The sequence below is a fragment of the Meriones unguiculatus genome, chromosome 11 (genome assembly GCF_030254825.1).
Source record: "Meriones unguiculatus strain TT.TT164.6M chromosome 11, Bangor_MerUng_6.1, whole genome shotgun sequence".
Lineage (NCBI taxonomy): Eukaryota > Metazoa > Chordata > Mammalia > Rodentia > Muridae > Meriones > Meriones unguiculatus.
The window spans coordinates 80,462,382-80,707,409 of record NC_083359.1 but is presented as its reverse complement, the minus strand read 5'-3'; the positions used below and the strand labels follow the sequence as shown (position 1 = coordinate 80,707,409).

Sequence of the window (245,028 nt, the reverse complement as noted above, 5' to 3'; positions counted from 1 at the left end):
TTCTATCTGGTGATGTGATCTAACCACAAGGACTCTAAAAGTCTGGAGACTTTCTTCCAGATAGAGGTAGAAGAGGCAGGATGAGATGGTCAGAATGATGCTAAGTGCGAGAAGGATTTGACATACCTTTGCTGGTCCAAAGACATAGAAGACTACAGGTATGAACAAAAAAGAAACCACCAGGAAGGAAGGACTGTCCTGATATGGTGGGCAGCAAAGAAAAGGGAACCCGCAGCTATATAGCTGAGAAAATAATTGGCTTTTGCCAACAACCTGAAATGTGCTTAAAGGTAGAGTCTTCACGATAAGAAGGCTCCAGTTAAGAACTCAGTTTACCAAACTGACTCTAGACATTTGGAAATCTGACAAGAGTGGTCCAACTAACCCTAGCTTCTCACTAACAACACTGTACGGCAACAAAGTTGTGTTGTCTTAATCCGCTGAGTGGTGGTAAAATCCACGGCAGTGTTCATAAACTGATACACAGCTGCTATCATTGGCTCCCCATTCACTGGTTATGTTGATAGAACTACTGCATACCAGTGTTTGCTCTCTAGAACATGATAGATATCAGAAGGCTAACAGTTTAAGCCCATTTCTAGACAACAAGCCAAATGCATCCAAGCAAATATTTGTAAAATCACATATGAAGGTAATACATTATTTAGGTTTCTTTATTAAGTTCTCATGGCTTCAGAAATTTTAGTGTAACATTCTTTCCCTTCGCCCCATTTGAGGACGACTAAGATGGCACTTAGTCCTCCTTAAAAGGGCAACATAATATCTAGGGCTCTATTACATATTACCATTTCCCCAGTTTCATAAACTTCTCATTTTTCATTCAAAGTTCTTTGATTGGCAGTACTCAAGACTAAATTAGCCAGTTATCCTTGCGATCCAGGTACTGGGAGATGCTGTCTCCTCCTCTCTAAAGGCTGTCAAAATTCTCATCGTGGGGCTTCAGCCAGAACTGTGATCTAATGTTGCCAATGTCTTGGGTCTTGGGTGTCCATGAGAGACATAAATCCAAGGATCAATTCTTTGGAGTTTTACTATGGTGCTAGCTATTTCTTAGCAGTACCTACTGCCATTACACTGCAGTTTGAAATCTGTCTTTTTCTAATATCTTTTCCAGAAAAGCCACAATTCTAAGGTTTTGGGCCATGCAAATGTTGCTTAAGAGAATGTTGAAGAAAGAGTCTCATGTGTGTTCATGTTAAAATTGAGTGCAGCACCAGGCTCTCAAAAATAAAAACAAACACAGCCTAGGATGAGAAGTAATATTTCTAGACACATGGACCAGCATTTAAAAGAGTATGAATGAATCCCCTGAGTTAACCTCAGTGATATCAAAACCAGCATGAAATCTCCACCAAAAACTCCAATGACATTCTTCACAAGAAATAGAAAAAACAATAATAGAGTTCATATTTAAGCACAAAGGATGCCAAATGTCCAAAACAGCCCTAAGGAAAGAGAGCAATGCAGGGAGGTATCACTCACTGATTCCAAACTAAACTAAGATCCACAGTAACAAAAACAAATGTGTGGACCAGCAAACTGAATAGAAAGCCTAGCCCCCAAACCATGCTGATGTAACAGCTGATGTTTGACAAAGGTGCCAAAACCACAAATGGTGATGAAAAAACTGAACCACCACATAAAGAACATTGAAACTAGATTTGTATTTCCCACCCTATGCAAAATATGAATTAAAAATGGATCAAAGATCTAAAGATGAGACCTGAAACCTGAATATGAAACCTTGAAAGTACTAGAGAAAAGCAGGAAAATCATTTCAAGATGTAAGACTAGCCAGTGACTAGTAGTGACTGTTTTTTTTGCTGCTCCTTTTCTGAAAGTGTTAATCAGATGTAACAATTTACTAGCTGAATCTTCTTTTCCTATTGTTCATATCTATTATTAGTCAATAATTTTCATGTCATCAGAACTTTTATTACATACCAAATATATATTTTTAATTCTTAATTTTTTTCTTCACAATTTACTCATTATGTATCCTGATTAAAGCCCCCTCCCTCAGCTCTCCCCAGTCCCACCCTCCCTCACTCTTCCCCTCATCCCCTTCCCCTAGTCCACTGAAAGGGGGAGTTCTCCACTATTTCCATCTGCCCATAGTTGGTTAAATCTCATCAGGACTGTCTGGATCCTCTTCCTCCGTGGCCTGGCAAGGCTGCATCTCCAAGGGCAAGTAATCAAAGAGCAGTCAACTGAGTTTGTGATAGAGGCAGCCCCTCATTTAGAGATCCATATGGACACTGAGCTATCAATCAGCCACATCTGGGCAGGGGATCTAAGTCCTCTGCATGTATGGTCCTCCATTGGTGCATCAGTCTCTGCAGGACCCCCTGGTCTCAGATCTTTTAGTTTTGTTGGTCTCCTTGTAGAGCTCCTGTCCCCTCTATGTCACTCTATTACTACCCGTCTCTTCCTCCATAAGACTCCCTATACTCTGCCCATAGTTTGACCCTGAGTCTCGGCATCTGCTTTGATCTCCTGTTGGGTGAATCCTTTCAGAGGACCCCCTATAGTAGGCTCCCATCCTGTTTCCTCTCTTCTACCACTTCTGGTGTTTATCCTGTTTGCCATTCTGAGTGAGATTAAGCATCCTCCCTAGGCTGAATCTTTTAAGTCTGTACACAATGGTGACTAGAGTTCTCTCTTTCCTACTTGGTCCCCTTGATGAACATTTTCTCTCTCTCTCTCTTTTTTTTTTTACATTTTTATAGATTATCGTACAGTGACTAGTCCAATAACCTAGGAAATAACAGTAAGAATTGATAGATGGTATTACATAAAATTAAAAGGTATCTGTACAAAAAAAAAAAGAAACAAGAGAAAAGAGACAGCACAAAGAATGGGGGAAAATTCTTCACCAGCTATTCAGCAGCAGCAAGGGATTATCATTCAGAATATATAAACAACAGAGAAAATTAAACACCAGAAGAATAAATAATGCATGAATAAATTGGCAAATTAATCGGATAGTTCTAAAATAAAATACAGCGGGTAAATAAATACAGAACAGACAACTAACACCAATAAGCATCAGGAAAAGGCAAATCAAATCTATACTAAGCCTCCATCTCACCTCAAGCAGAATGACTATAAAAACCAATGAATAAATGCTGGAGAGTGAGGGGAAAGGACACTACACATTGTTGGTGGAGATAGATTTATAGATCACTGTGGAAATCAGAATGGATATTATTCAAAAAACAAAAATAAAAACAGCATTACAAGTTTGAACCATATCATTTTTTACTATATACCCAAAAGAACCTAAGTCAGTATATAATGGAAACACTTGCACATCCGTGTTTATTATAGCGCTATTCACAACAGCCAAAGTATGGAATGAGCCCGGATGTCTATCCACAGATGAATGAATAAGAAAAATACAGTATATTTACAATGAAATCTTATTCAGACAAAGAATAAAATTATGTCCTTTGTAGAAAAAAAAATAGACGGGGTTGAAGAGTATCCTGCTAAGTGAAACAAACCAGCCTCAGAAAAACCACTGCTAAATAGTTTTCTCGTCTTGAGAATCTAGAGTTTTAAAAAGGAAAACTTAGAAGAGAAGAAAGGATGAGACCAGCTGGAGGGAGTGAAGGGATAAGAGAGGATAAAAGGGATAAATGTGATCAAAATACTTTGCTTACATGTATAAACACGTCGTAATCAAACCCATTACTTTGTACAAATAATGTGCACTTTTTTTTAATCTCAGTGAGGAGCTGGTAGTCTCGCAATGGAGCCGCTTCTCCTCTCCAGCCTTCACATGCATTTCCCGTTCTGGAAGCCAAAGTCACATCTGTGCCAGGATGTATTTTCCCACTATAAACTTTGGGAAATTACTCTGAAGACTTCAGCATGGAGAGCAATTGTACTGCAATCCTATCTGTTTTCCTTTACGTCTGGAATCTCCAAGGACAACCTCAAGTTTTCTTACAATCTGTCCTTATCAGCTGAGTTTTTGCAACTGAGGGGTCAGAAGTCCTTAAGACTACTAGTAAGTTTAGCATGATTCCAGAAGGCTTGTGGGCCCCAGAAAAGCAGTCACATGACATTTTCCATGTACTACAATGAAGTGATGTGGCATAAAGTTGGTGAGAGGGACATGGCCTTGGAATGAGGTCCAGCGGAAGCACATGGGGTGACCTTAGTCCTCCCAGCATCATCCTATGACAACCTGACAGGAAGTGTGTGGGGATGCTCTCCAACAATTTACTCACATCTGAACTCTAGGAAATACTAAACAAGTGTTTACATTTAGCCTGACATGACATTGAAAACAGTCCTTGAGTTTTTAACCTGAACTAAGAGGGTGTTTATCTTTAAAATGAACTTGGGCTTGGTAGGGGAGGAGTTTCCTTTATCTTGGGCAATGGACTTTCTAAGACAGTCCATTTGAGGACAGAAAAATTAGCACATTTTTCTAGATGTCTCCCTTTCTTTAGCCCTCATTCCCATGAGGCGATCAGCTCCCATGTCCTGTGGAAATGCTGTTCTGTTTACGAAGTAGCTAAAGGAAGGTGCTCAGAGGAGAAGGGGTGCAATGTTATCCATGTTTGAGAAAATGTAATAAGCAGATGCCCCACAGGAAAAAGGAAGTGACGTAATTCCTAGTGTACATTGAATGAGTATTTATTGATTACTTGAGATTTTTATAGCAATGTGTTTTTTACAGAAGTGCCAATTTCCTTTAGTGAGGCTGACTAGTTCATAAAGGAGATCCAAAGAATGCTTGGTTGTCTTTTATGTCTTTTTACTGCAGTTCTGTATGTCTCTATTCATTGATAATAGCAAAAAGGAGAAATTCTGGCACATTTTATCATTATGCAAATAAATGTATGAGGTTTTCAATAACTTTCTTAAGATAAATTGCTAATTTCCATTAAAAAAGGAAAGCCAGAGCTCTTTTATTGAATGACCTTGGTCCCAAGCTGTTTTGCAAAAACAAGTCATTTCTATAGCCCATTTCTAGAACTAACATTTTTTTGACAAGCACTTCAAAAGACAGCACAATGTGTGCTCATACACACACACACACACGATAAATAAATAGTTCACTAAAGCTGCTATAAAACACAGCTGTCTTCCTGCCACTGGTGCTAAATCCAGGGGGTATATGGCATTGCTCTCCATTTCGTTCCCTCTAGCAGTTGTGGTCTTCAGTGTAGCTTCACATAGATCATTTGGCTCCATGGAAGCCTGCAGCACCTGTCGTCTGGATGCCCTCTTATCCCCACTTTAAATTGAGTGTCTCAGTAACATGGCTCTAGGCAGCTCCTGTGACTCTTCCAAAATCCCTCTTGATGAGTCTGAAGGATGGTTTCTTAGCGCCAAGGAGAGTTAAGGTACAAGACAAATGGCAGTTGGACAAACTCTTGCTAAGTTCCCTCAGATCAGTGCAATTCACACCAACTTAACAGTGAGTCTACCCATAACTCAATTGAAGCACTCAGAAAACAGCTCCTTCTGTTACTACTTTGGTCCAGGGAGGATGCTTGTAAGTACATACCTGTAACATTCTTTCAATAAAACCTTCCACCAGTATCTTCAATTTTGAGAAAAAGAAGTTGACAAAGGATCCCACAAGCCTTCCAGGCCAGACACCCCTGAATAGACCAGAAGAACATGAATTCTATGATTGTCTCCAATGTCTGTCATGCCTTCCCATCCTCCAGGGAAAACCCAGAGCAACAACATCTTAGTACCCTAAACCTCCTCCCATAAACACGGCTCTCCTTGTTGAACTACTTTGCTTTTTTCAGAAAGAATCAGTGATAAAATGGCAACATTGGCATACCTAGGCTGGCAAGAAGGCATTAGAGTCCTCTTAGAGGTTGTTATTAACAATGGATGATTACCATGTCTGACCATCAGCCTGTCTGTCCCATTCCCCATGGCAATCAATATTCCAGAAACACCTATTGGGAAGCTGTTCTCATATGGCCTCCTTTGGACTTGTCCACAGGGCTGGATATATTTGAGAATATTTCCAGTTTAGGAATTCCATTGCTGAAGTGAAATAGCAGTAAGAATTGCCCTTAAAAAAGAATTCCTAAACATAAATTGTTCCCGATTGTTGAAGAAGAATGAAAGGCACTTGGTCTCCACAATCCCATCATCAGGCATGCATGGCCAAGAGACAGCTGCCATGATCGACATGTCACAGCTAAGACAGCCCAGGCTGCAAGCAAGTAGATAGGATCCAGACCAGTGTGATTCATCTTCTCCCCAGAGTGGAGCTCTGTCTTCCCCACATTGTCACCATACACAGGGGACAGGAGATGAGAGACTTTCACTTACTAGAAAGGGGCAGACACCACTGCAGAAAAGATGGCCTCACATAAGGCTCCCTGGCGGGAGATACTGGAAGATCCCTTTGTTGAAATGGAAAACAAAAGTAAAGTGCTCAAGTCGGTGTTTTTCTGATAGGTTGAGGGGGGGGGTTCGGGACGTGATTCATAAAGGAAACACTGTATCTTCTTGGTCTTTCTCATATCAATAAAACACTTGGTTTTATTTTATTTTGGTGTCCAAAAGAAGGTTATAAGGGCAGACAGGGAAGAACATGCCTCAGACACTCTTCTTCTAATTTTTGTATTTAAGGTAGAAATACAATGGTGTGTTACATGTTTTGAACCTGGGTCTGTGAAGCAAGGGTATATATGGGGTTTACATAAAACATTTGCTGATTTTCCTGGTGTAAATATTCCCATCAAGTCCTGGTCTAAACTATTGCTCTGTAACAGCATGAGAATTTAGACATGAGTTCTCACATGCCAGCAGCTCCAGAACAATAACTGCTAAAAACCTGATACAGAGGAGGAGTAACCAAGAAATCACAGGAATCCACCTGCCTGGTTGAATGATACACACACACACACACACACACACACACACACACACACCATCACCACTTGAAGCATTTTTTTTTCCTGTTAAACACAAACACCTCTGTGACAAGCAGCATATCAAGTGTCTGTCAGTAATTGTCATTTCACAGTAGTGTTGATTAATGTTCCCTATGACTCGTGGTGATAGAAGGGAGACAGGGGAAACACTAAGTAATTTCAGGTGCCCTGGGCTTTTTGATACCAGACATTGTCTAAAAACTGAATGAGAGGGGTATCTTGCAAAACATTGCACTACACTTTTTTAACTGCATATAACATCATATATAATGTATATAACTATGATGACTAGCAACTGGCACTGCTAAATTATAGCGTAACATTGTTTAATTCTCATTGAACACACACACTAAAAGCAGCAGCTGATGTGTATAAGTGTTAGGGCAGGGCGGGGCAGGACAGAAGTCTTGAGTTTCTGAAAAATTATGTCCTCCAGAACACAGTCAATGATATCAGTGTAATCAATCAACTCCAAAATGGAAGAAATCCCACTGGACAAGTATTGCATCTTCCAAACCAATAAGTAGTATGAGACAGTAATGGGAAGACTAGCAACAGCCTTAAAGGGTGACATAAACACTTTATAGACCTTGACTAGATTCCAAACAAATGAAGACATTGAGTCAAGTAGGAAATTTGAACATGCTAGCAGATTATGTTGGAAACTGTAACTATTTTGTTAGAGGAGGTTGATGGTTTTAATGTTTTAGCTCGTGTGTGTGTGTGTGTGTGTGTGTGTGTGTGTGTGTGTTTCTGGCTAAGGGATGGGGCAGACAGATAGAACTAGACTGGCAAATGTTTCCAGGCTGAGTGATGAGCACCTAAGGTACTTTCTGATTCATTCTATGCTGACATTTTCATGCTGTCTAGTTTTATGTCAACTTGACACACAGGCTATATTCATCTGAGAGGAAGAAACCTCAACTGAGAAAATGCCACCAGAAGACCAGGCTGTAAACAGACAGGCCTGTAGGACATTTTCTTTTTCTTTTTCTTTTATGTTTTTTAAATTTTTATTTATTTTTTTATTAATTACAATTTATTCACTTGGTATCCCAGCTGTAGCCCTCTCCCTCATTCCCTTCCAATCACACCATCCCTCCCTCTTCTCCTCCCATGCCCCTTACCCACTCCACTGGTAGGGGAGGTCCTCCTCCCCTTCCCTCTGACCCTAGCTCATCAGGTCTCATCAGGACTGGCAGCATTGTCTTCCTCTGTGGCCTGGTAAGGCTGCTCCCTCCTCGGGGGAAGGTGATCAAAGAGCCAGCCACTGAGTTCAGGTCAGAGACAGTCCCTGTTCCCATTACTAGAGAACCCACTTGGACACTGAGTCTATGGGCTACATCTGTGCAGGGGTTCTAGATTATCTCCATGAATGGTCCTTGGTTGGAGTATCAGTCTCAGAAAAGACCCCTGGGCCTAGAATTTTTGGTTCTGTTGCTCTCCTTGTGGAGCTCCTTTCACCTCCAGGTCTTTCTGTCTTCCCCTTCTTTCATAAGATTCCCTCCACTCTGCCCAAAGTTTGGCTATGAGTCTCAGCATCTGCTTTGATACCTGCTGGGCAGAGTCAGAGGCCCTCTGTGGTAGGCTCCTAGACATTTTCTTAATTAGTAATTAACTGAGGAAGATCCAGCACATTGTGGGTGGTGCCATCCCTCCTCAGGTGGACCTGGGTTCCATAAGAAAAAAGGCTGAGTAAGCCATGAGGAGCAAGCCAGGAAGCAGCACCCCTCCATGGCCTCTGCATCAGCTCTGGCCTCCAGGGTCCTGCCCTGTTTGAGTTCCTGTCCTGACTCCCTTCAGTGACAAGCAGTTATATAGAAGCAGAGGCCAATTAAACCCTTTCCTCCCCAACTTGTTTTTGGTCATGTTATTTCATCCCAGCAATAGTAACCCTAAGTAAGACAATTATCAGTATGCAAAATTTAAAGCCAGAGAAAATGATCTTTATATTTGAAAATTTTGGAAATGATCCAAATAATTAACACAAGGTGACAGGAAGATAACAGCATATTTCCAAGATGGCATGCTCTCATAAAGCAAAAGAAAATAAAAAGTCATGTGACAGAAGGGGGAAGTACTAGGTATGGCTCTTAAAACAGTGGTGATTACATAGAAAGAAGAAGGAAGAACGTCCCATTAAAAAGACACTATCCAGGTACCAAAGAAACATCTGTGGCTGGTTTTTTTGTTTGTTTGGTTTGGTTTGGTCACCCTAAGCAGGAAAACTTGAAGTTGACAGCCCCTGTCAGAAATGTGAGGCTGAGCAAGGCAGTGGAGAGCAGAGGTCACACGTGAAGAGTGAAATCCGCAGTCAGGGCTGGACAGGCAGAATGAGGAGACTGACTGCCGTGGTGGTGAGCGGAGGCGGCTAGTCTGGACTGGAGCTAGCAGAGGGAAAGCTGCTGTGCTTTTCTGCACGCCTAGGCTCAGATCTATGTGAGTATCCCCTAGGATACACTCCCCACCTCAGAGTGGGACCAGATTCGGCTTACATGTAAGCCTGGCTGAACACGGTATAAACAAACTTTAATCAGAAATGCTATGGGTGGTGTGTGGCAAAGTGCACACGAATTAGTGCCTCCTGGAGTGATCAAACAGAAGCTCCACTTTCAGCTCAGTTAGGAAAAATGGTAATTAATACACACGTATGTGCGGGTATATGTAATAAAGTTCCGATGCCTCTCCACTGCCTCTTCAAGTGAGAAACCCATCTGTTCCCTGATTTGGGGGTGACGAGTGAAGACTCCCTTGCTCTCCTGCACAGCCGCAGAATTAACAACCTCCTTTGACGTTTGGCTGTAGCTGATAGGCCCACGGAGCTCCTCCATGCCACCAGCAGTATCTGACTCAGCCGGCACTCCTGTCTCCACCTGCATCTAAGCATGCGCTCTGAGCACTGCTGATGTGCTGCCCTGAAGGTGAGGGAACCTGAGACTAAAGCCACAGAAGTGCTTTATCCTACCCTAGGAAGGGAGGCTAGACTTTGGGTCATTTTCAGTGGCTCATCTCCACCTTCTGTTTTGAAACAGGATCTTTCAGGAGCCTAGAATTCATGGGTTCAGCTAGCTAGACTAGCCAGTGAGCTCCAGGGACATGCCTGTCTCTGATCCCCAGTACTGGGTAAGCACTGACTGCTGTGGCCAGCTTTTTACATGGCTGCTGGGAGTCTAAAATTAGGTCCTCGTGCTGCACGGCAAAGCACTTTACTAACTGAACTGGGCCCAAAATATTTTGAATTTTGTACTTACGTTTTAATCATAATCTCAGGAATTCAGGAAATTCAATACTGGGTCATCTTAGAATTAAGTATTATTGTGAGATTTTGGTTGCCTGACCATGTTAGCCCAAATGCCAGATTGTGCAAATCATGCTTCTGTATGAACAAAGTCTTCCAAGTTTACATCAGAAAAAAATAAAATGTCAGGAGCCAGTTCATTCCTGTGATCCCAGTATTTGGGAACTGAAGGTTAATTTTGACTCCAAAGCAAGTTGGAGACCAACTTGGGCTACATGAGACCCTCCCTCAAAAGACACTTTTTAAAAAATGTTGTGAGGAACGAGCCATCATATCTTTCCCACAGCACACTGGACCTCTCTTGTATGCACACTAATTCAAATCTACAGTACTAATCTCTTTAAGTAAACAAAGAATTTTTGAGTAGCATCTCATTAAATCTTACCATTACAGGTTAGCATGCTGCCAGTTTAGATTGTGGCTAGAATCTGATCGTCTGGTATTTATAAACGCAGTTCCGAGTTTACCAATGGCATTCTTGTCATTATTACTAGTGAGGTTTAAAAAAAAATGTTGATTATAGAAGTCCTTCTGAGGCTGATTATTTCCTGTCTGTTAAGCCTCCCAAGCCTGCTTCAAGAAGACACTGCCATTCATCAGTGTTGGGTCAGGGTCCTATCTGCAGGCTTCAGAATTGTCAGTTCAACAAATCACCACTGTCTTTTCCCAGCCATGTGTTGTCTCTACCTCAGCTCCTTCACCTTTAAAATAAGGACGGCAAAAAGGATTGTGTCCACCAAATAGGGTTTTAGGAATTAAATGTGTAAATAAAGGCAGAGGTTCTGAACATAGAGATGAACAGGATCAGTCCTGTAACTTGCCTAATGCCTAGTGAGTTGTGGACAATATTTTCAAACCAGGAAGGACACGTGGTGATCCCTGGGGTTGCCTTTGAGTACTTTTGCTACCTTCAGAGCTGCAAGGTGGAAAAAGGCCCTTCTGAGGAAGGAGGTAGCCTACACAGAGTAAGACGTGATTACCAACTACTGTCTGGGAAGTATATGGATTTCATAACATACTTTGGATCTCACTAATGTAGATTTAAGTTTCTCTTATAATTTTCAAAACTTTAATAAGAATCAATACAATGTCAAACACATTCCATACTTAATTTAACGTATTGACTAAGACCAATCAATGGTTAACTTTGTACCTACTGCATTGCTATCTTTTTGGAGCCAGACCTCAGAGAAGCATCTGCTATCAGATATGTGAGTACACTTGGAAGTTGAGAACTGAATCACTGTGATGTGTGTGCACAGGTTGTTATCAGATTCAAATATGCACAAACATAAATCCAAATAAAGTAGAGTGTAGATGGAACTCAATATTTTAAAAACTACCAGGCAGGATTGGTTCATTCTTCATTAATTTAATCACTCAACAAACATCTATTTTATGCCTAAAAAATGGTAGAGTATCTTCTAAATGTTTATAGAGATCTAAGATCAAGGCTAAGATATGTTATTCAGTGTGCACTAAGCGATAGCTTACATATACTATCAAACAAATGCAAAACACTTCGATTGTGTCAAAAAATGGATAGAATTAGCATTTATTATAAAAAGGAAGCTTTATTGCCTAATACTTACAATAAGGAAGTGAGCTAGTTGTTGGATACTGTTGACAATTTCACTTTAAACTAAAAAGTCCTGCAAATCCTGTTTAATGTTTTTGGATCAGTTTGATTGAAGAGAATCTTGAGATTGCAAGGCAAGCCTCTTATCTGTTTAAATCGAGATTTTTGTAATACTGTATATTCAAGAACAGATTAGAGAAATCAATCAAATAGAGAGTTACATTGAGAATACAAGCATCAACCACATTCACAATTTCCAATTTTTATATTCATTGAAATAGACAGCTCTACCCTCCCCACCCATTTTATATTTGTGAAGTTTCTATTGGTGTTTGACTGGCTCCAGAGACTTTTTTATTATGACATGAGCAAACATATATAACATTCTATTTAGCTCATATTCATCAGTATTTTCTGTGACTGGCTTTGCAACAATTAGGAAAGAAGAAGGATAAAATACTTAATAAATCTATTCTTTGAAAATACCATCTTCATATGTTTTATCTATTGGGATACTGAATAAAATTTTGTCTACAAAAAGAACATGCTCATGAAATGTAATTGCTGGATGCAAGAAGCCAAAAGACCAAGGAAGAGAAGCCTTCATGACTTCTACCCTCAGAAACTGAGCTTGCAGCTATTAAAAGAGGAAAATGGAATTTCTTATAAGAATTACTAGGAGATTACAGAAGCTGTCTAATTTTCACAAGTTTCCTCATTTAGCTTAGGTGTTGACAGTAGGACCCTTAAAGGAAACTTGAAAAAAATTAAACCAGAACCCTTTGTGTCAGTTATTTTCTGGGGTTGTGATAACACCATGACCAAGGGCAACCTAAGGAAGGAAGAGTATATTTGGGAAGAAAGAGTTTATTTATTTTATGGTTCCAGGGGCAGAATGCATAATGGTAGGAGATGGAAAGATAAAAAGTGACCAGAGAAGAAGCTAAGAAATCACATTTCCACCCACAGACAAGAAACTAAGAGAGGAAAGTACGAGTAGGGAGAAGTAACAACTGCTCAAAGCCTGCTCCCAAGGCTGTACCTCCTCCAGCAAGGACATACATCCTGTGTTCCATAGCCTCCCAGACAGTACCATCACCCAAAGAACACATGTTCAAATACGTGAACTCGCTAAAAATACCACACACACAAAGAAAAAAGAGAGATCTGTGGCTCTACTTTAAGAGACTGCAAAGAAGAGAGGCCTCAGGCCTCCTTCTAGAAATCCAATCATCCTTGATAGGTCTGAGCTGGAAAGCTACGGTGTACTTACCACTAATGCTGGCTGCTAAGCAGCCTCCTTTGCTCTCGGGGCAGTGGCCGTCTTTCCCATCATGCCTAAAGAGAGTGCTTTCCCCTTACATATAGCATAACAGCTGTTCACAACACAGACAAACTCTTCAAAGCACAGCTGAGATCAGGCCTTGGACACTGAACCATGGTCAATGGTTAAGAACCTCTCCTCATTTCTCTCCAAGCTCACTCTCCAGCCCTGTTCCCTGTCTTCATCCACTTCCGCTGTCTATTCTATCTCCCCTTCTGAGGGAGATTCAAACATCCTCCCTTGGATGCTACTTGTCACTTATCTTCTTTGCGTCTGTGAATTATAGTGTGATTATCCTGAACTGTATGGCTGATATCTCCTTATAAGTGAGTATATTGGTAATGTGTGTCTTTCTGGGTCTGGGTTACCTCACTCAAAATGATCAAGTTCCAGCCATTTTGCTGCAAATTTCATTATTTTAGTAGCTGAGTAATATTCCACTGTGTAAATGTACCACAATTTCTTTATCCATTCTTCAGTTGAGGGACATCTGGGTAGTCTCCAGTTCCTGGCTCTCATGAATAAAGCTACTATGAACATAGTAAGACAAATGTCCTTGCTGTATAGTAGAGCATCTTTCAGGTATATGCCCAGGAAAGATATATCTGGGTCTTGAGGTAGAGCTATTCTCAATTATCTGAGAAAGCACTAGATTGATTCCAAAGTGGTTGCACAAGTTTGCACTCCCACCAGTAATGGAGGAGTGTACCCTGCCTACAACATGTGCAGGTAAAAAGATACAGCAGAGATTGAAGGAATGTCCAACCAATGCATGACCCAACCTGAAACACACCCTATGGGATAAAGCCAACCCTGACACTATTAACGATATTCTGATATGCTTGCAGACAGAAGACTAGCATAGCTGTCCTCTAGAGGCTCCATCCAACAGCAGATCAGAACAGATGCTGAGACTCACAGCCAAGGGTGGAGCACAGGGAATCTTACAGAAGAAGTCAGGGTAGGGGGAGAAAAGGATAGTAGGATCTGGAGAGGACAGAAGTTCCACAAGAAGACCAACAGAGCTAACTAACCAGGGCCCTGGGTGGCTCGTTGAGACTGAAGCAACAACCAAGGACCATGCATGGACTGGTCTTAGGCTCTCTATACAGATGCAGCCTATGGTCAGCTCAGGCTTCATGTGGGTTACTTAGTAAGGGGAGCATGGCCTGTCTCTGACATGGATTCTTTTGCCTGCTTTTCAATCACTTACCTCTATACCTTAACAGGCCACAGGGGAAGAGGGTGTGCTTAGTCCTGAGGCAACTTGATGTGCTGAAGTGGCTTGTTGGGGGAGGGCTCCCCTTTTCTGAGTAGTAGGGGAGGAAAGACAGAGGGCTACAATCAGGATGTAAAGTGAATAAAGGAAGGAAGGAAAGAAGGAAGGAAGAAAGGAGAGGAAGAAAGGAAGGAAGGAAGGAAGGAAGGAAGGAAGGAAGGAAGGAAGGAAGGAAGGAAACAAAGAAAGCCAGACTCCCCTCTGAAGCCAGACTCCATGGGTTGAATGTCAGATCTTAGTGGCTATACTTCCATGAGTTAATGAACCTTCCAAGAGCCTTAGTTCCTGATGTGTGAAATAAGATAATAATGATAATGATACCTTCGTCGCAAATGGTTAATTATCTAAAGAGATGATATATGTTAATTGCTCAATAAGCATTAACTGAACATCTACTATTGCCCCACACTCATCCCATAGTCATTAAAATAGCAAAGAGGGGGTGGTTAAGCTAATAATGTAATGGGATGAATCTTGGAGGACTTTGAAGAGTGGCTTCTGAGTGTGTTTTGTATTGCTACAACAAAACACCACAGATTTGGTAACTGATAAAGAAAAGAAACTGAGCAGTTTGAGATGGAAGCCACATAGAAGGTCTTAATTCTACAACACCTCATGGTGGAAGGAAAGAAAGCATGAGAACAGGGGGCAACTTCTAAACAGCCCAGTCTTGAGATAACTGGTCTACTACCACAGTGCAGGCATTAGTCCACTCATGAAGAAAGAGTATTCATAAGCCATAGGCTCTTACTGGGTTCCACTTTGGAAGAACATTTAGATCATCTATGCAGAGACCCAGGAGGCATCCTACCATATCTGCAGTGAACTGAGGCAACCCACCAATGAGGAATCCTGGGAACAGGTCCTTGAAATCAGCTCAGCTTCCAGATAACTGTTGTCTCTGTGTATCCTTAAGGCAACCATGTGAAAAAAGCACTCTGAGTTTTGTAAATGTGTGTGTATATGTGTGTGTGTGCATGCGCGCGCATGTGTATGCACATACATACCACTTCATGAATGAGGAAGTCAGAGGATAATAACTGCCTTTTAGTGGGATACAAAGGTTGATTTCTGGCCTGTGCACAACCCTTTACCCTGTGAGCTATCTCAGAAGCCCAAACCACTCAAATTCTTGACCAGAAAAACTGAGAGTCAATCATTTTTGTATTGATCCATCAAGTGCTGGAGTTTTGTTAACAGTAATGGAGAATAATGTAAGAAAGTATTAGTAGCAACCCTATACAAAGTAAAAGCATCATGTAGAAGTATCATGAGCAGCTTCACACTACTAAATATGAATATGTAGATGAATTAAATTCTTTCAAAATTACAACTTGCCAAATTTTGCCCAAGAAACTCCCAGGCAACCAAAGTAGTCTTGTATCTATTAAGAAAATAAAATTCATAATAAAACATTTACAGTGAATAAAACTCCAGAGTCATATTGTTTTACTGATTAATTCTAACAAATATTTAGGGAACTGACAATTATAGTGTCACTCAATCAGTTTCAAAATAGAAAAGAAAGGAGAATATTTCTGAACAAGTTATATTAGGCCAGCACTGTCACTATTTCAAAGCCTAATGAAAAAAAAATCTAAGGAAAGAAAATATCCTCATAAAAACAAAAATCCTTAACAAAATATTACCAAATCAAACTGAGCAATGCACACAAAGAAAAGATGTAATGACAAACTAGAAGTCTTCTGAAGAATTCAAGGCAGATTTGATATTTAGGAAATCAATCAGCAAGTGAGTTATTCAGTCAAGAAGTACATTTTGCTCTGCTTTGATGGGAGGGACACTGTGATAGCTATTCTTGGTTGTCAACTTGACTACTATCTGGAATTAACTAAAACCCCAAAATGAAGGGCACACCTGTACTTTTGCTTAATTTGAAATGGGAAGGTCCACTTCTAATCTGGATCCTTGAGGTGGGAAGACTGGCCTCTAATCTGGGCTATTCCTTTTGCTAGAAACCTATATAGGAACATGGAAAAAGGAGTGTGCTTGGCTCTTTGCCTGCTTGCTTTCACCTTGCTAACAAGTTCATTCCTTCACAGGCATGAGAGCCTACTTCTTTAGGATTCCACCATATACTGAAGACCAGCTGAAACATCCAGCCTTGTGGACTGAACAACTTGGATTCTTGGACCTCCTATCATAGACAGCCATTGTTGGATTAGCTGGACCACAATAAATTCTAATAAATCCTCTTCCTACATATATATAGATTGATCCTATAGGTTCTGTTACTCTGGAAAGCCTGACTGATACAGATACATTCTAATGGCTCATGGCACAGAAGAGGAAACAGAATTGACAACAATGTATTGTATATCTCAAAAGAGAAGTTTTTGGTACGTTCATAATAGAAATAAGACTTAAGATGATGCATATTCTAATCACTATGAGTGGATCTTTATTCATTATATAATGAATCAAAACATGACAATGTACTTTACAAATACAAATACTATGCATTAGTCTAAAGTAACTTTTAAAAGTAATTTACACTATAAAATATTTTTAAATATGACAAATTCAATCAAGGTGGACAACTTCTTTGACAACACTCACCAGGCATTGGTTTTTAAACCTATCCTCAAAACAGTTAGGAAGCTGAGAGCACTGCCCCGGCAAGGGGTCCATACTATACTCTATTTCTTGATTCCCACTGAAAATTAAAGGAAAACTCTCAAGCAATGATAGGAGCCCTTGATGTCTTGTAAATGACAAAGAAAGATGTCCTCAAATCTTAGAGATGAAACCCACTTAGATAGCATCAACCTAGCTCTCTCATGGAAAGAAGTGTGTTCTATTTCACTATTCAGCAGAGAAAATCAAATGAAAACCGTAATGAGATGCTAATGGCTACAGTCAACGGGGCTAGCTAGTAGCATCCAATGTTGGTGACAATATAAACAATCAAAGTCTCATATGTTGTTTGTGCAAATCAAAGATGTCTGGGGCCAGTGAGCTGACTCAGTGGATAAAGGGACATGCTGCCGAGCCTAAACACTGAGACTTTAACTCCCAGAAACCACAGGAAAAAGAACAAACAACTGTTCTGTTAGCCTCTGACTTCATGTGGGCCCAAATATGCATACACAAACACACAAAATACTTTATTTTATGTTTATTTTTTTTACCATACTGAGCCACGCATAATGACTCATAAGTGTAATCTCTACTCTAGGGAGGTTGAGGCAATAGAGTCACAAGTTCGAGGCCAACCTGGGCTCAGCACAAGTTTTGAGAATAGTCTATCTAGTGAGTCCCTGCCTTTAAAAAAGTTTCTACGAATTTAGAAAATTGCTAATTTCTCATAATATGTAATCTAAAATTAGTCTATTATTTAGCAATCCCATCCAAGAGAAATAGAATGTATGTCCATAAAAAGGGTTGCACAGTAATTCCCAAGTTTATTCATAATTAACAAAAATGAAACAACCAAACATCCTTCAGCAAGAGAGTAGATAAATTGTGGCTTCCAGTAGCCATGAAATATTACATAACCATGGAAATAAGGAAACCAATACTTGTAACACAGCACATAAATGGATATCACAAAGCAGGGTAATCAAAAGAGGTCTATGGGAAATTCTACATATGAGAAAATCAAGAACAAGCTAATTTATTGTAAAGCAGTAAAAAAGAGACAGTAGTTTTAAGTGGGAGGGTGAGGATTGACCATAATGTATCATTATGTAGATATTTGTCAAGACCTGGTAAATTGTGTTACAAGTATCTTTCATTTCGCTATATCTGCATTCTACCTGAGTTAATAAAATGTAGAAAGAAATTAGAAAAACGGAATATGACATTTCTTAACTGAAGCAAAAAAGTCTAATTTAAATTAATATAAGCATAGGAACTATAAGATCAAAGATAGCAAGATAAATTTTAAACAGAAGGAAGGAATTAATAAAGTTAATTGGAAATAATGAATTATTTAAAATGGACTGAAAAACCTTAAAAGGAGCTTTTGATATACATAATTAAGGGAGAAAAGAAAGCATAAAGGAGAATGAATACATAACTTTAGTTGTGTAGGGAATTTAAAGAATTATAAAGGCATATTAGTGTAGTAATTGCCACTAAATTTGAGCGTCTAGATCCATAAAAATATTTTCAAGGAAAACAAACTACTAAAATTTTGGAAAGACAATAAGGCCAGGTTAGATCAACAGCCACAGGGGAAAATAAACATATTTGAAAAGTAAATGACTACTTTTCCAAAGTGTCATTAGGATTAGCATTTTAATAATGATGACTTCTAGGCTTAGTGGATGAAGTTATGAGGATCCGAGTTCAATCCTAACAGACACACTAAACAAAAACAAAAACAAAAAAATGGAGGAGGTGGCTCTAAGCACTGTGGCACAGCCCTGTTCTCTCAGTTCTGGGAAGGCTGAGACAGGAGGATCCCTTGGGCTTTCCGGTCCACCAGTCTAGCCAAATTGACAATCTTCTGTTGAAAGATCCTGTATTCAAAGCTAAGGTGGAAAATGATTGAGAAAGGCACTTCGCATTGACCTCTGGTATCTCTCACACATTCACATACAGACGCACAAAATAGAGATGAATTATATATATAAAGTTTGCACAGAACACTTCTTTGTTGTTTTATCCTTTTAAGGATATTAGAAGATGTAATACCTTTCTATTAATATTACAACACAGGTATATTTATAGTTCTAGCAAGATATAATTAGCAGAAAAATAAATTTAAATTGCATACCAATATGACTTTCAATGAAATGAACAGAGGAATTTTTAATCCACCCTACTCATTCCCCATGCTCCTTCTGATCACATTGGGTTTATGCAGAAAAGAGAGTTCACTGAAATGAGAAAGCTGGTCTCATCAAACATTGGGTTAATAGAACAAGCAGAAGCCATTCAAATCATTTTAACTGATGGTAAAAAAAAACACTGATACAATTCCATAGATTTTTAAAAATACTCTTAGAAAAGTGAAATGTAAAATGTGTTATTACATAAAACACATCTGCCAGACTCTGCAAGAAGCCTCCTGCTTCATGGTGAAACACAGCTCCCACGGCAGCCAAGAATAAAATAAGATGCACATCAACAATGCTTCTGTCCAATATTGTTCTCATGTCCTTGCCAAAGCAGTAAGACAAGAAAACAAGCCCACTGTAAACAATGGCCACTGGGACACTCGATTCAATTATTTACACAAATGATTCTTTATGCAGAAAATCCAAAGACATTAACTAAATGATTTTATAGTAAGGAAAATATATCAAGTTGACAAGATAAACCTTGACACAAAAAAAACCTGAATGAACATTAACTATATCCATTCTATCTTACAGTCCTCATGACACCTACAGACTTATTGTATCTATATCCAACTTCAGGTTTTTTTTTTCATCTGTCCAACTTTATAATATACTGCAAGCTTTTTCAAAACAGTTATATTCCTACAACTTCCATTTGCAGTGTGAGGAAAATTTTCATTCCTTCAAATCCTGCCAATACATGGTATTTTCAGTATGCTTCATTTTTGCCATTTTGGTGTGTTTATAGTGTGGCATAGCTCACTGCGGCTTTAATCTGCAGTTCCTTTAAGATAAAATGGTGTTAAGCACCCATTCACGTCAGCTAAGCCATTTAGCTGTCCCCTTTTATAAAGTGTCTTTTCAAAGCATTTGCTCATTTTTATTGGACTCTCTTTTTCTTACTAATGTGTCCCCTCTTTATATACACTAAATACAAGGTTATTTTTTTATTGGATATAAGCATTAGGAATATTCTCTCTCACTCGGTAGACTGCCTTTTCATCTGTTAATAGTATCTGTTGATAAATAGAGGCTCATTATTTTAATATAGTTCAGTTTATTGTGTTTTCACTGTTTGGAGTTGTTTATGCCTACTTAAGACATATCTTCCTATATCAAGATCTTCTAGATAATAACCTCTATAGTTCCCCAAAAGCTTAATTTTTTAAACTACTGTATTATCTGTGGTATATACCTGAAATTGGCACATGGTGAACCCAAAATTAATTTTTCATGAATATACAACTGACAGTATAATTTTTTGAAAAGATTTGTTTCCCTTACTCAAAATCGTCTTGGTTCTTCTCACTTAACCCAACACAATGTCACGTCCCTTCCTTTGACTTCCTGAGACCTTAAAAGTCTGCTGTGCTTCCTAACCATGCTGTACAATGGCTGTTTTTCCACTTCACTTTACCCTGGTTTCTTCTGTTGTTTTACACGCTAGCCTTTCTCATTCCTTGCCCCTGTCTTCCAATACCGCATTCTCTTCTGTTATTCTTTCATCTCCTTATTGCTTAGTGGCCTCTTTCCACACCACCACACAAGGTGCCTTCTCCAGTCCCCCTCCTCCTTCCTCTCTCTTCAGGCCTCACACTCCTGCCAAGTTGTCCTGTCCAGAGCTTACCTTTCATCTCCCCCACTCATGGACAGTTCTCAAGTGCTAATCCCTGTCAGGGGCAGATGGAAATAAAACTCCAGAATCAAGAGATCAACTCCATCCAAAAGAGGTACAGGACATTAGCCAGGTTAACAACATGCAAAACAATAAGCAGATGTTTTAGTTCCTGCCCTACCACATCTACAGGCATCTTCAAACTCCTCATGGCATCTTCTCCCTTCTTAAGTCCCCAGGGGCTGAAAATCCACTGCTCCATACAGCACAGCCTCTCCTGAAGCCTGAAGTTACTTCGTTTGGTGCATTGATCTCCAGGTTCTGATTACCGGACCTACTTGACACGTTTCCTAATCATCTCCCTACCAAGCCCAATTGCTGAGCTCCTGTTCAACAGTTCTCCTCCATATGACCTTCTTTATTTTATTTTATTTTTACTATTTTATTTTTAAGACAGGGTTTCTCTGTGTAATAGCCCCCGGCTGTCCTAGAACTCACAGAGACCCACCTGTCTCTGTCTCTGCCTCCAGGGTGCTGGGATTAAAGGCATGCACTGACATGCCCTGCCTTCAAATTCCTTTCTAGCAGTCTTTTGCTTTCAGCAACTTGTGTTCATATCACTTCACATACACCTCCAAACTGGTAACGACAGTTCCTCCTTCCTACAGACCAGGGAATGGCTCCTCTGGTCACCTGATACATAGAAGCCCCCATAAAACAAAGCAGCAGTGTGACAGCAAATATGTCCCTCACAGCGTGCTATGTGGTGGTGGGCTTGCACTACTGTTGGCTCAAGAAGGGCAGGAGATGCACAGGGGGAACATCTGAAGAATGATGTTTGGCCATCAGCTATTCCAGAGCAGATTTGGATCTCGTTTGTGCACAATGTGGCCCACCAGCCCTCTGCTGCAGTAAATCATGGATAGCAAAAAAACTAACATGAGCACTCAACCATCCCCCAACCCCCTCCCCCCAGATTCTTGTCATGTGGAGATATGTGATCAGCAGAGGCACAAACCCGAGCCACACATGCTGTGAGGATGCTTATTCCCGTGTGGACTGTTGAGCAGTGAGAACCTGAGGGTTTGTTGAGTCACAACCCCAGGAGTAAACACTGAGATCCAAGGTTTAGGATTAAATCACAGCTCAGGACTTAGACCAAGGAGGACCTGGGCACTTGCTGTTCTGAGAGATCAAAGAGGGTTATGTTAAATAGAGAAAGCAAGACATTGTTATTTGTTAATTCCTGCTTTCCTGGAAGGAGGTTTATAAAGAGAAAAGGCCTCTGTTGGCTTAACCAGGCTTTGAGGTGGAAGAACACTGGGAAAGTAAGTATAGGATGGGGCTTGATTGTCGGCTCAGTGGGTGAGAGCGCCAGCTGTTCCTCCAGGATCCCTGGTTAAAGCAGTTGCTCATAATCATCTGTAATGCCAGTCCCAGAAGATCTGATGTCCCCCTATTCTGGCCTCCAAGGACACCAGGCACACATGTAGTACACAGACATACGGGGAGGCAAAACACTCATACAAATAAAACAAACAAATGGAATTTGTTTTTAAAAGGCATGGTACAATACATTAGGAACAGCATGAAAGAGAAAGGAGAAGTTTCCTTGTAAACTTATTTAATTTATTGAGAAAAATAACTTAAAGTCAAATTAAGAAAGGTAGCTCTTGTGGACAGAGTAGGGAGGCCCAGAGAAGAAAACCTTCAGGGAAAAAAAAATGCCCCAAATGAAGAAAAATATCTAACTTTATATGTTCATGGATAGTGGATTGTTCTACACCATAAATTTAGTGAGAGATAGCCAGCATGAGAAGAATAAAGGATCTAGGTACAGGTATAAAAACAGGTAGGACCACAGCACAAAACATCTTTTTAACTCTCTGTTTCAGGGAGTGAATCAGGAGAGAAGACAGAAAGGGGAAGAAGGCAGTGGGACATAGCTTGAGCTCTTTAGGATGTAGGATCTGGCCTCTAAGAGTGATCATTATCTTTAAGGGCCCAGCCTGTGATGTAATAGGAAGAAACTGGGATGATGACCCCTCTCATCTTAATGACTCCTCAGGTCATTAAGAATACCAAGAGCCAGAGATGGCTGTGCACAATGCATTCCTGGGATTTCTGACAAAGAATTCAGCCAGGTTGATCTGGCTCTGAGATGGAGACATAGACATGGGCTGAGGCAGGACCCTTTTGCATTGTCCCAAGCAAGCTCTGCTGCTCTGAAATGGGCCAACTCACAGAGGAAAGCCAGGACCTTTTCTTTTCTGAGACTCCCATGATCCTTTTATACTCCTCAGCAGAGCGACCGGGAGCACAGTGGACAGTCACCATTACTGGAAGAGGGCTGAACTTAAGAAATACATCCCAGGATTCCTTTTCTAAAAAAACATCCTTCAATAAACGAGTCTCATTTGGGTAAAGGTGTCAACTCTGAGCTCTGTTCATTTGGCTTCTGTCTGTCTCATCTCATACACAAAAGGGTGACTATATAACTCTACCCAGAGAATAATAACCTGGTCCTGTCTTAGGGGATTCTTCACCTTTAGGGAACTACATTATCCTGAAAATCAAATTAAACTCCCATCACATTGAGCTCATCTGGAATGTCTCCCTAGGCTTGGTCCAGCAGCTGTGGGAGAAAAATGTCACCAAGGCTGGGTCTTGTAAGGAAATGACTTTTAGTGCCTAGTTTAGTTTGAATGCTTGGAAGCCATCCATCTCTACAAGAAAATGATATCAGATGGTATTTTACTTTGCCCCTTTGAATTCAAAGACATTTCTCTGTATCAGAAAATAGGTTTGTGGCCCCAAAGGACACCTGCTTTCTCTCTGCACCATCTTAGCAGCTGTAAGGTCTGAGAGTCAGAAGTAAGTGAGTATGGAGGAGAGTGGGTTTCTTTAATGTGAACATTCAAGGATGCATCACCTGAGCCGTTAGCAGGATCAAAAATATAGGGAATCTCAAACAGCCATTAATTTTAATTATTTAGTTGGCCTCAGCATACCCTGGATGACCTCTGGTGCAATAAATCCATCCTCCTAATTATTAGCATGATTAATCTAATTATCAGTTGAGCTAATATTGAAATTAGTTGATATTCCCCAAGTCACTCACAGTGCAATAGGGCCCCAAATTGCAGTACCAGGAGAATAAGGTTTCAATCACAGTAATGGGTACATGGAAGCAAAGAGGCTCCCCAACCTGAAATACCAGCCGCACTATTGACCAGCATGCCAGAAAGTAATTAAACTGGTCTAGAGTCAATGGGGTCCTCAAATCTCCAGTCATCCTTCCTGGAGTTTCTCACTGGTGTTGGCACTACTTGAGATAGTGATGTAGCCAGCCCCATGTCGCCGCGATGGTGACTACCTCCATGTCTTTAAATCTCCCATGTGAAGTACCTTTAACCTTAAACTTCACCAGACCCTCTCCTCCCCAATACTGGTGACTCAACTCAGTGATTCCCCACTGTTGGTTGCTCTCTCAAGGGACTTTCCTAATCATAATCCATATATCAATAATATCCAGTGCATTGACCCAGTAGGGGGAGAACGCTCAATAGGTGCTTGATGAGGAAGGAGATCAATTGCCCTGGACTTGGCACTTCTCACATTCTTACTAATTGCCTGCTTTCTTATTAATCACTCTCAGAACTATTGAGCCCCTTGAAAACAAGAAACTAACTGTATGTGTTTGTATGTCTCTGCTCTCAGGAACGCACAGAAACAAAGCACTTAATAAATGGAGAGAGAGCCCACCTATTCCCACTTTGTGAAGCTAATTTCGGTATAGATATTTCTGGCCTTTATAACACTTTCACATGTGTTGTCATTGCTTATGCTCATGGGAACCAAAAACAGAAAGAGGCAAGGAGGGGACCGTGCATTAGATGCATCTAATATTCTCACCATCCAGCGAAAGGGAATAAAGTTCATAAGGTTATAACTTGTTTGCCTGCTCTGTGATCATTTGCCCCTGGTGATGCATTCTCACCAGACCACAGAGGAAGAGGATACAGGCAGTCCTGATGAAACTTGATAAGCTATGGGAAGATGGCAGAGGAGCAGAACTCTCTGTTTCAGTGGACTAGGGGATTGGGGAAAGAGGAAGGGAGGGTGAGACTGGGAGGAGTTGAGGGAGGGGGCTTCAATCAGGATATATAATGAATAAATTATTAAAAACTCGTTTCAATGATTGCTTGTCCATGGTCAAATGACTCTATAGCTGACTGTCTGACTCATTCATTCCCTTCTCTGGCCCACAAATCCCACCTCCCGAGAGAATCCTCCCACTACAGGCTATTACCTAACTCCACCCAGGAGTTGTTAACCTGATGCAGCTTGAGGGTTAAGATAAAGAAGTTGCAGGTACAGGGAAACTTGTTCTTGAAGATGAGGTTTACAAAAAAAAAAAATGATGTCAAGAAGAGAATGACTTCTAAGTATAAGACTCTCAGACACAAGGTGAGATGAGAAGGAGCCTGAGAGACCCCAGACCAGTCAATTTTTATGTCTGTTTTACAAAGAGACAATATTCAGTCCTAATGGCTGCAGATCAAATTCTCCCAAACCCAGAATCATCCAGCAATAGTAAACCTTTACTACTGCATACTTTTTGTGTGTGTGTTGGGATTCTCTGAAGTGATTTAGCTGAGTAGACTCATCTCAAGGTCTCTCATGAAGTCTGCACAAGTGATCGGTAAGGGCTTCCATCTGAAGGTATGGCTGAGGATGAAGGGTCTGCTTTGTGGATGCTGCACTCAATGGCTGCCAGGGGTTGGTAAGAGGCCTCAGACCCACCTCCTTTGGAGCATCACACCCCCACGAGTTACCTGAGTGTCCTCAGGACATGGTAGAGACCTTCACTCAGACCGAATGAGCCAAGAGATAATACAGGTTGATGATGCACTACACAAAACATGATGCCTCTTTTAAGAAAGCAGAAGCAAGAAAGCCTCTCTGACCTTCTTCTGCCCTTCTCTTCTGATAAGACTGAAATTCCTCTGGCATTGTGTTAGGTAAGAGTCTGAAATCCCTTCCCAAAAGACTCATACATAGTTGGAATGTTTGTTCCCAGGCTTGGGGCGCTATGTTGGAAAGCTCTGAACCTTTTAGAAGATGGGGGCCTATGTGGCCAATGTAGGACAGTGTGAATGGGCCTTTGACGGTTATAGTTAGCTTCTTATCCCTGATACACTCTCTTTGCCTTCTGGTTCCCTATGAATCTGCTACCTCAACTCCGTGATCCGATCAGCTCTGTTGAGCCCTCCCTGCTTTGATGGACGGAAATTCTCTGAAACTGAACCAAGTTAAATCCTTTCTCCTGTAATTTGTTTATATTACAAATTTTGTTACAGTGATGCAAACAGTAATCAGTAATACAGCTTCCTCTTGGAAGATCCTCATTCCATAAATACCCTTTATATACCCTTTATATATACTCATCTTGAAAGACACAGAAAGACCAAGCAGAGTCTGACAAGAAGGCCTGCCTAACTTCCCCTAGCTTATTATAATTACTGCCTACCCTTTGTCCTCTACAACCAACTTTGTAAATGTTATATTTCCTCAGATGAGGGGATGAGATGAGAGCCATACCAAAGCTTTATGAGTACACAGCTTGGGCTAAGACCAGAGCATTTCTAACTATCCCTGGGCTTAGGCCTGGAAGCTTCTAGCCTCCATACAATCTAATCTTCTGTAAACCCAGACCTTGCAGGTTTCAGCTTCCAGCCTCCATCTGCTAACCTAGGCCTAGAATATTTTCAGTCTCTGAGACTTACTGCTGAATAAGCTCACCGTTTCTAGTTATTTTGGAACTCTGGCTGGCTGGTTCAACTCAGTTGTTCTGGCTCAAAACTCTTCTCCAAATTGTCTGATTCAAATTGGCTTCTCTACTCCTCACCGAATTGCTCCATTTTGGAAAACTACCTCTGAACTCCACCAACCCCAGTGCTCTCTCTGTGCTGCTTTCTGTTCTCATAAGAGTCGGGTATATCCTATCTCTGAATCATTCTGTCAAATCTTTCTCTGATTCATCACTTTGTCTGTCCCTCAGTTAAAAATCATTGTTTGAAATTAAAGGTGTGTTCTATATTCCAGCCAGATCACACAGACCTAGGTCTTTGGATGTGATTCTTTGCCAAAACAGGAGCCATGTAGCTGGATGATAATTCCTCTACACAACTTCTTCATTAACAGGCCATCATGTTTTTCCAGTTTGGAAGTCTTCACTTTCTGTACCACATAAAACATGTTTGTGTGCTTTTCTCTGGTTAATTGGCCTTTTATTACAGGTGCCTCAGCCATGCCTCTAAAGAGCTTCCAGGGCCAGCATCACCTTAGGACACTAAAGCCACCATTGTCAGTGATCTGACACTGTCCCTTTAATAAGGAAGAGAGAGGAAAAGGGAAAGAAGTGAGAAAATCAAGTTCCGAGGATCACACCTGCACTCTCTCTCTGTTATCCCAAACTAAGAAAAAACATTAAATAGGGGGGAAAATACTTAAGGACTGTTTTTGTTGGCATTTTTTAAAATTTATACATAAAGTCACATTGAGACTGTTGTTCATTTGACATCAAGCAGAGTCCCAAATATTGCTAAAGAGTTTATCTTTCCTCCATGGACCTGCTCATCTTGGGCTTTCCAACTAGACCAGAAGCAAGGTCATTATCCAGAGCTGATGATGTAGCAAGTCATAGTGAGGTGTCCTATCCTGGAACCTAGACCACGGAAGAGCTACCTAGTCTATTCGGCTTGTTTCTCATTCCCACTAGAATCTCTACTCAGAATAGGGATGCAGTGTCAGTCAGAATGCAGGCCAGCTACAGTATCCGGTAGCAGTTAGCATAGCAAGGGTACCCTTTAAAGTCAGGTTTCTTGTGATACCCACAAGCACTCTGAAAAATAAAGTAATACAACAAGGACATCACAAAACACCTGCTGGGGCTGTGCAACTGGCAGACAGACTGCTGAGGACTAGGGGATGAGGGATGGGCAGATGGATACATGATGGAAGAGATCTCTGCCCCATACCATTCTGCACCTCCTCCTGACTTTGGATAAGACCAATAACTCTGACTTGCTTCTTTTTAGGCCACCTCCCCTTCTCCTTTCCAGGAAATTCTTGTTGATTAAATGTCTTTGTATCCTAGCAAAGAGTCTCTGCTCTTATTACTCCTAACAATGTCCACTTCCTGGACATCACGTATTCAAGAGGTTGTCAACATCTACCCAAAATTTTCCATGGTAACCTCACCTGAGACTACAGAGCCTGCCATGTCTCAGGAGGGACACTCACTGTGAATTCAGCAAGTCCTCTAATGAACGATGAGTACCATCTCACCTTCTACTCTGAGGTGACTTATTCCGTACCCCAATAAAGACCCAGCTTTACTTTTCCTTCTGGAACCACAGCCACATAGTCGAGTCCCCTGCCTTCCACTGATGGAAATGTTCTCTTGTGCAAGGTCTATACTCCCTGTGACATCACAGGAGTCCAGCAGGAGAGGTGGGCCAAAGCTGTTTAAAGTTTAAAGCAGGGATGCAACCAGTTCACCTACCTGCTTTAGGGTTCCTTGAGGACAGGTAATCATCGACAGCCATGAGAAGGGCTGCTATATAAAAACAAAACAAAACAAAACAAACAAAACACTGGGTGGGTTGTTTACCAACCAGAGGATTGATTCCATGGCTGGAAAGACTATTTGAGAGCTAGAATCCAGGTCCAAGAAGCACCTCCTTACTCATCTGATAGAGGCTCCCTGTCATGTGGCTGTTAAAAAGCAATAATCTATAAAGATGTTAGGCAGACTTTAAATGAAAGATAAATTCCAAGAGACTCAAAAACCAAGTTTTTTATTTTTGTGTGTGTTGGTTGGTTTGGTTTGGGCAGTGGGTTTTTTGGTGGAGGGGTGAAGCTGAAGAAGTGGGTGAGTATTGGAATACAGAGAGACTGAAGCAAGCAGTTTCTTGCTCTATGGAGTGCTGAGTCTCAGCTACCCACTCCTAAGTCTTAGATTTGGGAACGAGGAAGACAGTGTTCCTTTGATCACCTCCCCCCTGAGGGGGAACAGCCTTGCCAGGCCACAGAGAAAGACAATGCAGTCAGTCCTGATGAGACCTTATAAACCACGGTCAGATGGAAGGGGAGGAGGACCTCCCCTATCAGTAGACTTGGAGAGGGGCATGGGAGGAGATGAGGGAGGGAGGGTGGGATTGGAAAGGAATGAGGGAGGGGCTACAGCTGGGATACAAAGTGAATAAACTGTAATTAATATAAAAAAATAAAAATTAAAAAAAAAAGACAGTGTTCCATGCTACAGGTCCCCATGGGGGCAAGCATAGGAAAGGGCTTCTACTCCAAGCATCTGTAATTCTGTCAAGAAAAAAAAAAATCCCAAGAGATAAGGAAAATCTTTTAAATCATTCCCAGCCTGAATATTTAACAAAATTGGGGTTTGATTTTTTTTTTTTTTTAATAAGGCATCTGTGGCTTTTTTTAAGCAACAAAGAGACTGCCTTATGCAAATTTCCTTTCAGGGCTTTCATTAAGATGTTAACATTTTTCTTGTCAAAATATCTACCTTATTATAATGAGTCATCTTATTTCTCTTTTCTCTGGCTGAGACATCTTTGTAAGATAAACTCTCTGGGCTGAGAACAAGCCTTGTCTTTTCTCTCTCTCTCTCACTTTCTGAAAACCTTTTTGAGAGTTCCAAGGAAAAGAGTTAGGAGACAGAAGATTAAAACAAAGAAAAGGTGGTGAAACAACTGAGTGATAAAGTGTTAGTCTGACCTTTGCTAGGCCCTGGCTTGATCTCTACTAAAATAGATAAATGAATAAGCTCCAGTACAGTGAGATGAGCAGCCGGACATTCTCTGTACTATGGTGATACATTCAACTCCATTTGAGTCAAGGAAATATCACTAGTGCTAAGAACATACTGGAACTATGCTATCCCTACTATTCGGGGCAACCCCTAGGCCCACTGAAGACACAGGTTATGAAACGCCTATATGGTCATAAATGGTTTCCTCTGCAGAAACTCTTTCCATGGCCCTAGACTAAAAAGATGCCCCCTGGTCAACACCCACCAATGGTAACTGAGTGGTTATGAGAATAGGTACTGCTCTCCATGACACATTTATGCTTTCAAAACCAGTACCGTATGAGACCCTTACATGTTATTTGAGAAGTTCTGCTGCTAACTAGATATGCAACCTTGGCCCTCACCTGGACCACTGTTACTTTGTGTTCACCCTAAGGATACACTTTCCAATAGATTTCACCTCAATGATGTTAGTCTTTTATTAATCACAGGTGACCTTTTTCCGCCCCAGCTAATTAATTGATTTGCCCAATAACGCCCATAAAAAAAATTTTTTTTGAAGCAGGGTCTCACTCTGTGGGTCCTGCTGGCTGGACCCTTTAGGAAGACCAGGCTGGCCTCATGGGGATTGTGGTGGATTTGAATGAAAATTGTCCTCATAGGCCTTTATTTTTGAATATATGGTCTCCAGTCGGTGAGACTGTTTGGGAAGGATGAGAAAGGGTGGCATTGTTGGAGGAGGTGTGTCATTGGGCCCTTTAAAGTTCCAAAAATCCACACTATTGCCAGTTACTGCATGGAGATTCCCTCTTCCACGGTCACCCTAGTTTGTGTCAAGTTGACAACAAATAACTAGCATAGGCCACATAGTCCCTGTTGTAACTACTTAACCAATCTGTTATAAAGAAAACTGGCAGTTGGCCAAGCCTCAGCAGACCTGCATTATGGACACAGAAGTGCGAATTACACAAAGGTATTCTCTCTCTCCCTCCCTTTCAGTTCCTTTTAACTATTAAAAGTGTTAAACACTCTTGCCTCTTGCACATCACATAGAAACAAGCCACAGACTGTGTGGCATTTGCTCTGCTGCTGTGAGCTCTAACAGCTTTGTGGTCAAGTGTTTTCCCCCAACAGCACTTTGGATTTGGCCTAGAACTGCTTGATATGCGCAAGGGCAGCTCCCCAAAGGGCAGGGGTTGGTCTGTTAATCACTCTGGGGAGGCTCCCTCCCAGCTCAGCCTTCGCCTGCCACATGACCCCAAGTGCAAAACTGCAGCAGGAAAACCACATAGAAATGCCCAGAAGTGCTTCTATTCTGGATGTCTGAATGTGATTAAAGCAAGTGGGAGGTGAGGCAGGGAGGCAAAAGCCCTTCAAGGAGACATTTGGCTCAGACGGAGAGCCTGATGTCAAAATAATGCGTTTAGAGTCATTTTAAGGTATATTTAAGGTGCTAAATATTCACTGAGAAAGGAAGGAGGTGTGTGTGAGAGAAATGAGTAGGTTAGAAGAGAACAGCATGGGGCCTTGATCTTTCCGAAGTGGCCTCACTGAAAAAGGCAGCCCCAGGGAAACACGCACATGTAATTCCACAATTCCACGGTGTTGGGCTGGGCTGCTTCCTATGTGTTAATATCACAGGAGGGAGAAGCAAGAAGTTACTGCACTTTGAGGCAACCTTAAGAGCTGTGGGGGTGGTGGGCAGAAAAGAGCTTTGCTGTACTGCACTTTCTTGAAACTGGGGTAGAGATATTTTATCCTGAAGTGAGGTACAGTCAGTATCCTCAGGCCTCCTCACAACTCCCCAAAATGAGTCATTTCAGGGGCTAAGCTAAGAAGACACTCAAAGGATACACAGAAGGCAGGTCTCAAGAATAACTGGGACGCTGGAACTCAAGTCCCTTTCTCTGGCCACAAGGCCTTGGACAAGACACATAACTGCATGCATCAGAGCCCTCACGAGTTCACACCTACTTCCCATGCTGTAAAGGGAAATTTATGAGATAATCTCATAAAGAGTACTTCATTGCACACAGCATGGTACAATTAACTGTGAACTATGTGCCATGTGGAAAATTACAGTAGTCTAGAACAAAGTCCAGTTTTCACTAAACATGTATCCTTACCATACACATGGTACACAGATATACATATGCAGACAAAACGCCTTACACATAGAAATAAATAAATAGTTATGCTCAGCGGATCATATTCTATGTTTGGTTTGGTTTTTAAGACAGTGTCCCTTCATGTAATCTAGGCTATCCTCAAACTCACAGTTCTCCCTCAACCACCCAAGGGCTAGGATTATAGGTGTGAGTCACCATACCCAAATTTAACATAGTGTGCGTGCCTTTCCTGTGTATCTGAATGACTTTCAGCTTGCTGGCATTATGCGCGTTAGAGCTAAGGTTGAAGTTACTGAATAAAGAGTCCAGCTGGGAGAACTTGGGTCTTCACGATTATCAGCAATGCTTGTGTGTACTTTGGTTGATACGCAATGGCTTTCTTGATTTTCTCAAACAGGAAGATTGACTGGAAGAGTCTTCATAGCTTGTCCTCAAGGAAGCTGACAGACACATCAGTGACGTCGAAGAGTCCGCATTTGTAACAAAGGGACAGCACTGGGTTTGTTTTCACTAACAGATCCTCGGCGTGGCTTAGTTGTTTTATTTATTTATTTTTCCTTCTATGATTACTAATAAGATGGTTTTCTTGCTCACTAACTTTCCTGTTACGCTGATGGTCTGCTCGCCTTCTCCAGCCATAGCTTTGATAAAAGTGTGGGCTCATTTCTTCTAGATACACTTGGGCTCATGGTACATTCTGAACTCAGACATGTTATACCAAAGATGTGTGTGTGTTCCACTCATGTTCTTTACATCTGAGTTTTCTCTGTTTGGTGGCATTTTAAATGTGTGGATCTTAACCTGCCGTTCTTATTACTGATAATGTTAGTTCAAGCAAAGAAGAAATGAACTCCCTTCCAGGTTCTGTAAATGTCTGTTCTCTTTTTACTATTTAATAATGTCACCCCTAATCCACCTCTACATATGAAGCTGTACCTTTTAAACCATAAGTCTGGAGTGTCCTCCACATTGCTTCTCATGATCCCAGGAAAGCACACAATTCTTTTTTCCTGCAGAGGTTCTTTACCCTTCACTTGTTGCATATTAAAAATATATTTTTCTTGAGAGTCTATTTATGGAAACGTTTGTTATCTCCCAATGACCTATATTTTGTGATTAAGCCAGTTCTATAGCATCTTAATAATTGTCATTATGAGACAAAACAATACTTGCTAGAATAAAATTGCTGGCAAAAGAGCCCAGTACCTGGCACAGAATAGACACCCATCAAAGTTGTCAGAATGAATGACTAGACGGTGCTCTCCTGATTATTCTAATTCTATATCTTATAATTTACATCAGCTCCTCTTTCTTTCCACACAGCATTTTTGCTGCTGATTTAATAGGATCACATCTCTGCGATAGCTGGCAGCACACTGTCACCCACAGTACCCAGCCTGTCACTCAGGGATACATGTTCCTTTTTCTTTATTGGAGCCTCGAAGTGTAAATACGTGACACTGGATTTCAGAATCTTATAAGCTTCATTCTAATCCTCCTTGCTCTATAGTTTAGGTAGTAAGGGCTCAGCTGTTTAAAGTTATGTTTCTCTTCTTTTTATTTACATGGCATATCCGTTGTCTTTAAACCTTTACAGCAGAATTTCCTCTGGTAGTTAATCCTGGAAAAGCAGCTTCTACACAAATTAAAATCTTTACAAAAAAATGAGAAACTTCCCACTGTTATGACTTTGTTTACAATTTCCATATTTCTTGAGCTGTTTTTTATGTTTCCATAGACAAGATCTTATTTTTCCATTAGATTTCCTTTTTCTTGTTACTTTTTTCTCATGTACTAAAATCATATATTTATTTAACCCTCTTTGTTCTTGTTTAATCTGTCAGCTCACTGTAAGTAGCAGCAATATGTTAGTCCTGGCATTTTCTTCATTTCTAATAGTACTCATTTTTTTTCCATGCCAAACTGTGATGCGGCTGCAGTCTCAACTTGTTTGTGTTTTGTGTTATTGTTTATCTTTACCTCTATTTTACTATTTTTTTCCTGGCATGTTTTCTCTACATTCTGAAACCTGACTTATGTGTACACCTGTTTGATTTGTCAGTATCCACGTTTTTCACATAGCTTTATACAGATTTTGCCCCTGCCGCAAATATCTGTACTAATAATATATTCAGGTGGTAATGAGGAGGGGGCCCAAGAACCTTGAAGCAAATTTTCAGTGTGCCATTGCCTGGTAGAGGACGGTCCAAGCAGTCAGTCACAGGTGACCTGAGGAGGAGAGGGCTAATAGATCTGGAACTGCAGATCTGTCCAATGGTGGGAGGGAACAAAAAGGAAAAGAACTAACTCGCATGCTCAGCTCCCATGGTCTAGGGAAAGGCCTCTTCCCACACACCCACCAGTCAAACACAAGAAAGCAATTGGCTTCCCAGAAAAGGACAGGAAGTGGAAAAGTTTCTGGAAGACTGATGAGCCAAATTCATGGTGCTATGTAAACATGAGGGCTTAATGGGAAGAGTTTAGTAAGAGGTCATGATCTCAGAAGCCATTGAAGCCAATTAAGTGTTTGCCCCTGAGCTGGCACAGTAGATAATCAGGCTGCTTGAAAAGGTTTTAGAAATAGGACCATGGTGCAGATCACTGGGCCTAACTGTTCACTCTCATGCCAGAGGGAAGAAACAAGACATGGCCGGCCACAAAAAAGGGTCACTGTGGGTGTCAAGAAGAGCAGGATATGGATGATAAAGGGAGGCGATCTAAAAACTCAAGGTTTTGCTAGTAAAATACTCCCCATGTGTTTCCTAGGCTCACACTTTGATTGGAGCAGATCAGGTGGCTCAACATGGAGATGTGATTCACCCTGTTGAGCCCCCACTGCTTGCTCCTTACAAACATGGGAGTTTATATCCTTCTCCTAAGCGGACTTTGCTTCCAGGATGAGACTTCACTGTCCATCAGAGCTTTGCCAGCGGCCCTGAATTCTGTTTGGTTTTATCTTTGGGACTTCCTAGAGTAAAACTGGCAGTGGACAGAATCTATCAGAGACAGGTTTAAGTATAATTATGGAAAGAAGGCTTCCAAGACCGGCCAAAGGACAGACTAATTTACTCAAGTTCAAGTACTTTAACACTCTGGGTTGGGAGACTAGAGGTGGGGCTAGTTGCCTAATATTAAATGGAACTGTCTCAAAGGAAATCTCCATCCTGAGGTTCTGTGAGATCAAGTGAGAGATAACTTCGGGGTCTTCATCTGCAAGGCAAGGCAGCTGCTTCCAAGTGATGGATGGAACTCTCAGGAGGAAGTCAGAGAGGAAAGTCGCATCTTGATTCTGCTGAGTCTCAAAATGACCTAACATATATTCGTTAACCTTCTGTAGGCTATAGGATAAGAGGATTTACAATCGTTTTAACCCCAAACGCTATGTGTGACTCTGTATTTCTAACATCTCTCCCCTCTATGCCTACTGCTCTGGTCAGCCCTGGAGCCCCATCATTTCTCAGCCAGCTTATGACAAGAGCATCTAAATGAGTTCACAAGAGTCCTTCACCTTACAGCTCACCTCTATTCTGGCCTCCACAATGTCTTTCTAAAGTGAGAATCAGAACAAGTTACCCCCTCCTACTTCATATTTCTCAGAGGGTGTCTGGGTCCTTGTGATAAGGTCAGGTTCCTTAGCGCGGTCACCAGACCCTTCTACAGTCAGCTGTACACTGCTTCAGGGCAGGGACATGGAATGGCTCAGCCCAGCATGGCCAGGACCTAGCACAAACACCTGCCTCATGGAAGAGCTTCGCCCATGTTGCTCGAGTGAATAAATAAATTCCCTGCCACTTTTAACGTAATCCTATATTTCAACCCAGACTATTTCTCCATAATGACATCATTCCTATATTTTGAGATGCTTTTTTTTTTTGCCTGCCTAGACTTACCTTGAATCATCTTCCTAAATAATCCCAAGACTCCAATGTATTGCCTTTTCTACAGCAAATATGTTCAATACATACTGTTCAGAAGCAAAATAGCTTTTGAAAAGGTTCCAGACTATGATGGAATTTGGAAAGAAAAAAAAAAAAACGGCTCTGGATGCCCTGTGCAGACAAAGGTCACAGCTGCAGCAAGAAGCAATTAATAGCCTACTCCTGCCTGGGGCTCCTCATCCTTGCCATTCTCTCACAAACTGAGATCTGGAGTCTTCCTTAAGAGAGGGGAAACCAGAGCAAGGTAACCAAAGCCACATTCGTCACATTAGAGGCTGAGCTCTGAATGGAAGCCTGTGCACTCCTGAGAGGGCCCAGCAGGTGAAAGGAGGGAGGGAGAGAGGGAGGGAAAGAGAGAAGGAGGAAGTGGGGAGGAAGAACATAGCTGGTAATTTATTGGGAGGCAAGAAAAGTGCTGAATTTGACACTAGTAAGGGAAAGATGTCAGTTGGACTTCTGTTTCTGACACTTCAGCAACTCATTATTTCTCAGTGCACAGTGGTGGGCTAAGTGAGGGAGCCCCAGGCAGGCTGGGTCCTGTCAATAAGCCTGAGCTTGATTGGCAAAGTAAATAAGTAAATAAATAAACACAGCCCATAGCCATCGATAACAATTGGGAACAACACAACAGCCTTGCTAACTCCCAAAGACTAGGTGACACTCGGTGGGGATGGGCAGGAAGAGCAGAGGAATCCCAGAAAAGTCCAACCTCTAGAGGTCTTGCTTTCAGGCTCTCTGTCCTCATGCAGTTTGGAAAAAGCACAAACCCACCGTGTGGGGGTCTCTGGTTCTACGACTACTGAAAAAAATTCACATTCCCTGTGTGTGCTTCTATCTCCCTTGTCATCAGCCTCCGTGGAAACCAAAAAGATACTGCTCTCCGCTTTCTTCTTGGAGTCAATGCCTTGGAGGCATTGGCCAGAATGTAGCTTCTTCTAGGCTGACTGCTCAGAGAGCCTCAAGATCTTCACTGTCCCAAGCTTGGGTTACAGGGGAGTCCCACCACCCCTGAGCTCATTTTCATGCTTTCACAGCAGGCATTATACCCACTGACCTGTCTCCCCACCTCAAAAAGATTTTAAGCCGATAGCTTTTCTACACAGCATCTTTTATTGGCTTTAAGTGCCATTGATTTATAAGCATCATTAGGGAGCCTTTCTGCATCCTTTTCCCTCTTGGAAAACCTAAATCCTCCCCTCCCTCCTAACCTCTTAGGTGCCTGGGTCTCTAGCAAGCGAAGACAGCCAATCAAGTTCTTTAAGCACTCTGCCCACCTTCATAGCTGGTTTTCTTATCTATTTTTCCAGCAGGATATCCTGAAGGACAGATGATAGGTGAATGGATGAATAAGTGATTCTGACAGGAATGAGCGAGCGCTACCAGTTAACATGTTAACCCCCTGGAACCCCAAGTAAAAGAAATACTAAATTCAAAAATGCTGATCGGGACAGGAAATGAAGTCTATATAGGTACCCTAGAAACTTCCCACCCCAGATGTGGTAACTGGGTTAAGAATGGTGGCCATAGGCTCACATGGCTTGGTCCCTGGTTGGCAGAACTATGTTGGAGGAAGTGTCTCACTTGTTGGAGGGGGTTGGCTGTGCGGTTTTAAGAGTACCCTCCAGGCCCAGTTAGCTCTCTCCACCTACACCTTGCAATGCCATCCATGTCTACCCATCTGCCACTGTGCTGTTCATGGGTTGAACAGGATGTTCATGGACTAATCCTCTAAACAAACCCCCAGTTAAATGATTTCTAAGTTGCCTTGGTCGTGATATCTCTTTACAGCAATAGAACAGTAACTTAGACACGAGGTAAAGTGAACATGCTAGAGTATGGAAAGAGAAAAAATGAGCTACAGTGTAGGAAGAAGCTGTAAAAAAACATGACCATATCGGACACTGCTATATACTCTTGTGTGACCTGAAGTTCCCAGATAAAAAACAAACAAACAAACAAAAAAACAAAAACAAAAAAAAAAAAACAGCTGCATTCATCCATGTTAGAGATTACATAAGGCAACTTGTTCAAACTTCCATGGCTATAACATGCTGGGATGTTTTTTAAGTCTCTCGAGACAAATTTTCTTCAGCTGTCCTCAGCCACATTAATAGCCAGTCATCCAAGCTTGGTACAGTGGTGCACAGCAGTAATTCCAGCACTCAGGGAGGCAGAGGCAGGCGGATTGCCGTGAATTCGAGGCCAGCCTGGTCTACAAGTCCAGGAGAGCCAAGGCTGCACGGAGAAACCCTGTCTTGAAAAAAAAACAAAGCCAGCCATTCATTACACCCCTCTGAACTTAACCTAAAATCCCTTCTATAACTATTAGGTAAATATTTTTAGTATTTACATATACCTACATTCCACCACACCAAAGGCTAAGAATGCCATGAGGTAGCATCGCAAGGCTGTAACAGAGATGCCCTTGCTTTTCTATGACCCACTTCCTGGTGGTCCCACCAATTCATTTTTGAAAGCACCTTGAAGGGGCTGGAGAAAAGGATCTGTGGTAAAGAATAATCACTGCCCTTGCAGAGGACTAGAATTCAATTTCCAGCACCCAGATCAGATGGCTCACAACTGCCTGTAACTCCAGCTCTGGGATATCAGACGCCCCTTTCTGGCCTCTGCAGGCTCCTGACTACATGTACATAGATAGGCACATAGGCACGTGCGCAGGCACACACACACACACACACACACACACACAAATAATAATAATAAGTAAATAAAAGTAACCTGACTTTTGACATTTTTACACTGTTACTATAAAAAAAAAAAACTTCACAAAACTGTTACTACTTTGGAATATGGTATTTAGGACAACCTGAATCCATGCTCCTGAGCTATAGCCACTCCTACTTGGCTCCAAAATAAACTCCCTCTTATTCCCTCTCAGATTAGAGCTGTTTGTTGCTGTTGTTTTCATCAACTCTAGTCAAAGGGTTGGGGCAATAAAGAAAAGGCACAGAGCTCTGTGGCTATAGCTTCCAGTCAGCCATGAGATATATACTGTCCCCAGTCCTTCCACTCTTTGTGATGTGATTTCCTAAGAGAATGGGAAAAGAGAACGCCCTTAGAGTCTGACTGTCCAACAGAACCTAGAGATTTCTCCATTCCTATCCAGGGCCCTTTCTGAGACACACTCCACTGTGTAGCTTCTGCTGAAAACCCTTCGTGATCCCCTGCACACCCCATGCCCGAGCATTTAGAAAGAAGCCCAAGCTCCCCGACATGTCTTACAGGGTCCCCCAAGGTCTACCCTGTCCATTTTCCCAGCTTCTCTCTCCTCCTTGCTTTTGCCCAAGCATGCAACCCTATTTTAAAGCTTCACGCATGACCTGCTACAATAAGGAGCCCATTTCTGTATGAGCTGGCATTCTCTGCCCTGGCACCTTCACCTATGCTTAGATTAAGCCGTCAGATCTCAGTGCCAAGAAACCTCCTCAGGAGAAGTTCCTTGACCTCCTGACAAGGTTAAACCGTTCTTCTCTGTAGAACAGCCAAAGCTGGCACTGCTTCCCTCTCCACCAGACGGACCCAAGGCCGATCACCTCTCCTTTGGTCTCTCAGAGCAGCCTCTTCTGGCCTTGGGACCCTTACCCACCCACAGAGGAATCTGTCTTCACAGGCAGCTCCGGCTCCTTCCGCCTCAGACAATTCATGTATTCTGCTTTCTCAGCTTGGGGCTATTTTTTCCCCAAATCTTTGCAGAATATTCTCGGCAATTCTTATTCTCCACCAAAGGTCATTCCCTGCTAAGGGGCGATCTTACCTAACCTCTAAACATACAAATCTTGCGCGCATGCGCGCACACACACTCACGCAAGCACACATTGCTCAGAGCACTGGTCCTGCTTTCTATCACAGTGCTTGTTCCTATCAGAAAGGCCTGCGCAGGCTTGTTTTGACATATTTATTCAAGTTTTGTCACCCGCACTAGCATGCAAGTTTCATATGGGGCAGGTTTTGGTGTTTGCTGCTCTGCCCTCAACTCCTAACACCTGCCACTTGGGACTGTATCTTCAGAATATCGTTTAAGTTCTGTAACCTTCCCGAGACAAAAAACCAACTCTCAACAAACATGGAGTAAATGCACACATAAAAGAATGAATGGCTGGACATAGAAAATTACAATGTGCACACAAACACAAGATGCCGTGAAGATGCTGCCATCGCTTGCTTGCTCACCCATGTCGCCGCCTGGGAGCAGCAGTGTGGGTAATTTAAAGTTCACCTCTGACCCTGCCACCTGCCTTTGGACCTCTTTCCCCTAGCTGGACGCCTTTGTCTAGCCTCTACAAGAGGAACCCAGTCCTACTACAGCTTCATATGCCACAAGGGTTGATGTCCATGGGAGGCCTCCCTTCTCTGAGGAGAGAAGGAGGGGCTCATAGGGGAAGGGGAGGTGAGAGAGAGGAGCTGAGTGGAGAGAAGGGAGGGGAAGTTCCAATCAGGATATGGATTTAATGAATTGGTTGATTAATTAATTAATTAATGAAAATCAAATATAACAATGCAGCTAAATATATTTCTAAATATCAATAAAAAACCACATAACTCACTAAATAGATAGATAGGTGATAGACAGACAGACAGACAGACAGACAGAAAGTTTATCCTCTTTAGGCTCAATTTTCCCTATTGCCTGTCTCAAGGATTTTCCAGGGAAGACCACATGCCCTCTTCTCTAACTTTTACTTTTAGGGCAAACCTATAAACTCACCTGTTTGATTTTCCAAGTTTTTTCCATAACAATTAACTATTTCCCCCAATTCAGTGCTTGGGATAATCTCCACAAACATTTCTCTTTTCCACATTGACAGCATGGATGACAGGCAGCTTTTGATCTCAACTCACAGCAAATTCCACTCCTATCTTATGTCTTGATTTCATAGGAGAAGCAGAAAAGATGCCACAGAGAAGCTGTGTCTAAGTACAGGTTGATGGCGTGCAATGTCATAAACCTCACTGACACATATTTGCAAAGACAGAAATAAGTTACTGGCATCTCTGCTACTCTGAGAAAGCACAGCCATTCCCAATTCAAGGATATAAAACTTTATAGCACCCCGCTCTCTCAGAGCATAATAACTCATTTCTAAGCAAATCCATCAAAACCCAACCACGGTTTATTTCATAGCAGCATTTAGTGTGGTGATTCAAATTACTATAAAGCCTCCGGAATTACTCTAGGGCCAAAAGAAGTGAGGGAGTAGGCACCTAGGCAGACAACTACAACACTGATAGTCAAAGCTGTGTCTCCCTTTCCTTTCCTGTTAAAACCTGTGTGGATTCCGGGGCCTTTTGATTCACCCAAGGACATTCTCTAGGAATGCACAGCTCAAGCTGTCTTCCTAATGTCCCATCTTAAGGTCGTAAAACCCAACTAGTATTGCTTGACCTTCATTCTCAACATTTCCCAGTATAACTCGCCAGCACTGACCCACGGGTTTATGAAAACAGCATGGGGTCAGAAGCTCCATTTATTAATCATGTGATATAGGGCAAAGTACTTAATCATTCTGGCCTCAATTTCCTCCCCTACAAAGTCAAGATGATAAATTCTACCTCATAAACCTGTACTGAGAATTAAGTGAGGTCACCTGGACCACTCGTAGGAGCTGGTCGGCAAGCAGTGCTTCCTTTGTGGGACCCTGTCCCGGTTCACTGCGTTGCCCACACCAGCCTCCATCTGCTCTGTTGGTCCTGCTGATCATGTTTTGTAAACTCCCTCCTTTTTTTTTTTTTTTTTTTTTTTTTTTTGCCTGTGTTTGTCTGCCCTCAGACAAGATTAAAAACTCTTTGGGCACAGGCAATGCCTCATGATTTCACATCTCTGTTGGCCCGTGCTCGTGACAAATCCAGTGCCTTCCAGAGCGAGTGGACTTACAAATGATAACACGTGGTGATGACATTTCCAGGGAAAGAAAGTGCTTTTCTGGGACTGCTGGGAGAGCTGAAGGGCTGAGCTTCATGGGAAACAAACAAACACCTGCATCTTTTACACTTTTTGAGCTGCAGAAAGGCCCTGCTCCAGAAGAGGGAATTCTCAATTCCCAGGAAACAACAGTTGGCCTTAATTGTTGCTATTGTTTCCTTGCAACCCCCTTTACAGTCAGCTTTGGGCTTTGTTTTGCTTTGCTTTGCTGTGATTGTGTTGCTAACCAAACCATCACTGTGGAATATAACCCAAATCTCTCTAAGTTCCATTTTTAGGTAGAGTTCTAGAGAATCAAATATCAGGTGCCTAGATTCAGCAAATAAAAATGCAGAATATCAGGACATAGAAAATGGGTCAGTGGGGAAAATGCTGGCTGTGTAAGCTAAAAGAACTGAGTTTGGTTCTGCAGCATCCACGAAAAGCTGGGCTCAGCAGTATACAGCTGTCACCTCAGCCTAGGCACTGGGGAGTGAGGTGACTGGAGATAGAAGGCTTGTCAGGGCTTACTGTCCAGGTAATCTAATCAAACTAGTGAGCTTCAAGGTCACTGAGAAGTCCCATCACAAAAGGTGTTGCCTAGCCGAGGAAGACACTGATACCAAGCTCCAGCTTTCACATTCCCATATACAGGAGAACACACACACACATGCAGAGTATTATTGAACTTAAATTACATATAAAGAGCAAATCATTTCAGTATAAGTATAGCTCACTCAATATTTGAGACACACTCGTGCTGAAATCTTACAGCTAAGTTGAAATTCAAATTTAGAGGCACTGTGCATTTTCTCTGGCAGTTCTAGCCAGTAAAGCAACCAAAAATGCAGTGAGATAAAGGGGAAATACAAAGAAATAAAAGCTTCCCCCACAGTGAGCTTTCAAATCAAAATTCTAATTTATGTGAAGAAAATATGAGCTGACGTAGACAGTAAGTCAGTTAATATATTCACTTATATGACAGTTGGACAGACTTTTAAGCACATTGCCTTTGGTACGTCTTTAGAAAGAGTAAAGCCACAATTTCCATATTAAAAAGAATAAGAAGCTATTTAATCAGACATTAATAAAATAGAGAGAGCAAGATGAGAAACAGAACCTATTAGAATCCTAGAAATTAAAGAAAAATCTCATTGGATTTTATACATTTAATATTTAATAAAAATTTGGAACATTTTTATGGGCCATGTGAATACAAGGCAAGTGCTCTCTATCCAGAGCTAACTACACTTACGGCCTTAAGAATGGAGACTGTTACAGAAGGACTTCATAACCTGAAAAGTGATATTAGGGAGTTTACTCGGGGGGGGAGAGAGAGAGAGAGAGAGAGAGAGAGAGCATCTGTACAATGCAGTAAGAGACAAGAAAAATATCTAATGTTTTAACATTTATTTAATTCCAGAAAAATTGGGATTTAAAAGAATGGCAGAGAATCAATATTTAAAGAGAAAATTGCAGAACCTTTTCTAATATAAGATAAAGGAATGAATATCTTTAAATTAAAAAAAAAGTATACTCCAAGTACCTAGCAAGATAAAAACAAATCTACTCACATTTCTATTAAAGAATAACCTTGACAAAAATGGTAGAACCAACAGACTCTCATCCACAAATAACAACTGAACAAAAAAATATCTCCTCAAGCTGTGAGAGAAAAACAAACTGCCAGAGAATCTGCTGTTAGTGTATCAGCCCTAACAACAGAGCCCAAGATGAGACAGGCAGAGGAGTCAATCTTTTAAATCCAGTGATTTGGACGTAATGGCTCAATATCAATGTGGAGCGTCACACCTGAGGACCAACTCTCTCTAGTCTAGTCTCCCTTCCTCAGCATGTGGCTCCTCTCACATTGTCTCATGAAAGTTTCCGCATTCAAGGGAAGGAGGAAAAGGATAAAAGTCAGACTCTCAGCCACTATCCTGCCTGGAGTGCTACTATTGACCTGGGGTTTTTCCTTTTGTCTCTTTCAAGTCAAAGCTATGAGAGGCTGAAAAAAATATGGTCTTTTTGATAAATTCATGACCTCAAATAAAATAAGTACTCGAATTCTGCTTCTCAGTACAACGATATGGGATAGGCAGCTAGCTGTTTGCCAGAGCTATTATTTAAGAAAATAAAATACTTTTTAGTTATTAAAAGATACTAAGAGAACTTCACCTCCACAGACCCTTAGTAAAAGCACTATCAAGAATACAAGCACTGACGAGGAGGTAGGTAGAGGCAAGTTTGAGTCCAGCTTGTTCTACATAGTGATTTCCAGGCTAGCCAGCTCTACACAGTGTCATGCTAAAGGGAAGAGGGGGAGGAGGAAGAACAGGAGGAGGAGGAGAAGGATAAAAGGAAAAAGAAAAAGAGGAGGAGCACGGAAAAAGAGGGGGTAGAGGGAGGGAGGAAAAATGTACTTAATTTAGAAGAAAATAAAACCAATAGGAAGATGCAGACTACAAGAAGCAATAATGAACACAATCATTTACAAACGTTCTTAGCAAATGCAATTGAAGTTTACTATCAAAACCTTCTTTGATTGGCTTTTAAATGGGTAAAACTAAAACCAACTAAAACCCCAAATAAAATTCATTAAGATAGTGGAAGTGATTAGATATGGTAAGATATTAAGACTTTATAAAGCTGATGTAAGATTATAAAGATTTCATATTATTCTTTATATTTGTCTACAAACCTAGAACATTGCTATCTTAATCACTTTTCAATTGCCGTGATAAGTCACCATTACCAAGGCAACTTGTAGAAGAAAAAGTTTATTGGGGCTTACAGTTCCAGAGGGCTAGAGTCCACGACAATCATGGCAGGGAACATGGCAACGGGCAGGCAGGCAAGTGTGGTGTAGCTGAGAGTGGGGCTGGGGAAGAAAAATAGAAAGCACTCACTGGCAATGGCATGGGCTGAGCCCACCCTCGGTATACACTGCCTCTAATGAGTACATACCTTCTTATTCTTACTAAACAGTTCCACCAACTAGGGTGGGGAGGACCAACTATTCAAATATATGAACCTGTGGGGGTCATTCTCATTTAAACCACCACAACTACATAATTCAAAAATTAGAGAGGACACTTAAATGAAAATTTTAAACTTCCATATAGTAAGAGATATCAGAAATAAAATCAAGAGACAAAATAGAAAGACTAAGGGGAAACTTTTATAACATAATGCAACAGGAAGTAAAATAGCATCTACAAAAGAGCATTTCTAAACCTTAATGGATAAAAGCCAAAACTTAACAAAAGAAGCAGAATAGAATATGCATAAGACTTTATAGGAAAGGGATCACAAAAATATAACATCTTTAAGTAATATGCATAATCACGTAATCAGGGAAACTCAATTCAAAACAACTGTAGAGTTTCATCTTCTTACCCACTATAGAAATGAAATACTTAGAGAACTGAAAATGTGAAACACTGACAAGACAAGTGAGTCATGACAGTTCTTGAATTCTGTTGGTAGACATTGTTGGTGAAACTTGATTAGCATACATCTTGGTAGTTGTTATAACATTTAAATATCCAGAACAATAGGCTGATGGCTATACTTCCAGAAGACTATTCTATGAAAATATTTTACATAAGTACTCAAAGATGTAAATGAGAACAGTCATTGTAGCATTTATTATAATCACAGACCCCACCCACAAGGCTCTCACGTATGAAATTGCAAATTCATTTGAAAAGTGACAAGTGAATTGAGATTGTTTCTGTAGGGGTTTCCTGCTTGAAATCAACCACCTAGAGAGTTAGAGAGCTGAGCACCAATACTCATTGTCCTGTGCTCCCTGCCACTACAGCTACAACTCTTACTACCATGCTTTCCATGACATCATCAAACTGTGAGCCAAAATAAAACCTTCCTTATTTAAGTTGCTTTGATAACAAATACTATGAGATGTCTATGTTGTAGACTGATACCATTCAAAGAAATAAAACTGACATCTAGAAAGAAATATATTATAAAATGCATATGGTAAACACTGGATATAACATAATCACATAAAAAATAATTAAGTATGCTCTATGCTTACAAAAAAGACTAGAAGAATACACACAAAAGTATTGAGTTGTTAGTGCCAAGGAAAAACGAAAAAGAGCCAGTCACTATTCTTCAGTACTGTCTGAGTCATTTTAAAGATGGTATTTAGGTGACCAACAGAGGAAAAAAAAACTGAGCCGTGGGGGCCCTGAAGAGAATGATACCCCAACCAAGGACAATGCATGGAGAGGACCTAAAGCCCCAGCTCAGATGTAGCCCATAGACTCATTCTCCAAGTGAGAGTCCTAGTAAGGGAAACAGGGGTTTCCTCTGGCATGAACTCAGTGGCAGGCTCACTGATCACCTCTCCCTTGGGGGTGCAGCCTTGCCAGGCCACAGTGGAAGACAATGCAGCCCTTCCTGATGAGACCTAATAGGCTAGGGTCAGATGGAAGGGGAGGAGGACCTTCCCTATCAGTGGTCTAGGGGAGGGGCTTGGGGGGAAAAGAGGGAGGGAGGGTGAGATTGAGAGGAGACGAGGGAGGGGCCACAGCTGGAATACAAATGGAATAAATTATGATGATAATAATAATAAAGGAAAAATATGATATTTATACATAATGATCTCATATGTGAAATTAAAAAGTTGAACTCATGCAAGTAGAGACTAAAATGATATTCAGTGTTCTAAACCATAGAAAATAAATATGTGTGGTAATACATGTGAAATAGCCTTGATTTAGTATTATGTAACAGTTTCCTCTGAAATGAAACATTCGATTCCACAGGAAAGCTCTTTAAGCGGGAAGGCAAACAACTCCAAATAACTTCAGGAAGTCCCTGAAATGGACCAGATTAACTAAGCTTCTCTCTGCCTGAGTAAGCAATGCAACTACAAAAAAAAAAAGACCAGCCAAACGCTTGGAAGAAGCAGAAATCAGCCAACACACCTGGAAGAGGTTTACACCAACTGAGTCACAGGGAAAGAGCACTCTCCATCCTGTTGAGCTGCCTGCAAACGATGCAGAGTCTTGGGTGGCAAGCTGTCACCCATGCTGGGGTACATTTTGGTGATACAGCAGTCTTCGAGTCAGTTCTGCTCCTCTCACCAAATCTTGTAAGTACCACAATAAAACTCAGAGTTCACCAAGGTGGTCTGGTGATATCCACACTTTGGTCTGCCAGGGGCTCCCTATGTGCAGTGAGTAGATATGAATGCTGTATCTCTCCAGGAAAAGTTTTACCACACATTTATCCAGCCCACAGTGTTGATACATGTCAAGTAACACGCTACACACCAAGCACATGCACTTTTTCCAGTTAAAGATAAAATTCAAAGGCTATTTTGTAAGCAAGGGGAGGAAATGGGACTTTCCAGGAGGCGTTCTCCACATTGTGGAGAAGCTGGGCACCAAGCCTTGTTCGTTTCCTGATAGTGAGGAACACGCTGAATAGGATGAGAGGCCGCTTTGGAAGAGAGAGAGATCATACCACAACAATGGGCTATCGTGGGATAGGTGGGCCACATGTTTTACATATAGTCCTTCTGTGAACTAGATTCATGTTCTAATTATTCTGATGATTAAAAAAAAAAAAAAGTCTAGAAGCGGAAGAGGAAGAGCTAGTGACTGAACCAAAGAGATCCTGCCTCCATGGTTCTCTAGACTCCCAAATCTGGCTTCTTTTGGGAAGGTGAACTCTAGTGTCAGAGCACAATGCCCCCATTGCGTCTGCCACCCTGGGCAAGAAAACAAGCTTCAAGCATTCTCCATTCTCATTCTTACAGTGACATTCTCTGATGTCATTGTAAGGCTAAAATGTGTCACTCTTTGTGAAGCCCATCCCCCAGTAGCCAGCACAGTGAGTGGTGTTTGTGTTGGCTGTTACAACGATGGCTTGTTCCCATCAGCTGGTTGATCTGTAGCTCATGCCCACACATCAGACTCCTCTGTGTTTAGATCAAGTGACAGGTAGAAAACTCAGTGTGGACTTCTGGTCTCCTTTCATAATTTTTCATATAAAAGAAAAAAATGTAGTTCATTCTGAGTCCTCGGAGTCTTAAGAATACTCCACTGCTTCCTCCCTGTATGCTGGGAATTAAAACCTCTGCAGGGCAGAGGACAATCCTCAGTGGGTAAGAATGCTGGCTGTGCAGGAATGAGAACCTGAGTTCAAATCACCAGAGCTCACACACACACATACACACACACACACACACAAATCAATAAAAAATACAGGCGTCACATACATTCAGTGTTGAAAGATGCCAGAAGAGGGCATCAAATCCCCTTGGACCAGTTATGAGTGGTTGTGAGATACCATATGGGCTCCAAGACTAAAACTTGGGTCCTCTGGAAGAGCAGCCCATGCTCCTAGCCTCTGAGCTACCTCTGCAGCCCCACGAAGATGTGTTTTTAAGTTGTATGTCTTCCCAGAACCTGTACTGCCTGTTCTTTTCCTGTGGCACATGTGTTCTGGATGCAGGGACTAGCTGTATGATCATGCTGATGTGACAGGCTTGGGCATCCCACTGCCAGCCCCTCATAGACTCCCAGGAAGTTCATATGAAGGCACAGTTCCTACTTCTCAATTATTCCAGTGGGCAAAGGATGCTGAGTAGGAGCCAAGGGGACTAGACTTATCTGGGAGGACAGGAAAAGGAAAGGCTGGAAAATCAAAGAAGGAAGTAGCTGCAGGTGGGGGCAGCAGTTAGACTGGGCCAGGATAAGGCACAGTTGGGGCAGCCTCATCCTCAGTACTCTGTGTTTGGCCTGAGACTCAGAGCTCCAAACCCACCTCAAACCACTGATCAAATGGCTTTGGGATGCACGGGAAAACAGAAAAGCCAAAGATGAAGAGGAGGGCGAGATGATTTGAAAGAGCAGTGAGTTTAAAGAGGCCCCAGGGAGAGGCAGCTCCTGAAGGCATCGAGACACTTTGATCTTCAGGCAAAATACCACTCCCTGGGCCTCGGGACTGCTGATCCATAGCGGAGCATTTACTGCAGGCCCAAGTTCAACCCCAAAGAAAACACACGAAAACTGTCTCTCTCTGTCTCTGTCTTTCTCGCTCTCTCTTTCACTCTCCCAATAGATCTTTGTAACCAAAAATATACTTTGGGAACAGGAGGGAACAGCAGTGGTCTGTATCGCCAGTGTGACTATAGTTTCTTATTTTACTAAAGGAGTCATTTTGAGCAAATATCTTAACCTTGCTGGGCCTATTTTCTCCTCTGAAAAACAGGCTAATAATAGACACCTGCATAACATTAGTTACATTGGTTTAAACAAGGGAGACATTTATTATCTTTTCATGGAAAGCAGTGGTTCTCAACTTTCCCAATGCTGTGACCCTTTAATAGATGTAGTTCCTTATGCTGTGGTGACCCCCAACAATGAAATTATTTTTGTTGCTACTTTATCACTATAATTTTGCTACTGTAATGAATGATAATGTAAATTATTTTTGGAGCTAGAGTTTTGCCAAAAGTGTTGCAAAACACAGCCTGAGAACCGCTGATGTAAAGAAAAATCTGCACAGACCGTTCCAAGCTTCTATGACAACTTCTTAGTCACTGGAGCCTCTTATGTTCTGTTTTTGTCATACCAGCCTGGCCACATGGCTTCCAACAGCTTTCAAAACAGCTCTTAGGTCAAGATGGCTGCTAACGCACCAGCCATCATGTCTGAATTCTAGGTAGAAATTATAAAGAAAAGATAAACAAAAGAAAATACTAATGACTGAGTTAACACCCTTAAAATTTTTTCCTAGGACTCTCTTCCACCCCTAAGCAATGTCTGCCTACGTCACTCTGACCTTCCTGGCTGTCTTAACTTTGCTCATTGTCACTTGGAATCTGTCAGAGGACCCTCAGTTGAGAATAGATAAAGGGTAAGTGGTGTCTGCTGCAAACTCTCTGGGGTTGTTAAAGAATTACAGAAAATAATACATGGGGGCGGGCAGGCGGGCGGGAGAGCCTTGTAAACCCAGCTGGGATTTGCAGATGATCTCATTCTCCCAACAGCAGCCCTGTAGAGTGGAAACTGAAAGACAAACAGGCATTAGTACCATTGACTGGCTACTGAAGCCGGCACCCCAGAAGTCACCCCAGTCTGACTTCTGACAAAAGCCCCAGGGAAAGGCTCCTGCAAGATCTGCTGGGCGGCTGTTGAGGGGGGGCCAGCAGTCCACTGGGTATGGCTATGTCCTCCGCATCTGTAGCTGCAGCTTGTGGGTATGAGCCTCTCAGGAGCTGAAAGCCTAAACATTTGTCCCTTGGGTGGGAATACAGCCGGCCTCCCCTGGTTATCCTTAGCCTTATGAGTTGTGGTCAGGCTATCCTCTTTGAGATTATGGATGCTTTTAATTTCCCCTTTTACCAAGGGCCTTGGGACCTGAGGCCTTCAGGCATGAGTGCCTACAAATTGCATCTTATTACATTATTAATTACCGTGGTATCTGGAGTCAAATAACTAACACCTTGGCAAGCAAGGTTGGGAAAGAGAAATCTTCCTATTCCTTTCCTCCCTGTTGTGCTCTGGACTACAGAGAAAATATAGGGGTCCTTCATCCCAATATATTCTGAACTCTTTAAGAAAGACATCATCCTGTATGTGGAGCTCTGATTCACTGAGGTGAGAGTAACTCTTTGCAAACCAATGATGGAAAACAATATCCTGTGTGTCTGGATCCGTCAGTAAAGATATATATGAAACCTGAAGTCCAACCATGTTGCTGAGGGGACAAATGTTAGTTTTGAGGAGATGAAGTGCTAAACAAGAGTTGTCACTGAAATTGTCACTATCACAAATGCCTGAAATACATCAAACTGCAAAGAAGAAAGCTGACTTTGGGCCTACGGCTTTTGTAGGCTCCGGTCCATGAGCCTTTGATCCTATTGTTTGGGACTGGGGTGTCCTATCGTGGTAAGAGCATGAGGCAGAGCAAGACCATCCACCTCATGGCCAAGAAGCAGAGGTAGAAAGAGGAAGGGTTTCTGGCCCAACAATTCCTTTCCAAGACACACCTCCAAGGACCTAAAGAGTACCTACTACCACCTACCTACCTCCCAAGGACTCAACCACCTTTCAGCAGCACCAAGGAAGAAACCAAGCCTTCAACACATTGACCTCTGAAAGACATTTTACATCCTAGCTATACCAGAGTTTGTGAGCTCTTCCTCAATGTTCTCTCCACTCACTAACCAATTCCTGCTTCCCAAATAGCTGCTTCAGCAAAATGTGATGAAGAGAGGGATGACATTCTTCCCTTGGTGTCCCCTGAAAAATGGGGTCTCTGGTAGGAACAGGCTTTCCTGGAGAGTTTCTTGTTGACTCATGCTATTCTAAGATACTAAAACAGGAGGTAGAGCTGCTTGTGAGTGTGGGCATTGAAGGGCTGTGTCTTAGTCAGTGTTCCACTGCTGTGAAGAGATGCCATGAGCACAGTAAAGGAAAGCACTATAAAGGAAAGCACTTAATGGGGGTTATTCTTGCAGTTTCAGAGGTTTAGTCCATGTTACCACATCAGGGAGCATGGCATCATGCAGGCAGACACCGTGCCGGGGAAGTAGCTGAGAGGTTCGCATCCAGACCCACAGGCAGCAGGAAGAGAGGACTACTAGGTCTGGCTTGGGCTCTTGAAACCTCAAAACCCACTCCCAGTGACACACTTCCTCCCAAAAGGCCTCACCTACTCTAACAAGGCCACACCTCCTAATCCCCTCCGAGTGGTACCACTCCCTGATGACCAATCTTCAAATGTGTGGGCCTCTGGGGGCCACTCTTATTCAAAGCACTGTAGGCTGTCAACCTTCCTTAACTGCAGGTAGTAGCCTCTCCTCTCCCCTACCATCTGACAGGGCTAGTCCACGAAGTCCTGCTCAGTTCTGCCTGCAGGAAATAAGAGCATCTTCCTACATCTGCTTAGTGAGCATAATCCCTCCCTAAACACTTGCCATGTGGACTGAAGAACTTTCGAAACTAGCAGGGCATGGATATTCATGGCTGTAGTTCCTACTACACTCAGGCTGAGGAAGAAGTATCATCTCAAGTTTCAGGCCAGCGTGGGCTACCTAGTGTGACCTTGTCTTTAAAAAGAAAGAAAGAAAAAGATGATTGTGTATACTCTACAGCGGCTGCTGTGGAGCTGTGGACAATTATTACACTATATCACTCAGCTCAGACACTCCCTTAGATATTCTAAATTAGAACATGGGGTAAATGTGAGCAAAACTCTCATGGGTAGGGTTGAGAGTCAATGAGCTGTCCCTACATGGCTCCTGGGACACACATGGAAGAGGCAGGCCCCCATGATGTTCCTGCTGGGCACTATAGACACCCACAGGCTTTGGAAAAGGCAAGTGTCATACAGAGTTGATTTCCCACCCTGACTTGGGTCTGGTCTCTGACGTGTATAAATGGACATTGCTTGCAAACTGTTGAACATCTTAGTCACATATCTTCTGCTGTCCCAGAATCCTATCCCAGCCAGACCAGGATGCTGCTGTGGCCAGAGAGCTTCATAGAGTCCTCAACATCATGGTCCCTACCAGGATCCTCAGCCTGTGGGGAAAGGCCAGCTGAGGCCAGCTGAACATTCCTGTCCCTAGGTATGGCCAAGCATGCAGGAAAACAGCCATGATATTCTCACCACAGCCCCAAGAACACAGTGGACATTAGACAGGACCTTGCCTTCTTTTCATAAAGAAAGAGAAAGGACACTCAAGCCACAGAAAGATGGGCTGACAGAGGCCATAGGTCTCAGGAGAACAAAACTTAGGTTTCCCACAGTCAGTGTACGAGACACACCAAAGCTTATGCTGTCTCTTGTTAAATCCTTCTCTTTTATATGTGAATGAAATACCCATGAATCCCAACATAGATCCCAGTTAAAACAGACTGAACACAAGCTCTAAACTGGCTGAAACCAGCTCAGAAGGCTAAGGCAGAAGGAGAGCTGAGAGTTCAAGGCCAGCCTGGGTTACAAAGCTAGACTATGTATATGTATTTGTAGAAATGTATCTATGTGCACACACACACGCACATACATACACAAAGATACAAACATAAAATGAAAACCTGACTGAAATGTAGACTTTCTGTTGAGAAAAGCAGTTCCCTTTTGTGTGGGAAGAAAAGATCTGAATCTGCCCTGCAGGAGGTAGGAAGAAGTCTCAACTTTCTAAATGGCTGTGAGTATCAGATACCATCCAAGAAAACCTCTGCACAGAGCCTGACACAGCTTGACAGATGCCAGCTCCATGCTGCTACCTTTGAGCCCCTCCCAGAATCGCCCACGCACAATCATGCAGGTTGTGCACCTCCCAACTCCAGTGGTCATCTCAAATTGTCATGGATCTGAACAGTGTACATGCTATACCACTTTCCACTGAAGGTTTGGTGGTACTGCCCACTTAGAGCAGGCACAAACCATTCCAGGGCATCCCTTCTGATTTTGACTTTCAAAGGACCTTCTGCATTAGTCAGGGCTCTTTAGGTGACCAGAACACCGATAGGAGGAGAACACACACACATACTATATATACATATGTATGTATTCATATACTTGCATATGTATATATGTATATGTACACTTACATATACATGTGTGTATATACATATATACCTTATGAATTTATTAAGTTACCTTTAAAATAGTAACAACAGCTAAATCACACCCAAGAAGCCGAGAACCCAATAGTTACTCATTAGAAGTAGTCCCACAATAGTTGCCTTCCACCAGAGGACTGACAACCAGGCGTTACTCAGTATAAGTGGCAGAGTGCCTCAGTAGTCCCACTTGGATGCCAGGAGTCCTGAAGATTTCTGAAGAGCAACTGGTCCCTCAATCTACTATAAAAGCTTGACTTCTGCTGTCAGGGAAGGTGGAGGCAGCAGCAAGGGGGCAGATAAATTCTCTTGGCAAGAGGAAGGCCAAGTGAACAGAAATCAAAAGAATTTTCCTTTTGAACTATCTTTTTATCTGGGCTGCTACAAGGTGCATCAGGGTGGGCCAGCCCACACCCATTAAGGCAATCAGGGCAGTTCTACAGGAGTCTTCCTGGTGTTTCTAATTAGTGCCAAGTTGACATTAAAACCAACCATACTACCTTCCAATTCCTTTTCCAACCTCAAATCATCCCATCGCTGGAGAAGCAAAGGCAGTTTCAGACAAAGCTTTGGACAATGTGTTCATTTCCTCCCCATCTCAAAATTTACCTAATGCTTGGTTCCCTTACTATTCAAAGCCAGTGGCTGACTTTTATTTTGTTTGTTTGTTTGTTTGTTTTTAAGAAAAAAGAAAACATGCTACCTGCTCTGCCCCATACTTTACCCTGGGCTCTCCTGCCCTGTACTTTGTGGCTTACTTGGCTAATATGTCCGTGTCTTAGTTGGGTTTCCATTACTGTAAAGAGACACCATGACCACAGCAATGCCTATAAAGAAAAATATTTCGTTTGAGCTGACTTACAAATTTAGAGGTTTCGTCCATGACAGAAATGTGGTGGTGGACAGGCAGATGCGGTGCTGGAGATAGCTAAGAATGCTTTGGCAGGCGGCAGGAAGAGAGACAGCAACATGGTGCCTGGCTTGAAAGTTTGAAGCCTCAAAGCCTGGCCCCAGTGACACACTTCCTCTAACAAGGCCACGCCTACTCCAACAAGGCTACGCCTCCTAAAAGTGCCACTCCCCAGGGACCAATCGTTCAAATCTACGAGGCTACGAAGGCCATTCTTATTCAATCCAGCGCAGTCTGCCAGAGAGAAAAAACGGCCTTGGGGTATCGATGGGTTTTTATTCTCAGATAAGCTTGAGTAAGAAACCTTGAAGACTGCTGTTGCCGTTGCCGCTATTTTGATTTAAGTGTTATTGAGTTGCAATCCCCTGGTCATTTACTAGGTGAGCTCACAAGCCAGGGACAGAGCCTGGCTTTAGAGGCCGCTCCAGTTCCCAGTGCACTAATGATACTTCACAGACACCGAATTCTTGCTATCTTCAAAAAAAAAAAAAAAAAAAAAAACACACACACTTTGTTGCACCGATCCCAGGACTCGAGGGAAACACTCCATCATTGCCCAAGCGTTGCTCATCTGGTCCTCGCTGACTGCCAGCAATCCTCAGCTGAGAGTTATCTGCCTTAGGGCTCTCTGCCCTTTTCCCCATTCCCAGCCTGCTTCACCTGCCAGCAACCCGTCTCCCGCAGGTGTAGCTATCACCCTTTGCAAGGCCAGCAGCCAGTGAGGTGGCCCCTGAGCTGTGCTAATTAGGGTGTCATGGCAAGCTTAGTAAGGACTTTATCCATGCGCTCATATCGTGCCAGAGGCTGAAAGGTATGGGGTGTGCAAGTCTCCCGTGTTAACCTCACAGCTTCTGCACTTCTCCCTACATTATATGCCAAAGAGCAAACGATGGTATCCTCTTATTCCGAACACAAAACCCAGGACGAAATAGGCTCGTGGGCAAATTTGATCTCTTCCCCTTCTCTTTCTTACATTAGAGTATTTGTTTTGTTTTTACATTGTATTATGAGAATTATGACATGATCCTGACTTTTTAAGAGAAATAACAAAGCTATACAATGGAGGCCCAGAAGTAACATGTTGGCCATGCAACCACACCAACCTGAGTTTGGACCTGAGTACCTATGTGGCACCAGACATGGCTATAGCCCCAGCCCTGGGTGGGAGCAGAGATAAGTGGAACCATTGATTTGCTGGTCAGCCAGACTAGCCAATCGGTGGACTCTGGGTTTGAAGAGAGAACCTGTCCAAAAACATAGTAATTTAATGCCTTCATCTACCCAGCAATTGCACAGTTATTAAGGGCCTCATATGGGCCAGGCATAGGCTCGACATTACATATACACAGGTGAAAAGGGAATAGTTCCTTCCTTAAAAAGCCTTACAGTCTAATAGCAAGGGTGATGAATTAACCAATTAGTTAATGTGCAAGTAAACAAGTTGCAATAGCACACTAAAACAACTATTTCAAGAACCCTTACCCACTTGTCTTATCTCCTGTCATGCTTTGGGGATTAGAAAAAACTCTGAGTATATAAGACCAGGGTAACGATGGAGGTCCTGGATCTGACCTCTCTTTAAGGTGGAACTCATTACCCTGATGAGAAAACTGAGGCTCAGATGTAGAGTAGCCAGAATTAGGAAAGAGCTAGAATCACATGGCCTTTTCTCTGGATGACATTAACCACTGTCATCATACTTCCTCAGTGATGAAGCTCTTTCTGGAAGGCCTGGATTTCCCACAGGTTCAGGTGTGGCTCAGAGCTTAAGTCCAGTCCTGTCCCAATAGGATCTTCCTGGTGTCCCTCACCTTTGAGAACCGATTCTCCATCCTCCCATACCCACTGCCTTCCTCAGTGAGGGAGCCTCTCTCTCACAGCAACCCTTGGCCATGAGGACAGAGGAAGGTAACAGCAAGGCCCGTATCTGGAAGAAAAAGTCTCCAAATACACAGTGCTGGGTCGTTGGGCTGAGCAGTGCTGTGGGGTCACATGACAACAGTCTCCAAACATGTTAAATGTATGAGTCCTAGAGAAGGAGGTATTTTGTTTTGAGCTTGGAATGAAAAGAGGGGCATGAAGAGGAAAGCAGGGCAGGCTACAGGGGAGGAGCAACTGAACAGGTAGTGAATGGGGAAAAGATCCACTCAGCCCTATTCTGCCTCAGAAAAGTTGGCAAAGGAGATTGCCCTGGGTGTTCTCTAGCATTAGAACCAACTCAACTCTACCTCAAGAATGTTCTTTAGCATCAGGAGCTTTCAATCCTGCAGGAAGGTATGTGTGTCCTTGGGAAAGACCAATCAAGGAGTGGAAGGGGTGGAGGAAGGCTGGTAGCGTGGAGAGGCAGGAAAGAGAGAGGATATCACAATGCCTTGAGGGAATGAGGCATGTGTACCACAGTCAGGTGGCTTTTCTGGCCTTGAGGAACAACAGCCTGGCTGCACAGCTTGAGACGATGCTGACAGGCTGTATAAGAACTCAGCCCCCAGAGCCCAAAAGCTGAAGGAGCAGAAAAGCTCTTGGGAACAGAGTTACCATGTGTCTTGGCAAGATGCTGCCTGAGCCCCTCTGCACATCTGGGTCACACCAGGTGTCAGCCACCTGTGAACAGAAGACCGGCGGCTGAGGTCCAAACACCACATCCAATACCTTCTGTCTGAGTACTGTGGATGGCTGGGAAAGCCCCAGGGAGATAGCATAAACCTACCAGGGTCAGCAGGGCCTACCCATGAGAGCAAATGAAAGCTGTATTCAAGACCATAAAGTTTAAAACACTAGAGAACACAGGCCCTGGGCTGAGGAGAGCTGCCAGGACTGAGGAAGGCACACACACACACGCACACACACCTTTCTGTCCTCCCTCCCCTGTCTCTCACACAGCCTTTGGAGCTGTTATTCACACGCCATGTAATTCACCCAGTTAAAGTGCACAATTCAAAAGGTTTTGGTCTACTATGTTATTAATTCTTTAAACTGTGGTAAAATAGCTGTAACCTAAAATTGGTCATTTTAACCACTTCGGCGGCACTAATGACAGGCACAGGATTCTCACATGCTCGGCAAACAAAGACCCTGCCCCACATTAAGCCATAGCCCAGCCCCCTAATACTCCCTTCCATAGCCCTGGTAGTCTGATTATTTTTTTACATTCTGTCTGTATGAATGTGCATGTTCTAGATATTTATTAAAGCAAAATCAGGCAGTACTGGTTTTCATTTTGTTTTGTTTTTGTTCCTTCAGTTTTCAGCCTAGCTCACTTTATTTAGCATATTTTCATTGTGCATCGAAGTCACAAGTGTCAGAGCTCGTTTCGTCCAGTGGCTGGGCTCATTTATGTTGAATTAGGTACATTTCAGGTCCCCTTATCTGCATTTGAAAACCCCATCATCTTCACTGATAGTCTTGTAAGGTGGGGAGTCTTAGGATCTCTAGTTTACAGAACAAGGCACAGAGAAGTCAAGACTCTTGTACCAACACACAAACAGAACCAAACAGTGGGGCAGCCAGGACTGCGGGCCCCAGTCTTCACAACCTCCTCCTTTAAGCCCCTCCATCACTCCTCCTCTAGTGCCTTGTCCCCCGCAGCATGTACCTGTCAGCTCTGGACTCGCCCGCAATAGGACCCTGAAGCTCAGCCACTCCGGACCTTTCCCCTTTCCAGACTGCGGTCTCCACCTGTGGTTGCCTCTTCAGGCTTTCTTAGGGCACAGCCTCTAAAGTGCTTAGCTGTCCTTGCTTCCTGATACCCATGCTTTGAAACCCCTCAGAAGAGGCAGTGCCATTACTCCAGACAGGCCTAGGAGGCAAGATGCAAACTCAGCTACGGTGAGCCATATGTCCTACATGGTCAGTCCTCAGTAGACCATCCTGGTTCTAGCTGAACATCTTCTATGATACAAGCCTGTTTTCTCTGGGGAGAGAAAGCAACTGTCAGTCTTCTTCTGTCTACAGTTTCTGATAGGAAATGCCTACGCCTCAACTTACCACATGCCAGGCCTGCACTCACTCTAAGCCCTACCCACTCTTACCCCTCCTCACTCCCACATCTGATCAGGAACTGACCCCTCTGTTCCTGACCTCTGGCCCCATCACAAACCCCTCATGCAGGGTGTTCTCAAATGTTACAAAGCCCATGAGCCCTCACCCAACCCTGGTGTGATTTTGAATTGATAAGGGTCCAGCTTTGGGGACGGTGATATGCTACTTTTCTGCCCCTCTGCGTCTGGGCAGACTCCCTGCCATCAGGTGCATTAATACTTCTGTACTGCAAGGCATGAATATTCACACCAAGCGGGATAAATAAAACACTATAAATAGCCACAGCTCAGGGCAAGTTTTGCCTCCAGATGAGTTACATAAAGACTGTGTTTTCTGGTTGTGTTCCAGATAGGGGAAGCTGGGCCTGACTCAGTTACTCTTGCTTTCATCTAGTTCCCCCACTCACCCCTCCTGGTTGCCACCTCTCTATTAGTCTACATGCGTGTCCTCTGTCACCATGGTCAACTACAGCACAATCCACTGTTCTGAGACATTACTAATTGCCCCAAGGAATCCCAATTCCCTCTCACCCCAGGCCAATAGCCACCGCCTCCTTCCCAAACTTGTCTCTCATTTGACAAGACCCTCGAGCCCCTCTGTCACTGAGGGGTAAACACAGATGGTGGAGTATGGACCTGTGGTAGAATATAGAGAAGAGCCAGCTGAGAAGGAAGAATTCCCGTAGGAGGCCAGGAAGATGCCTTCAATGTAGGGAGGTGAGGTGGGAAGTTACCAGAGGACAGGCAAGGGCTCTTTGGAAGCCAAAATACATGTCACCAGAATATTGCCGAGAGCAAAGCTAAGCTTTTTGCTTTTTTAAGATTTTATTTGTTTATTTTTTTGATGTGGATGAATGTTTGCTTTTATGCATATGTGTAGCTGGTGCCTGTGGAAGAGGGCACTGAGTCTTCTGGAACTGGAGTTACAGATGGTTCTGAGGCACCACGTGGGTGCTGAGAACTGAACCCAGGTCCTGGGAAAAAAATAGCACGTGTACTCAACTGCTGAGACAGCTCTCCAGCACCAGCGGGACCAGTGCAAATTATAGAAGACCTCCCCATCCAAGCTTGGTAGTACAGTCTATTATCTCAGCTATTCCAGAGGCTGAAACAGGAGGGTCAGAAGTTCAAGGCCTGCCTGGGAAACTCAGGGAGACCGTATTTCAAAATAAAAGTTAACTAACAAAAGGGTAGGGTTATAGCTTGGTGGTGTAGCACTTATCCAGCGTCTTCAAAGTTCCTGTAATGAAGTGGGGGAAAGCTTCACCCTCCAAGTAGGTCCAGTGAGGGGGTTTCAGGCAGCAGCAGCGTCCAGCCCTTAGTGACTTTGGGAACAGTCAGCTTTTAGGATCTTGGACTACTAATGGTAAGTCTCTCCAGAAGCGAGGAAGTATCTTTTTGAAGAGACTTGCCCTTCCGTTTTAAGCATACACATGGGGTTGGGGGGGGGTGTCAGCCTTCATTGGTAAACACTAACTTGCTACCTCCTTGCTGCCTGTGACTGGGAGACTTGGGTGTTTAAAGATCCCTTGACACCTTTAGTGGTTAGAGGCAATCTTCAGCCTGGTTGCCCTGAAAAAATGAAATCCAATTGCTGCTACTGAAGGGAGGCCACCATCAATGCCAGAACAGAGGAGAGAAGGAGGGTGGCCTCATCTCGTAGACCTCAAGTACAATCTCTCAGACCCAGGCTCTGGCAATACCCCTTCCCCTGCCCAGGGCTCAGGCCCACCAAGGAAGTTATGATGTGCACAAGAGCAGAAAGAGGGAGAGGGGGAATTGGTTAAGCATTAAAAGATGACAAATAAAGACAAATGGAGAGGAACAAGCCCAGAGAATGTCTGGCTTCAGCTCCCTGCTCTCCCCACTTCCCCTAGAAGATCAAATTATGACCTGAAATCGCTGGATACATATTTTATTATGTGGATAATTTAAAGGATTAGAGTGGGACAAAGAATTCATAAGCTGTAGTCACATTAGAAGACAAATTGTTTCCATTAATCTCGGAAGAAGGGAGGGAAGGAGAGAAATGAGAAAAACACATGTGAGCAATAGAAAGGCGGGCAAGGAGACTACGCTTGGGGAGGGGTGCCTGGACAAGGTTGCTTTCTTCCCTCCCTGCCTCAAGCGGTGCCCCACCCCTGCAGTAGCCCGCTTGCTCCAAATAAGGCTGATCTGCAATGCAGATTTATCTCAGCTGCTTTTTGCTTCTGTTGCCAACCAGAGATGGTTTAAATAACATGTATTGTTCTGTGTGATTCCTTATGCAAATGTTTCTGGTCTGTTTGTTATTCCTGAATAATTTCCAAAGCCTGCTGTCTGGGCAGAAGAAATGGCTCACTCTCCCAGCTGTGTCAGGAGTCACCTGCAGAAGCCATAGGACAGAGTTGTAATGGCCCAGGGCCCCTTGTGGAAGAGCCAGATCTGCAAGCCCGACCCCTCTAATTGGGTTCTAGACTGGAGAACGGCACGTTGGGAAAGAAATCCAAGTAGCTAATCAAACAATGGGATTTTTACAATAGAGGGAAAGGAAGCCCAGAAAGGGCAGTACCACGATGCCCATTTCACCAGGGAACCATCTATCCAGTCAGACTACAGAGCCAACCTTTGCCCTGCTGTGGATGAATGGGCAAAGGAATAAAATGACTGACCTCAGACTGGATGAGTGGACTGTACAGGCATTCACTGGTTTCTGTTCTTCACTAGAATGGGCTTAGACCATGAGAGCGCAAAGCAGGCCTTTCTCTCCAGAGGCCAGTCCTCTGAATAAAGGCAGAGGGATCAGAAGCATGGTCTAACTCAGTTTATTTACGTTCCTCTCACTTCCAGTCTCTCCAGCGTTTCATGGATCCCAGGATTTTCTCAAATTTACTACGTCACCAAGGGTAGCCTTGATATTCCTGTCTACACCTCTTGAGTGCTGGGGTTACAGGCATGTACCTCCATGCCAGGTTCATGGAGTGCTGGAGATTAAACCAAGAGCTTTGTGCTAAGCAAGTACCCAACGAACTGGAATATGTCCCCAGTACTGTACCCTGGCTACATTCTTAATACGTCCCTCTAAACACCTCCTACCTACTAAATGAGGGCTAACACAGAGTCAGCCATTCAGATGGTACTTACATAACAGTCAGAGGACAACATTCTCTATCATGTCTTGTGCTCACCCATTCATTTGTCACTGCCATATATTCAGTAACCAAACCTGTGCTGCCCTCCAGTAATCACTGCTAAACAGGGTAGAGGTGAGACGTACAAGCTGCCCCAGCACTGGGTCTGAGTCTGTGCTCTGTACATTGCTGGGAAGCTCTTAACCCTGCGCCTCATTTTCTTCACCTGAGAAGTGAGGCAAAGCTAAAAACAAAACAAAACAAAGAAACAAAAAAACAACAACAACTCTTAACACAAAACCTAGCATGTGAGGCTACTCCAAAATCCCATGTGTGGTTTTCTGGTTCTGTTGATCTTGTGGAGCTGCTGTCCCCTCCAGGTATTTCTATCTCCTCCTTGTTCCATAAGATTCCCTGCACTGTGCCTAAAGTTTGGCCATGAGTCTTATGATACCTTATTGAGTAGAGTCTCTCAGATGCCCTCTGTGGTAGGCTCCTGTCCTGTTCCCTGTCTTCTCCTGCTTCTTAATGTCTATCCTGTTTGCCCATCCGGATGAAGATTAAGCATCTTCCCCAGGGTCCTCCTTGTTATTTAGCTTTTTTAGGACTATAGATTTCAGTATGTTTATCCTATATTTTATGGCTAAGATCCACTTGTAAGTGAGTATTACCATATTTTTCTTTCTGCTCTGGGATACCTCACTCAGGATGATCTTTTCTAGTCCCACCCAATTGCCTGCACATTTCATGATTTCCTTGTTTTCAGTTGCTGAGTAATATTCCATTGTGTAAATGTACCACAATTTCTGTATAGAATTTCTAGGCTGAGGACATCTATGTTGTTTTTAGATTCTGGCTATTATGAATAAAAGTGCTATGAACATGGTTGAGAAAAAAAAAAATCCCATGTGTGTGTTTATATGTATTCTAACATTTTTATTTTAAGTGTACTTACTTTTTATTTCATTTTTACTTATCTATGTGTGTTACAGTGTATGTGTCTATGTATGTTCTCAGGACTCAGGAGGTAGAAGCAGGAAGGTCAGGAATTCAAGGCTAGTTTTGGCTACACAAGCAAGTGTGAGACAACCCTGGCATACATGAGACCTGGGGTGAGGAAGTGGGTTGGGGAGGGGGGATATATGAATTCATAGTAACCTAGTCTGCTTCAGGGATTTCCTGCTGAGGATATCCGAGAGCCTGTGAGCTGGCAGAAATGAGAAGGCTATACCTATCCAGTGGTCTCGTGTTTCCCCAGCCTTCGTTCTAGAGGACCGGCATCCTGAGAGGAAGGCCTGCTTTGAATGCTCACAGTCTGAGCCCATTAAAGCAAGGAACAGGGCCAGGCAGGCCTGCATGGTCCATTCATCTGGTCTTGTGTGCGCCTCTGGCACAGAGGCCCTATGGAGGGCGTAGAACAACTCTGAGTTTTTTCTCTTCTTTCAACATGTGGGTCCGAGGAGCCATGTGCGGGTTGTTAGGTTTAGCAGAAAGCGTCTTTACCCCCTGAGCCATCTTGCCAGTCCCCCCGACCCCCCCGGAATTATATTTTATGAAAAAAAAGTAACTTGTGCAGTGGGAGGACACACGTATTCATCTGCCAGTCTCCGTGCTTAGGCTTGCCTTTGGATGTATAACAGCTTGGAAATGTATAACACGCTCTGGAGTGTCCAGGATGGCATTAGCAAGAGGCCATGTGAGCAGACTCTAGAGGAAGAGGGCCCGGCAGACTGAGAGCAAGGCCACCAGGTGCTTGGAGGGGCAGATCGCTGTGGCTCCTTCCAAATCCATGAGCTGCTGTGAGCCCACCAGGGTTTCTTAAAGTGTGGCTCTTAGTCTAGAGATTAACCTAACCTGGATCATCCAACTCTGCCCTTTGGTCTTTCTCCACCTTTAGCACTCAGCCCCTGCAGCTGAGAAAACCCCTACCCACAAGCCTCCCCTCCCCCTCTGTCCCACAGGGCCGTGCAGACAATCGGAGTGACAAAATTTTCACTTCCTGGCTAGCTCCTAGGCTTGGGAATTTCTATGCTGTGCACCGAGAAATAGATATAATTAACCCAGAAGTTTCTTTTCAAAACAATTAATGGTAAATTGTTTAAAGGTATGACTTGATTTAAAATATGTTAAGTAAATAGCTGTGAGGTAGGGCTCAGAGAGTGCAAAATCGCTGGGAGAAGGTTTGCAAAGTACACACAGAACACCAGAGTGGAGGAACGGACTGTGGCTAGGAAAGCAGAACAGCAAAGGTCTGCTGTCCCTTTCATCGAATCTGGGACTCAATTGTTTTACTGGCCACACCTTTCTTGAATCTGCCGCATAAATTCAAGGAACACACACACACACACACACACACACACACACACAACTGAGACAGGCCAAGTGTTGACATTTAAAGACAGAGGCAAAAAAAAAAAAAAAAACACCTCAAAAAAGAAGATCAGAGTTGACTGATCCTGCCCCTGCTCAGCTTGAGACCTCATGCAGAGAACTGAAAGCCCCAAGGAGGATGAGCCCAAGACTCCCAAGTGACTGTGGAGCCTGTAAAATCAGAAGCTGCTTTGGTAATTGTTATTGTCTTCATGGCAACCATAATAATGATGTCATTGTGCCCAGCACCTTTCTTTTATGATCCTCTTCCTACCCTCCCAGAGGAGTGGGTGGAGGCAGGGGTCCTTCTTCCTTTACTAAATTGAAAGCAGATCTTGATTACCCCAGAGTTCTGTGAGGGATGATGGGAAGGCTGTGATCTACAGAGCTCCTAAAGCACACCTCTCCATTTACCAATACATGTTCCTGAATGCCTTGCTCCTGGGGTGGGTGGCAGGGGTCAAAGCCATGCTTGAGGTCTCAGGGACCATATGATCTCCTGAAGACCTGAGATTGTCACACATGAAATAAAAAAAGAAAAAAAAAAAAAACAAGTAAAAGAATAGAATAGTGAAGGAGAGGGTTGTGAATATAGAGCAAACAGAACAGTTGTATCTTGTCCCTTAATCGCCATTTTTCTCATTCATAGTATGGGGCTGATAATAACTCCCTCACCATATTGCTCTGAGGACTCAGTGTTATGCAACCCCTCCCTTTTCCATGGTAGGTGCACTCCCAAGCCTCAGATTTCAATACAGTACCAAGCCAAATACTCGCTGCTGTTCTCCCTAACCATGCACAGTGCAATGCCTTCTCCACCTTAACTAAATGCCTCCCGTGCACTGTGACTGAAGCCTCAGCAGTTTAAGGTGTGATGAAGACTAGCATGCATTCCTCTTTCCTTCTTCACAACTTCACAGATCGAGCACATGCTCTTACAGTAAATCTTAGCAACCTCCGCATACAGGATTTTTTTTTCTTTCCTTGTTAAGTGGAGAATGTTCACCTTTATAATGATTTCTAGCATCTAGCATGAGTGCCTCCACTGCCCGCCTCACAACCCTTGTGCTCTGTGCCTATTACCAAGTGAAATAAGAACCACTGGAGCACAACCACAGTGGCACAGAACCACGGCCAATCTTATACCAAGATGGCTACTGGGTGACTTATGGTGGGTCACATATACCAAGCAGCAGTCTGGGACAAAGGAATCAGTGACCCAGCCTGGATGAAAGGGAAACAAAGCAAGATTCTCTCATGCCACACTGAATATGAGATATAAAACTTGTTAATTATGCATTTCTAGGCTTTCCCATCTAATATTTTCAGCTGGTAGCTGATTGCAATAGAGTCCCACCGCTCTCCTCTCCCTCGGCTCTCACATCCCTCTCCACATCTTCACCACACCTGCTCATCTCTGGAAGCCAAAATGCCACCTGCCAAGCCTGCCTGACCCTTGTGCAGCTCTGCAGGCTCTTCATTTAGATCACAGCCTGAGGTAAAGAACAAATCTCTGCAATTCTGCTCAGACCTCATCTCCTAATGCCGAGCCTCCGGTAACAGATATAATCCATTAGCGTGGAAAGGTGGGGTTTGTTTGTTTGGTTTTTTTTAAATTACTGTTACTTAATTTGTATGTTTCTTAGTTTGGACTTGATTTTAATGAGACCTGGTAATTATTGAGAGTAATGGAGACTATTCCAGAATTCTGTGAGCTACTGCTAAAATAATGCCATTGACATCTTTGTAATGTCCATACCCCAGTACAATATGAATGACCCCATTTGCTGCCATCCCTTGAAAGCATATGCCTCATTTCATGCCATGTGGGAAAGCCACTGGCAACCCCATCCCTCCCTACCCCTAGTCCATAGGGACTCAGAGAGGCCATGTCCATTAGGTGGCAAGAGGTTGGGAGACAGTGTCACTTGAGGTTCTCCATGCCCTGTGTGGAAAAGGACAAGAACTAAGGGACACAATAGTTTTCTTCACAGATATGAAGGCAACAGAGGACTCTGATCCAGAAGGTAGGGCACACTGGAAGACAAGAACCAGAGGCTCCAAGAGGGGAGGGATCGTTGAATACGAAAAGCTTTCTCATCAAGGAATAGGATGATTTAAAAGGAAAGATGCTCGCAAAAATGACTCTGGGGCTGATACAGAAAACCTGTTCCCAGAACCAGAGGTGGGAACATATGTGCTGTGGTTCACGGACGCTATAGTTACCAATGGTGTAAGCATGTGCATTGGCAGGAGAAGGCAGTGAGGAGTTCTCCAGAAGGAATAGGCCTCAGACAGGCACTCAGAGATCAACAGGATGGAACTTACCGGGAAGGGTAGGGGGGATGACTCTCAGCCAGAATACTGTAAGTCACAAGTTCCACTTGTCATGGCCCAGTCCTGCCACCCTGGCCTCCTGTTCCTGCCTCTCCAGGAGAGTGTTCAGATTTGCTCGCCAGCATATGGAAGGTGGTTGTCAAGACTTCAGGCATCTCCTAATGCTAACTGCCGTCAGCAGCTCTTGCCACTGTTCACACAACCTAGGAGTTGAGTGCTGGGAAAAGCATGTAGGTAGAGATGAGTTAATTATGGCTTGGCTGAGTGGGGTCACCTTAATCATCTGGATCCCATTACCCTGCGTTGCTAGTAGGTATACTAAGATGCAGAGAAAAAGAAAAAAACAAAACAAAACAAAAAAACAGTGCAAACAAGCTGCCTCTGGGTCAATCATTGCATCCAGATGCAGCTGAGCATCTGGGGTGGATGGAGGCCAACCCCCTCTCTACAGTCCCAAAGCTGGGCAGACTCATCGGAGCTCCTTGATATAGTGGGACATGCAGCAAGTTACCTAACTTCTCCAAGCCCCAAATTCACTTATCTCTGAACAGGGAAGGAAATCCTTATCTCTTAGGGTTGCCGCGATGGTGAGATGAAACAGAAATAATGTGTCTATCTCGTGAGATAAGATTAAGACAGTGTCTCCCACAGCGCAGGTGCTTCACAAAGAACCATCTATTCAGTTTCCTCCCTCATTCAGCCAGAGTGATAGACGGCAGTGGGGCAGATACTAAAGAAGGGCACCGCATTTGGTATAGGAAGAGTATCTGTCAGCCACTCAAAGCTGTGCCCAGCCAGGCTGATTTGCAGGCCTGAGGGGACTGCTCTAGTTTCGGGGCGGCTGATGGAAGAGACAGGAGGACAGTGAGTGACTTTAACCCAATACGGGCAGAGTGACAGTAAACGTGTATCCGAGCAGTCTGTTAGGCCACGTTGGGTAATAACATGGCCTAATAGTACCCCAACTTTAAGCTACCATGGGTAATTCTTTTAGCCTTGATGACTGCCAGTATAACAGGTGTCATGGCACCTGCTCTACAGAGAAAGAAGAAGGATTTTGGTACAGAATGCTTAAGTCTCCTAGCACAATGCCGATGCAACAGGATTTTACAATAACATTAGTCGCCATCCCCTTTCTTTTACCTGCTGCTTATTCCAGCCTTTGGCCAGACCATCACAGAGATGCCAGGTTCCCTGAGCAAGTAGCTGCCCCCTCAATGTCCCTGGCACTAGGGATGCTACTCACATTAAGACTAGAATCAGGCCAGACTGGGATGGGAAGAAGGAAGGCAAAGGATGCTGAGAAACTGGCTAGTGCTTATTAGGAAAAGACAAAATTCTTGGCGGATTTAAGTGAAATTACTGTACCTTGTCTCATACCAGATGCCACACTGCTCTATCTTTAGAAATTCTAACCCAAGGAAGGTTGTTCTGGGGATGCGAGCATCTCTGCTCTCAAGGTTGGCTCTATAAATACCCTCCCACCCGGCCTCAGCAGCTCTCCTCTGATCCAGAAATAGCCCCTCCTCTCTTTTCTGTGGCTCTCTCTGTTCCCAGACAGCGGCTGCCGAAAGCTCCAGCTCGGAGCCCCAAACACGCTGGATGTCAGGTCTCCTCTACCTCTGTACCCCCAAAGGCCAAGCTGCGCTTCACCAGTTCACTGTGGAGCTGGGAACAGGGAGCACAAAGGCCACAGAGAGGAAGTGAAATCACTGATGGTGAGCATGGTGGAAGAATGACAGAGGACTGGGAAGAGGCAAGAGGACAGGACAGGATGGGAAGAACAAGGCAGGGTTCATTCTTCCAGCAGCCATTTTCAGAGCTCCTGCTCTGAGCCAGGCAGTGGCCCAAGCACTGAAGACAGTAGTGAAGATAGATACAGCCCCGCTGTGGGTGTCTAATTAGCTTACAAATAAACAAACAGGTAAGTCTTGTGCAATGAGGCTCAGAAATGTCTGGACGACTTGGGGTGTGGGGAAAAAGGAAGCCTGAAGGTGCAGGGGTAGGCCAAGAAGACCTGTATTCCCTCCATTTTCTTGTATGTAGATGCCTTTGTGCAGTCCCTGTAAAAGGGACTGTCTGCTGCTTGAACGACAATGCTCAAATGAGCCAGGAGGGCTATGTGTTTAAGGTGGCCTGAGGGGAGGCTATCTGCAATGTAGCTTTAGATGCCCAGCTACACACACAACTACAGAAAACACCACACACTTCATGCTTGTCATACTATACATACACTCACACTCACACTCTCACACACACACACACACACACACACACACCACCACCACCACCACCACACTATACAATACATAACCACACATACAGACTGCATGCAAACCCACCATATCACACACATACAACAAATAGATATACTAGGCCAAACCCACACCACTATAGAGCGCATGCCACACATCTCTATGTCTACGTCACACAGCCCCTATACCACAAACTAACATATCACATTCGCCTCCCACACATGCCACACCACACACATACATCCCATAGCGTTTGTATACGCTGCACACACCACATAAACACACACACGCTATACATATACACAATATACCAGACAGACACGGCTCATGAGCCAAAAGGCTTGCAGGCTCCTGTCATGACAACTTAAGTGTTCTCTCCCCCCGCTGTAAGCTTGCATTGGGGAGTGTGCGTCTTGTGGCCACTCAACCCCTATGAGAACTCCCCCTCCCCATTCCTTCTCATCAATTGTGGTAAATAAGTAATAGAAATGGAAGCAAGGCCAGGGGGAGGAGGAGGGATAAAGTGAGGTATGTAACTCAAGTGGGACAGAAAAGGAATGAATTCTAGGTGTGGTAGCACATGTCTATAATTCCACCAAGGTTAAGGCAGGAGGATTGCTTAGGATACATAGTGCATTCCAGGGCAGCCCAGGCTACAGTGAAAATCTGTATCAAGTTAAAAAGAAAAAAGAAAAAAAAATTTAAATAAAAGAAACAGTGAAGAAATGGCCATCATCAGTTTTCATCTTCTGCCCTATATCCTCAGTTCTCCCTCTTTCTTTACCCTGCTAGAACCCAAAGCCCCACCTTCCTGGACACACACACATACCCTGTGCCAGGTGTACCATATGCTAGAACCAAGCTCCACACCATGGATGTGAAAACATGGGCCAGGCCTTGCCCCCTGGCCATACTCTGAGAGAGTTGCATTTGCACATGGCTGTCTATCCATCTGTGCAATCATGGCAAGTCCTGGCCCCTCCCTGTGTCTCAGAATAATGCTGAGTCATGTGTTTCAGGGCAAGTGTGGGTCAAGGGTGCTGAGTAGTCACCGCAGAACTGGTCTGAAGATATGGGTGTCCTGTGTGGCCATAGCCAAGGATACCACTGTTCTGTAAGAAGGGACAGCTCCTGGCTGGCTAGAGGGCTGTGACTGAGATCCTAACACAGGTGGGGACTGTGGCCCTTGCCCACACCCTTGGGACAGTCCCTAGGACCCTCTGGGATGATCCCTGTAATCTGAGGGAGCTTTGTGATTTGGGACCAGCAGCCTCCACCTGCTATTTGGAAGTAGAGAGATCTGGCTTTTCAGCCCAGTGTTAGCTTAAAGAGACCATACAGGCTTGTCCCTGAACTTCTGCAGGGGGTGGGGGGTGGGGGGTGAGGGGGGGTTAAATAATCAGCAAGACTGCAGAGTTAAAAGCCAAGAAAGCAATTTAAAAAAACACAGAAAACAAAAACCAACCTCAACTCATTCTGTAATATTTCCTATTTACATTGAAGAAATGTCAATTCTTGGCTTTAAGCCTCGCAAGAGACCAAGGATTTAAAGATACTTAGGAGACAGATATAAATCTTTGATAAGACAATAACCACAAAGAGAGACATGCTGCAAATGTTAAGCTGGTTAGATTTGGTCACAGCACTTTCCTTTCTCCCTGACTTGACTTATAAGCATCTGGATACTCCACTCGCTACTAGAAAGAGCAGTGTCCTATCTCATCTTTCAGGGTGGCTTCTGCCCTGTGACACGGGTGCCATGCACACATGCCTGTTTTTACAGCAGGAAAGAGAAACAGAAATATGTCAGATGCCTCTCTGTTTATACTCGGGTCCAGAGTGAAATGTACAGTAGCATGACCTTGGTGCCTGGTGAGACCTCAGTTGTTCTCAGGGCCATTGGTAGGCCCCCAGGAATCCACTCCTGTTAGGGAGATGTGCTAAACAGAAGGTTGTACTGCCTGCCTAGAATCTCAGGTAGACCTTGGGGGTCAGAACTAAGAGTCCTGGCTGGAAATGGGCATCAAGGTGAAACTACGGGTATTCTGTAAGTTTCTTCAATGCTATATTAGACCTCAGGTTTAATAAATGTTGGTAAGGAGAAAGTCTAATCAGAAAGCCACTATGGAGTAAATCATCATTCTGGGCCAGCTTGAACAAAAGAAACAGATTGGATAAGAATGCAGAAGTGACAAGGCAGGCAAAAGCTGAGTATAGGCAGGAAGGCCTGCTGGTCTACCTCACACGAGTCTATAGACGTAAGTGGTATCAGGGATCCATGGTATCAGTGGTCAGAGTCATGAAGTCCAAGCCCCTTCATAATTTCCTAATGAACATTAAGGGCTGAGATTGAAGCACAGCCTAAAAATAGATAGATAGATAGATAGATAGATAGATAGATAGATAGATAGATAGATAGATAGATAGATAGATAGATAGAATAAAAATAAACCAAACTGACCAGTCAATGTACTTGCCTACAGCAGTGGTAGATACGTTTCTCCTTACTGTGACAAAAATCCATGATGAAAGCAACTTAAGGAAGAAAGGATTGATTTTGGCCCACAGTTTAAGGGTACAGCCCATTGTGACAGGAAAGGCATGGCAACAGGATATGAAGGAGCAGATCACAGTTTGTCCACTCTGAGAAAGCAGAGAGCAATGAACGTTGGTGCTCAACTCACTTTCTCATTTAAAAATTATAATATATATATATTTTTTATACGTCTAAATATTTTGCATGCATGTGTGTATGTGTACCACACATATGTCTGGTGCCCTCAGGCCAGAAGAGGGTGTCAGATCCACTGGAACTGGAGTTATGGATTATTGTAAACCACCACAAGGGGTCTGGGAGCCAACACTGAATCTTCTGCAAGAGCAGCAAGTTCTCTTAACCACTGATCAATCCCTCCAGCCCCCGTTTTCTCTTTTTTATTCAGACCAGGACTCAAGCCTATAGGATGGTGTCACCTACATTTTGGGTAAGTCTTTCCACCTCAATTAACTCAGTCTAGAAACTCTTATAGACCTGCCCCAAAGTTTGTCTGCTACATGATTCTAGATCCTCTCTACTTGCCAACTGACATTAAGACACCATAGGACTGAACATTGTAGTTAAAGTTTTGGTTTCTTTTATGTGTACTTCATTTTTTTTGTTTGTTTGTTTGTTTTGGTCCCAAATGTGGGATGTGGAAATGTTTTTAGCTGATCCTCAGTTGAAAACAAACTCACGAGAGGACACGTGATTTTGGTCAGCTGAAAACAGACATGTGAGAAGGCCCACGATATTTTGCTGGAAGCTGTCTCATGCAAGGGGCATGGTTCTTACCAGATGGAAAAACAGCCTTGCCTGGACTCTGAGAAGGGGTAAAGAGAAGCCCACAGACAGGGAGACAATGCTTGCTTTTGCATTGCTACACTTTGTAAGGTTCACATCGGTTCGCTGGTCTTTGTTTTTCTACACTTCACTTCTCAGAGAGAAACGCTCCAGAGAACTTCTCGTGTACTGTTGAGGAGTCTTGCTGTTTCTGCTGAATCGTGCCATCGCTGTTGATTCATGTTGCTATTTGCTATTTGCTATTTGCTGTTTGCTATTTGACCGGACTGATGGTATCCTGACAACAAAAAGTGGAATTGCCCCAAGGAGCCACATCTGACAAGGTCCACAACCCTCTTTTCCTTCCTCTGGTCAGTGGGTTGGAAGGGAAATAGAAGCATTTAAGAACCCTAAATGGTGTAGGTTTTTGCAAAATCTAAGCCTACAGAACATCCCCCCAAAGTATAAATGTATTCTCCCCTGGAATCAGACTGCTTTTGGTCATTAAGTGTGAAAGTAAAATCCTAAAGTGGGCTGCTTTTGATGCTCTCTAAGCCCCATTGTAGTCTGTATTCTGATGGAACCCATTCCATGTGCTTATTTGAACGTTGTGGCTTAGGTTTCACCTGTGATTGCAGCCACACTGACCCTCCCTTTCCTAATGTCTTTGCCAGATGTATCTGCAAGCCCTGAAGGTTCACATGGGCTTGCACAGGGTGATCACTCTTTACTAACTCTAACCTCCATTACCAATGCATTATAGCCTAGTTGGTGTGTGTGTGTTTGTTTGTTTGTTTGTTTGTTTTGACCCAGCCACTACCAAAGGTGGGGAAGACACCTTCATCTTTGAGGAAGATGTCCCTAGGAAATGGGAATTTCTGCCATAGCACCTTTCTTTCCCCCTTGTATCACACAGGGTCAGGGGAACACTATGTGGTCTTCTCCCATTCATTTCTGCCAGGGTACCGAGAAGCCCTTCTATTATACACTCAACACTGAGGGCTAAGTCTTGATGGGGCTTCTACACCTTCTCTTCAGTCCTAAGTCTTTGGACACAATGCTAAAATCAAAAAGGAAAGCCCTGTCTCTCCCCAGCACTGAAACCCAGCAAAGTAAAAAAAAAAAAAAAAAAGGTCAAAGTCAAAAGGATTCATATCCACAGGAAAAGAAAGATCCATATATGTCTGTCACTCATCTTCAAGGACCAAAGATACACTAAGAGCCTTAAAGCAAGCCCAGTTCCTCCCAACACAGGAGAGTGATCCATAAAGAACACCAAGGTCAACCTTGAAGTGGTTCTTGAAGAACCATGAAGTGTTCTTCAAAGAACAGGTGTCATGTTAGGCAAGCTATGGAGAACTCACTGTGGAGACACTACCTCACCGGGGCCTGGCGTAGTAGCCTTGTGTCAGATGGTGGTAATGTAAAACAGTAACAACAAGAGCGGGACTTTCTACCTGGGTACAGTAGAGCATGCTTGTAATCCCAGTACATGGGAGACTGAAGCAGAAAGACTGCAAGCTCTAGACCAGCCTGGGCAACATAGTAAGACCTTGTCTAAAAAAAAAAAAAAAAAAAAAAAAAAAAACAAAAAAAACAGAGGTCAACACTTTCTAGTAACAGACTAGTTCTAAATAGAAAGATATCAGTTTCAGCTTATGTTAAAACTAAGGCCCTTGCTACATCTCATCCCATCCTCTCAGATGTTGAAAGAGTGGACATCAAAATCTCCTCAAAATCAAAGTTGAGAGTCAAAGCGAGAGGGGCCCCATCTGCCTCTTCAACCTGGCTGTCCCACCTTGCATAATCCACTTCTATACTGCACCTGCCCATTCCCCTCACCTCCTTTGGATTCAGACTCTGCCCTGGGTACCATGTTAAGGCTTAGAAGGCTGCTCAGAAATGTTCAAGCCTTGACCTCAGCATCACTGTATCCTTTTACATTTTCTATAGGCTATGCCCTTGGTCACTTAGCATCTCCCTCTTAGTTAAAAAGCTAGGACCTAAGAAAGAGAAGTGGTAGATGAGTCACAGAACCATGGAGTTATGCAGCCATGAGGCACTTAGGCTTCTCTGCTCTTAAATAAGGCTCATGTCACCACTCCCTCCTGTTCCCCAGCAAGAGACAAAACCACTGGCTTCCCCGTTCACTGGCTCACACAGCTGTTGGTTTTCTACAGGGTGTTCCTGTTGGGCTTGCCCTGACTTTCCTGGCCCTGCAGCTGCCATACAGGAAGGGGAAGGAAATGTGGCAGCCCTTGTTATTTATCATTGGGGACCCCTTACACAGCCATCCTCTGGCCATCAGCCCAGTAGGGAGCTAATGATTCCAGACTGGCAGATGTCCCAAATGGCTCTGCCCAGTTCTCCATCCTGCGCCTGCATCACTATGGCACAAGTGCCCTCACCTGGTAAAAGTGATCTTCTAAGGGCAATGGGAGTTCACCTCATTGGCCCCTGTGAGGAAGAAAGCATCATTATCAGAAGTCCTCAGCTTCCCAACTTCACCTTCAAGCCCAGGATTCCCTGATGGACAGGACACACGCAATGAGTCCTCTGCCTATTGGAAAATCCTTAGTGTTCCATCTTTGATTCCCCTCTTCAGGGTAACTACAGGTTTGCTATCACCCTTGGGGCCATTTTCCAGCCATCCAGTCATTCCAGAAGCACTTCTGTGAAGACAACAGAGCCTGTAATGTAGCTCAGCCTCACACAGCCTGAATGGAGACTCTAGAATCCCGAGCCTCGCCGGACCATGAGGCGTTTTCTCTGCCAGGACCTCAACTCTCAGCTTTCCAAGTCCTGTTGGAAGGACCCTGCTGTTTGAGGTTGAAGTCCTCCCAGTCCACATAGCCATTCTGAGCTCAGCATTAAGGTGCAGAACTCCCTCTCCCCAGCAGGGCCTCCTGCTCTGCCTGACTTCACCTAGAGAGTGCCTCTAGACTTAGACACCATTTGATATAGGGCCTTTTGACGCAGCTCCCTGCTAGGTCTCTGCTCCCTGTGCCTATAAGATAATTAGGTACTGTGTTCCCATTCATATGATAGAAGTGTGCTGTTTAATGCAAATCAAGCATCCTTGAAGTGCCTACTTTTAATCAATTATGTACACCTATCCTTGGAGCTACCCACCCATTCCTCAAGGGGTATACAGCCTTTGTTCTCTGCAAGTAAAGTTGAACTGGCTCCCTGAAGTGGCTCCTAGAGTGTTTATACTTGCTGGACTTCCAATCTTTGTGCCTCGTCTCCTTCCTTGACTGTCTTTGTGGGCTGGTGGGAAGCAGGCCCCCAGGCAGGAGGGGAATCACAAAGTCCCTGCATGTCTAGTGCAGGAATGGGCCCAGGAAGCTCACAGGAGTTCCTGAACAACCTAAATGAACTGTGTAGACAGGGGTGGGTCCTGCTTCTTGAAAGGCCAAGCATGCCTTCCACATGCTTGGTGGAGGATGGGTGCTCTAGGGCTTTCCTGGCCATCGAGGCAGCGGGATCAGGCTCGAAGATGCATCCATGTTCCAGGAGTGGCATGGGACACGCTCACTGGCACTGGAAGTCAAGAGTAGGAGAGGATGCAGCCAGAGAGCAGGGAATTCCCACAGTTGTGCCAATAAATGCCAGAGGACACCTCCACTCTTGTGGGTACAGGGAGGGGGGGCCGACTAGGTTCTAACACTTCAGTCGCACAGGGTGTTCTGAAAACCTCATAAAGCGTACTGATCACACACACTATTTTGCCTACAATTTCAAGGCTGTTGCCAAAACTTTGGATCCTAAAGGCTGCCTGCCTAGTCCCCTTTATCCATGACCCTTATATGCTGGGCCTGCGCAAAGCAGATCTGTGATCCATGTACCTCCTTCCTCTTCACTCAACGCCTGGTACACAGGACTCCTAGGTCCCTAAGCCCAACTATATCCCACGGTGTCGCCTTTTGCCTATTCATCTGTCTCTGAGGGGATACAATGGGTGAGGGAGGCTTTATTGCACTTCCTTCCTCTCTTAATGAAAACTATTTTTGCTCCGCTATGGAAGAAAAATAGAAGCATGACTTACATACTCAAGTTCTGTCGCTGCGGCCCTGTACTTTCGCTAGTCTATTTTGTTTCTCACGATTACAAATATACTCTTCACCCCTAGGAATCTGGGTAGCGGGACCAAGCCTTCACATAGTACATTGGGTTGTTTGCCAGCAGTTGGAACCTGCCTCTAGGAGGACGCTGGGTGAGCAACCTTCAGACGGGGAGGAGAGGCTCCGATCCTCTATAGCAAAGCCCTCATCTATAATCCTCAGTAGTCTAGGGATTATTAAGCTCCTCCTGTCTCTCAATTACCCAGATACTCCTGCTGGGAGTACCAAGGCCAGCTTCCATTTGGCCAGAGAAAAATAATGATTGGCTGTTTATTAACTGGAAAAAATGCCCAGGTACACAAGTGTGTGTTTGAGCCCAATCTGGTTCCGAGAAGCTTTCCCTGGTCCAGTCTCTTCTCTCCAGAATCCCTTGCTGGTGGATGCGCCAGCCGACATGAGCCGGTGGTGTATGACAGTGGTTCTCAATCTGTCTAATGCTGTGATCCTTTAGTTCCCCGTGATGTGGTGACCCTCAACCATAAAGTTATTTTGTTGCTCCTTCCTCGCTGTAAATTTTGCTAATGTGATGAATCATAATATAAATATCTGATATGCAACCCCTGTAAAAAGGTCATTTGACACCCCCCCCAAGGGTCATAACACACAGGTTGAGAACCACTGGTATAGAAGCTTCTAGAATCTCTATGGGATGTTCCTCAGCTGGTGCCAGGGGGATGCGGGTGCCTCTGGGGAGACTCCAGGCACAGGCTAATGCAGTGATCTCCAGGTATGATGAGCTGCAGGAGGATGTTGGCTAGAAGCCAGTGGCTGGGGCCTCCAACAGCTGTTCAGTGTCAAGGCTATTGGGGATCAGGTAGTCTGCAGGAAAGCAATACCTCCTCTGGCTTTTTCTCCTTGTTCTTGTCCTGTGGAGAAAACCTGCTCTTAGCAGGAGGAACGCCAGTGCCACACAGACATAGGTTCAAATCCACACTCTGCCACCTAGAAGTTGTAAGTTCTTGGCAAACTTCCCTGCACCTTAGCCGGCTCTTCTGTGAATTGGGAATCAGGATTCCTGGGCCATAGGACAGGAATGACAGCTGAGAGAAGGTAAGTGTGTAAAGCAGGCCTGTCTGTGTTCACCAGGTCCTCCAAACAAGACGGTCACAATGACGTGTGAGAGTCTTTCCCTTGCCCTTCCCAGGAAGCCTGAATTCTTTACTAAACGCTCAGGCATTCCTGCGTCCAGAGTTGGCCACCTGACCACTGAACTAGCTCTCAGCTCTGGATGGTCATGCTCTGCATTCCTTTCCCAGAAGGCTAGGGGAAGGCTCCAAGCCCTAACTTTTCCTATCTGCTCTCCTTCCAGCCAAAGAACACACCTTTGCACTGAGAAGCTGGTTATTAGTCACTAATGGGACACACAAAGGCACAACCAAGCACAGTGTTCGGGCATAGTTGCAGACACTGGCCTGCAGCGCAACCTTCCACGAGGCGCTGGATCTCACAGAGCCCGGACCTTGCTGTCACCTAAAGGGGGCTCCTGAGCCAGCTCTTCTATCGCTATGAACACTGCTCTCCTGTGGAAAGAGAAATGCCCTGCGCCTCTTCGTGTGAACATCTCCGTCTCCCGCTTCTCTCCCAGTGCCTGCTGGGCAGAACCTCTCTTCTGGGAGTCAGTACCCCTCCGCACCTTGCAACTGTGTTCTGGCGGCATTCGGGTTCAGGTGACTCCACAGCCATACTTCCTTTATATCTCAGGGGCTCCCTGATGTACCAGCGAGCCCCCAAACAGTCTTTCCTTGAGGGCCTTGTCCTCCGTGCAGTCACTGTCTCGGTTGCTTTAGGCTCAGGTAGGCACCTTGCCACAGTCTGAGTTGCAGCAGATCTGACCGCCTTTTGGTTTCATTACAGGATCGAAGAGTGCCCTCTGGTGGCAACAGAAACAATAACAGAACCGGTGCAAGGGCTCTTAAACGCTTCTACTTGGACCTGGCCCAGTCACTTATGATCCCGTTTTATAGGGTAAACAGGTGGTGCCGTCAACGGAACAGGAGGTGTGACCATCTCCTGAGGATTACACAACATACCGCAGAGTGAAGCCTGATTGCTGGTGTTCTCTGCTCCCCCTCTTCATTTTTCCCTGAAGGGATGTTGGCCCAGTGGTGCGAGGCCGTCCACCTCAGAACACACAGCAAATGAATGGAAGAGAAGAGTCAAGATGAGTCCGCGTGCGTGCACTGGTGACTTTTCAGTTCACATTCAGGAGCCAATCCAAGAGCCAGAGATTTGTACTGAAGCCCGCTCCATAATTCTAGGGAAATTAATTCCACCTTGAGCTCTGACTTCCCTTTCTGAAATATAAGACTCGTGAGCTTTGAGGACAGTCTGAGAGAGTTGGGATCAGTCAGTTCCCTGTCTCTCCCTGGTAGCCAGATGCCCCACATCCCTTTATTCCATGCCCCTCGAGCTCATTTTTTTGTTTTGCTGGAAACTGGGGGGGAGATGGAAAGTTGGGGTTGCCTTCAAACACAAAGATTCATCTGTGGCTTCGTCCCAGTGACCCTCTGCTCACAGTGTCTGGAGCCTCAGGCAAGCCCGTGCAGTGCCATTGCTACTCATCACACAGGTGAGAAGATGGAAGACAGGACCTCTTCCTCCATCCCCCACCCTTCAGCCCCCACCCAGGAACCCTCTCCTGAGGATAGACACTGCTTCCAGCAAACCCTGATCTAGCCCTAGTCACCCATATGCCCAGCCTCAATTGGGGCCTACACACCCAGCCTCCAAGAAGACCTGGCAAAGCTGTGGGGTCACCACTGAAGGTGGGATGGCACCTTTCTAGTTTCAAGCTGTTTATTCTGAACGGGGAGGTTTAGTTATTGTGCTCAAGAATGTGGGTTTTAGCAACAGTCTAAATTTTCACAATAGCTTCTGCTAGTAGTACTGGGGTAGGAGGATGGAGGGAGATCAATTTGCCTTACTCATTTTTTTTTCATTTATTTATTCATCCATTTATTCAAAAAACAATTTCCAAAAGCCTCCTATCTTCTGGATACTGCTTGGAAACTCAGAGGCGGGGGTAAAAAGTCCTAAACATGGGATGTTGGAAATGAATGGGGGGAAGGGATTGAATAAGTTATACAATGTCCTGTCTCTATAAGTGGAGGCCATGCACTGTAGTTAGTCCTTTTATTCCCCAGGAACTCAGCATGGGAGACACTTTCCCATCAGCCAGCAGGCTTTCTGGCCTGAGCAATGCTGCTCAAGGGAAATTTAACATAAGCCATGTTGCATCTAGCTTTAAAGTTCATTGTAAATAGGGGGAAAAAATTGTAACAGGTCCTAGCGAGTTTAATAATTTATTTAATCTCATATATCCTAAATACATCTTGAGCTTGTAGTTAGAACAGAAAAAAAATTACTAAGGGGACATTCTGTCCCTTTTGTTTGTGCCGGATCATCTGGTGTGCGCGATTTATGTTTGCACCACCGCTCAGTGAGAAAAGCCACACAGGGTTAATGCTACCTATTGGACCACAAAGGAATCAATCTGGGTTAGGCTAGCCTTCCCTGCCCGGTTGCTCCCCAAATGACCAGGTCCTGAATCCCCACCCCACCCCATCCCCACACCTTACCACGTGTGGGGAGGTGGGATATATGTGGAGCAAAACTTGTGAGAGCTGGTTTCCTCCTTCTATTAGCTGGGCTCTGGGGATCAAACTCGGGATGTGTCCACAAATGCACTTACCCTCTAAGCCAGCTCTGTATTCTTGAGCATACTTCTCCCCAATGTCCTCAGTCAAGAGACATCTCCATCCACTTCTCCTCTTACCTAAGTTCTACCCACATTGTCTTTTTTCTTTTGAGTACGGCTATCGCATAAGCCAGGATGACCGCAAACTCACTTTGTAGCCAAGAATGACTTTGAACTTCCGATCCTCCTGTCTCAACCTCCCAAGTGCTGTGATTACAGATCTGTGCCACCATAACCTCTTTGAGTGATGCTAGAGAGCAAATCCCAGGCTTCCCGTGTTTAAGAAAGCTCTCTGGAAGATGAGATGAATCTCTTTGACCCTCTTTATAGACATGCTCTGCTCCGGCCCAGCCTGACCTGTGACATCAGTCTCTAGGTGCTTATGTGGCCAGATGACTGCATGTAGGGAGAATAGAACAGACACACCCAACTCTGACAGTGACACTGGTGCAGTAGGACAGTGGATCTCAGGCTGGACCAGGTTCCAGGCCAGAAAATATCATCTTCTTGCTTGGGCACACCAACCTCTATTATAGTGAAACACTGAAAATCCTTCCTGGGCTTGGCTTGTAAAAATGGCTTCTTATCCTTGGCTTTAAGAAAGTATCTATGATCCAGAACAGAACAGAATTGCAGAAAGCACCCTTTATCCATGTTGCACCCATTTTTCTTTCCATTGGCTTTTGCATCCTTCCTTGGGGCTCTGCTTCAAGTTCATCTCAAGCAAACATGCTGATCTTAAGCTGGGAGAAGCCAAGGACATCTCAGCCTTGGGGTCTCCTGCCAGCCACCAGGTCCCACTCACTGCTATAACCTCTTCCTCCTGACCCTTCTTCCAAACATCCTCCCACCATGCCTGGACACCACAAGCATGAAACTCAATCCTTAACCTTTGCCTTGGAAGGACCTCCCCGTGTACTCCAAAATATCTGCCCCCTGCTCTCTCTGCTCCTCTCCCCTAAATTCCATCTACAAATGGACATAATAATAAAAATAATTCTGTGAGAGAAAATGCAGATATTTGAGGGATGTTTGACATGCTGGCTTCCAGACCCTCATAACACCTTACTCAGATAGGCATCCTTTCCCCCATGTTAGAGAGAGATAACTGATACTTAAAGCAGTGAAATGGCTTGCTCAGGTTTATAGTTTGTAAGCACAGAGCCCAGACCTAAGTCTGAGACCTGCATGTATAACTTCAGAACTCCCTGTAACCCATTAAGCAACTTAGGAAAAGTAAAATGAATGGTCCGTGCCCACAGGAAATGAAATCTAGGCAAGGAGACAGCGCAGATGCATGGAAAATTCCAAAGACGGTTTCTATCCAGAAATGTTTTATAACTAGGGAATCTGGAAGAAGGTTGTGTGCGTGGGATGGGCTGCCTGGCTGCCTGGCTGCTTCAATGTCTGTGACAGGCTCCTGCTTCCTGCTCTCTCTCTCTCTCTCTCTCTCTCTCTCTCTCTCTCTCTCTCTCTCTCTCCCTGCAGAGTTAGTGCCCCTGCCCACTCCCTGGCCCCTCCAGTGTGGGCCTCGCACAGTTCCTCCAGCCTGACTGACTGCAGCAGAGAGACAACAACCCCGCCACCCCACCCCAGCTAGATTAGCAAGGCAGCATATGCTGCTGCGGGAAGTTGAACAATTGCACTTCTAAATAACCGCTCAACACAGAGTAGAAAGGGATGTCACCAGGCAGGAGATGATTAATTGCCAAATGAATTATTGAAATTGTAATTTCAGTGGAATGCATGATTGCTGCAGGCCAGAATTGTAAGGAGAGGCCAGGAGGAGGCTGAATGTCCTGACCCTGCAGAGAGGGCAGTTTGTCTGGGGGATGGTGGGGGAGGAGGTTGCAGAGGTACTCCTGAATGGTTGTATGAGACCAAAACACAGAGGAGTGCTTTCACCTTAGTGTCAGCCACCCCTTGGAGCCAGGATAGCAGACCTTCCTGCCATGGGCGTCTCCCCATGGGGACCCATCACACCTGGCCTTCCACCTGCGCTCTGACTCTGTGGCATCCAAGTTCTCAGTCCCCCAGGCCTCCTCTGACCTACTAGCCTCCTTCGTGAGTCAGCCACTCACTCTACACAGGAGACAAGAGGGCAGATCTCTCCTCCATCCCAGGAGAAGAAAGGCATGCTACTGAGGTGGAAGAGGAGACGTGAAAGCTCAGCATGCTTTGCGGCTCTGTTATGTTGGGGTTCATTTTCACAAGGGCCCCAACACACCCATGCCAGGTCCCATTTCATGTAGGACAGTAGAATAAGCAGAGACTTAACCACCACAATCTCAGCCTTTCTCCTTGCTGTGTGTTGGAACTGTGCGGTCTTGGGTAATTTGCTTAACCTTCCCGAGCCTTAGTTTTTTCATCTGTGATGTTGAACTGTACATGAACAGCTCTTTGGGTAGGCTTCCAAATTGCATGTCAAATTCCCTGCCTAGGGCTGGCCTGCCATCACCCAGATCCATAAGAATAGAGGTTATGGCTGGGGAGATAGTAAAGTGCTTGCCACACAAGTCTGAGGTTCAGTCACCAGCATCCATATAAAAACCTGATGTGGTGGAGCACACCTATCACCCCAGCCTGATGTGGTGGGGCACATCTGTAATCCTAGCCTGATGTGGTGAGGCACACCTGTAATCCCAGCCTGATGTGGTGGAGCACATCTGTAATCCCAGTTCTGGAGAGGGAGGAGCCAGAGCATCCTTGGGGCTCACTGGCCAGCCAGGCTAGCTGAAATGGTAAACTCCAGGCTCAGTGAGAGACCGTATCTCAAAAAATACAATAGAGAGGTATAGAGAAAAACACCTAACCTCAACACACACACACACATGCACATATACTTAATTAGTAAAGAATGGCCCAACAACAAACAAACAAGCTGTTTTAGGGAGGCATTGTGGGAAGCAGAGGAAGCCTGGGGTGAGTGAAGTCTCAAATGATGTGTGTTATTGACGTGAGCACAGCCATGTCCAGGTCTCCCATGCCTCAACCCCATGGGAGTGGCAGCCCCTTCCCTGGGTGAGGTTCAGGGGCAAGCTTTCCTCAGGAGTGTGAGTTCGAATGATTGAGCAGCATATACAAAAACTAACCACTGCAGCTTCCTTCTCCTGGATCTTTACAGCCTGAGACTGTCACTTCGGAGACCTCCTACCAAGACTAGCTAGCCCCTCCCCCTGTGCTGTACATAATAAACACAGCGAGGTTCTGGGTTGCAGCAGTATAGCTGCCACACACTTCATCAGAACACACACAGCCCATCTGACCTCAGTTCTCTGTATACATGTCTGTCTGTCCTTCCTTCATTCCCTCACCATCCCTAGTCAGGGTTTTCGGCAAGACATGGCACACTGGAGACAGAGGCAGGCTTAGTTAGGTCTAGCCTGGTCTACATACTGAGTGGCCGGCCAGCCAGGGCTACATAGTGTTTATGTAAAAACAGAACACAAACAAATAAAAAAAAAATACCAGTTTTGAGATCTTCCTCGGGATGTAGGTATAAAGGGTGTGCCCCCCCACCCCCCATAGCAGAGACACAGAGTGTTATGGGTACAGGGCTTACAGGAGAATGCACATATGGCTGGGCATACAGGAATGTGATCTTCTGATGGAGACACGGAGCAAAGGCTTGCGAGCTGTCCGCAGCCACTGATGGATGCGGATGGAGCTCAGGCCACCAGGTACGCTGTAGTGCAGCCATCTCAAGGCAGACGAGAAGGCTGCAGAGACGTGCAAAAGCCAGTTTCAGTAAAAACAAAAAACAAAAAGTCGGAGTATAATTAACTCAGTTGCAACTGAACAGCTGTCTGAAGGTAATTTTTTTTTAACTGCAAGAGCCATTGTAGAGTTAGGCTGTGAGATGTTTGTTATGTGCTTACCTTAGTGGTATCATTAGTTTTAGATCTAAATATGTAGTGCTTAAATAAGGCAGTGCCTGTGGGAGGCTAATAGACTCTCAGCCTCTGGGAGGGACACCCCCACTTTTGACTGTGTAGATGAGCAACTATGTCCAGGAACAAGGGCTTAGAGTTGGGGAGCTCTGTACTCCAGGTTGCATGTAAGAGGTGGCCTGTGGTGAAGGGTGCTGGGGAATGTGGGCACGTGGCTTGCCCAGGGGGGTTGTATGATCCAGAGCATAGCATTGGAGAGTTGCCTTTGGATCAGAAGAACAAACTTTGCCGGGCTTAGGACACCCACAGCACACATACAAAAAGCCAAGCTGAGGCTGTGTAGCTGAGCCTGGGGCTGGGGCTGGTGAGGGACATCAGGAAGGCTGAACCGGGAGAGCATGGGCCTGGATCAGCTTGACTTCTTATATATGTTCTGTGGGTGTTCTGACAGGCCATCGGATTGTGCCGGAAGTGCTCTGCTGCGGCAGACCCACTGAATCGGAACCTCCCGCATCTGTGACAGCATCTGCTGCGTTAGGATGCTTAGGCTGGCCTTGGAAACCCGCAGTCTGACATCGCCCCTAGTGTCCGTCGGAGGCACTGTATGAAGGCTGCCTCAGCCTTTCAACAGCCTTCTGGCTGAGAGAGTCTGGCACCAGGCAGCTTCAAGAACTGGACTCCAACTTCGAGCCTCCATTAGCAGCGAAGACCAAAGAAGCAATGTGAAGCCTGCACTTTCTGCCACCTCACACTTGGCCTCAGCCAGGCACTCCAGGGCAGGAAAGAGAAGAAAGAATAAGAATCTACAATGAGTGTGACCAGGGAGTTTGGGTATTGGCTGGCAAACCAAATACCACACTCCTTATCTTTTCTCTAAAGTTACTCGAATTCAAATTCTAGTCTTCATCTGCTCAAACTAGAAGGAAATTTATCCATTAAGTAAGGCCCTCTAGCCCTGAGCCTTCAAAGGAGGCTTTTGCACACCTCCTTCACTTTCCCATGGAGAAAACAGAAACCACTGGGAGGACCCAGTGAAAGGAATATAGAACAATGCCAAGCCCAGGGCACTCAATTAACTGGGTTGTTGCTGATCTGTCTATACTGAGGCCAGATGACCTGCATCAAGGGGCTCAAGAGGGACCTCATGAAGCCTGCACAGCTAGAACGAGCAAGAATGAGAGAAAACACAGGTGGCTGGGCAGATTTGAGTTCAGTACCTTCTCTTGCAGAGGTTCTCTGATATTTATATTACGATTCATAACAGTAGCAAAATTACAGTTATGAAGTAGCAATGAAATAATTGATGGTGTGGTAACCACAACATAAGGAACCGTATCAAAGGGTTGCAGCATTAGGAAGGCTGAGAACCACTGTCCTGATGTACATCTATGTATGCCCCCAACATTGCGTATATTTTTAAAAATGACTCATTTATCAGAATTTGAAGTTTAATAAGGTGGGTTGATAGCTTTCTTTGCTATATCTAAAAACTTCATCTCCCACAGTACACTCCTTCCTATTTCATGCCCCCACCACCGCACAAACAAACAGAAAAACAAAACAAGAACATGACCGACATTTCTCCAATCTTGCAGGGTGCACTTGCTCAGAAGTGGGTATGATTCACGGGAGATAGCCCCAGATCCCAACAATACTAGGAGCACAAACTCAGCTAGCACCCTGCTGCCTTCTAGGCCCGGCTATGGTTCGGGCACTGTCCTAGCTGCTGACCTGTTTTCATATATTAATGCATTTAAATCCCATTAATAAAACATAAGACAAATGCTATCACATGTTCCTTTGCACGTGAGGGACTGAGATGCGGGTCTGAGAAGGGCAGAGCCAGGCAGTCCTGGGACCTGAGAGCAGATTCCTGGCCCACGGCCTGACCTTTGATTGCTGATAAGCAGGGTTGGGAGCCTGCTGAAAGATGGTACAGTGCATGTGTCGGTGTTGAGGCTGCCAGATGGGCTGTGCCATCGGCCATTTTCCTCCTCGGGTGCCATACACAACTGTGAATAGTGCCTTGACTCATACAAACACAAATACGTTTACATCCAAAGCACCGGGCGCGCATTAGCCAGCTGCCGGCGCTGTCTGTCGTAGGAACGCCTGGTGTGCAGCCATCCTCGGCAGATTTATGTAAAAGGGTTTGTGTTCTGGACTGAGCCAAGCTGTGCTCTGTGAAGCCTGGTCCTCCCCTGGCCCTCTGCAAGACCTGAACCTTCACTATACTCCCACACACCTCTGCAGCCAGCTGTCGCAGCATGTCTCTCTGGATAAAGGCAAATCCCTGAAGCAGAGGAGCCTTTTCATTGATTCACCAGACAACCTTTGTTTCAGGATTTAACTACATAGGAAGAAGCAAAGCTGAGCCTCTGATATGTGTCCCTATCCCAACAAAACTGGCAGCAGGGATGAGAGACAACTGAAGACAGGTACAGCCAGATTTAGTGGCACATGCCTGTGATTCTAACGCCAAGGAGGCAGAGACAGGAAGATCAGAACTGCAAGGTCATCCTCAAGTTTGAGCCCAATCTGAGCTGCATGAGACCATGTCTCATAAAACTGACTGGAAGATTTGGTAAAATAGCTCAGCTGGGAAAGTGTTTACCTTGTAAACAAGACTGTCTGAGTTTGAGCCTCAAAACCCATTTAACAAACTAGGTAAGGTAATGAGTTAGTAGTCCCGGGACTGTGGAAGTAGAGAGAGGTGGTTCCTTGAGACTTACTAGCCATCCAGTCTAGCCTCATTGGGGAGTGAGTAGAGATAAATAGACCCACAGTGTCCTGTTGCCTAGAAGAAGGGGTAGAAACAAGACCTGGAATGTAAATAATAGAGATATGTGCATCATGGCACTATTAATAAGTCTGATCAAAATGGGATCCCAGATCCCATGGGAACCACCGAATCACCCAAGGCTACTGGTTGTGCTCTATGAAATGATGGTAAGGCTCTATTGCCAAAGACAACACCTATATAACTCATCAAACAGAGAAGTCAAGCTGGTACCCTCTAGAGCCTATGGACTCATGTTCATGGAACTAGAAGGTACTCTGCTCGCTACCAAAGGAGAAATATAAGACACCAATGCAGCTACAAATCCTTTGATCAACAATGGGGACCTGCTTGTAAAATGCGCTAATGCAACAGTGGCACAAAGCCTGAGGGGAGTAACCAAGCGACATCTGATTGAATTTTAGGCCCACTCCATGAGATGGAACTCCTACCCGACACTACTCAGATGGCCAAGAACCTGAGTCTGGCTAGACCAGGGACCTAAGGTAAAGGAACATAGCAACAAAATGATTCCTAATCACATTCTGCAATACTTACAGATCAGTATCTTACTCGGCCATCATCAAAGAATCTTCCTTCCTTTGGCAGATGAGTACTGCCTGGCTCTGCCCTTCTCAGACCCGCATCTCAGTCCCTGATGTGCAAAGGAACATGTGATAGCATTTGTTCTTCCTTTCCTACAACTGGAAAATGTGCAAACAATGAGAGACCTTGGAACATTCAATCCTATATAGTATGTCTCCATCAAATCTCTCCTCTCAGGGTTCAGGAAACCCTGTGGATGAGGAGGTGAAAGATTGTAAGAGCCAGTGAGGATAGACAATACCAAGGAAACGAAGCATCTAGATACAACAGGACTCATGTACACATGAACTCACAGAGACTGATAAAACATGCACAGAGCTTACAGATGGGATCCCAGAACTGGGAAATGGACACAATCCCTCATCCTTAATGCAGAAAATATCTCCAATTGATAGCTGCTCACAAAGGAATCTCAATGGAAATTCCTCAATGGAGTCTGACTGAGTGTACAAACGACTCTTAAGGCAGGCCCCAGGTTCTTTGTCTCGTAATGTTTTGTCAAGGCTTTTATTCTTCTTTTCATCACACAGGTCTTTTGTGTATATATTATGGTTTTCAGTGCTGTGTTTTTATGGGACTTACATGTGAGAAAATGTGTGTGTCTGTCTATATGTGTTTTGTGTGCTTCTTTGGCTCTTTTTCTTGCTAGTTAGTTTGTTTTCTTCTGGTTTGTTTTATCGTATTTTATTTTATTATTGTTTTTAGATTCCTGTTTTCTAATGAAAGAGAGAGAGGTTTTGGACTTGAGGGAGGGTGTGGAGAACCTAGAAAAAGTTAGGGGAGAGAAACCATAATCAGAATATACTGTCTAAAAATTTAGACAGAATATACTGTCTAAAAATTCTCAATCAAAGAAAAATCTCAAAAAGAAGAAGAAATGAAGGAGGAGGAGGATGTAGTAGCAGTTTGGCCAAGCTGGAGTTATTGGTCTTTAATAAAGCCCTTGCTTTGCAAGAATGAGACCCAGGGTGTCATCTCCAGTAACATGTGACATGAATGTATGTTTTACACACAGGCATTGGTTATGAAGGGAAGGAAAGTTGAGCAGATATTCAATGATGTGGCTGGTTATCAGTTTTGTTTGTTTAGGTAAGAGGCATTTGGCACAAATTAAATACTGAATGAATCTTAAGGGAGGAGGGATTGAAGATGAGGGAGGGAGGGAAGCCAGGAGGAGCAGAGAGCCCTGAGATGTACTAATCACTAAATGCAGGCCTGAGGCTTTTCTGAAATGTGTTTTCTGGTGTTTTTTCCTCTTCTAAAATTAGAGGTTCCATTATGGAACCTTAAGAATATGGCTTTTCTGTTTCCCAAGAGATTTTTGTCTCTCAGGTTTGCCAATTGCATGGCCCACAGCTTCAGTCTGCCTATGGAGTCTTGCATACCTACCCTGTGGTCCCTGAGGGTCAGGCATTCCAAACTTTTTTCTAGGGAGCTCTAAGGAAAATGGAACTCAGATTTCAAAGGGCATGTGGAGCAGGAAAAGTCACACCCCACACTTCCTCACCACCTCAAACTTCCTATAAGACACCCCTGTGTTTGTGTGTGTGTGTGAGAGAGAGAGAGAGAAAGAGAGAGAGAGAGAGAGAGAGAGAGAGAGAGAGAGAGAGAGAGAGAGAGATGTTCAAGGCTTCACATCTATGTTCTTTGTATAGATGGTGGTTGAGGCACATAAAAGTTAAGTCAAGTATTAAAGCTAACATTTAGTCTCATTTTCCCAATTTGACATAAGGGTGGGGTGGGTAACAGGGGTGGGAATGAGGTGTGGGGAGAAGGAGAGTGGGGTGGGAAGGACAAGGAGAGAGAACGAAAATTGGGGTGGGGGTGGGGATACCTCAGGAACAGATGAGGCCTACTGGAGTGTATGAGACTCCTAGCAGAGGGGTTAAGGAGCCCGAAGTTGCTACCTCATGTAGCCAGGTGGGACTTCCAATGGAGGGAGGGGAACACCAACCCACCCTTAAAATTTTTAACCCAAAATTTGTCTTGTCTACAAGAATGTAGGTATAAATATGGAGCAGAGACTGAGGGAATGGCAAGCCAATGACTGGTCCAACTTAAGACCCGTCTCATCAGAGAGAGCGCCAACCCCTGCCTCTATTAATGATACTCTGCTATGCTTGCAGACAGGAGCCTAGCATAACTGTCTTCTGAGAGGTTTCATCTAGCAGCTGTTGGAAACAGATGCAGAGATCCACAGCCAAAAAATAGGCCAGGCTTAGGGAGTTTTGTGATAGACTGGAAGGAAGGATTGAGGAAGATGGAGGGGTCAAGAGTACCAGAAGAAGACCTAGAGGGTCAACTAACCTGGGCCCACCAGAGTCTCAGACTCTGAACCAACAACCAAAGAACATTCATGGGCTGTACTTAGACCTCCTGCACATACATAGCAGATGTGTAGCTTGGTCATCATATGGGTCCCCTAACAATGGGAGTAGGGGCTGTCTCTGACCATGTTACTTGCCTCTGGATCCCTTTCCCCTAGCTGGGCTTCCTTATCAGGCCTCAGTGGGAGAAGATACACTTGCTGGGATTCATGTGACAGGGTGGGTTGGTACCTTTTGGGGGCCTCCCCTTCTCTGAGAAGAAGGAAAGGAGGGAATGAGGAAGGGGCACATGAGGGTGTGACTTGGAGGAAAGGAGAGAAGGGGGTTGAGATCCGGCTGTAAAGAGATTAAATAAATAAATGACTGGAGGTACCTTCTTCCCTCTCTCGCTTTCTTCTCACATTCTGTGAATGGGGAAGTACCAAAAGAAGGCTGGAGATGATCTGGACCTGAAAGGTTGGGTCCTTGGGTAGCTGCAGGACCTGATGGAGCCACAAGGTTGTCAACACCACTGTTCTATGAAGAGCTGGGTTCCCAGCCCTGTCAACACCACTGTTCTATGAAGAGCTGGGTTCCCAGACCTGCTGTGTTCTGAACACAGCCTCTAGGCTCACACCCTGTAGGCCATACTAATTTGGTCAAAGGCTTTAAAGGGACAATATTTTGTCCCTTGCTCTTCAAGGTCATCTAGATCCCAGGTGACTATGGATCACCTGTCAAAATGTCCTGCACCTATGGCAAGTCAACCGTCCTCTTGTTTGGGGAAGCCACAGAGACCACATCAGGTAGACTCAATATACATACAGGGTCAACAGACAGGAAAAATTTCATCTCTACTTACAAATGAAGCTACATCCCAGCAAAGCTTTTGACTTACGTCACATAGATGTAACAACTGGTAAAAGGAAGGATGAAGGGAACCGGAGGCTCTTCCCAAGACCAAGTAAGCTCCCAGGACAGTGGTTCTCAACATGTAGGTCATGACCCATTGGTGGGTTGCATATTAGACAGCCTTCAAATCAAATATTTACATTACAATTTATGAGGGTCACAGCATTAGGAAAATTGAGAGCCATTGCCCTAGGACCATATCTTCTACTGGTCTTGACAAAAAAAAAAATAAGTTGTTAATTTTGGTCACCTATTTGGTCTTTAAACACCCAATAGGAGCCAGGGCTACACAAAGAAACTCTGGAAAAACAAACAAACAAAGAAATAAACAAAAACAAAAACAAAACAAGAAAACACCCAACAGGGAAATATACAAAGACTATAATGATTTTTGTTTGTCTGTTTAACAGTTTAAGGTATTATATTTTACCACAGCTTGGGAAAGTCATAGCCAATAGATTCCTTGCAACCCCTCCCTCATTCCTAGCCAGAGTTCACACATCAGAACAGTGTTCCAGGGATAGGCCCCATGTTCCCTTAATGCTTTTATTTTCTTTTCTTCCCCAGCACCCATTAGTATACTTGGCACTCAGAAGATAGCCAAGAAAAGGTTTAGAATAACAGCATGTGTCCTCTCATATCGGAGGATGAGAAGCAGAAGCCAGATGGCTGCAGCGCTGGATTCTCCCACACACTCTGTGCTGTGGACTGCGGCACCACAAGGCAGGGTCCATGAGGGGAATTCCTTATCACATGACCACCAGGTGCTTTCCCCTATTTGTGCCCCCACAGAGGCAGAAATGCACACAGTCACTAACACACACACACACACACACACACACACAGGAGGTTTAGGGGACTATTCGATAACTGAAATGACCAGTAGTATCTTGAAGATCAGCTAGTCCATTTAACAGATGACAGTGGGTAGGCCAGTGGACATTTACTCATAAGTACAGATGGCTTCTGGAAGAGCAGAGTAAAAGAACCTGCCCTGCAGGAATGTGGATGAATAAAGGAGAAGCAAGCAGGAGAGCCCTCTTACATTGGACTGAATGCACCCTCATCCATCACATCGTGGGTGGTTCGTGGGTGGGATCTTTGGGAGCTGATTACTTGGGAAAATGGAGACTGTGCAAATAGGTTAAAGATATATATCCCCCACCACTATGGTCACCAGCAGCAGCAGCAGCAGTGAACTAGCTTACTGTCTCTCTATCATTTGGAGCCACACACACAAAACAACAACAACAAAAACAAAACAAAAAAACCCTGACTGTAACCCAGAAGAGAGCTTTGCCATTGCAGCACTCCGATTCTGCCATTGCAGCCTGCAGGACTGAGCAAACATATTATGGTCAAGGGAGCAAACTGACGGAGGGGAATCATGGAGGGGTTGAAGGAAGGAAAGGTGATCGGAAAATGTAATTATATTTTAAAGAAAATGTTATGGTAGGTTGTCACTGCAGTCTATGTGGCTGAAAATTCAACTCTCCTGGGTTTTCTGAACAGGCTCTGGCTGCTTGACTCCTGGTCTTGCAACCAGAGTCCTTGCATAGGTTCTGAGGACCATCAGGACCTGCCCTCCATTGTTAGCCTGACATTACCCAAGCAGCACCTTTCTGGTCTCCCACCTATGTACTGTGCCTAAGGCTGGCAGGTCCCATTGGGAGACCACACACACAGAAGGCTGTTTGCTCTTCTAGCCCTTCCTGTCTAGCTCATTAGGAAGCATAGCAGAGCATCAGTGATGAGATTAGCCCTACTGGCTTCCTCTAAAACAAATATAGGCATGTCGGAAAGCTCGCAAACTTAATACCTCCTAACTTGGCAGAGAAAGTTGCAAAGAATTTCTGTGCCCTGCAGACAGACAGGATACAGTGGAACTGCATTAAAGTATTTTAGTCCAAACATTCAAACACTAGGTGTTGGTGACAAAAAGAATAAATAGTGCTGCCTTTGCAAGTGGGGAATGTACCAGTAAAAGTGTGAAGGTTCATTGAGGGATGTCTCTCCTCCCACGCAGAAGCACAACTGAAGTTAGGCATTGCCAGAACTGTAGAATTACAAATCACAAATACATTCTTGGAGGCTAAAAATGAAATTGTTTCTTGCATCACACCTTTGGATTTCCAAGATGTGTGCTTTGTCTTTTTGTTGGTCTAGGTATGAGCTCCTTGCAGGCAGGACTGGGGAGTGAACAGCCTCCTTCTGTCCTCTGCAGATTTGTGATTGAGCCTATGACATAAGTGAACCTAAGAAGACTAAGGAGTTTTTGATCTTAGCCATTCTGATGGGTGTAAGGTGAAATCTCAGGGTCCTTTGGAGGGGCAGCCTTGCCAGGCCACAGAGGAAGACAATGCAGCCAGTCCTGATGAGACCTGATAGGCTAGGGTCAGATGGAAGAAGAGAAGGACCTCCCCTATCAGTGGACTGGGAGTGGGACATAGGAGGAGAAGAGGGAGGGAGGGAGGGATAGGGAAGGAATGAGGGAGGGGGCTACAGCTGGGATACAACATGAATAAATTGTAATAAATTAAAAAATAAAGTGGAGAACAAAAAAAAAAAAAAGACTAAGGAGAGGAAAGACATGCCAGTCTGGATGTGTGGGACCTTGCCATGAAGGAGGAGGAGGAAAAGAGAAAGAGAAGGAGAAAGAAGGAGAAGGAAAGAAGAAGAAAAAGAACAAGAACAAAAACAAGAAGAACAAGAATAAAAAGAACAAGAAGAAGCAAACATTCATATCATTCACATGTCCAGGGAGGTCTAGGCACTCAGATGCCCTGTCTACTGGAGAGCAGAGGAGACTGAGCAACAGGGAACAGAAAGTGACTTCTAATTAGGATAAATAAGTCTTCAGAAACGTAACCTCCTGTGGCAAAGTCCCTGTGGGCATTTCTACCTCCAATCTCTTCTCCTATGGTGGACTTTTTCTTCTGTGGGAGGGGCTGCTTACTCTTGAGCCACTTGGAGAGTCTGGCTGCAGGCAGATCTGGAAGTCCAGAGGAAGCCCCTGTGGACACTCAAGGGCCCAAGCGCCCTCTAGCTGCAGCCACCAGCAAACTAAATCATCATTCTCTGATGTGATGATCATTCTTCTTCCTTCCTTCCTTCCTTCCTTCCTTCCTTCCTTCCTTCCTTCCTTCCTTCCTTTCTTTCTTTCTTGGATTGGCCAGGATTAGGGAATTGGGAGAGGAAAAAATAATTTCAAAGAGGCAATTTAAACTTTCACGTTACCGTCTCAGCAAGCATCCCACTAACTGCTTAGTTAAAAACAAACTGGAGAGCAGCTGGAGGCCCTAAACTCTCTGCAATGCTAAAGTGATGGCATTAAATGTAATTAACGACCCTTTTTGGAGGAAGTGGAGGTTCAAAAGTGGAAGGAGGCTGCTGAATGGAGAAGGGCACAGGAGGGTTGGGGATTGGGGAGAAGGTGAACAGAACACCAATAAAACAAGTTTGTTTAGGAAAACACCATAATAAAACCTACATTGGGAACCCATAATCTTGAAGTTCAAGCAAATATATATAAATAAAACAAAAGGGGATGGTAGAACACAAGTGATAGAAAAGAATGGGGGGGAGAATAATGGAAACTAAAGGTTTATGTGGGATGGGGATGAGTAGGTGAGGCAAATGAGAGGAAAGTAGGTAAACACAACTGAGAGCATATAAAGAAACATTATGAAATCCTACCAGTTTCTAAACTAATTACAAATACCATTTTCAAAAGGGAGTTTGAAGAGAAGTGCTCCACTTTAGTAAACAATGCCTCTCCCGGAAGGCATAGGCTATTAAATGAAAATCTCAGTGCCAGGCACAGGTTATCTCCCTATGAGTCATTAGTTGGACAGGACCCCCAGGCACCCCAAAAACAACACAGGCTATTGCCATTGGTCTTGATTGCTCACCATAGCTAGAGGATAAGGCCCTACTGTGCATACACAGTTGCAGGACAGAGAAATTAGTCTTGAATTGGCCAGAATATTCTCCCTGATGGCTAGCTTTCATAGTGCCAGAAGGTACTGTACAAGCTGCTACGGGGGAGGGGGGGGAGGGAAGGAATTAATGGTCTTAGTCAGCACTGGACTGTGAATGCTACAATCCTGACCTGCCAGGCAAGAAGGACTCACTGCTACAATAGTGGCATGTGATTATGGGGTAAGCAACCACTCTGTTGACTGGTCTCGAAGCCTGTTCTACAGGAGGAAACTCATTCCTGGTACTGTAAACACGCTTAAAACTCCAGGGTAGGGAGGGCACAGGCCCTAGGGCAGAATGATTGGTGTTACTTTTCATAATGATCATGGCTATCAAACCGTTTTCTAAATATTTGTGTTAATATTCATAAATCTGTGCTGCTCTGAACCTTCGTCAGAGAAGCTCCTTACTGCAGTCGGTGATGGTTGCTACCATCGGAGCAATCAGACGGAGTGTTTAAGGTGCTGAGGATGAGCAACTGTGAGTGCTCAGCCATCAATGGGTTATTACATCACTGAAACCCCCCCCCCCCCCAGGCTCAGGGAGCAGCAAGGAAGAAGGGTGGAAAAAAATGCAAGGGCCGGAAGATGGGAAGGAGTGCTGTGATGCCACCCTCTGCACATGGCATAGCTTTTGCACACATGAACCACAGCAGCTGTGGCTACCTCCACAAGACTTGCAAAAGATCAAGCCGATTAAAATTCCAGCCTAGAGGCTGGAGAGATGACTCAGCAGTTAAGAGCACTGGCTCTTCCAGAGGACCCAGGTTCAATTCCCAGAACCCATTTGGTGACCCATAACCATGTGTAACTCCAGTTCCAGGATGTCCTCTTCTGGCTTCTGCTGGCGTCAGGCTTGCAAGTCGTACACAGATAAGCATGCAGACACACACACACACACACACACACACACACACACACATATATATATTATAGCACGAAGGGGGGGCAGTAAATGGCCCTCCACCCATGTTTATATGGGCCCCATTGATACTGTAGATTAAAAATAAATAGTAAATAAGGGGCTGGAGAGATAGTTCAGTGGCTTAGAACACTGGCTGCTCTAATAGAAGAGAAGGGTTCAATTCTCAGCACCCACAGGGCAGCTCAACACCATCTGTAACTCCAGTTCCAGGGGACCTGATGCCCTCTTCTGACTTGCAAGGAACCAGGCATGCACGTGGTGCATGGACATGAACTCAATCAAACATCCATACACATGAAATAAAATAATATAATTAAAAAACAAATGAGGAGGACATGAAGTTAGGAGAGATGTGATGGGAGGTGGTCCTAGAAGGCACTGGAGAAGGAATTGTGGGTGAGATATGATCAAGACAAGTATGAAAATTTCAAGTAATAAAGTACAAATACTTAAAGAGAAAAAAAAAGTATAATTAAACAAGCAGACAGAACAAATGCAATTGATGTTTTCTTCCTGGTTGGCCTGAGGCGATAGAGCGTAGTTTCACACTGAAGGCTCAGGTCATCCTGGAAAGAACAGTTTTCAGTAAATAACACACATCAATAAAGCCTTAAGGGACAAAGGCACAAGACAGGCACATCTTGGTTTTCTCCAGACCAGGCTGGCCTCAAACTCATAGTGATCTGCCTTCCTCTGCCTCCCTGAGTGCTGAGATTACAGGCATGTGCACAGCTCTTTAAGCTTCTCTTACTTTACATATACATATATACATACATACATACATACATATATAAATATATACATCCTGGCCCTGCTGTGGGTTTCTCCAGTGTGGGAGCCTTACCTCTGCAGATGTATTTGTGCCACTGAAGTGAAGCCTTGCTGGCCTTTCCTGCAGTCTAGCTTCATCTTTGGGAAGGTGCTCTAGGGCAGAGTTTCTCAAACTTTTTCTACCCATGACTCCTTTTCACCTAAGACATTCTAATGTGATATTGGTATACAGATGGATAAATAGATAGAAACAAAGTGTTTATTCTTAATTAGCAAGAAAGAGATTCTAAATCAGTTCTTGGCATATATGTCTTTTCATCCTTATTAAAATAATTTTTTTACATATGAAATGGATGTGTTTGATTATCTTGACATAAAGAATTAGTCATTAGTACAGAAAATGTGCTTTGTATAAATAATTAGCTCAAAATGGCAGAAATACATTTATAGCCACTGCAGAAATGCTGTCATAGTCCCAAGTCAAAACTATTTAGTGAATTCTTATAAAAAGAAATATTCAAAAGAATATTTTTTTGAAATAGCATCTCACTCCATAGTCCAGGCTGTCCTAGAACTTACAAAGTAGCTAAACTGAACTTGAATTTACTGTGATCCTCCTGTCTCAGATTCCCAAGGCAAACTCCTTGAAATTTCACATCAAGCATTCTAACCCAGTACAATTTAAATATATATTAGCTTGACACATACATGGTAAAGCATGATGATGAGAGGAAAATAAACTATTTTTTATAATTAAATAATGTTGTTTCTAGAAGAGCTGCACAGCATGTATATAATTTTAAAATATCATGATTTATAACACACCATGCTCTTTGTGTGGTCTGAAGTATTTCAGCCAGGATTCAGTACATTGAATGGTGCACAAGCACAGTGTGAAGCCCGGAACTGTGTTCAGCACCTAGACTGCAATAAAGCTGTGTCATGCAACATGCGTGATCATTTCCAGAAACACCTCAGATTCATTATGAATTTGATTTTGATTTAATTTTTGTTGTACACTCAGAAACCATTTGCTTTTACCAGATCTTCCAGTACCCCATGGGGCTGCCCCCTAATCCCCAGGTGAAGATGCTATGCTCTAGGGAAGGTTTCTTGGTCCACCTCATCCAAGGACCAAGGTGGTTTTTCAACCATTTTCTGAGCTCCTCCACAGCTGCCACACCCTGTCATCCTGGCCCTGCTGTGGGTTGTTGTCTTTGAGGAATGAACTGATACCATCTCCAGAGAGCTCAAACTGATGCTGGAGGGAAAGTGAGCTGAGTTTCCATATGAAGACATTTCTGCTCTCATAGCTGAAGTGCTGAGGGGACCCAGGGAGAGTGGGCTGTTCCTTACGCTGCTTGTTGGCGGGTTTGTGGGTCACCTCATCCAGAAACAAGGAGGAGCCTGGCTTACCACTCAGCATTACCCGTTCATCTGGAGGTGTGCCTGGGTCAGCCTCTTTTGTAATCCGTCTGCTTTCTTGCTACTTGAGGCTTCAATTCTTTGTGTCTAATGGCTCTGATGTTATGCTATCATAAGGATTATGCATTTGGTCTTCATCCTCAACTCTTGGCATATTACTCTCAGATTGGAGTGAGAGACGTGTTTTCTCTTCATTCATAAGAAGCCTCTTTCTACATCCCCTATATCTGTGCTTACACTGTAGATAGGACTCTTGGTGATGTGATCTGGTAGCCAGAGGAACTGATCATTCAATTACTGGATTGGAAATCTCAGTCCCACCAACAAACAGCATGAGCTGTACATCCTGCCTTTGACATGGCGCCTTTGAAAGAGCACCTAGGAAAGGAACACAGAACACTTGAATGCTGGAAGGATGGTATTCACTCCCACACCCAGCAGGGAAGAAGTTGCTCTAGACCTCTGCTTTCTGAATCTTACTCTATCCTACTGTTCATCCACAGCCTTTGTGACAGTCCCATAGATATTAGGGTCTCTCCATGAGTCATTCAAATTCTAGGCCTTGCAATAGAAGCTATGTCAGCCATGACCTGTGACATCATCAGAAAGGGAAGTATGGTGTGGGACTGAGCACTTAGTTTGCTGGTTCTGTTCTTACTCCTGGGAATCTGTGTCAGAACCGACCAAACCTGCATTCCTGCATTCATTTGGTACACACAAAAAGCTGAAAACTGCTTGGTGTGGAAAAGCCATAGCAGCTGGTGTCAGAATTGGGTAGAGAAAAGTAGTTTCCTTTAAATGTCCCCAGACCACTTGAACTGCCTTCAAAGCTTTTTAGCAATGGCCATTTCAGATCCTGGTACCCTCAGCTGGATTATCAGAAAAATTTGGTACAGGTCATAGACTGGCTGATTCAGACCCATTCCCAACTCATTTCTTTTTCCTGAGGGTGGCCATGGGACACCACTCTATCTAATAAGACACAAATGGTCCTTTGTTGTGAGGCCCCTTGTAGATATTTTCATTTTGGTTTTATAATCATCACCCTAGTCTTTTTTTCATTTTTTTTTTAAAACCGTAATGAGTAATTTTATGTTTGCAGTTCCAGCAGAGCAGCCATTTTGAAATTCTTTAAAAAAAAATAGAATCTACAGAGTATTGGGGTGTTTTTTGTTTTGTTTCTTTTTTTTTGTTTGTTTGTTTGTTTGTCTTTCTAGAACCACTGAGTTGGCAGCAGGAGCTGTCATCTACCCCCAGACATCTTAGGTGATAAAAATAAATCCTCATGTTTAAGCCTCCGAGCTGGTTAGGTTTTGGTCAACTTGATACAAGCTAGGGCCATCTAGGAAGAGGAAACCTCAGTTGAGGACATGGTCTGTAGGCAAACCTTAGAGTATTCCTTGACGAATGACTGATGTGGGGCCTACTGGGTAATGTTACCCCTGAACAAGCAGTCCTGGGCCTTATAAGACAGCAAGCTGAGCCAGCCATGGGGAGCAAGCCAGTAAGCAGCATTCCTTCATGGTCTCTGCTTCAGTTCTTGCTCCAGCTTCCTGTGCTGACTTTCTTTCATAATGGACTACAATCAGGACACAGAAGCCAAATAAACCCTTTTGTCCCCAAGGTGCCTTTGATCATGGTGTTTTATCACAGAACATTAACTAAAACAGATTATAGCCTGTTTTACATTATTGTAATTTTGTTCTCTTTCTTTTTATGGTACTAGAGATCAAGCCAAATTAAAGGCTTGCACATTCTAGACAAAATTTTCACCACTTATGTCTCCAGCACTCCAAAGCCTTACACATAGGCCCTTGAAGATACTGGAAAGCATTTCCAAAGTCCTGCTCACATACAGGGCCTGAAAAGTCATTGCCAAGGTGGCAGGTAGGGTCAAATCTCACAAAAGGAGAGATATTTAATGCTGTGATGACAGCAGGTCCACTGAACTGTCAACTGATCATCCAAGTATCCAGGAGCAGACAGAGAGAACTCCTGATGATCTCAGGAGCCTCAGCTCAGCTTGGTCCATCTCTAGTTACCCATTCATTCATCTGAGTTCAGTGCTGCCTTCACTCCAAAGCGTCCAAATTCCTGAATTTCATGTTTATTTATGTTTTTGACCTAGCATGTTCAAGCTTCGCTTCACTCACTTTGGTTCCAGAAAAAACTCTCTTCTGTGAGGTCAAGATCAAGGAGTCACATCTTTCCTCACTTGCAAGGTTTTTGAGTGAATGTGTAGGGTAGTCTCCTTTCTACTTTTAGGAATACATTATTTATCAGCTTGTGCCTCGTCGGTGGTTATCGAAGACCAGCTTCGACATCAACAGGGGAAACTGAGGCAGAGCCCAGATCCGGTGGCTAGCTGATCACCCTGCAGACTTTCTCTGGAGGCAACTTTCCAGTTGGAACTGATTGTTACTGACCATGAGGGGCCAGAACTAAATATCTGGCGGTGGGCCAGATGCTGGCAGCTTCTGCCATGGGTTTCCACTGTTAGTAGCAAGCACCTAAAAAGAAAATGAAAGAAAGGAGAGAAAAATCTCTTTCTCTCTCTCTCTCTCTCTCTCTCTCTCTCTCTCTCTCTCTCACACACACACACACACACACACACACTTGATGAAATAAGACAGACTCTAGCAGGTAGGTTCCAACAAGCTTCTTCTTTAAGCTTCTCTCTTCTTTTTTTATCTTTTTTTGTTTGCTTGTTTGTTTTTGTTTTTAGACAGGGTTTCTCTGTGTAGCCTTGGCTGTCCTGGACTCACTTTGTAGACCAGGCTGGCCTCAAACTCATAGTAATCTGCCTTCCTCTGCCTCCCTGAGTGCTGAGATTACAGGCGTGTGCACAGCTCTTTAAGCTTCTCTTACTTTACATATACATATATACATACATACATACATACATACATACATATAGACATATGTACACATTGGGTGGATGGAGCAAACTCCAAACAGTGAGTTCCAACTCAGTTTTACATGCATATATATATATACATGCATATACACACACACACATCTTTGCAGATGGAAAAATATTCTGACAACTTTATTTTTTCTCCCACAGCTTTTATATCCCAGCAAGATTTTTCAAGCAGCACAAAAATCACAATGTGTTTACATTCTATTTTTCTTTTAGTAAATGGCCATAAAGAAGCAATATATTTTCCCAATTCCTTAGTAAAAAACAATTTACGTATTACAAGTGGATTAAAAACATTATTTCTAAGAACCCACACACATTTGTAACTAAGCAACTTCTTTCAAAGTATGAGCAAGCAAGGTTGTTTCTCAGCCAGTTTTTCCTTTCCTGGCAGGCTGCAATTTGTGGTTACAAAGGAAGAATAAATTATATTAAAAAGTAATCTTACAGAAATCATTTTAAAAAATCACAAACCTAAACTTTTATATCAAAACCAATCACGCATTTCTACGTTAAGTCTTCAAGGTGCACATCTACTCATTAATAATTTTATTAAGTCATATAGAGAAGTGGATGGTAAAAATGTGTACAAGAAATTCATCATCTTGAAGTCTAGCTTCAGCGAGAGAGTCACATCAGCTAGTGATAACTGGGGTATTATCAACCCCAATTATGCTTGCCAACCCCATAAAGCACCTGGCTTTACTATTAAGATTATACTTTTCTTAACTTCAAATTGTTCCCTAAGATTTTGTACATCAGAGCCACTAGCAAAAACATCTTTGCCTAACCTTGCTAAACAATCTATTTTCTCCTAAAATTTTCTGCATCAGAGGTACTAGCAAAAGGTTGTTTGCCTAACCTCGCTAAATAATGTTTTTTTTTTTTGTTTTTTTTTTGTTTTTTGTTTTTTGTTTTCAAATTCTTTCTAAGGGTAGTGGTCATTGCTAACAAATCTACATCTCTAGGTTCTTTTCAAGGGTGGTAGGTGAGTCATTCATTCATCTACTCCAGCAGCAATGCCTGAAAGAGATCAAGCATTATTGTTGTGAGTGCCATTGTTACTGCCCGGTGAGGGGCTGGAAGCCCCTTCAGAATTTTCATACAGCCCATGGGGGGATGTGGTGACCGCAAGGGCAACAAGCAGAGAGCTGTGCTCCATAGCAGCATGAGCTCCTCAGGACAGGTAGTCCTTGGCGTTTCACCACCTAGGGACAAACTCATAGTGGCTGTGCTGACTGGAGGGCTGCATCGCAAGAGTTCTAGGGCAGTTTTGCTGTTCCTCCCACACCGGCCCCGACAAGTACTGCTGCTCATATGGCACTGTTCACATGTGCACCCTGGTGCGCAGTTGTCCTCTTTTTCTGCGTCTGTATATGAAATAGAGTCAACCAGGGTAACGCACAGCCCGACAAACCACTGTTTCATGCAATATGGAATGACTTAGGAGAGAGCACAGTCTCATCTCAACACCATGGCCTGGGGACACAGACTTCTGTTAGCCCAAACATCGTGTTGCACTGTGGAACCAGTTCCATGAGGTTTCTGTAGTAACAGAACAAAGAAAATAATAAATCAAGGCACTTTAAACAGCTAGGTAGGATACATCAAAGCAAAGAAGGCTCTGCTATGATTAGGCCTCAGATGTCCTTTGACGACGTTCTTAGCCTTAGTGAGTACAAGGGGCCTGTTTATATATTCCAAAAGGATTCACTTAAGAATCACAAGGGTATGAAGTCAGACACAGCTAGAGGTTCTATTCTCTTGAATAGAAAAAAATTTCCCCTTATGGGCCTTTTTTGCTAACCTAACATTCTATCTTCTGAAGAGAGAATTCTAAAGTCATTCATGAGCCAGATCAGGAATCAGAATCCCGTACACTTTTGCTGTCTCTGGTCTCTGGCAAGGACAAGGCTGCCAAGAGGCCCAAAGACATTTTTTTGTTTAGACAAAAAAAAAAAAAAAAAAAAAAAACTTAGTTGCCTAGATAATTTCTAACTGTTGTTCTCATCATTACCCTTCAATCAATGTTTTTCATTTATTTTTGTGGCAACTGACTTCAACTCTTAGGGTTTTATTGCTGTGAAAAGACACTATGACCACGGCAACTCTTACAAAAGAAAACATTTAATTGAGGCTGGCTTACCATTTCAGAGGTGTAGTCCATTATTGTCATGGCAAAAAAGATGGCAGTGTGCAGGCAGACGTGGTGCTGGAGAAGGGGCTGAAAGTTCTCCATCTTTATCTGCAGGCAGCAGTAGCAGACTGTGTCACACTGGACAGACTTGAGCTTACAAGACCTCAAGCCCTTCCCCACAGTGACACACTTCCTCCAACTAGGCCATGCCTTCTAGTAGCAGGACTCCCTATGGGCCAAGCATTCAAACACATCTGTCTATGGGGGCCATACCTATTCAACCACCACAAACTCTGAGCTCCTAATGTGAAGTATCCACCAGATAAGATTATTTCGGTGTGGGTTTAAATGAATAGAAAGTCTTTATTAGCCACCTGGCGAGGATATTGGTACTTGGGATCCAAGTATAGTCCCAAGCCTTTCTCGGGGTAAGCTTTCAAGCACAAAAAGCACGTCTTGTGTTGACATACCCCAGTGAGCAAGAACAGCTAGCCAGAAGTGGAACTACAGAAGCCAAAAAGCAAGGTTAGTACATTTAGGGATTTCCCCAGAACTATGAAGGTCTTTATTCTCATTTGGCAGGTGTTACTGACTATGTGCTGAGTCCCAAAGCCCGAATAATACTTCCATCATGGTGTCAGTTGAGCTAAGATCTGGGGGCCTATTAAACTAAGCAGGACATGACAGGATGAGGTTACTGCCTGTAGCTAGACAGGTCAGACTAAGGCATGCTGGTAATAGGTAACAATTTGGAATTCTCAATAGGAAAAAGTTACCTTGGAAGATACCGATTATTTAGCACATTTTCTGGAATTCCCACAAGGGCCTGGACTTGTGCTGAGTACTAAGTACAGTGTTTCTGGACTCACGTCACATGCTGCATGGCAAGGATGACCTGTAGTACCAATAGTCCTAGGCAGGTGTGTTTAGGGAACATACTGAGAGATACTTCATAGTACAGACTGGTTAGGAGTTTGGACTCACGGATTTTGTTTCTTTTTAAAGTGATAAAAGCACACGCTTTGCAGGGCCTTCTGAATTACAGTGTAACATGCACACAAAGAATTGAACACAATCAAGTTATACATTGTACAACTTAATTAGGCCTCACATAGTGAACATATCTGATTCATCAGTGGGTTTTGTTGCTGCTATTTTGGGGAATTAAATAAAAATTATGCCTGTGAAATAATCAATGACTGCTTGGCGTATTGATAATTTCAGTAAATATTAATGATTATGTAAATTTAAGGCCTTGCCCTCTGTCTGAAAATTTAGAGCATAGGCCCCAGGTCTCCTTGGGATGCCTAGACCTTATGGCCAACCTCCTATCCACCCCTCTGAGTTTCAGAATGCCAGTAGTGTTTATTTGTCTGAATTAGATCAAATGTTCTTTAAAGGTCTCTGCAAGTAGCTGTCTGTTCTTGAAGCCTGGGGATGGCATAGCCAGTCCATCAGTGCTCTCACGCTCTGCAGTGGATTAAACTGTGACCATGGCAAGCCCTTGATGATTAGCTACAGGAGGCAGAATGTGCCCAGACTCCTCCTCAGAGGTGGTAATGCTAGACAGCTATCAGCAGGTGCACAAGTGTACAGGGCCCAGAGTGGTCTGCAGAGTTCATGAACCATCCAGAACTTCTCCATACCCCAGCAGCTTGAAAGCACTAAGGTTGAAGCTCATCAAGTGGCTAACGCAGAGCCTTTGAGTTTCTAAAAATAACCCCATCTTTAAATATTTATGTGTCATAGGTGGGCTTCTGTGCAGCCTCCATCTTTCACTTCTCCTCCAACAGGGACAGACTGTGCATGGTCAAGAGAAAGAGGTAGGGGACACAATGAGGGCAAATTATGTTCTGTTCTCTAGCCTAAAGAGAAGGGGACAGAACTTGAATCTGATATGTGTGTGCTGCTTCCTGAGTAGAGGCACACAGAAACCTGCTGAATCTCTGAGGTTCCCCATGTGGGGACAATGTTTGCAGGACTAAATGCATGCTGACTATGGGATCTCTGATCTCTGAAGGCCAAGGATGATGTGGCAAGCCTACTTTCTGCCATGGTGATGGTGGTACAAGGAAGGTGGGGGCTATGGAATAGTAGAGGCATCATCATGAAAGGTCTTCCTGGGAAGGTACTGAACTTGGGCCAAACTTATCAACAGAAGACTGTACTAGGCTGGAATTTGGGTTTTCCCATACATATCTGAGTATCCACTGTGTGTCATTACTGGGTGCTTGCTAGTTGCTCAGATGTTGGAGAGAGTATCAGCAATGGAATCGTGGAGCAAAGAAGTACATCTCATGAGGATTTTGAAAATCAAGCTATAAAAAGCAAGTGTCTGAACAACGGGAAGAGAGATGACAAATATGCGAAGGTAAAAGTGGTTATGTTCCTTTTTCCAATAGGACTGTTGCCTGATAAATGGGGGGAGATAAAAGACACCATGCATTGGGTTTTTATTGCAGAAACAGTCATTATAGTTCCACACAGACCAAGCCTCATAGAATCTGATGAGTTCTGCAGCATCTCTCTAAGGAGGTGTGGGAAGCATGCCTGCAAGCCAAGCCTTCTCACTATGAGAACTTGAAATGCCTTATGTGGAGGAGGAACAGATGGAGCTCCCTTTGTCTAGTTTGGGAACTTAGCACAACCTGAACCCTGAGGAAGAGACTAGAGCACAATCTCCAAATTCAGGCTAGTACAGTGCTCCTGAGTCACCTATGAATTGGATGATTGTGATAATTAATCCCAGCTGTGAACTAGGCACTATCTAGAACTACCTGGGAGATAGAACTCTGGGAATGCTTGTAGAATAATACCTTGGTTAGGCTAATTGAGATGGCAAGATCACCCATGTTGGGTATCACTGTTTCCTGGGCTGAGATTCTGAACTAAATAAAAGGGAGAAAATGATCTAAGCATATCAGGAATCCCTCTCGACTTCTTGAGTGTGGACGCAGTGTGACCAGCTGTCTCTAACTCCTGATGCTGTCTGTGCCCTTCCCATCACAATGGACTGCAAAATAATCCCTTTCTTCTGTATGTTGCTGTTGTCAGGGTATCTTATCACAGCTACAGAAAAGTAACCAAGGAAACGGCATCAGATAAAGTAGGGACAAGAGGTGGGGAATCTGTCAAAGTGCAATGAGATTTGATTGATTGGTTTTGACCACACTCTATCAGCTGTATAGAGAATTTACATTATTTTGCTGTAAAAACATAAGATACAGTGTCACTTTTAAATAGATTTGTTGATGCCTTGGAAGAGCACTTGGAATTAAACACAAAATCTTTCTCAGCAGAGAAATTCTTTCCACAAAAGTAATAAAGAAACAAGACTTTGATGGCTGAATATCGGTTATACCAAGATGTGCCACACATCTCAAGCAGCCTACTGAGGGATGGCCAGGACAGAGAAGAACCCTGTACTTCATGCAGCCAAGCAGCTGCAAACCCTTGCATTGACGTTCTCAAGTAAACCAGCACTGGTCCTCAAGGGTGGACACTTGGCCACCTGTTAGCAGAGTGTGTCCTAACTTGATTTTGGCAGCTGAGGATCACATATGTTGGCTTTATTCAGAGGAAGGGGAAGCTTCCTATAATCTTTATGGCAGGGTTGTGTTGCATATTGGAGCTGGGTGTTCACAGAAGGTAGGCTAGGCTTTTTTGTTTTTGTTTTTGGTTTTTCCTGCTGTGATAAATATTTTAGAGAGGAAAAGGAACGAAGGTTTATTTTGGCTCACGGTTTTAGTGATTTTAATCCAAGGTGGCTGGCTCCCTTGCTCTGGATATTTGCAAGGCAAATATTATGGCAGTGGGAGGATGCAGTTGAGGAGGCTGGTATTCTCATTCCCAGAAGACAGACAACTGATTGTGATATCATCTTTCAAGGGAACATCTCAGGGGACTTCCCAATAATGCCATCAGACTATGAATCCATCAAAGGATCAATCTATTGATTAGGTCAGAGCCATGAACATCTAATCACTTCTCAAAGGCCCATTAGATGACAACCAAGTCTCTGACAAATGCATTTTAAATTTTAGCCATCACAGACTTACTTTTCCAAAGGACCTTAAGATATTTACATCTTATAAATAAGGCCAGCATAAACATGAACTGAACAGCAGTAACAACAGACATACCAAACTGGATGCAGAAAGATCACATAACCTCAGCCATACACTAAGAGCTACAGGCAACTAAGGAATGCTGACCGTGGAGAGAACAATCTTTCCCGAGGAAGAACACACTAATTGGTTTTCCAGTACCAAATGCTCAGCCCTGTCGCATACAAGTAACATTATGCATACATACAAATATCATCATAGAGACAAAGTGTCTCATATTTTGCAATATTTCTGTATGTACACATAAATCTATGCGTGTAACAACAATTACTGAAAAAAAAAGAGGCTATGAATTTGGAAGAAAACAAGTATGGATATTTGGGAGAGTTTGAAGGGAGAAAAGGAGAAATGATTTAATTATATTATAATCTCAAAAATAAAATCAATAATAAAATAAGGCAAGGGATGGGATATGTCTTGAAGAAAACATGGATGAGTTGAAAGACAGGCAAGATTCTTATTTTATTATGAAAATTTATATACATTTGAAAAGACCAAGAAATAATGAAAGTAAAAGAATGAAAGTCTTCTCCTTTGTTTTCAACACAGAAAAGTTAAGCCTCTTATTTTAAATTAGTATTTTTGCCCTCATAGTCTCTGTGTCACTATTAAATAACATTATAATCTTATGATTATTTTCATTAAAGTGTTTGCATTTCTCTGAGTATTGTCTCAATACTCAGTAAGTCCATAGTGAAATACTGTGGTAGGTTAAATATGAATGGCCCACATAGGCTCATATAGTTGAACGCTTAGACACCTGGAAGTAAAACTCTTTGAACAGATTGGAAGGATTAGGAAGTGTGGGCTTGGAAGAAGTGTGTCACTGGGGGTGGGCTTTGAGCCCATGCCAAGTTCAGCCTCTCTCTCTGCTGCCTGTGGATCAGCTACTTTTACAGCACCATGTCTGCTTACGTGCCACCATCTCCCCACCATGACAATGATGGATTAAACCTCTGAAACTGTAAGCAAGCTTTCATTAAGTGCTTTTCTTTAAGAAGAGTTGCCTTGGTCATTGTCTATTCACAGGAATAGAACAATGACTAAGACAAACGTAAACAAAGTAATTACTGGGACCACAATATGATGAATTTAAAATTTCACTGTAATGCTTACTTTGGGGTACTAACCTTTAAACATAACATAACATAAACATAACAAAGACACTTGTCTTTGTTTATCCATTGATACTGGATCTAGAGAGGCCTACTGTCTCATTGTAAACCTAGTGACATGAATCCATCTTCTGTAGCCTGTTTGCCTGTTAATCTAATGTTGTTTTTCTGCTATACCATCTTTCTATTCACTCAGTAGTTTATGTGTCAATTTTCCAGCTTGAGAATGAAGAAACCCACAGGCAGAGATTATGTGAGAGTCTAAATTGGAGGTCAGGTTTACCTTCCCCTTGGAGCTTGCAGGACTACAAAGAAGAGAGGAGGAAAGATTGTAGGAGTCAAAAGGATGGAGGACAGGGAGAACATGGCTCACTGAATAAATTAAGCAGGACTCATATGGGCTCTTGGAGACTAGAGCAGCAAGCATAGGGCCGGCATGGGGCTGCACCAAGTCCTCTGCATCTATGCTATGGTTGTTTTCTTCTTTTTGTGGGACTCCTAATAGTGGGAGCACCTCTAACTCTTTTGTCTGCTCTTAGAACTCTTTTCCTCCTATTGGGTTGCCTTGTCTAGCCTTAATGTGAGTTGTGTTTTTGCCTTGTCTTATATCTTGTTTTGTTGTGTTTGGTTGTTGTCTCTTGGAGATCTGCTCCTTTCTGAAGGAAAGGAGGCGGTGGGGATCTGGAGGAGAGGTAAAGTGGGGAGAGCTGGGAGGAGGAGAAACTGTGTTTAAGATGTATTGTATGAGAGAATCTATTTTCAATAAAATTTGTTTTTTTAAAAAACATTTATAGCTTGAATACCTAGACATGTTATATTTACTTTGTTGCTATTAAAGGTAGTAGAGAAGGGTCTCATTTGAACTCAGTTGAAATCAAACAGTTGCTTTGTAAGTCCAGATAAAGCACATATTGCCAGGGCCACATAGATCTATGTGACTGTGGGAGCCATCACAGAGAAAACAGAAAGAAAGAGAAGGGTACCAGAGTAGCTTCCTCCTCAACATGGATCTTTAAGATAATTGGAAGAAGTACTGCTGTGTTAGGAAGGCTAGAGTGGAATACCACCTTTCTAGAATATCTTTCCAGTTTAGTTTGAGGGCAATTAGTCACTGTGGAAACTTAAGTTCTGGGTCCTTTGTGAGAACCACAGTCCAGTCCTCCTGTGGAGTTGGCTTCACATGGGAAACATGACTATAGTCACCTGTCTTTGTCTCTGATAACCATGAAGGTCATGGGAAGCACTTGAAAGGGTCCCTCTCAGTGGGGTGACAGCCCTCTTTTCTGGGGAGCACTTTCATGTAGACAAAGCTTCCCTGTGGCCAGGTATGGGTGACTTTCTCTGGCTGTCTTTTCAGACCCTTATAAAGTATGGACTTAAGATTCAGAGTTTCTATCTGAAAAGAGCCTTTTAAGTATTGAACAACATTATGAAAAGATTCAGTTATATCTGAACCAAGCTATGGTTATATCCAAATTCATAGGCCTGCTAAATATAAGTCCAAAGAAAAGAGCGCAGGCATTTGCAAGGTTCATTCTAATTCTTCTTTCTTTCTTTCTTCCTTCCTTCCTTCCTTCCTTCCTTCCTTCTTTCTTTCTTTCTTTCTTTTTCTTCTTTCTTTCTTTCTATGTACGTATGTATGTATGTATGTGTGTCTATGTATCTATCTATCTATCCATCTATCAATCTAATCTGGGGTCAAGCAAACAGTTTAAGCCTTGATACATCCTCAGTCCTCACTCTAATTTTTAATAAGTTATACTGGTTAAGTTCTTGGCCAACCTATGTTTTTGTTTATATTATTCACTTTCTACATTTTGATTCATTTGTTCTACTTATCTAAAGGATTGGGTTTGTGTGCAAATATTATCAAATTCTGGACAGTAGCAGAAATAAAATGATATCCTTTGATTTAGTGTACCTTGTGGACACTGTGTAAAATATAAGAACCTTCCCCATTGCTGAGCTCCTGCTCCTGAAAAGGAAAGCCTCCAGGTTGCCCAGATGTCACACACACAGTCATCACTTTCCTTCTGCATACGTTCCTTCTTTGAAACCAAATGCCACACGTTCCTGGTAGGCTGTCTGGACAGAGCTTTCTAGCATGACCTTGGCGTGGCCTGCAGAGAACTCTGCTAATAGAGTCCATCTGTTATTTGTTAAGTAAATTTTATCATTTTGGTAACTGTAATAAGATTTTAATGTCTTTAAGAGACCCTTTTTTATTTAGGCAATTTTGTCAGGCAATTGGGGGATTTAGTGTGGTGTTAGACAACAAATCTGAACTTTTGCCAAGTATACAGAACCTCTAATGCCCTCTGACAAGTAACAATACTAACACAATTGTACAACCATGATGATCAGTTTAATGAGGCCTTGAGCTGGTACCCCTAAGTATGGTCTTAAGATTGGATAACAATGTGTGTTGGTAGTTAGTATAACACTGCACTGAAAAATGGTGGTTATGGAATGGTCAGACTGCTGGCACTACATTTGGAGCATGCCAGTAAGTGACTGAAAATGAGAGTAAGGGCATGTTTGATAAGAATGCTAGGCCATGACAATTCTGAACCACAGATATAGATGGTAACATTCCCTGCCCTCAGCACTGTGGCATCTAGAACTAAGAAATCAACCACTAGTCTGTTATCCAGTGTCAACTTCCATGTCAATATGCCATTAGCAGCACCTTTATTTACATTACAAAAGAAGTATAAAGGCTTTCAGAATACCGAAGCTGAAGAAGAGAGTGTTTAATTGTGGTGTCAGATCCTAAGAACCAGAGCAGAAGACCTGCAGAGTCACAGTTGCTTGTCAGAGATCATTACAGGTTCTGCACACTAGGCAAAAGTTCAGATTTGTTGTCTAATACCATACTAATCCCCAGTTGCCTGAGTTATAAGTTTTTTGTTTTTGTAGTTGGCCATTTTATATGCAAAATCAGCTGACTTCTGGATTGCAGCATTTTATAGCCTTCAGACAACAGTAGATGCTCTAATATTTTACCCCAGCTAGGCAATACTGCAATTTGTCTAATGAGGCTTTACAACCAGGCAAAATAAGGAACTGCAACAAGGCCAAGTCCATCAATTTTTGCTTTGCTTTTTTGTGTCTCAGGCTCCCAGTAAATTGTCGTTCATATTGTATGACCATACATTCCTCTGGTGGAACAAATTTCCTCTAAATGACTACAGAAAATAGTATGCACATCTGGAAACTCTCAAGTTCTTTGCTACAAATATTGAGCTGTTTCATAAGTAAAAGCAAACCAAAATTCAGACTCGGCTGTTAGAGGGACAGGAGAAAAAAGGAGAAGACTGATTGCAGAGAAATCTCAGATGATGAAGCCTGGGTCCGTTGAAGGAATAGTGACCACAGTACATAATGGAATAAGTATGTTTCTCCAATATCACACAAATTTATGTCCCTTTTACTGGAAGATATTTCAGTATAATATTAAATGTTCCTTTCTGAATTATCCCTTGTCTTCTTAATTTTTACATAACCAGCATTATTTCTTGTAGTTGAGCTCCTGACAAAGAATATTGTTTTATTGTTTGCTTTTCTTCAAAGTTGTTACTGATCCTCTGTCTTAACTCAATCCAGTGTCATCTGTTTGTAGGGTCCTGAACAATGTATTGACTTTTATCATTTTAATTATTTAGTTAATTTTACTTGAAAGTTTTGCTGGCTCAGTGTGATTGACACTTTTCAGCATACCCCTGTTTTTCTGGGTGGTACACAGTAACTAATTCAAGGCTCTGCTTTCAGGGAATTCTAGAAATGCTTCCTATGGAGAACAGAATATGGTTGTCTTTAACTTGCCCACAAGGTCATAAGAGGGTTAAGGAAAGTGGAGTGCATGTTCCTCAGTTCCACACAGCACCTATACATGAAGGATTGATCAGAAACACAACTTCTACTGATGCTTGAGTAGATGGAAGGGGGCATTTCCTGAGAAACTGTAGAATGAGCAATGCCAATGTTTACAAGGTAAGACAAGGCTAAGCAAGGCTGAAGAAGTCCTAGATGCTTCACTGCTTCCCAGTCTGATTCCATGAAGCAGTCAATTTTGAGTCCCTTGCTTAGTGTTTTCTAGATGAGTGCTTCCTCCTGCTGGGCTTTCCTGACAGCTAGTTTCTGAAATGGCATCCTCTAGTCTCTTTCTAGACTTCCCCCAGGGCTCTGGTATTTGCACACATTTCTCTTCTTTGCTGTCTGGCCGGGGTAGGGCTTATTCTCTTAGTAAGGAGCTTTGACTCTGTAATACAGCTGCACATCTTTATGTGTTGCCTGTCACTCTCTAGATTATTCCCAAACTTTGTAGCTGCTGCAAGTCTGTCCTTACAATCCTACTACCGTTCCCTCAGTCTGGGCTTGGGGTTGGGCAAGAGAACCAGGTAAGTTGGGCAAGTCTGCTGATGATCTCTGGACACGTGCCAGCTCATGCTGAGAAGCCCCAACTAGCTGCTGGTAGAAAGTTCTCAAGAGCTGCTGTTAGCACCTACTCTCAATGAATCTCTGATGTGCTAAGCTGTTCTGTATGGAAGGAAGCAGTGTGGTTCTGACTCCTCTCAGCCCCTTTCATAGCAGATGGTGCCCTAGTTTGTGGTCAGCTTGATTATCAAGCTAGTGCAATCTGCAGGCTATAGAACTCTCTCAGTGGCCAGCACATACAAGTAGGTTGTAACTTGGATACACACTGTTTCTAGCTCTGATGCTCAAATGGAGGACTCACAGCACTGTTAGTTTGTCCTGTTTTGATCTTGCACTCTCTGGAGAGCACAATAAATTCTCCATGTGTTTATGGCAGGCCATTTTGAAAATCAGAGCCAAATGCCAAGTGAAGGTAGCACTTTGCCTCCTAAAGAACTTTGGGCAGGAATGCCATCTTCTGTGAGGTTTATTTCAGAAGAAGGCTTCCTGTTCCTTTCGAAAACGTGGATAAATTGTGAGACAGGAGATACGAGCACACACAGACACAGACACACACACAAAGGACTGGGGGAATAAATTGGAAATAGAGGAAGTCGTTTCTTTTAATTCCAAAATGGAAAAGTAGTCTCTTTACTCTTATTTTAAATTATCTATTATAGTATGGAAATCACTATTCCTTCTGTTTTCCTCTCTGTGAATGAATGAATCAGGACCAGAGTCTGAACCCTCAAAGGGATCTGAAGGGATGGCCCGTGTAGGCCCTGACTTCACACAGTTGAGTGCAGAATCATTTTGGACAATTGGTTGACCAGTTATCTCTGATGATCTCCAAGGATAGAGATGTCCATTAGCACTGGAGTTACTTTCAGTGTCATAACAAACAACATAATAGATTCTGAATACTTTCTTTTAGTATTTTAACTATCCACAGTTATTATTAGATAAATAACTTGTCATCAGTCATAAGAGATTTTCTAGTCTCTTGGCAAGATCAGCTTGTATAACTGCTTCCTCGGTACCTGTTTGAGTAATGGATATAAAATAGATGAGTCATTTTATCAAATCCACTGAAATCCCATATTCTTTATACAAATCACTTAACAATCCCATTGATCTGCCTTTTGAACAATCTTGTAACCATGTGTGATTATCTTGGCAGTTTTCATACATTTATAGACACTATAATGTTTACTTTATAGGATTTTTCCTTTATTATCTCCAAATTATATTTTATGTGTGCTTATCTGCCTAAAGCTTCATGAAGGGATCACATTTTCTCTTACTTGGTATGTTCTATAATTCCCCGCCCAGTGCCTGGAATGGGGACAGTTAGGTGAGGTGTATTAGTTTCTTCAGCATTGCTATCACAAAATGCTTAAGAACTACAAGGAGAAAGGATTAATTTTGGTTCATGGTTTCAGTACATAATTTATAACTCCAGGCCTATGATAAGGCAGAGTGTCATTGCAGTAGAAGCATGTGGAGGAGATACTTCACTCCCTAGCAGACAGGAAGCAGAGTCATGGGAGTACTAGCCATAACCTTCCAAGGCATGCCCCCAGTGGCCCATTTTTTTTTCCAGCTAGGCCCCTCTTTCCAATATTTCTACTATTTCTCCCAAATGGTACTACTGTCTGGGAACAAAGTTTTTAACATATGAACCTATGAAGACAGTTTCTACTAAAATCATGACTCTAGGCTTAGTGGAAAAGGACAAGAGTTATGTTGCAGAGGCAGATTTTAGTTTAATCTAGGAAAAACAAGAACATAATGAATCAAAACCCATAGCTTATTCACTGGGCACAGAAAGCATGCTTTGTATTGGGTTTCTCTTTTCATATTTTATTATATTCTATTTAGTACCATCTAGAACAGCTTTGAGAGTGTCCATTGAAGAACTGTTTTTTTTTTTTCCAGTAATCCACTTTTTAAAGGGGCCATTTAATTATTGTTTGAAAACAGAATTGTATACCAGGCTAAGTATCTAAAACAAAATTTTAACAAAAACTAACTAGCACTTTAAAATAATATTTTAGTGATGTGTTCTTATGTTTTCCTCCATATAATCAGGAAGTTTCAGGTGTAGTAGAAGGCCTTATTTTTCCATGAAAAAAAAATAAGGACAAACAAAACTTTCATTTTCCGAGTGTAAAAAGAAAGAAAAACAACAGCAACAACAAATAACAAAATATCCCCTGATCCTTCCACCTACCAATTAAAACTATTCTCTGAAAATATCCCAATAACCAGAAACTCTCAAAGACTATTAAAATGAATCTGGAAGACTACTTATCATGATTACACAAGAGGATTTCTAGATCAAATAGAACAATTGATTCACTGGTAGCTTCAGAGAAAGTTTGTGATTGGTCTTTTGACTCCAAATGGTAAGAAAAGGGGAATTATCTACTGAGATACAATGAGATAGAACTAACAGAGCTACGTTTTCAACACAAATTTCTGAGCCTAATTTCCCACCTAGAGAAGCACAAAATTAATGTCAAGTTTCTCTTGAGATTCTCAGCTAGTGAATGTGTTGCCATGCATATAGGTAAATGGACACTGGACTGTCTTAACACACCAAGAAGAGGTGGGAGGAGGTCACATTCTTCTATTGCAATGTTTTCAGACCACTAGGAAGGTGCAGGAGCTGCCAAAGTTAAGAACACATCCTAAGAATCAAAACTTTAGCTTCGAGCTGTGGCTTCAGAGCTGTGAGTAATGATGTTTCCCTGACAACAAAATCCTTCCCTTACAGGTACAACTCTTTTTCTTTTTTCCACTGTAGTCTTGCTACCTCTGATCAGTGAGGATGCTGTTACTTTTCAGCCCACCACCACCGAGTCTGTGGAAAAGGAAGATGTGAGAAATGGTATTTTCCTAAATTATTTTTTCATTGTAGCTATGAAGATACACTTTGGGAGGTTAGTTCACATGAATATAGGCTCATATCATGTTGAAAACACAAGGTGTGCTGGCTAGTTAAATGTGAACTTGACACAAGCCAGAATCCTCTTAGAAGGGAAACCTCAACTGTTAAAATGCCGCCAGCCCCCATCAGAAAGGCCTGTGGTATATTTTCTGGACTGATAATGTGGGAGAGCCCAGCTCATCATCATGAGTGGTGTTATCCCTGGGCTGGTGATCCTGTGTTCTACAAGAAAGCCATGGGATGTAGGCCAGTAAGTAGCACTCCTCCATGGCTTCTCCATCAATTTCTGACTCAAGGTTCTTTCCTTGAGCTCCTGCTCTGACTTTCCTACATGATGGACTACAAAGCTGCAAGCTGAAGTAAATCCTCTGCTCTCCAAGCTGATTTTGGTCACAAAACACAGCTTAGTTAGAAAACCTAGCTAAGATGCAATGAATAAAGTCATTTCATAGACTGGTTCAAGCTTCTGGAATAGCTGCTCTAACTTTTCAATCTCTACTTTTAAAAGGCGGCATTATATCTGGAAATAACCCAGATGTCCCTCAACTGAGGAATGGATACAGAAATTGTAGTACATTTACACAATGGAATACTACTCAGCAATTAAAAATAAAGAAATCATGAAAATTGCAGGCAAATGGTGGGAACTAGAAATGATCATCCTGAGTGAGGTATCCTAGAAGCATAAAGATACACATGGTATATACTCACTTGTAAGTGGATATTATGCATATAATATAGGATAAACATACTAAAATCTCTACACCTAAAGAAGCCAAGTAAGAAGGAACCTGGGTAAGATGATCAATCCTCACTCAGAAAGGCAAACAGGATGAACATCAGAAGAAGGAAAAATCAGGGAACAGGACAGGAGCCTACCACAGGGGGCTGCTGAAAGACTATCCACCAGGGTATCAAAGCAGATGCTCAGGCTCATAGCCAACCTTTGGGCAGAGTGAAGGGAATCTTATGAAAGAAGCGGGAGATAAAAAGACCGGGAGAGAACAGGAGCTCCACAAGGAGAGCAACAGAACCAAAAAATCTGGGCCCAGGGGTCTTTTCTGAGACTGATATACTCCAACCAAGGACCATGCATGGAGACAACCTAGAACCCCTGCACAGATGTAGCCCGTGGCAGCTCAGTCTCCAAGTGGGTTCTCTAGTAATGGGAACAGGGATTGTCTCTGACATGAACTCAGTGGCTGGCTCTTTTATTACCTCCCTATGATGGAGGAGCAGCCTTACCATGCTACAGAGAAAGACAATGCAGCCAGTCTTGATGAGACCTGATAGGCTAGGGTCAGATGGAAGGGGAGGAGGACCTCCCCTATCAGTGGACTTTGGGAGGGTCAGGGGAAATGAGGGAGGGTGGAATTGGAAGGAGCTGAAGAAGGGGGATAGCTGGGATACAAAGTGAATAAACTGTAATTAATAAATAAATAAAAATTAAAAAGCAGCATTATACTTTAATTTCTCTAAGAACAATTTGAAGTGATTAAATGTTTCATACGTAAATACTAATAGTCCAGTGTTCATGGAGTGCTTAATTTTCAAAACTGCCAGCAGCTTTCCCAGAGAAAATATATCACTGACTACAGAAAAGTGCTACATACAGTTCCATAGCACAAAAGCAGCAAAGCCTGTGCTAAGAATAGAAGGCTGCCTTTTTCCAGGGAGCCACAGAACTCAGAGGCCTTTCCGAGGACTGGCCATGTAGAATTGGGAAGTACAAGTGATGATTACAAAATAAGTATATTCACCAAAGACTGGACTTTCCATATGAAAAATATCGAAAAAAAAGTGGGTTAATCTAATGGTTAATTTAGTGGAGCATAAGTTGAATTGAATCAAAATCTAACTCTATAAAATTAGTATTAGACACTTTCACAAAATATGCATAAAATAAGATTCAGCCATACCAAAGAAACATTAGGTTCCAAGTCTTTGTTAAGTGCTAAGAGCTCAAGAAGCATTTTATATTCATAAAGGAAATTTCAATAATAAAAAGAGGGAAAAAGGGGTGGGGTGGGGGCATGAGGTACAAAGTCAGCCTTGAAAATTATCCCATTTCCATACATTCAATAGGCTGCTTACCTTATGTCTTTAGTGAGCATCTTCTCAGTCCTTGAACTCTGAGGCCTGTTAGAGGGCATATCCCTCAAAGCACACCCACCTAACAAAATATCTTATTGCCTACCAAGCTTTAGCAGGACATGGCAATTGGTTATCTAGAAGACATATAACCAATGGATACCAATACTGCATATGTGCATTTCTGTGGAAACTAAGCATCAAAGTAGGCTTTCCAGGTTTATATGCTAAACATTATGTATTATAGAAAGAGGTATTATTCTACAGAAATATTTTGCCCCCTCCCACCCACCAATTGAATAGAAGCTCAATGGAGATTACTTTTTCCTATACTGCTCTGTGGTCAGCACCTAAAACTGGGGTCAGCAAGCCACTGCATGCAAGCCAAACCCAGTTTGTAGATTTTTGTATAGATCATAAGTTTTATATATTTTAATGTTCAATAAATACAAATTCTGTGATTCATTATAGGTGAAATGAACTCAAACCTGTGATTTTATTGGAACACATCCACATTCATTTACTTACATTTGGTGTTACTATAACAGCACCACCACATGGCTCTGATGGAGGCTTTGTGGCCCATAAAGCCTAAGATAGTTTAGCCTTTACAGAAAGAGTTTGAAGACTCCTGGCCTAAAACAAACTAGGAGGCATATAATAGGTATTAAAATTCTTGTTGATGGAACCCACCAGAAGCAAGCAGCAACATGGCTGTATCATCCTCTGTAAGCAACTGCCATATCCATTACAGAGTTCTAGCTGAGGTGGCCCCACAAAGAATTAAGGATAGACAGAAAATAAATATGATCCTACCCTCTGTGGCCTACTGTCCAAATGGGCATAAACTTTACACACACACTGGAAAACACACTGATCACCTAGACAGATGGCACACATAGGCTCTGAGTACAAGTGGTTGTCAGAATTTTATAAGAAGCTCAATTCAATGTTAGCTTACTCTTAAGTTTACGGAATAAAATGCTTTTTACGTTGTATAAAAACAAGTATTAATATTTACATTTGTTAGCCTTTTTTTTTTTTCCAAAAATTTGAGGCTGGAACAATTGCTCAGCAGCTGAGAACACCGATTGCTCTTCTGAAGGACCTGGGTTCAGTTCCCAGCATCCATTTGCAGGCTCACAACTGTCACTTCTGTTCTAAAGAATTTCCTGCCCTCTTTTGGTCTCCACAGGCACTGTGTACACATGTTGCACAGATATCATACAGGCAGCCACCCATACAAACTTTAAGAATACTGAATATTCCTGTGTTCAAAAACAACAAACAAAATTGGGTTACTTGATTTGTTGCTATTTAACTTCTTAAGTTCTTTATATATTCTGTATATTAGTCTTTAAATATTCTGGATATAGGGTTGGTGAAAATCTTTTCCCGATCTGTAGGCAGTCGTTTTGTTTTGATGACGGTATCCTTTGCTTTACAGAAGCTTTTCAGTTTCATGAGGTCCCATTTATTGATTGTTGATCTTAGAGCCTGTGCTGTTGGTGTTCTGTTCAGGAAGTTGTCTCCTGTGCCAATGATCTCAAGGCTCTTCCCCACTTTTTCTTCTAACAGGTTTAGTGTGTACGTTTTTTTTTTTTCTTATATGTTTTTTTGTATTTTTTAATTTTATTAATTACACTTTATTCATTTTGTATCCCCCCATAAGCCCCTCCCGACCCCACCTTCTCTCTCCCTTCTTCATGCATAGTGTGTACGTTTTTATATTGAGGTCTTTGATCTACTTGGAATTTAGTTTTGTGCAGGGTGGTAAGTATAGATTGATTTGCATTTTTTCTACATGTAGACATCCAGTTAGACCAGCACCATTTGTTGAAGATGCTATCTTTTTTCTATTGTATGGTTTTGGCACCTTTGTAAAAAATCAGGTCCGTAAGTGTCTGGATTTATTTCTGGGTCTTCTATTCGATTCCATTGATCCAACATTCTGTTTCTATGCCAGTACCATGCAAGTTTTATTAATGTTGCTCAAAAGCACAGCTTGAGATCAGGGATGGAGATACCTCCAGAAGATCTTTTATTGTAGAGGATTGTTTTAGCAATTCTGGGTTTCTTGTTATTCCATATGAAGTTGAGAATTTTTCTTTCCAGGTCTGTAAAGAATTGTGTTGGTAATTTATCTGTAGATGGCCATTTTTACTATGTTAATCCTGCCAAGCCATAAGCATGGGAGATCTTTCCATCTTCTGATATCTTCTTCTGCTTCTTTCTTCAGAAACTGAAAGTTTTTTTCATACAAGTCTTTGACTTGCTTGGTTAGAATTACACCAAGGTACTTTAGCAACAAATCAAGTAACCCAATTAAAAAATGGCATACGGAGCTAAAGAGAGAATTCTCAATAGAGGAACACTGAATAGCAGAGAACCAATTAAAGAAATGCTCAACATCTTTAGTCATTAGGGAAATACAAATCAAAACGACCCTGAGATTTTACCTTACACCCATCAGAATGGCTATCAACAAAAACTCAAGTGACAACACATGCTGAAGAGGATGTGGAGAAAGAGGAACCCTACTCCATTGTTGGTGGGAATGTAAACTTGTACAACCATTTTGAAAATCAATCTGGTGCTTTCTCAGACAATTAGGAATAGCACTTCCTCAAGATCCAGTTATAGCACTCCTAGGCATATATCAAAAAGATGCTCAAGTATACAGCAAGGACACTTGCTCAACCATGTTTGTAGCAGCTTTATTTGTAATAGGCAGAAGCTGGAAACAAGCCAGATGTCCCTTAACTGAGGAATGGATACAGAAGTTGTGGTACATTTACACAATGGAATACTACTCAGCAATTAAAAATAAAGAAATCATGAAATTTGCAGGCAAATGGTGGGAACTAGAAATGATCATCCTGAGTGAGGTATTCCAGAAGCAGACACACATGGTATATACTCACTTATAAGTGGATATTAGGCATATAATATAGGGTAAACATACTAAAATCTGTACACCTAAAGAAGCTGAGCAAGAAGGAAGATCCTGGGTAGGAGGATCAATCCTCACTTAGAAAGGCAAATGAGATGGACATTAGAAGAGGGAGAAAACCGGTAACAGGACAGGAGCCTATCACAGAGGGCCTCTGAAAGACTTTGCCCAGCAGGGATCAAAACATATGCTGAGATTCATAGCCAAACTTTGGCAGAGTACAGGGAATCTTATGAAAGAAGGGGGAGATAGAAAGACCTGGAGGGGACAGGAGCTCCACAAGGAGAGCAACAGAACCAAAAAATCTGGGCACAGGAGTCTTTTCTGAGACTGATACTCCAAACAAGGACCATGCATGGAGATAACTTAGAACCCCTGCACAGATGTAGCCCGTGGCAGCTCATTGTCCAAGAGGGTTCCCAATGAATAATAGGAACAGGGACTGTCTCTGACATGAAATCATGGGCTGGCTCTTTGATCACTTCCACCTGAGGGGGAGAATCCTTACCAGTCCACAGAGGAAGACAAAGAAGCCAGTCCTGATGAGACCTGATAGATTAGGGTCAGATGGAAGGGGAGGAGGACCTCCTCTATTATTGCACTGGGGGAGGGGCATAGGAGAAGAGGGAGGGAGGGAGGGAGGGAGGGTGGAATTGGGAGGGGAGAAGAGAGGGGCTACAGCTGGGATACAAAGTAAATAAAGTGTAATTAATAAAAATAAAGATAAAATTTAAAAAACAACCCCCCCAAGAAACAAAACAAAACAATAAATCCTCCCAAACCTCTGGTCACAAAGTAGCATTCACAGCAGTAGAGAAAACGACAGTCCATATGGGAAAATCCTGCAAGCCTACCATGTCAGATTTGGGAGCCCAAACTTTGATTTCATGTGCCTTCCTATTCACTCCAATTCAGGTTTGAGGCAACATGAAGTTTGCATACAAAACTGACAAAGGACAAATGACTCAGAAAAGTGACAAGCCAAAGCCACACACAAATGGAAAAATCTCTTGGTGTTTAAACCCTAAGGATGACTATGGACTGTGTATGTTGTAATTTTGATAAGGTTTTGCATCGTTTTTTGTTGCAAATTTTACTCCCTGGAAGTAGAATTTGCAGGCAAACAAAAAAATATTTACTATCCTTTGCAAAAATTCACTTTATTAGTGGCAAAGTCGAGACTATGTTAGTTTCTTCTAAGCTCCAGGACCTTTGCTGTTTTTTTGTTTTGTTTTGTTGTTTTTTAAGCCACAGCTGGAGAGTTGCTATGATGATCTCATGTGTAGATCATTTATGCAGTTACTTTAACTTCTATTGCTGTTACATTCTTCTTTGTATATCCACCTTCATACTTTTAAGCAACTCTATAAATTCTTTTCCATTTTGGATATGGTATGAGTTTGTACACATGTGTATGTATAGGTATACAGGTGTGTGGATGTGCATACAAGTATGTGTATAGGTATGTAGGTATGCATATGGGTGTGTAGGTCAGAGGATGCTGTGCACCTTCCTCAATTATTCTTCCATTTCTTTACTGGGCAGGATCTTGGCCAACCAGAGCCAGGCAATAGCTGGCTAGGTTTCCCTGGAAAACCTGTGTCTGCCTACCAATTTGGAGTCACCAGCTATATGTTATTGTCACTAAGCTGTTGGTGATTTCTGAGGACTGAACCTTTGGTTTTCATACTTGTAACTGTTTTATGTAACAAGCCAATTCTGCAATCTACAACTCTACTTTGACTTGAAGTTTCTTCCAAAAAAAGTTTAATAAGGCAATACTAGAACCCTTATATCACATACCCAATGTAACCTATTTACATCTCATATTATGAAAGCAGTTTGTAATAATCAGTATGCCAATACAGAACCATTAATATCAAAGAAGTCTATACATTAATTTCATTTATTTTTATGCACTGCCTCATTCAGTTTTAGAATACCACCCAGGACAGTACAGACCATTTGCTCAGACTCTATTCTCTTTGTGGCTATGACACTTTCTCTGACTCTGTTTTTTATGGTTCTGACAGTCTGAAAATACTAGTCAATTATTACAAGGATATAATTCAAGAAGGGTTTATCTTATGTCTTTCTCATTTACACTATAACTACAGAGTAACAACACCATTTTCTTTACATCCTATCAATAGTACTTATTATCAACATGACATTGTCTTTGATGTTGGATTGTAAGCTGGACATGGTGGTGCACACCAGTAATCCCAGCATTCAGGGAGATAGAGGCAGGCGGATCTCTGTGAGTTTGAGGCCAGCTTGGTCTAAGAATTGAGTCCAGGACAGTCAAGGCTACACAGAGAAACCCTATCTCAAAATACAAACAAACAAACAAACAAAGATTGTCCATTGTAGTACCTCTTATTTCCTTAACCACAATATACTTTCAGGGAGGAAACCACTATGGAAGTATCCTGAGGATGAGGTATAGCCACAAATTGGAATTCTGCCTCTTCACTTTTACCCATTTATTTACTTATAGCACTATGGCTTCATGATTTGTTCTATACATTTGATTACAGTTCACAGTGTTTATTCTGTTGCTCCTATGTTCCAGTTTTATTCAAGCGAACAACACATCTCCTTAAAAATCTGTTGCCCTTCAATTAGTTTGACTTTGTTTTACTTTTTTGTTTTTTTTCTTTTAAGATTCAGCTGAGATTTTTTTTTTTTATCTCCTATAAGACAAAACTTGACAACTACCTCTAACCCCAACCCTTCATCTCCCACCATGTAAGGTTGTATGTTTTCTCAGTGAACACACAAAGCTCACTGTCTACCATATTTCTGCCTGGATACCTATCTGTCTCTCTCAGTGGACAATAATCTTCACAAGGATAGTTATCATTATCCTAGACTGTAGGACATAGTTCTCACAGAATGCAGCAGCTCAACAAATACTTCTGAAAATGAGGAGTGTATAGTTATCTAACACATTAAAGAGAAGCTGAATGATATAAGCTGTTAAGCTGACTGTTCTGAGGAAGCCCAAGTAAGCAGCCAATGCCCACCAGCTACATTTGCATAATTACATTAAGGCCAATGACCAATCAACCTTATATTTTGAACCAGGGCTAGATATCATCTAGATTTGCTTAGCTAAAAGTTCATGAGCTCTCTGGCCATGGTGTTTCCAAGTAACTTATTGCTGGCTGGGATAATGTTAATTGCTGAAGAAATAAACTCGCTGGGGTAAGTTATTTTAGCTAAGATGGTGGTGAACTCCAATAACTGAAGCAGGATTCTGGGGTGGCTAATTTTATTTCTGATACAAGCCCCTACTAACTTTCAATTATTTTCCTGAGCTAGTCTCTACTAATTCATTCATCATGAACCAGATCCCACCATTCTCTTTAACTGCTTTATAACAAAATCCAAATTCTCAATGTTGTGCTACTGTACTGAGCTCCTCTGCTCAAATACATCCTATATTCATTCTCTCTTCCCTGCCTAATGATAGTATACAAAGAGAAATCTTTCTAAAAGTTGTAGCTCACTTTGATAATTTTCCCCACCCTGGTTTCTAGAGAGGGAGTTTCATTTCAGGCAGTACAGGCTGGCTTAGAACTTGAAATGATGCTGAAGGGGATCTTGAATTCATGGCCTTCCTGCCTCCTCCTCCCAAGCCCTGAGATAACAAACATGTGCCATCATATCTAGCTTCAATCTCTTAATTTTTTAAATTAGTACTTAGCAGGCCAATTGGCAAAAATTTACCAGGTAATTCAAATTTCAATGTTTTCTTATACATGAGTTTAATGCTTGGGAATAAAGACAAGCTCTGTGAGAAATCCTACAAAACCACTGAAATGAAGATTACAGTGAAGTGTATCTTGGCAATTTTTAAGATTTTTTGGTGTTAAAAATGTACGTGCTTTCTAAGCATAATTTAAGTATTGTATTTTTTTACAAGGAATAGCATTGTTAATTTGATATTGATGTCCTGCAGACTAACTCAAATTCAGAAAAGTTTTATGATTTTCAAGAAAAAGAAAAAAAATTAAATGAAGAGGTTAGGGATGTATTTCAGTTGATAAATGGCTTGCCTAGTACGCATAAGGCTCTAAGTTTTATTCCCCAGCACTCTACCACCACGTAAAACTAGGAGAGACAGGTGGTCCATGATTATAGCCCAGCACCCAGAGGGTGGAGACAGCATAATCAGAAACTCAACGCTACTTGTGACTACAAAGTGAAACTCAGTTTAGTTCATGCTACAAGGTAAACTGTCTTAAAAAAAAAAAAAAGAGTAATATTCCATTGTGTAGATGTACCAAAACTTCTGCATCCATTCTTCAGTTGAGGGGCATCTGGGCTGTTTCCAGCTTCTAGCTATTACAAATAAAGCTGCTACAAACATGGTTGAGCAAATGTCCTTATTGTGTACTTGAGCCTCTTTTGGATGTATGTCTAGAAGTGGTATGGCTGGATCTTGAGGAAGCGCTATTCCTAGTTGTCTGAGAAAGCGCCAGATTGATTTCCAGAGTGGTTGTACAAGTTTACATTCCCACCAACAGTGGAGGATTCCCCTTACTCCACAGCCTCTCCAGCATGTGTTGTCACTTGAGTTTTTTCATCTTGGCCATTCTGATGAGTGTAAGGTGAAATCTCAGGGTCATTTTGATTTGCATTTCCCTAATGGCTAATGAAGCTGAGCATTTCTTTAAGTGTTTCTCTGCCATTCGATATTCCTCTACAGAGAATTCTCTGTTTAGCTTTGTTCCCCATTTTTTAATTGGATTATTTGGTTTGCTGCTTTTCAGCTTCTTTAGTTCTTTACATATACTGGTTATTAGCCCTCTGTCAGATAAAGGGTTGGTGAAGATTCTTTCCCAATCTGTAGGCAGTCGTTTTGTTTTGATGACGGTGTCCTTTGCTTTACAACAGCTTTTCAGTAAGATCTGGAGAGGATAGGAACTCCACAAGGAGAGCAACAGAGCCAGAAAATTTGAACACAGGGGTCTTCCCAGAGACTCATACTCCGACCAACTACCATGCATGGAGATAATCTAGAACCCCTGCACAGATGTAGCCCATGGCAGTTCAGTGTCAAGTGGGTTACATAGTAATGGGAAGAGGGACTGCCTCTGACATAATCTGATTGGCCTGCTCTTTGATCACCTCTCCCTGAGGGGAGAGCAGCCTTACCAGGCCACAGAAGATGACAATGCAGCCACTCCTAATGAGCTCTGATAGACTAAGATCAGAAGGAAGGAGAGGAGGACCTACCCTATCCGTGGACTTGGGGAAGGGCATGTGTGAAGTAGGGGGAGGAAGGCTGGGATCAGGAGGGGAGGAGGGTGGGGCTTATGGGGGGGATACAAAGTGAATAAATAATAAAAAATAAAAATAAATAAATAAAAATAAATCCTTATAACAAAAAAAAAAAAGAAAAAAGAGGGGGGAAGGAGAAGGAAGGAAGGAAGGTAGGTAGGTAGGTAGGAAGGAAGGAAGGAAGGAAGGAAGGGAGGGAAGAAAGCACTACCTTAAAATAATTTAAAAAATTAAATAGAACTATGCAGTCTAAACATGGAAACCAACATGACCAACTTTTATATAGAGCTTGAGATTAACTATTAAACGTGTTGGCATGTCAAAACAATAAACAACAAAAACATCACTTCTATTTAAAGGCATTCAAGGTGGCATTAACTGCTTCCTATTTTGAAGATTTTCAGGACATTTATCACTAATACCAGGATCTCTGTTAGAATATACATCCTACATTTTCACAAATAGTAATTTACTAATCTTAACATCCATTTGTGACAGATAGAAACTTGAAATTTTAAGAATTTATGTGTATGGGTATTTCTCCTGCATGTATGTCTGTGTAACCACACCCAAGCTCTGTGCCCATGGATGTCAGAAGTTGTCAGATTCCCTGGAATTGTTGTGAGCTGACATGTGGGTTCTGAGAATCAAATTCTGGTCCTCTACAAGATCAACACTACTCTTCACTGATGAGCCATCTACCTAGTCCTTTTTCTCAGATCTGAGGCTCTAAGTTTAGCAGGTTTTAAATTTTAGAAATTATGTAAGACACAATTCTTTTGAAGCTTTAAAACACTTATAAATTTCACTCAAGCATGAGGAAAAACTCATTTGATGGTAAAACTTTACCCAAACTACTGTAAGATTATTTTTCCTGTTTCCTAACCAATCTCCTGTAATAGGACCATGCATGCTTTGCTGCAGACCTGTGTGTTGGACATGTAATATTGCTTTCTGTTGGGGATTGCTATTTAATAGAGTTGGATGTGTTCTGTTAATGTACTGATATTCTAAAGATGCTAAATTCCAAGAGACACTTGGCTTCAATAAAAGACCAAAAGTCTAAGTTTATTTTAAAGTTTCAGTAACCTTTAGCAAAGGGATCCACTGAGATAGTGGATCATGCATATCTGTATCCAACAAACCTTTCTGCAAGTATTTTATGGAATGTGTGGAGAATTTTGCTTGAACCATTTGCTGAAAAGCATGCAGGCTTTAAGTAGTTCTTCATGTTACTTTTGCTTGACCCAGAGCTCTGTGATGTGAAAATGATTTACAAACTAACCAGGAGGTCACATAGCTTGGAAACTGGGTGTACCAGAGCATACAAAGTGTAATTGAGTCAAGTGAGTGAATATAATGAGCTGCAGGCAGAGTTTGAAATTCCACCTATTTCTAGCCTTGCCCATTTGTCCACAAGCTATCTCTAGCTACTTCCCTAGTGTACTGGCAGAGCTAAGCAGTTATAACAGAAACCATATGGCCAGCAAACCCTGAAATATTTCCTATCTGTTCCTTTACAGAAAAGGTCAGCTGATCTTGCTCCAAGTCAGGGATCAATTTTGGCCAGCATAGTTCTGGTTAAAACAAAAGCTGACATGGCTTAATTTAGGACTTAGTGGTGCAAGAAAGAATTAGCAGTTATACGGACCACCTTTCCCTTTTTACCTGATCAAATTAGGTCAAACTCTTAGAACTATAACCAGATCTGGAGGGACCCCAACAATCTGATGGTGTTAGCCTCACCAAAGGGCATAAAAAGGAATTCTTAATCTTTTTCTATTGTAAACCTAAGTTCACCAGAGAAAATCCACACATTTTATCTTTTATCATGTTGATACATGTATTTTCAAAGGGGTTAGGAAATACAACTTCATAATTACTCACCAGTACATTTTTCTTTCTTTTAAAAGTAAGATTTATTTTCACTCTTATGTGTGGGCGTTTTGTTTGGATGTTTGTTTGTGCACCACATGCAGGCCCGGTGCTCAAGGAGGCCAGAAGAGATCTCCTATTGCAGCTGTTGGTGGCAGTGAGCCGCTACACAGGTGCTGGGAACTGAACCCGATCTGCTGTAGGAGCAGCCAATGTTCTTATTCACTGAGCCTCTCTCCAACCTCGGCCACTATGTTCTGAACACTCCACACATGCTACTTCTTCAAAAGATTCACCATACCTGACAAGAAACATTCCCAGCTCAGCTGTGGCTCAATAAACTTTTATTATTTTTTGTTATTTATTTTTATTTAAAAGAATGTGTTTCCCTATCACAAAAATTAAGATAGCCACACTGCCAACAGCAAAGTTCATAGTTACACTGATGGCGGAGAATTCTCTGGATATTCCCAATGTCCAAAAGGCATTAAAAAAAAAAAAGGGAAAAAGGTACTCAGAACAAATCCAAAACCCAGGATGACTTTGGGAGAGACATCACATGCCATTTCTTTCTTTTCTCATCATCAGCTGCAGATGGCTTTCAGGAGAATCAAATACAATTTGACTTCAGGAAACTCATTATACCAATTCTAGCACCTAATAGGGAAACAAAAGGAAGAATTTTACAAAGTAGTTTTAAAACAGAGAGAGTTTAATGGCGCTTTACAGTATGTACTACTGAAAAACCAAATAAAAATACCTCCTAACTGGTATAAGGCCAAAGAACTGGAGGAACCAGATGCTCTTTCAATTCAAGCACTGTATGAAAAATTTCAAATTAGTTATTGCATCAATTAGGGACCCTTTCAGGTAAACTATGAGAAACCGATGGATACAAATAAGCTGAGTTGTGAAGCATGCATACAATATCTCTGGGGTATCTGTTAGTATCTTAATTCATTCTTAAGAAAAAGTAGTTAAAGATTTTAATGTTTCTTTTTTCTCTTAATAAACACTAGGTCAATAACATTAAGTCAAAACTGGTAATCAATAAATGTTTCCATCAACTTTAATGCTAACCATCTGGTGTCAAAACACTTGGTTAGATTCTTAGTGTTAAGTCATTATGCCATAAAAACAAGCTGTAATGGTGTTAAAATTAGGTGAGAAAACAAGGATGGAATTGGCTAAGGAAGGTCAGAGAACATGACAGTGATTATTAGACTGTGACTGTTTCACAGACGCTAATTTTAGGTCAGAAAGATTTGAAGGGTGCAACCCTTCACCTCCTGCCTGTGCTTCACAAAGCTTTTTGTATAAACATTAGATAAGGGTGCTCTCGACATGACAGGCCAATGCTGAAAACTCTCAGGTTTATGTGTGAGAGTCTATGGAATTCTACCATAGCCTTGGAGTTACTACAGTTAATAATTCCAGTTGCTTCATGTCTAAGCTATTGATTTATGTGTTCCATTTTCAATCTATGCCTTGCTAAAAGAATGTGAAATTGAGAGAATTTAGCTACTTCACTCAAATTTCAAGACCTAACATCTTACTTGAGGCCTCCAGAAAACAAAAACAAACTAATGTTGATCCACAAAAAGGCCTAGTTCATGTAAGTTGTGGCTCCTCTTTAGAAAAGGTTTTTTTTTTTTAAAGATTTATTTATTTATTTGACATTTATGGGTACTCTATCTGTATATATATATATGCTTGGATGCCAGAAGAGGACTTCAGATCATGTTACAGATGGTTATGAGCCACCATGTGCTTGCTGGGAATTGAACTCAGTACCTCTGGAAAAGGAGCCATCTCTCCAGCCCCAGAAAAGGTATTTTCTAAACACACCATCTGCCTGGAAAAGGTGACGTAATGAGTTAGTTTGACTAGCTAACGATGCAGTTTTGCTTTGTTTGCTTTCCACAGGTTGTGCTTAGTTCGGTGCTCCAAGCAACTGTGCACTTACAAATTAAAGAAAAGTTGTTGCAAAATTAATGTCTATTGGCACGTGAGAGACAAATCATGAAAAAAAAAATGCTTCCCGAACTTTCCGAAGGATCATATTCTCTGAGAGTATGTGTTAGCCAAACTTATGTACTTAAAAATCTCCATTCAAACAGGGTTTTGTTTAGAAAAATTTCACTGCTTAGCTCAGGACTTATTTATATAAATAATCCATTATGCCCAAGGTCTAAATACTAAATGGTATAATTAAGTAAATGTTTATTTCCTTGAAATATTTACTAAAAAGAAAGCATGAGGGAAACTATGAGTCTGTGACTCAGACTATGTTCTAGGGGTATATGGATTTTCAGAACACTAACATTTCCTCTCTTTCCTGACTCCCCCCTTAGCAGGAACCTCCTTTATTATGTAAAAGAGAAACACAAAATACAAATGAAGGTAGCAAATACATGAGCATCATGCCCTGGCACAGACTGACTGCCCACTGAGTACCCTGTGTGTGGCTGTACTGGTCCAGATGTACTGTACTGTAAGTGCTCAATAGCCTTCTGTTTCTGTCTGATCATCTATCAACGCATTCATCCTACAACTCCAAAAAGCATGGTCATCTCCATAACTGTGAGCTACAAATTCTTTCAACTTCAATTAAATTATTTCTGAAGACAGAAACCAATAACTTGAAATGGTTGTGAAGGCTCAGTACAACTGTGTATTTCCAAGAGCCTGTTATAGTATAAAAATAGGTCTGAGTTTAAAATGGAAGCTGTTTGAAATGGCTTACCTTAATTGTACCCTGGCTGTTAGCAGCAATCAGTACATTGGACTCCTAGAAAAGAACAGGAACTTTAGGAACAGAGAAGCATTTCCTGGAGAGTAGTTGAAGAGAACAATTTTTCTTTATCCTTCCTTTACTTTACCCTAAGACATCAAGGGAATTTAAAATGGAAGGCCAACTTTTAGCATACGTAACAGTAACAAGAAAAGGAAAGCACCTATTTCTCCAGAACATTCTCTATCACTGAGTTTTTACCATAAAATACAAAGAACTGACACATGGTCAATATCTTCAGTACAAATACCCATAGACAGATATCTACAACAGGAAAGCAATGACACAAGAATATACATCTCACAGAAGAAAAGCTGGCTTCATTTTTTTTTTCACTATGCTATTCCATTATTCAACATGTGTGCTATTAACAGCCTTGTAATAACTTCAATGAGAATTTATGTCACAAAGTACTTTTAGTGTTTTAAGCCTTAAGGGGGAAACACACACCCCCTTTTTAAAGTGGGAAACAGTAGAAGGCAATGGACAAGAGTAGGTTCATCAGACATAATCGCAGGTGTGAGGCATGTCTCCAGAGAGCTAATGGAGCTCAGAAACTTGGAGATGCACTGAAGTCTTGTTCACAAGGACAGACAGCTAAGTGTTAGACAGACTTAAGACTGCTATACAAACTCTGGCTAACAAAAAGATAAAATCTAAATGACAGCTATGAGAAAAAGATAAAATGGCCATCCTTTAATGAAGACTGGGATCTGCCTGAATATCCTTTTCTTAAGCCTTCATAAACAAAGTACTAAGTAGGAAAAAGGAAAAACTTTTAATATGTATGATGGGAATGTCACATCAGTCATGGAAACAAACTAGTTTCCATGAAATGACATATGGATTTGTTTTTTACAAATACGTATTTCTTTTTTATAATTTTCCTCTGATTTTTAAGTAAAGCTACTTCTAAAAACTACTCATTTTGTTTCTACTGATATATGAGCCAATAAATAAATAATTTGTTCTACTATCACAGAATTTTCACGGGGATTAGAATATCATTCAATGTAGTCAGTGGAGATAGCATCCAAGGTCAAACTTGAGTCAAAAGGAAAGAGACTTGAGCATGGGCCCTGCTAATCTTTTGCTAGCTAGGACTTCTTCTTGCAATGGTAAGATGGAGAATGCAGAATTCAATGAGACATTTTCTCTTGGTGATTATATACACAGTAGGACTTTAACACACAGTATCAACGCTTTCACATTGAGAGGGTATTTGAAGTGACCAGAAAGCAAATTTGGGATTTATCTACTTCATTGATCTGAATTTTGAAAGTGGTCAGAGTAGGCAGAATTTCTATACATGTCTCAGAAGACAGTTAAACACTGAAACAAAAGTCGTGGGACACCAAAACCACCTGTAGAGTACCCAGAAAAGATTACCTTATAAAAAGTACAAGGAACAAAGCAAAAAGGTATTTCCAGTCAATTGGATGATGCTTAAAAAGGGTTAGGACACCACAGTTTACAAGAAGGCTACAGCTAGGAAACAGTACCACAGGTGCTGGAGCCCTTAAAAAGCAGTCACTACTGTGGGAACATATGATGTGAGGACAATGAAAAGCTTTTAGCCTTAGCATCAGTTTTTTCTTTCATTCTGGTTCTAGTTATCTTTTTTTTTTAATTTACACTTTATTAACTTTGTATCCCCCATAAACCTCTCCCTCCCACCCTCCCCTCCCCCTTCTTCGCGCATGCCCCTCCCCAAGTCCACTGATAAGGGAGGTCCTCCTCTCCTTCCTTCTGATCTTAGTCTATCAGATCACATCAGGAGTGGCTGCATTGTCATCTTCTGTGGCCTGGTAAGGCTGTTTCCCCCTCAGGGGGAGGTGATCAAAGAGTGGGCCAATCAGATTATGTCAAAGGCAGTCCCTCTTCTCTGGGAAGATCCCTGTTTAGTTATCTTTTAATGTAAAGGGGGAAGGCAGAAAACCTGGTGAAGATGAGAACTAACTTGTGAGTAGCAGGGAACTTTTTTCTGCCATGCACTGAGACTATGAATTATGAAACTCAGTCATCTGATTCCTGGTGGAAGGAAGCATGGGCAAGCATGACATATACAGACTGAGTATTCTTGTCTGGAATGGGACTTCAAATATATATAAAAAAATTCATTTATATTTTTGTATATTTTATACACACAGCCTTTAGTGTGCCTGCATTTATACTGCAATCTGTTACATAAGTTCAGATATTAAAATTTCTACTTGTGGTAGGTACCATGTTGGTGTTCAAAAGTTTCCGGGTTCAGATTAGAACTCTAACGTAGATTACCTTACAATATAGAAGTTTAAGAGTCAAGATATAAATAGGGAAATTTATCTAGATGACCACTTAAGAGTCGTTTGAAGTCTGCAGTGCCCTAGATCAAGGAAGAACACATCTGATAACGACCTGCTATGTACAAGCACTTTTTCTTTCTTTCTTTCTTTTTTTTTCTCCAACCTCAGTACTGGTATTTATAGATGATGTAATTGTTGTGACCAGAGGTAACTCTTAACGCCTCTGTCTGAGAAGACAGATCAATGCACAACTTATTTAAAAAGTCAATGTATACACTGAGTAGCTCAAATGATTTTTCAGAATTAACATACACAAAATAGTGTCCTAGGAATTCTTACACACACTCAAAACTATTCAAGGTAGCAAACAAACAAACAAAGAAAAAGCAATGTCATCACAAGTACAACCCTCCTCTAATGAACATAAAAAGGAGTGATTTAGAACTAGATTTTCAATCAAGCAGAAATATAAAACCAGAAACGTTACTTCTATTATTAGAGGGTGTTACTTAAAAGCTCTGAATGGGTCAAAGCTTTGCATTTCTGGATGGCTGGTGTTTGCTAGATGTAACTAACTGTCTTGCTACACAGAACCTTTTACTTGTTAAATAAAACCCACAGCAGTTCTCAGTATGTTCTCCTCTTTTTTTTTTTTTTTTAATGAGTAGCCAACTGCAAAACTCTCCTCAAAGGTAGCTAATACATAATGTCTACTTTTTTCTGTACCTGAAAATTAAGAGAGACAATGAGAAACTTTGCAGTGATTTTTATAAAAATAGAAATCACATACAAATTCATCATAATGACAAATGAAATATTTTCTCTAAAACAATGTTTAATAAAACCACTATGTTAAAATCCTGAGGAACCTGACAAAGAATAAGTATTTGCTTAGCTTAAGTTTGAGAATTTCTTCCTAGAGAGACATAAGTATTTGAAATGTGAACATATTTTATTATGTAATAGGCACACATGCTAACACACACACACACAAATAAAATATACATAAATAAATACATTTATTATTTTTGGCCAGGACTCAGTAAATAAGTAGGGTTTGTTTTCCTACTATGAACTAAAAAAGTGAGTATCTATCTATCTATCTATCTATCTATCTATCTATCTATCTATCTATCAACAGTATAGGACTCTCATCCTTGAGAAAGAAAACCAAGGGGGTGAGTCTCCTAAACACCCTGGCTTTCTGCTTGGAGGCAATTTCTAGACCCTAAAGCAGGGAAGAGGAATCCAAATATAGCATAGAGAATCTAAGAAGATAAAGGGATCACTGAACTGAGAAGAAAAAGAATGATGTTCAGAGTACTCGAAGGGATGACCCACTGATGGACTAGAATTTGTATGTAAAATATCACAAAGGAGGAAAGTATAAGGAAACAGTGCTTCAGCAACTTGCCATGGGGTCTGGTTCCCATTATTCTAGGAATGAATAATGAATAAACTTTACTTCTATAGGGTAAAATTACACAGTGCCAGGAAAATAACAATAATTAAAAGAAAGCAATACTACTGCCAACCCACATTATGAAATCCCAGAGTTCACAAAGTACAAAGCATGCAGAATAAAGATAGCTCACTGAACAGTCCTACTTTTCTGTATTTAAATTTCATAGGTACAGGGTACAGCTAAGCTTATTTGTTTATATATTGTCTCTGGCTTCCCTTGAACTGTAGTGGCAGAATCTTGGCCGACAAAGCCTAAAAGGATCAGCTCTCTGGTCCTTTATAGAAGGTTTATAACTACCACTTTAGATTGACTCTAATAAGCTCAAAGGAAAAAAAAAAAAAAAAAGAGGTCAACAGAAACAAGGTTACCTGAAAAAAATTTAACTTTCTAACAGAAAAAATTTTAACACTTGAAATAATTTAACAAAACATCCATTATATATAACAAGAGAAAAGCAGTAAAAACCAACATACCCAGCAATGACTAGGACAACGAAAATATCAAATGAGAACATTAAAAGTTAGGGTATTATAACTACAGTCAAGCAGTTAAAGGGAAACACCGGAAGACATAAGCATGAGTACCAAACAACAACATACTGTACTGGAAATGGGAAATCTACTGGAGGAACACAGCAGTGAACATAAGGTAAGGCAAAGGATAATAAGCACAAAATATGGCCAGACAGAAACAAATACAACCACGTCAAGGGGGAAGCTGGTGAGAACCAAGAGATCAGCACTTCAGTGATCAACAGGTGGCTTTGTGTAATGTGTAATTAGAATACCATGTACAGAAGGGGGAGGATATGAAGATGTGACAAGAAATTTGCATTATCTGAAAACGAAGATAAGATGTAAGTTAATGTTAGGAACGAGAAAGATGCATAAATTGATCTACGTATAGAAGGGCACATTAGGGCATGATGAGGTGATGGCACTTGGCTGCATACCACAGGACCTGAGGGCTGATCCTTGGGCCCAGAGGGCAGAAACTAAGAACCAGCTCCCACAAATTGTTCTCTGATTTCACATGCAAACTGCAGTACATAAACAACCACATACAATAAGATTTAAAATGGAATAAAAATGTATAGAACACATTATATATGGGTAGAATTTATCCAGATATTAACTTGGTTTCTAATATTAACAAATCATTGAAAGTGTCAGGGTATAGCTCTCTGGTACAGGAAAGCTTAGCGTTTATACAAGGCCCTGGGCTCCCTCAATCCCTAGCACCAAAGACATGAACATATCAAAGAATACAATTCATTATGTTGAGAACAAAGAAGAAAAAATCATATTAATACAAAATTCAATTGAATTTATCACTAATTTACAACAAAATCTTTTATTCAAGGTGATAAATTATCTACATATAAATGTGTAAATAAATTATGAAAGTCCCACATTCCATACCAAATACAACATAGAGATCAGAAGGAAAATGAAAATTACGTGACTATTTATGTAGTAATAAATGAGTATTAGAAATAAATGAGTATTCAATTATCCACTTATAGATAAAGACCTAATATTAAACTTAAAAAAGCAATTCTGTGAGTTTCTTAAAAATAAACCAACATATTTATGTACACGGTCAAATAGTACTTAAAATATTAATTATTTCTGCAATCACAATTTAAATTCTACAAACTCTTAAGTAGAAGTTTAAAAGTTGAACCTAGGATGTCAACAAAAAGCAAAGGAACTGTAACAGATAAGAAAATGGAAAGCTCAGAAGTAGATCACTACGTGATATGAATTTTCAAAAAAACTTGGCAAGAATAGTTAGTATTACAAGGAGTACTGAAGCAACCATTGTTTACTGCTGTAGTTGGCGGTGTGAAGAAGAGAGAGTGAAGCCTAAAAACGAGGCAGACTACACTCCAGAGGAAGAACATACACCTAAAAACGAGGCAGACTACACTCCAGAGGAAGAACATACACCCAGGAATATATAGGAAGTGCAAACTGGACTTGATGGGTTAAAAAAAAAAATTAGAAAGAGGGCACCAAAGTTGGATGGATAGAGATTTTGGGGTGGTGGTGGTGGTGAGTGGAACTGGGAGGTATTTAAAGAGAGGTGAGTATGATCAAAACACACTGTATACAATTCTCAAACAACTAATAGAAAAAAAATACATGCACTGAGTTTAAGAGGACAAATAAAACCATGGACCTTATGACTGTCCTCATAAAAAATGCTGATAAATGTATCTCATTAAAATTTAATATAAGCTAGTTATTAGAATAAAACTTATAAACGTATTTATAAGTTTTTTTGAACAAATAAGCCAACAGTAATACCTACTTTCAAAAACTACCAACCAGCTTCTAATCCCCGTACTTGAATAGTATAGGCAGGAGTTCAAGGCTAGTGTAGGTGACATGAGACCTTATTTCAAAGAATTAAAAAAAGAGCTGGGGGTGAGATGCACAGACAAACCAAATCCATAAAATAATTTAAAATGGTTGAAGAACTAGCTTTCTTGGTTTTCTTTGTTTGCTTCCATAACCTAATATACTGAATCAGCAAAGATTTTGAACAAAATAAGAAAAACAATATTTAGAGTAGAAGTTCAAAAAGTTGTATGGAGGGGAACGATCAGACTTAGCCAGCTAGCCTAAGTCAGACAGAGACCTCCATTTTATGTAGGATTGCTGCCTTCTGCAGACAAAAGAAAGTTTCTCATTTGTCTACATGGTTGACTCCGCAGCTTCCATTTTTAGTGCATTTCATTATTAATATAACATTTGTTATACAGTCTTTTCATATTCCAATTTTCTTTATGTACTATTAGATCACTCCAACTTACAACTGCTTAGAATTTTCATTTAGATATACCTTAAAACATCAAAATAAGGTGAAAATCAGGATCCAGCTAACAGAAAAGGACTTTAAAAGGTATTTCAGAACCAAAGGCAAAGTGATTTCTAGTCAGGGAGAACTCTAAGAGTGTATACAGGAAAGCTTGATGGAGATCCGCAGACATACTCACCACACCTCGGTCATTCCAATGTCTTCTCGTCAAGGAGCTCGCATCACTTAATTATATCTGCTACTCAAGAAATCTACAGACACCTTCATTTTGTATCACATGCCAAAAATCTCACACTTGATTAGTATCTTGAGTAAGCTTCACAACACTGTACTCACAGTAACATTTATGATAAGGAAAAATGATTCTGTACTACTGATGAACATTAAAATCTTCTGAGATAAGAACTCCATTTCTTTCTCCTCTCAAATGATATGTATGTATGTATGCACGAATGTATGTATGTTTTGCCTACATGAGTTTATATGCACGGTGTAGCTGCAGAGACCAGAAGGACATGTTGGTTCCCCTGGAACAGGACTTACGGGCAGTTGTAATCTGGTCCTCTGCAAGAAGAGTAAATACTTTTAACTGCTGAGTCACCTCTCCAGTTCCAGAAACGTGCAAATGTAAAATTATTATTTAGAAATTTCTTCCTGAGCATCCTGTAAAGCTAGCATAAAACTCTTAAGTTTTATGCTATGTTTTAGAGATACTCTACAACTCAATGGAAGAAAAAAAAATCTCTATCTCTTATCTCTCATATACGCAAACCTGCAACCAACTAACCAAAACTAACAATAATTTTAAGACATGAGATATGGGTCTGTACACTGTTTCTCCACAGAACTTACTCCTTTCAGATTCATCAGTTTCAACCATAAAATGCTCTCAAGTCCTGATACTCTTTATTATGAGGCCTCACAGAGGGAACAGCACACTGATGAGGTTCAAGACACTACACCAAATGTTAACAGATGCCTTGGCATTTGAGGTAATAAAAAAAAAGCAGGATTGTGTCTCTGATAAGCCCCTGCCCCTTTCCCCTAAAGCAGATCATAAAAGAACTTTCTGCTCTTTCAGAAGGAATTCAGAAGACCCATATTTCAGAGGTAACCACTCTATATACAGAGGGCTAGAGAGGAAAAGCTGAGCAAGTAAGTCTTGCTACCACACAATGTCTCTTTGTCCTTAAACTATTCTTCAAGACTATCCATCTACTCAAACCTGAGCATAAAAATATACACTGTTGTTGTTTAAGCCATCACTTCTGAAGTCATACATTACATAAACATTCTATTAAATAAAAGTGCAAACTTTTCTCTCCCTAATCCTTTTTATTATATATGTGTTTTAGGCCAATTGGTAGTGAATATGAAATTTGAACTCTTACACAGTTAAGTGGCAAATTATAGAAAACAGTTGAGTAAATTGTAGCTATTCTTAATAAAGATACTATTAAATATAGCCTACATTCTTTTTCAATTAAAGCAAGTTCAACTCACCTGACAATTATATATTAGCTTACTATATATACCAAGCTAGCTATGATCGTATGAAATTGATTAAAACTGCAATAAGAAGACTTAAATATTATCTTAATGCTTCTCGGAAATTTTCTAGGTAGCTAAGTAGTTCTTATTCTGCTAATTCCTGGCATTGTGTTCCTTGCTCCCAATGTGAAACAAACAGTGCAACATTAATGAAGTATAAGAAATAATCAGGAAAGAATATCTGAACAGCAGCTAATAAAATGTTTTCTGCAAATGCATGTCACTAGTTGTACAATATGAGGAACCAATGAAATGTCTAAGAGAGACTCAGAAAATTAGAGTTTGTGAAGCACAAGGATGACAAAATTTCAATAAACAAAACCAAGAAGACCAGACATGTAAGTAATATGAGGTAAGCAAGAGGAAGGACAGAAAAATAAAAACAAAAACACAAAAAATTTAAAAAGATGTATATATGAGACATCTCAAAGAAAGCATTATTGTACCTGGTAAGTAATTAGAAGATGAAAAGATAAAATAAAACTGATTCTATGGCTTTAGGTTTAAATGACATGATGTGAGCCAGAAGAAACAAGAATGTTAGTGCATCAAAAGTGAAAAGAAAATAAGCAAATGCTATCTTGTCTTCTATAGAAGATATTCTCAGAGTTCATCCTTCCTAATTTAAATTCCACAATGATAAACTTACTTAGATTGGTTCTTATTTTTGTTGTTTGAAACTTTAATTAACAAGCTAGATTTTAAATTTTAAATAAATGTCTATTAACCAAATACAGGAGAAGGATATGTAATACTGATCCCTATGGCATTTTATAATTTGTATTGTGACAGCTGAAAGCTCATGTGTTAAAGGTTTGGTTTCTTGGTGGCATTTCTGGAAAGCAGAATCTATGGAAAGAAAGTCCTGGTGGGGGTGGGGGGTCCTTAGGTCATTGGTGATATTTCCTTAGTGTGAATGGTAGACTTTGGTCCCTTCCTTTGCCTGTTTTTGCTTCCTAGCCATTAAGAGAGCACTGCCATCTGGCATGCCCAGAAGAGTTACAAATAATCCATCAGACCAACAGTTGGCTACAATCTCTAAGACTGAGTCCAAATATATCTTTTCTGTTTTAAGCTGATTATCTCAGACACTAGGGTACATACAGGGACAGAGCAATGACTAAAATACATGATTTCTGATAACAAAATTCAAAGTAACCATAGATTATTAAAAAAGAGCTAAAACTCTTTTCTAAGTTTTAAAATTCTGATTAACAATGTATCAAATGAACAGTTTATCAGGAACGGGATATGACTAAATGAAACAATTTCCTGGAATCTAACAACATTTTGCCAGGTTAACAAGACAGCAGTGAACAGTTTTGCCCTCTTGTCCTAGACAATACAATACAATCAGAAAATTTACAACATGTTCATCTGTGTCAGTATAAAGTCAAGAAAATTGTAACACTCAAGCCTGTTTTCTTTTTGTCAAATAAGTTTAGTTTAGAAGATCCAGCATGCCTGATATAAAATAAATCCTATACCTAGATAAAAACATTTTTACTTTAGTTTACCCTCACTGTGGTTTCTTAGTTTACATTCCTTCACAAAGTACGCTCTACATGTCCCTTGAAGGGCCACTGTTTGGTCCTTTAGGTAGCTATAAAATTTTAGCTATAAGCCAAAATTTTATATCTCCAAGACTCCAGTCTTGAATAGTTTTAACTCTGTCTTTAACTGTCTTCAACTATATTGATTTTAAGTTTATGAACTATCAAATAATATGATGATGCCTAACAAAATTAAAAATCTACGTTTTTTAAAGTGGTAGAACACTATTACAATAACACACATTCTTTGAATTTCTATAGAAACTTTACTGTTTCATACGTAGAAGGTTATATTGGCTTAAGTGTTTCTTCCTATATGTTAGGGAAAATACTGCAGAAATATTTACCATGTGCAAATTTCATGGAACAATTTCTGCATTGCCCAAATATTCTTCCCATACTTTTAAAAGTCCCTGGCTCTGGCTAGCTTGTATTGAAACCTTCCCTAGAAACCCAATTTCGTATGAAATTAAATAGAAGATTTCATTACTATTATGAATTAAAAAGCTGTATGCTTTGTGAATGATGATACTTTTTCATTAAATGATTACGTGTGGAACGGGGGGTAGCATACAAGTAACAACATTAGGAAATGGTATCAGAAGACAGAAATAACCTAACAGCACATAAATGAGCAGAAACATATAAGGGACATCTTTAATGTTTCTCGTATGTACTTTAGCATAAATAGTATTAAAAGTGATTTAAAACTCTCATAGTTCACCTGTAGAAAATGGATGTTAAAATTAGAAGACTGTGCAAAGAGATCAAGACAGCTAGAAAGGCCATGCTCCTAATTTGTAAGAAAAACAAAACAAAACAAAACCCTACAGCTTCATGACATTCTGTAAGCATTTTAGAGAACAGAATTCATAGTAAAACTGTGCATCTGTGAGGATAAATCTTGAGCATTTGCTTACTAGCATGAAAACAGCTCAGCAAGGTGGAATGTTTAAGGAAACAGTAATGGTAGCATGTGGTCTAGCTTGAGTGTGAAGCCTGAAAATGCAGGCATTAAAGTGAGAGTTAAATTCTCTCATATGCTTTCTTTTAAGATCCCTACATATAGGGACAATGAGAAGAAGCATGAGAAAGCTTTTTAAGTGCTGCTGTTTGGGGAAGGCAAACACTGCTAAAATGTCATCTGGTATTTCTCCCCTCCCACAATTCTCCTACAGAACAGAAAGAGTATTCTGTAGAGAAAGACTTGGTAGAGTGGAAATCTGCAGTTTGAAGTCTCTGATACAAGGGTACTGTAACTTTCTTTGGCTTCATGGCCACACAAGCTTGGCTCAGCACTACATTTGGAAGAAAGACATTAACAGTTGAGATGTTCAGGAAACTGAGGTCTGAGCATATGAAATCATCTCGTTTTACTTGTTTAGTTCTGCTTCTGTCACAGGTTTAGACTTCAGATAGATAGCTCTGCTACAGGGCCCACCTTTGAAAACAGGATACTTATACTTCATAGTTGCCTAAATTTTACTTTTTATCTTTTCCTTCCTTCCTCCCCTGCCCCTCGTGTGTGTGTGTGTGTGTGTATACATAGAGGCCACTTTTGTCCCTTACAATGTGAGAGAACTACTAGCCCTTTACTTGAGTCTAGGCAAATGTCTAATGGGAGACCTTTTGACACTAGACGGCCAAAAACTCTACTTTCAGATCATGCTAATAAGGCCATTTCCTATGTGTGTTTGTACCTTATGAAAAGGCAGGCCATTTAATTGTATAGATCATGGATTACTTCACTTAAAAAAAAATCCAAGCAACTAATAACAGTCTTCAAATTACCTTTTCCTCAAATCACCTGCTTCTTTATACCATAAATACCCCAACACTACCATCCTTAGTGAGGAGGATTGAGACTGGAACATCCCCATTTCCTCATGCTTTGTTGCCACATAAATCAACTTTGAACACAACATTTAGATGGCTGATATATTCCGTGTCAGGAAAATCAGGCCTGTCTCTGTAATATTAACATCCCCAATAGCTAGACCCAAAGAACTTTACTTAGATTAAAAAGAGTAATCAGAATACCACTGACAAATGTTCTTCTTCTTCTTCTTTTCTCTCTCCTATGGCATAACAAGCGTAGAGGATAAAATACAGGAAGATGCTATAGTGAAGGACTGCTTCAAAGAATAAATTATTTGGAGGAAGCAGTAGAAAGGAGACCAGTCAAATTTAAGACCAGTTGAAGGTTTTAATACACTGAGAAAAATCTACAAAGTTAATAAACAGTAACCAAAAGGTTTAGTATATAGCTTTTGCAACACACTACAGTTTAAGAATTGTAAGTACTGTCTTCCTCTGTGGCCTGGCAAGGCTGTACCCACCCCTCCCCAGGGGGAGGTGATCAGAGAGCCTATCTCTGAGTTATTAGGGAACCCACTAGGAGACTGAGTCTATGGGCTACATCAGAGCCAGGATTTTCAGAGGAAGACAATGTAGCCAGTCTTGATGAGACCTGATAGGTAGGCTAGGGTCAAATAGAAGGGGAGGAAGACCTCACCTATCAGTGGACTAGGGGAGGGGCATAGGGGTAGAGGAGGGAGGGAGGGTGGAACTAGGAGATGAGGGAGGGGCACACAGAAGGGATACAAATTGAATAAATTGTAATAAATGATTATAATAATAAAAATAATTTAAAAAGAACTGTAAGTACTCATTCAGAATGGCAAACAGGATAGAGAGCAGCAGTGATGGAAGAGAGGAAACAGGATGGGAGCCTACTAGAGAGGGTCCTCAATCGATCACCCAACAGGGGATCGAAGCAGATGCTAAGACTCGTGGTCAAACTTCGGGCAGAGCACAGGGAGTCTTATGGAGGAAGAGAGGGGTGGGACAGAGCAACATGGAGGGGACAGGAGCCCCACAAGGAGACCAACAAAACTAAAAGACCTGAGCCTACGGGGTCTTGCGGAGACTGATGCACCAACAAAGGACCATGCATGGAGAGGACCTAGACCCCCCTCTTCAGCACCCTGCTCAGATGTGGCCAATTGGCAGCTCAGTCTCCATGTGGATCTCTGAGTGAGGGGAGCTAAGACTACCTCTAGTACGAACTCAGTTGTCTGCTCTTTGATCACTTGCCTCTGGTGATGTGGCCTGGCAAGGCCACGGAGGAAGAGGATCCAGGCAGTCCTGATGAGACTTAACAAGCTATATGCAGATGGCAATAATGGAGAACTCTCTCTTTCAGTGGACTAGGGGAAGGGGATGGGGGGGAAGAGAAAAGGAGGATGGGACTGGGAGAAGTTGAAGGAGGGGGCTTCAATTAGGATATATAATGAATAAATTGTGAAGAAAAAAATCAAAAATAAAAAATTTAAAAAAAGAATTGTAAGTAAAACCATCACACATTCAAATGCTTGGTATTTATAGTATGAAGTAAAAATATAAATATGGTGAAATGTGAAAAGATAGGTAGAAAATGCCTATAGCCCAATAATGTTTTCCTTTTAATGTAAGATGAAGACTAGAGGGACAAGCACCCAAAAGTAATTGTTCTGTTCAAGTGATAGAATTACACATATTTTTTCTTTATTTTTTATTTTCTGAACGTTCTCCATTACTAGGAGAAAAATTAACACTCCAAAGCAAAAATCATGCAGGAATAAGGAATAACATAATGCCCAAATACTAAATTCTGCTTGGTCAGACACTGCTTTAAAATACAGTAGGATGAGAAGGAAGCTGTTACTATTTTCTTTTTTTCACTCTTCTAATATGTAACATATAACTTAATAGGCATAAAAACAGGACACTCCATAATTAAAATGCAAATATTAATATAAAATCTCATTTATTTTAAACATTGCTGGTTACCAAGAAGAAATATAATACTAAAGGGATGAGGGAGCTGCCTTCCTAAGGATTTGTTTATATCTGACCCAACAGTTGTATTCATAGAATTTCACAATGATATCACATTGATATAGTTGTGTCATGAGTCAGGGGTTAACATAGGACTATAAATGGAAAAATTCTATTATTTTCCCCAAATAGATTATAGGTCTAAATAATAAGAAAATACTTCTCTTAGAGATGTTATCCATACTGTAAGCATTTAAAAATTTCTTTTTGGTTGGCTAGTTCTGCATTAAGTATTTACTAAATGCATTTTTATTCAAGTAGAAAATACGTGTTTTTCCATTATGTACATTTTGGTATCTGTAAGCAGCATTCCTTAAATTTTTAAGTAAAAGAAAGTGACACCCATTATTCATTTTCCTTTCACTAGTAATAAGGAAATTTGATATGACAGATAAACATTTACGATCTAATTCACATCCCTTTCTACCTCAGAGTGTTTTGGACACCTTTAAGCATGGTGGAGCAGCAGATGTGTGAATCATTTAAATTCTGCACGATCTGCTCCAGATCCAGACACTCAATATCCAGCACGAGGGTGATGTGGGATGGGCTGTCAGCTGAGGAGCTCATGGCTTGGGGAGGAGGAAGGGACAGTTTTCTTTAAATGCTTGCCCCTACTCATGAGCATAAAGCCAACACAAACTAGAGAGGAGGAAAAGTATTTTTAAAGGATATTAAATTCAGAGAGAATGGGATGGGAAGATGGATCTAGGAGCAATCAGGGGGTTAGATGGGGAGTGAGTGTTACAAAATGTTAAATAAACATGATATTCTCAAAAAATAAAAGTAATATTATTAAATAAAAATTTACATGTAGTCAAGGTTATTCACAATGCCTCTTAAATAATCTTTTTCCTTAGAAAAGGCAGAATTTAAAGCAACAAAGTAAATAGTTTAAAATCCATGTTAATTTTATTAGTTAAAATTGGCATATATAGAATAAGAACTATTTTAAATAGGATTTAAGAAAAATGAACTATTTTATTATGTCAAATTCTATTACAGTAAACATAAAACTGCCAAAAATTAAGTATTTTAAATGTCAAGCAGCAAACTCCATAAAGTTTATTTGTTGATTTCCTCACCACATTCACTATAAAATCCAAAGCAACAAATACTTTTGCTGAGTTGATCTATAAAGTACTGGTCAGTAAACTGAGGAAAAATCTATACCTCAAACAATTTACTTTGAGAGAAACTAACAACATTCATTGCCTTAACTTTCTGTTTCTCTTTTTAACATTCCTGCCTTTCTAGATTCTGGACACTAGGGAAGAAGAAACTTAGGAGGAGTTGGAAACCACAGTCTTCCTGGGAAGTCAGGGTCCATGCTCACAATCTTCTTTTCTTTCACTCTCAACACAGAGAAAGAGTCATTCAGATTGGCCCTCTTCCTGCCAGTCAGCACAATTTTCTAAATTGTTACAACCATCCAGCTGGAGGAAAGAAGAAAGGAAAGATAAAAGGATGAAGAGAAACAGCTAAAGAAAGTGGGGAAAAGAAGTGCCTCCACTATGTATTCATTAAGACTTTGGAAAAGCAGCATGCAGTAAGCATGGGAAGGCTTCTGTCATATGTGACTACACACATACACAGCTAAGATATACAGATTTACAGATATGGTCTGTGTAGCCTAACCTTGAAGTCTCTTAATCCTCTTACCTCAGACTCTGAGTGGGCTACTGAGCCTAGTTAATGTATTTCAAGGATTATTTTTTAATTGAACATAAAAAGGACATATGTTTTGCTTATCTCTAAACTGAGTGAAGGAGTAGCAAATTCTAATAGTTTTTAGACATGTATAATCACAATGCTTCCAACAAGTGTGTGAGAATCCTTCAGGTCTCTTGGTGTGTGTAACATGGTGTTTTCTCAGTGTTAGCATGAAGTGGTTTCCAAACTTGACTGTTCATATCATTTCCCATGAAGATCGGGGAACGTTTGCAGAATCTCTGCCTTTGTTCTTTCATCCTTAATTATGCATTAACCGTCTAAAACTGGAACTGTTTTGTTAATGATTTTTGAGAGCTTTCCAAATAATGTCAATAATTTCATTTAAAAAGCAATGGGGCTTTACTATGGCTTGCTTTTACAGAGTAATGGAAGCAGAGTGGTTTATAGCAGCACTATACAGCTTCTCAATGTGCCTCACTATGTTAATTATGCGATGCTTTGTACAAAATATGCCTGCCTCTTAGATAAGGCTCACATGCAAACAAAAATTACAACATTCGGGGTACTTTAACACCAAACAATGACACAGCTTTTACTGTGTGTTCGACACTTACAAACACACCGGACACATTTCCTGATTTTAAAATTCTGACAACCCTCAAAGGTGCCAGGCTGCCACTATTACCAGCACTTTATAGATGAGTACAGTAGAGAGACATTAAGTCCTAGCCACAAGGTCACAGAGAACATAATTGGGAACTCAAGAGATTTGAACTTGGGAAACACAGTCCCAGGGTCTGTGATCTTACTCAAAACACAAGCCATGTGGTTAAGGAGTCTGAAGCTTGAGGAGACTCAAATAACAGTACATGAAAACACACACACACACACACACACACACACACACACACACACACTTGAGTCATTAGTCTGGTTCAAAGCCTCTGGCTTCTGCTGTACTATCAACAGTAGATCCTCACAGGGACTCCTCTCACATACACTGTTGTTGCCCTGTGTCATGGAGATCCTGCAGCTTCATACACTCCACTAGTTCACAGATGGGTGACTGTTGGTGTGGACCAAAACAAAGCTCTGAATCTGGGCCTGGGTGGTAGCTGAGTTGGTCAGCCTACCAGCTCTCCTGCACAGTCAATGCAGGACCACTCTCCCAAGTGGCTGTAGCCAATGAGGGGGTAGGGCCAGCTCTCCCAAGCGCCCAAGCGGGTCAGCTCAGCACAGTGCTCTACATCAACATGGCCTCAGGCAACAGGCCAAACAAGGAGAATCAGCATGGCTTTTGATAAATAGGGATAATTTGACTTCTTTTCATACTTATATCCCTTAATTTTCATCTCTTGATTCACTAATATGAGCACTTTTGAAAAGAGGGAAGAGTGCACAGCCCTCTCACTCCTTAATTTTAAAGGAATTACTTTGAGATTTTTCCATTTACAGTAATGTTGGCTCTGAGTTTCTCAGACATAACTTTTATTATATTGTTTGCTCTCACCAGTCCTACCCTCTCTAGACATTACCATGAAGGCATTTTTAATTTTGTTAAAGGCTTATTATGTATCTATTTACGTATCATGTTTTGTGTATGTTTATGACCATTTACATGATTTATTACATTTACTAACTTGTGTAAGTTGAACCATCCATTAATTTCCAAGCTACTTGATCATGGTGGATAATCTTTTGCATATGCCTGTATTTGGTTTTGAAGTAATTTATTGAAGATTTTTGTTTTTCATCTAAGTTCATCTAATTCCAGCAACTTCTGGCCTTTACTATCTCATTAATGGGCAATATTTCCTTAAAAATCTCTATGAATTTCTCTTTGGAATAAAGACTTGCCAATAAACAGTGACAGCAAAATGAGACATTCATATGAAGAATGATACTTGTGAGATGAGATTTTAGACTGAGACTATAAAAATGAAAAAAAATTCGCAATGGAAAAAATTATAGAATATTGAAACAGGCAATGATCTCTTTTGGTAAAGACCTTAAAAGTACTGACTACAAACTGAATTATGAGATAATCAATGAATTCCATAAAAAATGCCTGCAACACATAGCAAAATGCTCATGTTAAGGGAACCTAAGAGCAACTCAATAGTAAATAAACAGCTTATGGGGTGCAGGGTGCACAGTGCTAGCAAAGGAACAGAAGAGACATTTCTTAACAAGAACAGAAAAGTGAGCAACTGGAATCTGAAGAACATCCAATGTTATAAATCATATCACATAGCCGTTAGACTTTATGTCATCAAAAAGATGCACAATAAATCCTGGTTATGGTAATGTTGGTGGTGGTAATGTTACTTGTAGAGCCATATGGAAAGCAATATGAGGATGTTCTATTCATACCTAATGTATAACCCCCATATGATTTAGAACTCCTACTTTTTGATCTAGAGTTCAAAGGCCCTGAAATGAGCACACTGAGGGATGCACTGCCATGTGTGCTGCACTGTTAGTTCTAAAATCAAGATACAAAATCACCTACATTTTCACCAACAAATGAATGATTAAAGAAAACAGGAGATGGACAGACACATACATGTACGTATGTGCATATATATACACATGGGCACACTACCTACTATGAAAAGGGCACTATGATGTTCAGTTACAACAAACCTGGAGTACTTTGGCCTAGTGAAATAAGTCATACACAGAAGAGTAACTACTACATGTATTTATGCATGTTATATAAAAAGGTCAAATGCACAGAGGTAGAAAGTACAATGGTGGTTACCAGAGGCTAGAAATAAAGGGGAGAAGGAGAAATGTGAGACAGAAAGTACAAAGTTCCTATTATATTTGTATATAATATAAATATGTATATTTATATACATATACATGCCTATTTGTATACCATGGTGACTACTTACTAACAGAGTGCATATTTCAAGATACTCAAAACTTCAATATTTTTAGTATCACTGTAATCAGAATAGCAGTTATCAAGAAAATAAGTAACAAATGCTGGTGAAGACATGAATAAAAGAAAAACCCTAAATGCTGCTAGTGGGAATATGTACAATTCCACTGACTACAGAAGTTCCTTAAAAAACTAAAAATGCAACTAAAATGCAACACCGAGGTATAACCCGAAGTATCTCACAGATACCGTTACTTACTGAAACACATTTCATAACACGTAAATTATGAAATCAACCAATTAACCCATCAACAGCAATAGATAAAATGTGCATTATATTCAAAACAGATTTTTTTTTTGTGGCTATAAAGAAAAAATAACTGCTGGGTGGTAGCACATGACTATGATCACGGCACTGGGGAGGCAGAGGCCAGAGGATCTCTGTGAGTCCAGCCGGGACTACAAAGCGAGTCCAGGACAGCCAAGACTACACAGAGAAACCCTGTCTGGAAAAACCTAGAGAGAGAAGCGGGGGGGGGGGGGGGAGAACAAAAGGAAGAGGAATAAGAAGGAGGAAGAGGAGAAAGAGGAATTAATGTTCTGTCATTTGTTGGAAAAGAAAAGCGATTAAAGATTATCATTAAGTTAATTAAGCCAGTCTTTAACATGAAAGTAGAAGTGAAGCTGTTCTAAGACACAAAGGGAACTAATATTTCACGTGTCAGGTAGAATTTTCTGTGTTGAATATAAAAATTAAGAGCTATCACTCAGTGAAAGAATTGATTTGTAGAATGTGTTGGGCCCAGGAATCAATTCACAAGTCATAAACAACTACAACAAAAGCCAAATATTCCTACTCTACAATCAAGCACCTAAAAAGCTAAAAAAAAAAAAAAAATGAGAGTAACAACTGTTAAGACATAAATCAAAATAGTAAAATAATTATTTCAATCAATATGTATCTGTAAGGTAATCCTATCCTGTAATAGTATCTAATTACTGAGCCCTTTTTGAGCAGATACTAAATGTGATCAACAAGAATGAGATACTGATGATACCCTGGAGGAATTTCCAGTTCTACAGAAATAACTGGAGTATGCATGTATGTCCTAGGTATGTGAGAGATATGTCATCAAGATATTGCTTTATTGGTGACATCTCAAAAAGCAACTATTAACATTCATTTTGCTGACAACATGCCAGACAAAACAAAAACAAAAACAAACAAACAAAAAAAACAACAAACCTCCATTTACCCAGCTAAACCTTAATCTCTTAAACAAAAAGAATGAAACAACCTATTGTGGTATATTTATAAGCATTATATAAAATGCCATCCTTAAAAATATTTATGAGAGCTTACCCCATCTGATAGTGCCCGCCAACACACAGCACTGACAAATTCATTTGTGTCATCTTCTTTCCGGTCTTTGTCCAGAACACTCTTGACTGTGTCAAACTTAAAAGTTAGCAAAGTCTTAGAAAGTCCTTTATAGTACAGGTAGAGGGAGTTGTTCTCACTTCCTGAAAAGAAATAATACAATTGCTTTAGAATGGGAAAACTTAGAATACATATGTACATATTTATTTGATACAGTCATGCTATGTAGCCCAGCTTGTCTTCAAACTCAAAACTATTTTCCTCTGCCTTTTAAATGCTGGGATCATAGGTGTATAACCATCACAGCCTTTCTATCATCTCCCCACTCTGTGGTGGAGACTGAATCTAAGACCTTGGGCTACAATGAACTTCATTTCTAGCCCCAGGTCTCAAACAATACATTTAGATAGTACTTATTAATCCAAGTCTTAGCAAAGAGACCAATTATCTTTTATATTCAAATCTGAAAGGCAAAATCACAAGACTAATTAATTGGAAATTATGTGAGAAAGGGATTCTTGTATAACAACTATTGTTTACTAATCTAAAGAAATAACCATTGCTTAAGATTTAAGTGTTGATAATTCTAAGACTGAAATGTTTTATATTAAAAAAAAATCACTTATAGCAGAGGTCTAACTATAAAAAAGTTGTTACTAAAACAAAAATCTTAAACTGCATTTGAAAAGGTTATCATGAAGAAAGGAAAATGAAAGTTGTAGTACTTACAAAGGCCAATCTGAAAAGCCTAAACAACAGATTCTCCATTTCCCATACAGCATTACCCTATCAGATAAGAAGTCAAACTGCACATTTCAGGAGCCTCTTAAGGATAATTGTGCTGCGTATCTACTTTGGGGTGGTATTCAATTTCATACATTAGGATACAATTTACTGAATAAGAGTAATATCATTTAAAAGTGATGACAAAAGTTCATTAGCTCTATCAGAACATTCGAATAATAGCAAATTGAATTTTTCCACTTCTGATTTAAATTTGCATAAATTAGATATAATAAAAACTCTAGAATAACAGCTTCATGCAACGCAAACAGACTGCTTAATGAAAGTGATAGTAGAAAGGGTAAAATGAGTATCAATCTTCTGAAAAGATATGTCTTCTTGAAATACTACTAGCAGAAATTAATAGTTTCTATGGTCTATATAATAACTACAGAAATTGTGGCATATTTAGATTACAAGAAAGCAGTTAAAAATCTTTGACACTACTATGGACACATTATAGTTTTGGCTTATGATATGTAAACATGGTTTTGTTATAATCCCAAGTGTGGGATTTTAGTTTGTCCAATCTGTTAATTATCTCATGCCCGGCATGCTCTTTACCAGCTGGAATTAGTTGACTTCTGAGGACTTTGGGGGGTATAAATATGACAGCCCAGAGGAAGGCGCAATGGCTTTGGAGAAACAGAGGACTGCTTGCTGTGCCTGCTGGTTTGTGGTTCCCTGGACTTCTGGATTTCCTGACAACAGATATTGGTATTGCCCCCCAAAGAATCCTATGACCCTACCTAGCAGGAAGAAGTAAAGAGGGCTATATCCTCTTTCCCATACAACCTTCTTTTCCCCTACCTGGGGCTGAAGGGTTGGAAGGGAGGTATAAGCTTTAAGGAACCCCCAAATAAAGTAGCATTTGAAAACCTAGTACCTACAGATACCAGGCTGGCATATATCCAAAAGAGGCTCAAGTACACAAAAAGGACATTTGCTCAACCATGTTTGTAGCAGCTTTATTTGTAATAGCCAGAAGCTGGAAACAACCCAGATGCCCCTCAACTGAAGAATGGATGCAGAAATTGTGGTACATCTACACAATGGAATATTACTCAGCAATGAAAAATAAGGAAATCATGAAATTCGCAGGTAAATGGTGGGATCTGGAAAGGATCATCCTGAGTGAGTTGTCCCAGAAGCAAAAAGACACACATGGTATATACTCACTTATATAGACATACAACATAGGACAAACCCACTAAAACCTGTGCATCTAAAGAAACTAAGCAAGAGAGAGGACCCTAACTAAAATGTCCAATCCCCATCCGGAAAGGCAAAGAGGATAGACATCAGAAGAAGAAGAAAACAGGAAACAACCTAGGAACCTACCACAGAGGGCCTCTGAAAGCCTCTGCCCTACAGACTATCAAAGCAGATGCTGAGCCTGATGGGCAACTGTTGGGCAGAGTGAATGGAATTTTAGGTAAGAACTGGGAAATAGTAAGAGCTGGAGGGTCTCCACAAGGAGAGCAACAGAACAAGAAAATTTGAACACAGGGAACTTCCCAGAGACTCATACTCCAACCAAGGACTATTCATAGAGATAACCCAGAACCCCTGCACAGATGTAGTCCAGGGCAGTTCAGAGTCCAATCGGGTTACATAGTAATGTGAAGAGGGACTGCCTCTGACATAATCTGATTGGCCTGCTCTTTGATCACCTCCCCCTGGGGGGGAGCAGCCTTACCAGGCCATAGTAGAGGACAATGCAGCCACATTTGATGTGAACTGATAGACTAAGATCAGAAAGGAGAGGAGAACCTCCCCTATCAGTGGACTTGGGGAGTGGCATGCATGCAGAGGGAGGAGGGAGGAGAGAGGGTGGGATTGGGAGGGGAGGAGGGAGCGGTTTATTGGGGGATGCAGAATGAATAAAATGTAATTGATGAAAAATAAAAAAAAAAAAGAAAAATGAATGCTTTCCGGCATTGCCTGGAGAAAGGGATTCAGTCCTAAGCATCAAGTCTGTGATGCTGCCTTTTGAATGCACAGACCAATTCTTCACTGACAACTGTCATGACATACCTTTGAAAAGTTTCTTTAAAAATATAATTTCACTTACCACAAGCTATATAATCTCCATTGGAAGCAAGACCTACGAAGTTTTTTTCATTAATATGACCCTTGAAGGAACGCAGACAGTATGGTTTCCCCACATTCCATAGTTTTAGTTGGCTGTCTGTTGAGCTGAGATAAACACAAAGAGGAGTAAATTTTGGATTCTGTGGTATAAAACTCATCACTAGTAATTAAGAAGCAATCCAGTTTTGTGATTAAGAATGCAGATTGTGGTGCCTGTGTGTCTGAAACTTGTGACCTCATCAGCCACAAACAGTTCAACATGATATAGGATGATCTACTTCATAGAATTAAATGAAACCAACACTGTGACAAACAAATCCAGTTAACATGCTTTCAATAATGGCTGTGTATACAGGAGGTATAAGCATTAACAGCACCAATGCTCCAATCCCACCATCAATAAATCATGAGACTTTGCACTGAGAGATGTGTTTCATTTCAGGGAGATCCTCATTCTTGTGATTTATCTCTCAACTGTTGAGTTACTAGTATACTACATATAAACTATTTTGAGGCTACCCCTACAGGTAAGAGATGGTTGAAAGTTGAGAAGGTTACAACTGTATACAGCCAAGATCCAAACTGTCTGATTTTAGCATTTGAGCTCTCTCAGGAATGTGATTTAGTCTGTTTCGTTCCAAGTATTGCAGTGAATGTCCTTTATGTTTCAGTTTAAAATGGATCTCGTTTAAGTCATTTACTGCCTGTTATAGTTATCTGAAAGAGGGAATACTCTTTAGCTGCCACTTAATTTGTTTGTGAATTAATTACCAGCATAAATCACTTGGAAAGCTCAGTTATGAATATTTCTTATCCTCTTTTGGAACTGAAATCATCTTGCCAAATCACCTAATTCTTATGTAGAGCAACTAGTGTGAAGGTGAAGGTAAGAAGCAAAATTCAAGACACTGGCATAAACAATCTTCTAAGAGAGACAAGGACAAAGTAAAAGAAGAAGAAAGCAAGAAACCACTAAGCTTGGGAAGAGGCACTGTATGTGTAAAGCCAGGATGGATATTTACTAGATTATGAGACGGATAAACAAAATATGGAACTATCCATATTATCAGAAAAGTTCTGTAGTTTGACAATAGAGGTTACTTTGCATCACTGACATTTTATTACTTCAAAAAACCAACTAACAAAGGACATTTGGAGGGTATAAGCAGACACACTTAAAAGTTCTCTTTAAAACAAATTTTACTGCAAAAATGGTATATATTACTATAAAATCAACTCTTTAAAACCGAAAATCATTCTAGTTCTACTCTGAGTTCTATACTAACACACTGGTTTGCTACAATCAAATAAATTAATTTTTTCTTTCTATTGCATCAGCCTCTTCAGGAGAAGCAGTAACAAGAACTCAAATTTGAAGTTCAAATGTTAATTCAATTACAAATATCACTGAAGAGTGCCTAAAAGAAAGTACTATTTTATTTTATTTACAAGTACCATAACAATGAACAATGCAGATAAGGGACATGGTATTTTAATGGAAGATACGCATCTCTGTTATTATTTGAGAAAGCAATACAAGGTTATTCTTTGCAAAAACCTACAACATCCTTGATGAGACCTCCCTATCAAGCTCGCCCTCCAAGGAGAATACTCACGCAGAGACAATTTCTTCGCCACTCACAAACTTGGCATAAGAGACTGCTTTTCGATGTCCCTTGAACACCATTATTGGCTGTTTAGTGTTACGAAGATCGTAGTAGTGAACACAGTGATCTACAATAAACGAAGAGTTAAGTGTAGTAAATGAAGAAAAGGGAGACAAGACAACCGAACTGGATTTGGTGTTTTCATCAGAGCAAAGCGGTGGCTGAGTAAGTGCGATCATCTTCACATAGAAACATTATTTTGAAGTCTTGTTTAAGAAAACTATCCTCATAAAGAGTTAAGGAATTCATAAGAGACATTGTATCATTTTGTTTCAGCCTAACAGAAGCTAACAGGCAATAGAAGCAAAAGAAAAACAAACAAACAAAAACAAAAAACTTTGTCCAGCAACCTCTCCCTAACTCCAAGCAACACATCACAAAAGAGAAGCCACTAGCTAAGGGGAAAATAGAAGAAACTAGTTTGAGGTCTAAAACTTAGAACCTAGTACCAGAACATGAAGATGGAATCCAGTGTCTGACAGGCCTAAGGTTGATTCTCTAAGCAGGTGCTCAAGAGAAAAAGCTATGGGTAGAGCTGGCCTGGTGTCAATGAGCTGCCTCTACCATCTCCTCCCTAAGTCTATATAGCATAATGCTGACCAAGACCCCATCCCCGAAGGCTAAAGAAAAACCACACAACACTGCCAGGTGACTGAATCCCAGAATCAGGTAGACCCTAAGAGATTTTTGTCTTCAGAAAACCACATTCTGAGCTTACCTTGGTGCAAGGCAGGAAGGGATCTGTGGCCACAGCAAAAAGAATTTGTATTCTGGCTAGCTTCATGTGTGGCTGTCTGGGCTGTTTAAGGCTCTAAGTATACCAGGGCAGCACACAGGCCACAGCATCTACTTATGTTTTGTCTCTGTGCAGGTCTTAACAGACTGTGGACCCTAAGGATGATTCTATACTGAGGGATCTGTCTTCGTGAATCCAACACTTAGCAGAACATCGACAGTCGTTATCACTCCGGATTAAAGGATGTAGTTGACAACTCACTGCATAGGAACATAGGGTCTAGTTTGCGCATGATCCCCATAAGGAAAGAAATCAGTATCTTCCCAGAGGCTGTTGGCTGAGGAAAAGGCAGCTGGGCCTACCTTAGTCCCCAGGTAAAGGCTTATGTGATGAAACATACTTTTCAGGTACTCTTCCTGTTCTGTTGAGTAGCACATATGCAGGTAAGGGGGTAAAATCTTTGCTTTTAGGGATTCTCTCTCTATAGTACTAAAATACAGCACTGACTGCATACTCAGGAAAAATAATAGCTTATTTAGAGTATCTGCAAGGATAAGCACGATACCAGATTATAAATGCTTAGTCCTTTCATGTAAAGACATTATTGGATATGAATATATACCAAAACTACCCCTGGAAATATAACCTAACCTAAATGAAGATGAGCTGTCAAAAAGTGATGACAAGCAATGGATAGATAGGATCCTCAGATAGAGGATCTTAAGTAGCTGTATGCAGGCAATTAAGGGACACAGCAACCAAAATAGCAATAACAATTAAATATATAAATACATTCTACTTACATGAAGCTTTCTACACCTATAAAGCCAAGCACAGTTTAAAACTGAAGAAATATAAAGAAATCCCATGTAAATGGAATTAAAAAAAAAAAAAAGAAAGCAGTAGTAATCACACTTAAGTAAGAGACTTAAATCAGCAAAAAGGGCAAGGGACCAAATCATAGGACGAGGAAATAATTCTTAGCATGAATGTACCAAATATTAGAGCACACAAATAAATAAGGAGAGCATGAGCTTTTCCTAGCCTGAGGAGATATTTCAGTACAGTAATAGGGGAATGCAAAGCCCCCTTTTAGTACTAAACAGACTGTCTGGACAGGAAATTTATAAACAGGAGAACTAAACTACACTCTGGACCAAATCGAACTAAAGACTCATCTACAGCATGTGCCTTCCATCACTAAGAAATACGGGTTCTTTTCAATAATACATGGAGGGTCCTCTAAGACAGGTAACATGACAGGTCATGAAAAACGTCTCAGTATACTCTAAAACACTGAATTATCCAGTATCATTTCCAACTGTAAGTTGGAACAGAACTGGAAATCAGTAACTAAAATTTGGACATTATATATAATTATATGGTAAGTTCACAACTTATAAACACTCAATGGAGCAAAGAAATTTTACAAAATTAAATTTCTAAAAACAAATACAAAGAAAAACACAACATGCTTACACTGACGAAATACAGCAGAAGCAGAAGAAAGAGGGAGTATATGGCAGTAAGTGTTCACACCAAAAAGCAGAGCAAGTGAGTACTACTATTCTACAGGATCTGAGTTTGTTTCTCAGCATCACATGGCTCATGACCAGCTGTAACTCCAGGACCAGATCTGCTGCCCTCTTCTGGCCTCCATGGGCTCACATACATATAGCATATATTCACACAGATACATAAATAAAATCTAAATACATACATACATACATACACATACACACATACACACACACTACAAAGTAGGACTGACAAGAGGACTCACTTGGGGTAAAGGTACTTGCCACCAAGTCTGATAACCTGACATTGATTCCCAAAATTTTGGAGGTGGAGAGAATTGATTAGGGCAAGTAGTCCTCTGACTTGCACTTGTATGTCACACATGTGTAAGCACACACACATGTGTATGTGTACGCACACAAACTAAGTAAAAATAAAAAGGGGGCAGAAAAGGTCTCAGAAAACAGCCTATCACTGTACTTTAAAGAATTAGAAAAACAAACTAAAGAAATAATAAATATAAAAATACCAAGAACAAATGAAAGAAGTAGCAAAATATATATAGAGAGATGATACATGAACCAAATTAAGTTTCTTTCCAACAAAGGTAAGGAAAGTCAGTAAGTCTTTGGTGAGACCAAAAATGAGAGAAGATTCAAAACAGAAAGGAGAAAAGAAATTATCAACACCACAAGAACAGACATCTACATATCAATAATTTTAATAACACAGATGCAATATCCAAGTTCCTGAACACACAAATAGTACCAAGATTGAATTATGAATAGGAATCCTAATGGGTCAAGAATAAATAACAAAGGAAAATCAGTAATATAAGGTCTCCCATCAAGAAAAGTCCAGGTTCACTGCTGAATTCAACCCAATGTTTAAAGAATACTAGTTCCAAAAATATTATGAAGAAACTCTGCCAAACTAATTCCATGAGGGCAGCATTACTCTTTCCCAAACCTGATAACAAAGATCAAAAACCTTAGGTCAATATCCCCGATAAGTAAGCATAGAACCATTATAAGCAAATCTAACAGCAAATTAAAAAGGTTAGTCACTGTCATTAGTCATCATCACCCAGAGATGGAAGGATGACTCCACATATACAGATGAATGAAACTGATACTCAACAGAAGGAAGGATAAAAATCTTGGTTGTTTCAACAAATGAAGATAAAAGTATCTGATAAAATTCAACAGGTCTTTACAGTAAAACTGAATAAAGAAGGCAGAGAAGAACCATACTTATATAACAAACCAACAGCAGGCACCACTAGGATCAGCAGAAGAGAATGCATTTATATACAGAATAGAATTCCCAGGGAAGTTGTATCCCCATCCCACCAAGATGGTGCAGAAGTCATAGTGGCAGGAGCTAGAGGGAGCTACTCACATAGCATCCATATCCAGTAACCCAAGAAAATACATATATGCTAATGTGTGCTTTCTCCACATACACAACACAGGATCCTGTCTAGGGAATAGTCCTTCCCATAGTCAAGATGAGTCTCCTCAAATCAATTAATAAAATTAAGGTATTCTTATACAGGCATGCCCAGAGACTCAGCTCCCAGGCTCCCAGGTGACTACCTATAGTAAAGAAAACTTCAAAGGAATAAGCGTTTGGTGGCATCCTCATCTGGCAGCGTGCCTGCCTAACAAAACACAAAACCTAGATTTCATTCCTAGGACAACATAAACTTGGTGTGGTAGCACATGCCTGGGATTCCAGCACTTGGACAATAAAGCTTAGCAGAGTTCTCAGCCACACAGCAAGTTTAAAACTAGGCTGAGATACTAGATGTTGTCTAAAAAATATGAAAGAAGAGGTGGGAAAAAGGAAATGTAACCAAGTTATGACCAAACAACAACTTTAGGTAATTAAGTCTTAACACAAAAATTTGATGTAGGGTCTCTTGTTACACCGTATATGCTAGGCTAGTTGGACTGTGAACCAGAATAAATCCTTCCCTCATTAAGTTGCTTTTGACAAGACAAAAGCATGACAGGAAACAAACAACTGAGGCCATTTCTACGTGGCTTAGCCTCTTCCACTTATCTCCTGCACTTTACTGACACCCCGAACTACAGTGGCTATTATAACCTCATTTTATCCACAGGGTCTATTTGTGTCGCTTCCAATTTGGGGATACATGAAATGAAGCTTCCTTGAGTGTCTTTTGTATAAAGATATATTCTGTTCGACTGATCTTTGTGCTTCTAATTCCTACATCACAGTGTCTTATTATTTCACTTTATCTCCATACTAGACTCAAGAGAGGGAGGGATGTGAACCTTTTTTTTTTTTTCTAAAAACTGACTTTTACTGCAAACTTAAGGATCAAATTATATAATGTCTATAAAACCTCTTATTCTTTTCTGTGAACTTGTGATAAACATATGAAGATCAGTCTACAGAGAATTAACACCTCTGGCATATCACATATCACAATCACAGTTCATAAATATAGCATAACTTTCCATTGTTTAAGGCTTCTTTATTAGTTTCTTTAGTGTTACTGTGATAATAAGCCCTGACCAAAAGCAGAGCTTGGATGTTGTAAATCCACAGACAATTTTTCTTGAGCTATTTTTAGCCTCCTTAATAGCCAATCACTTCTCACTTGTGTCTGATCTAACAAACCTACAACTATCAAAGCATAATACTTTGGAACATATTAACTTAACAGACCACTGGTTCCCAGCAATCCCAAAATGCCAGCAAAGAGCAGCTGAACCCAACAACAGGTATTTTCTTGATTCTAACTCTCTGCATGATGTGATGTTTCTACCAATTTAGTTGAAAAATGTTTTAATTTGTTTTTTTTCTTTTGTTCTCTGTTTATAAATATTTCACAAAACTGTAATTATATAGGGACATGGTATTTGGGGCAAACTCAATCTGTGTGCAAGGGCCAAGGTAACTCATGCTGGGCTTTAGAACATACATTCTCTTTTTCCCTTTGGGTTTTCTGTTATTTCAATTTAAAAAGATATTTTGACTAGGTAAATTCTGGGATTATATACTTTTCCTATCTTTTAAATACTTTAGAAATGTGATGGCTCTGCTGATTTCTTGTTCTCATGTATTTGCTGTCTCTAAGTCAGGTATTAATTTTTACCTTTTCTGGGCTTATCTTTTTGTCATTCTCAAAATTTTTGATTTCAATAGTAAGCATTATACCAAACTATAAATGAATGATGCTGACCATACGGTAAATGGTTTCCTATTTTCTGTTATGGGCCTAGACAATATTATACTTTATCTTCTAGGTAATTAAACAACCCAAAAAAGGCATTCACAATTTGTTATAATATGTTTATCATACAATCCTATACAGATAAAAATCCCAAGAAATAAACAATAAAACTACAATTATAAAAATTAGAATGGATACATATCAAACTGATTTATGAAATTTAGCTGCATTTCTATATCCTACCAGAACAAACATTCAATCAAAAAAGTTACATTTACAAGAGAACTAAAAAAGGACTTACATATTGAAAACCATAGAATACTAAGAAGATAATAAACAGCAAATACTTAAAAGAAAAGTAACAGCAGAAGAGAAATCCAGTTTGTGGATATGGTTGCAATAGTAATGAAATCAGGCTTCACTGGAAAAACTATCTACTGTGTTCAAGCCAAGACAAAGAAAGAAAAACACAATTGTGAATGAAAAACTAAATAAGCATAACTCATGATGTCAACAGAATAAACCAAGATCTAGTGAATTGATTCTGAAAGGTACTAGATAAAATATTGAAGCAAAAATTAGTAAAATTAAATTATTTGATTTCAGTAGACAACTTTATAAGAACCGATGTTCTAATAACAAGAAAAGCCCACTCAACTAAGTGAAACGGACAGGTTATACAAACTAGTAAACACAACACTGTTCTGATTTTGTACTGAGGTTGAGACAGCAATGAATCACAGCAAAAGAAACACACTAACATTTTTTGGCTGTTTTAAGTTCAAAAACCACAAAAAGCTTCTATATTTACTAAGAAAATATGTCTAGTGGCAAGGCAAACAGCAAAAGTTTCTGTCCATAATTTTAATAAGTAGCTCAATAGAGAATGGAACTATTATATTGTTTAAAATCACATAAAAACTTTATATAAAACAGAAAGTTGACCACAAATCAGAACGTAGGTGCCCCCCTAGGGTGTTAGGAACTGTTTACCAGCCAGAAACTGAGCTCCATGCAAGCATATTCAGCTTGGAAAATTATCTAAACTAGGCTAGCTTGTGTTCACACTCTAGAAGTTTAAAAATAAAATACTTTGTATCCAAAGAAAAAAGAAAAACAATGAGAATTTATACCAGAGAAAAATATTTGAAGATGTAGATATCTAGCACGAACATATTAAGCCTCAATGTAAGTAATAGCCAAAAGATAGAGATAACTTGGGAGAGAAGTTAGCCGATTTGTTTAGATGACATTTCCGGTTAATACAAAAAGAGTAAATAAGAAGGGAAGTGAGAGGTATATGAAAACAGTAGCAGTACTAATGATAAGGTTGAAATATGTTTTCTTTTTTAAATGTTACTGTGTTCAGTAGATGATGTCAACCCTTCTTTTCAGAAACAAAACAAAACAAAACAAAAACAAACCTATTATTAGGAAAAAAATATCAAGGAATTTTCACATGTTAAATAAAGATCATCCTGAGCGAGCTATCCCAGAAGCAGAAAGATGCACACGGTATATACTCACTCATATAGACATATAATATAGGATAAACCTACTAAAATTTGTACACCTAAAGAAACTAATCAAGAGGGAGGACTCTTACTAAAATGCCCAACTCCTATCCAGAAAAGCAAAGAGGCTGGACATCAGAAGAAGGAAAAAAGAGGGAACAAATCAGGAGCCTGACACAGAGGACCTCTGAAAAGCTCTGCCCTGCAGACTATCAATGTAGATGCTGAGACTTAAGGGCAACCTTTGGGCAGAGTGCAGGGAATCTTAGGAAAGAAGTGGGAAACAGTAAGATCTGGAGAGGACAGGAACTCCACAAGGAGAGCAACAGAACCACAAAATCTGAGCACAGGGGTCTTTCCTGAGACTGATATTCCAAACAAAGAGATGCATGGAGATAACCTGAGACCCCTGCACAGATGTAGTCCACGGCAGTTCAGTATCCAAGTGGGTTCCACTGTAATAGGAACAGGGACTGTCTCTGACATGAACTGATTGGCCTGCTCTTTAATTACCTCAGGGCTCTCTTGCAATGAAAACAACTACTAGTTTTATGACAGTACAGTGTAAAGTAGGACTGCAAAAACTTTAAATAATTCATTGCTATGACTAGAATATCTATCTTTAGAAAGAAAATAATACATTAGCATGTACTCCATGATAAATGATTGGCATGTTCATTCTACCAAGTGTTTTATGCACAGAAAGAAATGAATAAAGTCAAAGGAATTAAAAGGCTTTAAAAAATTCCCAATCCTTTACAGTACAGCTGTTTAATAAACACTATTGTGTTAGTCTGTTAAAAAAAAGCACATAACATTTATTAGACAACCAACAAAAATCAACAGCCCATCTTTTTGTATTAAATATAGGTGACAGAATAACACAATTGGGTATAACAATAATGAGAATGATATACATCTCAGTATATCAAAACAATGAAAGGAAAATTTAAGATTACAAAGGTAGTTACTTTATTTTCAAATGCACTTCTAGGTATGATAATAAAAATCAAGAGAAGGTAAATGTGCTTTTATTTCTTACCTGCACAGCCAAAAGCCAAATGGTATCTGGAAGAGGGGCTGAATTTCACACAGCACACATTAGCCTTTGCCTCGATGCTCGCCACTGAATTGTCTAAATTGGTAGACCAGAGCTTCACTAAGGAAATGGTGATAAAATAAAAAGAAAATACACTAAGCAAATGGTTTTGTAACTTGCCAAGTGTTACTCATACATCTTTGGGCTAATATAAAGCATTTTATTAGGAACAAAATAACTAAGCTGAATGATAACATAACAGAACAGTTCTTGAATGTGAGAGTTTACTTTCAATGATAAAATGAGGTAAGAGCAGTGATTTCACAAAGATAGGTAACAGGGAGCTATAAGACAAAGGTACAAAAGAGCATTCTAGAGCTAGATGGTGGGTCCATTACAGATGTACTAATCTTAATATTCTATAGTGCAGTTAAGAGCATACATTCTGATAAAAATGACACATTTTCACATGTATGAGATATGTTAAGATAAAAGCATCTCTTAAAACACTTCAAAACTCCCAATTTGGATAGATTTGAACTGTTCTCAACCCTTGTCAAAGAATCAACTTCTTTACATTGGAAAGTAGTCAAGAGAGAGATGCGCAGGGGTCAAACACTGAGAAGACAATCAGTGCGTAGCATCAAATGGGACATTTCTTTTAACCACTCAACATCTACACCATGACCAAGACTTAGGGAACATCTTGGAAAATGAAGAAAACATAAGAGCCAAAAGATGAAAAGGAGTGCTGTGAAATGCTGACTTCTTATCATGGCATGGTCTCACATCATGTTGTTACCTGTGCAAAACCCATGTCAGATTGAACTAGACAAAATTCTGGCACAGATGAGATTGATAATCTCCAGTCCTACACATACTGAGGAGCAACTGGAAGTGGACTGTTGTAGAAAGGGGAGGAATCTTTTGTTTTGTTTTGTTTTGAAGACAGGTTTTCTCTGTGTAGTCTTAGATGTCCTGGACTTGCTTTGTACCCCAGGCTGGCCTTTAACTCACAGAAATCTGCCTCCCTGAGTGCTGGGATTCCAGGCTTGTGCCACTGCATCTGGCTGGAAGAATAATTTTTTATTGGCAATGGCAGGTCTTCCATGCTCCAGTGCATGGCTTCATATCTATCAACATAAATGCAGCTCTAACTAGACTTAACAAAAAATCAGGGGATGTGGTGGCACATACCTTTAACCCCAGTGTTTGAGAGGCAGAGGCAAGCAAATCTCTGTGACTTTTGTCTCAAAAACAAAACAAAAATGCACCACCACCACCAAAACCAAAAACCAAACAAACCAAAAAACAACCCACCCCCCAGAAAACAAAAACAGTAGGGCATATGATGGTAGCTGGAAGGGAAAAATGGGGGAGTAGATACATCCTTTATGTATATGAATAAACCTTTTAAAATTAAGAAAAATTAAAGATACTTACAAGTATTAGTTTTCAATAGATAATTTTGTGATTATTTAAAAATTTTAAATTAAAAATTTTAGCACTGTGGTTTAAAGAGACATAAAAACATGCAAAACCCATGGCTATATTTTAAAGTTATAGTCTATTCTAGTGAAATATACCAGAATTTATGATTAATTTGTAATCAAACTATAGCAGATATGATCCAAAGAACGTTGAGCTGTTATTTTACAAAAGTATGAGCGCAAACATGTTTTTAAACAATGAAAATATGAGAGCAAATATAATGCACAAGACAGAATTTTAGGACACAAGTTGCCATCCTGGCTGAACATAGAATAAATAACAAGCATTAAAAATGTGTGAGGCCAGGCGCACACCTGTAATCCTAGCATTTGGGGAAACAGAGGCAGTCGGATCTCTGTGGGTTCGAGGCCAGTCTGGTCTACAAAGCAAATCCGAAACAGCCAAGGCTACACAGAGAACTGTTTTAAAGAAGAAAAAAAGTGTGTGTATGTTTTAATACCTATTTTTATTCATCTTTTAATGTTTTATTGTCTAATCCAGGAACAATTCTCAGATGGTAGTCACATAATAGTGATTTCGTTCTGTATTTTTCAAAGACTAGAAGAGATTCTGAATATTTTCACCATAATGAAATAATAAATATATGGAGGTAAGATGTCCTGATCTAAATACTACACAATATGCATGTTTTCAAGCACCACATGGTACACTGTATATACATATATAATTTTTATGCTTTTATGAATCAGGTAAAGAAGGACCACACTTTCAGATCACACTAAAAGTAAACTCTGGGGGAGTTACACTCTAGGAAGCCAACAAATACATATGGAGCAATTACTATAATTCCACAATCTCACTACTCACTAAAATCCTTTATAAAAAAGTGTTACATATCAGTGCTAGTAGCAAATATACGGAAGCACAGAACTGACCCTGTACTAACAGAATGATAAGTAAAATTAAAAGTGCAGCAGATTGTAAAATGCCATAATTATTAACATTACTATAACATATAGTTATATACAAATTATTAACATCATTCAGGTAAGTCATAGTAATAATCACCATGATTATAATTTTCATTATGCAAGATACTTAAAAAATTCAGTAACTGCCTAAGCTATAAATATAAATGAAATTTAAAATATTGTAAAGATCAACTTAGGGCTGATGAGATGGCTCAGGTTATGAGCACTAGTCATTCTTCCATAGGACCCAGGTTCATTTTCTGGCACCAACATGGTAGTAGGGGATCTAAAACTCTCTTCTGATACTGTGTGCATGTGGTGCACTTTCACACAGGCAAAATATCAACAGCCTTTAAAATTAATAAGTGTCAAAATTAACTTGACTGTAGATACAAACTAGAAACAGAACTATAATATTTGCAGAATGTCTGTTATGTGAAGAGGTATGTCAACTGAATTGTGTCTCTCTAAAAGATACATGGGCTCCTAACCTGGTATTTGTGAATGTTGCTGTCTTTGGAAACAGAGCATTTAGTACTGTAGTCAAGAAGACTTTAGAAGGAACAAAGCCCTTTACTTCAGATTTTGTTATATCAGATATTTTAGTATCTTTACTTCAGATTTGTTGTTTCAGGTCTAATGAGCAAATTAAGCAAGTCTTTTTGTGGTATACTTTCTATGGCAGCATTTGAAAACTAAAGCAAAAGAAAAAAAAAAAAAAAGGTAAAAAAATCAACTCAATATTTTAAGAGATAATCACAAATCGAAAGCCAGTATAATCTTCTGGAGAAAATAAGAAATTAACAAGTGTAGAAGAAACTCACTTACATAAATCAGATGGTTCTCAAGATACAAGATAGTATGTAAATCATTAAGGACAGAAAGCTACATTCATAAAAGAGTGTTAGTAAATATTTCGCTTAATTTAAAAAAATTTCTTCTTCAGCATTTATTGATCAAAATTCCCTTTGAAGGGCAAACATATTAAAAGACAGCAGCAAACACTCTAGCCTGTCCACTTGGCAGAGATACAGATTAACACGTTTTTCAACCCTAATCAGAGAAGCTTCTATAGCCATAGATGGTAATTAACAGAGACCTACAACTAGTCAAGCTGCAGAGAACGAAGCCATCATCAGAATACTCAGCCAGAAATGGAACATTTATACTGTACTCTTTCCTCGACAGGCTTAAAGAAGAGGGGGCAGAAAGACTGTAAGAGCCAGAGGAGGTGAATGAATACTAGAAAACAGGGTCTCCCATACACACCCAGGAAGCTGCAGCATTTAGTACTGTAGTCAAGAAGAGGAGCGACTGACTTAGGATGTAGACGGGTAGACAGAGATACAAAGAGAGGAAGGCCACATGTAGAAAGCAAAAATGAAGCAATACAGCTTTCAACCAATCCAAGGCAAACAACCACCAGGCTACAAAGCTAGCAGTAAATCATTCTTCCCAGAGACTTTAGAAGGAACAAAGCCCTTTACTTCAGATTTTGTTATATCAGATATTTTAGTATCTTTACTTCAGATTTGTTGTTTCAGGTCTAATGAGCAAATTAAGCTTCACATATGAAGTCACAATAGTTATGACTGTACGCACAAGCCCTGTACAATAGCAGCATGGAGAGGGAGGTGGACTAGATGTCCCACCGCTAAAGTACGAGCTACTGGCAATCAATAACTGCTAAGAGTGAAGGTTATTCTTATTCTTATTACTAAGAAGTATAAAGAAAAAAAGTCCTTTTAGCAACTCTGTGGCTATTTCTTTGGGTAACTAAATGGGACATACTTTTTTCTTCACCAATCTACTTCTTTGTTCAGATTAATTTTTAAAGAGAGGAGAGAGAGAGAGAGAGAGAGAGAGAGGGAGAGAGAGAGAGAGAGAGAAAGAGAGAGAGAGAGAGAGACTGTGTGTGTGTGTGTGTCTACATGTGAGTACAGGTGCCCTGGAAGGTCAGTTGCTACAGCCCCTGACACTGGAAACTGAAATGTGCTCTTAACTGCTAAATTACCTCCCCAGAGACTGTGCTTATGTCACTTTAAAGATCTATTTTTATATCTACCCTTATGTAGTTTGCAGGAAAAAAAGTGACAGGAAAAATGTTACATGGAACATACAAATAAATAAGACTTCCATATTTCTATCTCATAACCCATAAAATAAGAAAACCAAGAAGAAAAGAAAAACTAGTGCAATATGGAAATCCAGAACAAAGCTACCAAGTGTGTCCTAAATGACACTTATTTAGCTCTCTATAGAAGCCAAAGTGGAGAGTCTTCTCAATGCCTCTGAAATATTTACCAAGGTAGTTCATAAACTAAACTACAAAACAAATGTAAAGGAATTAAAATTATATAAAATGTTTTGTACCTATAGTTAAGTCAGCAGATTTCTGAAAAATTTAAGTCTGAAAAATTTACAACACATTTTAAAAATATCCATAGTTAAACAAAACACTCAAAAATAAATCACAGAATTAGAAGCTGAAACTAAAAACAAATACTTGAAATTTTAAGATTAGTTACAGCAGTGCTTAAAGGAAAGTGTATGAAGAAAACAAAGATTAGAAGGTCTCAAGTCAGAGACATGAACTTTAAAAAGGATGAAATGATGAAATAATTACATAGCAATACAGAAATAATAATGAACAAAACACAATGGTGTCTGAACAGCTTCCCTATGAATATCCCATTTTTTACAGAAATAGAAATAAGTATGTATACAGAATGCCAATGGACCCCAAACAACCAAAATGATCTTAAAAGTATCAAAGATGGCAGTTTCCTACTTCTTGATTTCAATACAGCACTACAATTATGAAAACAATGTGGTACTGGAATAAATACGTACACAAAAAACAATGGCATACAATAAAAAGACAGGCTAAACCCTTGAATGTACAATGTAATTATTTTTTGTTAAAAGTTCCTAGACTATTCAATGGGGAAATAATAATATTTTTAGTAAGAGACATTAGAAATTCAGGCCATGAAAGTTGTACCCTTAAAACACATACAAATTAAAATGCTTCAAAGATATAAATGTTAGACTTATTATAAAACTCACAGAAAAAAATGAAGAAGAAAAGCCTCATAACAATGAATTTGGCAGTGACTTTTCAAATACGCTAAAGGAATAAACAACAAAAAGAAAAATCTGACTTGTTAAAAAATAAAAAAACTTAAAAAAATTTTTAAGCACCAACTTCTATCAAAGGTATAAAAAAGGCAACCCATAGTCAAAAACCATACCTAGGTTAATACTTAGAATATAAAAATAACTCTCATTTCAAGCAAAATCACGGATATAAAGATTAGAATTTTGACTTTAAAGGGGAAGGGATAAGTTACACATATACTTCAACAAAGACAGCTGAATAGCTGACATACACATATTAAAAAAGATGTTCAGTAGCACTGAACAGCAGAAAAACTAAAAGAAAAGCTATAGTGAATTGCCCCCTTTTACCTTATACTCCTTTTACATCTTAATTATTTAAACATAGTAAAAAAAAAAAAAATCCATAAAGAAAAAAAAATCCAGAAGGCTGAAAGGCATGAAGGGAGGCAGGTAGGCAAAGAAGAAAGTGAGTGAATGAAAGAAGAAAAAGAAAAAAGAGTGGTGGGAATAAAGGAAAGGGAAGAAAAGGATGCAGTAAGTTGGGCAGGTAGGCAGGCAAATCAAGACTAAAAGACTAAGGAAATAGGAAGTGTTAACAAGGATGTACAGAAAGCATACCACTTAGGCACTATAGCCATTTTATATCAAATCTTACATGATACACCCTCCATGAAAAATATGGTGATAGTTCTAGAAAAAAGGATCTACAGATCACCATATGGTAGAACAATTTCACTTCTGAAAGTAACTAAAAGAAATTAAATTAATATATTTGCACAAATATTCATGTAGATAGTAATATTACCCACAATAGTCATAAATTAATATAAAAAAAGACATTTTTATATATTAAAAAGAGTGAAGGAAAAGCATAATATATGAAATAAAGGCTCCAATTCTAGGGCTATTATTTAGTGGCTAATCTGGAAGCTATACAAACAAAAGAATGAAAACTGGGGAAAGAAAATTAAGGTTACTCTTTTAAAAATCCATTTTTAAAGCTTTAGATGATTTTCACTTATATGATTATATGGGTTGATGTGTGTACATGTGTGTATATACATGAGAAGGCTTAAAGGAATCAGATCCTCTGGATTACAAGTAGAGAAGAGACTTGCTTGTCTAACTCACAAGCCCACATAGGAGGGGACTCCACACAAGGTCTCCAATTTTCCCAGTGTGAAATATCACAGAGTTTTGTTTGATAATATATTCTGTTGCTTATTTAGTTAACTGGAACACAGTATTTTCTAGCCTTGTGTTTCATAAAATAATTTTGTTAAAATACAAAATGTTCACCATTATCATCTTTTCAATACAGCCACTGTTGAATCAGTTAATTTCTAGAGAACATAATTTTTATTTTCTTCTAAAATTTTCTGAGAGATGGTCTATTTGATTTACAAAGATGGGAGTTTCAATAAATAACTTACACAGCAGCCATGAGAAGTTCAGGGGAGTGGGATCTTCTAAGTGAAAATAAGAACAGTACCTTTTGCATCATCAGAACCTGAAGCCAAGAGTTTAGGATCCATCAGATTAAAGTCAACACTCCAACACCTCTTTTCATGTTCCTTGATATAGAAGAAAGAAAATTATTGATATGGGGTGGTGAAACAGACTACAGTCAGAAAAAAAATAAAGACACTGGAGGAAAGCCACATTTATTAAAATCAATGCTTCTGTAGATGTATTGATACATTCTAAAATTAAAGTATAAGAAATCCTTTAGAAAAGCATTTAGTACTATCATAGTTAGAAGTATAAAAATACTAAGCAGTAGTTGGAAATTTTAATTATAAAGCACACGCATACTTTAAGGTGTTAAGAAAACAAAAATATATAACTGTTTTAACATATAGTCAGTATCCATATTTACCTGATAGACCTTTGACCTTTGTCCTGTGAATCCATCCCATAATATAACAGTGCCTTCATAATCACTGCTGGCTAGAAGGTTCTTATGGTAACTACTCCAACTGATACAGCTGAATGAAAAAAAAGCTAAAACTTTACAATGGTAAATAAATTAACAATGGGGCAAAATGAATTCTAGTGTGTTCAGGACGATGAACACTCATCAAATTGTTTTATATCAGTTTACAACCATTCAGAAACAGACATTAGAAATATCTAGATTTTCTGATTGCCAGTCAACTATCAAGTGCTGAAAGTTTACCGCTTTTTACTTTGATCACAAAGTGTATGACAGATACGAGCTGAGAGCTTCTATTATCAGTGAGCATAACTATTAGCGCCAATGATGAAGGCCTGGGTGGCTCAAAGAATGTTACAGCAAAATGACAGATAGGAAAGACCGTTGAGCCCCTATATTCACTTGTGCCAAACCATATTAAGCTAAACAAATGAGTCTGAATTGGATTTCAGTGTTTACATTCAAAAGGTCTTGACCAATACAACTTATGATTAAAATTCCAATTAAAATCACACAACAGATTCAAAGTTGTAACATTTATGATTTTAGCTATTCTCCAAAAGTCTGCAACTAAAGCAGTAAACTATCGTTAAGATATATACATGTTTAAGTCCTGCATAGTAAAATGTGTGTAGTCATGAACAAGGCTCTAAGAAAAGCAGGTAATATCCAAGAATGTACTTTACTCTCTATTACATTTATGGCAAATTTTAGGATTGGAAGGAGATCATTTGCATTTTAAACTATACTCAGTTTCCCATTATGGATTCAGAAAAACCTGCAATCTAATTCCAGATCTAAACAAACTGGGCAACTCTGTTGTGCTTAGGTACTGGTCCTTCAGCCCCGTAGGTTTTGGCCTTCAGCAATTTCGGCTATTTTCTGAAACGTGCCATAAAGTACTATGTATTAACACATGAGTCATGACAGAGCAGGCAGTAGGACATTTAAACTCTAATTACGTTTTCCTCATGGTGATAACGATTATGAATCTTTAAAATAAACCAAGTCTTCTGCTGAGTGTTACTGTGACGTTTTAAAGGACAATTTTATACAACTGATATTATTGTAATGGGCCCATGCTAAGTATAAAGGGGTTAAGAGCACAGACTCTACAATTAAACTCCCTCAATATGTAACCCTGTACATATTAGCTAGAGCACCTCAGGCAAGCTATTTACTTCACCTATAAATGTGGCGTTAATGGTAACCATCTCAAACAACTGTTAAGTACTTAAGACAACACCTAAAACATGAGCATTTACTCATTTTTGCAATATATTCTCTACTTAGGAGATGGACTATATGGTACCACTGATGAATGAGTTCATTCATATACTTGTGGATGAATTAGTAAATAAACAAAAAGAACATAATACTAGTTTATTACTAATATCATTAAAACCATATATAACACATATAACTTGGATTCAAAATCTTTAATGCAAAATGTTTCAGATTCCAAAACATTCAGAGCACCAAGTCTGCTACCTAAATGTACACAAACCCTGTTTCATACTACAGTATGTGAAGATGCACATCCAAGGGAAGTGAAGTTTGGGCTTAGATTTAAATCTCGTATCTGAGATATCTCACAATATACACAAATTAAAAAAACCAAACCAGAAACACTTCTCCCAAACATTTCAGATAAAGGACACTCAAACTGTGTGTGCTTAGTTATCTCAAAGTAAGAAAGGTACACGGATGACTGATTTCTTTTAGAACCTACACTAGTATTCAGGTGCTCTTGAGAACAGCTAGGGAAGCTTTTTTTCCCCTGTGGGAATAGAGAGGAAAAATAAAAGGAAAAGGAAAGAGCACAAAAAAGAAAGGTGAAACATGTCAGTTCAGCACTGCTATGAATTATAATTCTTACTGAATTACACTAAATACTGTTACTTCAATGAAAAACAAAATATCTGTGTGAAAAAAATCTTAAAAGTAGAAACTACTATAATATTTAGACATGTACACACTATGGGGATTATTCCTGATGTGCAGATACTATTCATAGATAACAATAAATGATAATTCCCACAAAAAGAAAACAAACTTTACAGGAAAGAGGTATTACTCTGCTTTCTATCAACAAGGCATCCTCTATATACAATCAAAGCATACTTTGAATGAGTAAGGAGTCTCATGGAAAAAATAAAAATTTCATACTCAATCACTAATACAGACGGTTATATACATATTACTTTGTGCCGAGAAGAAAAATACCTGATTTTGGAATTGCAGGTCATCTCATTCTCAGGGTAATGAATATCCACTGCATCCTGGATGACTGTGCCATATTCATAGACTTTAATCTTCTTTGTAACCCCAGCAATTGCAAAATAGTCACAATCCCGGTCAAATTCAATACTAAAGAGGAAGAGAAGCACACATCTCATGTGACACTATGTATCCAACCTTGTGATATTATATATAGCACAATTTCAGGATTTTAAGGTTTTTTTCTTTCTTTCTATTTCCCCAGTGCCAGGGCTTGAACTCAGAGCATATATGTATACTAGGCAAGTATAATACTTCTGAGCTATGCCCCCAGCTGGAATTTTCTATTTTTAATATCTATCTCTACAGTAAGACAAGTTTCTCAAAATATCTTCAGTTTCACTAGCCCACATGTTCAGAATAAGTCCTCAAGACATCAAATTACAAGAATTAGGGAACTGTACAGCGTTGTAACTGTCGAGGTGAACTTCTGTTCCTAGGCACCTCACATGTTTTTCAGTTTAGCTTTAATAGCCATATTACATCTTAGTATGGAAATCTTTATTGGCTTGAAATATTACAACTGTTGAAAGAAAGTTACCAATTAATTTTTTCATAAATTCTTGTTATTACTATTTCAAGTTATGTTATTTTAATAAATAAGTCAGTGTATAAGCAGAATTATGGAAGCAATTGGGTGGTGACAAACTGACAGAATATTCATTAAAAACAGAGGAACTAAATTATCACATACATTCCCTCAAGCCCACTTCTTACTCCCAAAACAAATACTATCTCTCTGCATTACCGAGCAGTAATGCACATTCCTTAATGCACAAACAGGGGACACTCTGAAAACCCTCTTCTCCTTTTACCAGATTTAGAGAATCCTCTCTGCTCTTACAACTTCTTATATATACAAATTCCAAAATAAACTACTACAATGCAAAATATTACCTGCAGCCTTAATACTTACCTTACAAGCTAGAAATCTATTTTGCCAAATGCACATAAAAACTGAAATGAACCACCATATTCAAATACTTCTAAGTGTCCTTCCTAGAGGTTGAGTTGTAATTCCAGAGAATATAGAAGAATTCTCACTGATGTATAATTACTAATTTTCATAACTAACATATTACAAAGTCATTACTATTATCAACTTTTTAGAATACTGAGGGTTACATGAAGTAATCTGCTCAAAGTTAGCATGCTTTTAAGTGGTTTGAGATGATATTGAGCATCAAGTAGTTGGACTTCAGAGTTGAGGCTAGTAATTACTAGGCTAAACCACAAATCAACTCCCTTAAGTGCAAGTCAATATCAAGTCTAAAGTTCAAGACTCAAAATTTAATAAATTTGTTTGTGTTTTCTGTACCTACATATTTTTACCCCCAATAAGTGGGCACCGTGATGGATATACCAGACATTCATTAAATACATATAAATGCATACAACTGCATTATATATTTGTATAAATGTGGTATTTGGAAAGCTTGCTACATGATACACTTTAATGGACTACCTGTGAAATACTCATGCAGAATTGACTAAGTTACTATTTAGTTAATACTTTAATAAGAAGCTTACTGAGCTGATTAAGAAAGTATAAATTAAAATTTTCTTATAGACACATTTAAATACTTGTATTACAATATATATTAATATTTATACAATATTAATTGAACTGCTGCCTCAGCTACCATTTTGTGTGCTATAGTGCTATAGATTCTAACACCATAATTACTTTTAATATATGCCAACACACACACACGGACACACACACACACACACACACACACAAGCACACACACATGCACCCCCCAACCACTGATGAAGAAATGGTACTAGTGTTAGTTAGTTTTACATCAACTTAACCCAGGTTGAATTACTTTGAAAAGGAGAATTGCAATTGAGAAAAGGACCCCACAAGTAACCTGTAGGCAACCCTGAGCGGCATTTTCTTAAATAGTGATTGATGTGAGAGGACTCAACCCATTGTGGGTAGTTCCAACAAAGGCTGGTAGTCCAGGGTACACTAAGAACGCAGGCTAAGCAAGCTACGGACAGCAAGCCAGGTAAACAGCATTCCTCAATGGCCTCTGCATCAGCTCCTGCACCCAGTTTACTGACTTTTTTGAGTTCCTGCTTTGACTTCCCTTAGTGATAAGACTGTGCTGTAGACCTATAAATGGCAACAAACCTTTTCCTTCCCAAGTTAGTCATGGTAATTTTATCACAGCAATAGAAACCATAAGACAGTACTGTTGTTAAAAGACAGCTATTAGAACTGAAATCTGGTCTTTAAATGAGGTGATTTAGGAATGCCTAGTACTTCAAGCAAGAGCCAGTTATATGATCCTTGAATACATTCCCTCTAACTATAAACAGATACTACTAAGAAATCAAAAGTACCCTTATGCACAAGTGAAAGTATTTAATTAAGAACAGGCAACCTATTCTAAAAAAGTTTAAGCATTAGCCTGTTATTAATTTGAAAACACTTCAGGGAAAATTGGCTAAAAGACCTAAATGATGACCAATGGAGTCTCTGTTTACAAATGGTTCCATACATCCTTTTCTTTTAGCAGAACAATTATTTAGGTTCTTTACCTTACTCTTAACTTGCTTCAGAGGCTAGCTCTACAACCATACACACAGAGGTAGACTCAGTGGGGTTTTTTTGTTTTGTTTTGTTTTTTAAAGTATACAAACTTGGGAGAGGTAGACAGAAATCAAAAGAAGTGCAGGGGAAGAGGGTGGAAGGTAGATCTGATAAAAACAAATTATATGTTTGAATATTATAAATGAAACTGTCATTAATAAAAATTCAATTTCATAGGATTTGTTCTGTATTTCAAACATATCCTTTTCCTTAGAAAAGACATACTTAAAATATGGGAAAAAAATGCATGTTCTTTCACATTTTGCAATTTTTCAATTGTTTAAAAACATGATTTATTTCAGCAGTTGAAAAACATAATTACACTATAAGAAACCGACATATCCTTTGTCAAAAGGGCCATAAGCCAAGTGACTAAGCAGCAAGGCAATAGACTATAAAGCACAGCTGATTAATGCATCTTTTCAATACAATGTGGCACAGCAGTGCAAAGTTGTATGTGCCCAAGCAGTTAACTCTGTCACTAGTCTCACAGTCTGTTATATGTTCATGCAATTATAAAATAAGTATTAACAAACAAGGTAGATTAATATCACCAAACACTAGAACCCAATTTATCAGAACATAGAACAGTTGTTAAAATTGTCATTTACAAAATAAATAAATCTCATTTACCATATCAGTGTGCCTCAAGACCCTCAAGGAGCTATAATTTCTAGAAACAGATCACAGACTTAGAAAGTGATTATTATAATAAAAAAGATATTGCCAGGTCTTTAGAGATACAAACACAGGCAAAATCAATTAAAACTGGTGTCATTCAATAGACTTCCTCCTAAAGCAGTAGGTGCTAATAAGTAACACTCCTATAATACATATTACACTGAGTGTTAAGCATTATTTTAAACACTATACATAAGTTAAACTCCAAATATCCACAATGCAGATGTGAAGTCTTTTGGTGTAGATTATGCCAAATTAGTTATTAATTTTCAAGTAATTAAAATTCAAGGGATTTAATTTCAATCTATGCTCTGTCATTACTCAAGATGACCATTTTAATGAGAACAAATCAGCTTTTCTTCAAAGAACATATCCAAAGATAAGAAAATGCCACAGAATGACAACATTTACTACAATAATAAAATATTAACCCTGGGAACCAAATTAAAGGGGGAAAAAGAAATGGTAGCCTTAAGGATTTTCAATTAATAGAAAAAAATTACAAGTACAAATGAATGACAAATAAAAGACAAACAAAGCAATAGAAGTCAATGATAAGTCAGGCTCAAAAGAACAAAATGAAGCATGAATATTCTTAGCTATCAAATATCTAAATGTCCTGTTTTCTACTAGCTGATAGAAAATCCTGTGTACAATGTTTCAGGAAACTAAAGAACAAGTATTGGATGTGCACTAATACTAACACAGACTACTATAAAAGCCCCTTACCAATCTAATCCTATTTTTCTCTTTTCTACTCCTTTTTTTAACTTTTACTAATGGCGTGTGGGTATGTGTATGCATACATGTGCATGATATATGTACCACATGCATACAGATGTCCAACGAAACACTGTATCTCCACAACTAGTTACTGGTGGCTGACTATGAGCCAGAAACTGAACCCAGGACCTCTGCAAAAGTAGCAAGTGCTTCTAACAGCTGAACCATGTTTTCAGTCCTTCTAATCCATTTTAAAGAAGGAATTAATTCCTTAACCTGATTTGGTGACAATTATTTTCTATTATATCAAGCCTTAAATTTAATACTATGAGATCCAATACAATGAAGCTTGAATGCTCTCTTAAAATTTATTTAAAAAATTATACCACTCAAGGTATACAGAAAAAAAAAAGTAAGCTTCCCATTTCAATCTTTCCAAATACGTAATTAAGTGTCCTACTTAAAAGCAATGGGGTAGGTTTAACCTATGAATCCTATCAGAAATTTCCTAAACATAAACAAATATAAAAGAATGTATACTCTCTTTAAAATTAAGTAGATGGGATGAGATTACAGCATTTACACCATAGTGTCTCACCTACTAGTATTTCTTGGCAATCATTCTATTTCAGCATGTATCAGAGCCACCACCTTTCCTTGCAGTAGCTGTGCAAAATTCGGTTATAAGAATGTGTTTTAATTTATCCAAACACTGTATCATTAAAGATCCATTTAATTTTGATTTTTGTTACTGTTGTTCTTTTGCTGTGGTTTGAAACAGAATTTTATATAACCCTGTCTGGCATAAGTGAGGATGACCTTGAACTGTTGATCTTCCAGCCTATACCTCCCAAATGCTAGGGATAACAAGCATGTCCCAACACATCTAGTCCTTATATTGATTTTTGTTTTGTTTCTATTTTGAGACAGGTTTTAAGTAGTCTGGTTGTCCAAGGTTTCATTATGTAAGTTAGAGAACCTCATGCTTCTACCTCCAGAGTGCTGGGATTAAAAGTGTGCACCACTACACCTAGCTGATTATGTTATTGTTAAATAATACCTAAACAACTTAATACTCTTCTATGGTTGTCATTTCTCATGTATTTGAGAATATCCTTAAATATTAAGTTCTAGATGAAATTTTGCACATTTTAATAAAGTAAAAAAATCAAACCACTCTCAACTCATAAATGTCATAACCACCTCAATTTCTTCCTTATTTTTTGATCCATTATTCTAACAGAATAGATGAACTCGTGTCTTTCATGCTATACATGATTTTTTCCACTGAATTTCCCTCTGAAATTTCCCATCTCAGTATCAACTGTAACACTTAGTACCACTCTTTTTTCTACCAAGCCATGCATTCTTAGAATTTTTTTAAAGTTTATTGCCACTCTGCAAATTTTTTTCTGTCAAATATTCCAACAACGGTAAAGATGATTATTCTAATAATATGATTGATCAGTTTACTTTCCTCTCTGCTAAAGACCTCTCATTTTCTCAAGTTCCATACCATAAAACCACTACCTTACTCTACAATTTCAGAGCTGACTATACGCCCCCTCCCCCATTGACTCCTTGTCAAAGTACTTCCAGACAACTATCTCCGCTTCTAAAAGTGGACTCCAGGCTTCCAACAACTCTTTAAGGCTTTTATCTGCTGTTAGTTACACATACACTTCCTTCATCACCTACCAACAACTATATGGACAAAATTTACCTCCCTCATATACAACTGTATTTCTGATTTTTCACTCCATACTTGACATGACTGAGAGAAAACATGCAACACAGCTAAAGAAAGGAAAAACCGAAACATCAGCAGCAACAATAAAACCAACCAAATATGCAACCATGACTACTATATACTACCCCCACATTAGGCATCATTATTGTCCACCTTTCTAAAAAAATTCCCCTCATCTACTTATTCTCTAAATGACACAGAAGAAAGTTTCATATGGTTCACTCTTCTTAAATTTCTGTTACTTCACAATCACTCCCATCAGACTTCTCGGCTCTTTATTGAAGTTACAAACATTGAAGGTGCTGTTTGCTTCTTCAGTGGAGCACTTCTTTTTATATTCCTTCATAACTAAATATTTACGTAAGGAATGTATTCTTACCACGTTCAATTACATACATGATATACAGCACTTTCATCAGTCATTTGACTTCCATTTTGACCATAAGCTGACAAAAAGTTTTAAATTTTCCTTGTGATAGGTTTTTCTGTTTTCTAAGATTGTTATAAACATGCCATTCCATTATGATCAGGGATACTTTATTTTGTGTAATTTTAAAGTTTGGTGTATTATCTAGATTCTAAACATTTTCTATTGTTCCATTGGTAGTATATAAAAGAACGTATATTGTTTGTCAATATTTGTGCATGTGTTCTGGCTTTATCAGTTATGCTATTTAAGTTTTCTATAGGTTTTTTTTTAAGATTTATTTTACATATATGAGTGTTCTATCTGCATGTACATCTGCATGTCAGAAGAGGGCATCAGATCCCATTATAGATAGTTTGTGAGCTACCATGTGGTTGCTCACAACCACAGGACCTCTGGAAGAACAGACAGTGCTCTTAACTGCTGAGCCATCTCTCCAACCCCTTCTATAGGGTTATTTAATTTTGTTGAACTTTGTCACAGAATCGTATCTGATCTGATTTGGTGTCTTGAACAGTTAAATATTTATTTTCTCTTACAGCTTTTTAAAAATAAAAATATTACTAAAACTCCATTCTATTAGTTACTTTTCTGTTGCGATAATAAAAGGCCACAATCAAGGCAACTTGGAGAAGGGTGTATGCACTGTATAGTCCCAGAGGGTTAGGAGTCTTGTCATGGTGGGAAAGCATGGCAGCAAACAGGCATGGTGCTGGAGGTAGAAGCTGAGAGCTTATATCTGAGCCTCAAGAGGGAAGCATAAAAGAATGAACTGGAAATGGCACATAATTCTGAATTCTGAATTCTCAAAGCCAGCCTCCAGTGGCATCCTTCCTCCAGCAAGGCTATACTTCCTCAGCCTCCTGATATAGTGTCACCAACTGGGGACAAGCATTCAATTGCTCAAGACTAGGGGGAATATCACATTCAAACCATCACACCATGGACTGTACCTTCATGATGTATGTATAAGGAAGGAAGTAACATGGGGGATTGAAATCTCATGTTTTCTGGGTTGACATAGATTTTATTTTCAGTTTTCAAAGTTGTAAGTTTTAAAAAGCTACATACAAAGACATTTATGATTTGATGTACTGTGAAAATATTTTATTTTTGAAATGTTTCATCCATTTATGATTATCAATCACACATGTTTTCTTTTATAGCTGTTATTTTGTGAAACATACTGTTTCAACTACATTTTTAACAAAGTTCTTTCAACTTTGTGCCATGTATAAACAATGATCTGAGCACAGAACAAACTTGACAGTTAAAGACAAAGCTCTCAACATTTTCAATATTTTGAACATTCTGAACCTATTCATTTTAAGTGTAATTATTTTTATTATAATTATTATAATTATTTTACCTAATAAACATGTACCTGTCATGAAACCAAAAACCGATTCCAAAAACATATTTGCTAGGTAAACGACCCATTGTTTTTAATATTTAATAATAATATATGATCACTATAGTGAACATGTATATATAAACATCTACTTATATGTAAATACATTATATATTACGTTTATATAAATAAATATCTAATATTTATTGCTCTTTAAAATGTGACAAATATCAGGTATTGTAGAACCTAGACCTAATTTCCATCCTTTCAGGACCACATCATTCCTTATCAGACCCCATATATGACTCTTACTGAGTTTACTTACTGGAATTCAAATGCTTGTAAACCTAAGAATATGGCAGCCAGAGATAGCAAGAGCATGAGCTATAGCAGAGCTCATTCTGCCAGCTGCTTCACAAAGAATGATAGTGTAGGCTACCGCAGGCTTTGGAGCTTTTTTGAAGCCTATCTCACCAAAACAGGTACTGCCTTTGAGCTTAAGGGGACTTCACATGTAGTTATGGGCCATCACTATTTTGATCAAGCCGGTTCTAAGAAACAATGCAGTTTGCTTTATTCTTTAAGCAAACCTTACTTTTGACAGAGGTCGGCTCCCATTTTATTGGAGCAACCAGATTTTCACAATTTTGAAAAAGCATTCACCATATGGTCTTGTACTTCATCTCTTCCAAGTGCATTCCCTGTAACATTCATACATAGATTCTACCTTTTTTTAAGGATTTTATTCATTTATTATGTATACAATGTTCTGTCTTCATGTATACCTGCATGTCACAAGAGGGCACCAGATCTCTTTGTAGATGGCTGTGAGCCACCATGTGGTTGCAGGGAATTGAATTCAGGATCTATAAAAGAGCAGTCAATGCTCTTAACCTCTGAGCCTAGATTCTACCTTTTTAAAAGTATTATAAACCTGATATTTTTTTCTTCTAAATGGCGATAAATCATGTGATCATAATATTTAATCTAAATCAAGTCACTATAACTGCTATTAAGTGTGCTAGGGTAGAGGAAGCAATATGTGCTCATTTATTTCAGCACTGTTGGTGTTCACATAAAACTTTATTTATATAGCTTAATTAGCACAGTACCTTTCTAGCACACAGAAATTCCTGTGTTCCATCCCAGCAATGCACAAAAATGGGTAGTACATGCTAGTCATCCTGGCACTAAAAAATGGAGCCATGAGGGCTACAAATCAAAAGGTCATCCTTGGCCACACAGCAAGTTCAAGGACAGGCAACAGAAAGCACTATGAATTTACTTATGAAAACTAAAATTGAAATTTCATATAAATATCGCACCAAAAAATAGTACTCATTTAGTTTTTAACATGTTCAAGTATAAAAACTATACTTGCTTCTGGGCTACCTAAAATGAAGCAACAGGCTAGAACTGTCTTAGCAGGTATTGCTGATCATTACGCTGGCTTAGTGGACACACTCATTACATAGGAGAGGTACTAAATTGAAGCTACATCTTAAAAGTCCCCATATATTTTTATTTGATTATTTTATTAGCTGGTTCACGTTGCCGTTATTTCCATAAATCCACAAGATTTTGCTTTAAAACAATTACTTTCTAGAGTATTTATTCTGTCATTCCCTCTGGCTATCAGCAAATAGCTGGGCCAAATACATGACCTGACAGACTATAATGAAACACTACCATGAATGGCAAGTGCTTACTATGGTAAAATGTTGTTTTCCCCCTTGGGGCAATTGAAACACAAGCTGCGTCCACAAACCCTTAAAGATTAATACACTGATAATCAACCCTGATTCAGCAAAACTTATAAAGCATAAACTAAATTTATTTAAGTCAGCGGTTCTTAACCTGTGGGTCGAGACCCCTTTGTGTGTGTGGGGCGGGGGGCGGGTGTCGAACAACCCTTTCACAGAGGTTCCAGAAAACACAGATACTTACATGATTCATAACAGTAGCAAAAATACAGCTATGAGGTAACAACAAAATAATTTCATTGTTGGGGTCATCACCACATGAGGAACCGTATTACAGGGTCACAGGAAGGTTGAAAACCACTGATTTAAATCCATTCAGTTGTAAACTCACCTGTCCTAAACACCTCTTCTCTGCACAGTAAAATGCTATCCTTTGTGGCTGTACATACCAGAAATCTTTGATAAGATGACAATTTCTGAAATCAAAGGTTAATAAAATTCATCTACCAAAGCAAGAAAAAGCCAAAATATATCCCCCAAATTAATATGATCCTTTATCCTATGAGAAATATTACTTAGTAAGATCAAAGAGGGAGCAATTATAAAAGCAAAAAATTTCAATTCTACAATTCTGAAAACTGAAGTAGAAAATATTTTTCAGTAGTGTCCTCCAGTAGTATTTATAAACTAAGCAATGGCATCACAATATTAAATACAAATGTCATTGCTACAATGCTTCACACAAAATAATAAAACTATGATATAAGGACTTTTTCATACAACTGACTAAATATAATAAAATGATTATAGTATAGAAATATTTTTTCATGATTATTAAAAATGTGTCCCCTATATTATAATAAGGCAGGTATAACAATAAGTTGAGTGGGAGAGATTGCTATGAAGTGTTTGTGGGTATGCATATGCATAAGGCCAAAACTCATACACACACGAACTCTCTCTCTCTCTCTCTCTCTCTCTCTCTCTCTCACACACACACACACACACACACACACACGAGTATACACGCATATTTGCACACAAAGAAAAACAATCTCATATTCCCCATTAAGAGAAGCAGATAAAGCACTAAAGAGAAACAAAAGAGAAAAATAAACTTGTCAACTACACCCTGTTACAAAATCAATGGGAAGGAATTCAAATGAAAATAGCTCTTACTCTAAAACTTATATAGACATGCAACAGAAGTTTTAAATGAAAAACCAATATAACCAGAGAGGATGAAGCTGAGTGGCAAGATAATCGACTGCCATGTGCAATGTCTTAGATTCTATCCACAGCATCAGAAGAAAAAAAAGTGAATGAAACTTGTAAGACTTTTATTATCTGACTCATACTTCACTATCTAAATCACAGCAACCAAGACAGAACATGCTAGGTCATAGGCCCAATACAATTTTATAGACTACTGACATCATGGTCTTCTTAGCTTGTGTAAATATACTCTGCTAGGGGACCCACAGGAAGACCAAGCTGCCTATCAGCTACATAGATGTATGGGGCCTATATCTAGTCCATCCATGCTCTTTGGTTGGTGGTTCATTCTCTGTGAGGCCCCATGGTCCTGGGTGATCTGTATCTGTTGATCTTCTTGTAAAGTTCTTGTCCCTTCCAGGTTCCTCTATCCTTCCCCCAACTCTTCCACTAGACTCCCTGAGCTCCGCCTAATGTTTGGCTGTGGATCTCTGCATCTGTTTCGATCTACTTATAGCAGTGGTTTTTAACCTGTGTGCTGTGACCCTTTTAAGGTTTAATGACCCATTCATAGTCATCAAAGACCATAAAAAAAAAAAACCACAGATATTTACATTACAATTTACAACAGTAGCAAAATTAGTTATGAAGTAGCAGCAAAAATAATTTTATGTTTGGGGTAACCACAACACGAGGAACGGTACTAAAGGGTTGCAGCATTAGAAAGGATAAGAACCACTGTACTATATACAGGGCTGTGAAATTCAAACCAAAAATTCATGCAGTACTACTACATGCTGAGTTAGTCTAAAAGATGCAATTTCAAGTCAATTCTCTTTGGTGGCTACAGAAAACCTAATGGAAAACAAAATGTAAAATGTGGTGAAGCTGCTATATTTAAGGAAAAAGTAGAAAGTGTCTTTCCATAATTTGTTGTTATCAGTTCAGGCTGATATAATAATTAAGAGATTGAACCTAGATAAGCCACAAATTTCTGTCCTTGTCAACTATGTAACAGCAGAGATAGTGTAAACAAATGCTGCCACCTTGTGGACTAACGGATCTGGTATTAGACCCACAAAATCAAAAAGGATTTGGTTTAGTACTTTTCCTCTCAGAAAAAGTTTATAATAATAATAATATTAATTTGTTCTAACAACACTGTGTTAGTGGTTTTTTAACATTCCTTCATTACAAGAAATCAAACCTTAGAATGAATCACCAATGTGCTTCAAAGTACAAAAAAGTCACCCAAATTATAAATTTTAAATTATAAAATTTAAAATGCTCTCTCATTTTGGGTTTCATCTTCCTTTCTTGCTACCTATTAGTCTTCATTTGTTGTTTGCAAAACAAACGTCCAAGTTTGGAAAACTTTCAGTAAGAAATGTTAATTCGATATAATTGAGAGAAAATAAGGAAGACTAAGCATGCCAATTAACCACCATATCTACTTAAATTTGCAGTATGTTAATTTAAAATATCTAAATGTAAGTGGCCTCACTTTGAATGTCTAATATTTCTAGTCTGAAATATGTCTAAATTTAAGTTACTTCTCTTCTAGACTATAAAAAATGCTTTGATATGAATGTTGACATGGTAAAAATTTAAGTACGTTTGCTAAAAACAGGAATATAGTAAACTGAACAGAACTAGGTTTTAAACAGGTTAAGAAAATATTCCTTTTGAAATGGACAGATGACAAGTCCTATATCCCTCAAGTAGAGATGCTGCTTTTGCAACATGCTGATTAAAAAAAAAAGTTTTGGTCTTGTTTTTAACTGAAAAGAAGGTATCATACAGGACAAATTAACAATAATCAGGGACATTAACTGGCATCACAACAGGGTCCAAATATGTTAATATTGGGTGGGTTTATTTCAAAATCTTTTTTATTTTTGTTTTATCTTGTTTGTTTTTTGAGACAACATCAAACTATGTAGCCCTGGCTGGCCTGAAATTTTTGGTATAGAACAAGTTGTCCTCATACTCATACAGATCTACCTGCCTCTGCCTGCAGAATACTGAGATTTAAGGCATTTGCCACCACACCAGGCTCTCCTTTCAGTTTTGTACTCAAACTACACTTCTAGAGCATTTAACAATCTATGTCATATATTCTTAACAGTAGTTAAAAATTTATGTGATTGGTATATACTCGCTTATATAGACCTACAAGATATGATAAACATAATGAAGTCTATACACCTGAAGAAGATAAACAAGCGGACATGGGGTAAGATGATCAACCCTCACTTAGAAAGACAAATGGGATGTGCATTGGACGTGTGACAGGAGTCTACCGCAGAAGGCATCTGACTCTACCTAGTAGCGTTTCAAAACAGATACTAAGACTCATAACAAAACCTTCGACAGAAGGGGAGTTAGTATGACGTGAAAGGACAGGAGCTCCACAAGGACCAAATATATCTGGGCACAGGGTTTTTTTCTGAAACTGTTTCTCCAACCAAGAACAATGTATGAATATAACCTAGAACACCTTTGCTCGGACAAAGCTCGTGGTAGCTCAATAACCAATTGGTTTCCCATAGTAAGGGGAACAGGGACTATTTCTGATAGGAACTCAATGGCAGGCTCTTTAACCTCCCCACCCCCCAAGGGAGGAGCAGTCCTGCTAGGCCACAGAGGAGGACTTTGCAGCCAGTCCTGAAGATACCTGATAAAACAGGGCCAGACGAAAGGGGAGGAGGTCCTCCCCAATCCGTGCACTTGGAAAGGGGCAGAGAGGAGCTGAGAGAGGGAGGGTGGGATTGGGAGGGAATAAGGGAGCAGGACACAGCTAGGATACAGAGTTAATAAAATGTAACTAATAATAATAATAAAAAAAGAAAAAAATTATGTGATGTTAAGCAATAGATTGTTTTATAAACTACCCTATTATCATAAAGACATGGAAGTACGATTATAGTCTCCTGAATTTAATCATCTGTAGCCTCTTTGTAGGTACACATTTAGTTTAGATGATACCAAGTAACTAATGAAATTTTGTTAAATGAATTATGTAATTAAATGAAGTTCAAATTCCAGTGCAGCTTCAAATTCTACTTACTACCCCTAAACTAAAATTGCTAAAAATATGGACATATGGATTTTTTTCCTTATTTATAAACAGCTAGAAAGCTCCGAAAGACTTCTTCAATAGTAATTTAACTAATAACTCAGATTTCAAGATTAATCTTCATATATAAATAAAAGTTCTAGTCTTCTACATGAATAACCTTCAAAGCTTTAGTGATGTGTACAAGTTAAAATTTGATGGGGGGGGGAGGTAGCGTAAAGGAAGAATCAGCAACAACAAAATAACCCAACTAGTCAAACTGTTTATTTGTTTAAAAATGTCTTTTTAAACCATATTAATTTGTGTAAGTTTGACATAAACAAGCAGCTTGTAGATACCAAGTAATTATTGAAATGGGCTAAATGTGATACCGCCTGGTGGTTTTACAATGTCCAGTACTTTAAGAAATGAGAAACTGTACATCATGGTGAAATTTGTGTTTGTAAGCACATGCACCTGTGTGCATGTGAACATATGTGCATTACAAAGTCAGAGGACAATTTTAGGTATCATTTCTCAGGTACTGTCCACCTTCTTTTGAGACAGGATCTCTTTCAGGACAACAACTTGCCAACATAGCAGTAAGCTCCAAGATTTGCCTCAACAGCACCGGCATAAAAAGAAGTACTACTATTTATTTCACATGGGCTCTGGGTTTTAAACTTGGGTTCTCCTTTTTTTTTTTTTTTTTTCTTTCTTTTCATGAGTTTTTTTTTCTTTATTTTTTAAACTTTTATTAATTACACTTTATTCAGGAGAGGGGCACCTATGAGTGGACTTGGGGAGGAGCATGCGTGAAGAGGGGAGAGGGAAAGTGAGATTAGGAGGGGAGGAGAGAGGGAGTCTCCTTCTTTTGAGGCAAGCAAATATTAGCTGTGTTACACCACCAGCCACAGAATAGATTTTAAAAATAAACTCTGTCCTTCTGTGCTTTATATATTTAGATTATCTTCAGCTATCACTCAAATTAAGTTTTTATTAGTATATACAAGCTGTACAAAGCACTTTGATCATATTCTTATCTTCCAAGGAAAGAGTCATTGGAAAATCAAACATAATATTCAGTGAAGAAATATACCAGTCTATCCAGACTTGCAAAACCAAGGAAGTACACAGAGAGCACCTTTCGCCATTACACCCAGACAACAGATACACCACATGAAAAGAAGCTGCAGGCCTGTCAGAAATACTACTGAGCATTCCAATTTGCTAAATCTTCTTTTTCTTATTTTTTATTAAATTTTTATTTTTTATATTAATTACAGTTTATTCACTTTGTATCCCAGCTACAGCCCCCTCCTTCATTCCCTTCTAATCCCACCCTCCCTCCCTCATCTCCTCCCATGCCCCTCTCCAAGTCCAATGATAGGGGAGGTCCTCCTCCCCTTCCATCTGACCCTAGTCTATCACGGCTCATCAGGAATGGCCGAATTGTCCTCCTCTGTGGCCTGGCAAGGCTCCTGCCCCTCAGGGAGAGGTGATCAAAGAGCCAGGAAGGCAATGTAGCTTGCAAATTGCAGATCTCAAAGAGATGTTATAGCTGCTTCTCAAATGTATTGTTTTCCTATATTTTACTAAAAGAACACAGTAACAAGTGTGCCAAACACTTACCTAGAAACTATGCTGGAACCATTATAGAGGTCACTAGCGTATGACAATGTGGCCAATGGTCTTACTGAGTTGTATCGAGTAAACTTGGACAAACATTCCTGAAATTCATCTAACTGGCTTGCAGTTCTACTGTCATCTGCATCAGAAAAAACAAAATTAAGTAAAGGAAGCAAAGAACAATATCCTTATAGTACAGATTATCTTTTAAATAAAAATATTTGTTGAAGATTCTAAAGAAGACCACTATGTTCAAATTAATTAGGTGATCTTTTAGACTTAATAATAATGGTCTAGAGATTCACTAAAACATCTTCCTATGCCAATAAAATATAAATGCAATTTCTTCTGCTTTAGATTTAGTGCTCATTTCAGGGTAAAATAAAACATTCCTAAAACACCTTCTAGTGAACAGAAGTTAAATAATTCATTACAATCAAATTCCAACTATCAATGCTGACAGTAACTGTTGAAGGAAGATCTACATGTAGATGGATATTTCTTAGTTTAGCAAAATGAGTTTATAGGGATGTACATTTATTCCAGACTTATAGTGGAAGAAAATTAAATAATACTTATTACGGGAAAAACTGAAGTATTTTAAGTCCTATTCTCAGTCAGATTATAGAAAACTGCAATGTATAAATTACTGACTATCAAAGAAAACAATAATGACATCAAATAGAACACAATATAAGTGAAAGCACCTGAGATTTAAATAATGACATTAACTTACAAAATAACTGGCAACTATCTATTCATTAATAAAGATGTAGTAAAACACATCTAAAATACTCAGTTTTCCAAGGCTGCTATAAACCTGCATTTTTAAACTTTCCCCAAAGAACTGAAAACAGAAAATGAAACAAACACAAATGTACAACACAAAATTATTGCATTAGCTTCCTGGGACTAAAATTTGAAATTATTTGTTTTAATGCTATCTTCTCACAATTTCCTTACTTTTTCTCATACACTTACATGCATATAGCATTTCAACATAAACTTTTTGATTCCACTTATTAGATATTATCTGAGGTAATAGTAGGCATAAGGAAATTAATATGCAAAAAAATACTGGTTGACACAAACCATGTTTTAAGTATCTGAAAACTTACTCAGTATGATAAAATTTATCTAGTAATTATAATAAACAGTTATTTGAAGAAATTAAGCTCTCAGTGTTATTTTATTATAAATGCTAAAGATTTAGGCAGTCAGTAAATCCATCTAACAACCCCGGTTAAAGGGATCCCAGTTAGTCGTGTTTTTATTCTAAAAACAGTACAAGAATGACCTAATCAGCATGCACTATCACAACTGAGATAAAGATTTTATTCCACAAAAATTATACTGAGAAAGTTCAAAAGAATATAAATGAAAAAATTAGTTATAAGAGCAGGCAACAAAATCAACTACTACAGAGTATGTGGATATAATAACTGCTTATTTTTGTTTGAAATCCTATTACTGTGAGCTATATAACGTAAGTACTGGCAAGACAATTTCTTTATTCATTCAGAAAAATATTCATGTATTTTGTCTTCAATTCCTAAGTACATAATCACAGATGTTCAAGAATATTTACTCTGTTGAAGACCATAACTTGTTTCTAGTGTAAATGTACTCCTAGCTAGCATTGAAGCTGATTAATATAAACATCCAGTACTTTATAAGGAAAAAAACAGAAGGCCAGAACTAAAAGCATTTGCTGCAGATGACCTGAGTTCGGTTCCTAGCACCCACATGGTGGTTTACAACTAACTATAATTCTAGTTACAGAGGATCTGATGTCCTCTTCTGACATCCACAGGCACCAGGCACACATGTAGTACACAGATAATTCATGCAGGCAAAACATGCATACATGTAAAACATAACAAAGCCACAAAAGAAACATAGCTTTTTCAGTATCTAAATGTATACCAGATGTCTCTGCCATATCTGTTTATATGAAGGTTTGGTTTTGTCTATTGGGCTGTTTTATGATCAACATGCATATACATCTGTTGGCATATCACCTCTCCCCTCCTCATTACCGGTTAGTTTGGAGCAGTGTTTTCACTAACTTTTCTTCCTCTTAATCATTTTTCATTTACACCCTTTTAAATTATAATTAATTTTCTAGAATCATCCATCATTTTTACAATTGTATAAATAGGTAGAGTGGAAAATAATCAAGTATAATCAACATTTTGTGAGCTTTCCTGGGTGTAGGCTGAGGTCCCGCCCTGACCATCAAGAGCCTCACCCTGAGTAGTGCCCTAGCCAATGCGCAAACACCGTACAGCTTGTGCAAGTTAATGCTTCTAAAATGCAAAGACAGCATGCCTTAAGGACGACAGAGACATTAATAAAACTCTTTCTAATTTCCTTCTGGTGTGAACCTACTTCTCTCCTGCAAACCTACCTTCTCCTGACCACATCATGCCATACTCATTCTCACCTCACAACATGCTGCCGTGTCTTAAAAATAGCTATCTCTCAAGCTCTTTGTCATCTCTACTTGAGGAAATTGTCTCAGGGTCTACCTTGTGGTCTACTGTGCTCAGCATTAAAATACCAAGTAATGTTTACAGCAATCAACAGGAATTCTCTCTACCCATTAAAATATAGGTATCCGACTACTATTAGTTTAATATAGAGACTTAATAAAGGCCTTAAACCATTGGCAGTGAATGTACTATTTTCATTTATAGAAAAGTTCATCATTAATGGCGAATCAAACATGCTTAAGACAAATTTTAGGATTTCCCTAAATATGTATATTTGTGTATGTACAAATGTGAGTGCACAGGCTGACCACCAACTCACTATGTAATCAGGGATAACCTTGCACTTCTAATCCTACTGCCTCTACTCTCAAACTACTACTACAGACAAGCACACCCTGATTATTTTTCCTTCTTAAGTATAGTACAGGCGATCAAATTCACTATCTCCTGCATGCTAGGCATGCACTCTACCACATGAACCACATACTCAGCCTACATAAATTAATATTTTTTCTACACCCCCAATTATGAGGCAAATTTGTAAAAAAAAAACCCTAAACAGTATATATATATATATTACTTATACAATATATTATAAAGATGTCCGTTCATTTAGGAGGAAGCCAAGGCTCAGTTTTTAATAATCAGTACACTACCAATTTTCCCCATGATGGTTTTCATTTACAACAGGCATAATACTAATGGAATCAATTAGAGAGACACCTAACATGTACTAAGTACTGACTCAAAAGTACAAACTTTGCCTATAACTATTAAATATTTATTTATTTGTTTAATTATGTATGCGTGTGTGCATGTGTATGCTGGTGCCCAAAAGAGACCAGAGCTTATGTTGCTAAAGTTACATGCAGTCTACTGATGTGAGAGTTGGGAACTGAAAATAGGTTCTCTGGACGAACAGAAGTCCTCTAAGCCATCTCCCCAGCCTCTCTCCTGTAACTCTTTGAACACCTGAAGGTTACTAATATCCAACCTTCACAGATAAGATGTTGGGAAAGGCTGAAGAGCAGTTTTATTATTTCTCTAAAATTCATAGGATCTTATGCTATCATGTCCATGAGGTCTTAGTTTGTGTATTTTGAATGTTTCTAATATTTTTTAAGTTAATTTACACTAGCCTGGCACAAATACAATCTTTCAAAATCCTCACCTAGAACATTCACTTATGTTTTTTTATTCTCACTTTGGCCTATATTTTCACACTCAGTTATATCAATGGATATTGCTCATTTATAGCAAATGGAATTATTAGCTACCTGCTGCTTTTGCCTACAGATTTATAACACCCAATTTACGATAAATAAAAAACAATTCTTCCATCTTTTTATGCTCAGTGTAAAGAATAGTGCTTGAAACTTAATAATAATGAACAGGAACTTGCTAGCTACAAAGCCATGGTTATTTTCAAACTTTAAGGCTTGCTCCAGAAGGATTAAACATTCCCAAATGAGGAAAGTATTACCAGCAAAAAAAAAAAAAAAAAAAAAAATATTCTTTAAGATCTCAAAGAGCCTCGACACTGTCAAAAACACACTGCTTTGCAATTAGAACTTTCCATAAATCTAGCATATGAACCTGGAAATACAGCTGAAGGGTGATTTTCAGACATTTTAAGAGAAATCCTGAACATGTACCTGAGATACGGGACATCCTTGTAGAAAAATAACACTGCTCTAAGTCTTCAAAATGAGCAGTGAGTCGCTTTCGTCTTGATGCTAATGTGCTGTTATACCAAGGCTGTTTCTTTGTCTAAGGTGATAAGAAAAGACACTTACAACCAGCACAATCCACACCCTTACACAGAATAGCCAAATGCTTACTTACATACTTTCAAATGTGCATTAATTAAAACAACTACAAATGGTGAAAAGCAACAATTCTCAGATCACACTGAGAATTGGAAAAATTTTCTTTTCAAGTAAAAACAGGAAAAAAAATCCTCTCACAGAATGATTAAAAATTAAAAATGAAACAAACTCTTTTAAAAACAGTAAAGCAAAGGCAATGCAAGCCAGCTGGAAGTGCTTGCCTACCATGCACAAAGCCCTGGTTTCCATCCCCAGCACCATATTAAACTGACAGTGGTGACCAAGGCCTGTTAAATTCAGTACTCGAAGAGAAGGTAGAGGCAGGAGGATCAGTGGTTCCAAGTGAAGCTTGGATTCATAGCAACTTTAGGGGCCAGCCTGGGCTACAGGAAACCTTGTTTCTAGCAGCCTGGGCTACAGGAAACCTTGTTTCTAGCAGCCTGGGCTACAGGAAACCTTGTTTCTAGCAGCCTGGGCTACAGGAAACCTTGTTTCTAATATGTTAAAAAAAAAAAAAAAAAAACAGAGAGAATAAAAAGAGAAAAACAAACTATAAGTTAAAAAAGATTATGAGGTAAAAAAAATAAATGAATGAACAGTGTTGACAAGAGAAAAAAACTTGAAGTGAACTAATTTTAATTACAAGGACTGAAAGTAGGGGAGAGTCATCAGCTAAACCAGTTATAATATGAAAAGGATTAATGTATAAATGTAACTTTCTACCCCTCAACATGCTTAAAAACATTCAATTCGATTCCCTATAGTGATCTGTAGGTACCACAACTGCTACCTATCAGGAAATAACTATTTCTTTTATGAACTACTCTTCTATACCAAAGCTTTCTGGATTCACCTTTCCTGACCTCAATAATATCATAAAAGTAATCTTCTTGGGAGTCTAGACCCTGGTATACACACACTGTTTTACTACCCTATGACAAAAAAGAAAGTATGCATGAAGCACTTTACCAGTACATGTACTTAAATTAAGCTCTGAGTTGCTGTTCTCATGGGACACAAGAGTAACATAAAATTTAAAAGGAAGCAACAAATAAGAGGAAAAGTGGTAAACATAAACTCTCCCTACCTCAGGGAAAATAGCTGTGTTGATAAGGTGTTTGCCATGCAAATGTGGTGACAGAAGTCTGATCCCAAAACCTACTTTTGAAAGCTGGATATGGTGGAACATATTTCTTATCCCACCACCGCAAAGGGAGAGCTTCACTGGCCAGACTAACCTAGTCAGACAGTTCCAGACCATTGAGAGAGTTTGTCTCCAAACAGAAAACAAAAAAGTTAGAGGGTTGTAGTTCTCTCCTTTGCCACTATGCCTTCCTTGCCAAGATGAACTATAACCTCAAAATATGAGGGAAAACAAAACAAAAACATCCATGCTGCTTTCCTTAATTTGCTCTCACTAGCTACTTTGACAAAACAAGAAAAATAACTGTCAGATTTGCCAATCTTCTCCCTCATTAGAGGCAGAAAGAGCCCCCAAGTTAGTTATCGAACACCAAGTGCTCAGCTCTGTGATTATATGCATACATGAAACATTATGCAGACTTAGCAGGCTGTACTTATCTATTTAGTTATATATATAGTTTTATATATATATATATGTATGGAGTCATGAAGCTGACGAGAGAAGGTTCACAAGGGTGGTTAGAGGAAAAAGAAGAGAATCATGAAATATTTTAATTTTAAAATTTTAATATTAAAAATAATCAAAAAACATCTTCAACATGATCAGAGGCATGTACAGACATAAAGCCCTACATAACAGGGGAAGTTTAGGAAGGAAAGGGAGCAGGCAAAGAAAAGAGCACAGGATAAGGAGGAGGAGGAAATAAATGCAAGGAGAACATGGACATTAAAAGTTATAAAAATTGTCAGAATCAAAAGTCAGCACTTTTGTCAAACTCCAAGAAAAAGAGCCATGGACATCGCTCAGGCTCTCCTGCACTGCTGTCTGATATCAACCAATCTTAAGAAAAAAAAAAAAAAAACTGCCTGAATCACACGAGGAAAATGATTTATGGAGGAGCAGAGGATAGAGCCCCAGCAGCTGCCTGTCCGGCCTTGGGTTAGTGCCTTTCCTGTTATTTGTCCTGGAGTCAAGTAACAAATAACTCTTCTTGTGTCACCTGTAAAAATTCCTGTCTTCCCTCTTGTCCATAATTTACTATAGTATACAATGCTCATTTCTAAAATGTAACTCATCTCTGTCAATAAAACCAATCAAAACATGTCTTTCTTCATTTAAAAGAAAATTTCCTGGAATACATATAAAACTGAGTAAGAAAAGCTATCAAGATGACAAGAGAGAAAAGATAATTCAGAGGTCTAATAAGTTATATAAGACCTCTATATTAGAAGTATAAATACATTGGGTTTTTTATAATTACATCTTAGTCCATGATAATTTCAAAGTAAGTGTAATTTTTAAATGTATTTTTAAAAGTAAAAAACTTCTTAGCAATAAAGATGCAAAAACATAGGTAAAATCTATTTTTAACTGTATCATAAAAAAAAGTCAACTTTCTTTAGAATAGTTTCTAAGGTAAAGCCAATTCTCATAAAAATACCAAGAGGTGGCTTCTTCCATTTTGTGTGGATAGACAGTAGACAAGGGCTTGATGGTGATCGTGGCTGGCTTCAAACACACAGTTCTCAGCCTTAGCTTCTTAGGATGCTAAGAACGAAGGCAGGAACCTGCTTTTTCCACTCCTTCCCCGATTTAGACGCAGTCAATGATCAAATCAGGGTCTTGAGGAGAGGATCTAACACTAACAATATCCCTGAATCTCCTTCCCCGTCCCTCCACCCACCTACTTCAAGGCTTCTTTATGACACTAAAGAGGGTAATACTAAAGTTCCAGGAAGAAAACAAATTTAAAAACTTTACAAAACACTGAAGACCAAAGAGTACAATGGTAGAGAATCAAAAAGGAGCTAGAGGTGTAGCCCTATGAGAATTAAAATCTACCTTAAAAAGACACAAAAATTACACTTTTCAAAAGGCCAGTGTCTTAAGAAATTATAGCAGTTCACAGGAAAATGGAAACTATACAACAAATAAATGTAATAGTTATTTGGAGCCGGTCCAAGACCAATAGATAGTTTATTTTTATTTTTTTCCTATAAAGGTCATTATTACTAGGAATGCTGGCTTAGGTTTGTAATCCCAACATTTAGGAAGCTGAAGCTGGAGAACTACTCTGAATCTGAGGCCAGACTGAGCTATAACAGTGAGTTTCAGAACAGCATGAATAACAGTTCTAAGACACACACACACACACAAACAGACACAAATAAACACATGGTATTTAATACACAGTATTAAGAAAACGGCTATTGAAATTTAAGTTTTAAAATATAAATTCCTAGGAGCTTGAGAGTTGGTTTAGTGGTTAAGAGCACTTGTTGCAAAGGACCCAGGTTCGATTCCCAGAACCCACATGGAGGTGCACACTACTTCTTCATGTACCAGTATGTGTGTTTATATAGACACATGAAGAAAAACCATTCAGGTACATAAACTAATCAGGAGGCAGAGGCAGGTGGATCTCTGTAAGTTCGAGTCCAGCCTGGTCAACAAAACTAGCTTCAGGTCAGCCAAGTATACAGAGAGAAACCATGTACTGAAAAACAAGAACAAAACAAAACAAAAAAATGCCTGGCGTGGTAGTGCACCTGTTTAATCCCAGCACTCAAGGAGGCAGAGGCAAGAGGATCTCTCTGAGTTTTGGGCCAGCATGGCCCACAAAGCAAGTCCAGGACATCCAAGGCTATACAGAGAAACCCTGTCTCTTAAAATAAATACATACATAAATAAATAAATAGAGAGTATGAAAATTTTTTAAGTGTTCCTCTAATTTTTATTGGTAATTTCTTAATTTTGCTCATTATAGAAAAGGTATCAAAAATTCTAAAGCAGAAAAAACAGAAAATTATAGAAATTTAGAACTATAAAATACCTATACTATATAAATGTCATACATTTCTGGCTTTTGTTAATCGTGTTGTTAGCATTTTAAAATGTTACTTTGCCTATTAAATTGTTTTTTAAGACTGTAACAACTCACTCTTTCACTGCAGGATAACATTCTTAATTATCTTACTATAGCTAGACATGTTTATGTTCCAGAAACTACTAGAACACAACCCCCTTTTAAGAAAGATTTATTTTTTCTTATGATTTATATGCCTGCAAGAACATACGCTATCCGTGTGTGGCTGTCCAATGAAGGCCAGAAAAGGGCACTGGAACCCCTACAATGGCAGTGATAAGCAGTTGTGAGCCACCTGACATCTGCCGGGAACTGGAATCAGGAAGCACAGCAAGCTGAGCCATCTCTACGGCCTTAGTATATCATCTTTATGTAGTACTTCAAAACATTTCTTAAAAAGGATTCCTATGTGAACAATGTTCAAATCAGATGTTTCTAGGAATCACCATATATATATAGAAGACCAACCCAACTCCATTTTCTTCTCTGTCAACCCTTTCTCCTGCACAGACACAAATACACACATGCATGCATGACCAGGAGCACAATGCAGCCATGCAAAATAAAAACATGGTCATGCGATGCCTAAGAATGTTTGATCCATAATGTTCCTAAAGCTGGAGAACAGAAGAGCTTCCACTGTCATAATACTGTACACACAACTCCCACAAACCTCTTGTGTTGCCAGTTGTGTAAATGTATACTATTGGTAATTGTGCATAATATTAAATAATGACAGTAAAAAATAGAATTTCCAGGAGGAAAAGCCACACTTAATTTTGAAGACTGATTGATTAGAATTTTATGACTGTGGAAAGTTGAAATTGGGCAAACTTGCAGTCAAAATTATCATGGGCTATTTTAGTTAGTCCTTTTAATACTCACTTAGTGCTCACTACTGTATCTTTCTTAGAACATTTTCCACTACCGCATACCTTTAGAATGCATAACTTAGCAGATAGCTAGCTTTCCCCAAGCTCCAAGCTAAGAACATCACAATACAGCATATGAAACCTATTTGCAGAGGTATTCTGGACTTGCTACTATAACTGATCTGATGTCTCTATTTATGTTATTGAGTACATGTATTGTTTTACATTATTTTGTTCTGTGACAAAAAAGTTCGTGTTACTGCTTCCTCAGAGGAACGTCTTTATCCACAGGGCATGGTCATTCATATTTGGCTCAGAACAAATGTTTTCCTATTCCCTCTTTTATAAGAATCATTTCTTAGTTGGGTGTGTTGGTTCATGCCTTTAAACCCAGAACTTGGAAGGCAGAGGCAAGTGTGTCTTTGTGAATTTGAAGCCGCCTGGTCTTCATGAGTTCCAGATCAGTGGAACTAAATAGAGAGACCCTGTCTCAAAACTAATAAATAAATTTTTAAAAATCTGTTTCATGCTGACAGCATTAAACAACTCTGCTCCTGGATTATGTACTCTGTCTTCCATCTACCATACATTTTTGTTAGTCTAGAATGCATTCTACATATACATTAAGTTTACTGTAAAATGGTATGCTGGAAAGCAGCCTTATCCATGTTGTTTTTCTTGGCACTTGGCTACACTGGTGTGACTGACCTACAACACTGAGATCTGTGTAAATACACTCTATGATATTCATAAAGAAAGTCAATGAATGTGATTTCTCAGAATGTGCCCTCATCTGTAAATCATTCACATAAGTTTCTCTCTGACTGCAGTAAGAACTATTAGAGAATTTCTTTGGCACCACGTATTGGTCAAAAATTTCTCTCCTATTTAGGAAATGCAGAATCATGTCAGATGACATGAAGATGAGCATTTTTATCTTTTTAATCATGTCTTTTATCAAAATTTTTAACCTTATCTTCTGTTGTTTGCATTTAAAAAGTTATCAGCAACAAACTTGTTTCTTTTCTTTCTTAACATCTTACAGCAAGTAAAATTTTTATACAGCATAATGTTTCTCAGCGTGGGTTAATTTTTTTCTTTTGTGGTCCTTTATTATATGGTGACTTATTTCATCATTTCTACTTTTTTAATCTACTCTTTCATCAAGTAGTAAATACAAGACACATTTCTATCAAATGTTTTCCTCCTTATCATAACAACATACATGTAATATTTCTTTAAACTACTTTATAAACTCCTTTAGTGCAGCTTATTAATGATATTTTCATCGGATTGTTAATTTTTATTTTGCTCCCTTAGTTATAGTATGCTTTTATGTTGACTGGAAGAGTACTCTCTTTTTAATAACCTCTGAATCATTCATTTTATCAAAGAATTTTAAAGTCAATTGATAACTTTGTACACTTAAAAATTACAATTGAGAATTTTTTTAGTAGAACCAGTTAAATTAATAATTAAGGCCATTAGTCTATCTAAATGGCCTATTTAGTCTATCTAAGACTGCTTTACTTATTCAATATTATATGTATTTTTAAAATTACATGCTTAAGACTGCTCTTATTAACGATAATCCGTACTAGCTTAATTTATCATGTATTACAATAACTTCAAATTCTCAAATATGGGGGCCTTTCTATGAAAATCTGTCTTTTTATACTTACACAATATTTTAGAGTCCTTAGGCAAATGTTTAGAGAACTGTTTTTAATCTACAAATAAAAATACTGACTGCTATAAATTTCTAATACAGTCTGCTTTCCATATTATTTTATATATCACGGTTTTACTAACATCTTTTTGTACTTTTTTGGTTATTTTTATCTGGCACTACTTTCTAATTCAGAGTATTCACAGAAATCTATTTTGTCTTCCAAATTACAATAGTATATTCTATTTAAGACTCCAATCAGACAGTGCAGATGGCTTAATATATCCTATTTTAGAATCAATTCATAATGCTAAACTTCCCAAAGACAAAGAAATGAAATAAACATCCTTTTTAGTGAAAAATATCAAGCACTCAACAGAAAATTAAAGCCCTTACACTGACAAAACAAAGGAAACCACATCCACAGAGACAGTAATATGTGTTCCACACACCACTGCCTTCATTCTCTACTCTGCTCTCTTCTGTTCACTCTTCTCCAGTCACACCTCAGGACGAGATATGGTTCTATCTCACAGCTTATGTATCTGTTGTTCCCACAGTCGAGAACTTACACCCAAAAGACAGTCAGAAAGCTTACTCTCTCACTTCTTTTTTATTCAGAAATCAATCTTTGTTGATTTTACTATTGTTTCCAGCTAGAGGAGAAGCTTGCTTAATATAAAAATGTTTGTGTTTTGGTTTTGTTCAATGATATGTCTTCAGAACCTATAATAAGGCTTTGTAAATATCAGGTACTTAAACACAATGGTTGAATGAGTGTTTAAATGTACATGGTCTGAGTCACTTGTTTGGCTTAAAAATCTCAGCTTACTCCTCTTACCAACTACATTTTCTTCTAAATCTCTTCAGATGTTCTATGTACCAGTTTCCTTCTTAAAAAAAAATAGGAGGTAACATTTCAAGTTAGATTGTTAATAGCTGGAAAATAGTTGTGAAAAGTAATTATAAAATAAATCTTACCTAATTATTTACTTTAGTTTCTAACAGCTTTTCCCTCACATACATTCTAATTCTTTATAACACTGCACAAGGTACAGATGGCCCTTCAAATTAGCATGCTTTGCACCTACAGATAGAAAATATTTTGAAAAAAAATCTGTACTGAACATGTACAGACCTTGTTTAAAAAAATCATTATCCCCTAAACAATACACTAAGGTAACTAATTATAAAGTTTTTACATTACATTAGCTACTACACACAATCTAAACACATTATATCAATTTAGAAAAGGGACTTTTGCTTCCAGAGAAAGAAAGGCTGTGCATGGGAAGAATCCCTCACAGGTAGTGAGGCATGACTGACCAACTACTATTCTGGGGAAGAATAGATATGAAAACAGTATCGACCTCTTAAGTCTCTCCTTGGGTTTTACTTTGGTCTGTTCTTTGTTTTATTTTTTCTAAATGCTCTTTAGTTCATATTTGCCACGTTTATTCTCATCTATGATTTTTAATACTTTTTTGAATCAATTTTATTTTTGTCTCATATATTGTTATAAATGAAGGGAAAGGCCACACGTGGTGGCTCATACCTGTAATCATAGCACTCAGAAAGCTTGGGAAAATTATCACAAGTGTAAAAACAGCATGGGATCCAAGAAAAATCATGCTTTAAACAACAGTAACAATATAGTGAAAGGTGAGAAACCATTACCTCCAGTCTATGAACTGTAATACAATTTACTCCTCAATAGCCGCTCGGCCTTTTAACAAGCATTAAGGCTGGATTAAACAAGGAAATGCAGAATTTTTGAGTCTGCATTTACTCTACCCACAGCAACTCAGAAGTTAGTCAGGTCTTTTTGAATTTTCCTTTCCTTTTTAATCATTTGTAGGAACAGTACTGAAGGCAGCAAAGGTGTAGGGTTGAAGCCATCTAAGCCTTTGAAGCCGAAGCTCCAGATACTGACAGGAAGCTGTAAGATTTGGTGTTTAACATGTTGGGTTTTAGTCTTGCTTTGTTCCATTCTTTCCTCACTATATCCTCATCCTTCCCTGATGAAAAAGAAATGTACATTCTGTGCCACTGCATGTAAAAGTATATATACAAGGAGTCACAGCTGAAGAGATTGACTTTAGTCTCAGAAGACTATGGGGAGAGGTGGCATGTGGTGATTTGAATGGGAAATATCCCCTATAACTTCATACATCTGCACACTTGGGTCCCCAGTTGGTAATTCTGTTTGGGAAGGTTTGGAACCTTTAGGAAGTGTGGCTTTGCCGGAATAGGATGTCCCTGGTGATACATTTTATAACTTGGTCCCACTTCCTCTGGACATATAAAAGATAACCTCTCCCCTTCCTAACTGGCATGCTATTCCTACCATGATGAACTCCATCCCTCTTGGAACTGTAAGCTAAAATAAATCCTGTTCTCTTCAAAGTTGCTTTTAGATGCACTTTAATACTTCTAGCCTACTAAACAGCCAAGTTTAACAAAATTACTCACTGGAGTCCTTGCTGCCTACTGACTAGAAAGGAACTATGGTCTGCTGTTGCTGCCCAACATCACAGGAGACAAACTAAACAAAATATTTGGCTAGCCTAGAAAAGAATCACAGCTCAAGATTCGAAGTATGGTTTCAACTGACTATGCATTACTTTTATACCATTAAAAATGGCAACCATCAAAAGTAGAGAATAGCTACTTTTACTTACTTACTTTTTCTACCAGACTGCTTTATCTTTTCCCTAGTTCCTAGAACTTTACAGAGAATCCAAAACAATGTTATTTAAATAGTACAATGAAAGCCTTTTCTTTTTCTTCCATCTAAACTTTTCACATAGAAAAAGATGTATAATTATGCTGCTAAAAGGAAGCAAGAACTGGCTAAGAATGTAAAAAAAAAAAACACTGTAAAATTAAGGCTCACATAATATGTGTAGAGCATTTAATAATGTTGAGTTTTATTCTGAATGAGAGTAAAACTGTCATGTGGAATAAATTCTCTCATAATAAATCTTAACTATATCAGAAGTGGAGCTGAGGTATGATCTATCAAAGAATATTGTAGTAAACTAACCTGTTATTTTTGCCCTCATAGCCCCCACCACAATATACTGTTAAATGTATCACTTACCTGAGAAGTACCACTGAAACCTGGAGGTTGACTATATTCTGTGGAATCAATAATACTACTGCAAAATGAAGAGGAAAACAGTTTCAGTACTTAGATTATTTTAGTAACAGGACGTTGATCTAAAAAGTATCTTTAAAAACTCAATAAGTATACTTTTAAGTACACATCTATTACTAATCATTTAATCATTATCAAAGGACAATAAACATTTACTACTCCCAGCTCCTCAAACATACATATCAAGAAAGGTTATCAACTGGGCATAATCATAAGGTCAATGTGCACATAGATTAATTTCCATTTCCAAGTAGGTTAGTAAGGTTTGGAACTTTAAGGAAAGGAGGATTTACAATACTAGGGAAAACATTAACATGCACTTTATGGGCTACATGAGCATACCCTGCTATGGCAATGAGCAGCTCTTTTATAATCTCTCAGTTTCCCTATTACCAAATGAGGTGAATGAGGACTATATCTATTATTAGATAATTTTTCATCTTCAAAATGGCCTGATAAAACCTGGTAAAAGAAAGCTATTAAAGGAACAGAATAAATGTAAAATGACAAAACCCTTCTCTCATAACTCCAAACCCATATGATACTATTGTCCTCTGCCCTGGTAAAATATAGTGTAATTCATATACTGTTTTTCATTTGGTGACAATGTCTCCTCAACTCTTAGAAACCCAGGCTAGCTTCTTATTTTCTGTATTTCATCACTATTGTCTCTCTACCCTCTTAGGAAAAAAGTAGCTTATAAAAACTAGCAATATTTGAAAATAGAGCACTTCAACTCAAAAATGCCTTTAGTCTCAGCACAGTGAAAGCTGAAGCAGATTCACATATGTATGAGGACAGGGTGGCCTAATAGAGAGCTTTTTTCAAAACAATAGCGATAATAAAAAAATAAAAATTAGAGATTCACAAACAGAAATAAAACTATCATAAAAACTATAAAATATATTTCAACATAATAGTTATCTATTCACACTGCCTCTATTTCTACAATAAGCATGTTTATATTATTTTCTACCCTAATAAAATCAAGCAATGGAGGATATTAATTAAATGGCTAACTACACAAAAATCATAAATTGCCTTAGCACTGAAATAGCCTAAAGGTTACAAAAAGTACTTTTGAAGTCTGGATTTTTAATTAAGTGGCAGCAAACAACTTTGATTCTGAGCAGGTGATTCTTATCTGAGCAGAAGTTTCTTCATTAAAAGATGACATGGTATAGGTGTAAAATGGAAATGTAACATTATATATAATACCAAAATAAATAAACAATACATTTCTAATTCCATCATTAAAAATTAGCATAAACCCTCACCTTTTCAAAAATGGTAAAGCATATAGATTATCCATAGAAAAATTTAAAACTCTACACTTCTATTCCCTACACAAGTCTCAGCAGTTCCTGATATTCTAGACTGTGTCTGTCGAAGGTTCAATCACACCAAGAACCTTTACTGACATCAAGAATTTGGGGGACCCTTGGTATTGGATAAGCAATTAAGAAGTTCAAGCAACACTAAACAAAATCAGCAGACTATAGTTATACAGAGAGAGAGAGAGACAGAGACAGAGACAGAGAGAGAGAGAGATGCACATTCATATGTGCATGTGCATAACTGGAATAATTTTATTATTTATTACAATTTATTCACTTGTATCCAGCTGTGGCTCCTTCCCTCATCTCCTCCCAATCCCACCAACCCTCCTTCTTCTCACCCATGCCCCTGCCTTAGCCCCTGATAAGGGAGGTTCTCCTCCGCTTCCATCTGACCCTAGCCTATCAGGTCTCATAAGGACTGGCTGCATTGTCTTCCTCTGTGACCTGGCAAGGCTGCACCCCCTCAGGGGGAGGTGATCAAAGAGCCAGCCACTGAACTCATTCCCAGAGCTATAAAGGCCTGAATTTGAGAGGAAGAGGGTTTGTAGGAGGGACTGGAGGAAGGGTACATGATGGGAGTTGGAGGTAGAACAGTTGAGAGAAACTGTATAATTATATTTTAATTAAAATAAAACAAATCTAAACCTATAAACTCTTGAAGTTGATTTCTTCTGATGAAATATAATTAATGAGTACATACTGTATGTGTATGTTGGGGGGAAGTCGCATGTTATTTTCAGTTTCTTCATACAGGTACTAACAGTTAAGAAAAAAGCAAAACCCTGCATTAAAAAAAAAAAAAGCTTCCTTTACTAATGAAGCAATTCCTACCAGTTGTACAGCATTAATAAAATTACATAGGCGTGATGCTGAGATGAGTCAGTGGGCAAAGTGCCTGCTGCTGTGCGCACACATCACACACAACCACATTCCCATATCCCTCCACAGATAGCAAGGAGCTACATCTTGCAATTGGCATTCACAAAAAAATTTTGGACTATGTGCCATATTCCTAAGTACTTTATATTTTATAAATGAAGAGTGAGAAAGATCCTTTATTAGTCTACTAATTTCATGGACAAATTTTAGGAACAAAAAAATTAATAAGTTATTTAAGATGATACTGAATTATCAACTATTTTCTATAAGTACTGATAATTATAAAAAAAAATTAATAAGGACACCAAAAACAAAACAGGGGGAACTTTCAGAGTGGTAACTTAAAAACAAACAAACAAACAAACAAACATTATGAATATGTTTTAATTTAAATGAGGAAAATAAGATGCTAATTCCTAATATTTCTGCTGGTGAGAATGAGAAAATAAAAATATAAATAAAAGCAATGCAGAGCTAAGCATCTAAGTGGGTTTCCCTGGTAAGGGGAATAGAGGCTGTCTCTGATATGAACTCAGTGGGGCTCTTTGACCTCCCCTGCCCCCAAGGGAGGAGTATTCTAGGCCACAGAGGAGGGCGTTGCAGCCAGTCCTGATGAGACCTGATAAGAAAGGGTCAGATGGAAGGGAAGGAAGACCTCTTCTATCAGCTGACTTAGAGAGGGGCAGGGAGGAGATAAGGGATGAAGGGTAAAATTGGGAGGGAATGAGGGAGGAGGCTACAGCTGTGATACAAAGTAAATAAACTGTAATTAATATAAAAAATAAAAATTTATGAAAAAAAAGCAATATAGAACATAAGGAACTAGCTTCCATGCCAGACATCACGGTATGTGTGGTAGGAAACTAGCACAAATATAATCCACTTATACGGTAATTCGGAGTTATATAACTATCAATATAACCTGTTTCAGAAGACAAAGACAGGAGCATTTTTCATGTAAAATTTTATAATAATAACAATAATAATAATAAACAATTTTCATTTGTAGTAAAAATAACAGACTTACTAATTTTAGATAAGATTGTTTGCAAAATAATGGCTGACATTTAAATGATCAGAATACATAATACTGGCAAACTAAATTATGATATTTTTTAAATCTAAAAGGCTGAAGATAAAGACATTGAATTTTAAAATGAACAATGGAACAAACCAACACATATACAAAGTAAACAAACCAACAAAGTACAGAGTTAAAAGTAAACTATCTGCTACCAAAAAGACACATATAAGTACTAGTGTATGTTATTAATTTATGATAGAGAAAAATAAAAACTTTTGTTCCTAACAAATCATGGGGAAGTTTTGAAATCATGATATTGGACTTCTTCCCTGTAATAAATAAACTGACATAAATATTTTAAGTAACCATAATTTCAAATAGTAAATCTCATTTATTAACTGTACAATTCTAATGGACTGAAATATACATATACCTCAGCAGATACTACTACAACTATTTTCTTGTTCATGTATTTTCTTTTTATTTCACAAACCCTTAGACATTAATACAAGTGCAGACAAACCGCCCACTATGTAACGATAATTTCAACTGCAGCAACAGGAGCAGCTAACATCTACTGAGTCCTACATGCCAGACACTACTCGCCTGACTTCAAGTGTGCTATCCCATCTCACCAGTCAGCTTAGTGCTGCCCTATTTGTAAAATGAGCAAAGCACCCACACGAAACATGCATAACAGGTAAGTTACACAGAGATGAAATATGACTCTATACCATAGTTCTAAACTCCCTACACTAAAATGATCTGTCTTTGGAAGAATCACTGCCTCATTCTTGGATTTTCTGAATTATTCTTGATTTTTGAATACAAAGTTTCTACTTCTTAACTTGCTAATGGGCTAAGCTCCCCTCTTGGGGTGGTTCGCACAACCTTCTTTACCTTGATTAGGATATCAGTTGTACACTAACTGTGGTGCTGAGAAATTTTTTCTCACTGACTATATTTTTAATCTATAAAATGGATAAATTCATGTAAACTATGAAAAATTGTTTAATACATGGCTATACTAGTCTCACAGTTCCAACTTATGGAGCTATACTCCTCTATGACAGGACAGACATACTGATTTCAACACAAAATTACATTTAAAATATAAAAAAAATCTTTATCACCTTCCTGTTTTAACTTGCACATGAGTAAGAAGAGTATTTAGTTCTATAATAGATATATCGAGCAGGGAACCTAATATTTACATAATATTTAATATTTTAAATGATGTTATTCCACAATAATCCTGAAGATGAAAAAGAAAAACAACAATTTTAAAGCTTTATTTGTAGAATGGTTTCCTTCGACACAAACTCAGGGCTAGTAGATGTTAAAAGCACACATGATAAAAATTTTTAGAAAGATGGAACAGGTTTCAAGTCTACTAATTTACTGCCTTTTAAAGTAAACTATTTTCCTGGGTGGAATTTCAAAAACAGAAAAGAATACATTGAAAGATGTAAATAGGAGAGGTACATTCAAAGGCATAAGGTTGACCATCAGCCTCCAACAGAAACAGTCAACATTTCAGTTCTCCCAAAAGGTGCTGTACGTGGCTACTTTATATTTACAGCCACATATGTGACGCTACAAGCCTAGACAAGAAACTTGCTGGGAGGACAAGGCCAGCCTGGGTTACATTCTATCAGCTAAGCTTCAGGGAAGTACTTAACAATAAAAATTTTAAGCCATTGACCCTTCAAAGCAAGTGTGATGGTCTATACTAAAACCATGATAGTGGAGTAAAAAATAGAAAGCCAAATTTAGCACTTAAAAAGTGCTTAAAAAAGTGACTTGTATTTAAAACCCTAAAATTGTTTAAAATTAGGAAGAAATATCACAACTGGGTTAATTATGCCGTTATTTCATCCTTACAATGAACACGTTTGTGTACTGATCCTAAAGTGTAGTGTCACCTGTTAGATACATGGATCTTTGGTAGATAGTTCTACTGTCTTAAAAAACTGACATTGATTTGTATTGATTTTTACGTGCATGTAATAAGTGATATGTATTTTCTATGGTTAAAAACATCAAATAATGGTAAGGAAGGAGGGAGGAACTACAGAGGGAATACAAAGTAAATCAGTGTAATTAATAAAAAAATAAAAATAAAAATCATGCAAAAAAGAATCAAATAAAATTATATATAACTTTATACAAAAGAGAAAAATATTTAGACACCTGTACTCCACTCCTCTCAAATAATGAAATTCTAGACATACTTTTAAAACATCAACAATGGATATTTGAGCTACTTTCAAACAAATCTGCAATCCAGATATCTACAATGATGCTTATATATTTTCTAAAGCATTATCCCTACCATCTCACCTCCAGGCTGTTCTTCAGTCTTTGGGATCTTGTTCAGATATGATGAATTGTACTACATAATAAGGGTTCATAATTCTATTATTTCAAACAGGGATCTTGTGTGTTACTAACAAGGACTGAAATAAAGACTCTTCACAGCTCCAGATTTAAGAATTTTGATTGATAGTGACAATATTCATAGCAAGAATCAAAAAGTATTTTATAAGGCTAGGAAGACAGCTCAGTAAAGAGTAAAAGAGGTTGCGTTCAGGTACAAGGGTGAGTTTGAATTCCCAAAATACACCTAAAAGAGCCAGGTATGGCCAAAGCACCTATACTCCCTGGTGCCAGAAAGGAAGCAGATGATGGCACAATCCAAACTCAGTGAAAGATGGTTTCTCAAGAGAACTAGGTTGAAAATGACTTGAGCTAATGTCCTTCTAATGTCCTCACCTCGCCTCCATGCAAGGCACCTTCATCCATGCACCATTCCTAGACATATATCCAAAATATGCTCAAGTATACAACAAGGACATTTGCTCAACCATGTTCGTAGCAGCTTTATTCATAGCAAGAATCTGGAAACAACACAGATGTCCCTCAACTGAAGAATGAATACAGAAGTTGGGGTACATTGACACAATGGAATACTAAGCTATTTTTAAAAAGTACATCATGAAATTTGCAGGCAAATGGTGGGAACTAGAAAAGATCATTCTGAGTGAGGTATCCCAGAAGCAGAAAGACATACACTGTATATACTCACTTATAAGTGGATATTAGACATATAATATAGGACAAACATACTAAGATCTGTTCACCTAAAGAAGCTAAGCAAGGAGGACCCTGGGGAAGATGCTCAATCCTCATTCAGAAAGGCAAACAGGATAGACCCTGGAAGAGGGAGAAAACAGGGAACAGGACAGGACCCTAACACAGAGGGCCTCTGAAAGATTCTACCCAGCAGGGTATAGAGCAGATGCTGAGCCTCATGGCCAAACTTTGGGCAGAGTTCAGGGAATCCTATGAAAGAAGGGGGAGATAGAAACACCTGGAGGGGACAGGACCTCCACAAGGAGAGCAACAAAACAAAAGAAAAAAAAAAAAAAAAACAAAAACAAAAAAAAAATCTGTGCCCAGGGATCTTTTCTGAGACTGATACTCCAACCAAGAACCACAGAGATAACGTAGAACCCCTGCACAGATATAACCCCTGCACAGATATATGGCAGCTCAGTGTCCAAGTGGGTTTCCTAGTAAAGGGAACAGGGGCTGTCCCTGACATGAACGCAGAGGCTGGCTTGTTGATCACCTCCCCCTAATTGGGGTGTGTGTGTGTGTGTGTGTGTGTGTGTGTGTGTGTGTGTGTGCAGCCTTACCAGGCCAGAGAGGAAGACAATGCAGCCAGTCCTTATGAGACCTGATAGGCTAGGGTCAGATAGAAGGGGAGGAGAACCTCCCCTATCAGTGGACTGGGGAAGGGGCATGGGAAGAGAAAAGGGAGGGATGATGGTTTTGGGAGGGCATGAGGGAGGAAGCTACAAAGTGAATAAATTGTAATAAATTAAAAAGAAAAAAATTCTACTGATTCTGGACATTATGCAGAATGTTTAATTTGTTATTTCCTATCCCAAAACAGCATAATCGTGAGAGCAGGGTTTGAGGGTCTGTCATAATCACAATTATATCACAGTGTCATCACATAGTGTTTTATACCTAGCTGGTAAATCCAAATTTGGGGTAAATGACTTAAAGGAAAATCTTCCAGTATTCTAAATAACAGAAAATTAAGTTTTAAGAAAGATTTTAATAAGTTGTATTTTTATTACCTATAAGGTTATTAATGATGAATAATAGGCAGGTAATTAAAAATTATTCCCTAAAATCATTCACCATTCAATATCTTCTCATGCCCAAAACAGCAGCAACAAAATGAACAAGTAAGCAACAAGGTAAAGGAGCACATCTTGAACAACAGTATCAGGAACACTGGGCTTCAGAATGGTATACATTGATTTATGATATTTTAATGCAGTTTTCTATTTACTTGAAGTAGTGATAAAAATTAACCAGGTTTTTTATAGAGAACAGTGGAGATTAGCTGCTTAACTTTATGCCTTGCAGAGAGGTGGAATTTGTTTTGGGCATTTTGTTGTTTTCGAGACAGGGTCTCACCATTTAGCTCTCCCTGGCTGGCCTTGAGTTCACAGAGATCCATCTGCCTCTGCTGCCTCAGTACTGGGAGTAAAAACATGTGTCATCATGCCTAACTTCTGCTAATACCTACCTTTCCCATCTTCACCAACGAAATCATAAATCAAGCTCTCACTCTTCTTTCATTAAAATTTCTAACTTTTCTCTATGCTTCCAATGGTATGAAGTCAACAATGACATAAAGTATTTTATCTCTCTTCCACATGGAAATTAAAAACATTTAAAAATCCAAACAAGACCCAATGCTTTTCCCACATGTTAGGCTTCACTTCATCAGCTGTCATCTCTTTGGAGAAGGCCAACTACCTACGTCAGAATACTCTTACAAACATGGAGCCTGCTGAAGTGTCCTTCTGAAACTCCATTTTTATGCTATTTATTCCTACAACTGTTAGACATGTGCTTGCTTAGTATCTGTCCATAAGACAGGAGATTTGTGAGCAAGATTCAGCACACCAAAAAACAAATGTAATTTTCAAGATTCATAAAATCTAAAAGACTAAATATTATAATAGTTAAGAAATGCTTTCTGTTAAACTAAGTGACATCAATTGGGAATGGATTACCAGTTTATTACTGAAATATTTGTGGTACCAAACTGTCTCCCTGTATGCAGGCACCAAAACCACCAACCTGTTGTCAGATACCATATATCAGAAACTGAATGACAGGCTTAATGATAACAGACCTAGTCTTTAGGATTGTTTTAAAGAAATTAAAAAAAAAAAAAGTAGGAACAGGTCAATTACAAGTTAAGGTGGCCATTTGCTCTTACTTTAACATTTTAAACACAAAACACCAAAGCCCAAAATTTAGCTAGCACATATTTCATGAAATATATTTTACAGCTAAAAGGTATCTCATTCACTTATATTCTATAAATAGTCAAATGAAGGGAAGTGTTACTCTAAAGTCTAGGGAGATAGGGCAAGAAATATGTAATTATTTTATATAACAATTTCTCCTGTAATAAAGCATTGAGATGGCAGGACTTAATTTGTAGGATGAAGTTTATTTAATTTTTTTGAAGCAAGGTCTCATGTAACTCAGGTTGGCCTAGAACTGACTGTGTAACCAAGGGTGATTCTGAATGCCTAATCCTAAAGCTTACATCTCCCCAGCTGGTAAGAATACAAGGACAGACGTGGTATTATGTGCCTGATATTCCAGCCATTCTGCATGGTGACATGAAAGACTGAGTCTGAAACTAGTCTGGGAAACTTAATAAGGCCTCAGCCTCCACTTCCCACTCAGCACTGAGAAAAAAACTATATCAAGTATAAAGGTACACTTCTTGTAATCCTAGTACTCTAGCACTTGGGAAGCAAGTTTAGCTGTAGCACAAAGTTCAGAGCCAGCCCAGGATAGATAATGATAACACAGTTAAAAAACAAACAAACAAACAAACAAAAAAACATACTATAAAGATTTAAACTAACATGTCTTTCTAATGCTATCGCTTTAAAGCTGAGGATAGTAATCAATCCCCCAAAAATACAGTGAGTTGAAATAAAAATGACTTAAAATTTTACTTCATTATCATTTTAAGAGAGGATCTTACTTTTTATTCCCCAGCTTGCCTGAAACTTGCTGTATAGACCAGAGTGGCCTCAAACTCACAAAGACCTTCCTGCCTTTGCCTCCTCAGTGCTAGAATTTTAAAAACATGTGCCAAGACCAAGGTTTGCACCTCATTTCTCTAATATTAACATTTTATGATTTAAGATATGACATTAATTTATAACACATCAAAAAAGTCACAAAACTTTTAATCCATCTATAAATTTAAAACACTGTAACATCTACCCAATAACTTAACCCAAAGGACCAAGAAAAATGATTGCTGCCTATGCCTCACTTCTTAGAGCTTTCAGTCTTCGTTAACGTCTTTTCTGAGAACTACGGTACTAAGAACACTTAACACAAAATCCAAGCTTACATAAAATCCAAGCAATGGCTCACATGAAACTTTGTACCTGTGTGATGGAGAAGGAGCTTCACATTGAGGCACTGTGCTATCTTCACTGACAGGAGAGTACAAGCCACTCATTTCCTGAAATTGTAATTATCTGAGTTATTGTACACACTCCAAACAAAAGATGTATGAAGCAAAAAGGCATACGGCATTATATTCTATTCTAGTCCTACATTCTCATCTGTCACTTTTGTCTTCAAACCTAAACTTCTCAAGGATTCCTTTCCATAGAGTACAAAAAGCAAAGTTAATCTGAAATTACGAAAGCTTTTCCTACTGTTAAAAGATTATAAATCCTAATAAATACTGTTCTAACTAACGAAAGTACCAAATGCAGAATAAGTGAAAAGAAAGTATATCAGAGAGGACATACTATATATTATATACACAGCTGACTATTCATGCAAGTGATGATCTATTAATGCCATTAGGAAAAATAGGCTGGGATGGTGACTGGATTACAACATTCAAATCTTATATGCCTGTCACTCTCAAAGAGTAATCTATAAACAATATGAAAAGCAACATTTCTTGAATCAAATATTGACCTCATTTAACAATGACATAATTCTAACTTTTGCTCATTAACCCAAAGGGAAGGGGCTGATGAAAGATGATCACATAAATTATGTCACTGAATCTCACTAACTGGCATCTCATTTAGTATGCAATATTCTAACTAATGGAAAAACAGCAAATTTGAAAATACAATAGATACAAAATAAGGTGAAACTGTTTCAGGCTTAGTCCAAAAACAGCTAAACAGGTAATATAAATATAACAAATTGGGAAATTATAAAGGACACTGAATTTCCACTAAACACTACAATACTCATACTATGAATGTTTTTCTCAGCAAAATGCAATCGTGTGTGAACAAGTCAAAGTGCACACAAATTTTAAATGTAGCCAAATATAGTGACATCACAATAGCCTATGAATCGCTCAATGAATTTCTGTAATATTTATTTTATTATGAATACCACGAATATTTCCAATGTATTTACATCACTTTTAATTAACGTCAGTATCCTGTAATATATGCAGTAGAAATTAAAATAAAAAGTTAATAAAAAATAATAGTTTTAAGGAAATAATGAAGGGTTAGGAGGAAATTATTTAAATTAATTGGATTATAAATAGAAAATTAAGCAATTTTTGTTCCATTTAATCAGGAATTGTTGCAATAGATGTCAATATAAATTTAGATTACAATTTACCTACAAAAAATTACTGAGACTTTGTTTCCCTGGACTAGCTGGGCTGTCAACTAAAGTAAAAGTAAAACAATGAGAAATGTAAGAATTTCTTGATTTCTTACTTCCACTCTTTTAATATCCTCTTCCAAAACACTCAGTTCCTTCTGGATCTGTTCCAATTGCTGTAGATTAAAGAAAGGGAGAAAAAATTCTAATCTACATCACATTTTCAACACCATGATAAAAATTTTAGGTTTAGGTTTAAAAAAAAAAAGTCTACTAAACTGACCATTAAGGGGACTAAAAAGAAAATCACAGAAGTAAATTCAAATGTTGACATTGAAATATAGATGATACTTTATATGGGAACATAATTGTTATGTTTATTTAGTACAATAGAGGCTGATTTTATAAAAAAATGAAAATAATGAACAATGACAATAAAGTGACTTAAAAATACAAGATTCACATTTCCTCATTTAATTGCTTGTTTTTAAAAGGCATGTGTTGTAACCCACTTTCAGTCTGACAGCAGTTATATCAATCCCAAAGCAACTATGAATCAAGCACTATAATATTTACACATTATGATATAAATGTTATTAAACATTTAAATATTTGGCTCTTTATAACAATATGATAAAACATATTGTTATGACATAACAACAATTTTCATATCTATAAAATAAAAGTATTTTAATCACAGGATACTATTCAATTATACAATGAAATATTCCTTTCTTACCAGAGAGTAAAGATGTTTACAACTATCATAAGCCTAGAACATACAAGTGTCTCAGATATTATCATTATTATTGTATTATTGGGTTATTTCAGATTTTATGAGGAGTCAAATAGAAATTATTCAACAGAAATAGCTCCAAAATTTTCATTATATACTAAGCTGCTTTCTAAAAACTGTACTACTCTGAGTAAGCATAACCTGCTATTTTACTTTAACGCAAATATATTGAACAATTTTAAAACACGAAGCAGTCACATATAAGTGCACAATACTTATTGCCAGATTTGAAGCAAATACTGTGTCTATTAGGAAAACGAGGCACAGAAAGGCTAGGTAATTTGTTCAAGATCATTCAGTCGGTGGGCAGAAAAACTGAAAGCCTTCTTGCTCTAAAAAGCAAGCCATCAACCACTGCAATACTAACTCAAGAAAACAGTTATCTTATGGTTTACACTTTAATGACAGGTACAAAAGAACATTTTTAAAGGTTTGATAGTACTGTCTACTGCAGCAAAATAAGCACATGACAACTATCTAAGCGATGAAATTATTAATCCAAAAATTACCACCTTAGCACTTCGCTAATCACTGAGAACAGTACAATGGAAGAAATGTTCAAACACAGGATCTAAGTGAAATTAAATCTTAATGGACTTAGAGAACTTTACTGTAGGTAAAGACAATAAATAATAAATGCTAAGGCTATGAGGAAAAGAAATAATAAAAGGAGCCCGTGGTAATGAATGTAATCACCAACATCAATCTAATCAAAATGATGAATCAAACACAGGACATTAGAGAAAACTAACATTATATAGGCAGGCTAAGGAAGACACATGTTAACTGGAAAGACAAAAAGCCAGATGTGGCCACCAAATCAAGGGAGAAGATATATTCATCAGAGAAATCAATGGTTACCAAAAAGTGATTCATATTACTACATATTTTCAAATCAACATTGCATCTACTTAGAGAAACTTTGCTCAATCTTAAAAGTGTAACAGTATTTCTATCTTAGCTAAAACATTGTTAGTATCTTTCCTGAAGACACTAAATGACAAGTTGGTAGTCTTTCAAATAAAGACTGGGCCAATAACCAATTTTTTAATGTTCCAGATTCACAGAGTACACACAAACACAGTACTTCCTCTCCATTCATTCCATTGCTATTTCTAACTATTAGTATTTCACTCTAACATAAAAGTACTCTAGCCCAGGTCACATGACAGTCATGCAGTTTAAATGGTTTTCAACCTATTTTAGCCACTTGTAACATCCCAGTTATTCCTCACCTGCAGAAGTCTTTTGTTTCAGACATTTACAATTCCAGTGGTTTTTACTTCTAAATCAACAAAGCACTCCTGTGTTCACCTATTATATACTTTCATCATCCTGAAACACATCACTCCTAAATATCTTTGTTAATTTTTTTTTTATTCTAGGGATTATCAGTGAATGTTATAAACAGTTAAAAACCTGTATCAACATAGATAATCCATATCATACTTGGTCATCATATAACCTATATGTATAAGCCTATAATCCCAATACGTAGGAGATGGAAGCTAGAGAATCAGGAGGTTAAGGTCATCTTTGGTTCTTGAAGGCCAGCCTGAACTACATAGGACCTACAGCTTAAAACACAAATTATCTCCCCCGACACCCCAAACAGTACAGACATATCAAATGTGGAAAAACAGGTTAAGATATCATACGGAAAAATATAATAACAGGACAATAAAAAGCATTTATGTGCTATCCTCCTACACACTGTAGCAGTAAATGTTTTTAAAAATATAACAGCAAAAATTTCTAAAAAGGATTAACACAAAACAAGAAAGTAATAGGCCTACTTAACTGGTGTTATATACAGCAGATCTACACTAGGTCTAAATACAAAAGAAAAAAAGTATATTTTTAAAATGCATACAGTGGGGTTAGTTAGCAACTGCATGTCTCAAAAGCAAATGAATCGGTGTTTAATCCCTAGAATTTATGTTAAAAAGCTGGGTGTAGTGGCCCATGATTATAATCCCAGCACTGGGAAAGCTAAGGCAGCCTTGCTAGCCTGCTTAGCTACTTGACAAGTTCTAGCTCAGTGATACACAAGGTATAAACGTGCACCTGCATACACAAAACCACCTCAAATACAATGCTTCAAGAATCAACACAGCAGGATCACTAAAGACTCAGCTAAGTAAAAAAAAAAAAAGACAACACACTTTCTTCACAAGTTTACACTGCACTATACTTGTTAAGTACAGAACTTACTACCAGACAACAAATATTTATGTAAAGAATTAAGTCATTTTCAAGGAATGTACCTTGCAAAGAAGGTTTAAAAAAAATCTATAATGAAAAACTATGAAGAACTTAAAAAAGCAATTAAATGAGACACTAGAAGGAATAGCATCTCTCATGTTCAAGGATCGGGAAAACTTAATATTGTAAATATGGAAACATCACTAAATGAAATTCAATGTAATCAAAATTCCAAACATACTTTCACAATAATAAAAAACAAAACCCCTAAAATTCAGAAACACAAAGACTCCCAAATAGCTAATGCAATCTTGATCTAAAGGAACAAGTTAGAAATATATTATTAAACAGTGCTGCAATGAAGAAAACAATGTTTGTCATACAAAACCAGGCAAGACTACAGCAGAGAACCCAAAAAGGATTTATGTAAGTACATCCACAGAATTCTCAAAAACGGGGCCAAAACACATCTTCAGAAAAAGTCTCTCTGGCAAATGATGTCACGAAAACTGGATATTTGCATATAAAAGAACAAAAGTAGATCCATACCACTTAGCCAGGATTAAAAAAAAAAAAAGGTGGGGGGGGGGCAGGAAAACTCAAGTCAAAATGGATCAAATACCTAACCATAAGAAGGAGAAAACAAAACAAAAACATACAAGAACTGTCTGAATAGAACTCCAATAGCCACAATCAACAAATGAAATTGAACCACATTAGAAAGATTCTGCACAAATTAAAGGTGTGCCTGAGGGTACAGAATGACTTCAAAGGTAACTTGGCAAAATTAGTGAAACCTTATCTCAAAAAAAAGAGAGAGGGGGAAGGAAGCTTGGAGATTTAGTTCAGTGGTAGATCTCCTGCCTAGCATGCATAAATCCCCAAATTTAATCTTCAGACCAAAAAGAAACCTCTGGGCAGAAGTGAAAGAGAAAAGAAGGGAGCTATCGCAAGCAGAGAGAATGAAAGCATCTTCCAAGCGTGTTGAAGATTCCATAATAAAAGCTATCATTTTATGCGAATAACGTATGCTAACATACTAGAGTACAGACCTGAGACCCAGTGATCTAAAGGCTGCGACAGAAAGATTGAGGACTCAAGGCCAGCCTGAGCTCTATATTCACCTTGAGACCAGCTGAGGTTACACAGGAAGGCCCTCTCTTGAAGAATAAAGAATTAAAGTTACACATTAAAAAGTAACTGTGTTTCTGTTATGGTACAATTAAACCAGCAAATAAATGCAGAAAGAAAATGAAAATCTTCATTTTCAAGTAATGTTTTTATCTAAGTGAGCCACTGTTAAAGATAGTACCATATAAAGTACTGTTCAATAACATTTGATGCAGCTAAAACGAAAGTACAACCAAAAATCCATGTATGACAAAGTCTACATAAAGAGCACATCTACAGCAATGCATGAGATATAAACAAAAGCCAAGTAGCAAGGACTGATATTAAAAAAGAGAAACAGAAACAGAAAGCAGAACACAGGATAAACAAAGTCAAAAGCTGATTCTTAGAATTTATAAAATTGATATATCCCTGGGAAGAACCAATCAAGGATTAAAAAAAAAGCTACTAGTAGTATGAGAAAAGAAAGAGGCCACTACGTTTTGCCAAAAATATTAAGAACAAACATATCAAAAATTTATGATAGACAATTTCTCAGAAAAGTATAACATAAAAAGCAACCAGCAAGACTCTGAAACAATAATCTAAAATCTACTGAAAACTAATGACAGTTCTAGATGGCTTTTCTAGTTATATTTCTAAACATTCAAAAGACATACATCACAGACTGAATAAATTTTACCCCATAAAGCAAAAGAAAACCAGAAGAGTGTACGTTTCCCAAGTCACTTGTCAAAGTTAACAATCTTTACAACACTGCACAAGATCTGTGTAACTTTACTAGCTCACCCAAGAACACAGACACACAAAACTTAAAACAAATTGGGCCTGTAGGAGCACGCCTTTAATTCCAGCAGTCAGAGGCAGAAGCAAGAGGATCTCTGTGAGTTTGAGGCCAACTTGGTCTACAAAGCAAGTCCAGGACAGCCAAGTCTACACAGAGAAACCCTGTCTTGAAAAACCAAAAACCAAACCAAACCAAAACAACAACAATAAAAAAAAAAAAACCAAAAACAAAGTATTAAAAAAAAATACTAACAATCCAAACCACGCAAAAGTACACAAAAATTACTCAGTGTGTTTTACACCAAGGGATGCATTCAAGTAAAGGGATAAACTGCTCTGGTGGGGTCTCCTAGAATGTAAAACATTCTAGAAAAGATGTCCCTGGTACACTCTTAATAGCTGGTCACTACAGATACAGGGTTGGTTTTCTAATATTAAACCTACATTATTTATCCAGATTAGCAGAATGAAAAGGATAAATCCTATGATTATCTCAGATACTCAGTCCCATTCATAACTGAAAAGAAAAGCTGCTTACTCAAGGGGAATAGAAATGTATCTCCTTGAATGATTAAAAACAAAACAAAACCCTAAAACAAAACAAAACAAAAAAAAAAAAACCCTACAGAAAACTCCATACCTAATGGTGACACGTCCAATGATTTCACTTTGAGATCAGCATCAAGACTAGGATGCCCAGCTATCACCACTTCTATTCATCACTGTACCGGATGTCCTAGCCAGCAGAGTAAGACAAGAAAAATAAATAAAAAATATAAGGATCATAGAGAAAGACATTGAATTGTTATTGCAGATTATGATGTGTACATAGAAAAACCAAAAAAGATTCTACAAATTAGAATTAATGAAAGTCTAACGAAGTTGCTGGTGATTAAAAATATTTAAGTCAGATGAATTTCTATGTTTCAGCAACAATAAGAAAATAAAATTTAAGACATAGATATACATTAGCACTGAAATCACAAAATCTAAATAGGATGTAGAAGACTGATAGCTTTTGAAAGTACCAAAAATTTTTAAAATAGTTTATAAGACCTAATGTATGCAGAAATAACATGTTCATGGGTTCAAAGGCACAATGTTATGAAGATACATTCTTCCCAATTTTCTACAAAATCAATGTAATCCCAATAAAAATCTCAGCAGACTTAACATGGAAATATATTAGCTGATTCAAACATGTGTAAGAAAACGCAAAGAGCCAAAAATAGACTAGAATTTCTTGAAGAAAAGCTGTCCCTTAAGGTTCTAGTATATAGAATAGTACTTCTCAAAAGTAAGACAAATAGAGCATGGGAGCAGAAAAGAGAGGCCAGAGGTGTATATATATATATATATATATATATATATATATATATACACACACATATATATATACATATATATATATATGTATATATGGACACATAATGAATGAAGGTGAAAAATTTAAGAGCAATGGGGTAAAGGATGGACTTTTAATGAAGAATGTTTTGCCAGCTGTAATAAGATCTCTAAATATCACATTTAAAAATCTCCAAGTAAAGCAGAATTCCAAATGTGAAAGATAACAAATCTTCAAATGAAAGACAGTAGAGGAAAATATTTGCATAACCTCAGGAAAAAGATTCTGTACCTAGCACAAAAGACACCGTAAGAAAGATAACTTGAATACTCTTAAGGTAGAAACTTCTGTCCATCACATAGCACAAACAAGACAACAGGAAAAAGTATTCCAAATAGAAGGGAACATGACTTTTTTTGTTAGACAGCTAAGTATGACAAAGAATTTCTATGAAAACAATTTATAGGCATTAAGCCACAAAAAAATGGAAAAACTATAAAAGTCTTATGTACAGACACACATAAAAAAACAACTCACAGAGCCAGTGAACATAATATCAAATGTGCATCCTATTCGTCATCAAGGAAATGCAAATTCAAACTCCAAGATAACAAATCATACCTGGAAGAAATGTTTCTAGTTTCTAAACTAGGCAATGTCATTGATAACTTCTGGCAAGAATAAAATGCAATATGAACATCCATATTAGTCTGCAGAATGACTATGCTATCCAAGGAGTACTGTTTAGGAAACATTTTAGTGTTCTCTTTTTAATGTAAAGATATTCATACCCTACGGCTTACTGATTCCATTCTCACATATATATCATACAAGTACTCTAATATATACATATGTATGATACCAGCATTGCTTATAAACAGTCCCAACTGAAAACAACTCAAATGCTAACCAACAATTATTTTGATGAAAATAGTATATACTTATTTAATGAACACTATGAAAAAGAATCAGTCAATGTTGTGGTTAGTTGTTTTTTTTTAATCAACCTGACATAAACTAGAATCATATGTGAAGAGGGATTCTTAATTGAGAAATTTTCCCTACCAGAAGATTTGCCTGTGAGGCATTTTTTTTATTGATTGATATGGTGGGCCCAGCTCAGAGCAGGTGATGCTAACTCTGGACATGTGGTCCTGAGTTGTATAAAAAAGCAGGGGAGAAAACCATGAGAAGGAGGCCAGTAAGAGCACTCCTCCATAGCCTCTACTTGAGTTGGTGCCGTAAGTTCCTGCCTGACTTCCCTTGGTGATGGAAGGTGACTTGATGCTTGTTAGCTGAAATAAGTCCTTTCCTTCCCTAGTTACTCTGAATCATAGTGTTTTTATCACAGCAATAGAAACTAATTAACACAGTCAACTCACCATGTATATCCATACAGGTGAATCTTAGCACTGAGCCACAGAAGGCAGGAACAGATTATATACTCTACAAGCACATTTACATAAAGCTCAAAAATTGAGATCTATAAATACTTCGGCAGCAACACATTCAGAAAAGACAAGAGATGTCATTACCATAATATCAGAATGTTAGCAAGAAGGCAAAACAGAAAGTACTACTAAAGGGTAGGCAGGCAGCTTCTGGAATTCCAGCAATGCTTTGCTGTGTAATCAACAGTTGTGTACATGTTCTTCTACTCTAAGCATAACCTTTACTGATACTTTCCCATGTTTTATTTCACATAAAATGGCTAAAATTTAAATCATTTAGATTACAATTGGAATAAACTGTTTGATAAAGAAGTTCCAAAAATTGTCAGTCTACTTCAAAAATAAATCAAGTGAAATACTATAAATAGTAATTCAAATGCTGGTTCAGATTTGAATGGATACAACTGCTTTTACCAAGAACTCAAAATTCTTCCACTGCTCTATGAAGAAAAACTAAAACATTCATCTAAATACATTTATTAAATGCTATGACAGGTAGGCTCTATTACGGCTGCTAAAGGGCCTCTCCTCTTAATATTCTTATCTTTGTGGAGTTCCCTCTTGAAAGCAGTGTTTTTTGTTTTGTTTTAACAAAGAAACTGATTAAAGTGTTAATGTAAAAATGAGGGTGTCAGACTTGTGAGATGGCTCAAGAGGTGAAGTAAAGACATCACGTCTAATGGTCTGATTTTGACCTCTGGGACACACACGGTAGCAGAAAATATGGAACATACTCCCCCAAGTTGCCTTCTAACCTGTCTACTCACCCCCTTCCTAACCCAATCCCACAAAGTAAATAAAATATACTGATTTTTTTAGAGTTTAATGAATTAGTCCTCAGTCACTTGTAATTAAAACTAATTATAACCAAACTCAATCATAGATACATTTTTAAAAAAAGTACTTATGAATGTATATATACTGCTTGCTATAGGCTCTAATATCCAGAAATGCTTGAAATGTTTTCAGACTACCTACAAAAACATATAGCACAAGAGAAAGTCAATCACAAGGATATTAGACACAATTTATGTCAAGCTAGAAAATGCCCAGTACAACTTCCATGAAGTTTAATGACAAAAATAAAAAAGCAGTACACAAAGCTTTATCATTCAGTTAAGTATCCCAGAGATGTTACTAGAAAACACCAGCTACCAGAGGAAAGACCTATCAGAACCATGAGGAGGAAACAATTCTTTCCACTCATCACTCCAGTTTTCATACTTTATAACAGTTTTTGTTCAAAATTATTTGTAAGACATTCATAGACTAAATAGTACTGTTTCAGAGGAGCAAGCAGATTCATTTTCTGACTAACATAATAAAAGTGTCTCTCTATTGAACAAAGACTAGATGGATTAAGATTTCCTGAGCTTAGGTTTCCTTTGCTGTAACACAGATCCACTGGATGCACCAATGTAAGTGGACCCACCTCCTCACTGTCCCTTGTAGGATTTGAGAGTCGGGACAGACTTAGGCAAAAATGTTTCTGGTACAGCCAGACATTTCATGGGTAATCAAGTCTTTAGTCTCAATTTATCAGTCTCACGTTTTTGGCCAGCATGTATAAAACTGTGGTTGGGCCAAAAGGGAGGTAGGTAAAGGTATCAGCCCTTTCTGGTTTTTTTTTTTGTTTGTTTGTTTGTTTTGTTTGTTTGTTTTTTGTTTTTTTATGGCTATAAAAGCTTTAACTGTTAACACTTGAAACTATACTGAAAAAAGAAACTAAATAAACTAATAAAAACTTTACATATTTCCATATATAAAAAATGACCATACATTTCATTTAATTACCATAATCCTAATATGGCTGGGTTATTCACTTGATTGGTACATTTATTCATTTATTATCAAGGACTTACAATGAAACAAATATTTATAAGAAGCTGTTAGGTCTACATAAAAAAAAAACCCACATGTAAAATGAATGCAACATAATTTCATGCATTGTTTAACACGTAAGGTAGGTAAAAAATACGAAGATTTATCTATTTTCCAGAGAATTTTCCGCAGGAGGTGGGGGTTCACAGTGTACACATGCATTAGAAATCTTCAGTCTTGTTACTCAGTGTGATCCAAGGACCAAGGACCTCTAAGTCATCTGGGACTTGCTGGCAATGCACACAGTTGGGGACCAATGATTCACTTTAGTTAAAACATTCACACACACACAAACACAAAACAAACAAACAAATAAAAATAAACCTACATTTTAAAAAGATCCTAAGGTGACTCCATGAACTCAATAGTTTAAGTACTGTGTGGGCAGGAGAGATGGCAGTAAGAAGACTTGTTCCTCTTACAGAGGATGGACATGGATTCAGTTTCCAGCACCCACAAGTTAGCTCACAACCCTCAGTAAATTCAGGTCCAGTGAGGCCCATCCCCTTGTTCTGACCTCTAGCATCAAGCACACTTGTGGTACACTTACATACATGCAGGCAAACACTCATACATATAAAATACACTTTTTAAGCACTGTGCTATAAGCTAAACAAATGAATAACTGACCATTACCTTCTCTCCCACTCAAAACCATCAAGAGACAAGTGAATCTTAGGCATGTAATAAAGATACTGTTTTTGTTAACATATTAAAATAAAATTCTACAAAAGTTAGGATAAAGTATAGTCGCAAACGATGTAAAGAGCATTTAGCTCTCCACACCAGCATATTTCAAATCTTAACAAAGATAGAAGTTGGTAGCAAGACAAGATGAATGACCAAAAGAAAAACTACTGAGATAACAAAGTTCTGGAAATATGTAGTTTTATCACAATAGAAAGATTACTCATCTTTTTTATTTTCAAGTTAACAGCCTAGAGCATAGCACACAATAGATTACATAGTTTAAGAGTAAAGTACCACTTTAGAGAGCTCTTAAAAGTGAAAATATTAGAAATTTGAAAAACTCAAGAGTTCAGAATTATGTTTTATATGTTGCCAACAGCACAGAATTATCTTTCACAGATTATGTGTATGTGTGAGTTTGCTAAATTAGAACATCCTGGTTATAAATCAGTGAATACAATACTGTCTTTTAATTATCCTGCATGTTAAGAATTTGCAAGTAAGTTTTAACTGTTTTTTTAACATGCATTTTTTCCACCTATAGGAAAGGCTGCAACTTTTCAAGGTTATTTTAAATTGCCCTGTTTTCTGAGGAAAACTCATGGTTCTATTTTTTAGTTTCATTGCTTGGAGATGAATCGTTATGGTAAGCTAACAGTACTGGAGGCTGGGATTCACGGGACCTTAGTTTGTATGTGGCAGGGAAATACTCTACCAATACACTATTTTCCTAGCTATTAAAGGAAAAACTGCTGCAAACTGTAACACACCTCCAAAAAAATGATCTTGAAAATAATGAATTATGCTGAACATGGTGGTATATACCTTTAATTCTAGCACTCAGGACACTAAAGCAAGCAGATCTCTATGGATCCAAGGCCAGCCTGATCTACAGTTTCAGGCATGCCCAGGGTTTCACAGTAAGACCTTGCCTAAAAACGAAAGTGAAATAAAAAAATGATATGATAACAACAAAAGAACAAAAGAAAATGTAAGGTTTTTTTAAATAACAAAGCTTAAGAAAATTCCCCTCCAAAGTTAAATGCTCTTAAAGTAAAATATTTAAACATGTTTAGCCTGAAATGGTTATATAAAATGGAAATAAGGAATAACAGAAACTAAATATAATGTAAGCACAAAATGACATACCTCTCTCTTATTTCTCCTTGCAACCTTGAGGAATTCCATAAGGATCTGTAGCTGAGCTGCATGTGATTCCTAGAATAGAAAATTTTCATTTTCCTTAACTAATACAAGTTCAAAGTTTTCATTGACAACTGTATAACTAATATTACAGATAAGTCCATTTACGTTACTGTGCTACTTTTACAGTTTTTTTTCCCATCAGCTAGTTCCAATTTCAAAAACATAAATAAATACATCAAGCCACTTTTCATAAAGAATAACAGAAGAAATTGGTACTCTGCGTGTTTTAAAAGATATTTATATGCTATGGCTTCTTTTCCCCAAGCAAACTCAATAACATCAAGACAAAAACCACAATGACCCTAAAGTAGTCTCTAAACATGAAAATGTTTGTTCTGAAAGATTTCATTTGCTAGCATAAGCATTACTAAATGGAGAGAAGTATACAGCTTTCTCACAGGATTAGGCTTATCAACATTCACGACAGAGAAGACTCTGACCCTCCCCTGTCAGAAGGAAGTGGCTCTTTGGCATTAGAGCAGGTATCCTTGAGAATTCTCTAAGTAACCCTTATTTGGAATGAGGTGGAATACTTTCTCTCATATGAAGATGCCCTCAACTTGGAATAAACAGAAATACACCACCCAGGAAAAGTCATGCATCTTTGTAAAGTTTGATTAAAAAAAAAAAAATCAATCTTTGAAAACACAGAAACACATAAATAAATAAAAAATATAAAGGGATAATGGCGCGTACCCCAAACTGGTACCCGAAATGAAGATTATATTAATAAATGATCATTACGATCATGACATTTGATGAGTATCCTAAAATTCACAAAATGAAACTAAGGAATTGCAGATGAACAGAATAAATATATGTCAAGACCTAAAACCAGAATGAGATAGTTTATAAACAAATGCAATTCTAACATTTTTTTTTTACAGGTTTAAAAGGTAAAACAAAGATTAACAAGGCCGTCATTTACCTTACTATGCAACAGAATTATCTGAAGCACTGTTAAAACAGACACTTTGTCAGGTCTAGAAATTCAGATATTGCTATTTTACAAACGGCCCCAGGAAAGAGTGCTCACCGTGAAACAGTGTCATCTAGACAAGACATAGCTGCTGCACCACAAACTCACAGCAGCAGTGGCCACTTGTCCATGACATCCAGAAGACTGAGCCAATCAGTATTCATCACAAGTACAGTGAAACTTGTAAGGTACCACCCTTTTGGGGTGATTGAGGATGCTAGGAGACTTATGTTTCACAGTGGAGTAGATTCGACTTAATTTCCTTGCTCAAGTAAATACTCCCCTTCAGCCCTGTGGTCCTATTTAAATGCTGTTGAGCCCTCCCAATACACACAAAAAGATACCTAAGCAGGAACAGATTTATTAGGAAGTTGGGGTTTGTTGTAAAAAGAAAGGTTAAAAGAGGATAACGGGGTAGAAAATGATCAAAGAACATTATACACGCACACACACATACACACACAAATATATGTAGAAAATTATATATATTTGTATTATCTATACTATATATTATAATACATATTAAAAAGAGCAAAACAAAAAATAAACAACAAAAAAAGGTACTAGATTACATTTATCAAAGGCCTAGATATTAAAAGCACCTATATATGGGGAGGTGAGAGAGACAGTTCGCTTCTTCCACTATAGGACCTAGGAATAGAACTGAGTCATCATGTTTGCATGGTATAAGCTTTTATCCACTGAGTTATCTTGCCAATCCCCCAGTTAGTTCATCAACATCTATCAATCCTATGCCCAGCTTGTCCTATAAACCTGACACCTGATACTCCCAATCCCAGAGCCTCTGCTCCACAATATAGTGGTGTAAGTTCTTAGCTATACATCACTGTTGGCCTAGTGCACAGTTTTGCCAAATTTGAAAATCTATTACCCTTTATTCATCCACTTTAGGGCTTACAAAATGGGTTGGAGAAATGCTTTTCAGATATGTTTATTCTAATAAAAAATAATTTACTGAAAATGTCCTATTATTTCAAAAGATTTCTAGGTATTTTTTTCATTATAGACTAAATAGATCATCACTTAGCGCAAAGATCTTTAAGGTCAGGCACCACTTACGGCTTCCAGTTGTTTCTTCTTCTGCACTAGTAATTCCAACATGAGGTTGACATTGGCCAGATCAAGGTTATCCTGATCAGTTCCTAGCAAATCTTGAAATATCTGCCACCTATGCCCATTCTAAAATTGAAAAGAAGAAAGATGATAATTTAACAAGACTGCTTTAGATTCTAAAACAAATATGTAAGAACTTTCTCATGTGTTCTGTTACATCAAAAGTAAAATTACAATCACATTCTAACTTATTTCTTCCCAATTAGTGGAGGTACAATTTATCTCTACTTTGAATGAATTTACTAGCATAAAAGACACACAAAAGACTAATAATAAGTTGATATTTCTAAGTACCGTAAATCAAAATACCTGGATTTTCAGTCTTGCACTTTGTAAAATATTAATTTTAAGTTCACTTTTCTCAATAATTTGGGGATAATCCTTTTAATTAAGAAACTTTGAGCAGTTTATTCAAAATACATTGACATATGGCTCTTCAAGTGTTTGACACAAGTAAACTCTATCTAAGATATCACCTTACCACCAGGCCATTCAATTGATGGTCAGTCTAGGAAACTATTACAGACAATCAATCGAATTAAGTTATTATTTACTTATTTGAGTAATTTACTCTTAAATAAACTTGCTTTAAGAAGAGTCAATTCTTTACTAGATATTAATATCTATTTTTGAAAAAACCATTAAAATGGATTTAGTAGAAATGGGAATAAGAGGAACTAAGAATATTGCTTATTTCATAGGGTATTTGTCTACTGTGTATGAAGCCCTGTACTCAAGCTCCAGCATTATAAAACAAACAAACAAAAATAGAAATAGTAATAAGAGCTGAAACATACGGTGCTACTCACTGAGTGGTCCAATTTGAACCTCTTTTCCTCAAATCTTTGCTTCTGTTTGAGAATAAGTTCATTCACTGAAAACAAAAGTAAAAAGCACACAAAATTTGTATTTTTGTTAAATTTATCTTCTAGTTATTCTGTTCAGGTAGGTTTTTATCTTAACTTTTATAGAGCTCCAAATTTAAGAAATATGAAAGAAAAATTGGTGGCTTTCTAGTCTATTTTGAATTAGAAAAAATATGTATCTACTTGCTACTATATCAAGTTCTATTACTACAGAAAATTATTTATAATATATACCCCTCTTATATTTTTCTCAATAATAACACTATTGTTATCTGAAGAGAGATAATTTTTCACTATGTAAAACATTTAAGTGCCTTCTATGAGATGGATTTTTGCTTTGTTGTAATTTTTCTATAAACACCTTGGAAGATGCTAATAATGACCTATGTAAAAACATCTTATCCTTTTTAGCAACATGATTACTTTTTCAAATCTCAGACATCATATAACTTTCAAAGATGCCAAATCTCTTCTTAATCACGGTACGACTAACTTAGCCAAATTAGTCAGTTTGTTCTCTACCAATAATTGATAAAGGGCCAAAGAAATCACACAGTTTGTTTCCAGTTTTTAAGACAAGGTCTTAGTATGTACCAAGCCTGATTTAAGATTGCTGATGCTCCTGCCTCAGCCAGATTATAGGGATTCCACACACAGCCCTGGAACAGTCTTAATCAATGAGAGAAGTGCTGTTTTTCAGATGATACTAAGAAATTCTCTCCCTGTCTCTAGAATGAGATGTTATCTGAACCTTTTTAATGCCATTTTGAAGTTCTGGGGAGAATTTAAAATTATTAATGAGCTCTGGAAATTCTCTGTAAATGAATACAACTTAAAAAATGTTTAAGGTATGAATATGATCCACTATACAAGGTATAGTGGATCATATTCATAATGTTTAAGGTATGAATATGATCCACTATACATCACTGTACACTATACATCCACTATACACTATACACTATACATCCACTATACATCATATTCATAATGTTTAAGGTATGAATATGATCCACTATACAAATAAATGAGAACAGGTACCTCAAATAACTCAAACTAGCCAAAGAGATACATAAGAAGTAGTAGTTGTAATATAATAGTATAATCAATACTACCACTGATACATACAGACCTATAAATTACATAGGCCATGTAAAGGTCAAATAAGAGTGTAAAAATGCACAGACTCTCCAAACAGAAATATGAATGAAAAATAATACAGATGGAGTGTATATTGTGCATGTGACCAACTCATGAAACATTAAATGGTTTTATGAAGGTTAGCAGGGCAAAGAGTTAAGAGTAGAAATATTAATACATCAATATTATTTCAAAAAGTAGGAAACATAAATACCTAACAATTTTATTACAATCTACAAAAGAGAGAGAAAATTTGAAACAACACAATGGAACGTGAACAGGTAATAATGAACCAGAGGGGGACTGAAGGGACATCTGAGTGGTTAAGAGACTTGCTTCACTTAGAAAAGACCAGTTTCAGTCCCCAGCACCCACAAAGCAACTTATAGCCACCAATGACTTTGTCAAGATTCCTTGGTACAAAGCACATACTTGATACACATGAATATAAGCAAACAAAACACTCATACACATATCATAAAAAATAAAAAATATTTAAAAGAGTAAGCCAGAGTTTAATGTTTCTTTTACATTAAGTTTTTAGCATGTGAATAAGAACTGTGATTTAAATAAGTTACAATAGTGCATGTTATTGCATATTTTAAAGTCTCACATGCCACCGTAGTTGATTCTTGCCAACACTATTACAGTAAGTTTTTAAAGGTTGCAAATTACAATAGTTATTATAGAGAATAAAGGATAACATGAAAAGAAAATGTTAGTCAGAAAAAAGAATTAAAGAAAGATTATATAACGGGAGAGCCAAGCATGGTGATACAGGTTTGTTATCCTAATATTTAGGCTGGCATGGTAAGATTACAAGTTCAAAGACAAACTGAGCTGTACAGAAAAGCCTCATCTCAAAAATAAACATTTTTAGTAAGGAAATAATGCAAGTAAACAAAATAAGCTTTAAACACTGAATCAGAATTTTTGTATAAATACTGAAAACGTTACTCTCCACTTTAAAAACTATTCTTCAAAGAAAGCGCTAAGCACAATACTGAAGAAGGAATAAATCTTATGCTTCTAAGTACCATTTGATCTGCATTAACAGCCTGTCTGGCAAGACATAAATACCTGGTACATTAGTGGAACAACCAGTATAAGAGTAATCAACTACTTTCTAACTGGATTTAATGCCCAATCCACAAAAAGAAATCTTACCTAGCACTACTGTTAGACCTAAAAGCTGTGACTAGACAAGCTATAGGCACTAGGCTAAGAACTACTACTATTATTCTGCTAAATGGACACAGTATTAAACCAACTCCTAACCTTAACAGTCATCTAGTAGAAGGCCACACATCTAGAAATATATCCGCAGCATAAACTGGACTTGATGTCTATGTAAAAAAAGAGAGCACACAAGACTAGACTGATAGGGAAGTGGGAGTGGATTTGGAAGGAATTACAAGAAGGGTGAATATGACCAAAATGTAGTATATGAAATTCTCAAAAACTAAAAAGCAAAGAACTTTTTAAATTATACCTTTATATAAGCAACAGTCTGTCTGGGAAGTAAAAGGACTGGTCTGTTTTCCTAAGTATGCTTTACTTCGTTTTTTTTTTTTATTAGCAATTCTTGAAAAAAATTTTTTTTTATTTTAATACATTAAAATGTGAATGAAGCAGAAATCTCTTCAAATACAAGCTACATATAATTGAGCATATGGCATGCAACTTTTAACTAAGATTTTCATATTGAGATTTTCCTATCTCTAATCTAGAGAAGCAATCAGTCCTCCAGGAAAAAAAAAGTAAAGTCTATATAGCTTTACCCAAGTCACTCAAACTGTTTATGTCTCAGTGTCACCTAAAAAATAAGCATCATTATAGTAGTATAAGACTGCACTAAAATAAAGCTGTAGCCTATAAGAGCTCACAACATAGTGCCTAACGGGAGCTCTGAGTGGACTGTTTGTGGGAGAGACAGACAGACAAATGGGAAGAGGGTGTGAGGGCTAGGGAGAAAGTAAAGAATGAGGAGCAGGCAGAAAGGTGAGTGTGGAAGAGAGGGAGTGAGAGAGTGAGGAAAGCAAGGAGATAGAAAGAAAGAGACTGTGTTGCAGGGGCTCTCTGTGCGGCCCAGGCTTAGACTGAATTATTCCCCCCACACACACACACACACACTTCATCCTCGGAAATGCTGGGAGAGTACAGGTGTTCACCACCATACCAGGTCTAAATATAGATACTAGAGTTTGCAAACACATAAACACAAACAAACGGGTTCCGGAGTGGAAAGTGGGAATAAACTAACAGTAAGCCCTGGAAAGGGGGATAGTATTTGAAGACTTGGGAAAGAAAAAAAGGAATTGAGTATATTGAGAGTGCTTTAGATTTTGTCAGAATCTCATTCCTTTTCAAGTCTGAGTTGTTGTACATTTTATTTTTATCCACTTGGCCTTCCACGGCTCCATCTCTGGGCTCCAGAGAATGATGCTATGGATGTGAGCATACAAATACTTCTGAGGAATTCTTCTTGTCTACTTACAGGAAACTGCTGGAAACTTACATGAAACTTTGTTTCACTGTGTTTTCAGAAAACACCATACTGTTTTCCACTAAAAAAAACATATACAGCATCTCCATTTTCACAATCCTTTCTAGCAGCCACCTTAATGAGCATATAATCTGTGTATTTTTAGTTCCCTCTTTCATATTCTTTGTTGTGTTACTTTTGCTGGTTTACGACAAAGGATACCTCAGGGTAGAAGTAAAGAACCAGCTGTAGACTTACTCAGGTTACAGTAGGTGGGAAAGGACATGGAGCTGCCTACTCTCTCCAGGCATGCATGCCTCCTCTAGTACCTCCACATGTTCAGCAACATGCACATCTCTGCACCAGATATCATTTTGGCTTCATTAAGTTGCAGGGCCTAGTATCAACTCACCCTTCAGTTAATCTCATCTTCCCTTTGATGAGGGTGGGCCTGAAGTTACAGACCTCTACCAAAGTTATTAGTGCCTTGAGCAACCCAGAAGCTCCCAGGCATCAGACACCTCAATTTACTTGCCTATCATTAAAAGTAGGGCATCCTACTTGGAACTACTCATCCTCATGATTATTTATGTATTTTACCGGCATGTAATATTAGTCTTAGCATTTCTGTTGTGTTCTACTACTCATTATTCCTTAATTTATACTGAAGTTGGTCCTGCAATTTTATATTAAGACATAACTTATTTTGAGACAGGTCTGCCTGGACCACACAAGATCTCATGCATTAGCTTCTCAAGTGCTAGGTATGAAAACTGCCACCATATACAATTAAAACCATTAATTTTTAAATTCACAATAAACATTACATTACATTGACAACATTAGTTCCAAGTTTCTACCACTCATACCTAAATTTATACTCCACCTCTCATATAAAATTCTGTACTTATATATTCTCCCCCTCCAATTAAGAGCCTTTCTAGTTCATGCACTCTATACCTGCTCACTCAGGAGTCTATAGAGACTCAATCTTCCCCTTCTCCTGTCAATCAGCACTGACCAAGCACATGTTGTCCCTCCCTATTAAGCCTTTCCTCTGTTATTTCTAACTGCAACTGTCAGCAGAAACACAGAAACATATAATACTACATACAGAAACATATAGGTGTTCTAAATCTCTGACAACCTCTCAAAACCTTACATTCTGTCCAAAATTCTAAAGGGTATAATATTCTAAAGAGCATGTTGGTCTTGAATCTATGAAACTGAAAAATAACAAGAAATGGTACTAACCATGTACAGAGTCTATGCCATAGCCCAAGAAGATGAAAGCACCCTGGTGAGTAACAGAGAAAAACTTGCTTACTTCTGAGTTGGGATTTCTGAATAAACTATTGTTGGCATATATTTTGTGGAAAGAGTATAACAGAAATAATTTCAAAGACTCACCCAAGAAATTAGGATAGAGATGGTCAATATTGTCCACAACATAATTACACTTGGGACATCTATTATTGTCCTCCAAACTCTGATGAATACACTTGTAGCTATTAGCATGGGGGAAAAAACATAAACTTAATTAAACAACAAAGAAATTAACAAACTGGTCAAAAAAATACTAAGTGTTCTCACTTTCAACATAACTGATATAGCAAATTTATTTCCACCTACATTTTTATATAACAAACAAGATACATGAAGCATTTATTGACTGAATAATATATAAAGTCCTACATGTAGTATAAAATGTGAATGAAGACTACGTTTTAAGTTATGCAATTTATATCATACACTAGGAAAGCAAATACCTACAGCTTAGTTAAGCAAACTATTTATGTTCTTAGAGTATTGATATCCTTAGATCACACGGAGTTCAAACAAAAAGAAAAACTCTAAATACTCAATCAAAAACAAATATCCAGTCTAGACGTATGAGAAAATCATCTTCACTAATAACAAAAAAGTGATTCAAAATAATATGCTAATTTTTACTAACAGGAATTGAAAAGTAAAAGAAAATAGTGTTATACTCCAGGAGACATAATCTTAAATAGCTGAAGGAAATGCAACCAGTGCAACTTTTCTAAAAGTTAAATGCAGAAAAAAAAACCTTATGGTTCTATATTCTATTTAATATGGTGACTTTTATTTATAAGACGTTATCATCAGGAAACACATAAGCTATTCAATGCAGAGTTAGTTAACAACATCATAACAGCAAACTATAACACAAGCTACCTAAACTATACATACAAATTGAACTAATCTGTAATTATCAATTCAATGCAATGGTATACTGACAATAAAAAAATCACATTTTACATGTATATATATCATATATTGTTTATGCATACTTATATATTTTTTCATACACATTACAGAAAATGTTCTTTCTTATATCTCTGTGGTACACATTTTTAAAAACTGCTAATTTCGTCAGTACTATCTGTGTGTGATATTTCAAGGCATAGGCCATGGATGAGAAGACAACTTTGTGGACGAGATTCTTTCTTTATACCTTTACATGGCTTCTGGAGAGCAAACGCAAGTTGACACATTTGCATAGCAAGCTCCTTTATAATGATAGACCTTTTATAACTGTGTATTACCTTGCCTAAATAAATAAATGAATATACATGTTCTACGTATTATTAGAAAACTATCAGAAAACTATCAAATTAATATGGGAAGAAAATCATTATATCATCAATATACATGTACATTTTAAATAAGCTAAAAAACCACTTACAGCGTTAATGAACAGTATTTCTGTCTGTAGGTGAGAAATACTTTCTTTGTAGATGTTTTTAAGTCATTTCTATAGTATGTATGTATTACTGTGACAAGCAGGAAAGAAGAATTTCTAAGAAACTAGAAAGGTACTTATAAAAAGCATTTCTAAAAATGAAATCTACCTTTTCTTCTTTCCAGATTATTATGTATTTACTTCACTTTTATAAACTGAAGCTGATTTTTTAATCTTGCTACCTTCCACCCATCAAGTTTTATTGTTCTACATTTCTACTGCCTTCATTTCACATTCGTTACTTTCCAGAAAAGCAAGAACAGAGAACTCTGGTCTTTGGCACAGCACAGGGGCCTAAAGCAGAAGTAATTGTGTGTCCATAATAAATACGAGACCCTGGTATCTACAAAACAAATCATGTGAACAGTGTTCCAGAAACACCATAATTACCTCCCACAACAAGAGCAAGACTATGATTACCAAGATAAGCTCCAACTGTGACTAGACACTTCCAAATGAAAATATCAATCAAGAAAACAACATTACACATTAGTTTTCATTTTTATTAAAGAAGACCCATGATGAAATATACAAACACAAAAGACGAAAAAATTCAACGTGGAAAAGTGTTCTTACAAAAGAGCAGATGAATGATTATTATCACAATATAAACATGAGAAGAGTTTGGCTTTTATCAATAAATTCAAATAAAGCCAGTTATGAAAGAGGAAACTGGGTAGATATAAATGTGAGAGGGGCTGACAGATAAGAGGAAGAATATTTTAGATGTTAACAAAAAGCTTTGTTATAAATGCTAAAGAACATGTAATTTTTGAATGGTCAGAGACAAAAAGGACATCTTTAATCCCTCACCCTCCAAACTTAGGGAACAGGAAAGAAGAGAGAGAAGAGATGGGAAAGAAAACTGTGAGATGCTGTCTTTTGGACATGACACAACTTTTCTACTGAGGACCTTACACAAGACCTCCAAAAGACTGGGCCCATCAATAAACCATCACAGATGGGAGAGGGACTCCCAAGTTCCTAGCTTTTTTCCAGGCACTATATACAATTAATAGCTGACATGGTGGAAGGCACAGATCACTGTGTAGCCCCTGGTAACATGCCCTTGCTCAAGTAAATGACCGCCAGCCGACGTTCACGTAGTCATCCCTTATTAAATACTGTGAGGCCAAACAAACAAACACAGAGAGGAGCCTGGGGACAGGGCAAGGAGGAATGAAGAGGGTGGGTAGGAACAGGATGGGGAAAAAAGGGGACTATAATCATAATATATAAATATATGAAATTTTCAAATAACCAAATTAATCAATAAAAAATGAATAATAAAGCCAGGGGCAGTGGTGCACGCTTATAATCCCAGCACTTAGGGAGGAGAAGGCAGAGGCAGGTGGATCTCTGTGAGGCCAGGCTGGTCTACAAAGCAAGTCCAGGAAAGCCAAGGCTACACAGAGAAACCCTGTTTGCGGCGGGGGAAGAGAAGGAGTAACAAAAATGAGAGTAGGAGAGGGACTTTTGGTAGAAGAGATTTGGTGGAAGGAAAGAGATAAAAGTAGATAATGGGGAGGGTATTATGAGTAAAGTACACTATGTATGTATGAATTGTGAATGAGAAAATATAATTCCAAAGTTAAAAAAACATGGCAAAAGAATTCTGAAAACATGTAATTATTTCTTAACCATGAAAGCTTCTAACAATGGAGAAAAAATGGCCGACAGAGACATTGACATTTTGTAGTACATCGTTCCACACCATAAAAGTTGCTTTTCTAAGCCAAGAATATATAGTGCCATAATTTTATTTTAATGGAAAACATATATAATACAAATTAAGTAGGCTAGTTTAGTCCAAACCTTGCTAACCCTGAATCCTACTTCAGATTAAAGGCGTCACCCACTGGTAACTAAGTCCTATGTGCCTATCGAATGTCATGCTTACCCACTGCTAACATAAAACTACAGGCACAACTTCCAATACTAAGACTAATCTTACATGGTAACCGAATCCATGAGTAATTCATGGAAATGGCTGGTCCCAGGTAACAAAAAAAAAAAAAAAAAAAAATTAAAAAATGAACAAGTAAAATGAGAGGTCTGATGCCTGGGAGCTCCGAGGTTGTTCAAGAGACTAACAACTTTGGTAGAGAGGTCTGTAACTTCAGGCCCACCCTCAAAGGGAAGATGAGATTAACTGAAGGGTGAGTTGATACTAGGCCCTGCAACTTAATGAAGCCAAAATGATATCTGGTGCAGAGATGTGCATGTTGCTGAACATGTGGAGGTACTAGAGGAGGCATGCATGCCTGGAGAGAGTAGGCAGCTCCATGTCCTTTCCCACCTACTGTAACCTGAGTAAGTCTACAGCTGGTTCTTTACTTCTACCCTGAGGTATCCTTTGTCGTAAAGCAACGACCAGAGAGAGATGAATACCCAAAAGAACAGAGAGCAGAGACCAGCAGAAGTAGTCTTATACCCATACTGCGGTATGAAGGAGAGTTTGCCACTGAGGCTCATGTTCTGGCATTGTTTGGGGATGTGGTGAAACTTCTGAGAGGTCCATCCTTGCCAAAGAAGTTATCATTGGTGGAGGGCTTTTAGTGATTACAGTCTCTCCCCACTTGCTGTTCCCTCTGTCTGCTTTGCATCTGCATTTGAAGATGTGAGTTCCAGGTTCCTAATCCTGAAGTCACCATGCCTACTGCTTGCTGCCATGCCTCCCTGCCACAATGCACTCCTATTTCTCTGGACTGGGAAACTCAGACGTTTTCTTCTATAAACTACTTCTGGTCATGGTGTGTTATCAAAGCAACAGAAAAGTAAGTAATACACACATTCATGGCAGCATTATTCATCAGGGCCAGGAGGCTGAATTCATAGATGACTGGATGAATAAGCAAAATGTCCCCTCTTCATAAAAAGGCAATACTATTCAAACTTAAAAGACAGTTGTGTCATAACAGAACACAGAAGAATGCAAAGGACATTATGTGAACTAAGTCATTCAAAGAAAGACATACTATGATCTAAGTACATACATATGAGGTATCTAGAACTGACAAATCCATACAAACAGAAAAGAAAATAGTGGCTTTCAGGAATTGCAAAGATGGAAAGTGAAGCATTGTTTTAGCAGGTATACAGTTTCAGTGTTGCAAAAAGAACAAGTCCTAGAGACTGCACAACAAATGAACATAGCACAACATAACTATATACATCAAGATGAAGTAAAACTCTAAGTTCTGTTTTACAATTTGAATTTTTAAATACATCAATATAACATGTAATTATATAGTATGTAATTATTATATATAATATGTAGAATACATCAATATAATCTAAAGACAATCAGTGTAGTGTTAACTAAGACAGTGCAGGACTTTTTAATCCATTCCATCCTTTTTCTATGTTTGTGCCCACCTGTTTTCTGGGTCCTCCCACCTTACTCCCAAGTAACTGTCATCTCCTGTTTAATGACTGAGTATCCACCTGATTTTCTTAAACACTGAAGTTTCTACTAACAGATAATAAATACAAGATTTAAAAATTTATCTTAATACTGGAATATTTCACATAAGTCATGTACCAAACACAGTTTATAACTTCAGCTGTCAACCCTATAAATACCTATCAGTCAAAGAAAAATATAAAATGAGTTTAAAGAGCATAACTTCTTGTTGGATGCATGTATACTGAATGAAGATCACCTTACCAAAAACTGTGGCCACATTTTGTCATGTATGCCTCCTCAATCATGTCAAAACAGATGGGGCTACAAAAAAAAAAAAAAAGAGAGAGAGAAAAAAAACATTGATAAATGTTTGTTTGTTAACACACAATGTTACACATTGGAAAAGGGCTTGTAACAAAGTCAAACAAATCAAATTTAACATATAGCTAAGAGTTAAGTATTCTAATCTTCTCAACAGAAACTTTTAGGACTGTTAGAAGTAACATGTTCAAGCTGACCCAAAGAGCAATAAACTCTGAAAGAAGTGCGGTAAGTACACTTACGTTATTCAAAGATTTTACCCAGCCCATAATGTTTAGGTGAAACAGTTATCAGAGGCCTCAAAAAAGTTCTACTCACTATTCCTACGCTCAGAACACTAACCTAGACCAGCTAGCCCATACATAGACTAAAAGCACATACATCAGTGGTAAAGCAACTGTTAAGTATTACATAGCCCTAGGCTCCATCCCCAACCTGAGAGGGAGAGGAAGAGAAAAGGGAAGGAGAGGAGGGAACAACCCTCTTTTTATCTTATTCTAAAGAAAACTAAATCTTTGAATGATAACGTAATTTCAATAACGCTTCTAGATAGTGTCAGTAAAAGCTAACATATAAAATAGAGCAAGCAATATTTATTAAACTATGTCATATAGTAAGTCATTTGATCCTTCCTACAATACAGTAAAAGAGGTACCAGTTGTATTGCTCTTTCCTCCAAACTGAAATATTCCCTCCTTGGGTGCAGGGGGAAGGGAGTCATAAGATTCAAGACACTGAGGAAACTTACCAAGCTCAGAATATTACAAGATTTACAAGGCCCTTCAACCAATGTTTTTAAAGCAAGTAACAATTACAGGGAAGGGGAGACTTCAGTGGAGCTACTTAAAATTTGTACAGGGCTCATGCACACAGCCTGAGTACACTGCACCCCATCTGGTTTGAGCTTTTGGTGATTCAGCTGCCTTTCAGTCACCTTTACTTACTTCTGCAACTAAGACCTTCAAAATTCATTAGTTCACCAAGCTAGACTTGGGTGGGACCATTTCTTCAGTCTGTCACTGCTTTCCTGTCTGGGGTGAGTAAACATTTGTGTCTCCCCAAGAAAAGTCACACAACAGTACCTATAACTAGACCCATTTTATAAATGAGGAAACTGAGAGAATAACTCTCCTCTTACTTATTTTTCTAAGAAGATCAAAACAATACTCGATATCCCAGCATTCTTTGCATTCAAAAGCATGATTAATGGGCATAGGGTTTTAGATAGCTAGGACAAGACACTTGAATGGCCTAAATCATAATATGGTAACTACAGTTCACACACACACACATGCACACACAAAAACAAACCAACATTATTAAATGGTCAAGATAGGGTATTTGCAATGTTCCTACCACAGAGAAATGAAAAATGTCTGCGGCGATGGATATACCAAATTGTCCTGATCAAATCATTACATATCATACCCATCATATTCAACATAACTATATGTCAACTGAAATGAAAATAAAGCTTTGGGGTAGGCTCAGTTGGCAAAGCATTTTCTTTACAAGCAAGAGAACCTGAGTTATTCTGAAATCCATGTAAATGTGCGTGACCTGTAATCCAGTGCCAAGTAGGCAGACACACACCTTTAGAAATTTTTTTCAATTGTTACTGTCTTTTGTTGTGTATAGCCCTAGGCTCCACATTGGTTTTGGACATGGTCTTACACACACCAGGCTCCCATATGATCTACGCTATGTCCCAGCCAAAATACAATTTTATTGTACTTCTCTCTTTAGACTTACACAAATTGTCTTATATCATGAATGCGAATTATATATAAAAATCAAACCAGGTACTCTTACAAATGCTCATATTTTAATATTTAACTTTACTAACTTAACTTTTTCTAGGTGGTGTGGAGTATATGCATGTCTGTATGTGAATACATGGGTGTGCTAGCCCATGTGAGTGAGTGTGAAGAGGTGAATGTGGATTTCTTCAATAACTTCGCCTTTTGGAGTGAGGGAGAGTGGACTGCAGGCCTCTCACTGAACTTTTGAGTATACTGTTTTTGATACACTGGCTGGCTAGTGAACCTCCAAATTCATGTCTCCAACCCCCAGCCCTAGGGTTATAGGTGCATATACTGCTAAGTCCAACTTCTCTTTTTTTATGAGGATCCAAACTCAGGTTCTTAAAGGATCCAAACTCGTTCTTAAACAGATGCAGCAGGTACTTTACCTATTGAACTTACTCCGCAATCTGAATTAACCTTTCTTCCTTCCTTTCTTTCTTTCTTTCTTTCTTTCCTTCCTTCCTTCCTTCCTTCCTTCCTTCCTTCCTTCCTTCCTTTTTGGGGGAGGGGTGGGGTAGGGAAGGGAAACAATCACAGGGTCTTTATGTAGCCCTGGCTAACCTGGGACTCAATATGTATACCAGGCTAGCACTGCAATTCAGAGATGGCTCCCAAGCACTGGAATTAAAAGATGTGCACCCAACTAAACGTTATTTTAGTTATCTATGTGTGTAGGTGCTGCGCCACACATGTGGAGGCTGGAGGACCTTCAGAGGTTGGTTCCCTCCTGCTAAGTTTCCAGAACAGAGCTCAGACTGTCAGGCTTGTACAGCAACTGTTTTTATCTACGGTGCCATTTCACAGGCTCCTGAAGTAAACTTTGTTACTCATAACCACACTTTTCTACACACTAATATCCGGTACTTTAGTGATGCCAAATTTATTAAAAAAGAATCCACCACAGCACCAAACACCACTGTCACTACGATCTTATGCCAGCTTTAAACTTAACTATGTATCCTACAACTGATTTCAATTGTGGGAATTTTGTTGAACATGTCTAATTTTCTATATCACAGAATCACCTGTCCCGCATTCCTACAATTAGCTCATAAAGAATGAAACAACAAATTCAAAATTATCTCTAGATTTTCTTTCATTCTGCTGAAACTATATTCATTCCTTGAGGCATGTATCTTTTATGTATACATACCTGCATGAAATGATAGCTACATCCAACCACAAATAGCAACTGTTATGTTACAAACAACTACAATATATGTCAATGTTTAAGATGTTATGGTGAAGTGAAAGTTAGTTACATTTGTACTCAGAAAACTATAATGAAGTATAGTTCACTTGCACCTGAGGTCAACAGCTAATGGGGAGAACTTTCCTTTGACATTATTACTCAGAAAACTAGATTTTTAAAAAATACTTTTTTTTAAACAGTGAACTCTACCTTTTAAACACTGTCAGCACAGGACTGACATCCTTGAAGGAAGGGGAACAAATGAACATATCTCATTTTTATTGCGGACTCACTCTTTTGCCTGAAAGCATTTTGTAGGCAGTCATAACACAGGCAGAGCACAAAAACTCACTAACTGAGCAGTTCAGGAAGCACAAAAGAGATAGAATGCTTAGGAAAAACATCAGAAAAGAAGGATCTACAAGAACTAACTCTGGAACAGCCACATACGCTATCCCTCCTTTTTGACTGAGTAAATGTGACCATATCCACAGTCCAATTGCACAAGCTCAGGGTTAAAATGGGAACTATTATTCAAACACAGGGCATCCAACAGAGATCCTAGAAGGGTCAGTAGGAGCAAAGCCTATCAGGCTCTACTAAAGAATTAGTTCTTGACACCTTGCCTTCAAAGTGCTGCTTAATTTTAATTAAAAAAAAAAATCAAAAAGAGCAAATGGATCTTCATGTTAACATCTACCACCATATGGGTATGTGCATGCACGCACACACGCATTCACGCACGTGCCAGACAGTAAATGCTAGGGATCAAACCAAGGGTCTCACTCATGCTAGGCAACCAAATGAAAATATAACCTATGAACAGGAGGAAAATAGTCCAATAAAAAAGAGAAATTGATTACAAAGGAATGTCTTAACAAGTATTACAAGAATTGCTGGTGGCTGACAGGGAACCATACCACAATACTGCCACTAGAAGCCTGCATTCCGCCCTTAGGGATCACCAGCTACAGAAAACACTTGTTAAGACCTTCAAGATGAGACAGAGTTAAGCAAAGTTAGCGAGCTTACTATATAATTGCTTAGGGAGCCACACAGGAAAAGGAGAATATACAATCAAAAAAGACGGGTGCAGACTTCTCTCGAGAGTTCACTACAACAGCTGCGTATGTGACCCCTGTGGCTTTAGAAGTTACAGTCTTCAAAGGATGTAAGTTGTAAGTTTTAAAAGTTAAGATTTAAAATTTAGGTTTAAAATGAAGAAAAATTATGAACTATTTAATATTTTTCTTATTCTAAAGAACTCTCTCCTTTTTTTGGTTTATGAGATCATCGCTTAAGTTTAGGGATGTGAAGTGATGTGGTAAAATCCAAGGCCCCCAGTAAACACAGTTCATTTACAGTTTTTAAATCTTGCTTCATGTCTTTAGGAAAACACTGTCTCTCTAAGCAATTTTGACATTGTAAGTTGTAGAAGTTTCTTGACTCTCATTCAGTAGGAGAAAAGGGCAAACTAGATTCCAGGGTAGAGCTCTTGTCACCTGAATTTTCTCTGCCTTCCTACCCTGTACAAATTACCCACAACAGAATCCTGCTAACCTTTTGTAAGATATATAAGACTACAAACTGTAAATATCAAAAATTTCAATCAATGCTATAATTTAATATAAACTTATTTTCAAATATGATAAGCTAAAAGTATTCCTAAAATTAGGTATGTGACTTTACTTAATTGTTCTCAAGGAGTAGGAAGAGAGGCATGTCCCTATCTACTGCCTCCCACTATGACTGATTTCAGATTAGGGGCAGCAAGGGGAGAAGTGGCTAAGGAGAAAAACATGAATGAAACAGCTGCTTACCTCCAATCAAGGCCATTTAAGAACCACTGTGTAATATGCTAGAACTCACAGAGCTCAAACTTTCTGACCACATAAAGGGAAGTGATAAACTGAGACTCTAGATCTGATTTCTCTTTCTGTCTCTTAGCTATCTGATCTGAAACAGTCAGGAAAATCATTATACTCTTGTTACAGTAAAATAAGAGAATCTACGTAACTCCTTACAACTTCTCTAAGGATAAAATGAGATGTGAAATATAAATATATCTTTTAAAAGGTGTTATCAATGAGTAAGGAATTAACATTATTTGAACTTCAATCTTATTAGATATTGAAGATTACAGTAATTTGAATTGGCTCACAGTCTAACACTGAGGTATAGAAAAGACAAAAGCACCCAGGCCAATTAAGAATAAAAAGGGTTGCTAAGATTTTGCCTACTACAAATGCTACTCCAGAGTTTGATCAAAATTAAACCTAGTGTAAGAAGTCAAAAACATACTCACTGATTAATTCTTCTTAATAGACAATCTCACCAGAAAGAGAAATAATGAAGTGAGATTCTTACACAGTGAATTATTCAGAATTTTAACTAAAAATAGTCATTGGACATTTTCACACTGGAATATAAAATATAGTACCTATACAACATAGAATAAGACAGCAATTATTTGTTTTTATTTTATATGTACGGTGTTTTGCCTGCAAGTATGTGTATATCACTCTGTGTCTGGTGTGCATCTGGGTACCAAAGAGGGATCAGAGCCCCTAGAAATGGAGTTACAGACAGTTGTGAGCTGCCAATTGGGTACTGGGAATCAAACCCTTCTTCTGAAGAACAACAAGTACTCTTAACCACTGAAGTCTTCTCTCAAGGACCTAGGCCCAATTTATTTTTTTAAACAACCAGGTAATGAACTAATAATTTAGTCTTACTCCTAAGCTGGTTATAAAACTAACAGTTAAAACCTGTCAACTTAGCACAACCTAGAACCATGTGGAAAGAGTTTCAACCAAGGAATGTCTAGATCAGGGTGGCCTAGTGGCATGTCTGTGTGGGACTGTCTTGATTGTTAACTGGTATAATAAAACTCAGTCCGTGAGCAGCACTGTGGGCAGCAGCATCCCTGGATGGGAGCCCTGACTATACAGGAGTGGAAAAGGCCAGCTGAGTCACAGGCAAACAAGCAGGCAGCATGGAACTCTGCTTGACGTGGATGTGACTCTTTTCAGTTCCTACACTGACCTCTCCACAATAATGAACTGAAACTGAAACTTTAAGCCAAACACACCTTTTCTTCACTAAGTTACTTTTAGTCAAGGTATTGGTCACAGCAACAGAAATGAAATAGTTCTTGCCTAATAATTCCAAGTGCCAGCTGCTCCTCATTCACCTCCAGTTCCCTACACCATAGCCTGCATCATTCTCAGACAGATGGGTCAACAGTCAATGTCTAAGTTATCTGGAGAATTAACTGAATAATACTTTGCTTTCTCACACCTTTAGCACTATTTAAACAACCTAAGGATGCTGGTATCTTTGTTTTCTTCTATTTTTTTGAAAACTGAACTCTAAATAATGGCTCAAATTTAAATTCTACAAGCTGGCTGTTTTCCTAGCTTCTACCTTATCACACGACTCTACTGACTGGACAAGAATGCAAACACCTCAGCCAGGCGGTGGTAGACCACACCTTTAATACCATCACTGGGAGGCAGAATCAGGTGAAATTCTTGAGTTCCAAGTCAGCCTAGTCTACAGGGGAGTTCCAGAAAGAGCCAAGGCTACAGAGAACCCTGTTCAAAAAGAAAAAAAAAAAAAAGACAGCAAACAACTCTTACATCCAACCATAAACTGTTCAAATTAGAAATAATCTTAACCATGATTGTTTCAACAACAAAAAAACGTTACTTCTGAACCTAAACTGAAGCAGAAATACAAATTATATTCCAGAAGAAAGAAGTTATAGCCAATATATTTCTCAATGGTTAGCACCTTGAGCCCCACCATATTTAATAACACCATTTTCTAAGACCATTTTCAACTGTGCAATGAACCAACTTCCCCAAGAATGACTCTTCAAGCCTACTTCCTACATCATTACTATTAAATCAATCAACAAGTTCCTTTGCAGAAACGGCCCAGAATTCTACCAGTTTTTAAGCAGGAAATGTTAATTAAGCTCTCATAACCCTACATCTAGTATTAAAACCCCATTAAAATTCAAAGCATTCTTCGAGACAATCAGATTCATCTTTTGTTAAAGTTCCTCTTAGATGCCAAATGACTGAATTCTACTGTGTCATTCAAGACGCCAGCTGTGATGCAATGACTATATAAGTAAGCATTTCTCAAGTCCGAAGTTCCAGTGTATTACACGGCGATGCGATAGCTTTGTACAACACAGGTACACTATTTAATAAATGTGCTTCCTTCACTCTTTCTAATAGCTGAAACGAGTAATGGGTCGTGAACAAAGTTTGACGACATTATTATCAACAGTAAAATTACAAGTGTCCTGTCCATTCGATGGGAGACATCTACACATTCCCACGCAGGATGGGTAAAGATCACTTTGTAAAACATCAATAACCATGTCTGGGGTACCATCTACTGTATTTGCAATATAGTGTTGACCAGCAATTTCACGCCTCAAAAAAATCAGGTCCTAGTCTTCTTCCTCCCAAAAATCGAATTTTCATGTACTACTCCAGACTGGTGTCTCATCCACTAGATGGTCAAAACAGTCAAGATACTTCCTTTCTATATAACCATATACTGGACCTCCACCTCTATCCTTAAACGCCCTCGGTCCTGCACACTAGCACGCACCTCTACGTTACCTCATTTCACCACTTTGCCTCGGAAATCCAGCCCATCTCCCAACCTTAACTACACCAGAAACCTTAACTGCGAACACTCAACTCCCTCGGCTCGAATCCCAGCAAGCACCAAACTGCCCTATCCAACAGGCCTCCCCACACCGGACCCCGCCAGCTTCAGCAGCAGAAACTCGTGGTCAAGCGCGCAGGGGCTACTTTGCAAACCCACCAGACGAAGTCGTTGCTTTTGTCCTCGTAGGAGTTGAGGAGCCCGTTGCAGAGCGGGGCGAGCAGAGGTCGTTTCCTACTGCTGCTGCCGAGGCTGGAGCTGCTTCCTCCAACTCCGGCGCTGGGCCTGGCCGCGCAGCTGAGCCGGGACAGGCCCGCGGACACCGCCCCGCCGCCGCTCGCGCTGCCGCTGCCAGACACCGCGGCCGCCACCAGCACAGGCCGGCCCGGGCCGCTGAGGCCGCCCGAGCCTGCGGCCGGAGCCGCCCCGCCGGACACCAGCGTCGCCGCCGAGGCCGCGACGGAAGGCGGCGACGGAGACGAGGACAAGGACGAGGAGGCGGAAGTCACCGAGGAGGCCGCCGAGGAGCCGGGGCTCGTCCCTGCGGAACCCGAGCCGGCCTGGCGGCTACCTGACATCGTGACTCCCTCCCTCCCTCCCTCGGCCCCGCGCTCTTGAGGCGTGGGCCCCGGACGGACCGCGACCCTCCGCCGCCCCCCGGCGCTCAGCTCCCGAGCATCCTGAGGACGCGCCGGGAGGTGGGCCGGGGGAACAATAAAGTTGGGCTTTCCACCGCCGCCCCGCCGCCGCGTCCTACGCGAGGGGGCGGGGGAAAACTATCACATCAGAGGAGCCATTACTGCCGAGGAGGCCTCCGCGGCAGCCAACCCGGGCCCGCCGAGGCGGCCGTGCCTGCGCACGCGCGGCGGAAGGGGCGGGGCGCCGGGCGCAGCTGCGCGCGCAGCCGCCGGTGCCGGGCAGCCGGGCGTCCGGCTCCCCGTGCGGGAGGCTGGTGTCGTTCCTGACATAGAGCAGCGACAGCCGTTTTCACGGAGTCAAAGGCTGAAAGGGAGGAGAAGGGGGCTTGGTCTGGAGACCCGGGAACGCTCGGGAAGCA

At 39.4% G+C, this 245,028-nt stretch overlaps 1 protein-coding gene and 1 non-coding gene across 6 annotated transcripts; both read right to left on the bottom strand.

Annotated features, from left to right (window-relative positions):
- Nucleotides 1-127,259: 127,259 nt before the first annotated feature.
- On the bottom strand, nucleotides 127,260-244,819 carry Cop1 (COP1 E3 ubiquitin ligase). 5 transcript variants are annotated; one of them, XM_060364533.1, is made up of 21 exons: nucleotides 244,131-244,210; nucleotides 236,223-236,282; nucleotides 231,196-231,293; nucleotides 231,040-231,082; nucleotides 226,092-226,168; nucleotides 225,241-225,360; nucleotides 223,125-223,193; nucleotides 211,807-211,866; nucleotides 210,487-210,563; nucleotides 200,675-200,732; nucleotides 190,847-190,961; nucleotides 186,700-186,835; nucleotides 171,501-171,644; nucleotides 169,218-169,326; nucleotides 168,831-168,912; nucleotides 161,796-161,912; nucleotides 153,727-153,844; nucleotides 152,091-152,215; nucleotides 149,216-149,376; nucleotides 129,679-129,723; nucleotides 127,260-127,589 (listed from the first exon to the last, which is right to left on the bottom strand). In XM_060364533.1, the coding sequence occupies exons 3-21, from the start codon at nucleotides 231,235-231,237 to the stop codon at nucleotides 127,572-127,574; spliced, it is 1,716 nt and encodes a 571-aa protein (XP_060220516.1). In that variant the 5' UTR covers nucleotides 231,238-231,293; nucleotides 236,223-236,282; nucleotides 244,131-244,210; the 3' UTR covers nucleotides 127,260-127,571. The 5 variants fall into 5 exon arrangements, with proteins under 5 accessions (XP_060220516.1, XP_060220517.1, XP_060220513.1 ...); XM_060364534.1 differs by having other exon boundaries at nucleotides 226,104-226,168; XM_060364530.1 differs by lacking the exon at nucleotides 231,040-231,082 and having other exon boundaries at nucleotides 244,131-244,818.
- LOC132646620 (small Cajal body-specific RNA 3) lies at nucleotides 136,071-136,209 on the bottom strand. The gene has a single exon (XR_009584874.1). It is a non-coding gene; the product is annotated as a small Cajal body-specific RNA 3 (non-coding RNA).
- Nucleotides 244,820-245,028: the final 209 nt, after the last annotated feature.

Bases quoted from the DNA above. Each gene is read 5' to 3' on its own strand.
- Cop1 (XM_060364531.1), bottom strand. From the start codon at position 244,549: ATGTCAGGTAGCCGCCAGGCCGGCTCGGGTTCCGCAGGGACGAGCCCC. The intron at 225,361-226,091 runs GTATGTTTCAGC...TTTCAATTTTAG, and splicing joins ACCACTCAGTGAGTAGCACC to AATGGGCATAGGTGGCAGAT. The intron at 152,216-153,726 runs GTGAGTATTCTC...TGTTTATCTCAG, and splicing joins GGCGAAGAAATTGTCTCTGC to CTCAACAGACAGCCAACTAA.